The sequence below is a fragment of the Drosophila subobscura genome, chromosome E, assembly GCF_008121235.1.
Source record: "Drosophila subobscura isolate 14011-0131.10 chromosome E, UCBerk_Dsub_1.0, whole genome shotgun sequence".
NCBI classification, from domain to species: Eukaryota; Metazoa; Arthropoda; class Insecta; order Diptera; family Drosophilidae; genus Drosophila; species Drosophila subobscura.
In genome coordinates, this window is record NC_048531.1 from 16,511,198 (window position 1) to 16,744,840 (window position 233,643).

Genomic DNA, 233,643 nt, shown 5'->3' on the forward strand with positions numbered 1-233,643 from the left:
AGAAATGTAAGCCAAAACATATCGGAATGTAATTCACCTTCAAACTGCTTTCTTCTGCCAAAGGGTAAGCAGTTTTATTGCCCTTCCTCGCCGCATGCACTGCTTTAAACATTGTAACTCTATTTGCTGCCTTCAAGGAATGTTTGGAATGAAACAAACTGATAATTGGAATGTGAAAAAAAAGACACAGAGTGGAGGGAAGACCAATGTTCGACTTTAGACCATTAAGATCCATTAGATCGTTGGAAGATGACTTCACTGACCTTGTCTGACTGCCCATAACAATAATAATAATGATGACGCTGCCGCTGCCGCTGACGATGATCGTCGTGATGATCATTTGCCCATCAACATGCCTTGACATTGGCCCCCACTCCACTCCGCCACATACTACCCAAGCTATTAGAGAATTCTCCAACTTTAGAGTTATTTTATTGTTTAATAGTTACATCAATCCAGCAATCCAGCAATCCAGTGGCAAACGTAAGTTAAGTTCTGCCTTCCCCAGCTGGCAATTAAGTGCCTGCCAAGTGCCCCGATAGACAATTACCGATGGGCGAATTGCCTTCCAAAAACATGTTTAACTTTTGTTCCTCTTCATTCTTATTCTATCTGTTGCTGTTGCTGTTGTTGTTGTTGTGTTGTATTATTTTTAGCCATGTCTCAACTCTTTTTGTTGCATGATTAACAGCCGCACAGCATCACAGCCACAGGTAAATAATGAAAAAAGTCTCTGAGTTTTATTAAGTTTTTCTGTTGTTGCTGTTGTTGTCTGATTAAAAGCTAATTAATCGAAGTGAAATTACGCTGCAACGATCTGATGTTTATAGTGCCTCAAAGGATGACCATAAACCTGATCTTTTGTCCATCTTCAGGTGTTCATTCGTTTATTGGTGGAAATCTTCCTTCCATCTTCAGAGCCATCAAACGGAGATGTTATAAAGGAGATTCTAACTTGTTGCTGCTGGCATTTTATGCATTGCAATTGTATTATTAATCATTCCTGATGTGTAGCACTTTGCGGGCACTTCCTGTGCAGTTTTATTGTTGGAAATTGATAGGAAAAGGCAAATAAGAACTGCAAATTTTATTCACATCTATTTTTTGTCTCTTTTCAGATCAATTTTGGCTCAATTGTTCGGGTGAGTGTCCGTTGCTTTGTATTTAACGATACTTTAATGACTGCCACCCACAGCCATTTCCCTTTATATCATCCAATCTGCTTTTATTTATTCATTTCTGAGCGCATTTTAGGTTTTTCCTTCTGACTTATGGCTAATCCACAGCCAATCGCTTATTATTTATCAATTCCTGTGCGTATTACATGCCCAATGCTGGGCCTCGGCCATTAGGGATTCTGGCTGAATTATGGATAACCCACTTTATCGCTTTTGCTGTGGCAATTAAATGGTATTTATTTTGTTTTTATGGGTCATGCACCCACTGGAGTTACGTTTTATTTGGCTTTTCTATTGTCGCCTGAGACTCGCTCCCTCCCTGCCCCCCTGCCCCTCTCTTGCTGCCGCTGTCATGTGTCGCTTTGACCCGTTAACCATAATTGAGGATAATAACCAAAAGTTTGGCTCTGTGTGCTCCCCACATCTTTGACATTAGCCCACAAGAGCCGTGGCACCTTTCACGTGCACCCCGGCATAACTCTCTCACGTAGAGAATTGCAAATAAAACGTACGAAAAATTTAATTCAATTTAATAAGCGAATATGTTGCGTGCCACGGGGCAGCTGTAGATACATACATGCCCCTCCATGTATCGCAGTATATGGAATTTAATGCGACGCACTCGTGCATGCTTCACCTCAAGCTGCCATGCCACTCCACACACTCCACACACACACTCTCTCTTGGACTCCCTTTTTCTCGCTGTGTAGTCATGCGTGCCGCTAAGTGTCTGCCTGCAGGAGGAGGTGAGTCTCCTCCAAGACCTCCTCCACAGAGGCAAAGCGTTTGATGAGGGAGGGGCTGTGGTGGGAGCTTGCTCCACGCTCCACGCTCTACGGCCAAATGTGAAAATAATCGTAAAAGGCAATTAGCGCCAAATAGCTTTGACACTCATTCAAGTCAGTTGGCCATGTAGGTTACACCAGGCTCTAGCCTCTAGCTCGAGCTCTGCCTCTGCCCCTGCCTCGGCCTCTGTCTCTGGCTGTTGGCCAAAGCTTTGCTCTTGTTTTTGGCCAATTTACCTTGATATGCACACAATTTGGTTTTTGTTTTTCACTCTTTTCTTGTTGTTGTTTGCATTAATAAGATGTGGGTCAGGTTTGTGTAGCTTATGGCCAGAACATTGGCTGGCACTGGAAACATTAGATAAATGCCAGGAAAAACTTTGATAGCTGAAAGCTTTATGTATGGAAAATCAAGATAAATAATGTATACATTTTATACGAACTTTTCACTCGAAAGACGGCAAAACTTTTCTTCAATCAATCAAGAATTTTGGGGGCTAATCTCTTTATTTATGTCTGTACCCTTTTGTTGCTGGTAAATTCTTTTGAATATTTCATCTTGTGGCCATATTAAGCATACCCTCGATGAGGGCCTCGGCTGTCTATCGGCTGTGATTGCGACCCAACTTGAACCTGAGTCATGCGCCGGCTGGCTGCTGTGTTGCCATTGCTGCCGCTGCTGCTGGGGCACCTTCAACAGTGTCATAGTCATGCAACGAAATTGGGTCTGTTCCGTTTTCTGTGTCGTGTCCATGTGTGCAGGCAGGCAGGCAGGCAGGCAGGCAGCACACCTGGGCCGCACACGAAACACTAACAAAGAAACTCGCTGGCAATGACATGGTCGATGCCAGAGCCTGGATAACCGATTACTCAATCCACGTAGCGCCTCCACCTCCACCTCCACACCCACCCCCTGGGCTCCCCCATAGAGGTGGTGAGGGAAAAGCCAAAAACAAAGGCTTATAAAAATTGATAGCGTCCGGTGAATAATTTTTTGTTTCCCCTCCGATTTTTTGTTTATTTTTTGGCAGATTATTTGCTGGTTTTTTTTTTTGCCTGCTATTGATTTTGATTTTGGATTTTTTATTGAAATGTTTTCGTTGTTTTCTGGGCTTTGGCTTGGGTCTCCGCTTGTCTCGGACTGTTTATATTGACATATTTATGGTTGCTGCCATATGGAGCGGCCAGTCGTACTTCAACCCCCTCCTCCACCGCCCTGAAAGTTGCATTTGAATGCATAGCATAAATCACGAGGTGCGCCCCACAAGGCGGTGCCCCCAACCCTCCACCCAAACCACAGCGGAAACACACCTTTTAACACATTTTTTGACCATTTTTGGGTAATGAATGGATGTCAAGAACCTTAGTCCTGAACCCCTTGACCACTTGCACGAAATGTTTAAATGAATAAAATGGCTGTCTGTGTCTCCCTGCCCGGCAGCAACCCCAATTAATTATGAAATAAAGCAAGGAAGCAGTGGGGAAGAATAACAACAATTAATAACACGGATTTAGGGTGTATTTCGATATTGTTGAGATATTTGTGAAGCTGTTCAAAGAATTATTCAAGGAATCTTCTTCGAATAATGGAAAAAGTCAAGAATTTTCTAGGGAATTTCGCATGAAATTTAAATTAAATTAAAATAAAGCAAATCCATCAAATGGCAGCAAATAGGAGCTTCCAAATTGTGTTAGAAATGTCACACCTTTTGTCTAAAGCACCCATTTAAGTACGGGGTATTCTAAAATATAAACTTTTGTACTTGTTTATTGCACATTGACAACTGCTAGATGTCGCCGTGTGGCCAATTTCGTATAAATCAATGGCAATGTCGCGAGAACTCGGCGGGCAGCAGGAAGGTGGAAGGAAGGACGGAATATATTATTGCCTCCTCACGCGAAAACTAGCAAAAATATTCACACACACACACACACACATGCGAGTTTGTTTCAACCAGCGAACCGTTCGAATTTATGTTTTTTTCAGTCATAAATCTGCACACACACACCGGCACACACAGCGCACACACAGGATAGATATTTTCATTATGGCATGAAACGGACTCTGACGCCGTACACCCACCTGGGTGCAAAATGTTTATGGCCAGGACAGGCCACCACCTACCAGGCAGGCAGCAAATAATGAAAATGTTTTCCATTTCGATTGGCAATTTCCGCAATTTTCAAAATGTGGCTGCTGCCTGCTGCTGCTGTTGCCTCTGGCTGGCTGCTGCTGCTGCTGCTGCGGTGGCTGTGGCGTTGCATGAAATTATTGAAATTGACTGCTCAAATATGTCGCACACAGGAGGTCGTCCAACGACTGCCGCTGCTCCATTCAAACCATTTTCATTCCATTTCATTTGCTACCTCACATTTGTCGTCCACTGGAACTTCTATGAAAGGGCTTTGAGGGTAAAGAATTTTCTGTTGAAATATCAGCAGAGGTATGCGTTGGGTGGACTGACAAAGAAAGTTGATATTAGAAATAACTGCAGAGGGGAACACAGCAAGAGCAGACTCTAGGAATTTGAGAATTTAAACAGTTTAGAAATCGTTTGCCCCTCGACACTGCTTGGCTGCGTTCCTCCTGCTTGGCAGACTGCTCTCTGAGCCCCCCCTGCTTGGCTTACTGCTTGCTGCCTCCCTCCCGCCAACTGCTTGCTGCCTCCCTCCCGTCAACTGCTTGCTGCCTCCCTCCAGCCAACTGCTTGCTGCTCCCGTGCATACATCGATGGAATGCAATTATGTTTGTGGTTGTGTTGGCTGCTTGCTTATGCTGCGAATATAATGCGTGAGACACCCCCAACTGCTTGACTGTCGTTGAGTGTTTGGTGTTTGGTTTTCTTTTACTGTTTATTCTCGTGGTTGCTCTCTTCGTGCCAATTGCAGTATTTCTTACGCTTTAATTAATTTGCACTGCTGCGGCATGTGTGTGTGTGCGTGAGTGGAGCGTATTGATGAGTTTTGCGGCTTTGGCAGCGTCTGCATCCTTGGGTGCGTTTTAAGCTACTGCCACATGTGTCCCTCCACTGCCTTTTGAGCTGCCTTCTATGCGGTTTCCTGCTGTTCCTGCATCTCTGCCTAGTCCTCAGCTAATGAGCGTTGCATATGTAGCAGCAGAACCCACAGAATTCAAAACTTCAGCCCAAAAAATCATTCCATTTGGCAGCATTCAACTTGCTGGAAAGCCTAAAAACCACAAAAAACACAGCAAGAGGCGAGGAAAGATGAGATGAGAGAGAGATAGAAAGAGTTGACTTGAGACAGAGACAGAGAGAGAATTGATGCTGACTGAGGAGTTTCAACTGACAAAAGGCTGAGCCTCATATTGTGCAAGAAAATGGCCGCCAGGCTTGTGAAATTTCTTAGTTGTTCCTCTCTGGCCCCTGTCCGCTACCCCATGCCCGTCTCAATGTCTTGTGTTCTCTCTTTTTGCTGTTGTTGCGGCCTGGCCATCGTCGTCGTCTTCTGTCTGCGGCTAAATTGAACAATGCCACTCAAAAAGTTAAAGTTCTGTGGGTCAGTAGAATTTTCTCAGGCCGCGCAATCAGCGCAAAAGTGGAGGAGCCGACCGACCGACCGACTGGCCAGCGGCTCCGTATGCCAAGCCCCAAGTGGCATACGCATGCGCGCAGCGGAGATGTAGCATCCATGTGTGTGTGTGTGTGTGTGTGTGTGCTACTAATGAAACCATAAAAATCAACCGCAGACTGAGAGAAGCAAAGAGAGATGAGAAGACACTGCCTGAGCCGCCTCTGCCGCTGCCTCTGCCCCTGTGCCCGTTGCTCTGCTGCTTACAGGCCGCCGTACATGTCTTGCATACCCTAGCAGAGGGTATTATGATTCTGCAGCAACACTGTGATGCAGATTCGAGCAGGAAAACCATTTCACACGCTCCATTTGCTGCCAAAGGGTATGCACAGAGTCGGTCATCGCTTGCCGGGCATTTCTTGCAGCTTGTTGCTGTTATTAACGTGTCTTATCGTCGCAGGGGGGAACGACTCCACTCTCCACCACTCTGCTGGGGTCAGAATGTATGTGTAATTTGAGGCCAGACAGAGGCCAGGTCTTAATGTTGACCACAAAATGACTTACACGAGAAGAAGTTGCATGCAAATAATTACCCCAAAAGGAAACTGAAACAGAAACAGTAACAGATACACAGATACAGATGGCAGATGGCAGGGGGCCTTCTCTCTGGCACTGAGATTGAATATTTCCTGCGTGCCCGGCCTGGCCCCAAAAAGTGAAATCTGTCAAAAAATATAATATCTCTCGCTCCACGCTCTACGCTCTGTTGAAACGAGTAATTAAGCCTAATTATAGTACATATGACTATGACTATGAGAACTGTGCTTCGTTGACAACGGAATACATACAAAAGCGCACAAGCAGCGACCTCCTACATGGCAGTTACATATTTACATACATTTTACATACATTTGTACATGTTACACTCTAGTCACAAGTTACCCCGCACCCCTTTTGGCACTCCGGACATACCGCTCGTAAAATGAGGCTAATATGCGTATTTATGATCCACACTTTCACACAGCAACAGTTCCCTCAGCCCCCCGCCAGCTCCCCCTTAGCCGCATTTTCACTTTTTTCTCTCTCTCTCTCTGTCGTTTCACACTTTTGTTTCTTTATTTTGTTGTTGTCTGTGCTGTCACCGCGTGTTCTTTGGCTTAACTTTTGCTTTCCTTTGGGCTTCGGTTTGTTGTTGTGCCTTTTGTTCATGACATAATTTTGTGGCCAGCTGCAGTTGCAAGCCGAGAATTTTCGCAGCAGTAACTCTCCTGGGTGCAAGCTGTCTGCCAGAGAGAGAGCCTTGAAATATTCACATTTTGCTGTGCCCTGCACAAAGGCTCCTCCTAATTGCCATGAGATGTCTGACACGCACTGAAAGGAGCGTTTATTAGCACATAAAATGGCTGCATGCTCTGAGTTTTGTTTGTATTCTTACCTCAACAGCTAAAAGCACACCCTAAGCACAACTTTCGAGTTCCTTTTGTCTTTTGTCCATAATAAAACCCATGCCCAATCGGTTTACTGCATAATTTCCCATCCAACACTTGATTTCTCGCTCTCTCTCGTCCTCCCTCTCTGTCCTTATTTTGTTGCTTTTTTGTCGCCAAAAGGAATTATCAATCGTGGCAAGGGATCTGGCAAATCTAGAGTCGAGTCCGTGGCCGTGGCCGTGTCGTGGAGCTGCCTCCCGTGCCAATGCGAAAATTCCTCAAGTTGTTTTTTTGTTGCTTTTGCTTTGGCTGCTCCTTCTGCCACATCAATGGATAATTTACAAGTCACGTGTGTGTATGAAATTGAAACAAAATGCGCATAAATTTTGCCATGAAGCGAACGTCAAGACAAAGTCCCAGTCGCAGTCGCAGTCCCAGGGTAAGGCAAAGGCAAGGCATCCAGGCATCAGGCATCCTGGTGGTGCCTCTCCCCAAACCCTAAACCATTGCCCATGCCGAGTGCATCTGTTGAGGAGGAGGAGGAGTAGAGGCTTGTCTCTGGCACAGGCATTTAATATTAATGAGTTATAGCACACGGCCTGGTCTATATGTTTGACGATGCGTTCAGTGCTGTCGTGTCGTCTAGTCCTCGCCCTGCCCTGCCCTGCCCTGCCCTGCCCTGTTTGTTGTGTTCTCTTCTGTTGAGAGTTGCATTTAGTCAGGGTGTTCCACAGAGCCAGAGTCTCAAGTGGGAGCCAGCACTAACTGACTGACTACTCGACCAACTCTTGGCCATTAAAGGATGTCGATGCATGCAGCTCCCTCCTTGGGGGCTCTCGTTTCGTGTCGTTTCGTTTCGTTTCGATTTCTATTTGGCTTCTTTTGATTCTGTTTTAATGCATGATCCATAACATCCACACCCTGGAGCTGCCTCGCTGTGGCACGCATTTTAAGCGAGTCATTTCCGTGACATACTTCGATCCCAACTTTAACTTTTACTCTTTGGTGGTGGCAGCCTCCAGCTGCGGATGACATTAACCCGGGCAGGAATCGCGCATTAATCGAGAACGAAAATCAAGCTGGCCAAATATCTAGCAAGAAACTCAATTAGATCAAATATGTAAGCCCCGGGGGTACACTCACATAAGCATCCGTTCGAAAACGAGGTGCGCCGCAAGAGTTTTGCACTTTGTGCGGTTTGTGTAGCGAATTTGCATCAATTTCAATGTCAATAGAGTTGTAGCAACCCTCGCGTGTGCAACCAAAACAGGATATTTCCATTCCACCTCCCCCCCCCTTCCTTGGCACTGCCACACAGCGACAACTTGCAGACATGTCTCAGCGATTTTGAGTCGAGCGACTGGCTTTGGCCATGGCTAAAAATCGCTGCAGGTTTGTCAGCGACTCTCCGGCAGTCACAAGTCGAGGTCCAGCTCCGACTGCTGCAGCAGTTCAGCAGTTTGTCAGACGGACAGATAATGTCTGCCGACTGACAGACAGGCAGCGAGACTCTGCTGCTGCTGCTGCTGCTGCTGCGGCAACGATAAGCGCAGCGACAGCGACGACGTAATTGACACAATTTGAATTTATATATTTTCAATGCGACAAACTGCCAGAGCCGCAGCAAGGTGACTAAGCCCCGATCCTGGTGTCTGCCTGCCTGTCCTTGGTGGCACATCAATCATCCATTGGCAGCGCCAAAAAAAAAGGGTGTGTGTGCGTGTGTCTGATGAACTTTTGCAATTAGCTGACAAATCAAAAATTGATTTGGAAGGCCTTTCTCTTTGCGCGCAAACCAAACAATGGCGCAAGTAATTGAACCGCAACTAAAACCCCCCCCAAGAAAAAGATGAGCCCAAAGGGCAGTGTGTCAGATGGAAAGATACAGCTGGAGATGGCGGCTACAGATGCCCAGAACAAGAACATGCAAATGTGGCGTGAAGCACTTTAATGCTGTAAGTTAATTTCCGCGTTTCTTCTTTTATTTTGATTTTTATTATTTGCTAAACAATTGAATTGTAACGCCAGGCCGCGAAGCGCTTCGATTTCGGAGTATCATGAGTAAAAGGGTGGAAGAAAAAAAAAACAACAACAAGCAAACGCAAGCGGCAAAGGCGGAGGCAGAATAGAAAGGTGTTAAATTGGCTAAAATCCCATCAAACGGTCGTTCAGAGTGGGCGTGTGCGTTGCGCCACAGATGGAGATTGGATATGGAAAGAGACTGCGGTAGGGTATAGATGGGGCGTGACATTCACTGCCCGAAAAAACAGAGAAAAGTAAGAAAAAGAAAACAAAAACAAAAACCCTTCCCGAGAGGTCATTCACTTTGTGGTCGAAAATTCTGGCGCTCTCTTTTCTGCCCAAATGCCATCGATGCCAAGGCACTCCACGAGTGACCTCTCTCGCCGTCTGTCTGTTTGTCCATCGTGATACAGATCTGTCCATACGTTGTGTTGCTCTCCCTCTCCCTCTCTCTCTCTCTGTGTGTTTGTGTTCCAAGTGTTTGTCCAGCTATCAATTCGTTTGTCCAGCCATCAATCCATTTGCAGTACATTCATCTGTCTCCATTTCTATCAGTGTCCCACCCTTGTGCTTCCTTCTGTTTATCCACTTCCAGCTGTCTGTCCCTCTGCAAACTATATCTCTGCATCTGTCATCTGATTGTGCAGTGAAAGTGTCGTATGGATCGGCGGCTGCTAATTGTGGAGTGCCTGCCGGACACTTGGATTCGATCAATAAATCAAAAGCATTTTTATCGCATTACTTTCCCACTCCGATATGTCTTTATGGATTGACTGATGAATGGGATTATTCGTTGAATTGAGAGTGGATTTTATTTATGCAATTTTATGCCATATAAATTTGCTTTAATCTTGCCTAAAATGCATTACATTTTTTGCGAATTTCATTCAGTTCGTTGAACATTTATTTATTTATATTATTCCCCTTGGTTGCGGGCACAAATTTATATTTTATTGGATTTCCTGTTCTAGGTTTAGTCTTTTTCTGGTTTTATAAACTTTATTTTTTTAGTTTTTTTTTAAAGTTATTTATTTTATTTTTTACTGTAATTGTTTGCTGTATTTTTCTTTGCTTTTGCACAAATTTGCAGGTTTTATTTCGATTAAAAGTCGAGCACATTCGACTTTATTTCTATTCCATTTCGATTTTCATTGCTACCAACTAGCAGCTTGCCACATGCCCCACACATGGTGTGGCACTGGCACCTAGCCTCTCACATGTGTGTTTGTGTTTCACTTGTTTGCTGGTGTGTTTGGTTTTCTCTTCGGGTTTTCTTCGAACGTTATTTATTCGCATTTGAAGCCTGTTATTTTTTAATTACGTGCCCTTCCCTCTTTTTTTTGTTGCTGCTGCTTTGTGTTTGTTTGTGGGGGGGCATCCCTTGCTGGGTGTGCAGTGTGTGGCACACACATTTAATTACATTTGTACACGGATATATGTACATGTACAATTCCTGCCATGGCTGTGTGTGTCTATTTTTGATGAATATATTTTGAGCCCCGAATTTATTTCGAACACTTTGCATTATTTATGACCTGCTGCTGCCCCTTGCCTCCCCCATTCACTCTGCTGTTTGATTTATTTTGTTAACAATTGTAAATCACATATTAATCAATGCTGCTTCAATCTGCAGCTCCATCGCGCGACCTAGTTAGCAATTAAAATTATGACAGGCCCCAGTGGCTGCCCGTTTGATGTTTCCGGCTCTCGTTGTGTGCATAAATCTATGCTCTTGCAGAGGGTATGTGCACCACTACAGTAGAGTCAGCTAATAGCTAATGAAATCTCTCCGAAACTCCCTTCATTTGCTCTTCCAATGCTGCCAAAAAGTGTATCAAATCTTCGACTTTGTACTTTGTTTCTGTGTCTGATTTTTGTGGCTCTCCCGTTCGACTAATGAAATGCTATTAAAAATTAATATTTAATATGCGAACAAGCTCCGGGGCGTTGGCCAGCGACTATTTCGCTTTAGTTAAGCTCCGGCCTAATTATGGCCGCCAGCTCTCACGGGCGCCCCTGATTAATGGACCGCAATTGATTTAGACACCATTATTTTTGCACGAGAGTAGGTCATGTGGGTTGAGTGTAGAGAGGGGGGTGGAGAGGGCACTCAATACATTGTGAAGCTTCCTGCCAGCGAGTGACAACTTCGATGGCTGCTGCTCTTTAGCATATAAATCGAGGAGCTCCTTAGTCAATCAGTCTTTTAACTTCACTGCTCCTCCGCTGCTCCATCCATCCGTCCGTCCGTCTCTCTCTCTCTCTCTCTGATTGTAATAAAGACATGGCAATCGAGCGGCGAACAGGCCAGAGGCAGAGGCAGGCAGTCGGAGCCGATCAGCGTGCAACGCCCGCGCCATGTCAGGCCGATGTCAACGTTTTTGACGACTCCCAAAACCAATCAACTCTCAAACTAAATCAAAAATCATAAAATATTCCGGCAGAGGCGTGGAGAGCACTTGTAGAGCCCCGCAGGGGTGGCATGGGAGGGCGGTAGGTAGAGTTCCATTCAATGCACACACAAACGCACACATGAGGAGGCATGTGGCAGGCGTAGGAGCCACTGCAGCTGACAGCCGCCTGAGGAGGAGTTTAAAGGAGCGACTGTATCGATGACGGGGATGCTCACGGAGGGAGAACAGTGCAGCGCTCTGCCTCTGCCTCTTCGTCTTTTATAAATAAAATTTGCATAAATTTAATAAACCCTCGCCCGGGCTACGTTTTGGCCACAAAAGGAACAGAAATGGAGAGAGAGAGAGAGGAACAGGGGAAGACCCGCTCTGCTGCGCACTTGTTAGAGGAAAGGAGATTTTGTGATTTACCGATATAAGCCAGCCAGCCAGCCAGCCAGCCAGCAGCAGCAACCGTTGAAGCGGTTTTGTCACAAAACAAAACCAAAACCAAAACCGGATAGAAAATCGCTCGACTCAAAGCAGAACTCTGTCAATGCACTGCCAGGCGGCGGCTACTCCGTGGATATTCTAAGCGCAAGTTGCAGCCAGTCAACTCCTTCAGAGTAAGTTCATATCTGGCAGAAACGATCTGTAAAAGCCAGAGGCAGAACTACTCCTCTCAAGTAGTAATCATGCCCGAAATTCTCAAGGGTATTGTTGTGTGCTGCCATCTGGTAAAAATGCAAACTGCACAAGGAGAAAAGGAAACCTCCGTTGTCTCACCCAAAGACCCATAAATAACCAAAACCAAAAGCAATACCAAAGCGTCAGTGGCACAAATAATGATGTGACATGTGGACCCGGTAGTGCATCAGCGCTAGAGCAGTGCAGCAAGCAGTGCCGAAGCAGTGCAGTCTGCTGAAGCAGTGCTGTGGCTGCACTCCGGGGCAATCCTCTACGCAAGGCCCACAGTCTTATCATCATTTTTGCACGCATAAATCGATAGCAGCTTGTTAGCTCGCCACTGGCCCAAAATGACAATGGAGCTCCCCAGAGGACAGGTTGAGAGGCAAGTGGGGGGCAGAGGCTGAAGTGGCTGCTCTTTTGCATATGGAAAGATGAATGATGAATGCTCTTGGCCAGCGCTGGCTGTGGCTCTGTGGCTCTGCCTGTGACTATTGACCACTTCCTGGTCAAGTCAACTGGCAGCCACACAAATTAATGTCAAAGTCAAAATGAAAATGGCATGTGGCAAGCACTGTGGCGGCTGCAGGCCCCAAGGTAGCTTGCAGCTAACTTTTTGCGGTTCACAAATCGCGCCATAAATTTTCAGCAGCAGCAGCAGCAGCAGCAAACAAACGGCTAAAAGGAGAAAAATGACAGAAATGCGTTTATTGACCAAATGTGCAACATACTCATCGATTACGCCGCGGCACTGGCAGGGGGGCAGGGGCAGGGGCATGCAGCAGGTACAGTGGCTGCCTTGACCATAGCGCATGCGCAGCCCGTTTTGGCTAAAAGCGCGTATACGTAATGTGTTGTGGCTGTTGTTGTTGCGTGTGCCACTCGTACATAAATAAATGTATGTTTATCTGCTGCAATTTATTTATAAACATTTTTCCCTGTTTAATTTCGGCTTTAAGTCTAAATCTTTCTTTTGTTTTTCTTTCCTTTGGCCGCTCCCTCCAATTAGTGTCCAATTATTGACCCAAAAAGTTGCATTTGGCGGAGATTCATAGAGTTTTCTCCACCCATTTTACCGCCTAAGCACTGTCTCTGTTCTCTTTGCATTTCCCTCAATTATTAAAACATTTATTTGAGTATTTTCGCTGCAGCGAGTCGCCTCTAATCACATTCTCGCTGGCAGCAGTGCCAAAAACGGGTATATGTAGCTCTCGGCCATGCCACATGCCGCAGCCCTGGTCCTGTTCGGGCTAGTTTCTGTGACTGCCAAGCGCTAAATGTGTGTTACTTCCGAGCGTCGTGTCGTGAGGCAGCAGCCAACGGCAACAGCCTCGGGGGCCCCCTGTGACAGGCTACAAGACATTCAGCAGACAGAGGGGGGGGCCAGCAGCAGCTCCGACTCCGTGGCAGATCTCTGAGGCTGGAGCCAGCAGGCGACTCTAATGCATGATTTATAGTAAAATATTTATTTTTACTGTTAAGTATATGCCACAGTCGGCAGTCGGCAGACGGGTAGGGGGCTAAGGGGGGGCTGCTAGACACATGACTTGTCGCATCTCTTGCGGGGTGGGTGCCCAGCGCCAAGCCACATACGGCCTGGGACAGGTTGGCAGTGCCACTGTTTGTGGCACCACTGATGTGTGTACGTTCCTCTTGTGGCAGCCACTACTGTCATTGTTTGTGGCCTTATCAGTGTTCATGCAAAAGGAATGGGGCACGGAATGGGGCATGGAATGGGGGAGGAGACATTGCTGTCTAACTGTTTTCCAGCGGGCTGGCTGGCTGCCGCTGTAGATGGCAGGCAAGCTTGTTAGCCAAGGGGAATCCCGCTAATGTCACTCATACGACACGTTGCCAGCACCAGCACCAGCAAACAGCGGCAGCAAAATATGAATGTGAATGAAGAGGCAGCTCTGTGGCTCATATAAATCAGAATGCTATCAGCTGATGACCCCATTTCATGGGCTGCAGCGAGAGAGAGATGGAGCGGACCCTCGATTTTCATGGCTTTTCAATAAAGCGTGTCAGGCATAAATCATTCCCACTTATCTCTCAATCTCAGCCAAAAGGGAGGTGGAGGCAGGCTGAAGCAGAATTAAGCCAAGAGCCCAGGGATGGGATGGCAGACACACAATAGCCCGCGATAAGCATCGCGCAACACAGCGAGAATCCCCCCCCCTCCCACAGCAAGTCTCTATCCAATCGTTATTGATTTTTGCATAGCGACAAAAGTGTCGTAAATCTTGACACACTCGCAAGGAAGAAAACTCGCAAAGGGGCAACAGAATGCTGAAGGAAACAGAAAGGATGCCACAGCAAAAAAAAAAGGACTGCTGCCGGCATGGAGCCCCACTAATGCACGTAATGCGCCGCCACTTGAATTTGCCAACAATTGGTACTCGTACCCATGCGAAGCCATAACCAGGCCAAGCCCAAGCCCAAGTGGACGATCGTGTGCCTGCCACAAAGAAATGCAACGACACAAAAGATGCTCGTGACGAAACCGAAACCGAAACCGAAACCCTTGATAACTAACATTGATTGAGCTGCTGCCAACAGCAGAGCATCAAGCCACAAGCAACCCCAGGCACTTCCTGCAGCCATTCATCATTGCACTGGGCAGAGTGCAGGCGAGTGGCAAGGGGCGCAACACTTGTGGCACAGACCCCAAAATGAAATGTAAAGAAGATTAATGCCAAACAGCAATTGGCGCTCAATGTCGCATTAATTGAGGCAATGAGCGCTTGAATAAATTCATGAACAAAAACCAACAAAAACCACAAAAACAAAACCCCAAAAGAGCAACAAACAAAATAAAAACGCACAGCAGCAATGACAAAGTGGCAGCAGCAACATGTGCCAAGTGCTCCAAGTGCCACCACAAATATGCGTTTGTCAGCCAAGGTTGCAGCTTACAGCATTAGTTGGCCAAAACAGGGGCAGCGCAGGGGCTTGCTGATTGCTCGACAAAGAGCTTATAAACGATGCCAAGGAGCGACACCACAGATTCTGCCTTAGGAATGTGCAAAATGTGCTTATAATTTCCATCTTTTTGGAGGCAATGGAGGTCCATCCTCTGCTCTGCCACTGCCACAATTTGGCGCGTGTGGCGCTAGGCGTTGGCCGGGATTAAGTGTGGTCCCAAAGCGGTTAGCGGTTTGGTCAGCAGCCGCCGCGTCAGGCGCTGTGCTGTGGCACACTCGCAGCCCGTTAGGCGCAACACACCCCAAAAATGGCTTTGGGGGCCTTTGACGTTGTCTATTAGCCGGGCTATGAGCAAATTACGGGAGCGCCATAGCCAATGCCATGTCCCACCGAGCAAAACCTATGACGGAATGGTCTGAGCCGCACACAGCACCCAACGAACAACAAAAAAAGAAACAAACTAATTGCACCACAAAGCTGGTTATTGGTGCTGCCAGCTAGCCTGCCTCATGCTCTGTGGCTGATGGCCGATGCCTGATGCCTGATGATGGTGGTTTATGGCTGCAGAGTGCGGCCTACGCGGCCTGCGGCCTGCGGCCTGCGGTCGTTGTTTAATATGCAACAAATCAACGCGCAAATTGTGGCATAAAATATTTACATTTGGCCACTGCCTGCGGCGCAGCTGTAACCTCCCCCCACACCAGGTGCCCCCTGCCAGGTGTTGCTCCCTCGCATGAGACTTGCTCATAGGTCCCACTCCCTAAAGCGGATAACTTTACAGTTTTGCACTGTGGCTGGTTCGCTTTAAGCTTTAATTTTTGGGTGGAAATTTCAATGTTTTTCAGTTGTCCAGTACATTTTCTGTGGGTTTTCCCTCTACATTTGCACCTGCTACATTCCCGATCAGCTGCTGCTTTTGTCTGTATCCCCCCCCTCTGCCTCTGCCACTATGCCCCTAATCAGCCACGCCTCGGATTTTGTTTATTGCGTTTAATTTGCGCATTGTTTGTGCGGCTTTCAGGCATAATTGCAGGCATCAATTGCAGCCAGCACCCACACACAGAAACACCAAACCAGCGGCGGCAGTGAGTGGCAATCAACTTGCCAGTGGACAGTGGCAATCAGATTGCCACAGAGGACTCCTGTAACACCGCTAATCCACATCTAATCCAAGCGGTTCCAACAAAATGTTTACTTGCCTTTCATTCGTTCAAACTGAACTTTTGTTCGCTTTTTATACCCGGTACTCGAAGAGTAAATAGGGTATATTGTATTTGTGCGGATAACGGTTGTATGTAACGCACAGAAGGAAACGTTTCCGACCCCATAAAGTATATATATTCTTGATCAGCATCAATAGCCGAGTCGATTGAGCCATGTCTGTCTGTCCGTCCGTCCGTCCGTCTTGTTTGTCGGCTAGTTCTCAGAGACTATAAGAGCTAGAGCCACCAAATTTTGCATCCAGACTGCTGTATGCTCACACTGAAACCAGTGTATTTCAAAAATGAGCCCCGCCCCCTTCCGCCCCCGCGGATAGATAACAGAAAACTAAAAACGCCATTCCGCAGGGAATGACCATATCTATCAGATCACCAAATTGGGATCCGATTGGATCATTATTATAGCCACAATGAAGAAATTTATTTTCAGTGGCCAAACCCACCCCGTCCCGCAGCATTCACACTCTGCTTCGCGCTGTTTATGGCCTGGCCCCTGACACGTCACTGCCTCTGCCTCTGCCGCTGCCTCTGCCCTGACTCTGCAGTGTGTGTTTCTAGAGGAGGGTGGCGAGCTAAAGGAGCGTGTTTGCGTGAGTAGTGTTGTTGATGTAGATGACAGATGAAGAAAAAATGTAGTACTGAGTGCCGGGTATAAAAGTTGTGACGCGTAAGAAGCGTCTCACACGTCCCTTCTCGTTTCCTTTGGCAACTGTATAATCTAAGCCAATTTTTAGACTCCTTTTCGTTGTGTGTTTTAGCGTTGATTTGTTTGTTTATTGAAACTCCTTAAAGGAGGATATTATACAAGAAAACATGTGAAAATAATTAACATACAAAATAAATCCCTTCCTATACATATCCCTCGTTGCTTTCCAATTACTTCTGCAGGGTACACCTGCTTCGATTCCTCACAAAATTTGTATTTTCTTTGGCCATTTTCTTTGTTATTTTCCCCCATATTTGTGTGTGTTTGCATGCCCTGCTCCGCCCTGCCTTGGTCCGTGGTCCGTGGTCCGGTTGTGTGGCGTGGTTGCCGAACTCCGGCTCGAGTGTGTCATTAATCTCCCACCATGCCACAGCTCGTGGAACGTAGAACGCAAACAAACAAAGTTCGTAGCACGGTGCGGCAAAGGCAAAAAAAAAAAAAGAAATGATTTCCCACTGTTATTGATGATGTGTTGATTAGGTTCTGACAAACCCCCCTCCATCGCGGTCATGTGAACCCAGCAATCAAAGTACAGAATTTCACTTTGAACTCACGCCGCTGGCTGCGTAGTGCGGGGAGCGGGCAGCGGGCAGCGTGGGGGGCTGGCTGATGTTGACGCCCTGCTGTGGGTGGAACACCGGGACGTAATGCAACCAGCGGCTATGTGTGACTGTGTGTGGTTTGCGTGTGTGTGTGTGCGGTCATAATCAAAATTTGGGTCATGTTTGACCATGTTGCCAAAAGCCGTGGCAAGTAACCCTAAACCGAAATCATGCAAAGCAGCGTGTGTTTAATGAATTGCCATCCATCCATCCACATGTGGCTCTAGTGGTTGCCTCCCCCCCTGCACCCCTACCACTCCCTGTTGCGTCCATGTTGCAAGCTCCAACGTTGCAGCCTGAGCCTAAGCCTGTGTCTGCGTCTGGTCTTTTGTAATGACCAATTGCCGCCGTGGCTGGGCAGTTACGCAAAAGCGCCCATCGAGTGTCTGTCAATTTCTGGATATTTATGGGGCATAAATCCAGGCTGAAGGGTCAGACACACACACACCGCTAATTGGAGGGAATTTTTGGTGTTGTTTTGTGGCGCGGATATGTACAGATGCAGCGGTTTATGTATTTGCATGCTGGGTGAGTCAGAACAGCTAAGGAATTGCCATGGAAATTTTCGGAGTTGTTTCTTGATTTTTTTTACCCCATTTAAAGCTCAAATTCCGCATGCCAAATCCCACCCACAGTCCCACCAATGACCTTTGCTGTATCGCTAAAAATACAAATCAAATTTATGTAATTATAGACACAATTATAATTAAATTTGAATACCAACTAAACTTCCGTAACAGCCCTCGCAGCAAGGCTGCTTGTTAGCAGCAGCAGCGCTTGATCTTTGTGCTCTTGTAAATTTCATGGCAGAATTCCCCGATAAATTGTTGTTATGGCTGGGCTGCGGAACCATGGGCATGAAAGGCCACAGCCCCCTTGGACCATCCGTCAATTTGGAGTCGACTAACGGCCTGGCCAATTGTCGCAAATTAGTGGAGGCCAGACCCAGAACCCACACGCACATGGCGCATGCAAAGAAACCCCCCAAGCCCGAGCACCGAACGCCAAACGAACAGCAGATTTCGGTGCCGGCGAGCGAGCAGGTGAAGTCGAGAGACAAGAACGGACATGTCGAGACATGAACGGACAAGACAAACACCTAGAGCCAATCCACATGAGCAAGAGCAGCCAAGCTAACGGTACTCCAAGCACACACTCGCATCAAAGAAGGGAGAGCAGATTCGAGAGAGAGCAAACACACAAATCAAAGAAGGGAATCAAGAAGCAGATAAGCAAGAGAGTCGAACAGCCCAAGAACAAGCAGGAGGGAGTGAGAGGCAGCAGTGAACCACAGAGAGAGAGAGAGAGAGGCAGCAGTAAAACACACAGAGAGAGCGAAGCGGTCGAAGCAGCACTCCAAGCAGACGCAGAAGAGAGAAAGAACAGCTATAAAAAAAGTTTACTGCTACAATTGGCAAATTGAAAATTGCTCGCTGGTGGCGATGGCGATGACGGTGGCGGTGGCGTCGGGCGTTTGGAATTGAAGCTTAAGCTTAAGCCTCAGACTTGGTGTTTCTGGCCAAGGCGGAAGCTTCAGACCCTGAGCAGGCCCAAAGTCATGGCCTACCAAAACCACCAAGATGCGTCTGTCTGTGAAGATAAGCTGACATCCACAACGTGCCGCAGACGATGATGCATTTGCCCGTCTCAGCCGCAGTCGTCTCCACACACCAGACATAGACGTTTCAATTTCAAACAAGTAACAGGCGGTGGAGAAGGGTATTACGACAAGAGGATACCCTGTAGCAGACTCACAACACCCCAGCAGAACCAATGAGAGAGCAAAATCTGCGGTTTATGGATGCCGGAGTATCTCTGTCACACAAAAACCGATATACCCTTCACGCCCTACAGCAATCCCAGGGTACGAGACAAAAACAAAACGGTTTTGGCTCGGCCAATCTTCAAGACAGACATTTTAATGAAGCCGCCGTCAGGCAGCATTTGTGGCAGCAGCCTCCTTTGGCGTCTTCTTCCACTTTGTGGCCTGTGGTGTAACGGTGCCAAGTCCACGCACTGTCTGCGGCCGCAACGAATGACTTAAGCGCCGAACCTGATGAGCCTCTCTAATGCGTAAGAGCAGAGACGCTTAGACGCTTAGATTACCTAAGACCACAGACCATTAGATGGAGAATCAACTGAAGTTGCGGCATAATCCCCCCCGCGCCATCACTTTTTGTCACTTTCAACTTTCGCTGGCAGTTTTCCCTCCGTCATCTTGGGCCATCCTTGACCCGTTTCTGGGGGCTACACCCACGCCCAGCCCGAGAGAGTTTTCTAGAGTTCTCCATAATTAAAAAAGAAACGTAACGAAATGAAATGAAATGAAATCTTGTCCACTTGCTGCGGAATACGCGCACTTGATGGCCATAATGAAAGAGCAAGAGAGATGCGAGACAGACCCTGTACCCGTGTCTGTTTAGGCGTTAATTATGGGTTCTGGCAAATTACAGGCCAGGCCCGGCCAGCGTCCCATGAGATGCACTTTCTCTTTGCTGGCCACGTTCAAACACAAAAAACTGAGTTGAAAATGACTCGAAAAACTCTGATGACTGCCGGTGAGGGCGTTATGCCAAAAAAATCAATGTCTGGCTGCTGCTGTGCGTCACTTACCTTTTGTTATGTCTTCTAATTGCTTCCAGATCGCTGATCACATTACCAACTCTGCAAAGAGAAAGAGGAGAGTTAGAAACGTTGCTACACAATGTGTGGGCAAAAGAGAAATGCAAATTAGTTTATGAAAATACTCCAGAATACAATCACCCCCGCCGCAAAGGCACTTAACAATGAAAAAATGCCACTTGAAAAGAGTCTTCAAAATCTCTGTGTGTTTTGCCTTTTGCCTTTTGCCTTCAGCAACAAATTGACATTGTTTCCTCCCAGAGTGTATTTTATTTATGGACTGGCCCCGAACACGTGTTCGACATTTGTTTAAACATTTGTGCAGTTCTCGAACTGACTTTGATATTTCTTTGATTTATTGCCTGCAATTGTCGCACATTACTCGACTTGTAAAAGTGAAAACTTTCCTCTGTACACTTTTGCTTTCGAAACTTTCAATTTGGTGACTTAATTTCTGATGAAATCGAACTGCACAATGGCAATTGGCCGGGCCAAAACGCCCATTGTCAGAGCAACTTAACCAAAAGCCCAAAGCGATGGAGTCGCGCCGCTTTGCCAAAGAAATTATCAAGTGCACTTTTACTTTCATTGTTGGATGGAGGCGGAGGAGGAGCAGGAGGAGGAGTAGGAGAGGGCGGAGAAGTGCTAACGAACATTTTATGGCCGCCTTCGAATACAATTTTCCCTTTGAGTTTCGGCTATTTTCCTTTTAGCAGCGGCTAATGAGCCGAAAATTCCATTTACAAAGAGTTTCAGTCAGTCAGTCAGTCAGTCAGTGAGCCGTTTGTTGGAAATTACCAAACAATTTGTGCGCCGAAATGGCTTCCCCCTCCGCCACTTTGATTTCTATGGGAAAATGTTTCTTTTTTCGAATGAAACGAAATCGCGCGACGGTCGACGCTTCTGCTGATATAAAAGAGAAGCTGCAACAGAAACAATGTCCATAATGCTTGTCAAACTAAATCAAATGGTGTTTGTCTTTATTAAAACTGAATTAAAAGCGAAACAAAGCCAAGCAGAAACGTGGAAATTCATTCAAACAAAACGAATTGGTTTTTAAAACAAGCGCATTGCGCAATTGGTCGACTTTGGTCATGATTTTTGAGACGAATTCCGCCAGTAAAAACTTGACAACATTATTTGGAATCGTAACTAGAAATTGCCAAGAATTTACTTAACATTTTCAATATATTTTCTTCTGAAATGTCAATAAAATTTAACTTGTTTTCATGCAGATAAAAGAATCTTTACAAACCCGCAGCCTAATTTATTCACGAGTTTCTATTGAAATGCCAAACATAAAACTAAATTGAACATCAAAGGGGATCTTTAAGTTTTATGCCATTCTTTTTGTTGTGTCAACAAATCATTGGAGATATTTAGGCAGAGTTTCAGGCTGGATTGTATAAGAGTTTTAAGTTAGCTTCAAGCTGAGTGAGAATTTTCTTCCTCTGTGATGCATAAAATATGTTTTAGCAGTGAAATTATTGGAGGTTCTTTGGGAGAGACTTCCCACAAATGATGTGTGTGGGGCGGTCCGTTGGTTCCCACAATTCCCTATGTGGATTGTTCGCTGTAGCGTGGCGGCGGTGTGGGCGTGGCAGTGGCTGCAACGACAACGACAACGACAACGAGCTTGCATGCAAAGCATGGCATTATCTTTAGTTGAGATCTCTCAAGCCTCTCGGACATGTTTTGCTACTCGAATTAAATAAGCCACCAAACGACAAAGGCAAAATGAATATGTATGTGGATACACAACAACAATGAGAGGGTAGAGCGAAAAACAAACGTATCAATTAGCAGGGGAAAACCGAAAACCGAGCAGAGCAGGCCCAGAGACATGAACAAATATCCACAGAGCCCGAGACGGAGAGAAAACATTTATATTTCGATTTATTTTTCACTTGTTTTATTTACTTTTTTGTTGCTCCGATCATGGCCAAAGCATTTTTCCGCAGCGAGGAAATGGAGCTGTGCCAGCTGCTGCTGCACACGGAGAACGCCTTCGACTGTCTCATGGAGCTGGGCCACCATGGGGGACTGCAGTTGAACAATGTCTACGACGAGGATCGCCAGCTGAACGGACTGTACGGCAAGAAGGTGTCGCTGTGCCAAGAGCTGCTACGCATTGCGGACAGTCTGCAGCAGCAGATGCTGGAGCTGGACATCAAGGTGTGCTTCTATCCGGATGTGGACTGGGAGAATCGGCTGCTGGAGCGTGACCTCGCGGAGTACGGCGAGCGGCTGCGGCGACTGCATGTGGAGACCTCTGCCGTGATGGAGCATTACAATGCCTTGGATCGGCGCAAGTGTCGCATGGTTGAGCATCGGTTTGCCCTGCACAAGGCGGACAAGTACTTTGCCTCGGATATGGGCAGCGAGCTGCTCTACTCGGAGAGCACGCTCATGACCCTGATCAAGGATGCGGCCGAGGAGAGTCCCGCGCATCGGCAGCTCAACTACATCATTGGCACCATTCGGGCGGATAAGTTTGAGAGCTTCGAGCTGCTGTGCTATCGCCTGTTTGGCTTCAATCTGGTGGTGCGCTTCGCGGAGCTGCCGCTGCCCATGATGGACTTCCATGCCCTCAAGACGGAGAAGGTGCGCAAGTTCTCGCTGCTGTTGCTCACCAATTCGACAATGATCTGGCCCAAGGTGAACAAACTCTGCCACGCCTATCATGTGTCTATCTACGAGTGCCCCGAATCCGCGACGCAGCGCATGGCTCTCGTCGAGGAGCTGAGCGCGGAGATCGAGCACATGGAGCGCATCCTGCAGGAGTCGGAGCGCATACACATACAGATCCTGGAGGTGACAGCGCGGGATTTGTTTTTGCTGCGCGTGAACCTCAGCAAGGCCGTGCGGGTCTACGATCTGCTGAACCGCCTGCGACCAGTCGGGGGGCTGGAGCATCAGAAGTATCTGCAGGCCGAGTGCTTTGTGCCCGTCTCCGAACTGGAGGGTGTGCGCGCGGCATTGAAGAAGGGCACGCGGATCAAGGGCGGCGCGGATAGGCGGGAGCAAGAGCAGCAAACGGACAAGCAGCAGAGGAAACGGAGGGCAGAGGCGGACGCTGATGATGATGATGAGCCCAATCTGGAACCCCCGCGACAGCGCACCGATGAGCAGTCGCTGCCGCCGCTGCTGCTGCGCAAGAATCGCCAATCCAGCCACATTCCACCCACGTACTTTCGGCTGAATAAGTTCACGCAGGGCTTTCAGAATCTCATCGACTCGTACGGCATCTCGGACTACAGGGAGCTCAATCCTGCACCCTACACAATCATCACGTTTCCCTTTCTGTTTGCGGTGATGTTCGGGGACTTTGGCCATGGCATTTTGGTGTCCCTGTTCGCCCTGCTGCTCATCTGGCAGGAGAGGAAAATTGCCGCAAGTCAGCGTGCCGCCAAGGAGGAGAATGAGATCCTGAACATCCTCTTTGCCGGTCGCTACATTGTCCTGCTGATGGGCTTGTTCTCCATCTACATGGGTCTCATCTACAACGATGTGCTGTCCAAGTCGTTTAACATTTTCGGCTCCAGTTGGAGCTGCCGCTACAACGCCTCAACGCTGGACCACATGTCCGGGCAGCTGAATTTTGATCCATCGAGTGCATACTTCTACTCGGGCAATCCCTATCCCCTGGGCGTCGATCCGGTGTGGAAGGTGTGCGGCGAGGACTCGATCACCACCTTCAACTCGCTGAAAATGAAGCTGGCGATTATTTTGGGCATTGCCCAGATGATGTTCGGCCTCTCGCTCTCGGCTGTCAATTGCATTATCCTGAAGCGAAATGCCGATCTGCTGCTGGTGGTGGTGCCGCAGTTCGTCTTCATGATTTGCCTCTTTTGCTACCTGGTTTTCCTCATTTTCCTCAAGTGGCTGCTGTACGGGGGCCTGAAGTCATCGCCCTACAACACGGCCTGCGCGCCCTCCGTGCTGATCACCTTCATCGACATGATGCTGATGAAGAACACCGAACTGGACGATGATCAGTGCGAGAAGGCGATGTTCAAGGGTGAACGTATGGTGGAGTACATCCTCGTGTTTGTTGCCTTTCTGGCGGTGCCCGTTCTGCTGGCCGGCAAGCCCATCTATCTGCAGCGCAGGCAGAAGAAACTGAAGCGGCAGCGGCAGCAGCAGCAGCAGCAGCGTGACCTCAAGGAGCTGCAGCAGCATGGCCGAGCGACGCTCAAGGAGATGCGCTCCGCTCAGCGCTACTCCATCGAATCGCAGGAGGATGCCGTGAACGAGCGGCGCAGCTCCAAACCAAAGACGCACAGTGCCGATCATGCGGAGGAGTTTGATCTCTCCGAGATCTGGATACACTCGGGCATACACACCATTGAGACGGTGCTCGGTTCTGTCTCCCACACCGCCTCCTATCTGCGCCTGTGGGCGCTCTCCCTGGCCCACGATCAGCTCTCCCATGTGCTGTGGCACATGGTCCTCTCCAAGGGTCTGAAAACCAATGCCCCGCTCTATGTCTCCGTGCCCGTGCTGGCCGGCTCCTTCCTGGCCTGGGCTGTGCTCACGCTGGCCATCCTGGTGGGCATGGAGGGCCTCTCCGCCTTTCTGCACACGCTCCGCCTGCACTGGGTGGAGTTTCAGTCCAAGTTCTACAGCGGCGCCGGCGAACCCTTTCGTCCGTTCAAGTTTGCGCCCTCCAGCCAAAGGAGTTAGCTCTTCGTTTTGCTTCTAAATAAATATTTGTGGCAAGTATTTTGGTGGCCGTGCCTCTGCCTCTGCCTCTGCCTCTCTGTGTATATCTTTTCGCAATTAACTGTAATCCCACGCAAGCAGGGCAGCTGGACATTCCATTGCAATTAGCATTGGCTCGGGCCTGGGCCTGGGCCTGGGGCTGGGCTCTGGGGCACTCCACGCAATGGCAAAAAGGCCATAAACCAAAGCTAACTTTAAACAATTTCCATTTGTTTGCTTTATGCCACTCTGCCAAAGCGACGGCCATTGCCAGCTGCCACTGCCACTGCCGCCGTTGCAGTTGCCTGTTGGCTTCCTCCGCCTCTGCCTCTGCCTCCGATGCGGGCGCTGTTTGGAGTCGTCGACCCTTTTGTGCTGTGTTGCTGCTGCTGCTGCTGCTGCTGCTGCTGTTCGTACGTTCTGCTGTCGTTTCGTTCTTGTTCGTAGTTGTTCAGCTTGTTTTCTATCCACACACAAGCCCAGCTGCCGGCTCGCTCGCTCTGTTTTGCCATTAACACCCACGCCAGCACCAACCAGTGCTCCAGCTACAGGCAGCCGGCAACCAGCTCCACATCTTTGACTGTGGCTTTGGGCTCTGGCATAAATTATGAACAGCAACCGATGACGCATGCAGAGGCCTAAGTAGACTTGCTCGTGCATAAATAACTTTCGTTAGCCCGACTCGACTTGGCTTTATTAGAACTCAGAGACAAAAGCAGAACCCAGCAGACGCTCCCTGCAATACCCTTTAGACTCGTACAAATAATTGATTGATATTTTGCAACTGCCTGAACTGAAACTAAATGTTTATTGCGCATTCCTTTGCTTCCTTTTCCACGTTTGTCTCACCATATTGGCAGTACCCGCCTCATGTGTGCAGTGTATACCGTAAGAGAGCCCAGGGTAATGCCTGTAATGCAGCATTTTCATGACCAGAGCAGGTTTAGGCCAAGTCTACGCAATAGCTTTGGCCAAAACAGGCTTTGGCTCTGGCTATAACTTTAAACCGCAGCACGCGCCATTGTTTAGGTGCTGCTGCTGCTGCTGCCGCTGCTGCAGGAGGAATGTGGGGTTGGGGTGGGGGCGAGCAGCTTCGCGTTTGCTGCCTAAGTCTTTTGTTAATACTTTCGTTGTTGCTGCTGCTGCTGCTGTTGCTGCTCTGTGCCCGTGCGTTGCTCTAATGCTGGGCCCACAAATGGCCAACTGCTTAGCACTTTTATGGCCAACAATTGTCAAGTCTCCCAGGGGCAACCAGATTTCATCCATTGCAGTCGCTGCCCCCAGCCACAGCCCCTTCTTGCACTGCAAGAAACGCAAGGTCAAGTTGTTTGCTGGTTGTCCATTGCGGCTGCTGCTGTCGTTGTCGCCAAGGGAGATTCAATTTGAAACTTAAATGTTGATGATTCCCTTTTGGCTGGCTCATTCTTTTGGGTTGTCGCCTGTCAGTCGCATCCACGTCACGTTCCACGGTCCACAGTCGGCCGCCGTTGCCGTTGCCGTTGCTGCTGGGTCATCAATTTTTTGAGTGCATTGCCGCTGTCCTTTAAAGGGCTGCTACTCGATGTTGCTGTTGCTGTTGCTTCTATGTTGCAACAACAATGACAGCAGCAGCTGCCGCAGCACAGCAACAGCAACCATTGTTGGCACAGGGACAAGGGACTGGGACCTACGACTGGGACTGCAACTGCGACTCCGTCTAGTTCTGCTTTTGGGCCTTTACATGCCGGAGGCATAACAAAAAAGGTGTTAAATTCAACTCATGGCAGACTCCTCAGACTCCTCTCCACACTGCAGTAGCAACAGCAGCAGCAGCAGCCGCAGCAGCCGCATCATCGAGCCACTCCAAAAGCCAAAGCAAATGTCAATGCACGCTCAAGAATTTCGCTTGTACTGCAGAAGGACATCTCTACCGGCTGGCCAACGATGACTCTTGGACTCCCAACTCGGACGCTGAAGCAGCAGCACTCTGAAGTGTTTGCCCCTCAACGCAGCCACAAATGACAGTGGGAGGTTGCAAGGGAGAATGGAAATGGAGATGGAAGCATCATTTAAATGAAGGCAACGTCATGCTAAAGTGATGAGAACATCGGACAGTAACGAAACATACAAAGATACATTTCTGATGTTTGTATGACTGCAAAGAACTGTGAACTTTGAAGTAAATTAATGAACTTTTGCACACAATTATTGCACACAGCCACAGCCTTTTTGGTTATTTCTTGTTGCCTTTTGGCTGCCAAGTGGAGAAATGGCATTTAATTTGCCACAAATTGTTCATTGTTTTTAGCATTTAATTAAAATGAAATGTCTTTTGTTCATCGGGCTCTTCTTTTCCCTCTCTGTTTTGCACTCTTTTTTTGCTGGTTTGTTTTTCTTTTGTTTTGCTCTTTCCTTGGGGCAGAACGGAAGCTGACAATTGACCATTAAAATAAACAAGCCGGAGATCTTACAAGTTCGAAAAACTTTCACTCAGCAAAATGTTTTAATTAAAAATTTGCAGAAAAAACAACAGACAGACGGACGGACAGACAAAAATCCCAATTAGAAGATGAAGAAAAAGAAATTAATTTAAACTAGATATTGTGTGTAGAACCGGTTGGGCATTTTTTGCATCCTCGTACATCAGAGCATTGTCTTCGTGGGGGGAAAAGTGAAATTTCACATCGAATGGATGCCGCAGGCAGGCAGAACCCATTTTTGGCATTTAGCAGCAGTTCATTAGCAAAGAAGCAGCCAAATAAAATATGCATAAAATTAATCAGATAATGCCAAATATGGACCACAGAGGCGGAAAGTGAAAGACCGTAAATATGTGTGTAGAAATTTATGAAATTTATTTTTGTTTTCTTATGGGGCTAAAGTTGAACGGGAGTCAAGAATCAAGAGAGCAAGAGAGCGGCCTCGCTTAGCTCTCTTTTGTCACCCTCCCCATGCCGACCCGCCGCTCACTGAATGCAGTTCACTCGTAGCTGCAGAAGAGAGCCAAAGCGCAAGCCAACAAAGAGAGAGAGAGAGAGAGCAAGAGAGCACCGTAAGCATGAGTTCACACGCTCAACAGTTACCGTTTCTATAAATTAATTGAGTTAAATGGTTTCTTTTCGTTGACATTTCACAGATTTGAATCTCAAAAGTAGATCAAGCCGCTCGAAATGATAAAGCTCACTGCCAGCTGTGATGCTCATTAAGAATGAGTTCCATGTACAAATACACCTTTGATCTCCCAGCGGCGACCACACACACGCACACATTGAGTGGTGGACTCCACTCAATTACTCAGAGAGTATTTCGCTCTTTCTTTAAGTCTTTTGTTCTACCTGGAGTCAGTCCTCGTTCTGCATAATGTGAACCTGCTATACATATGTATGTAGGTATGTAGTATATTATATACTGATAAGTATACACCGTATATGTGTCAATTACAGCACGATTTTTTGGCACATTTTGTGCGCAGTGTTCCTGGCTGACACATTTCCCGTGCGGCAGTAGTCCGATACCGCTGCCGATGCCGATATTTATGTCAGCGGCGACAATAAATTTGTCAGCTTTTTGTTAACCGTTAAGTAAACGCAATGCATGATTTGTGTTTTGTAATGAGGGCGAAAGCCACAAAGGCAGTAACAGCAACCGAGAATGGAATGGAATGAAGTGGAGTGGAGTGTGGTGTGGGGAAAGAGAGGTGGGGAGCAAATGGAACCAGTTTCGCAGTTCATAAAATATTCATGATATGCCAAATCTTTTTGTTTTATTTCTCTTTACTTTGCATTTTCGTTTTGTTTTTGGTTTTTTCTTCGTTTTGTCAAGCGAAATTGCTGAAGATTGAGTCATGGACATCAATATTCAACATTTCAATGGATAATTGAATTTTTGGTGGAGACTTCTGTGTTTTATATGAAGTTATACTATAATTCCTCTTAACCCCTGAAAGTAGTAGGGAATTATCCAGGAATTGATCAGCTAATAATGAGGATTTTTGTTAAATTGGTAGAAAAACTGTGGCTGCCACAGACTGCTCCCTATTTGTGTGGGTGTAAAACCTTTTGGAATACAATACACCCCACGCACTGCGCAATTACAGGGTATGTATGTGCACAAAGACCTAACCACAGAGGCGACATTGACCACTCAAGTGCTCAAATTCGATGGCTCTCAACACATTGTTTCGATCACTTTGCAAATGCAGCAGCAGCAGCAGTAACGGCAGCAACAGCCGAAACAGCCGAAACACCACCGCCGATTGTTTGACCTTCAGTTTGGGCACTTCAACAACAAGAGGCAACTGCCGCTGCTGCTGCTGCTGCTGCCACACAGCTTCTGCCCCGAACCCGAACACGAACTTTGTTCGTTTGGCTGTCAGCCATTTGAGTGACTGACATGCAACAGCGAAACGAGCAACAGCAGCAGCAGCAGTAGCGTATAGCAACAACAACCATGCCCCTGCCACTGCCACAATAGCGTGCAACGGACAGACAACCGAAAACACCAATTGGTGTCAAAGCAACAAAATGCTACCGAATTGCTAAGCGGCAAGAAGGGAATTTTCTGGCAATAAATCAAAGATTGCCAGACTAATTTCTCCAAGGGAAAGAGCCAGAGAGCGTGCTAGAGAGCAGCCAGCTAGCCAGCCACTTTGCCAACATTTTAGCTGCCGAAATATAAATGTCTGCATGTCTGTCTGTATGTGTGTGCATCTGTTGTGTATGTAAATGGAACGCGAATGGGAACGGGAACAACAGTCAAAAGCGCAAACGCTCGTCGTCGGTCGCTGCCCACGCCACTCGAGAGCAGCAGCAGCAGCAGCAGCAGCAACAGCAGCAGCCAGCAGTCAGCCGCCACTAACATAAATAAGTCACCATCAGAGTCAGATTCAGATTTAGATTGAGAATGAGCATAGCTTACACACACACACACACACACACGCGGCAATAAATCTGCAAAAGGCGTGGGCCGCCCGTTCGCAGTCGTCGTGCGACAGACGTCAGCGGCAAATAAGGCCACGCCTTAATCAAGCGACTACAACACCCTACGATTTTCACCGAAGTAAACCAAGGTACAAGTACAAGTAAAGTTTCGAGCAAGATCATCCCTTTGGGTACTTTTGATAACATCAAAAATGCATACATAAATGTGTACTTAAATAAGAAACATTTATTTCTAGTTTAGCGCCAGCTTTGCCCCACTCGCATCGGTGAAAAACGTATCGTGTAGCAGGCTCTGCAGCGGGCATCAAGTGCGTAGTAAAAAAAGATTCGCTGAAGAGTAATAATCAAGCTAATGCCATCTTATGACTCAACTTGAGTTCGAATTCAACTTCTTTGTGCCGCTGCTTCCCTCCGCCCTCTCTCTTTCTCCCTCTGGCCTCTGGGTAATGGGCTGCCAAGAAGAAGCCAATAAAAGTGAGCGCTCGCTCGCATATTGCTGATAATCTGTTTATGGCCAAAGCAGAACTAGGCCTCATTACCATATGGGCCCAATGCGATTGCTCTTGCTTTTTGTGTGCACACATAAATAAGAGATGTCAGAAAGTTGCCGTTAAGCCAACGCACTTAGCACCACTCAAACGAGAAGAAAGAGGGAGAGGGAGAGCGAGAGGGAGGGAGGTACGGGAAAGAGTGGAGCATAGCGGAGAGTGGTTGCTCGCTGCAATTGGCACCGTAAATCAATTGACTGGCTGCTCTCGAGAGCAACGACTTACAAATATATCTACAGCATTTCACATGATTAAATTTTGAGCTGTGCTCCTCCTATGCATAATTAGGATTAAAACTTATCCAGCGAAAAACTCACCTGAGCAAACACGTCGCGGAGTCCTATGGCAAACCAAATTTTTTGCAGCAGCTTTGAACTAAAATGGTAGAAAAAAATGGGTAAAATAAATTGTTAGCAATATGCAGAAGTATTAAGTCAAGCTAGAAATGTTTATGGGGGCAAGAACCATGCAAATGTTCAACACCTGCCACCCGTCACGTCACATGTTTTGACTTTAATTATCGCTTGAGTCTGATGTATGGGCATGTGTTAGTGCAAACACTTTCTATGACAAATTTGTGGCAACAAGAATGCGACTAGCAAACAGCTGCACAAACAACTACAAGCCACAAGCAACAGCAGCAGCAACCGCCACATGTAGTACATAGTGTGCGGCCCAGAGCTTGTTAACTCATCCAAAAAGTGAACCACATTCTTGAGAGCATTAGAAAAAGAAGCTGAAAAAAGATATGTACGTATAAACTACACAGACATGAAAAAAGAAAACCAAAAACATGTTTGGCGCGTGTAGTAGAAGCGCAACAAGAACCGAAACAACAACAACAGCAACAACAAACAAATGCCTCGAAAACTACAAAATCTTCAGCAACAACAACAACAACAGGCGGAGTGGGCGGCATTAGGCGTGGCTCGCTCGAGTGCAAAATGCAAAACAACGCTGAAGACGAGAAAATCTGGCTACTGTAATTTGTCTGCCCACCAAAAGACACGACGACGACGCTCGTCTCTCTCTCGCTCTATCTCTCTCCAATGCCCAATGCCCCACTCTACCCCCTACCCACCCCCTTTGGCTGTGCTGGTCGTTGATCGCGTTTGCTGCTGCTGCTGTGGTCTTGGGGGCCAGTTTGCAATTGCTGCTCCACTTTTGAGTGTGTGTTATGGCCTCCCCAGCCCCCTCACACCCCCTCATGCATGTTGCATGGATTTGCTTCCTAAAGTTGCCATCGTCGTCGTTTGGCCGCCTTTTGTCGCTGAGGTCAATTTTTATGTTGCAGCCATTTTTCAACGGCAACAAAAGCACACAGCCAACAAAAATAGAAAAATTGGGTTTATTTTCTTTGGTTTTGGCCAGTAGTTTTCTTTTTACATTTATCTCTGCTCTTTGTATACCCTTACATTGGGTTGTTTTCCTAGGGGAAGGCGCTGTAGCCGAAGCCTTGCATCGCGAAGATAAAGTCATTTGTTGGAATGAATTCTGGAGGGGGCAACGCCGTAAATTGGAGTCTGAGATCAACTGATTAAACTGCAGATTTCAGGTGAAAACAAGCAAAGCAACAACTAGGAAATAAAACATAAATCAAATAGGAAAAAACTCTCTCAATGTTGTTTAGCGAAGATGGAACAAATCCGCACGCGATTTATGTTGAAAGTTTCAAACGAATGTCCACAAAATTACAGCCAAATCTGTAAGATATATTTTAGCACAGTTGTTGGGTTTAAGTGTGCAAATCTCTCCCGACCAAAGCTCTACCCTATCTTTCCAGGGTACCAACAATTGCCTCTTCCCCTCGTACTTTTTGTTGCTTGTTTCATTTTTTCGTAAATTGCTCATGTTGTCTGCCGCTCTTAAAGTTACGAATGAGTGTTTTGTGTGGGTCTCCAATGTGGCTGCTGCTGCTGCTGCTGCTGCTGGCTTTGTGGCAGGCAAACTTTTTCAACCTGCCACTTGAACCGAGAGGGCACTGAGTGCTGGCAGCGAGAGAACGAGAGAACACTCGAGAACAGCCCCTCCATGGCAATGGCTTGACACTTTCAGTTGGTAATTAGTTTTGTGGCCATGCATGTAAAAAGCAATTTTGTCTCCGTGAAGTGCACGAAGGGAATGGGCCAGACTGGGCTTTGAATCTGCGATTTATTGTTGCTGCAATGATGCATTTTTATAGTCAATCAATAGGGGGGGGAGAGTGGGGGAGTTGCTGCAGCAAAGTTGGCCAAGTTTTAAATTGTGTTTACGGGCAACCTTGAACTGTGTGGCAGCAGAAATTATTGCCAGGGGGAACTCACTTTCGAGTCGAGTGTCTGTCAATCAAGTCCAATCGGAATTAAATCATTGACAAATAACAATAATCAAAGTAGCAAGAAGGCTGGTTCCCTTTGCTGCGATTGTTGCATGCCACATGCAACATTTGCCGCTGCTGTGCCGCTGCTGTGCCGCTGCTCCAATGAAAAGTGAAAATTCTTGCTGAAAACTTTTCTACCCCACATACAATTCATTTCCATAAAACAAATATGAAGTGCGCTTCACCCTGCCCCTGTGCCACATTTGTTGTTGCTGCAACTGCAACTGAAACTGAAACTGTAACTGAGCATGCGGCATGCGGCATGTGGCATCAGAGCATAAATATGCGAAAAATGCATAAACAACTAGAACACATTGCAACAGAAACTGCTGCTGTCGTGCTGCATGCTCGCTCGCTCAGTGCAAAAGTAAAAAGAAAAAGAAAAATATATTTGAAATATTCCAGCGTAAATATGCACACTTACTGCGAAAAGTTGGCGCACAGGTAATTACACCCAGAGCCAAAGTTTTGTTGTGTGGCATGCCTCTGCATTTGAGTTCTATTTGAGGGGGTAAATAACATGCCCCGGCCTTTGGGTTTACTTTAATTAAATTCCTCTCACGCACACACAATCAGAAATTTGTGCAGGGGCAGGGCAGGGCCACTGGCAGTAGCAAACAATTTTCAAATGTTCTTTGAGCCGCACAAGTTTCAATGGAGAATATGAAAAGGCCGGCAAACACACAGCAACTCTATAAAGAGAGAAGAACCCCCGTCCGGGGGAGGATGAAGCTCGACAAATGGCAAAATTCTCTGGAAAAGAAACTGCAGCCGAAAGAGAGAAAAAAGTGCAAAGGAAAGTCTGTCCGAGGTACTTGCACAAACTTTCCTCAAAGATGCAATAATCCACAGAAATGAAACAATATTTCTATGACACTTGCACATACAGTGCGTGGCGGAACTATAAAGCAAAGAAGCGAACACAAATGCAAAAGCAAGTGGAGAAATTGCTTCTGCAGCAACTTTTCTGTAGGAAGAAACCTGAGAATCAAACTCGAAAATTATTTGTTTTCCAAGAGATTATAATTTTGTGCCTTTAATGCTCAGGCAATATCCGGTTCGCTCGTTATGTCGGCCACTGTTTAACCCAAATAGACCAACAAGTAGCTGCAGAAGCCGCTGCTGCTGCCTGGTAAACCAGGCCAAAGGGCATTGCTGGCTGGCAACAAAAAAAATGAGGGGCACAAATATTGGAAAAATAGGAAAATAGAAAACCAACAGAAAGCATTTTCACAGTTGCCACAAAAGTTCATCAAAGTGGCATAACTCCTGTTGCTGTTGCATTTTTGTTGTTGTTGCCATACAGCGCAGCCACCCAGCCACCCAGCCAGCCACCCACTCGCTGTGGCGGTGGCGAATAAATAGGCCAGCCTCGAGGGGGGGTCTAAAAGGGGTTCTGGAATGGGGTCCCGCGGCACCCAAGGGGCTCTTTCAGGCTAACAATGCATATGACAAACTTTTGTCAATTTATTAAGAAGCGGAGGGAGCGAGGGAGCGCGGGAGGTAGGAAGCGGCCGGTAAGGGAAAGAGTTTTCACGGAGCGCAAAGTTAACCTGATTCCCAGGAGGAACACATTGCTGTGGCTGGCTACATGGTCAACGGTAGGAAGAGAGTTTCCCACTGGACTCCCCACCGCAACTGGTAGCACCATTTCCTCGTTTCCTCGTTTCACTCGTTCCCTGCTTACTGATAGCCATCAACAGCCATCGTCATCTAGCGAAGCCGAAGACGAAGACGACTCCTCGTTCGCAGTTCAAACAACTTTCGTTCGCATAAATTGATGATAACAAAGGCCTCCTTTTTCGAATCAAAGTTTGCTACCAAAAACTGGTTGCCAGCTAACTGATGTTGCCACTGCCACTGCAGCAGCAGCAGCAGCAGCAGCAACAGCAACAGCAGTTATGAATTATGTCAAATGGCATAATTGCCAAGTCCAAGCTGCCACAGAAGAGGCCCTGCCACAGTCCCAGTTGCAACTTGAGCAGCTGGCTGGCTGGCTGGCAGTCGTTGGCGGTTTTTGGGCTGGGGTTTTGGCATTCGCGCAAACAGGAAGCAATAAATTCTATGCATTGCACTCGATACAATTTGCAGCCTGATAGATACGCTGGTCCAGCCAGATAGTTAGCCATACGGACAGATGGCTAAGATGGCATGGATGGCCGCGGAAATGCCAAGACGAGAGCGAGACGAGGCTAATGAACGTTGTGCGACGGACACGCTTTGTGTACCCTTGAGCGGACGAGGGGTATTTATGTTTTGCAGCAGGAGCTGCTCCCTGGCTGTCCAAGGGTATCCACAGAGCCAGAGCCGGAGCCGGAGAGCGAACCACACTCCTGTGCTCGTTTCGTTGCTTTGTTGCTGCTCTTTAACGGTTCTCTGGAGCTGAAATTGTTAGTAATTTGTTTTCTTCCAGCAGCAGCAGCAGCAGCAGCGGCAGCGTCCGAACATCAATTTGTTTGCATTTATCTCTTTACAGTTATGGCACGCATCTCCATGCACAGCTCTTCCACTGCTCCTCCCATCGCTCTCTTCCACTCCTCCTCCCATCGCTCTCTTCCACTCCTCCTCCCACCACGCTCTCCTTTCCCTGCGCTCTTTCCTCACTCTCTTTGTTTGGGCACAACTTTCGCCCGCTCGCTGAAGCTTTACAAACAGATTTGTAGTCCAATTATCAGGCCTTATAAGCATTACGATGGTGGCCCAGCAGCTGGTTAATATTTCACACTACCCGCTGATGAGGGCCACACACCACACACACACACACCCACTCCACCCCACACACACACACACTCAGTGTCTTTCACACTCTCTCGTCATGCATTCGCCTCTGAGAACGGAACTGGTGAAAAGTGAAACCGAAAAGGGAAAACTCTTGAAGAAACATGAGAACCCCACGTGAAGACTTTTACCCTTGTGGAGAGGCTACCACCAACATGGAATGGAAGATGGCCAAGATGAGTGGGTGGGTGAGATGGGGGGGCGGTAGGGTAAGAGGCACAGCCACTGCATGCCGTGTTGTATGTGTTTTGTGTTGCAGATCTCTCATATTGAGGTTATTAGTAACAAGGCCACGCCACAAGCTACACACAAAGAGCGGAGTGTGGAGCAAGTGGCAGCAGTGTTGCAAAGGGGCAGGGGCAGGGGCTCTTAGTTGCAGCAATAAAAGAGGAAGTGCACGCAGGGGTGCCATAGACTCCCTCTGTCTACGGCCTCTATGCACAATTTTATGCTCACAAAAATTATAATTTATGTCTCAAACATTTGAATACAATTGAAACTGCAGCTGCAACAACAAAAACAACAGAAACCATTTCAAATTTTCAATTTCCCTTTTCAGCATACAGCAACGACGGACAATGGGAAATCGGGAAAAAAAACTCACAGTTGTAGAAACATTGCTGCAGCTCCGTTGCAACTCAAAAGCTGTTGATGCCACGGAGAATATGTGTACGGAAATGTATGCAAGGTAGGTGCAGACAGTGCGGTACTAAAGTTTAAGTGCTGCGAGCAAAGAAAATTAGTAAAACAAAAAAGATACAAAAATGGGAAAAGGGTAAAGTCAAAGGTGTTTTGGAAACTATATTCTCTGATATTTCTGCTAATTTTATAGTTTATATTAAAGTATTATCAAAATCCCTGCATTTATCGTAAGAGAAAATCCCCTTAAGACCGCGAAAACCTTTTCCAAGAATCTTTTTCTGAGAATCTTAATTGCATTGCAATAATCCCCATATTTATATCTCTACTGAAACGCACTGTAGCACCAGCCACCATTGCCCTTCTCCCAATGTCTCTCTCTCTTGCCTTGTCCCCGTCATGACTTCACATTATGACATCAGAGACAGAGGCAAATTCTTGGCGATTCTTTTGGTATCCGCCCCATTCCCCCGATACGGAGAATGACAATCAAAAAGATCCATAATTAAACAAAATTAGCGGCTTATAACATAAAACAACAAAAACAAATACATAAACAAACAGAAAGCAACAAGCAAAAGATGCGAAGAGCAGCCAAAACGACATGAAAAGAAGGCCATGTGCAACGTTGCGACTCCGAGAGATCCTATAATTAGAACTAACAAATGGGGGAGTTCCTAGTATGAAAAGAATTCGTATTATTCATAGATGTTCATAAGGTGAAAAATCAAATGACAGTCCCTCAAATCTTATGCATTGGATTTATGCACCCAAAAGTACTTCCCTATACTCACGAATACACCCCAATTACCCCACCATTGCAGGGTATGCAAACGCATAAATAAATTTCGCAACCGGCGATAAAGCACAAAAGAGTAAAGGGTAGCAGCAGCATCGTAAAACAATACCTCAAAAAATGATATCAAAATTGTAGTTAATTTGCATGTTTCCAGGGCGGGTTTCAAAAGAAACTCGAAAGCACAGCCCAGCCACAAGAGCAGCAACAACAAAACAAATAAATTATGCTCAAAAATGTTTTCAAAAGAACAACTTTGGAGGCGAAACGTAAGAACCACAAAACCCCGAACCGAACCGCGACACGCCCACCATCAAGGCCAAATACCTTTTTATTTATTTATATTGTATATTTTTTGCTGTTGGTTTTGCTTTGTTTTTATCTCCCAGTTTGTTGGTCCGTTGAGAATTTATTACGAAATTGATGCGGCATGTTGCAATTTGGGTTTCAGGGATTTTTTTGCGCTGTTGTTTCTGTGCAAGAAAATTAAAGTTTTGCTTTTGACCAAACATTTAATTACAATGCAACAGAAAAAGAAAGATAAAGGAAATACGTCGCGACCTGCAATAAATTTGGTTGCGCTCCTGGCCGCAGGGTCGGCCCTTCCACTTGGCCCTGGGAGTCGCAATGTGGATGTGCCCCGCCCGCCCGTGTGCACCCTTTGTTCTTGCTTCCAAGTTGCAGCACTTGTACCGCTCCTACCCGGCAACATCCCCTTCATTGCCATCGAAAAGGATCATCCTTATCCTTGGTCTTAGCCTTGCATAAATATGTTTTTATTTACAAGATGAGAAGGGAGGGGCCACAAGGGCGGGAAGGAGGGTAACTTATTCAAAGCCAACAGAATTTGTGGCTCTGGTCAGGGCCCCGGTCTCTTTCACGCTCTTTCCCTCGCCATCCCCCCCTCATTCTTGCCGTTTCGCATAAAGAGAAAAAGCTTACAACTGGGGGAGGGGGGAAAAACTGAACTGTAACTGAAACTTTTGTTGCCGCTTGGCTTCCCCTTTTCTGTGGGGCAGCGGCGCGGCGCTGCTGTTAACAGAATTTATTTTACTCTTTCAACCTCCGTCGGACCACGAGCGCCCGCCCGCCCTCTCGCTTTAAGCGTAATTCAAGTTGCTCGCTGCAGCTGCACTAAGCAACGGCACTAAGCAGAGAGTGGAGTGGAGAAGAGGAGTGACCGATAAGAGCTTTAATCGGATCATCATCAGCTTGCGCTCTCTTTGCGTGTTGCTTTGGCTCTCTTAATCAGACACTCTTGGGGGGATTAATGCAAGAGAGAGTGCATAATAGAGGGAACAGTTTGATTAGCGCAAAGCTTGAGAGGGAAAGAGAGAGGAGATGAAAGAGAGCAAACGTCAAGCTTCAAGCTGGGCGAGGAGTCAACTAAGTTTCTGGCAGAAAAATGAGCAAAGAAATATCGAAGCTGGAGAAAAAGAGAGCGGAACAGACTGAAATGTATTTACGGAGAGTGTGAAGCTGGAAACGGGGCACATAAAAGAAAGTGAACGAAGGATATACAAAGGAAAGCGTCAAAGAAATGAGAATAAAGGCTTTAAGTATTAATATTAAATATATTAATGCCCATTGCACGTAGTACTTAAACTTATATCCCAGACTTTGCTTCAGCCGAACTGCAGCCACTCAAAGGAAAAGAGCATCCAATCAACATTTTCCCACAACTCTCACTTCCCGGCCATCGCATTTTGTTCTCTGTTTGTCATCCGAGCAACTGTAATTGCATTTCGGCCACAGAGCCCATATTCCACTTACGAGCATAACAATTGCGTATTAAAAATGTGTGTGGCTTGGCGTGGCGTGGCGTGTTCGTCGTGTCCATTCGGCCACAAACTTCATTCGAATGCCGCTCCCAATGGCTCGCTCACTCACTCTCGCTCCTTTCTGCGTTAGCGCTCCCAGTGGATACTTAATTTCATTTTAATTAAAACACCAAATGTACAGGCAGTGTCGAAGCACTCTTCATGCCCCTGCATATCCTTCGACTTATACTCCGACAACTTTTTGTGCTGAGGCGACACTCGAGTGTCGAGTGTCGAGTTGTGGCAATGAGGCCCCGGTGTCGCATGCTTAATTTTGTCTGGGCTGGCCATTACACCCGGAGCAACGCTTTGTTCTTGCCACACACACACACACAGAGAATTTGCGTTGTAATTTTTGTGACCAAAAACTTATGCTACTTCGTTTCGGTTACCTTTTTCTATGGAATGTTTAATGGCACTGCAAGAAACAAGGACTGGGGCTTAAGCGAGTTTTCCTTATTATTAATAATAATCATTCCTTTAGGGTTTCCTGCCTCTAGACCCGAATTCTGTAATATTCTAAGGAGCCTGCTCCAAATAATAGTCTCCATTTCGTTCCTTTTGGCTCCCCAATTTTCTCGCTCTTTGGCAACTACTTTTAAACTGCTTAAATTCCAAAATTCTCCTACCCCTCTATCTCTAGGCGCTTTCACACTCTCTAAACTGCAGTCCTCTGCTCGGTTCTTATCCACTTTAATCAAGTGCCCGCTGAAGAGGCGGAGGGCATAGAGGAGCAGCACGAGGGGCAGCACCGTGGTACTCCGGAGCAGTCGCTTTATCGGGCTCTCTGCGTCATCCATGTTGTGTGCATGTTTATGGCCACAACAGGAGTGTGGAAATGGGGAGGGGACAAGGGGAGGCTACAAAAAAGAAGTGACTTTGCATGCTTTGGTTTGTTGTGCTGCCAGGGCTTAAGCCTGGATGTCAGCCAAAGTTTCATATGTCATAATTTTATCAGCCAACTGATGTGGCCTGCCCTGGCCTGGCCTCTATCTGTGTGTGTGTGTGTGTGAGTGTTTGTGGCAAGGAAGCCCTAAAGTGGAAACATTGCGATGCCATTCATGACACGCAGGCATTAAACTCTCTGCCACAGACAACAGACAACAGAAGGAGCCACAGACAGTGAGGCAAAAGGCAAACCTCAACCTCAACCTTAAGTCAAAGGCAGGTGCGCTGCTCATATGTGCTTACGTGTGTGTGTGTGTGTGTTGTATCCATGTGAGCGTAAAGCATGCTAACAGGTACATTTGCTGTTGACTTTGATTACCGCTCACCCCCCGCCCAGCCCACGGATCGATGCAGAGTGCGAGAGAGAGGAGCTCGCTGGCTGCCACTTAAAGTTCTGGCATTTTATTAACTATTAGCCACAGGCCCCCACCCCGTCCCTGGGTGCACGCAAACTTGCAACACATTTCTTCAATTTGAGCGCAAAGTGCAACCAGAGCTGGGGCGTTGGAGCGCGGGGAGCGGGGGGTAAATATGATGTTATTTTTAACACACTGAAAGCGTGTGGAAAAGCTATTTTTAGATGAATCGCCAGAGCCACAGGAACGCGAAGGAAAACGAAATAAGTATAAGGAAAATAAAGAGGGAAGAAGGAAAAATAAGAAGTCGAAGAAACAGAAGCACAAGTGCAACAGCAGCAACAGCAGAAACAGCAGCAGGCAGAGTCATGCGGCAACAGGACAGGGGCAGAGGCAGCAACAAATTGATGCAACTTTTGCTGTGAGCAAAAACTTTGAACCAAAAACCAAGACGAGACGAGACGTTGGCTTTTAATATTTCTCATTTTCTCTCTAGACCCCAGCCACTGCTCTTTGTTGGCCCCCCCTGCCCGCTGTTCAGCGCATCGACTGCTTGCAAGGAAAATTCATTTCTTGAGCAGTGGTGTCCTTGCCATGTTTTATTATAAATATGGCCAATAAATTGCGCCGGTCAAAAGTGTCCTCGTGGAGCCACGAAGCGCATTTAGCGGGAAATTGCAATTTGATTCAAGTTGGTCCACTAAGTAGATTTTTGCTTGAAATTCAATCAAGAAGCAAAGACGCTGCCAGACGCTGCCATCCTGTGCGCTAATTTATAGCAGTTTATGGGTAGAAGGGGGCTTCTGGCACATTTAGGACACATTTGCAGTGCGGTGAATCCGCATTAATAATTCCCAATAAAGTGCATTTTTCTATTGGTTTTTGTTCTATATTTATTCAACATATGATTTGATTTTTCTGTGCACTAAATCCAAAAATAAACTTACGAGCACGGCCATAAAGCTCGGCAAACACAGCCGCAAACACGTTGCACAAACAGCAGCAGCAGCGGCAAACACAGCAACTTGTGACAAATGCAACACAACCACAAAAACAAAAACAACAACAAAAATAGAAGCAAAAACTTCAACCGCAAATGCATTTTGCAAAAGTTTTAGTGCTGCGGGGCGTGTTGCATATGGGTGGAGAATGCGATGGCAGCAGGCGGAGGGAGTTGAGATCGAAGTGTGGCATGTTTGGAAAGCAACAGGGACAGGCATCGACAAACAGCAGCGGCAGCGCTTAACGCATATTAAAACACACACACACACACACACAGAGCCAACAGACACTTCGACACACATCCAAAGCAAATGCAATTTCAACGATGGATTAGAAAGAGAAAGAGAGAGGGAGAGGGAGAGCGAGTGAGTGGGAGAGGGGGCGTAAGAGAGGGGCTGAGACATTGATTTGTTTCTCCAACGCCTGGCGGGACTCACTCCCCAGTCGCCCGGTCGGGACTCACTCTCGTGTCTTGCAGCTCACGTAATGCAGCAAGATAAAGGTGCACACACAGATTTGAGCTCCAAAAACTTTTGAATGGAATTTACGACTCTGCATATGAAATCATTTCGAATAAAGAGCAAAAATGTAGCTCAAGAATGTGGAATTTATGGGGAGATAGCAAGGTACATTCGCAGCGAATTGTGGCGCAAAATGAACTGCAGAAAAGAGACAAACGTGGAAAGTTATGTCTGTGTGTGTCTAAGACAAATTAGAGTGTAGATTTCAGCGGCAAACAGAAACTTTCCGCATAAATAACTGCGAAGATTTGATACAAATTATGCGAGCATTTTGTGTCGCCCTTGAGGCTTATGTTTAAAGTTGTATTTGCCGGGAGGGAGGGCGCAACGTTTATTATCTTTTCGCCATTCACTTTTCATTATCCCAACCTTTCACTTGCCTCAAGGATCAGCTATCCTGCGAGTACCCACCCGCCCATTCATCATTATCTTTTGTCGGGCATTTCCGCTGACGCCTTTCCAGCCATTATTCATTGTAATCCAAAACCAAAGAGTCAGTCGACTCCTACTGGTTAACCGCTGCTGCGGCAAGGCCGCAGCGCCACAGAAGACAAGAAATTAAAAATTAAAAACAAAAAACGAAACAAGAAAAAAGGTTTTTCACACTTAATTGGTTACACAAACTGACATAAATGCATATAAAAAATACATAAAAATATCTACATACATACTGTATGTGTGTGTGTGTGTGTGTGCAGCAGCTAACTGTGTATAGAGTTACTCGGAATTCAGAGCGAGTGATAAATTAATGAATATGAACTGCAGGCCGAGTGGGAGAACCAACCAGAAAAAAAAACAAAACTCAACCGATTGCCCAACTTGGGGCCAGTGAAACCCGTTTGGTTCAGCGCCCCTCCATAGATTTGAACAGCAACAAAAACAACAAAAACTAAACGAAATATTTGAGTAATTTAAAACGGAATATTTGAAGCCAAGTGTCGTTTGTGCAGCAGCAAAAAAAAAAACATGAAATGAAATCCAAATCAAAATCAAGTTGCGGCAGGTCAGTGTGGATTTGTTTCGATTGGAGATTTTCGCTTGGAGTGCCGTTGAAATCGCAGTCCAAATTGTTGACAAGTAAACATTTAGCTAGAAATGAAAATGATTTTGCATCGGGATGGAGGGTGCCATGAATGGCAGTCTGAATGATGAGCATCGTGCAGGGAGAGAGTGAATTTGGTTGATTAATGCAGCGGGAATTGAGTTGATTTGGTAATCAAATAATATGCAACTGAGAGCTGGCAACAAACCTGATTTCTTGGCTAATATTTCATACGAAATGTTAGCAGTCAATCAGCTAAAAGCCACGCCGGCAGCATGTGGATGTAAGAAACATTTTATTGAAAGCAACACTCATCGTTCGCTCGTTCGTATATCTGACAATTAAACAAGAAGTTGCACTCAATGAAAGTCAACACTTGGCTCCCCCTTGAGTTTATACTGCCTCCCAGCGTTCTCCTTGCAACCAAAATAGATTGACAACAAGTTGCATAATGGCATTTAAATGGCCCAGACGCATAAATGTCACAAAATGCTACAAATTGCCCAACCAAATGGGCATCAATAAAAGCACTTTGTGTCGCCAGTCACTTACACACAGCTGCCGAGATGCTTACCAACAGAAAGGGAGATAAGTAGCCAAGAGGGAGACAGCCTGGCCCGGTCAACAAACATGGCCAACATGTCTGTCTATTCAGCATTAAGCACAGGACGCAACGACACAAAAAATAAACGCAAAGGTCCAGGGAAATGGAAATGTAGGCAAAAACCTGGTCCAGGGCCAGGAACCAAACGGAACGTAACGAAACTCAATCAATGATCAGTGAAAAGGGCCAGCAGCGGATACTTGTGCCACTGGGGAGGCAGCAGGGGGGACTGTCAGGCAGGAGGATTCGGATTTTTGCCTCTTGGCGGCATTTAACATTTCCGTTGTTCGGAGGTCTATGGGAAGACCAGAAACAGAACAGCTGCCTCCGACCATTGGCTGACTGCCTGGCTGGCTGACTGCCTGCGGAAGCTGACGAGCAAGCGGATGTCACTTGCCACTTGCCACTTGCCACAAGAGGCGGAGAGACCTCCCCCCATTCACTCTCACCCCTCACTGCCAATCACTTGATTAATTCAGTTTTGTTTTCAGGCAATGGTGCAACTGCCATGGCAAATATTTTTATTGCTCTCGAATGCGAATGCGAATGCTTCTGCTGCTGCCTGAGTGGAGTCTGTCTCTCCCTCTCTGGGTGTCTATCTGTCTGTCTGTGTGTCTGCTTCTAATCGCTTTGGCTAAATGCAAATTTGCATTTTATCAGCTGCACAATGAGACTGGGACAGGGACAGGGCCGGGCCCGGGCCCGGGATCAGGTTGGATGTACGGACAGGAGGGGTGCTGGCAGAATCTTTGATTCTCTGTTGGCTTTTATAAATGGCTGTATCCATGGCTGATTAGCTTTAGCTGCCTGTGCCTGGACTTGATTATGACCAGTTTCCATGCATTGATACATGTGGCAAATGCCACTTTATCCTGCTATCCTGCCACATACATAGGTAATTAATTGGAGCTCCCTCTCCCTCTCTCTCACTCTGTATCTCTATCTGCCCGCTGGCCAATTGCCAACTTCCTGCACTGAACTGAACACTGCACTCATATGGCTTACAAATTATGAGCCAACTGACAAACAGGCCAAGTGCTGGCACTGCTGCAGCCAGCTTCCATTTCTGCCATTTCCATCTCTCAGATACGAGTCCCAGGAGATGGGTTTCGATTTTGTGAGCTGGGAGGGGGCTCACATGTGCAGCAGGAGGGGTTCCATTAGAGAGGAGTGCTGCCAATGGAAATAGTTGGTTCCCATGGAACAGAGTTGTCCATTGGCCACGCTTCAAAAGGGATTCCAACCGAGTGGCGTTGCCAATAAAGTGGATGCGATGCCATGCCCCCAATGGGGGCCAGTGGTTCCGATAAACCAGAAATGAATTACCATGGGCACAGCAACGCACACACACGCACACACACACACACATTCGATTTGTTACAGTGACAATAAATATAGATATTTGCAAATTAGGCCACTGGGGAGCAGATTAAACAGTCAATAGTGTGGCAACCACAGCGCACATTTTACGCCCCCGATTGGTAATTAGTGATTAAATTTCATTTGCGTAGGTTGGCCCCTCGTTAAAAATGTGCACATAGCCTTGGAAAAAGTAAAACAAGTTGGCAGCTGCTGGAATTTCTGGCAATTTCATTTAAATTTGCGAGTATTTATTCAAGTCTCAAGGGATGCCAGCAGTCCCAATTGTTTGTACTGTGATTTAGTACAGCTAACTGACATGAACGCAAAGAATTTGCAACATTTTGTGGCTGCTTCTGTTGCTGAAAGATGATAATTGTCCGTGACTGAACAGCAGCAGAGAAGGTATCCAAAGGTGGACAGTAACGCAACTGCGAAATATTTTTCAATCTATTCTGTCGTGTCTAGTCAAGCTGTTGTTTTATGGCAGTTTCATACATATGTAAATATATTTTCAGTTATGCGAAACAGAACTGTCAAACTGTAGAAACGTTTCAATGTTTCAATGGAACTGTCAGTAATCCCCTCTCTCTGCCGCATAGTTCAATTCTTTCTCTCTTGCAGCTCCACACCATTTTCGATAGGGGAATCAATTTCGCTTGAGGTGTTCTTCTCTCCATTGAAATGATTTTTCAATTGAACTCACTTCAACACACAAACGCTCTTATGCACGCTCTCACGCACACACACGCTCTCACGCAGTTAACAGTAGCGGGTGCAAAAAAAGTGTACGGCTAGCCAGCAGGGTCGACCCTGCAGATCCGCTGTAAGATTGATCAGCAAGCAAATAGGGTAACAACAGTTCGACTTTCTCGCTCTAGGTGAATATGTATGTAAATAAAATGTGTGTTTTTGTCCCACAGGTAATCAAAAAAAAGGCAATAGTTGCCCGTAGATGCGCTTCCTTCTGTGCATTGCCAACACCTGCTAAAAATCATAATACCCGCATGGAAAAAAGTTGAACAAACGCAAAGTGTCTGGGGAGTAGAGAAACAAAAATTTCATCAGACAGTGACAGCTGGAGCTTTCGAGCTAAGCTGCGATGCACACACGCACACACACTGATGGACGGACAAGCAGTTGTTGGTGTTATTTTTGTTGTTTCTCATCTGCACTGCGAAATATGAAAAACCGCAAGAAATGTTTGCCCTCTTGCTCTCGCCTGTGGTGCTGTGGTCCGACGCTACTGCGCTGCTCTTGAACTTGAGGCGATAAGGCGGCGGCAGGCAGCCGCAGCCATGGCCGCAGGCACAGCCGCGAAGAAGCAGCCGTAAAAGAAGAAGATGAAGATGAAGAAGGAAACAACAAATGTTGCCTGGCATGTTGACAGTGCGAATAACTCTCTCGCTCTCTGCACCTCTCTTTGACCTTAAACTTCACCTTCCAAGCGCGAGCGGGAGGGAGCGAGCAATGAGACAAGTCGAGACACGCAAAGGCAGGCAAAGGCAGGCAAAGTCAGGCGGCAAAGGCAAATAGCCGGCAGCTTCAGCCAAGCTTGATGCGATCGTTGGCTGTGCTGGTGTTGCCCCTCCACACCCACCTCCTCTGCACAACCCCTTCTCGTCGTGCCAAACGACATGAGCAATTAAAAATTTGCTAAATTAATTTTTTTCTGCTCTCCTCTTTTGCTTTGTAATACCCTGCACAGACGCAGAGTGAAATGGTGTGTTTTGTTTGTGCAAATGGCAGATGTTTGACGATACTGATCTTATTTTCCCCCTCTCATTCGTGTTCCCTGAATCGAGCGTTCCAATAGTTGGAGAACTGCCAACATTTTTACACTCCCGGAAGAACATTTGGCATTATTTTCTTCAAGTAACTGCGTTTAAGGGGTATCAAATGGCTGTAATACGCGACTGTCGCATTTATTACGTGTTTTTTCGCTGGGGTTTGTTTTTTTTGCAAGTTGAAATAATTTTTCATTCGTTTCGCTCTCCCGCATTTTGGTGTAATTCATTAGGCACGCTCCTCCAACTCTATTCTCTCCCTCGCTCTTGTTTCAACTTTACAGCTCTCTGCCACTCTCTTCATCTGCATCTCTATTATTGTGCCCTTCGTGCTGCCCCCTCATTCTTTCGCTTTCTGGGTTTGTGCCATCTCTTTGGTGCTCGCTCTTTTCGTTTATTGCTGGCTACACTTGACATTTTGTCAGCAGTTGTGGAATATTTAATTTCATTTCGTTTTTATTAAATGCGGGCTCAACGGCAGCGCCATATCGGCAAGAGAGGGAACACAGAGAGACGTAGGGGAACGCTTCTAAGTTGACATTTATTTGTGCACATTGCGTTGAAGACATGCATGCCAGCAGGAACACGAACACGAACCCCAAGACCCTACCAAAACCGTATGTAGCAACTCTGTCATGGCGGTTAGCCAAGTTTGTCACAAGTTCTGGCAACAGAACTCGCCCCCAGCTTCGTTCTCCTTTACAGCATATGTTTGAATATTGTTCAAGATATGCACACAGACAGATGTATGGAAATGCAGAGAGCTCCCCGGGCTGAGCAGCGTAAAGTTTTGGGTCGGATTTGGCCCAGATTGTATTCAATTAAGGGCCCTGTCGAATTTGTAATTAATTTAAGAAAATCAGTAGCAGCAGAGCATACAGTGTGTAGTCATGACCTCGGGTAAATGAGAATGTTAATGACTTGACCAGGAAGTCACCTGAAGATTAAATGGGAACGCAAATTAAATAGATTTGGACACGACCTTAGAACTAATGGGGAAATTAGAAAACTGAGTCCTGAGAACTCTGCCGCTGTCGCTGTCAGGGAAATTGGAGAACTTCGAGAGAACTGGGCAATCGGAAAACCTGACAGCACGACTTAGTGACAGGCCCAACAAAAAGGGCCAAGAAGAAGGAATTATGAATAATATCTTGAGGCTGCAGCTGGGCTCGTTGACAGTTGGCCTGGACTCCGAACTCTGTACCGGCTGTGGCTTTGGTTTTAGCCAAATTGAAGTCGATTTCTAGCCCCCGGCAGCGGTCGCATTCCATGAAGAACAATAACAAAAACCCCAATGAAAATTGTTGGCATCGATCACGATCTGACAGACGGGGCTGACTGACTGACTGACAGACAGACAGACTGACTGACATCACCCTCGCGGCAATTTTGATATTTTTGATTCGCCTCTTGATTGTGCCCCCGCCAACCTTTTGGCTGGGATCCCTAAGGTCGCTTGCATAAGGCTGAGGCCCTCCTCCTGCTCGCCGCAACAGACACAATAATGAGTACCCAAATGGAAATTCCACCACATAAGCTCTCTTTTTGTTTGGCTTTTCCTTCTTCAGGGTGCAATTAAAACTGGAAAATTAATTCCGCTTATGCTCCACACACAATTGACAATAATTTCTAACGGTCGGGCAGGGGCAGGGGCAGGGGCAGGGGCAGCTAGCGACCAGAGCAAACAATTGCCACATGCAGCCGAAAAAGTTGAGTCACTTTTAAACCGATTATCAGCAACCAAAACCAAAAACGCTTTCAAACAAAAAGAGTTTCAAACTGAGCCACACAGCCGGTATGGGCCAGGCCCAGACGGAACCGAACCGAACCGAACCGAGCCCGAACTCGACCCGGTCTAGGCCGGACCCCCAGACAAACAATTAAACAATTGCAGTCTCTAGCGGCTGGCAACAAGAAATTTATGAGCAACTTATTTCTTTTATTTCCGAGATAAGCATAAAGTTTCCTTCCATATGGAGAGGCCCCGAGCTCACCCCGCACCCCGCACGCCGAGCAACAATTAAGTTTTTTTGTTGTCCCATTGAAAATCCGCACAACATGTCAAATGTCATTTGTCTGGCAATCACGATCCAAGCGCCCATTAGATAACTCCGAAGAGTGGATTTGGTATTGCTGTTGGATTTGGCTTTTGGGTTGAGTTGTCCCAACAGCTGGCATCGAAATCAATCACTCCAATGACGCGAATCAATTAAAGTTATGCAAATCCTAAGTCGGTGAGTGGAACAATTAGAGGGAGACCCAGACCCAGAGGGGAGAGTTGTGACAGAAAGCAAGGGAAATGGCTGCGTAGACTTGGAAATGAATATAAGAAAATATAAAGAAGGATTTTCCACATCATTTGGGTCTCCCCCGCAACGAAATTAGTTGGAAAAGTAATAACATTGCGCCATAATAACCCTTCGGTACACTCAACCCTGCCATAGGCCCAATTCAATTGCAACTTTCAAGGCACTTTGATGGGTTCCATCATCAACGGCTTCCGCACAATGCCAGTCGCGAAAAGCCCTTCCCTGAGGGCACTGCACTTGCTTTTCTTTCATTTTCCCCTACCTCCTATCCTATCCCTTTTATCTCTTACCCCTTTCTCCCATAGCCCTCTATGCGTCTATTGCCTGCAGCAATTGCTGACAAATCATTTGGCATTTGACTGCGCTGAATTTTTTGCCTCAAATGTTGCAGTTTTTTCCTTCCTTCCTCCCCGCTTCCATTTTGTTGCTCGTTGGCTTTGGCATTTTTCCGCTGCGGTTGCCATTTTGGCATGTGCCAGCCGACATTTTTGAGCCCCATATGTCTGGCAGCGTCTGGCGCTGTATCTGGCCACTGTCTGGCCGTTTGTCCATCGATTGTGGCAGTGCCTGCAATGTTGCAACAGCCCTCGCCTCTGCTACACAGCCTGTTCTGTTCTGTGCTGTGCTGTTCGTCGTCGTCCTCCTCCTTCATGGTGAGGAATGGATAACTTTACCTGTCCATTTATCTCTTGTTCAATCCGTCCGTCGAGGTCTGTATCGAGGTATTTGTCACTCTGTTTGGGCCAATTGTTGGTGTCGCTGCCAATGCAGTGGGCCATTTCTCACACACATATCAATATGCACTTCAGCCTGAGTATCCCACTGCACTTGCCCTCCCTCCCGCCCTCCCTCCGCCCCTCTTTGGCAGTCGCTCTGTGGGCGCGTGCCCCAAATTGCTGCCCATGTGTCCGGTTTTATGCACATATTTAAACTCGATTTATGGACAAATAAAATTAAGAAAAATATTTTACATATTTTTTGGTTTGGTTTTGATTTACTTTTGCTGCAGCAACTAATTAAATTATGCACTTCGCCCGAGAGGAAAACCTTTTAAAAGCTTTCATTTTTGACCGGGAAAATGTCATAGAATTTTATTTTATTTAATATTTTTCATATGATGGCGATGACTGAAAGTTTTTGGCTGCTGCGTAAATCCAGCTAAAACCTTTTCTGTGCACAATGAAAACCGTTCAATGAGCAGCAAAATATTTAAAGTTTAACTAGAAAGGAATAATATTATTTAATATCCGAAATCGGCCACGATTTGCGCTTAAATTGTGATTCGTAAATGTTACAAAATAATTTCGATAGTTGAAGAAATTCGAAATTGAGTTGTTTGCCAAGTCGAAGGGGGGGAAAAATTATGTAAAATTTGCCAAATGCAATAGAAAAACCTCCAAAAAGGCAAAAACAATAGAAGAAAGTCTGGCTTTAAGGGCCGCTGGCGTAGATACTCTTTCAGTTTGAGTGTTTTTGTGGAAGAAGTCTGTTTTTAGGTGTTTTTTTTTATACTTCGCGCGATAAAGTATGGTCTGGTCCTCAGACGATGCTATCTTTTTATGGCTGGGCAAAAGAGCAGAGCCACAGGCAGGACTAGCAGGAATGAATTGCCCTCTTGCTCCAGCCTCAAGTACCCCTCGCAAAGTGTATTAAAATCAACAGCAATTCGTGCACAAGTCATTCGATGGTTTTCCCAACTCCCTGCTCTTGGTTAGTTTTTGTTGCTGCTGCTGCTGCAGATGATGATGATGTTGATGTTGATGCTCTTTCCCTGCACCACTCATGGCCATTTTCATTCAGCTGTTGGTTTTTCCCACTGCTTACCCCTCAAACCTTTTCGAGGACTGTCACCAATTGGTTTTTGTCTTTGTCTTTATGACTTTATTATTACCTTTTTTGGCATTTCATAACTTTAAGACCCAACTGGAATGCGTTTGGGGTGCTGAAAACTTTTAAAGACAAATTTCTGGTCAACGCTGAAACTATTTTGGCAGCTTCGACCACCATTTGTGGCAATTTGCTGTGGCCTAAAATTGCGGGCAATTATTTGCGACAATTTCGATTTGAGTGCTAAAAATGCAAGCAAAAGTTTCAGAAGTTTAGCAACAAATGGAAATAGTTTATAAATTTTACGTGCTGCCACTTTCCCCAGAAACAATTCTAGTTATGGAACTCAAATTACAGAATATATTTATGAGATCTGTCTGCCCTGTTTGTGGCTCTCTCTCTCTCTCTCAGCTGAACTCCCTTTATTTCTTATCTCTTCAACTGTAGTTTTATCTCTTAATTTGCTTTGCAAAATTTCTTTATCTTTTCCCCACTTGTTCCTCTTTCGATTCTTCTTTGCTTTGCAGTTATTTTGCTTTGGGTTTTTGTTGTGGTTCTATTTGTGTCTGTGCCAATTTGTGTTCCATAATTGAATCGCTGAAATCGCGATATGGAAACATGTAATTGAATATAATTTGTGGGCATCGATTGCCGATTGACGACTGGCGATGACCTGAATCTAATACCCGGACACAACACTTTTTGGCTCCAGCCACCGAAACGGAATCAGAATCGGAATCGGAATCGGATTCCCTTATGTGTTCTCTCTCTCTCTCTCTCTCTCTCTCTGTCTCTCTTATGGCTCTGCCTTTTGTGGATTATTTCCTGGCAAAAAGCTGAAAATTCATTATCATTGCCGTAGGCCGGCCACTCGAAAGATGAAGAGGGAGGCGGGCGGCAAATGGTTGAAGGGAATTTCAAGTCTTTTTTTGTACGCCACGACGAAGACGAAGAACTTCACGATCTGCAGCTCCAGCAAACAGCAAACAGCAACAACAACGACATACTTGCCACATGCAACATGTTATTTAAGCGTAAATCATTTCTCAACGTTGCCCCAAGAACAGGCAACTGCAACAGTGCAACAGCAACAACAGTGCAACAACGTTGTTGCAAGTTGGAATTGGAATTTCGATTTTTCACAAGTTCACATGTTTGTGCGCCCCTCATTCTAGTCCGCCTTCGGGAGTGCGTTGCGCCTTGACCGTGGCAGAGGCAGACCCGCATAGGCAGTGGCCAGGAGTGGTGCGGAGTGTGGAAAAGTTAGCCAGTGGAGCGAGACCATGCCACAGATGATGATGAAGCCGCCAACGCCGCCGACGCGGACGCGGACGCTGGCCCGCAACAGCAACAGCAACAACAGCATGGCAAGAAGATTTTCCATTTTCATTTTCACACGCGGTCATTAGAGTTGAACCCACTTAAGAAGAGAGTGAGACTGGGGACTGCGGACTGGGGACTGGGCGACTACGAGACAGAAGACTTGGGGCCTGAAACTCCTCTTTTGGCCATTTTTCACACAGCAACAACAACAGCAAGAGAAAGAGCCAGAACGACAGCAAGAACTCCGCTGGCAGAGCCAGCAATGTCTGTAGAAATAAATTAAATTTAACTTGCATTTTTCCCCCACTTCCCCAGACAGACAGACAGACAGGCAAAAAGGGCCCCTTGCATACATATGTATGCATCTCTTAGATACTTCTTGGCGGAGAGCAGCCCTCAAGACACCTACTCATACTCATACTCCGATTCAGATTCCGATTCAGATTCTGACTCTGATTCCTTGCGACTCTGTGGGCTCTGCTCGAGCGCTTTTCTGCCATATGCAAATTACAATTAAAAGCCTTTTTGTACTGCTTAAGTTTATTTTTGTTTTGTTTTGCCTTGCGCCGTGCTGCAGCCACTCGAAGTTGGACTCGACCTGGAGACTCGTCTTTTGCCTATGACTTAACAATTTGTTTGGCTTTCTGCGACCGCCGCCGCCGATAGGGGCCCTCTGAAGTGTGAAAAATGCCTTCAACTGCCGAGACACACAGATCAGAGCAGAGCCAAGCAGAGCCAAGCAGAGCAGCGGAAAGAGCAGAGTTTCATAGCTACAGAGGCACTGATTCAGAGAGATACAGATACAACTCAGCACAAAATGGACTGCGGACCAAGTCTTTGGCCTGTCATTCCCACTTCTCATGCTCCTCCTCCTCCTCCTCCTCTTCCTCCTGCTCCAGCGTTTCTTCAATCTTTGCTGGCCAACTCTGACTTCATTGGCGCTGAACTTCTTGAAGCGGAAGTTCAAGGCGTTCACTCAATTGTATCGTGTAATGAAATGTTTTATAACACCAGACAGCAGACACAAGACAGCAGAGAACAGACAACCCAGCCGTACGGGGGGTTCCATTTCGGATGTTGGCCTTCTGGAGATTCATTCCATCAATTCGACATTTAATTTCACTGTTTGGGTCATTGGCTTCTCTGGCCCTTAATCGCTTGTGATTTGATGCCTCATTAGCATGAATATATGTAATATTTATGCTAATATTTACACTCCCAGAGAGACAGAGAGAGAGAATGGGACTCTGGGGCAGAACTTCTGTTGGTTCTCATCATTTGTCAGCAGGGGAAACCAATCAGTTTCTGGCTATGGCCACTCGTAATTACAGTCAATAATCAAAGCTGGACTGGGAAATAATTAAAACTGAGCCATGGATACGCTTCGGAATCTAAAGGGAATCGAATTTGAAACAGAAATTCAAATTTGTTTGCCATGACATGAAAAATTGTCTCTTCCTGCTGGCAAACTTCTGCCCAAAGTTCTTCTACACCTTCGTTAAGGGTATCTTGGGGGAGACATGAAAAATCTTGCATATCACAAAAGTTGAAGTGACAGACAGCCCAGCCAGAAAGCCAAAGCGGAGCTCTTGGCCCAAGGTTGTAGACCTTCGCAGCACCGAAATGCCACAGAACCCAAAGCGCACAGGAAGGAGAATCGGTGCGGAGCTATGGACGATGGAGATGAGAAAAAAATGGTGGAGTAGGAAGACAGAAAACAACTAAAAATAAGAAATGATAAAGTATTCCAAAGGCCAGAGCCAGAGCCAGTCAGTCGCACATCGAAAATTGACGTAACTTATTCGCATTTATATCACTCCTCTCATCGGGAGAACATCGAAATAAATATAAATAAAAAGAGCAAGAGCAAGAGCAATAGTCGGGGCAAGAGATACAGATACAGATACAGATACCATCATCAGTGTCGGCTCACGCAACATCCATAAACAACAACTACAACAACGTCGAGCTACATGGGGCAGAGGCGCGTCAAAATTAATACGTTTTTAAATGCCAAAGCCACGCAGCTTCCTGTAGAGAGGGAGAGGCACACACACACAGAGAGAGAGAGAGAGAGAGATGGAGCGATCGAAAGGTAGAGCAGACCCTCACAGTACCAGCGAGCTTTTGTGCGTGCGTGCGTGCGTGTGCGTGTGTGTGTGTGTGCCAAAGTCTTACGCACATGCGTGTAATTGTTTTTCATTCCGAGAGCCCGCGGACTCCGGTTCGGTTTCCAGGTCGGTCGTGCTCCTCAACAGCCATCAGTTTTTTTGGCGAGGGTGGCAAGATAAGTTGCGCAGAGCAAAAAGGCATGGGGAAGCCATTAAAGAAATTGCTTAGAGGCATAAATGTACGATATTTATTGTTCACAGCATTTTTTCTTGGGTTAAATATTTGAGTAAAGTTTTTACTAAAATTGGCCCAAATAAAATTTCAATTTCTACACATTTTCGCGACTTAAAAACAAAAGATTTCCCAGCATATCTCTGCCCTAATTTCCTTATTAAAACATTAAAGTTCTCGCAGCACCCTCGCACCCAGTTAATGATGTGTACAAGCCGCAGCTTGGACCCGAATCCGATCCGAACCGAACCGAACACCAACCCAAAACCCAACCCAACCCATTGTAAACCCTTAACGAAGCAACAACAACAACAGCGACAGCCAAAAAAAGCGAAACCGAAATGTAAATTGAATTTTAAAAGGCAATTTAAAAGTGCGCGTTTGGTCCACGCTCGTGGCCATAATTAAAAATTATCTTCAATTTAACACTCGATATGGCTTGAAATACTTTACATTTTTCTACGTGATCTACGCAACTTATTTATTATTTCGTTAGTATTGTTATTGTTATTTTTGTTGTTGCAAAAGTTAATTAAGCAAAGACCCCCAGAGCACAAATATTCGCATGAATTATGCATTGCATTTGGCAAAAGTATTTTACCCAAAAGCGGATTTTGCTCTGCTGATTTATGGGCGCAACGCAATGTTGGGGATAAACGGACAAATTGCATTAAAATTAATGCCAAATTAATTAGCTGCATAAAATGGTGGGGGGAATGACGGGCACGGCACATTGATATCGCTTTCCCGAGGATTTCAGCTACATTTAGTGGATTTTAATTGAATTTTGTTTGCCGCATTCAAGTGGAAAATATTCGTTGGTCTCCCTTAAGTCCCTGGCTTTTCCATGCCGGAGCCGGAAGGTGTCTGTCTCCATGGGGGATTACAGCCGGATTATGTGGATGTCTACGCTTATTTTTTAGCAGAAAAAAATAGCTTGCCAAGCGAGGACAATATTTCTTCAACAGATTTACTTTTCAAAATTAATTTCGCAATTGTTCTATAAATGATTTATTTATAATCCACTTTCATACCACCTCCACGTCAGTTGGCAATCAAAAACTGCATTTTAATCTCAATGCTCCCCGATAATTGCAGTTTTTGCTGCTGGTGGTGGGAAACGTTTTCAATTTGCATAAATCAAAAGTTGATTTGGTTTTTAGCCGCAAATAAAGTACAGACGTGTATGCCCTGCCCCCCACGTGCTGAATACGAGGGTCATGTCATGCATTTAATCTGTCAGTCAAGACTGTCATCCATCTGAACGAGTAATTGAATACCTTTGGGGGCTTTGGTAAATGAAGTCAAGAATGAAGTCCAAACACAGAAATCGAAATACATGGCTAAAAGTGTTCGCCACACAGCTGATATTACACGAATGGCACGCGCTTTACATGCTTGTTCTTGTGTTGTATCGACAGCTGCCAAATAAATACGCTGCATAAAATTTAACGCCTTTTTTATGATTAATTCGCTGTCATTTAATTGCCACAAAATGCGACAAAAACCGATCAAATGTTCAAACAAAAATCGAGTTTTCGCTTGGACCCCCATTTGCATATTTCCGAAATGCAAATATTCATATGGGGGGGACAACAGCAAAAAAATCGCTGTCCAATTGGCTTTTCGAATAATCGAAACATGAAATGGAAAAAGCCCAGAAGAGGCGCCACTTGCCGCAGTTTATGCAAATGCTGCCGCACGACTGTTGACATTTATTTAACGAGTAAGAGCGAGAGAGAGAGATGTGTACCGGCTCGAACACACAGTTAAAACTAGCAGCATTTAGTGGGTCGTAAAATGGCTGAAACTAAAATTAATTCGCCGCCCCACACACACTCTCTCAAGCAGCACCCCAGGGGGGAAAATGTGAGGGTGGATGTTGCAAAGTGTAAACATTGAATATAATCTAATTGAAAGATGCCGATTAGATACCAAAAGGCACACGCCAGCTCTGCCTCAGATGCAAACAATTCAAATTAATTGCAAATTGAAATTTGAGAGATTTTATGGCAGGCGGCTGTCAAGGGACCATCAAGTGTAAGCACTGAATGCGTAAATATAAATATGTTAATTTGTTAAAGAGGAATTTATTAATAGCAAGCAAAGCAATTCGAGAACTTCTCACATCACAGACAAAGTTGGAAATGAAATTAGTAATTAAATGAAAGCATTTCCACTGCCCTGGAAACGTTTAAGATTAACCAAAGTGCTTTTCATCTATTTTGTGTACTTTTCTTTTTTCTTTTATTTATTTAATGAGTCATAAAAACATTTGTTTATTTTGACAGAACATTTCATTCCTTCAGAGGACATTTGTTATCTCACCTTTTGAAATTGTATCTCAATTGAATGCCGTTTATCTACTCCCATTCATTTTGGTTGGGAAATTGTTGTTTCTCATAAATTGCGCCTTAATTTATTCATTAATAGGCCAATACAAATTAAAACACAAAAACGAAACAAACTTCAAGAGTAAAATATACACGAAAACACATCAATATTTATAAACCTTTTTTCCACTATCTTTTCCACACATTCATTTATGAAACACACACAAAGAAATTGATGTGGAAATTATGATTTGAATTTAAATTTTTGCATATTGTGAAATTCTTGATTTATGAACTTTTTGCTTTCTATTTCTCCAACAAGTTATGGGGCAAAAATGCTGCAAAGAAATGGAAATAAAAATTGAAATTAATTAAATAAGCAAGACAAATAAATGCAAGAAATTATAGAAATATACACTAAAGACAACTAAAAAAATAAAAGAAATATTATAGCATAAAAGTGAGCAAGTAAACAAGAAAAAACAGCAACGGAAATCAAAGGAATGTTAATACTTTGGTCGAAGGTCTAGATACCCTTCAAAAACTGTACTCTTGACAGTAATATTTTGTAATACATTTTACTTAAACTACACAACATAAAGCCCCAATCGTGGCAGCTTCTCGTGCTGCTTAAACTCTATAAAACTCTAGGGATTTGGGTAGATGTGGGTCTATCGTTCGTCTAATGCTCATCATGAACTTGTACCAACATCATAGTACCCCTCTGCTGCTAGGGTATTCATAAAACTCAAATACGAATATGTGCAACTTTTTTGGGGACTTGTTTATTTGGGGAAATGCTCGTACTCTTCGTGTACTTCGGACGGTATGCAAAAGTGGAAGCGCAAGGCAACATGGCAAACATTTGCCGGCAAACAAATGTCTGCGAATTTTCCATTTCCCCTCGCCCACTGGTCATATATACGCCTCCCCCTCTTGGCTCATGTTCTGCTGTTGCTGCTGTTGCTGATGCGGCTGCTTCTGGCTTTTGGGCTGTGGTTGAGGGCTTAGGCTAGGGTCTGTGTCGAGGTTGAGGGGAAGAAGGACAGTGGCTAATACTAAAACTGTCTCAAGTTAATCGCTTTTATTTATTTTCGCCCTGTTCCAAGCCAAAACACACAGCCACGGCACACACTCTCATGCACACACACACACAAAGCAAGACTAACTGCAACCGGTTTTTCCACTCACTCACACACACACACACATGCATGAATAGGGTTTTTTTTGCGCGCTTTTAGCTATTTTTCTTTTTTGTTTTCTTCTTTTTAATATAAAGTTTTTTTTGTTTAGCCGCTGAAGAATTTATGAAAATCATAAAACAAAAGCGAATTTCATTTCACATGAGCGTAGGAATGTCTGTGTGTGTGGGTCTCTCTCTCTCTCTCTCTCTCTCTGTCTCTGTCTCTCTCCGTGTGAGTGTGTGTGTGTGGAAGCGCTTAACATGCAGTTGCAACAGATAGATACCACAAGCTTTCAAGTCTAGCTGCTGTTGCTGCTGCTGGCCAGGTTAACACGCCAAAACCTGGCGACGTCATAAAGTCAGCTGCCGCTTCTGTTTTCCTTTTGTTGTGGCAGCAGCAACTATTCGGTTGACAGTGCAGCAGTGGCAGGGGCAGCAGTATCAGCAGAGGCTGTGCGACAGCTTTCAAGGCTGTTTCGAAGGCAGCAACAGAGCTGAAGCCGGAGCCCCCCAACCAACTACACAGACAAGACACTCGCTCCGCTCTGCTCTCTCCCTCTCTCTCTCTCTCTCTCTCTGTAGCACTCAAGCACTTTTCCTGTACATATTTAAACCATGTTCCTTCCCAGCATTAATTTCAAATATTTACACAAAAGAAGGCAATGGCATGGCTGCCACACTATGATGCCCTTAACATAATTAATTTGAACAAATGTTTCGTACAAGTTTTTCTTTCCATGGGTGTTTAAGTTGTAGAACTTTTTTCTTTGGTCTTTGTGGCTTGTTTTTTGTAGTCTCTGTGTTCTTTTTGTTGTTAGTGGTTTTTTGTCAAATTACCGTTTTTCAATGTGCGGGAGTTAAAACGTGTTTTCTTGATTTTTGTTTTGGCTGCGGCTTGCGGCGGCTGTGGCGTGGCGGCTGTGGCTTCTGTTGGTGGCTGTTGCTTCTTTTGCTTTCCGTACTACCGCGGACACGAACCACTTCTGACGGACACTCAGGGCACTACTCTGGCAACAGTTCGGACGGGGGCGCACGTCGTTGTCGTTATCGGCTTGGCTGGCAGAGCTCAACTGAATGCATGCTAGACGGTGGCGAAGCCATGGAGCACAGGCACAGACCCACAGAAGCCGATGATGATGATGGGGCTGGCTGGCTGCCGAACAAGAAGAAGAGCAAGCGACGACGAACTGGTTTCGGCCTCGGCTGTGGCTTCGGCCTCAGCCAACTCGTCGTACTTTGGCACTGCTCTGGAAATAGTAGTAGAAAAGAGTAGTAGATGGATGGGGAAGGAGCCATGGCGTAGGCGCAGAGTGCTAGGAAGGGGTTAGCGGGGTTCGCACATTCAGGATGGAGCTGAGTTAGGCAGGAACAGGCGGCACCGGACTGGAAGAAGGCCATTGCCATGACAGGAATTCATTTGTGGCCAACATTCAAATAAATGAAGGCAATTACGACGCCTTAGCGTTACGGACAAGCCAAATGGATGAAAGCCCACCCCAGTTTTGGCTACCACTTGGGGTATGACTTGGCTCTTTTTGGGTGCCCCGGTCTAAGCCTCTCTTAGCTGCTGTCGAAAGAGAGGGCGGGCGCCCGTTTAACGGAAGTAAAGCGGCGGCAAAGAACAACAAACAGCAACACTGTTTTGTGGTGCCAGCCGGTTTGTTTACCTTTTTTCTGCTGCTGTTATATGTATGCACGCCGCTCAGCTGTTATACTGTTATACCGGCTAAACAGCTGTGGCGCTGGCAAACACAAACACAAACACAATCGAAGCACTTCCGTGGGCTGTTTGTGTTTGTTGTAGGTGCGTGTTGTACCCTGCAAATTGTACGTCAGAGAGAGAGATAAGCAAACTGGGCATAAGCTTCTATATTTGGCATTTGTTCAAGTATTACAGATAATACAAAATCCTTGACGTTAGTGCTAACATTTCTGCTCTTCTGTTTATAACTGGAGCTTCGTGTTTACCCACTTTGCGCAGTACAGGGTATCTCATAGTCGCATTGCACTGCGACTGTCAATGGTACGGTAACTTTTTTTGTTCGTTTTAGTGGGTGTGTGTGGGTTGCTGCAGTTGCTGCTGGTTGCCATGGCGTGTTGATAAATAAGCAAATAAATAAATAAACAGTTTCAAGTGTTTGCCCAAATTGAGTCAAATTTTCACTCTTCCTCATTTTGTGGTGTGCCAGCCCGCGCCGCCCCCACTGGCGGTGGACTGCAGTGGAATAAATGGAAATACTTTCAGAGCCAGATTGATGGCTTCATTAGGTGCAAGTGCAACAATTAACGCAAAAGTTGTTGGCCAAACGGGGCATCTATGTAGCAATGGAATGATTCTGAATGGATTCGAGTGTTCCTTTGTGCCCAAAGAGTGGGTAAATTTGTAGTGCACAATGAAATCTGATGGCAAAGCCAACACTTACCATATGATATCTGCATAGAGATTGTAGCATGACCCACTAAAACTATGACAAACATATATTTATCTTTTATCTGCCACTGCCCCTGTACCCCATCCCACCCACTATCGCTATCTCTCTCTGGAATCGTTAACCTCAATTATAGCCACAAATTGTAATTACTTCATCGATACAATTGAATTGTTTTCCGACTACTGTTTGGCCCCCACTCAACACTCCACACTCCACACCCAGAAATACTGCTCGAACATAAGACAGTGCTGCCCCCGCCCTCGAACCAACCCTCTCACCTGCACACTTACTTGGCCACAAAATCAATTGTGAACCTTTTTCTTAGCCATTTTGGTGATTTCATAACTTTATTAATTCATTTGTTCATTGTTTTTCTCTGTGGATCCGTGGAGGGTCGTTGTTTTTTGTTGTATTTTTTTCTTTTGTAGTTTCTGTCGTTGTTTACGGGTGCCAATTCAAGCGCGACAAAAGACAAGAAGCCAGAGCCAGAGCCAAAGCCCCAGCCCCAACTCCAACCCCAAACTACAATTCCAATTCCATTTCAGGTTGTGGCTGCCACAGGCCCGGGTAGTCGGGTGAGGTGCGGACCAAAGAAATTCCAATTAATGAAAATGAGCATAACCCAGGCGATAGCGAACGAGGAGTGGACGAGAAACAGGCAATAAAATTATGCAAACAGCAGGTGTTACCCATTAGCTTTTCCAGTCTTTTGCTGCAATCACCAATTTGGGTCATTAGCAGGTGCTGTCATCGCTCCTCCATTTTGCGGGCTGCCTTCTGTATACCCTAGAAAGAGAGTATCCAGAGGGGAAGTCGGGTGAAATGTTCCTGATCAGCAATCTGCAACTTTCCACAGTTCACTTGCTGTGGGTAATCATTCTGGTTAAACCAAATGCTCGATCTTGGCAATAATCCCACTAAAATGCAGTAAATTTGATCATATAACCCATAGCCCAAAGCTTGGATATCTCACAGTCCCATCCCTGCCCTAGTGTGTCGCCTTTTTTTCTAGCTTGACACCCTACATTTTGGTGGGTCGCAACCAATCAAAAGTTATTAAAACAAAAGAGGAACAGCGCAGAGGGTCTGGTCAGGTCTGTTCTTTTTTTTTCTGTTCCAACTTGTAGAAAATTTAATTAACTGCCAAATTAAATACACTTTTCGGCTCTCAACTTTGTTTTGTTCTACCTCTGATTCGCTTTTTCTTTCGTGTTCTTCTGCTGCTTTGGCTGCTGCTGCTGCTGCTGCTGCTTTTTGCGGTTCCCCAAAGAGACCACAACCAGAACCAGAACGGTGGTACGTGCCAGCCACTCGTCGTCAGGGGACTCCACCCGCATTGGAGCGTCCAGTGCTGCCCGCTCTGGTTGTCGTTGTTGTTTCTATAGCTGTGGCTGCAGTGCGTCGGAAGTTGTCGCCGGTAAACCAACAAACCATAACGCACAACAAACCAACAAACGGGACTCGGCGGGCACCCCGCCGACTGCCGACTGCCGACAGCCAAACGTCAGTGAAAACATTTAACGCCGCTGCTGACTTCACTTCGTGTGCTCATGGCTTGAATATTCCAAATGGGGAAAGAACAAAGAATAAAGAAATTCATTACAATTTCGCTGGCCAAGCGTTCCCCCAGAAAATTAGCCCAAGCCTAATAAGTGGCCTGAAAAGTAGCCACCACAGTATAAATCTGACCACAACTAGGTATTCGGGCGCCAAAAAAATTGTTTTAAATGCATAAATTGTGCATTTAAAAATAAATATTACCTATGGGAACAATTGTTAACTAGAAAGGTGACATAATAACAATTGAAATATTTGCATACGAAAATGCAACAAGGATGTAAGAGTATGTTTTTATGTAATGTTCTTCCAAATTATGCATCAAAGCCTCATCCTGTTGTATGCATACATATTTCGTTTTACGTTTTCAATCAACCTCAATATTTAAGACATCCTAAATGTGCTTAGAAATCTGTTTACCATCCCCTTTATTTACTTTGATTACTCGAAATGGCCAACTAATTTATGTCTAACGACGCGATCTGATATATTTCAATGATGCTTGCCAATTTATCGATGATTATGAATCGGTTTTGGCCGTCTGTCTTATGGAATTTGCTTGGCTTTTGTGCTGCGTTTCGTGGCTGTGTTGTTGTGTTGCTGCTCTTGTACTTTTTTTCAATTTCCTAGCCATAAGCTGTCAATTTTATGGCCAAAAACGGCGCTTCTCTTTACGAGTTTCAACACCCATTCCACACATTATGCCCCCCCTCGTGCGCTGTCTGCGAGCACCCTTCAGGCCCCCGACCACCAAACGCACTAAAACAGAATTTATGTTGATGATTTTTTGTGTGCGGCCTATTGCCATAGTCACGAGGCATAGTCGCAAAGACGGAGGGAGAACGCTGCAGACACGAAGCCATCGTCGCAGCCAGAGACAGAGGCATGGAGCCAAGGAGCGATGTAGGGTTGGGTGGGTGTGTAGACTACTCTCTTTGACATTCTCTCTGGCTTGATCTTCATGTTCCGCACATAGCGGCACTAAAGCTGGGGGTGCACTTGAGAGAGAGGTCACTCTGAGTGAACCGCACCCTAAACAAATATACCTTGGGCATGGCCATCGCCGCTGTCGGGGTTAGAGGCTCTCTGGCCCCCCCTCTAAAGCTGGCGGCGCACGCAGGCTTCGCAAGACTCAAATTGGAGTTGGCATCGGGTGGCAGGAAGGCAGAAGGCAGAGGCCAGACAATGCAGTGACTGCAGCGGCTGTGGCCTCGGACAGCGGTCAATGGACTGTACTGCCCACCCAAAAAGGCGGCACTAAATTGCTTTGAAATGCCGTTAGAACAATAATTGCGCGCACACCAGCACTCACACACACACACACACCCATGCATATGCTGGAAACATATGATTGGAAGGAAAAGATAGGCGATAGAAGGAGAGCTTTTTGCCAATTTATTGAGTTGTAAAACGGCTGCTGGATGCTCGGCAGCGGCAGCGTATTAAAAATAAATAAATTAACGTTAGGCTTTGTGAGAGGAGCCGGTGCTCATTAGAAGGAAGCTGAAGTAGGAGTAGAGGGAGAAGGAGCTTGTGCTCCATGTGCAGACTAATTGCTCAGCATAAATAAGAGGCGGAGAAGAAGGAATACGATAATAGTTCACACGAACGAAGAGAGTCGGCCAGCAGCCGCTGCTGTGTTTTCAGACAGTGACGAATGCCACTTCCTTATTGCAAGGTCAGCTGTCGGCGGCGACTTACACGATATTGCTATTCACCGACGAATTTGCAGCAAACGAGTGCTAGAATCCGTATATCACCGCTGCGAAAAATGAAAATCAATGGGAAGCGACAGTTATAAAAAGAGTATGCTCTGAGAGCACTTCTCACTCTCTCATTCTGCCTGCACTCCTCACTCCAAACTCCCACACTCATGTTCTGACTCACCACCGCGCTCCCACTCTCCCACTCTCTCGCGCTCTCGCGCTCTGCCTCTCCTTCTTTGCCAATGCCATTGATTGATGCTCTGCCAGCTGCCGTTAGTCGTCGGCCAAATGCAAAACTTCACACCAAATTGGCAGAGCCTAATCTGTCCCAGGCCCAAATCCATGTCCCAGACCCAACATCCATGTCCAGGTCCAAAAATAGTCAGCAACGCCAATTGCACATTTTTTGTTACTCCAACAATAAACATAAATTAATGAAATGCTCTGGCGGCTCCGCATTCGAAAGAGCGGGACATGTTTATGGGAACTTTTGCGTGGCTTTCTTCTCCTCTCTCTCTCTCTCTCTCTTGCACATGCAGCGGACCACTCTGCCTCTATCTCTGTGTCACCTTGTTAGGGGACATTTTGTGAACGTGTGTTTGTGTGTGGCCATTTTTGGGTAATTTGTTGAATTCTCCCATCTAATGTGAGGGAATTTTTGTGTTCTGCTTTGCTTGCGGTACCTGAACAACTAAAATATCCCCAAACGAATGCTCAAGAGGGAAAAGGAGGGCCACAAAGGAATTTTAACGACTCAATAAAGAGATACAAACAAGTGACACGACACCTACGGCCCCACTCCACTTCCTAGTGTTGCGTTCTCTGTGCTTTTCCCCTCCTTAGCTGCTCCATGCAAATCATTAGAATGTTCTCCCAAAGACGCAGAGCTGGAGAAATCATCCGCAGGAGAAGGAAAGAGATTCCAGCGGTAGCACAGTAGTTGAAGCTCATCATTTAGATGTGATTAACTTAAGTACACAAGACATAAATATTTAAACGCTTGCGGCACTGGACAGATGGATGTGTCGACGGACGGACGCTACTCAGATGGACTCACGTCGAAAGCAACAGTCGTCGTCGCAGCAGTAGTCGAGCCAAGGCGAGTTCCCGGCCAAATGAAGCGTGTTAAGTGCGGTCCAGGGGTGCAGCGAGAAGGGGTCCAGATGGGGCGGTGGCGTACAGCGTAAAGGCATAAAATTGCTTTTAGCTGGCACAACGGTGAAACAACTTTATGCAAATGCCCGACCAACCTAACCAGAAGACGGCATCAGTTGGCGGAACTATGAACTATGGGTTACCCTGTAATAAGGATGCCAAGAAAATTCTAAAAAATAAAGATGGTTTCGTTGAATATTGCTGGTGAGTTTTTACGATTCCTGTAAATCTGCTCAAGTCCCACATACTCTAGAAATACCAGTCAAATACCGCGCATCAGGGGTGCAAAGAAAATGCAAAAAGTCTTTGTCATGATGGCAGGGCCTCCAGTGGCCATGGCCGATTGTGGCACCTTGTTGATCAATAATTGCCACACGACAGCTAAATGGGCTTTAATGCCATGTTGGGCCGGCAGCAGCCCCCTTTCCAAGGAAATGCAAATCAAATTCTAATGATGCTGTAATGTAGACACCCCGCAAAGGTATGGGCTGGCCCGGAGAGGGCCAAGCGAACGGCTTAGACAATGCCCCGGCCAGGCACGCAAATGTTTCTGCCAGCAACGCAAAAAAACAAGAGTGCAAGATTATATTATTAGAATTAAACACGCAATCTGACAAGTGTTTTCTTTCACCTCAACAGAGGCTGCCAGCCAGCAGACAGCAGCCAGCAACCAGCAGCCAGCAGAGGGAACAGAATCGTTTCCTGGCCATCCCAGCTCTTGATCAGGCTAATTGCCCGGGCATAAACATAAACATAAACTCTGCACGGCCATGGCCTGGCCATCGTCATCATGGGCGATTTATGATTGCATTTCCTGTGGCGGCAGGCCAAAAACCCGAACCAAGAATTCATCGGTTGATCACCGTTGCTTTGTCGCACATGAGACCCACGGTTCAGCGTAAGTAGCCAGTTGCAACGGAAATGCCACAGAAGTCGGTTTCGTTTCTCATTGATATTCCATACAGATGGATTCTGTTGGTCTGCCTGCCCCACTCCCCACTGTCTGTCTTGTGGTCCGGTCCGTCTGCTGTGTGTCGCTGTGACGACGACCCTTGTCTAATAAGGTATTAATAAGTTCTTGCCTTGGCCAAGACCAGACAATTGCCGTTGCATTCTTGGGCCTCTTTGTTGGCTGTTAGCTGTTAGCTGGCTGATTCTTGCTGCCGTTGTTCCTGTCGATCGTGCTGCTGAATTTTAAATGCATGATTAACAATCCACACTAGACAACGGAATAGCGATGGATTATGGCTTTGATTAGCATTTGAATTATGCGAAATATGTGCAATATGGCTCAGGCATTGATTTGAGTAAAAGCTATGGCACGAAGTCAACCTCTTGGGTGGGAAACTCCCAATTAAAACAGAAACTTACTTCCACGCTGCACTGCCTTTTGCCAGCCTTCGATTGAGGGTGAGGATGTGAGGGTCTCCTCTTCTCATTGATTGACATTTGAAGAGCACTTTGAGCACTCGGCAGCTCCCCTGCACTTTCTTGATGAGGCAACTCCCCAAAAGGTTCTCCGGCGTTCGCCCATTTCATCACTTTGTTGATTAGTGTTGACCAAAGACAATGACACATGCAACACAACCACTGACTGACTGACTGACTGACTGACTGACTGCCTGATGCAACAAGCTAAAATTAACGTATGAATGTCAGATAGTTGCCGCTGCCTGCTGCTGCTGCTGCTGCTGCTGCTGCTGCTGCTGCTACTGCAACAAAGGTCAGGCAGCGCGTGCTCGATGATGGCTGGTTGAAAGTTGACGTGACCCGTTGGCCAACAATGCTGCAAGTTGTGGCCGACACTGGCTGGGGTTTCGGCGATTAATCAGACACATGACAAAGATGCGTCAGGTTATGGGAATTGAAGAGAGACTCTGACCTTAGCGAAGAGTCTGGGCAATGTCAGAATGGTTTGCAGCAGGAGAGCTGAAGCTGTGGGGCGGAGATGTTGTGGCATCGATTGGCAACAACTGGCACTGGCACTGGCACTGGCCGTAGCTGAAGTCCACTTGTGGCCACTTGTGACACACTCGGACGGCTCTACGTGAGGCGTACTCTGCTCGTGGACCAGTCCCTGGACCTGGAGTACGACGAACAGATGCCAATCGAAAGATAACCAACCACACACACAGATACGAGCACACACACACAACCACACACATGACTGGCATACAATTTCAATACAATATTTGAAATAATTGGCTACAAATCGTCATTACAATGCTGTTGCTGCTGTTGCTGCTGCTGCAGTTGAAGTTGCAGTTGCAGTTGAGACCGAGATGCTGAGGAGTCCACTGGCATGGATGCCATGTCCTAGGCCACAAATTGCAGTTGGCTTAAACTGCCGCAATCGTAGCTGCCGTTGCTGCCCGTTGCTGCTGTTGCCTGACCTACGACACCATCATGCGGCAGGCCTCCTCCCCCAAAAAGCGGCTTCAAATTACTATTGATACTGCTGATACGGCAACTGCTGTTGCCACAAGCTGCAATTGCAGTTGCCGGTTGCAGCAGCAGCCAGCTCGCAGCAGGCACAACTCCGCTTTTGTTCTTGTTCTCTTAATGCGTTACGGTAAATATTTTTGTCTTCATTTCTTGCTGTTAAGATCGAGATGAAGTTGAGGCATCATTGCTGCCGCTGCCTGTTGGGCAGCCGGACCTCGACTCCAATTAGCCAAAAGAACTCCTCATGCAGCACATGCGGGCTCTCTGAATGGGTGGAGCACGAGGGGGGTACGGTGGGGACATGCTGCTGCAGGCTTGTCCTGGCCTGGCCAGGTGCCAAGAACTCAATCATTGCATTTTGTTGCATTTGGAACAATTGACGGTCTCCTAATGTGCAAAACGTGAGGCCAATTTGCATGACAGCAGCCAAGAGCCAACAGCCAACAGCCTCTGCCTCTGCCTCTGTCGCATGCAACTGCAACAATGTGGCCGAGTCTGCAGGCAGCCTTCATTAGGAAGCAAGAGAATAAGCCAAGCACTGAAGTGTACTCTTTGTTGAATGATTTTGCCAGCATTAGATGCCCATTTGTTCTAAATCAAAGTGCAGCAACTTATTAAACTCTTTTTCTTGTGTCGCATGTGCGCAGGGCTAAAGCGGTGGGTGCGTGATTTGGTGTCGTGAGTGCGGAGAAATATACGAAAGCCAAGCCAGAGAAGCGAGGTTATCAGACATCAAAGACATTTATGTATCGGATATTGGATATTTATTGAATATATTCTGTTATCGCTCCTTGATATATCTTCATATCTATTCTCTTTTCCATCTGTGGACATATTTGATGCCCAGTCCCAATAGAATTGCACACGTTCTTCACCTTTTCCCCTTCCTTTTGGTGTCCACTGCTTATAGTTCGTGTCACGCTGCCATCTCCTGCACTCCCAAATCCCGCGCACGTTCTGCTACGCTGCTGCTGCTCCGTCTGCTGCCGCTTCTGCTACTTCGTCTGCTGCTCCGTCTGCTACTCAGCTGCTGCTGCTGCTGCTGCTCCATTCCATAGGTCACGTGTTTCGTCGTGTGTCTGGCCAAAATATCAGCAATTGAACTATAGACATTTTGGCCAAATGCAGTAAGCAGGCCAAAATGCCGCGATCCCGCTTTGTCTATTGGGAGTGGAGGAGGCGTAGGCGAGGGCGAGGGCGAGGGATGTTGCTGACTCTGTCGCTGCCGCTGTAGTTGCAGTTGCAGTTTGCCTTTGCTGTTTGCCGTTAAGCGCTCATCTTGCCCAAATGTCAAATGCAAATGCGAAAAGCCAAAAGTCTGTCTGGCACCTGCTAACTTTTGCACTTTTCATTTTGCTCATTTCTCTTTTATGCATCTCACTCGAACTCTCAGTCAGCTCTGCTCCTTCGCGCTCGCTCTCTTTCACCTCTTCTCCTTCGCGCGCTCGTTCTCTCACCTCTTCTTCTTCGCGCTCTCACGCACCGCTATGCTCCACGCTCTCATCTCTTGCGCTCGCTCTCTCTCTCTCTCCCTCTCTTTCTGTCTCTGCTTGGCTGCGTTCTCTTCTTTTCTGGTTGCCAATCATAATTAATACGCTTAACTTGACTTACTTAGTCCCACTTTAAGCTGACAAAATGTCCCACTTCTCTTGGGCTTCATTAAAAAGCCATTAGATGGGCCATGCAATATCCATCCACCGCTCTGTATCGCTCCGTCCCACCCCCATCTGTGTCGCCCCAAACCAAAACTCTCATTAGAAACTTCTATTATGGAGAGCATAAATCTCTGGCATGTTTGTTTGTTCGCTTCGCCCGATACAATCAAAGACAAGACGCCGAGTGTTGAGTGTTGAGTGTGTCAAACAATTTAACTTGCGGCAATCGCTGAGAGTCGCTGTCCTCGGTCCACAGTCTCCACACGGACCTCTGTCCTCGGAGCAAGTTTTGCGTGGGAAATGCCGTCGATCGTCACGATCAGTGCGCCCCCAAGGCAGGAAAAGTCTTCACCGTCAACTTTCGGCTACAGGCGGAAAATGTAAAGTTGATTTTATCGTTTGACTCTAGCTCTGGGCTCCAGGCTCTCCGCGTTGTCGCTGTCTCGCTGTGCCTGTGTCTGTGCCTAAACTGATTTGCCACTTGACAAATGAGTTGACTGCCACATGTGCAATTTGGAAAACAATCCAACCAAACCAGCCACCAGCCACCCACCTCCAACCACCCCGCACACAATTTTTCAAGTGGAGCCAATTTTGCTCCATTGCAGAGCACAGTGCGAAAAATAAAACAAAGGGAAAATCTCCCTCTCCAGCTTTGACTTTGACAATTTGTGCATTGATTTAGAAAATGGCTCTTCCAGTGGAATCGCTGCACACTGCTCCACTCCTCCTCATACGAAAATGACATGGAAAACGAAGAAACAAAAGAGAAAAGCGCAGCGCACACACAGAAAGATGAAAAGTTCAGCGAAATGTCGTAGGGAAGTTCCCTCATGCCCTACCTTGGGGAATGGCTTTTGGATGTGTCTCCAGCTGGCTGTGGCAGTCGCACATCTCTCCGTATATTCGTCACACCCTTTGCTTAGAGTATAACAAGGAAAATTGGCCAGAAATTGGTGCTATCAAAAGGCAACTTCCACATTTACCCAAACCCACTTCAAGTCAGTGGCGGAGGCAAAGGCAAAGGCAGACTCAGGGGCAGAACGAACATTTGTGTTTCGATTGTTGCCGTTTTTTGAGGAGGGAACTTTTTGGGGCATAAGGAAAAAAGTCATCATAGCCTGACCTTCATTGTTGGCTTGGCTCTGTGCTGCTTCTAACATTTAAATTTTGTTTTTCCTTTTCTTATTTTTGCTTCATCTTTGTGCCGCTTTTGTGTCGGTTTTGGTTTGGTTTGGTTTGGTTTGGTTTCTTTTCGATTTCAACAGAAAACGTGCCAAAAAATGTTTGACTGCCAGTTGCACGTTCCACAAAATGTAATACAGTTCAAGTGGGTTTGGCTTTGGCTTTGGCTTTGGCATGGCTCGACCTGGTCTGTGTGTCTGCTCTATGCCGCTGCCTCTGAAGCTCTTGACACACATCCGTGCCTTATCAGGGTCTTATCAGCTGGGGGGGGGTGGAGAGAACCGACCGACACCCTGGCCAGCAATCAATGTCAGGGCGCAGCTTCAGTTGTGTTTGGCATCTCTCTGAGAAATGTTCGCCGCTCTGAGTCTCTGGTTGGTTCTGCACTTGATTGGCCTGCTCCAAGGTCGCACCGTTGTGGGCGAAAGTCAGGAGGTGAGCTCACAGCTTAAAGGTTGCTGCTTTAATGTCAATATTCGATGTCTATTTGCCAGTGGCTGACACCTCAACCAGATCCCACAATCTTTGAGTATTCCCCGACCGAAAAGCAAGAGATGTTTTCAGCTGATGTTTGGATAAATCATTTTTAATGTTAATCTAGAATTATATAAATAAGTTTCAATGGTTTGATCTTTGACATAATTGCGGTAGCATTCGGAGATTCCCTAGAACCTGAAGGTGTACTGTCCACCGACGCCGAACTGGGGACGACTGTTGCCGTAGGGTCCACCCAAATGTTGGGCATACTGTCCCGTGGCGTCCACGGAGTGGCGTCCGTTCTGGCTCTGCCACACAGGCGCACGACCGCTCAGGCTGAGGTCAATGCCCTGGCGAGGGCCACCGCCGCCGCCACCCTGCAGCTGCCACTGGCGACGCACTCGCGGATGGTCCATTTCCACATCAATGGCATCGGGAAAGAACTAGAAAACAGAGGAGCCATTAGATGGTGTACTTCTGCAGCGCTCTGGCTTGGGCTACTCACCTCCAAGGGTTCCATGTAGACCAGATTCGGTTCATCTTCGAGTGCGTAAGCCAAAGGATCGGGATAGGCAGCGACACAGATGCAGGCGCAGGCACAGGCCAGGCTGAGGAGCAGGAAACTTGCTTTGAATTCCATGTTGTGGCTTGTACTTTGAGAACTGAATGCTGTTGGACAGAAGTTGCCTTCTTTTATACCTCGGATTAGGGTCTTATCAATGATTGGGTTTGATTCCCCATCAGAGGGAATCCCAACGGTGTGGGAGAGCAGCCCAGCTCAGTGCTTCACAAGTAGATCCCCGCATCTGCCAGCCAGCCGGCCGGCCGCTGATTGATAAGAAATATGATCTATCAACAAGAGACGCTCTGTGGAATGAAAAGTGAATCCCAAGACAGCAACAATAAATGAGGTGACTTGCGACATGAATAATAAAACTTAAGTTATATTTCCTTACATGAAATCTCACGGGGGAGCACCTGGCACATCATGGACAAATCTACGAGTACTTTCTGTAACTCTTTCCACCATAAAATCTTTCAAAACTCGTTCAAAAATCGTTCAAAAATCATTCGGCAACCGTGGATTATGTGAAATTAGAGGCAGCTGCTCCAGCCACTCCACTTCTCACTTATCTCAATCTTCTCCCGCATCTCTGCCTGTCATAATAGTTTCCCAAGAGGATATCCTAAACCACCCACGAAATATGCTTCCACCATCGATCTGTCATGGGCCAAGGTCAACTCGGGCTGCCGATTAATGATGTGAAACGCTTGGGCTAATCCCCAAACATGGCCAAGAGTTTAAAGTTTAAAGAGAGCCTAGAACAAGTCGCAGCATGAATCATTTCGCTTTCGTTTGGAGATGGCGTAATATTCTCTGTGTATCTCGAGAGTTTCTGGGATCGAGCTGTGGCATGATAAATTTCCACCGAAGGTTCTTTTGACAGTTTACGCAATAAATCCAATTAGCAAAAAACATTTATGTCTTGGCAGGTTCCATTAAGACCGCCTGTCATCGTCATTGGCAGCGCTTAATTGGTTATTACTCCGCCAGATTGTGGCCAAAAAAGATGTATCTACAATTAGCCAAACTGCAAGATCATCCAAAGCCCCGTCTCCACCTCAATCTTCCAATCTTCCAATCTTCATATGGCTGAATGTTCCGGGGTAGACGAACACCGCCAAGGACACAAATTTAAAGTTAAAGAATTTATGGCTAAATATTTGATATCTTTATTAATAATTCACAAATGTGTGTAGTTAGGGTATGTACAAAGTTAGACAGAGTGTAGACAAGTCTACCATCTGTAGCGGTAGTTGGTGCCGACGCTGTAGCTGGGCTCCGAGTTGCCCCACTGGCCGCCCAAGCGCTGCGCATAGCCGCCGTTCACATCGATCTCGTGTCGTCCATTGTCGCTCCTCCACACATTCTCGCTGCCACGCACCCCAAAGGTGAGTCCTTCGCGCTCCTGTGCGCCGCCGCCGCCTTGCAGATTGAGCGGATATCGAGGCGCTGGCGTCGAAGGCATTGTCAAGTCATCCGGCGACGGATATGCCACCACAGCACCGACAATGCAGCAGAGCAGAGCGAGAGTAATTGTAGACTGCATCTTGATTGGAGTAGCTGAATGCGTTAACTGATGCCATGGCTGCACACCCAGTGCTCCTTTATATGCTAGTCGGGAGGCAGATGGCAGGTCAACCCACTGCCCCCTGCCCCCTGCCCACTGAGTTATCTGCCGCGTGTGTGCATCCCCCAATGGGGGTTTTGCGCCCTTTGTTTGAGTTGACAATTAGCGGGGTGGAAGCTGTGCGGCATTGAAGGTGCCACTGGTAACTATATACGGACATGTTCCTACAATTCATAAAGCATATCCTGCCGATAAATATACAGCTATAAGTTATGTGCAGAAATCATCTTTGAACCCATTTTATGGATGCGAATTTGTGCTTATCTAAGGGACAGAATGCACTATGAATTATTATGCCCCAAAACGTTACTCTCTCTCTCTTATTATTCGCACACTTCCACATTTCTCTCGTTATTCATTTTCCACATTTCTCTCATTATTCATTCATATAAATCTCTCGCGCTCGGGCCAGCGGGCAGCATCAGATAGAGCGTCGAGACACACGAGTATGTACACATGTACACATGTACATATGTAGGTACATTTTTCGTATTTATTTAAATGATTAAAAATGTAGCGTCAACGTCAACCGGAAAACAGTGGCTCCACAGTAGACTTCAGTGCAGGAGACAGGGAGGAAGGGAACCGGACACATAATGTGGATACAATCGATATTCCTGCGAGTGGTGACCATTTTGTTGGTTGGTTGGGTAAGCCGAATCAGACAGCCACTTCACAGCAACAGATCCACATGCAAATTGTTTCGCTTTTAAGCTGGGACACGTCATCTGCCAGTCGGATGACTCTGGCCCGACAGACGAGGGAGCACCCGCCAAAACCGAGTTTCCCGTCTGGGATGATGCACAGGGCGAGTGGCCAGGTGCGGCGGATCAGTGAGTGTGGCACCAAAAATACTTTCGGCTGTTTGCAACGTATTTATGGTGCAGCGAATAAGTATGCAACATTTTGGGGCCACTCAGCGTCTTTTTACAATTTCATAGCATAATTATTGAAGAAATAAAATGTGGAAAAATAATTGAAACCCGCTGCCCAGCGATTAGTGTGCCAGGAAATCAATTTTAATGAATTCTCCCACCCCATAAATATCCCATTTGTGGGGCTGTGAAACGAAGTCTGATTTGGGCAAAGGGTGTGCTTGGACTAACCGCCTTTTATTGGCTAGTATTATGTGTTCCAGTAGCCCTGGCCAGTATTTCCATGAAGTTCTTGTTCACATTCAGGACTGACCCTTTTTTTTTGTACCCGCAACTGTGGAGAAGTGCTGGGAAAGCCTATTCGAAGTTCAATTTCCTGTCAATCCCCCACAATTGGCTGTCTGGCTAAAATGCTTCATTCCACGCCCTTTTCATGCATTTTTTTGATATAAAGAATTGTCGAGCACGTGGAAATGGTCACCGAATAAAGGCTTTGCCTGTGTTTGAATAGAAAATACGGTGGCGAACAATAGCGCTCGGACCGGGAGTGATCCCAACTTTGATCATTCAGCTTGAAAGATTTACTTCGAAAATCTCAGAACTTTTCTCTGGAAAACTTCTCGGTTTGTGGGCAGCAAATGAAAATCAATTTTGCCACAGTTCAATGGACTTTTACGACAAGTGCGTGTCAGTTGAATAAAGAAACGAGAAGGGACGTGTGAGACGCTTCTTACGCGTCACAACTTTTATACCCGGCACTCAGTACTACATCTGCAACTTAGCGGTTATTTGTCAAATTTTACATTTTTTCTTCATCTGTCATCTACATCAACAACAATACTCACGCCAACACGCTCCTTTAGCTCGCCACCCTCCCCTATAGACACACACTGCAGAGTCAGCGGCAGAGGCAGCGGCAGAGGCAGCGGCAGAGGCAGAGGCAGCGGCAGAGGCAGTGACGTGTCAGGGGCCAGGCCATAAACAGCGCGAAGCAGAGTGTGAATGCTGCGGGACGGGGTGGGTTTGGCTACTGCAAATTAATTTCTTCATTGTGGCTATAATAATGATCCAATCGTATCCCAATTTGGTGATCTGATAGATATGGTCATTCCCTACGGAATGGCGTTTTTAGTTTTCTGTTATCTTCAAAATTGTAGATTTGGGAGGTTTTCGCCCTTTTGCGGAGGCGGAAGGGGGCGTGGCTCATTTTTGAAATACACTTGTAACAGTGTGAGCATACAGAAGTCTGGATGCAAAATTTGGTGGCTCTAGCTCTTATAGTCTCTGAGTACTAGGCGCTCATCAGGACGGACAGACGGACAGACGGACAGACGGACAGACGGACAGACGGACAGACAGACAGACAGACAGAGACTCGGCTATTGATGCTGATCAAGAATATATATACTTTATGGGGTCGGAAACGTTTCCTTCTGTGCGTTACATACAACCGTTATGTGCACAAATACAATATACCCTATTTACTCTTCGAGTACCGGGTATAATAATTGCGACCATTAAAAGCGAGCCCAGCCCAGCCCGCAATCAAGGTGAGGTTGCCCCGGGTAGCCATGCCAGTAACTGGATCATGCCCATTCCCTGTTGCCAGTCCTCCGTCCCAGCCCGGTTCTAGGCACTCAATGAAATGGGAATTAGCCAGGAGTTGCTCCCGCATTAATGGCCACCGATTGAGTCCCTGGAATCGGGGGCTATGCCAGCTCGAGTTGGACCTGGAGGAGGTGGCAGCTTTGACACGCTTCCGAGTGCCATTCGCTGTGCCTCTGCCGTTCTGCCTAAGCGCTATCAATGCGATTTGGGGCAGGCACGCGAAGGAAACTTTTTCCGCTGCAGTGCATCGGCAGGATCGAGTCCTTTGGCTGCGGCACAGTAATTGCGTTAATTTTGCTCGAATTACGTTTCACAACATCCAAATTGTTTCTGCCGCTGGCCACGCCCCCTGCCTATTTGGCTTGGCTCCGTGTAAGTGTCTCGTCCCCCATTTGGGTTTGCATGTTTGGCGGCACTTTTGAGGATCTGTGAACGGCCTGTGCCAACCCACTTTGCCCCCGGCAGTTGCATGTCGACAACATAATTGTTTCGCCTCACAATTTCATACAAATGAAAGCAGGCTCGCTCGCGTCTTGCCTTTGATATGACAAGTGCATGTCACCCGCACAAGTTGCAACCACTGACTCACCCAGCCATCGCCCCGCGCTCCCCCCCACCGGCTGAAAACAACCACCAGCCAACAGGGTACACTGACTCAGCTCTAGTAATTATGCATACATAATGCAGGGTTTCGACCAACGTGCTTGACCCTCGCTGGGGCCTGATGACATGGAAAGTCCACCCACAGGAAGGGTCTCCCCTAGTCACGTCCTAGCAGGCACAGCAGGCAGGCCAAGGGCAGGAAGTAGTTTGAAGTTCTATCTGCTGTGGGAGGGTTTTCCTGAGTGCTATACACGTGGCCCTCAGATCTACCCAAATTCAGTCACAGCGAGCCACATCAGCGGCGGCAACAGTGCTCAGATTTATGATCATTTACCGGCAGGCAGGCCACAGCGCTTACCAATAAATAAGTTGAGTTCGAGTTCGAGTTCTCTGATAAGATATGACTTGCTTATAAGTAGCTGTGGCTACCCAGCTCTCCCATAGCTAGACACACTGTGTGCTCTGTGCCTGATGGTATCGCTCAGCCAAATCAATGGCCCATTCAAGGTGCAGACGTGTGAACGCACCGCAGCTGCACCTTGGTGTGGAATCCTCAATCCAGCCAGCTGCCACCTCACAATGCTGCAACTTTTCGTAACTGATCGTTTTGCCAACCAGACACTTAGTCACTCAGCCACTGGCAAACAGTCAGTGCAAATAGTCAAAAACATCAGATATCAGGGAGTTCAAAGATTGAGTGGAAAGGTCGAACAGCATTTGGTGCCACTGTTCACGCGAATACATACATAAATGTATGCACGAATTTATCAAAATTTATTATTAGTTTATAGTCGCTTAAGCAGAGAGAGAGAGCGAGAGAGAGAGACATTAAATTTTGATAGAGCTTTGGGCATCGACAGAGTCGGGCAGCCAGTCAGTTCGATAACGGCTCGCTGGGCGTGCGGTTCTGTCGAGACATTTGCGAAGGGAATCTTGCGACGCTTATCTACTGTAGGCTGTAGGTGTGCTCGCAGCTCATTTGAATTCAAGCCAAGAAGAGCTAATTTGCGGCAATGAAGTGCTTGATAATATTCGGACTGATTGTGGCCGTGTTCGGAGCCTTTGTCGGCTATGGCTATTTGGTGTTCACGGAGCTGACGCGTCCGCTGCCGAAGCCAGAGATCAGCGACAACACCTACTGGGGACCCGGCGATGGCAAGGACTATGTGCCCGATAAGCGCATCAACGAGTTCCGACTGAGCGTGCCCCAGGCCGAGATTGAGGATCTGCGGCAGCAGCTGAATCGCACCCTGCGCCTCACCGATCCACTCGATGGCATCTCCTTCGAGTATGGCTTCAACTCGCATGCACTGGAACAGTTTGTCGATTACTGGCGGGAGAAGTATCTGACCAAATGGGATGAGCGCCAGGAGTTCTTCAACAAATTCAAGCAGTACACCACCGAGATTCAGGGGTTCGTTTGCCATTCCCCTCGGAATTTGTACTTTAATTTAATCATTTCATTTCCTTCCTTGCAGCCTGAACATTCACTTTATACGCGAGAAGGCGAGCGAGGAGGCAGCCGCCAAGAAGCATGTCTATCCGCTGCTGCTGCTCCACGGCTGGCCGGGATCGGTGCGCGAGTTCTACGACATAATTCCAATGCTGACCAACGATCAGAATGTGACGGATTACGCCTTCGAGGTGGTGGCTCCCTCCCTGGTGGGCTATGGCTGGTCTGATGTGAGTTTTTGCTACACCAAAACTGCGTTAAGTCTTTGCTGATTCTCCGTTCTCTCCCCCTGCATAGGCTGCCAGTCGTCCAGGCTTCAATGCCGCCGAAATGGCCACAGTTATGAGGAATCTGATGCTGCGTCTGGGCCACAAGAAGTTCTTCATTCAGGGCGGCGATTGGGGCAGCATCATTGGCAGCAACCTGGCCACCCTCTATCCGGAGAATGTCATCGGCTATCACTCCAACATGTGTGTGCTCAACTCGCCCTTGGCCATCCTCAAGGGCATCTATGGCACGTACTTCTCGGAGAAGATTATACCCTCGCGCTTCTTCTACGATCACCACTTCCCCGTGTGGGACAAGTACGCGGAGCTGCTGCAGGAGAGCGGCTACTTCCACATTCAGGCCACCAAGCCGGACACCATTGGTGCTGCACTCACCACCAGTCCCGTGGGCCTGGCCGCCTACATTCTCGAGAAGTTCCAGACCTGCACGAATCCCGGCGTGAAGCAGGACTTTGGGGCCATCGTCACGGTCTTTGGGCTCGAGCCGGTGCTGGACAACCTCATGGTGTACTATCTGACCAACTCGATCACCACTGCGGTGCGTTTCTATGCGGAGAACGTGTCCAAGGCGTACACCAGTCTGCAGCTGGACCGAGTGCCCACGCCCGTGCCCATGGGCTGTTCCCGCTTCCGCTACGACCTGCCCTCCGTCACGGACTGGCAGCTGCGCGACAAGTTCCCCAACCTGAAGCACTCCATGTACTTCCAGCAGGGCAGCCACTTTGCCGCCTTGGAGATGCCCGCCATGCTCTACCAGGATTTCACTGCCTTCGTTGGCAAGATCGGTCTCCATGGTGAGAAGCCAAAATAAAGTAGCTTTTTGTACCTATGATTAGCAAAGATCCACACAAAGTTTAATGCGGGAACGGGATGGGTGGATGGTATTGGTGTGAACTGAAGCAAAGTTCTGAATTCCAACAAAAATAACATTAAATGTTTATTTACGATCAAAACAAAAACAAAACCAATTACTTGGCCAAAGCTCGTAGCAGTTTGATGTCAGTAAAAGCTTCGAGCGAACTCGCTTCGTTTCCAATTGCAGCTTTCGCCTGTTGATAATTCAATTTCTGGTTGATCACTGCTCATGGCCCCGCCACCCATAAACAAATAGCGGGTGTCAGCACGCAATGGCAATTGATAATTGAAATTCTAGCTGGTCATGTAGATCACTAGTATATTTCGTTTCAAATCAGTTCGTAGTGTTATCCATTAACATTCTAAGCATGAATCGTTTCGTTTTGCTTACTTTTGGAATAAAATCGCCTCATCATGCTCGCATTGCAGGCGCAGCCAGCTGCGATTACAAAGCTTAAAATAGCAGCCACAGTCCACATGGAATCCACAAGCAGGCCGGCCGGCTGGGCCAAAGCTTTCGTGCGCGTTGTGTTTGGCAAACCAAAATTATTTCTGTGCAGTGATCCGAGACGATCGGCTGTGTACAATTGTGGAATTGAAATAAAGAAAACATTATGGCAAATTTATTTGTTCGCTTCCTGATCGGAGGCCTGGCCATGCTGGCCGCCATTGGGTACAAGAACTATCGCGAATTGTCTGCGCCCGGCAAGCGGCCCGAGCTTGACAACAATGCCTACTGGGGACCAGAGCTGAGCAAGCAGAACTACAAGGAGAACAAGGCCATCTTGCCGTATGACATCAGCGTCAATCCAGAGGTAAGGCAGCAATTATTCGTGTACTCCATGTGATCTTATTGCGATGCTTTGTTGCCCAGGTCATTGCCGATTTGAAGAGCCAACTGAGTCGTCCCCTGAAGCTGCAGGCACCGCTGGAGGGTGTGGGCTTTGAGTACGGTTTCAATGCGAATGAGCTGCAAAAGGTGGTGAAATACTGGCGAGACACATACCTGACCAAGTGGGGTGAGCGCGAGAAGTATTTGAAGAAACTGGATCACTACCAGACCGAGATACAGGGGTGAGTAGATGGAGCTGCAGCTGCTTTGAACACATCGAGTGCTTGCTCGGTTCATGCATATTTAGTTGTGGAATCTGGAACGCATTAACAATTGACATTGCTAACCTCTTGTTAAACTCTGTTGCGCACCTTTGTTGCAGATTGAAAATTCACTTTATTCATGCAAAGCCGAGCAAGGAGGCCATTAAGAAGGGCAAGAAGGTGCTGCCCCTGCTCTTGATGCACGGCTGGCCGGGCACCGTTCGCGAATTCTACGATTTTATTCCCCTGCTGACTGCAGGCAGCGACAAGAGCGACTACGTCTTCGAGGTGATTGCGCCCAGCTTGCCCGGCTATGGATGGTCTCAGGTAGGTCTAAGAGCAAACACACTCTGAACATCTCAGCAATGATCAACTCTCTTCCTACTCCTACTCCTGCTGCTGTTAGGGTTCTTCAAAGACTGGCTTTGGCGTGGCCCAGGTGGCTGTGGTGTTGCGTAATCTGATGGTGCGTCTGGGCTTTGAAAAGTTCGTGGTGCAGGGCGGTGACTGGGGCTCGCTGATCGGCTCCAATGTGGCCTCGCTCTTCCCGGAGAATGTGCTCGGCTACCACTCGAACATGTGCGGAAACAACAGTCCCATGGGCAGCCTGAAGCTGATGCTGTCGTTGGCCTTTCCCAGATGGTTCGTTGACGAACAGAATGCCCACTTTTATAAGGGCTTTGGCGGCTTGTTCGGCTTCATCATGGAAGAGATGGGATATGCCCACATTCAGGCCAGCAAGCCGGATACCATTGGCAACGCTTTGATCGACAATCCCATTGGTCTGGCCTCCTACATCGCGGAAAAGTTCTCCACGTGGACGAATCCCGCGTTCAAGACGCTGCCAGATGGCGGCCTTACCAAGCGCTTCACCTACGACCAGCTGCTGGACAACATCATGATCTACTATGTGACCAACTCGATCACCACCTCCATGCGCCTGTACTCCGAGTCAATGAACAAGGCACAATTTGCCCTGTCTGTCGATTCACTGCCCATTACGGCCAAGACTGGATGCACTCGATTCGCCCATGAACTCTTACACGTGCCCGACGGCGTGCTGGCCAACAAGTTCCCCAATCTGGTGCACAGCACCCACCAGCAGGACGGCGGACACTTTCCTGCGTTCGAGCTGCCGCAGCAGCTGTACGAAGACTTCACGGCCTTTGTGCAGAAAGCCGAACTCTAAGCCTGGAATTTCGTACTCGCTTGGAATGCAATAAATACGCTTAGGTTTTTCTCTTTCTCTCCACACAATCGCATGCTCCGTGGCGATATCTGTTTTGGAAATTAAATTAAACCCCAAACTATATGATAGCATTTTGCCTTATCTTATTTAAAAAACCGAAAGTTGAAGAGCTTCGCATACAGACAAAGTTTTGTGTGTGTATTATCTGAGCTGAGAAACTCTGAAACTCTTGCATAACATGTGGAGATCATAAAAGGTCGCTAATTGTGTACTCTCTGTGAAAGCTTCGTGCACATTTACCAACCCCCAAGTCAGTCACAGAGTGGCAATTTGCCTACCTGCGGACTAGGGGGGCCCGACAACGTTCCAGCTGCGTCGCAAAATATCATCAGTTAACGGCGAGCTCAAAGCTCACTCTCACTCACGCTCGCGCTCTCTCTTGCTCAACCAAAAGCTCCGTCAGTAAAATAAACAAACAAAGCAAATGCACAGGCTTGAATGATCTGGAAAACCGCTACAGAGTCTCAAGTAATGCCACGATAAGCTTCAACTGATCAACTCATCGTGCGCCGGCGTAGAGCATTAGTTTGCCAAACAAAAATGCTTATCATCATGAGTTACAAATTTGAGAGCGAGAGCTGGCTGCGCCCACAACAGTGATACTCATGCTAGAGTTGCAGCCTAGAAGAATTGACAGTTAGCATGATACACACACACATATGTACGTACATGTACATATGTATTTACTGATATTCTGATTAGACTACGACGGGAGCGGTCATTGTGTGTTGAGCTGTCGCGGCATCAGGTATAGTCGCTTCGTTATGTCCGTCACAGTGAAAATTCTGGTGCTGGTGCTGGCCATTGGTGGCGCTTTGGTCTATAGGAATGTCAGCCAACTGTGGGGAGATTTGCCGGCCCCGAAACTGGACACGCAGCAATGGTGGGGCGATGCGGCACAGCCCAAGGACTATGCTGCCTATCTGGCCAACAACTCGGAAGTGATTGGTAATCGCCTTAGCTATCCGGAGAAGGTAAGTCTGTTGAGAAAATATTCAAGTAACAGAATCTAAGAGTTATCCCTTCCCTAGACCATCACCGATTTGTCTGCTCGCCTCAATCGCACTCTCCGCCTGACGCCCCCACTGGAGGGCGTTGCCTTCGAGTACGGATTCAACACAAACTATCTGAAGGAAGTGGTGGAGTACTGGAGAGATGATTACCTGCCGCGTTGGCGCGAACGTGAAGTCTTCCTTTGGCAATTCAATCACTTCACCACCGACATTCAGGGGTGAGGAGATAAGCGCTTATCGCCCGAGCGAGTCCAATGATAATGAATGATTGACAATTTCAGGCTACGCATGCACTTCCTCCACCTGATGGTCTACGACGACAACAAGGTGGGCAAGCACCACTATCCGGTGCTGCTGCTGCACGGCTGGCCGGGATCGGTGCGCGAGTTCTACGATCTGATCCATTTGCTCCATCAGTCCAATCTCGATAAGAACAACAAGTACATCTTTGACGTGATTGTACCCAGTTTGCCAGGCTATGGCTGGTCCGAGGTAGATTGAAGTCAAAGCTATAATATGCTCCTCCCACATATAATGTTCTTCCTCCCACAGGGTACTTCCCGTACGGGACTTGGACCTGCACAAGTGGCGGTGATAATGAGCAATCTTATGGCACGCCTGGGCTACAACAAGTACTTCATTCAGGGCGGCGATTGGGGCAGCATCATTGGCAACCACATGGCCACCCTCTTCCCGGATAACGTGCTCGGCTACCACTCGAATATGTGCACCAACATGAGTCCCAAGTCCCAAGTGATCGGCGCGTTGGCCGGCTTCTGGCCCAGTCTCTTTGTGCCCAGTGGCTTCGAGGACTTCTTCTTCCCCAAGTCGCGCGCCCTCGCCTATCTGATTGAGGAGAGCGGCTACTTCCACTTGCAGGCCACCAAGCCGGACACAATTGGCGCAGCCCTCACCGACAACCCCGTCGGATTGGCCGCCTACATTCTGGAGAAGTTCTCCACGTGGACTAATCCCAGCTACCGCTCTTTGGCCGATGGCGGCATCACAAAGCGCTACAAAATGGACACCCTGTTGGACAATGTAATGATCTATTATCTGACCAACTCGATCACCACCTCGCAGCGCCTGTACGCCGAGGCATACTCCAAAGAGCAGCGTGGGCTGCAGCTGGACCGAGTTCCCACTCGTGTGCCAACTGGCTGTGCACGCTTCAAGAGCGACATCATGCATTTCCTTGATATTCAGCTGAAGGATAAGTTCCCGAACCTGATACACAGCACCTACCACAAGCAGGGCGGACACTTTGCCGCCCTCGAGGTGCCAAAGGTGCTGCACAAGGACTTCCTAGAGTTCGTCCAGAAGGTGGAGCAAAAGTTTAAGGTGAAGCCACTGTAGTTTAATTTTTTAAAGTTTGAATAAAAGGGCGCTCTACTGATATCGATAGACCCAATATCGATAGCACGAGCATGTGAATATCATAATATCCCTTCTTCCCGTCACTGGATCCTGGAATGAAACAATTGGAAGCTGTGCGCCAATCGAAAAAGTGGCGGCAGAAAGAAAGGACAAAGGCAAAGCAACGATAGTTAGATAGTGCAAAAGGAAAACTGAAACCATTTTACAAACGGAGTAGGCCGGGCCCATTCCATACAAGCTTTTAAGTCTCACAAAAATATAATTTCCTGAGTCAATTTTCCTCGTTTGAGGCAGAACGAACGAGACAGATCCCCGTTAACATTTATTCTAGTGAAAAAAGAAACAGAAACGACCAAATCGAACAATGAGTGACCTTAAGATGACCGTGTCCCTGACCAGCGTGAATGGAGAGAACATGTCGCGCCATGACATGCTCCAATGGGTCAATACCATGGTGCAGGGCCAGTTCAAGAAGATCGAAGAGCTGTGCTCAGGTGAGAGATGCTCCAAGCACGCTGACGCTCTTCATACTCAGGTTGCAGGTTGCCTTTCCCTTAGGTGTTGCCTACTGCCAAATGATGGAGTTGATCTTCCCTAACTGCATCAACCTGAAGCGCGTAAAGATGAGCGCCAAGCTGGAGCACGAGTGCCTGCACAATCTGAAGCTATTCCAGGGCGCCTTTACGCGCCTCAAGCTGGACAAAACGGTGCCCATCGATCGCCTGATCAAGGGCCGCTTCCAGGACAACTTTGAGTTCCTGCAGTGGTTCAAGAAGTTCTTCGACTCGCAGGCTCCCGGCATGGAGAACATCAAATCGGCGGCCAACGCGCCCATTCCAAAGCCCATCAAGCCACGCGGCTTCGCCAAGGAACTTGCCAAAGTAGTTTCGCCACCAGCCAGCGATATAAGCGCAGAGGACGATCTAACCATTAGCGACTTGATGAGCGAGATTCAGACCTTGAGCCTGAAGACAGACAGCGCCGTGGTGGCACGCGACGAGTGCTACAACAAGCTGCTCCAAATCGAAGGCCTGATGGACGACATGATAAACGGCGGCAAGCACGTGGAGTTCTGCAATCGCATCTGTGCCGTGCTCTACAAGACCATTGATGGCCAGCCCGCTGCAGCAGACAGCCTGGGAAGCAACGGAAATGCCAATGGCAACGCCGCTCCCGACACAGCACTGGTGCCGCCGGTGGCTAATGCGGAGTATTGAGATTGTTTGGCGTGTCATTGTTGTTCTTATTTTAATTTGTATTATTAAACTTATTGTGCATTAACTGTTAGATTCATTATCCGAGGAGGAGTAGTCCCCAACCAGACTCAACGACTTTTCGGGAGCAGAAGCCACATCTTCCGACTTTTCGGGAGCAGAAGCCACATCTTCGGACGGGTCCGTCTGGACTTGCTTCCGTCGAATGCCCAAATCCTGCAGCTGCAGCTGTGCGTTGAGAATCTTCTGCCGCTTGAGGCCACCGAAGGTTGTTGCCGTGGCACCGGGCAGTGCCGGACGCATGAGTAGATCCAGGCGCTGCTCTGAGGCCCGCTCAATGGCCGATTTGGTTTGAAGCTTCATCAGTGCCGCCATTTGCCGGTCCTGATCTGTTTCTGGCAGCAGAGTTAAGTCGAGACTGCTCTTGGCCAGCAGCTGGCGATCCAGTTCCTGCTGGCCCTTTATTTCCTTCTTTTGGTGCCGGAATTCGGTACGCAGGCGGCAGTTGGCCTCGTAGGTGTCGTCCCACACGCTCTGGTTGCGCTCGAACAGCTTCTGGAGCACGGGCTTGGCGTCGGCGGCTGCCTTGGCATCCTTGGCCTGGTGCTCCAGCTTGTACATGGCGTCGTCGAAGAGCCGCTTCTGCACCTCCTTTGTTTCCGGCACAACCTGCTCATTCTGCAGCGGATCCCAGCGGTTCTCCTGCCGTCTCGCCCCAGACAGGATGGTGTAGTCGAGGTTCCCGGGATCCGTTTGGATCTCGAAGTGGTTGTCACAGAGGTGGCACTTCATGCGGAACTTGTAGATCGGTGTGGTGTAGTACATGCCCACCTTGGTCTTCTCCGCATTGTAGCGCACACCCATCCCGATGTGGTTCTTGCAGCCGTCGCACCAGATATTGTAGGGCATCTCAAAGCGGATGATGATGATTCCCAGGTGAATCTTCCGGGCCCGCTCCCGCAGGGCATGCGTGCCCTGGAATTTGTTGAGTCCGCCCTTCTTCGGATCATAGTCTGGCGGATAATATTTATTTTGTCCCTTGCGTTCACCCATTTCGCACGAATTTGTAAATAAAACCTGGCTGCTACAGCTGTTTTCAACGTTTCAGCGTTGTGCAGCATTAGTTTATGGTCAGAAGTGTTTAAAACACAAGCAGTGACTAGTGCTTGAGAACTCCCAATTTATTTCGATATTTATCGACTATCGATACTTCCGCGTTCACGCTGGCGTGCGGTGCAGCGAAAATTCGTAGAATTTATTTAAACCCTTTCTGCCACGTAAATTGAATTAGAAGTAGTTGGATCTCGGCAAGATGATAATATACACAAACGAAGGCAATCCACTGGGACTGCAGCTGCTGATGCTGGCCAAATTCGCCAAGCGGTCGGTGCAGGTCCAATTGGTTAACCTAAATGGTAAGAGCAAAAACAACTTGCACGGGCAACTCCTTTAGTATGCGGTGCACTGTGACTAACTAACTAGTGGCTGATGCAATAATTGCATTGCGTTACAGATGCCAAATTCAAGGATTTGCTGATTCTGCCCACACTGGAGCTGGACGATGGACTGCGGCTGTTCTCGCCCGCGGCCGTCGCCAAGTATCTGCTGGCGGATGAGGGCCAGCTGAGGGATGAGGTACGGAAACAGGCATAATTGTGCCTAATTTAAGCAATGCCCCTTCAAGGTCAAACCAATTCGTGTAACAATATTTTGGGTTTCTCCCACAGTGGCTGGAGTGGGCGACCACGTTGCTGGCTCCTGCCCTCGCCCATCACATGGCTGTGGGACATCGCGCGGACCCAAACGCCTTGCCAGTGCTGAATGCTCTGGTGAAGAAGCTAGACGATTGCCTGAAAGCCTCTCCGTACCTGGCTGGTGACAAGCTGACTGCTGCTGACATCGCCGTCTGGTCGCTGCTCGCTCCGGATGGCACGCTCAAGGGTGCCCAGAACTTGGACAGCCTGCACGGCTGGTACAACCGGGTGAAGGCGCTGCCCGAGGTGCAGCAGGTGCTGGCCGAGCAGCCGCTGAAGGATCTTAGCTTCAATGCGTTGCAGCAGTCGAATCGCTACGGCGGACTCCATCATGTGCCGCTGAAACGTCTTAGCCTGGCGGATTCGGGCAAACTGTTGGCCGAAACAGCATCCACAGTCGCGGACACAGTCACAGATGAGGAACTGGCAGCAGCAGGCGCTGCATTCACTTACACAGCCCACAAGGATGTGCCGCAGCAGCGCACAGTGCTGCCAAAAGCAGGCGAACGCAACGTGCTCATCACTTCGGCCCTGCCGTACGTTAACAACGTTCCCCACTTGGGCAACATCATTGGCTGCGTTCTGTCTGCGGACATCTTTGCACGCTACTCCCGCTCCGCTGGCTACAACACGCTGCTCATCTGCGGCACAGACGAATACGGCACCGCCACGGAGAACAAGGCCCTGGCCGAGAACCTTACCCCCCGGGAGATCTGCGACAAGTACTTTGAGCTGCACAACTCCATCTATCGCTGGTTTGGCATTGGCTTCGATTACTTTGGCCGCACCACCACCCAGGAGCAAACGGAGTGCGTGAATCTGTCGCTGTGGCTGTGGCTAAATAATATTCTGTTGATTTTGCAGCATTGTGCAGGAGGCATTCAAGGATGTCCACAAAGCTGGCTACATCATCACAGAGAGCGTGGAGCAGTTGCTCTGCCAGAAGTGCGACCGTTTCCTGGCCGATCGGTGGGTTTTCGCTGCGTTTTTCTTCGCTTTAATCTAATCTTTGAATCTCTTTAGCTTTGTGGAGGGCACCTGTCCGCATCCTGGCTGCGGCTATGAAGATGCCCGTGGCGATCAGTGCGACAAGTGCGGCAAACTGGTGACAGCCACCGAACTCATTCGTCCACGCTGCAAAGTGTGCAACACTGCACCCATCCTGCGCTCCTCGGATCAATTGTTCATCGATCTGCCCAAGGCTGAGCCCCGGCTGCGCGAGTGGGTGGACAAGTCGGAGAACGGCTGGACCCACAATGCCAAGGTGATCACGAGAGCCTGGCTGAGGGAGGGCCTCAAGCCGCGATGCATCACACGAGATCTGAAATGGGGCATCCCCGTGCCCCACAGCGGCTTCGAGAAGAAGGTCTTCTATGTGTGGTTCGATGCGCCCTTCGGCTATGTGTCCATGACCAAGCGCTACACCAAGGAGTATCAGCAGTGGTGGCAGCCAGCCAAGGGCACCGACGTGGAACTGTTCCAGTTCATGGCCAAGGACAATGTGCCCTTCCACTCGGTGGTGTGGCCCAGCGTGCTGCTGGCCATCAACAAGGGGCACACGCTCGTGTCGCACATCATGGCCACCGAGTATCTGAACTACGAGGACGGAAAGTTCAGCAAGAGTCGCGGCATTGGAGTCTTTGGCAACGATGCCCAGGAGACGGGCATTCCGGCAGATGTCTGGCGCTTCTATCTGGCCTCGGCTCGACCAGAGGGCCAGGACTCCAGCTTCAGTTGGAACGATCTGGCCGCACGCAACAACTCCGAGCTCCTCAACAATTTGGGCAACTTTGTCAATCGTGCGCTGGTCTTCTGCGAGAAGAACTTCAACAGCACCGTGCCCGAGGTGGTCGCCACGGAGGAGGAGCTCATTTTGCTGGCGCTGGTCAATCGCGAACTGCGCGGATACATCAACTCCCTGGAGAAGGCCAAGCTGCGCGATGGCATTCGCCATTTGTTGGCTATTTCCCGGCATGGCAACGGCTACATGCAGACACAGCAGCCCTGGGTGCTCCTCAAGGGCAGCGATGAGCAGAAGCAGCGCGCCGCCACCATCATTGCTCTGTGCGCCAACATTGCCTGTCTGTTGGCCAACCTACTCTTCCCCTACATGCCCGCCACGGCACGCACCCTCTTTGCTCAGCTCAACGCCAAACAGACGCCGCTCAATGCCGAGTAAGTAATGGCCTGGCCCAGTGCCTCAGCAAAGATCTTTCCTAAACTAAACTGCGTGTGAAACTCTTTACTTAGGAAGCCGCTGGCCACCGTGCTACTCCCAGCTGGACACAAGATCGGCAAGCCCGCGCCACTCTTTGCCAAACTGGAGCAGTCCTTCATTGACGAGCTCAAGGGCAAGTATGGCGGATCCCAGGCATCGAAAGCGGCTGCAGACGTCCAGAGCCAGTCAAGCGCCGCAGATCTGGAGCAGGCCGTGCAGGCTCAGGCCGAAAAGGTGCGAGAGCTAAAGGCGAGCACCAAGGACAAGGCAGTTTGGCAGCCAGAAGTCAGCAAACTGCTGGACCTGAAGAAGCAGCTAGAGGAGGCTAAGAAGTCCGCCGTTACGGCGCCAGCTTCTGCTCCTGCGCCATCGAACGGTGCACAGTCGGTGCAGGATCTGGAGAAGGCCGTGCAGGCGCAGGGCGAGAAGGTGCGAAACCTGAAGGGCAGCACAAAAGACAAATCTGTGTGGCAGCCAGAGGTGAATGTGCTGCTCGATCTGAAGAAGCAGCTGGAGGCTGCTCAGAAGGCAGCCAAAGCGGCTCCCGCTGCAGCTGCTCCCCCTGTCGCTTCGGTCGATGCAGGCAAAGTGAAAGCATTGGAAGACAAACTTAATCAGCAGGCTGAAAAGGTGCGAACCCTAAAGGCCGCTGGGGATGTGGCTGTGTGGAAGCCCGAACTTGATATTCTATTGGGGCTGAAGAACGAACTGGCGGCCTTAACTGGTGCACCCCCCGCTGGCGGACAGGCCAAGAGCAAGGGCAAGAAGAATAAGTAAAGTGTGGAAATCCTCCATTGGTATGCTGGACATTTTTACCTCAACTTTCTAATCACGCATTCGATGGCGGCAATCCTTAGGCGTGGACCACCTCCAGTCATTTTGCTTAATTTATTTCGTTTGCATTTAACAAACTTTGTATTTATTTGAATTGTACCCAGAATTCAGCTAGTAATTTATTGAGTTTGCGAAAGAGGCATTAAATCTATTGACTTTCAACCAAATTAGAATATTTTTTGCAAAAATCTGTTAACAATTAAATTCTTTACAATTGACGATAATTTCGAGTTGGGTGAATATCGAATACTTTAATGGTACTTAAAAATACTCGTGACAAGTCACAGACAGATAATAGTATCGGCCATCTCTAGCAAGTTACAGCAAAAAATTTGCCATGTAAAAAAAACAACACAAAAACAGAAGTGCAATATTAAATAATGTGAAATGTATTAAAACCAAACAAACGAAAGCTGTGGTATGTGCACCAACATTGCCAAATGCAATAATCTAATCGCTGCAACTGTAAAATGTGTATGAATCGAAAACAAACACAAGACAAGTCTGTCTCTTTCTGTCTGTACGAACTCCGCTTCGCCATCGTCACGCGCACCGCGCTGTCCCTCTCCCCGTTGGCCCGAGCATACAGCAAAAATTCGTCATCAGCTGGTCTCTAGTCTCTGCCAACAGTCGCTGCAGTCGAGAGGAGAGAGCGACTTGGACGAAATAATAGACTTTATCCTGCCACGCAGAAGGGCAACATTTTCGTCGGTTCAAATCAATTCTCGAGAATTGTTGATAACAAATAAAAAAGTGGAATACTCTACGCGGAACGTAACGGGGGTTAACAAGGTGAAATTCGAAATTGGTTTAGAAACTCAATTAAGCGAAACGTATGTGGGGTACGTGCTGTGTCTGGCGGCGGTGTGTGTGTACATACATATGTAGGAATAATCAGCCAACAAAGAAGCCACCCGTGCCCGTGCCCGTTCCCGTGCACCATCCCGTTTCAATTCGCTTTCCCAGTTACGACAACTGCATTTAGCTCAAAAAATCGCCCAACCCCACCATCCTACGCCCCTTGTGTAAGCAGGCAAGTGTTCCGGATGCCACACTTTTCCAATATGCAGAGCAGGGGGAGCGGAGCGCTTAAAAATTGAAACAACTGTAAAGAGCCATAAAGAATTCAAACCCAAGGACACGCGACGCGAGGCGACGCGACGCGACACGAGACGATGACGACCACTGAATCAGACTCCAACGACGGCAACAAGTGTTTGTGTTTGCTTTTTGTTAATTACTATTGATTATTCGCTTTTTCTTGCAGTGCTCCAACTAAGCCAACGGACTCAATCTTGAGAGCAGTTATATTGAAAAGCGAACAACAGCCGACTGGCAAAAGACGTCGCCATGGAGTCTGCAGACGCACTCATGGAGGAGCAGAAGCTCATGGCCGAGGCCAAGTACCGCAACTACATGACGAACATCGACAAGGCGCTGCGCAATTTCGAGTACTCCAGCGAGTGGGCGGATTTAATATCGGCCCTGGGCAAACTTAGCAAGGTATTGAATCACCCAGCATCGAGCACCAGCCCAAGGGGGCTTTTATCGCCGCCAGTGTGGCAACCGAGATATGACCGGGTCGAGCTCGGATGCGTGTGCTGAATCACCAACCATTCTTATCGCTTCGCAGCTTGTTTTCAACTGAATTCATTTTTGTTTGTTCTTTACTTTGGCAGGCAATATCAAGCAATACGCAGTATCAGGTCATACCCAGACGCCTGAAGATAGCCAAGCGTCTGGCCCAGTGCATGCATCCCGCCCTGCCATCGGGAGTGCATTTGAAAGCCCTTGAAACCTACTCGGTGATATTCAGCAAGACTGGTCCCGAGCGTCTGGCCACAGAGTTTATTTACAGGTGAGTCTAGCTGCTCGTAGAGTATTCCCAAATCTCTAATACTTCTGCTTCTGCCCTTCCAGCGCTGGTCTGTTCCCGCTGCTCGGCTATGCCGCCATGAATGTGCGGCCCGCACTGCTGGCCATCTATGAAACATATTTCGTGCCGCTCGGAGACAAGCTGCGGCCTGCTCTGAGTGGATTTCTGAACGGTGTGCTGCCCGGCTACGACTGCGGCCTGGACCACTTTGAGAGGATAAGTGCGCTGCTGAAGCAAGTGTGCAATGCCGTCAATCCCATGCACTTCTACACGGTGCTGTGGGAGTCGGTGGCCAACAATGCGGCGATCCGTTTGCCAGCCATCACCTACCTGCTGGAGCATTTCAATAAGCGGCTGGACATGCAGGAGCAAATCTATGTCATGGGCCACAATCGGGAGATAATGATGTCGGCGCTGTGTGCTTGCTTGAACGACTCGCTGATCCTGGTGCAGCGCAACACGCTCGAGTTTCTGCTGCTTGGCTTTCCCATGCACACGGCCCTGCTGGCCGAAGATGATCTGGTCAAGCTGGTCACCAACGGCCTCAATACAATACTGAGACGCGACATGTCGCTGAACAGGCGACTGTTTAGCTGGCTGCTGGGCAGCGAGGTGGCCAAGAACTCGCCCACCTACGACACCCTCTCGCTGGACGCCTCCTCAGCGCCGCTGGACGAGCAGCCAGTGCCGTACTTTGTGAAGCATTCGAGGCACATACTGATCCGGGCTCTGATCACAACGCTGCGGCTGAGCCTGGAGTGTGCCCCCATGGACCTGAAGCCCTATCGGATTATGTTGTCGCTGCTGGACAAGGCAGAGATTGGCAGCGCAGTGCTGGACTACGTCCTGCACGACATCATACGTGCCATGTACATATCCAGCGGCAATCCGGAGGCTCTCAAGTCCGCCAACCTGCTCTTCGCCACCTTCGATCCGGCCTACATCTGGAGCTACATGACCAACATTTTTGAGCGTGCCTGCCAGCAGGCAAACTCCTCGCAGGACAAGCAGGAAAAACTGCAAGCGAACTCGCCTGAAGCTGATAAATTTGCCTGCGATGTGGGCTCTGGCGATCCGTGCGTGATGGAGATCTGCGTTCTCACCGAGTTCCTGCTGGAGACCGTCTCCCTGGAAATGTACACGGAGACGACGCGCGTCTATTTGCCCAAAGTATTCCTGGCCATCACGCAGCTGCTGTCCCTACACATGGATCGCGTGACCAGCAGCGAGATAACCGCCTCCCTCAAGCTCTGCATGAAGATCGTCTCGAGGGTGCAGCCCATGATAACGTAAGCAAAACAAAAGAAAACACCCAGAAGATGATCTTTTGGTAACCTCTTTGTCTTCCTATCTGTTGTGTGTCTCCCACAGAAGTCCCATTAAACTGAACAAACTGATGGAACAGTGCGCAGGCTCCTCATCGGACGAGAAGATTACAGTCAATGCGGTGGCCGTCGACAGTGCCAAGAAGGGTGTGCCGGGCGGCACGCACACGCAGGGAAGTTCTCTGGAGAAGAGCAAGTCGGACTCGCGTCTGAATCAGTTTGCGGAGAACTCGCTGCAAAGCGCAGATCCCAACGACGAGGATCTCATACGACGCTCGGCCTCCAATCAGAACGTGGGACGGCAGAGTCCCAGCAAGAAGAAGGCCAAGTCCATTTCACGACTCTCTGAGCTGGACAAGGACGTGAGTATCTCGTGTGCCCATAATTTATTGCAAATAAATGACCAGAAACCATTCTCGTTACACAGATAAGCGCCTCGGACACGGGCCAGCAGTCATCCTCGGACTTGGACACTCCGCGGAGCATCAAGAAGCTCAAGGCCAAGGCCAAGGTGCCCTTCATACGTAGTCCCAAGAAACAGCGACCCAAAGACATTGTACTGGTGCAGTCCGCAGCGGCCACTGACTCCGCTGACAATGGCCACGATGCCGAGGAGCCAAAGAGCGCCCCACCCGACCAGTCGCCGCAGTTTTATCTGGACGAGGAGAGCCGAGCCACCCAGAAGCGAGGATTCTCCATACTGGAGAAGTGCATCCGGCAGTACGAGATCTTTTTCGAGGTGTACGTGGCCCGCAAGCTGCTGCAAATCGAATCGGATGGCACGTCCGAGTGCTCGGTGAAGGTTCAGCTGCAGCGCAGCACCAGCAGCACCCACAGTTCCCACACCTCCAGCCTCTTCTTGGTGGAGCAGGTGCTGGAGTACGAGTGCCCCATGCGCGAGTCACAAATCGAGCGTCTGTTCAATCTGCTGCGCGTGGACAAGGTGCCGCGCTCCAAGCAACTGCAGCGCCTGCTCAATCACTCGCTGCCACTGCTGGCCAGTGCCAGCGAACTAAGCAGCGACAGCGAGGCCACGGAGGCCTCGGAGAGGCAGCAACAGAGTCTGCCGCTCATCGATGCCCAGACGCAGCGCAGTGTCCAGCAGTTGGCCGAACTGCAGCTGAGTTTGAGCATGCGCGGAGCCGTCAAACTGGCGGCCTCATTGCTCGTGGAGATGTCTACGTTTCCCAACTGCAACAAGCACATTGTGCTGGACAAGAGCGGTGAGTGGTCTAGCGCTTTCATAGAGTGAAAATTTCTTAAACTTTCTTTCTCCTTTAGAGCCAGAGCTGCCGAATTGGCTGAAGGTGCTGTGTCTGGTGGCCTGCTTTGCCCAAAGCGACAAGGAACTGCAGGTGTCGGCCATCACGACGCTCTTCGATTTGATCAGGTAAGCGATCGAGATGCTCTCCGTACTCTGCCGACTTATGCAAAGACTTTTGTTTGCAGTTTACTACGCTCCCAGATCGAGCACACAACGAGTCCGGGTGTGACCTTTGTGGTGATGTTGCCGCTGCTAAAGTTCGGCCACGTCAACTTCATGGAGCAGCAGACACGAGTCTTTCAGCTGGTGAGCTCCATTCTGTGGGACTATCTGGGATCCGCCTGCACGGATCCAGCGCAAATTGCGGCGCTGCTGCATCAGCTGCACAGCTGCCTGGAGAGCGGCCTGGTGGAGACGGTGATAGGCAACCGAATGCAGGCGCAGCATCTGCTGCAGGCCCAGCCCATACCTGGCAGTGGGAGAACCGCTTTGCGCAGCTTCCAGCTGGAGCGGCTGGGCGATGCCCAGCTGCTGTGCCCCACAGAGTCCACCGAGCGGCTGAGGGAGAGCCAGGCACGCAGCTTCAAGAAGTTCGAGCTGCTGTGGCATCTGGGCAGGGACAAGCAGACGTCGCGGGGATTCGAGAAGACCCTGCTCAAGGTGCTGGACACCTTGGGCCTGCCCCACTACATGTCCGAGCGGACATTCGTGACCAACTGGCTGCAGGCCTCGCTGCTGCGCGGAGATCTGGCGCGCCTGACCAAGCCGCTCTACAAGATTCTCCTCTCGGCCAACTCGAAGCGGGTGGGAATCGTCCACATGCAGCAGCTGTATCGCGAATCTGCCGAGGCCGAGGGTGACACTGCGCCTGCCTTCGAGCGGGATGTGTACGCCATCAGCTCGGAGCAGGGCAACGTCAAGTACCATCACATGGAGACCGCCAACGGGACCAAGAAGAAGAGTCCCATCCGAAATTTACCCAAGAAAATCTTCGGGGTAACTCTGAGCGGTGGCAAGACCAACAAAACGTCCAACTTTGTGAGCGACAAGACTGCCATGGCCACGGAGGCAGCCCAGGATGTGAGCACCATTGGACTGATCATCAATCCCCTGGAGAACGCCACCGACTTTGACGACGAAACGGATCTGGAGGAGCCGCGCATCGAGATACCCCACAAAGAGACACCGCTGGAGCAGAAGCTGGCCTGTGCCATGGACGAGAGCGACCAGCCATCACCACAAGAACAGCAGCCACAGCAGCAGCAGCAGCAACAGCAGCTGGATCAGTCGTCGCACTTTGATCAGGACATAACCGACAACTCTGAGAGCAGCGACTTCGAGTCGGACTCGGAACTGCGCGAGACAAGCCTGGAGAAGGAGGACAGCCTCACGGTCAGCTCCAGTGCGGGGGTGAGCGATGATGTCAAGCGATTCGTGGGCGACTGCGAGCGAGTCACTGAGGCCCTCACGCAGCACGAGAAGATCAAGAGTCGCAAGACGTATCGCCTGACACGAGAGAAGACGCCCGGCGAGACCAGTCTCAACTCTGTGGCCACAGACCAGACCGAGCACAGCCTGGCGGACATGCACGCGGATGCCCTGCCCGCGGAAGAGTACTTCCGCGAGGACAAGAAGCTGGGCAAGCGCAAGAAGCTGTTGACGAGCAGCGACAAGAAGCGGCTGAGTTGCATATCGAAGACATCGACGGACAGCAACCTCAGTGGCTCCTGCTCCCAGGTGGAGGCGGCGCCCGAGGGCGAGCACCAGGGCGAGGAGGAATCGCCATCAACATCGGCAGCTGCAGCCACAGACTCCACCATCAATGTGGAGGACAAGCGACGAAATCTCAGCCTGGAGACCAGCAAACTGCAGCCCGACTGGCAAAAGACCCTGGAGAAGGGCAAGCAGAACGTGGAGATTCTGCGCCAGAATGCAGCGGCGGCTGCAGCAGCGGAGGAGCAAACCAGTCTGCGGAGCTCCATGAAGAGCAGCAGCTCCCTGGCCGACGCAGCCCATCTGTACCACAACCACTTGCTGCTCTACCTGGCCATCTACGACACGCGCCAAACGCTCTACGCCCTGCAAACGCTGCGCAACATCATCTGCTGCGACAAGCGCACCTTCCTCTGCCTCTCCATCACCACGTCCTTCTCGAGCGCCAGCCTGAAGCAGCTGCTCGTCCGACACCGCAAGAGCATCTCCGGCAAGGGCTTCGACGGCAGCGTGGGCAACTCGGAGTACGCCCAGGGCTATCGCGGCTGCATGCAGCTGGAGCTGCTGGTCACGCTGTGTCTCTTCTACGCTCGGGGCTACTTCCAGCGCGAGTCGCTGGACGCCCAGCGGCAGCCGCCCACGCTGCAGGACGTTGTCAACAATCGGAGGATCCAGCTGGAGAGCATTGAGCTGCTGACCCTCATTTGCTCAGAGCTAATTGAAATCGTAAAGGGAATGGGACGCGGCTTGGCCTGCTACATCGCCGATCTGCTGGCCCGCGCCAAGCTGCAGAAGGTGATGCTGCACTGCCTCAACAGCTCCGTGTGCAGCTACGGCCGCAGGGCAGCCACCGGCAGCTATGCCGAGCAAGTGCTCAGCTTCAACGATCCGCAGGACGATCAACTGCACGCAGACTGCTTCCAGCTGCAGCTGTTGCGCCTCCTGCTGTCCGTGATTCGGCTGGAGCACGAAGTGCATCAGTTGCGGCAGGACACACCGCCCGCAGCTGGCGAGGACTCGACGGGCAACGCCTCGCCCACTCGTCTGGCGGAGGGAGCGGCGGCCAATGTCAAGTATCTGCCCAATTGCCTGATTAGCCAGCAGCCCATGTTCCTAGCCGCCGTCTTGGGCGCACTGCAGCAGGAGCGGCTGCGTCACCTGCACCGCAACTGGACGGATCTGGTGACCTCCTCGCTCAACTGCTTCACCTTCAGCTCGCTGACGAACATCGTGATTAGCGTGGTCCATCAGCTGTGCAACAACCTCGACCGCATGGCCCGACTCGGCCTCCAGCAGCAGCGTCACTTTCCGCCCGACTACGTCCTCTCGCAGCTGGAGGCCCTGACCATTCTCTGCCACTACTGCCTGCTGGACAACACCCAGCAGACGGCCCTGTCGCATCTGTTCAACCAGGCCTATCCCCAGACCAGCTCCTCGGCCCAGAGCTCCAGCACTGGCCAACTGCTGAACAGCATTGTGCACTCGTTCCTCTCGGCCAGCGAGACGACGACCGGCACATCGGCGCCCGCACCTCGCAATCCGCAGCTGCAAGCTGCCCGCAATGCCGTGCTCTCGCACCTGCCGAGGATCATGAGCAGTGTGGCGGCCGTTTGGGACAGCGAGCTGGGACAGCTGCGACCCGTGCGACAGCAGTTGATGGAGTTCCTGTCGCCCGTCTCGCTGCACCATGGCTGCAACTTCCTGGCCGCCGTGGCAGTCACCTGGCAGATGCGGGGCAGCTGCAGTGCCTCCAATGGCGGTGGCTTGAGCATCTCCGACCAGTTCCAGCGCAACTCCACACTGCAGGCATGTCCGGGACAGCTGTCGCTGGTCTCCCTGGTGTCCAGCATACGGGTGATGCCCATGGACTCGTTTGTGATGACACTGCACCAGGTGGTGAGGTCGCCACCACGCATCCATCGCCCGCCCGCCCATCTGAGCATCGAGGTGAGCGCCCTGGAGCTGTTCTACTTCTACATGAAGTCTGCACCGGGCTCACAGCTGGCGGACGCGTGGAGCTCGCTGCTGGCCCTCATTCGAGACGGACTCAATCTCTCGCCGCCGGCTCAGTTCGCGCTCCTGATGCTGCTCAACGAGTTCGTGCAGCGGTGTCCCCAGATGCCGTTCCAGGACAAGAAGGAGGTGCGGGAGCTGCACGATGTCACCTCGCGGCTGGTGGACTCGCTGTCGGGTGTGGCCGGATCCTGCCTGGAGCAGACCACCTGGCTGCGTCGCAATCTGGCCGTCAAGGAGGACACCGACGGCCTGGCCAAGGACAACAGCATCGGCGGCGGCGGCATTCAGCAGTACTCGCTGCAGGCGCAGAGCGTTCTGGCCACCATTCTGTCCAACCTGCTGGACGTGGCCTACGGGTCGCAGGAGAAGGACAAGGTTGTGAATATTGTGACCCCACTGCTGTACAACATCACCCCGTATCTGAAGAACCACACGGCACGCAATGTGCCGTTCTTCTATGCCTGCTCGGCGCTCTTGGCCAGCCTCAGTGGCTACCAGTACACGCGCAAGGCGTGGCGCAAGGACATGCTGGACCTGCTGCTGGACAACTCCTTCTTCCAGATGCACATCTCATGCCTGCCCTTCTGGCGCATGATCATGGACAGCCTGATGACCTACGACAACACCACGTTCCGCGAGCTCATGACCAGAGTGTCTCTCTCACAGGCAGGCAGCCTGAACATCTTCACGTCGCGGGAGCAGGAGTTCGAGCAGCGGGGCATGCTGCTCAAGCGCCTCGCCTTTGTCATCTACTGCAGCGAGTTTGATCAGCACAACAAGTACATGCCAGACATTCAAGGTGAGTGATTCAAGCATCTCGGGGGGTGCAGCCACTCAAACTTTTAATCTTTCGCTCGCAGAACAACTGGCAAACAGCTTGCGACTGGTGCCCATGGGACCGTCGGTGCAGGCGGCTGTATTCCTCTGCTTCAGGGTGCTGCTACTGCGCATGTCGCCCGATCATGTCACCTCGCTGTGGCCCATCATCATAGCAGAGATGGTGCAGGTGTTCCTGCAGATGGAACAGGAACTCAAGTCAGAGAGCGAAGAGCGCAGGTGAGTCCACTCGACAGTCGACAGTTGCAAGTGTCTTGTAATTTAAACAATCCCTTTCCTAGTCAACAAATGCGACTGCCGTCTAGCATTGATGTGTCGTGGTCCAACAATTCGGGTGCCAGCAACGGAATCAATGCGCAGACACCGATGCAGCATTGGCGATCAGTTCAGCTGGAGGCCTGCAAGCTGCTGGAACTTGGCTGTGTGCTGCCGGCGACCAAGTTGCCACACTTTCAGATGTATCGATGGGCGTTTGTGGGCACAGAGTTCGATGTGCACGAGGAGGAGGTGGGTCTGCCCAATGGCAGCCTCGAGAACCTGGCCACGCTGCCCAGTGCGCTATATGTGCCCCATGTGAGACGCGTGGCACGGCTGATGGACATGAAGTACACCAGCCAATCCCCGGTACGGCATTATCTGCAGATACCACATATCTTTAGCGCCAACTAATCCCCATATCTTTATATTTGTAGGTGCTGCAGCGTCCCAGCAATCGTCACTTGATGCTGAACTTCCAGCAGCTGCAATCGCTTCAGGAGCTGTACGCGTTCTTCTCTACGCTGGGCATTAGCTGTCCACAGCCGCGAAACTTTGCCGACACGGAGCGGGATGTGGCCAATTGCCTGGAGGAGATCGAGGATGTGCTGGCCAATGATTTCCTGGAGAAGCTGCCCAGTCTCACAACGCCCAGATGAAAACTGGCTGCGCCCCTTCGGCAGACCCTGACACAGACGCAGACGACGCGGCACAGCCTGTCGCAGTTTGAGCTCAAACTGAATGCGAATCTGGGCGAGTTTGCCATGGAACCGGCGGCACATGGCGCCCGCGGCCAGGCAGCTCGCATAATCGCCGCCATGCAGGCGACCCTCACAAGCCAAAACGCCGAGACGAGCTTCATGCAGTTGCAGACCCACAACAATAAGAAGACCAACTTTCCATTTTATGTTTAAGTAAAGCTTACGCCGAGTATGATAGTTAGCTAGCTAGCAGGAGCACTAAGGGGCGGAGGGGAGGCGTGGCGTAATAGTTTACATATACATCGTCTATATACGAGTAGTGAGTGTAGAGTGTGATCAGTCGTTTTAGCTGTTGAATGTATAAGAGAGAGAGATAGATGGATGGATGGATGGATGCCCCCTTAGCCTTAGCCCAATAATAACCCTTTAGCCCTTGTATTGTATGTAATGTATATGTATTTAATCTGGTTTAAACTGTTGATAGTTGCCCCGAAGTCGAAGTGAATAAGAGACGTGTTTACGACAAATTGCAATCAAATACAAGAACGTATTTTATTCCAAGAAAAAACACACAGAGCTAGAAAACGGATAAACAAAACTAGCCGCCTATGGCTATGGCGTCAATGAATCTCAAACGACAGGCACGGCCTGGGGTGTGCCCTGGCGGTTCTTCAGTTGCAAGTAGTAGGAATAGATAAGACGGGCGCAGAAGGCAACGATTACTGCAACAAAGGAGAGGTCTATACTTTCTGTCAACCATTTGGCCGCAGGATGGCACTTACCGATCTGTACAATATACGACAGCAAGGCGCCAAAGATGTTGTTGAATCCGGTGGCCTCGCGATACCCTCCGTAGTGGAAGATGACGCCGAATATGGCAAAGGGGAATCCAATGGCACAGATCAAGGCATATATCAGCCAGCCAACCAGCAGCTGGTGCTTGTACTGCAAAGGTAAACAGGGATTTATGAATCATAGATAAGAGCGTGCATGTCTATATCTTCCACTCACCTTAAGGCAGCCGATCAGCAATAGTACATTAGCCGCCACTGCAATGGCAAAGCCCACAAAGTTTACCACTGGAAAATATATAGAATCGAGAAGTCAGACTGGATTATTGTGTGACACACAGACGACACATGTCGTCATCATCAGAAAAGTTTCACGCCATTCAATTCAAAAACAGAAACGACTCTGGGAGCGTGTTTCGTTTTGGGAGATGATTAGCTCATGCTTTATATGCATGTACACATGTATGTATACACATATTAACGTTTTGGTATTCAAATATATATAAATGAATACATGTGTATATGTATATTTATCATTGTTTTAAGGCAAAGCATAGAGCTACATATGTACATATTTAGGCACACTAGTATACAATTTTATTGTATTGCCACAAGCGGACAAGCGGATTTCTCCAAATAAACAAATGCCACGCCTTGAGTTCCACACACAATTCACATACCATTTGGCGCGAAGAGCACACTGAATGTGATAGTCAACAGCGAATAGATCGCAATGCCAAGGCACCAGCTCCTGAGTTCTGTGTTGCATGGCCCCTGGTCGACAGTCAGATCGATTTTCATCTTTAGATTCTTTGGCTTCGGTAGTCTTTTGAATTTTCCACAACAGTGAAAACCGGTCGAGATTCTTTGGAGCACAAACAACAGCGACCACAACGCGCGAGAGTGAAAAATTGAATGAGCGTCTGTCTAGTTCCTTCGACGAAGCAACAATTGCTAAATGGAGAAATGCTTAAAAGTTGAGTAGCTACAGTGGCTCTCACCTTAAATGAACCAAATAATTGTTCAAACTTAAAAGTGGTATAACTTCTGAACCGTTTAACTCACCGCTGAAAATGTGTGAATGATCTTAACCGTACATGACCGTATCAAAAAATCGAAATAAATCGGGATTTGCTTGGAACTCGACCATTTTAAAGTGCCTAAAGTTAATCCGTCGATTAAACGACTTTAAAGTTTAAAAAATTCCTTGGTTCATTTAAGGTGGAGAGCCACTGTAGCTACGTATGGGGTTACGGTGCGGCGCGCTAGGTCTCGTTTTGAGTTGAATTTGTATTGTATTTTGTTTTGTATTGTATTTTATAGTACAATTTCTACTGTTTCAGGTTACCTCATGTCTGGATAAGTTTTTTATACACCTACATGCATCCGTTACTGTTCATAATTTGTTTTTTTTACACGCATAGCTGCTAAGTCGGATCTCTGGATATTACCACTATAAATGTACAATGGAGTCGCAGTTGATTTTGCGAGTAATTGTACATTAAAGTATTCAGCTCGCACCTCCCATGGCAGAAAAGGATTAGGATCGGGCTAATTTCATGGCGATTTGTTGTTGTCTATTTATGCTGTTGTACAACAAAATTGGTTGTTGTTTTTGTTGTACAACAAGAAAGTGTTTGTTGTACAACAACCACGTCATACACAGTGGCGCCCCCGCAGTGTAGTTTGTTGTACAACAAACAGCTATTGTTGTACAACGAAAATGTTATATTCTACATGGCTAGTGGTCGGGGCTAGTTTTTCTTTATAGTAGCGACACGGAGTGGTCAACTCTCGAACTATGATATTTTAGTTCCAAATCTAGTTCCAAATTTAGTGTTCGCGGGGGCGCCCATGTGCAAATGAAGTGGTTGTTGTACAACAAAGTACAACATTTTTAAAAGCTTTAATATATTACAGTATATTTTTGGATCTTTTTTGATTGTAAGATGGTATATTTTGGTATATTTTTGTAGGTTTATGTGGTATATTGAGTCGATAAATCAGCAGTCACACTGTCGATTCAAACAACAATTAGTAACAAAAAAAACTTTAAACTAATAACAACGTGCGAAAACGAGTCCGAAAAACCAAGTGAATATGCTAACTAAAGTGCTTGGTATGCGGTTGAACACCTACGGTGTGGTTGTAGGATGGCTGGGAGCGATTTGGTCGTTCTTAGCAGTGATCTTGCTATCCACTGCCCTGGGATTTTCTGATGAAATCTCAGAGGAGATAGCTAAGTCGTCCAACGACCCAAATATGACTGTCAGCAAAGTTCGTACCAGTAAGTGCTTAACCGCGTGCATTACATACACATGTACATGTGCATCCGTTATTCTCTTGCAGTGCTGGTAATAACGTGCAGCATCTTGTTGGCTTTGAAAGTGATCAATCTGCTGTCGTCGGCCCTGCTGGTGATGGGCACTGTTAAGGTATTCTAAATCCCAATCACTCCCTGATGAAAAGAAACTGCATAATGGTTGTCTCTCTCTCCCTCACTCTCTATTGTAGGAGCGTCACCTTCTCCTGCTGCCCTGGCTGATCAACTCCGGAATAACGCTTGTCTTCACCATCACTCTGACTGTGCTCTCTTGGGTTTCAATCATTGTTAATGAAAATATTCTCCAGGCTCTTCCAGCGGTCCTCTTCACTGGCGTTCTTCTCGGTATGTAAAGCGTGAATCACACTCTGAATTCGCACACACACACATGCACATCTGTGCACATGCATACAGCTATAATTGGAAATGGTATACAAAAAGTGTTGTGAAATTGCACACGCCATAGAGCTTATCGCTCGGTTTTCTGTACACTGTACAGCTACATATGTACATACATACATGTGCATACTCGCATGTACAAATATATGCACATACATACATATATGTAATTCTGTATTCGCAGATAAATCCCTAAGCACATGGCCTTAATTGCGTATTGTTCTTTGTTCCAGTGCTCTGGTGGTACCTCTACTACGGTGTCTACTCGCTGTTCAAGCACATCCAGCGCTCCAGCGATCAGCAGCGCCCGCTGATTCAGGGAGCACCCCAAAGGTCTGGCGATCACTCGGCCACCACCTATCCGAACTACACCAAGATCTAAATGGAAATGGAAAACCAAAATATTGTATTTTCGAGGCCATGCTCAAGTGCAAGTCACCCGAAAAAGAGTTTTCCCTTTTCAACAAAATTTACACACACATATACACTATGCATATATATATTCGCATATACTTACCCACACACACACACCCACGTTATCGTATTCCTCATCGAATGTGATCGCCAAGATGCCAACAGAATATTTTTGCCATTTTTGCTGATTACCTTTAAATATATTTTATACACCGGCTAAAAACAAACAATAACGCGGGGCGGCCTACAACTAAAAAGCAGCTGCACACTTTATGGTTTTTTAGGGCCAGTCACCGGGCATTGGGCGGCGTTACTGTCATTTGCCCAGACCCAGCCACATGTAGCTGGGATCGATGAGCTGCGAGCCGCGATAGCCCTGCGGATTGCGCGACACCAGCGAGCGGATCTTCTGCGAGGGTCGATAGGTGCGTATGGCATGCAGCAGCTTCGAGGTCTTCTGGTCCTGCTCCTGCTTCTGGACTCTGTCGTCGGTCGCATTGAGGGGTGCTTTCATTTGGAGCGGATGCGGATGCCTGCCCTCAAGCAGGCGGGCCTCCGACTCCCCCAGCTGCGACTGCTCCGCGAAGCGCACGTTCTCCTCAAGGTGGTTGAAGAAGTTGCCCAGATTGGTCATGGCTCCTAGAAGAAGACGGAAACAACACTCAGAGGCATCGAGACGGGACCAGCCCCAGCTACCCACCAGCACTGATCGAGGGCATGTACCGGAGAGACTGCATCTGCAACTGGTTCTTGCGCTTGCCGGGCCGCTGTCCGTTGGGCCAGAAGTAGGCGTACGGATAGCGCGGTTCTCCTGCCGGCGGTTGCTCCACATTCTCCTGACTGCCCGTGGGGCCATCGAAGGGCCAATGTATGGGCGACCGCTTGGGCTTGGCTCTGGGCCTTGGCGGAGATTGCCACTTCTGCAGAACCAGCAACTGTTTGATGTAGTTCTCCTGGCGCTGACGCCATTCGCGGCTCATGAGCTCCGGAAACGGCGGGAAATAGTCCGCCATTGTCGAGTCGCCCAATTCGTTTGCCATTTCCGCAGCTTTCCTTTTTGGCGAAGGACTTCCGTTGTCAACAAAATCAAGGTATGGGAACCGGAATGGGTCTGCCGTTGTCGCTTCTGGCTGGACCCATTCCCAATCCTCCTCCGGCAGCCGCTCTCGCTCCTCCGGCAGCAAATCCCAGGGCACTGTTTTCCCCTCTGCTCGGCTGAGGGGTGCCGAACGCATCGGCGCTGCTGTGGAAAGAAGCGAGGGACGATGGGCCATTAAAAGTGAGTTCCCCAAGGATTTTCAGGACAAACGCGAACAGGCGCGGAGGCATGAGCGTTGGCGTGACCTCGAAAAGGGTGCGTTGCGCTGTCCAATTTCCGTAGAAATCCTAAAGATGTTAATTGCTGATAGGCGCCACTTCCCTCGACCAAAGGTCAATGTTCAATTTCGCATCAAGCGCTGAACAACTTTAGTTTGCACGAAATAATATTTGTTGGGGTTTCCACAAGATGCGATCTCAACTAAATAAATGTATTTACTGTGTGTACATGTGTGTATGTTCTGCATGTGCACTTGCTGCAGGGTAACAGTGAAAACTCTATTTGCGGACATTATCTGCGACTTATTGTGGGATTTTAACGAGAAATGTAGGAGTATGTATGTAGATATGTATGTATATATGTATATGAATTTATGCATATTAATTCATCTCTCTCTCTCCCAGCTAATCGGTCTGGAATCATCTGTGGGTCTGTCCCAACGGTCGTTTACTGTATTACTTGTATGTACTGTTATTGCTTCTGCTCAAAAATGTAAACATGTTCTCTGATTCATCGCCATTTGATTGATTCTGTGCTCAATTGCAAACGAATATACGATCATACATACATATGTATGTACCTATGTATATGCAAACATATAATGTACATATGTATATTTCTCTCAAGACTACATATTGCACTCTAGTGTCCAAGGCACTGAGAAAGAGAAAACAATTTGCGAATGTGCAAAGTTGACTCTCTCGCTACTTTTGTTTGATCTGATAACATGACGACAGATAACCTAACCATACATACGTACATGAAGACGCATTTATCTGTCTCTCTTTGCGATCATCCTTGTTCTGTTGCTGTATAACGGCTTGGATTACCAAGAAATTTAATAGGAAATGTGTGTAGTATTCAAGAAATGAATCAATCAATCCCATGATTAAGCTTGTTCTTCAATCATTTGGTTATTTATGCAGAGTGCTGGAAAAGTATTAGGCTAAAAGTATACAGCCAGAGGGAACCATTTCCAACAATCACTTTTCGCTTATGAGAGCCAAATATTTGACTCAATTGAACTGTAGTACTTTCACACTGGTACTTCTTTTCGGCTATATCCTGATCCATCTACTAGATGTTTGCCAAAATGTACTATACCATGGGATTTAGTTACGAGTACTCGCGAGAAACGTGGTTTCTATGTAAGCCAAAAAGAACTCACCTGCAGATAGAAGGAACAGCAGCAGAACCCAACGCCTCATCACTAGATGCGACATTTGCGAATATTTCAATCGTTGTTAGGGAGCGTTGTTACATTGTCTTGAAGGGGAAACCTCAAGACTAACCTTTTGGCTAAATAGTTTTGAAACACATCTCAGGCAGCTAAATTTTACACAATTTCAAAGGAAAACTGCTGCTCCCACTTGAGGGATCGAATTCCACGGCGAAGCTTCTGCAAGCGACTGACCATGAAGGCGGCCGCTTCGTGCGTTTTATAGCTCCACCAGGATGCGAGCTGAGCACGAGCGAACCCATCCTTTGCTAACCAACACACCCACAAGCCACGAGCACCTGTTGCCCCTCAACAACGACAGAGACACCGATAGCAAAGGCAAACTCAAAGGCAAAGGCGACGCTGGGGACATGCGCAGCAGCTCTGGACGACGCACTTGTCACCTTTGGTTTGGGGTTTTTGAAGTGCGACCTGAGCCGGGATATTTTCTAATATGCAAAGCAATGGCAGCGGTAATGGCACTCGGAATGCGAATGGGAATGGCAATGGGAAGATGGGAAGCGGAGTCGAGTGTCCGAGGAGTCGGTGCTTCGAGTGCTGCATTGAATCCTTTTGCTATTGGCATTTTAAAAGGGCAATAAGGCTCAGGTGTGCCAAAGGTACTCGAGATTCGGGCAACGGACGCAATTATCCTGTCATATTGCGCAATTTTCCTAGTTTTTGGATTGCATCTCCTTGCCAATATCCCGTTCAGGCCAGATAAGCGTCCGTCTGATGTGACGTCAACGTAAGTAAGCCTTTCGCTTTTTCAATTTTATATTTTGTATTAACATAATTGGGTCAGTGGCTGGCTGGTGGTTTCCCACCACTGGCCATTGTGCCATCCATCCAGCCATCCATTGTGCTAGTCCAGCCAGACCAGCTTTGGGCCTTGGACAGAGCCCTGCCCCTGCCCCGGCCCTGACCAGTGCTCCTTTTCAGTTGCATACGTAATTGGATTTGTGTGCAGCGCTTGCAGCTTCTGGGCGTGTTTGAAAAGTCCAGAAAACTAGCCATCAGCCATCAGCAGTCAGTCCGGGCAGCCAGCCAGCCACGATTGCCAGCTTCCAGGCGGCAACTTTCACGTAAAGTATTTGAAAAAGTTTTGTTTCGATCAACAGTTGACAAAAAGAGTTTCAACTAAAAAGTTTAATAATTTACTTAGCACATATGTATGTAATGCATAGATATACATATATTTAATTATGTAAAATTGTCTCCTGTTACTGAAATTACTTTTAAACTGTGAGTTTAATTTGCGTAGAAACTGCTCTATTTCTGCTGGGGAAGCACATGCTACATAATAAACGAGAAGGGACGTATGAGACGCTTCTTACGCGTCACAACTTTTATACCCGGCACTCAGTACTACATCTTTTTACTACATACTTTCTTCATCTGTCATCTACATCAACAACACTGCTCACGCCAACACGCTCCTTTAGCTCGCCACCCTCCCCTAGAGACACACTTTGCAGAGTCAGGGCAGAGTCGCGGCAGAGGCAGCGGCAGAGTGGTGTCAGGGGCAGAGGCCAATAAACTGAAGTATCTTTTGGGGGCTGCTTTTGTTCTCAAAAGTATAGCATACTTCAGGCTGAAAAGTTCCCAATTACAAAATAGCGTAGGACAGCCATATCCTGCAGTCCTTGTGGTCCTTGATGGACTCAAGCGATACAGGAGACTCGTACCTTCGCCAGGAGGCATGCCATGTCCTGATCCGACAGGAAACAGCCGAGTTATAGCGTTGAAGGGGATTATATAGAAAAACAATATTCAAATGGCATTATCCTTAATGTCCTAGCACCCGAAGTGATCCGGGACATTTTCCCGATCCCGAGGAGGCGTGACATGTTCTTTTACGACAGGAAACAGCTGAGCTATAGCCTTCTAGAGATTAAAAAGAAAAAACAACGTGAAAATGGCATTATCCTTAATGTCCTTGCACCCGAACTGGTCGCAAAGGATCCAGGACATTGTGCCGATCACGAGGGGGCGTGGCACATCCTGGACGGACTACAAATAAAGGAGAAAACAACAAAACAAATCTCTCCTGTTATTTTTGTCAAATTTTGACAGTCACCTCTTTGCACAGTGGCGCCCACGCGATGAAGACGGTCATTTCTGGAACTAAAATAACGTAGTTCGAGAATTGGCCGATCCGTGTTGGGACGCCACTGTGAACTTTTGAAATTGCTTCACTGAAATGGCCGAAAACTGGAAAATTTCCGGACCAAGTACCAGGCGAACAGAAGTCAGCAGAAGGTGGTAGCTGGTTTTTATTTGTTCAATAGTGTCAAGAGCTGGCTGCTATGAAACTCGGCGGTTTTTTTGAATCTCAAGTCATTAAAGGTATGCACCATAACTTTTGAAATTGCCTCGCTCAAATGGCCGAAAACAGGAAAATTTCCAGACAAAAAAATTGAACCTTGAAGTAGGCTTCAAAATTTTTCAAAAAACCAGAAAATTCTGTTGCATACTTCAAGGTTCAATTTTTTTAAGCCAAAAAATTTAACCTTGAAGTAGGCTTCAAAATTTTACGAAAAGTCGGAGAATTATGTTGCATACTTCAAGGTTAAATATATTTGCAGGGGGGTGGAAGGGAACGGGGCTAATTTTTGAAATACACTGGTTTCAGTGTGAGCATACAGCAGTCTGGAGAAAAATTTGGTGGCTCTAGCTCTTATAGTCTCTGAGAACTAGCCGACAAACAAGACGGAAAGACGGACGGACGGACAGACAGACAAGGCTCAATCGACTCGGCTATTGATGCTGATCAAGAATATATATACTTTATGGGGTCGGAAACGTTTCCTTCTGTGCGTTACATACAACCGTTATTCGCACAAATACAAATACAAATACTATTTACTGTTCGAGTACAGGGTATAAACATATGGCAAAATGTTCACTAACTGAATGATTTCTGCATTCTAAGTACATACAAACGTACAGACATACATTCACATGTGCAAACTAATGGAATGCCAGGCTGTAGCGCATTGACAAGTCGTCGCCTACCGTAAAAGCTCTCTTGCCGTTCCACTTCTATGTCGTTTCACAGAGCGGCCAAGCTTTGCTTTGGGGCTTTGGGATTGGGGCGCCGGCCTCACCACTGCAGCACAACGGTTATTGGGCCTCACTCGAATTCAAGCTTTCGCGCCGTGAAGTTGTGGCCTGCGCATCGCATTTGTTGGAGGCGACAGAATAATTGGCTTAGCAGCGATTCGAAATTTGTAGTGCAAAGTGAATTCCGGTAAATACGTGCCGTTCAAGTGCCGTTACAGCCAAGGAGCATCTTCGGAAACTCAAAAGGAACTCCTCTTCAATTTTGGGGAAAAGGTGCGGCAGCCAGGAATAAGTTTCTTTCTTGGTCGGCAGGGACAGAGCAGAACGCTGGGGTAAGGGTCTGCACATGCCGTTGCATTTGCCAGGAGAGAAGCCAACTCCCACCTTTGGAGTTGCCGGATGAGTGCGCAGACGCCATGGGGGAAAACGGCTGTTTTCACATTTCCCGCGTTGCCAGCAGGTTGACGACCCGCCGCATGCCGTATGCCGTACGGAAAAAGCCGGCTCTGACAATCGCCCGGGCTTGTTCCGGGGCTTCCACTCTCACTTTCGTTCATCGCGCCAAGGGGGTTGTGTTGTGGTGTTTGTAGTGACCCTCCACCCTCTATTCTCTACCCAGTGATTCACACAACCGATTACCAAATAGAACAATCTGTCGGCTTACGCTGCGTATGCTCAATGGCCTGACAGCGGCCCATCGCTGGTGGGCCGCACGCTGTTTACTTGGCCCACATCCCGGTGTAACCGTCTGCCATATTTGGGGATGGATTGTGGGAACCTCTTCGCTTAGCACGCACTGGCACTTGATTTCTGGGGACGGCCTCAAGAGCCTCACTCATGCCGTTGTGGCTGGAACCGAAAATATGTGCCTAATATGGTAAGAGTTTCTGGAGCTCAAGTGAACGATCTCTGGATGCCCTGCAGCTACTCGATCGATTGATGTTTATGAATGGAATGTTGTATCCAAAGTCCGCCTCCGGTGAGCACAAGCATCCATAAATCTGCATGTTAGTCATTGATTTTAGCTGTAATTACGGCTGACTCGATCGACCGACACTTCCGCTGGCTACTGCCAAAGCAGTTAACCTTGGAGTTGCTGAGGCAATAATGCAGTGCTGCATCAGCACCCACTAATCATCAATGAAGCGTGCAACAAGAATCGCAATCATGAAGATCTCTAAAAGCAGCAAGTCACGTGGAGAACATGCTACAACATTTCGTTGGTAGTTGGCCATCAAGCAAATGTGCCGAAACAGCAGAGTTTTGCCCCACACACAACTATTGTACAACCAAGCAACCAACCGGTTCAATGTTTGCACAATTTTTGTCGAGTTGTTGGGTTCTTTTTCTGTTGTTTTTGTTTCTGCGGTGCTTTTCGGGCTGTCGCCAAGCATTAAATATTACTGAATGACTGCGGCTGGCTCTCCCATCGTTTTGCACACATTTGTAGGGTTGGGGGATCTACGTGTGGAGCATACACTCTGTTTGGCTCCGTCTCCAGCTTGTTGGCTTGTTAATTTGAATTTCACACAGACACACACACGTGCACACACACAGCTTCTCTCCCTGTCGAATGCTCTTTCTGCTCCCCTTGTGATAAACATATTTACACTGGGGGGAGGGGAGTTTGTGTTCTATTTAAAGCAAAAGCTTTGGCCACCCTCGCACCGATTTGCCACACCTGAAGGCCGGCCAGAGTTACACCTAAACGAGAGGCACTTCCTGCCACTAACCACCTACGCCTCCCCCTTAACCACTTCCTGTTCCTGTACCTTCGCTTCCTTTCCAGTTCGCCTTTGCGTGTGCGTCGAACATAAACAAATCGTGTTTCCAGTTAACTCTTAACATAATTTCATTGCTGCTGGCGCTGTTTGTTGGCCACAAGCCACCGTTAGCTGTGCTCTGTTACTGAGACACAACCGCAACACATTCTGACCCTGGCTGCCTGCCTTTAATTACTCGAACGCCAAGTCGGGTGACGACTAGTGCTGACCCCGCCCAAAAAGGCAGAGGAGTACGCAGCGAATGCAATGCGAATTGAGGGCTATCCCACGGCTGCAGCTTGTTCTACGCCCCCTCCACACCCCACACTATTCTACATACATAATTTGCTCTGCTTTTTGCGCCTTTTGCTGGGCAGTTAACATTTGCCTAATGGGGCTTCTTTACCAGAAGGGGTGTCGAGCCCCGGGGACATTGCCCTCCAACACAATTGCGCCCTCAAGCATGGCAGAGCAGTGGCGGCCCGACTGCCTCTCCACCGCTGGCGAAAAAAATAAAAACCGAAATTGTCGTTAATTTGTTTTGTGTGCAAAGTGAAATTTTGTTCGAGTATGTTTCAAGCTCTGGCTGCCTGACTGGCTGACTGTTATTTCTGTAGCTGTTGCCGCGTTTTGTTAATGCAGCGATAAATTCGTGATGTTCGTTTTATACACAATTCCCCCACGCCCCGCCAGCGACACGTTTTGTTGACCCCAAAGAGAACTTTCCACGGGGGCGATGCGAAAGCTCTCCACTTCACTCTCTGCACTCCACTCAACTCAACCTCGTTGAAGTATTTATTGTTTAGTATTCATCAAAACGGGTGGGGGGAGAAATGTGACTGGCAAAAATGTGCAAATTGCATGCGACAAGCAATTTGGCTGGGCCTCATCCTGGCCCCATTTCCTGATCCTCTTGCAGTAGTCCTTACAATGCCTTGCCATCAGAACATCAAACGGGAGGACAAACAATGGCCAAGAGAATGGCGAGGATACTTAACCCAGTTTTTAGCTTCATTCAGATGCTTCGCATTCACTTTGACATGCCAAAAACGCCGGAATGATATCATGTCGGCCCTCGGCTCACGCTCTACGCTCTAATCCTCTGCCCTGCCCCCCACCAGTGACCTAAATTCGGTTCTATTCCATGCGGGTGGCCACAACAATTGTCCCAGGTATTGATTTTTGGCCTTCATTTCAGCTGGAGTTGGAGTTGAACTGAACTGAACTGCCAATGAAAAGACTGAACAAACCGAGGACCAAAGCGGGGGAAGATGCGTTGAAGAGAGAAGGAGCTGCTGCGCTGCGATAAGGAAATAGCAACAAAAGCAAACACATCCCCACATCAATATAAACATAAACGAAGCCATCAACAGACGAGGCCGCAATGTTTTTGCCTGTGAAATCAAATCAGTAAGTAGACAGTGAAATTCGAGTGGAGAGACTCAGCTCCAGCTGGGGAGACTCCCCATTGACACCAATCCACCCCCGAAACAGCGGGCTCCCTTGGCATGGCATAAACATGAACATGAGAACATGAGAATGCGACGGAGCATAAACAACCCTCGAGCTGGCCATGGCTATGCCGGCATAGCATTTTCATGTTTCCTGCGACATCTTGGCGCCACACCATCATCATCATCATCATTATGATTATAAAATTTGATTCTGTTGCAGCTCGGGGGAGGCGAGTGGCAACAACGAGGATGTCACCACCACCAGCAACAATTCCACACAAACGCCCAGCGATCTGAGCCCACCGGGACCCAACGAGGAGGTCTTGCCCCAGGCACATCATCAGAATCCAGGACATTGCATTGCCTCCTTTGCGGCCATCAATCAGATGAGAACTAATGCCCAGGTATGTAGCAATCTATCAAAAATATCCCTTGGGGTTATCCATGATAAAGAGTAAGAGTAGCAAAGGAAGAGCTCTGAACTTTAGATCCATGCGATATTTTCTTTAGTTTTTTTTGGCAAACGAAGAAGTCTCCCCCACAGTCCGAGTACCACTTGAAAGGGCATTGAACACATGCCGCGATTAATTGACAGATCTTGATATTGCTGTACTAATTGCATTAGGCGTGAACATAATTAAAATATTTATTTAGAATGGGCGCGTGATTGAGGCCGTCGCAAGTTTAAGTTGCCGCTGTGCCACATGCCGCATACTTAATTTCTTTCGTTCGTTTCTCTTTATTTGGTCAGTCGGCAAACGATTAATTGTCGCCCAGCTACGCCACCCCCCGGCACAGAGTTCACCAGGGGTGGGGCCATCTGCGCAAATTGCCGTTTTAGAGCCCCAGCGGGCGGCTCGGCCTTAGCCCGAATCGAAGCCATGATGTAAGCGACACTTTGCCATCAAAGATGGGTCTCAACCGGGAGGGGGAAGGCATTGACTGCCGTTCGAAAGTTATTAATGGAATAAGTCTGTGTGTGTCTGGACCAAGTCACTGTTGTAAGGATTCAAGGGGTGCCGCAGGAGGAGCATCGCAAAATTGAGCACGTAGCCAGGAATTAATCGGATTTGTAAAGCGACACTTTGTCTGGCCGTAACAGACGGGTGCCATGGGTACTCCATGTGTCAACAGCGTGTGTTAATGGTTCTTCTGGATATCCTTTCAGCTCTGCGACGTTCGCCTGGAGGTGGGCGGCGACACCATCAATGCCCATCGAGTGGTGCTGGCCTCCGTCTCGCCCTATTTCTATGCAATGTTCAACGGTGAGTGGAGTTCAAGCGAATTGTGCATGGGAAATGAAAGCTGTCATTACTCACCCGAATATCTCTTCCCTTCCAGATGACATGCTCGAGCGCACTCAGGGCCTGGTGCGGCTGCATGACGTGGACAGCACCGCTTTGCGCCAGCTGATCGACTACACCTACACCGGGGAGATCACAATCACGGAACAGAACGTGCAGGTGCTGCTGCCAGCCTCGGGACTGCTGCAGATGCATTCGGTGCGCGACGCGTGCTGCAAGTTTCTGCTGCGGCAGCTGCATCCCTCCAACTGTTTGGGCATTCGCAGCTTCGCGGACGCGCACTCGTGCAAGGAGCTGCACACGCGATCCCACAAATACGCGCTGCAAAACTTCCAGCAGGTGGTGGGTACGGAGGAGTTCCTGCTGCTGCCCTTCGAGGAGGTCAGGGAGCTGATATCGAACAGCCAGCTGAACATCAGCTCCGAGGAGAAGGTGTTCGTGGCGGTGGTCAACTGGGTTAAGCACGATCTGGCCACGCGGCGGCTGCACACGTCGGAGCTGATGTCGCACGTGCGCCTGCCGCTCGTCAGCCGCGACTTTCTCATGAGCTGCGTGGAGGCGGAGACGCTGATGCGCGACGACTCCGAGTGCAAGGAGCTGCTGCTGGAGGCCATGAAGTACCACCTTCTGCCGGAGCAGCGCAGCGTGAATGGCAGTCAGCGTACGCAGGAGCGGCGGCCGGAGGGCATGAAGCCGTATGTGTTCGCCGTCGGCGGCGGCAGCCTCTTCGCCATCCACAATGAGTGCGAGGTGTACAATCCGCGGAGCAACAGCTGGAGTCCGGTGGCGCCGATGCTGTGGCGTCGCTCCCGCTCCGGGGTCACGTCCCTGCACAAGCAGCTCTACGTGGTGGGCGGCTACGACGGCGTCAGCGATCTGGCCACGGCCGAGAGCTACAATCCGCTGACGAACAAGTGGAGCAACATCACTCCGATGGGCACCAAGCGCAGCTGCCTGGGCATCTGCTCCTACGACGCACTCATCTACGTGTGCGGCGGCTACGACGGCGCCTCCTGCCTGAGCAGCATGGAGCGCTACGATCCGCTCACGGGCATCTGGAGCTCCTGCCCGGCCATGAGCACGCGGCGTCGCTACTGCCGCCTGGCCGTGCTGGAGAACTGCATCTACAGCCTGGGCGGCTTCGACTCCACCAACTATCAGTCGAGCGTCGAACGCTTTGATCCGCGCGTGGGCCGCTGGCAGCCCGTTCCCAGCATGACCGCACGTCGCAGCAGCTGTGGCGTGGCCTCCACTGATGGCCATCTGTACTGCATTGGCGGCAACGATGGCACCATGTGCATGTCCAGCGGCGAGCGCTTCAACCTGAGACGGAACACTTGGGAGCCCATTGCAGCCATGCATTCGCGCAGATCCACCCACGAAGTGGTCGAGGTGGAGGGCGCATTGTTCGCGCTGGGCGGCAATGATGGCAGCTCCTCGCTGAACTCCGTGGAGCGCTACGACCCGCGGCTCAACAAGTGGAGCGTGGTCAATGCCATGGTGGCTCGCCGCAGCTCAGTGGGCGCTGCGGTGCTGGAGTGCTTCCATCTGGAGCGCGGACTGGTGCAGACGACGAACTTATGACCCTTGGCCAGCATCAGCGAGTCCTTCGCCGCTGCGTCAGCGAGCGCCGCTAGCAGCACCAACGGAACGGGAGGATCATCAGTGGCAGCATCAGTCACCGGAGGCACACTGACCGTGCCCAGTCGGGCGGAAGCGGCTGCCTTCACGGCCAACATAGCATTGAGCAGCTCGGCGCCGTCAGCCAGTTCCACTTTGCGACGACACCGACGCGACACTCCCGGCCTGGCCGAGACCCGGAGAACCAACAGCAACGCGAGCAGCAGCAGCGGAAGTGGCAGCGGCAGTGAGAGTGCCGGCAGTGCCACCAGCGGAACAGGAGCGGCAGCAGCAGCAGCAGGAGGAGGAGCAAAGCCACCGGCGACAGCCTGATCCTGGTCTATGTCGCGTCGTTTTTAAGTCTACAAAACTACAACAAAACCTACACTTACATACAAAGCTAACCCCACGCCTAATGCAGGAATTTGATTGATTGTTCAGTTCGTTATTAATGATAGATATATAGATGGATAGATACTCGTATATGTGCGACTATTCAGCACGACGGAGACGCATGCAGCAGCCACTGACTGGGACTGGCCCCTGGCGGTTGTTCAATTGCTCAACAATGGATGGAGGAAAACAGAGCTACCGACAACCACACATATTTCTAGTCAAGAACTCTCACATTAGACACGCCCACTCACACCCTAACACACACACACACACAAATTCGCATTTACATTATGTACATGGGCATGCCGCAGGGGGCCTGGAGGAGCGCAGTCTGCTAGCAAGGATGTGGAGACAACAAACATGGAGAAGCAACCTAATCTGCCTACAATTTACATACATAAATCTCTATACACATAAATTATATACTATATACACTCTTATGTACTATTCGTATGTATTTTATACACGCAATTATAAAGATAAGTAAATGTTTCGTATTTGAAGACGGTCAAAGTCATCATTGTCTGCTACTTTGGTACGTTCCCCTCGTGGATATCTTGATATTTGTACTAGAATCAGGGGAACTGTGGCCTAAGTCAGTGCCCGAATCAAAGCATCCGTCCCGCTGTCTTGTGTGCCACATCGCCCACGTTGTTACCGCCTTTCTCCTGCTGCCCCGATGCGGCGACCATTTTTCCTGGATTAATCCAGTCCTTGGGCAGGCCCGTGCCAACTGTAAGAATGACGGGGATGGTGATTATTGAAGAGTGCATATGTGCAGGTGGACACGTCAGTTCGTTTTTTCACGAGTGTGTGCAGTGCAGCAACCGGTGGGAGAGAGAGCGCTGGAATCCATATTAACAATCGGCCATGGGGACATGGCCAAGCAATCGACAAGTTCGACAAGATCGACAGTTCTCAGTACGCATTTATTGTATTGTTTCCGTTTCACGTGGTTCTTGATGATGGGACAAGGAACGTTAAATGCTGATGCGGCCATCTGCCCGCGTCGGCTCACAAGCTCACAAACTGACGGCGGCGCTTGGCCCGTTGTGGTGCTGCTGTGCCCTGGCGCTTGCGACTCGTAGATGATGTGGGATGAAGCTGTCTCCGAGTGGCAAGGCCAGCGCACAGACAGCGCGAGCTGCGGCGCAGACAGTTCGTGAAAAAATGAGGACGACATGCCGCTTGAGAGTGGTTAAAACTAAACGGTACTTAGGCACTACCTCGAAAATGTGGGATAAGAATTAATTAACAACAAGGAATATTGGTCGCTTCTTAGTCCAAGTCGCCAGCTACTGTGTTGCGCGGATGGGAGTGGGAAGTGGAGAAACGTAAACAGAACGAAATTGATGCGGCAAAGAGAGAGTACGAAGAACGCGTTAGAAGTTACTCAGAGAATATTAAGGCTATGTCTAAGTCTTGGCGGCCAGTGATTGGAACCAAAATCAGAAACTGTTCAACTTAAAAGTAAACTCTTTTTGTTAATCAAAACGAGAGCTATTTACTTTTGTAAACCTTCTCGGTCATGTCATCGAAGGCAGAGTCCTGAATGTTCAACATCAAGCTGTCAGCCGACAGGTAGACCTTGTTCTGTGAGGTGGCAATCTGTGGTGAGAGATTAAATGTTGAGATATATATTGGCTAGGTGAATATCAATCATACCGTGCGGGCAATGCTCTGTGCGGCACGCAGCTTGCGCAGCTTCAGGTAGGCTGGGTTCTGCTTCACGGCCAGACCTAAGTAAACATATCGGTTAAGGGAGAAACCAAGAGGCAAATCGAATGGCAATTGCTTAATCTAAAGATAGGTTTGTTTGTTTGTAAAAGGATATCATTTTGGCTGCTTCGGCTTCACCCTCAGCCTGGACAATCTTCTGTTGCTTCTCCTGCTTGGCACGCTCCACGAAGAAGACGGCGCGCTGCGCCTCCTGCTGGGCAACCTGTTTGGCCTCGATGGCGGCAGTGTATTCCTTGCCGAAGCTCAGCTCGGTGAGGGAGACATCGTCCAGAATGATGTTGAAGTCACGGGCACGCTCAACCAGCTCCTTGCGAATCAGCAGCGACACCTTCACACAGGGAATTCTCGCTTAGAATCAGATCAGATGGTGCTGCTCAATTCACTCACCTGTTGACGCTGTGTAATCAGCTGCGAGGCATTGAACTTGGCAATCACGCTCTTCAGCACCTCATTGCAGATGGAGGGCAGCACCTTCTCGTCGTAGTCCACGCCCAGCTGCTTGTGCAGGGAGGGTAGGTTCACAGAGTCGGGACGCGACAGCACACGCAGCGAAATGTTGATCATCTGCAAGTCTTTGGAGCCGGTGGGCGAGGTAATTTTACGGGGCCGGGAGCGAATATCATAGATAATGGGATACTGGAACCATGGAATGCGGACGTGCAGACCCTCAGAGAATATATCATTCTGTATGCCGCCGATGCGATTGAAAATGATGGCGCGATGACCGCCGTCGACTGCAAGCAAAAAATATGTGGAGTTTGTTATGCAATCGACTTCACATGAAATATTAGCAATGGAAATACAAAAAGTTGGCAGAACTTTGCCTCAAGGATGGGTCCGATCCTTGAAGCTTCCATTATCATTGTAGAGTCCATTTAATCAAAGATTGTGCAAGGCTTTTTATTAGTTATGAAATCTGGAGATAGCGCAGGCCCTCGCACCCATACACTCACACCTTGGCACTCAATCGGGTTGAGGTTATGTGCACATGCCGCTTCGGCGTTCATGTTTCTGCTCTTATCCATAAATTTTCGGAATTATTTTGACGAACATTTCCTTACCTGTGTAAAAGGACTGGCTAACACCATAGGCCGCAGCTCCGGCGACCGCCAGAAGCTTCAATCCAATACCCAGTCCGGGTGGGCCACCTTTGCCCAGCTTGCCCGCAAGATCATTCAATTTGCTTTGTGCCATGTTGTTTGTTTTCTAAATAGACAATTTGTTCATGAGTTTCTGTTTTTGAAGTATTTCAGAGCAAGGTTTGATTTAATAAAAGCAATAATTATGAAATTACATCGACAAAAAAACCGCACGTTCTATTTACCTGGATTAGTGTGACAGCGACGTTAATAATTAAATATACTGACAGACCCTCGGAAATAAACTGAAATATACCCTTTAATTTTCTAAATATACTGAAAATATACCGTAAAATTTAAATCATTTTCCTCGACTTTGATCTTCTGTTTAATATTACCAGCAAGCACAGTTTTCCAGACCAGAAACTGTAATTTTATGTGATTAACGAATCAATTGTCTGTAGATTGACAGTCTTTTCTACTGGAAATATGTTAAAGAATACTCAAAATAGGGGAATTCGATTTCCAATCAAATGGTTCAGCGCATCTTTTACGACCACCTTGCTTAGGTCACGCACCTTGCAATTTTCGATAGCTTATATATCGATGATTTGGTAATTAAATATTTCGTTCACGTGGCCAGCGAATGGCAATTTGTTGAGTGCGCAATTTAAATTTTAATTTGGTTCTAGGTGCTCATAAATATTACAGGAACAATTAATTAAGTTGCTTGAAACTGCATAATTTAACTTCTCTCTTTGGGTTTTCTCTATTTATTTTTAATCTAATTTAGTTTAGTTTGCTTCAGACTCGTAGATTCCCATGAATTTATGGAGGTTTATTACGTCTCGTTGCCGTCCTACCTTATCACGACAGTTCCTAGACTTGCCTTCAAGGCATGACAATCTCTTGCCTCGGCTGCGATTTGAGGATTTTCTCTCTTTGTTTACGTATTTATTGCTTAGCCCTGCTACGGAAGTGGGAAGATAAACGTTCGATGGCTTTATGACGCTCGCCCTAAATTGTTCACTGATGGATTTGTAATTAATATTGAATTGACTCCAACTCACCGATTAGATTAGAGCTATTAATTATAGCAGCTTGTTAAGTCTACAGCCTTACCAGTGTTTAAGAGCTCCTCCGTTGTGCCATAAAAATCTCAAGTGTTGCGGAAAATTGAATGCAAGATGCGAAGATTCACTCCGAGTCTGACGTCGATGAGGTGCCGACGGGCCAATGTCAACGTAGGCAGAAATCAGCTTCGAATTCTACGTATAAGAAAGTAAAAATGAATATCAATGCGATTGCTTTGCATTTGGAGAAATCCCCGTGAGAATCCCCACCACAAATGTTGGCAAATTTATAATGAGAGTTGGGTTGAGAGACCGCAGAAGTCCAGAGTAGAATAGTTAAGTTCCAGGCGGTGGGTGGGCGAAGGGGTTCGGCAGGAGGAGGGGGAAGTTCCTGGTTGTGGCTGTGGCCCAATCAATGTCATCTTGCTGGCCGAGCGCTTTGAGCGTTAATCGCCAGACAATATCGGCTATCAGACGGCAATTAGCATGCGCAACGACCCGCCGCCGCTCGCATATGGTCGGCCACCATAACATCGACTGCTCATCGCATCGCACTTGGCTGGGTTTTCGGCATGGCCTAACAAAGCTTGCCAATTTGGCTGGATAGTCACTTGAACTTGAATTTACATGTGACCAAGCGGTGCGTGGGCGGGGGGCAGTGTGCGGAGTACTTAGGAATTGAGGAACTCAATTCGAACCGAGTCGGACTTGTCGATGGTCAAGTTCAAGCTGAAACGGCACGTTTTGCATGTCAGAACAAACTCTCAAACATCAATCGAATGTGGGGTAAGATTATGCAATCGATTGACAAATACGAAACAGATACAGAAAAGGGAAAGAGAGTGGGAGAGTGGGAGAGTGGGAGAAACAAATAAATCTGAATTGCATTAACAACTGTACAAACTGTGCTGTAAAAAATAAGTATGTCCAGAAGGTAATTGCTAGTCCGTCAAACAGCTGCTCGGCCCGACGTAATATCTACTGGAGGATGTGTAATTGCATTGACTGGCAATTATTTTGTGCGCTCCAATTCTAAGCCCCTCACCCAACGCCAGCCACCTCATGACACGTGAAAAACTAAAACACCAGCCTCAATCTGTGTCGTACAATATTATTAACAGAGCATAGCGTGTTGCTGTAATTTCTATCTAGCGGGTGGGAATGGAAAACTCTAGCCCAAAAACTGCTGCATCATTTGGCAGCGGAAGAATCACGAAATCGGGGAGGGGGGCAGCTTTCCTATTATATTTACATAAATCTACAATCGATTTGAGACCATACTTAGCTGAGCTGAGCAAAAACCCATTGATTGATCCACAAACAAACTGGGTTTGCGGTTCGTCTGGTGGAAACTGTTGTGCCAAGCACGAGATTTGTAAATCGGCAACAATATTCGGCCAGGGGGACAGCAGCAATACTCTAAAGGGTTCTCAGGGTATACGAGATATCAGCAAAGAAACCATTGTTGAGCATCCCAAGGGATGCTTTTTGATGGCCCAGAAGTATGCTGCAGACTGTTGTAGAGGTAGGGTATTTGTACTTCCCTTACGCCTTACACCTCGTAAAACTGAAATAAATCATATAAGAAAAATCAACACTGAACATTGACTGATGGCTGTTGACTGCTGTGGCTTTCGTGACAAATCCATCAATAAAATCCTGAGAGACTTGTGCCCCAATGGGCTATAAAAATAAAACAGTTTTGATAAGACCGCACGCCAGAAGCATCATGACAATTGGATTAGACACTGCCGCGTCCCCTCTGGACCGGTGCTGGACCGGACATCAAGTAGGAGAGGATTTAAGACCGTTTAGCACAATGTTTGATTTTAGTGTCCCATTGTTTAGCAGCTTTCGAGTCAAACACCGAGATTATCACTTGTTTTTCTAGACGGATCGACATGAGACGAGCGTGTGGCTGAAGGGTGTCTGAAAGTGCGTCACCTCTTAGGGAAGGCTATCTAAGGCAGTTGTGCGCTTCGTTTGCACCTCATTTCATATCAGATGGAACTTTCATTGGGGCAGCAGCAAATGGGTGTTAAAGTGAGAGTCGCGAGTTGGCTAATAAAATACGTAATTGGATTAACAGATGCCACGTTCACAAGTGCACAATCCATTGGCAATGGCAAAGAATTCTAGTTATTCTCCCTCTGAACAAAAGTACACGCTGGCAGCAACAATAAAAAAGGTTGTTAACAGCGAGAGAGAGAGAAAGGGAGAATGAGGGAATCGGAACCAAAACGAATTCCATTGGATCAGCCAGGCATGAACTATGCATAGCCAAGAATTTTTAAATCGCACATACTAAATAGTTAGTTACTGGGGATCTGGCCTTGGGGAGAGAGTGGCTGATGCTGAGAACTGCTCCCCCTTTATGCTGCCAAGGTGAAAGTGAAAGTAATCGACTCTTACTCCACCCTGACAGGGTAATGTCAAGAGCACTCCCCCACTCCCCCACTCACTCGCTCAGTACTCGGAATCGGAATCGGAATCGGACAGCGATCAAAGCTCTCGGAACTCAACTCGGTGGCATCCACGAGTAGGGCGGCTGATCGTTTAACCAGTTTGGTGTTTTCTGCCACACTCTGTTTCGGGATTCCCTCGGAGCAATAATTCAATTTGTTTACCCAAACGTTTCATTCATACGAAAATCAAAAAAATCAAAATCGAACACGTAAAAACGAAAACTTTGCAGCCATAAATTTTCCATTGGCCCATTTCGGTGGCTTTGGTGTATTTTGGTGTCTTTTGGGGTGGTTTCTACCTTGATTTCATATCACTTGTGGGCACTGGTCTGCTGCTACTTACACCCAAATACATATATCACTGTGTCAAGAGCATCATAAGAGACTCCTTTGATTGGGTGCGAGGCGCGAACACTTCAACAAGGGGCCCTGACTTGCTCGTGGGCATGCCCCGGGCATGTCTCTTGTGCTAGGTGTAATCTATAGATGATTCTGATAAGATTCGATTCGATTTGAGTCGGATATCTGTGCCTGTACAAACATATGTACAAATGTATGGATGGACTCCCACCTAGCCACCGCACGGGCTGTCCACGGGGCGCGTAAGTGGCGTGCCCTGGGTATTTCTCGGCAGAGTCGAGAGCTCTGCTTCGGTGACGTCGCCAAATGTCCGATACACGGAGCGGAGCGTGCTTGAGTGCCTCGATCGGGGCTCGCGTATAAATGGAGTCCCAGCGGCGACTCAGCGTTCAGTCGGTCTGAAATTGTAAAGGTGGCTAGAGCGAGAGCGAGAGCGAGATCGAGAGCGGTACTAAGCGGTAGCATCCGTCGAGCGGTAGAGAATCGAAACAGAAACTGAAACTGAAACTGAAACAGAAACTGTTACAATTTTGTGCTTTGTTGTGGCACCTGCAACCTGGAATTGGGGACCTGGAACACCAGCTATTATGCGCACACTTTCCTCGCTCGATATCGAAACATTTCGAATTGCTGGCCAGCAGTGAGCGGGCGAAGAGACTGCATCTCCACGCCACATTAACTGAAAACGAACCATAAAAGTGCCAACACTCTAGACAACAAAAAGAATCTAACCAGTAGCTCTTAGTTAAAGTAAATAAAACATTCAACATGAAGCTGCTGTGCTGCGGTGGGAGCAACAATAACTCCATGGACCTGAAGGACTCCAAAAAGGAGGATGAGGCCGAGGGCAAAAGTAAGTGGAATCCTTCCATAAGATCAGGCATCTTTAATTCCTACTTAAAATATATTAGAAAAATCAGTTTAGATCTGGAAATTGCATTTAGCTAGGGGAAGGGAACACTTCTCGCTCCAAGGGAAATTACAGTCCATTAACTGCGAAGTTGTTATAGCCTTTAAGTGCTTTGCAAGTAAATCAAACAAATAGATTGTCAATCCACTGTCAAGAGGTAAAATTCGTGATTAAACCCAAAGCGCCAGTCAGCAAAAGTTTTCTTGTGTTTTTTAATCGGTGCGAGGTGGTGCCAGTCACCTCCCGTCAATTAATAAGTGAAATGTGCATCTGCTTTGAGGCAGTCAGTCCCTCATCCAAGGTGTACCAATTAAAGGTATCAATAGCAGTAGCTGCACTGGCGCCCGGCCAAGAGTATGGCCACAGACAGGAAGCTGACAGCCCATGAACATAAATCATCAAAGTTCGTATGCAAATTTGAGTCCAGTGCACAGCCGACAAGTGTCAGTACTCCACACAGATACCCCCCAGATAGTCGGATACTCGGATACACCGAGCGGCAATCTATCGGCTTTGTTTGGGTGTCTGTCAGTCAATACGAGCACAGCAACAAAACACACAATGAATGCTCCAATACGCGACAGACAGACCGACAGGCAGTCTAACGTGAATCCAGTTTAGTACGCGTACCGGCGGCGACTAATGAGCAGCGGCAGCAGCAGCAGCAGCAGCAGCGACTAGCACTAAGCGGCGGCGACTAACGAAACAACGGCAACAAATCGGCTATAGATTTAGATAGCAGATACGTTAGATACGTTCTTTGAACAATTAGAGTCGATAGCAGTCGCTGCGTTGTCGCGTATAAGGCCAAAACATAAATCTCGCATATTTCCTATTATGTTCCTGCTTTGACTTAACTTTTGCGCACTTGCCGCAGGCGCAGGGTGGGGAAGCAGCGTTGACTCGCTGACAAACAGAAGCCAAAAACTGAGTAAAACCTCTTAGCAAGTCAAAAGGGAAAGGGTGTATGGCGGATATCCTTACAGCTGATAAATCACACTAGTCTTTATTTAGAGCTGCCGCCTGCCGCCTGCCGCCGGCTGCCTGCTGCGTGCCGCATGCAATTATCGGCCATTCGAATTCATTAACACTTGACAAAACACGGAAAATCTTCCGTCAGAGCATAAATTAATCGAGTGCGCTCAAAATAAACAACTAACTGTGGATTATTGTATGTCATAAATGTGTACAAAATATTTAAATAATTTGCACTAAATATTCAAATTGGCAAGGCAGGCGCCATGGTAGGCGCCTAACCGAGACGAGGCTGACACGCGGGTCGGCACCGCAAGTCGGGTCACAAATCAGCGACTGGAAGGTAAGGTTATCCTCCTGCCTCCCCGCTGAGCCACTGCATGGGGTGTACCCCCATATTTGGGGAGGATCTAACCAAACCTGCTACGTCTGTTGCTGCTTTCGTTGCTGCTCGATCAAAAGTCGGCCAAAGAATTTGTCTGATAAGCAACTCCCAAGTGATTGGCTCTCGTCTGAGGTTGTTGTGACATCGATTTTGGATTTCTACATCCACTTGAAAGCAGTGCCTTGCCCCCCACTCTCTGGCCCCCCATCCCTTGACAGGTGGAGTGGCACCTTGCTATCTGTTGACTGGACATTTGAAAGTCGTTCGGGGAAAGTCGGCCTCCGGCTCTACCTCTACCTCTGCCTCTGGCCAACCCATATTGTTATCAGGCAGCGGCGTTCGATGATAAGTCGGTTAAGCTCTGATGAATTTATACAATAAGCGTGTCCAGCTACGACACCTCGTCCGTCATTCCTCAATACGTAGTACCCCCCCGCATGGTTGTGGGAAGGCACTCCGAAGCACTGACACAAATTCAATAACAATTTGAATTACAATTCAGAATTAGTTGAGTTTGATAATTGCTGCCATAATTGCGTGACTTGCGGTTGGCCACTCCGCGAAATCCACCATCGCCTCTAGCGGGTGCACACCGTAGCTATAACCAAAACAAACGAAGCTTTCGGCGGGCTTTTTAGAGCAAACGAAAAGCTCTTCTCCTTCCCACAACACAAACAAAATTCAAGTTCAAAGCTAACGGCAACCGCGATTCAATATTGTCTGTCTATAAATCGAACGAACGCACAGTTTGATCCGCGATTGAAAGCTGACTGACAGACAGAAGCTTGGAGTGTCTGTTCCCCTGGGCCATGCCTTGACCAAATGATAGCCTCCCCCCGTTATCCCGTTATCAGCGATGCACACGTAATGCCAGCCAGAATGCCAGAATTTGTTACAGCACTGGGGGCCCCTCGAGTGCAGCAGGGTCTGACGTACAGTTGATAAGCCCAAGCCAAATGGAAGCGTTACAAGCCCCGAAGCTTACGTAGGGGGTGGTGGCACGGTTCTGGGGCTGCCACGCGCTTTTTATAACCACTAACAAATCAGACACATAGACACACAGATACAGCTACAGATACAGAAACAGCTACGGAGATGCTGCTGGTTGGATGATCTGACTAGCACTGGTTGGGTAGATGCTCTATCAAGTATCCATTAGTTAGTTAGTGAACAGACTTCGCGGTGAACAGTAGTGCCCAGACAGAGCCGCCCATATTGATATTTGATATTTGAGTTCAGATTCCCATTAAAGCAACTTTCATTATGGTTACCACCGTCAAGAATCGTCGCTACGAAGATGAAGGTGGGTTGTGTCCTGGTCCTGGTCCTTAAAGTCCTATAACAGTTCATGGTCCTTGCAATGTTGCATTAGATTAATTAATTAATTACTCGCGAAACATGCCCAATAATGGCATAAATTTCCAGCACAAAAGGCTTCAAGTAGCGCCCTAAAATTCGCACAGATCTTTGAAGTGTAACCACATGTTTCTCTCGGTTGAACCTCAACAATCTCTCAGTGCATCTTTACAACTTTGCATGTCTCCTGGCCTCATGATGGGTCTCGATTCCGTTTGATGTTGCTCTTGATTTTCTTATCAACAACGATAAGAATATCCACAGAAGACGAGCCCCCGCCCCAACCAAAAAGAAAGTACAAACGAACGAACGAAAAGTGGGTGTGTTTTAGTCGGGGGGAGAATCCTGGTAAAAACCCGCACTCAAAGGCAGTTGCAACTGTCTAGTTTGGGGTTTGGGGCCCATCCCACTCACAGCCAACGCACTTGAGATTAAGCCAAACAAACGAATGGTTAAATATACACAAATTCCCACTATTGGCAGAGTACACAAAGAGGGGGGAACAGGGGGCTGCCGCCGCCGCATCGTCGCCATTCGCATGAATGGAATTTTTCCGCCAAGAATCTGTCGCGTAATCCGGAGTACCCGAAACCAGAAGCGGCCCAAATGCAAATAGCTGGTTCTGGTTCTGGTTCTGGTTGGGCTGTATGTCTGCCAGATAAGGGATGATAAATTAGAGTTAAATTACGGCAATCATAGAGGAGGAGCAACAAGTGAACGCAAACCCGAAAAAGAAGTGGGGGGCATAAATCTATTTCCAGCTGTAGCCAGTTCGAGTGGGTCGCAAAACGCAAAAGCAATTCCAAATCTTGGACAGACTTCAGCATGCAAGCGACCTACAGGTGACCTACAGCAGGAATAGGAATACGCAAACCCCTCCAGAGCCACTCCACAGATAGCGCGGTCAACAGGCTGATAGCCAATCGATTAATTGAACTGGCGGCTGGGCTGGGGTGCGCAGTCGACGATCAGATTACCCAACCCAAGATTACTAACCGATTCTATTGGATTGCAGGTTCCGGTCTGGGAGTACGCCACTTCCAGGTATTTCTGCTCTTCTGCGCCCTGACGGTGGCCTATGCGCAGCGCGTCAACCTGTCCGTGGCCGTGGTGGCCATGATCGATTCCGCCTCCGCCAACCCAGACTTTCCTGTAAGTAAACCTCACTGCAGCATAGCCAAAGCGAGCGCTAAGTCAACTCTTTTGCTTCGTAGGAGTACAACTGGTCGGATAAGATCAAATCCCTGCTGCTGAGCAGCTTCTTCTGGGGCTATGTGGTCACCCAGGTGCCGGCCGGCCAGCTGGCAAGGAAATTCGGTGGCAAGGTGATGATCCTCTCGGGCCTCACCATCTGCTCGGTGCTGAACATCCTCACGCCACTGTGCGCCAAGCTGGGAGGCTGGCAACTGGTCTGCGCCCTGCGTGTGGTCGAGGGTCTGTGCCAGGGCGTGGTCTTCCCATCCACGCACACGATCCTGTCCCAGTGGGCGCCGCCGAAGGAGCGCGCCACACTCGGCACGTGCGCCTATGCCGGCAATCAGTTTGGCACGATCATCATGCTGGCCACCAGTGGACTGCTGGCCGCCTCCTCGGCTGGCTGGCCCAGCATCTTCTACATCTCAGGGGGCGTTGGGTGCGTCTGGTCCGTCGTGTACTTCCTTTGGGGCGCCAGCTCGCCGTCGGAGTGCAAGAGCATCACGTCGGAGGAGCGCAAGTTGATTGAGTTGGCGCAGGCCGGAGAGGTGACCGCTGGACAGGACCAGCCCAAGGAGCAGCCGCCCACACCCTGGCTGAGCATGTTCACATCGCCCGCATTCCTGGTCCTCATCGTGGCACACTCCACCCACAATTGGGGCTTCTGGACCCTGCTGACCGAGATTCCCAGCTACATGAAGAACATCCTGGGCAAGGACATCAAGTCGAACGCCCTGCTCTCCTCCCTGCCCTACGTGTGCATGTTCTGCATGTCCTTCGTCTTCTCGGCCATTTCCGCGCAGCTGAACAACCGCAACTGCATCTCCACGGGCACCAGCCGCAAGCTGTTCAACACGATCGGCACCTGGATCCCCATGGTCACACTCATCGGCCTGGGCTACACGGCTGCCGACCAGGCCACCCTGGCCGTCGTTCTGCTCTGCTTCACCGTGGGCACCAATGGCGCCACGTACCTGGGCTTCAACATGAACCACATTGATCTGTCGCCGAACTATGCCGGCATCCTGATGGGCATCACCAACTGCGTGGCCAATATAATGAGCATCATCGCCCCGCTGGTGGTTGGTGTCATTGTCACCAATGAGGTGAGTCCATCGGCTACCCCTTTCCAATCTGTTACCACTTGCTGATTCGCTCTTTTACCGTTTTGCTTTACAGAAAGATCCCGATCTGTGGCGCATCGTGTTCTTCATTGCCGCCGGCTTCTACCTGGTGGGCAACGGACTGTTTGTGCTCTTCGGCAAGGCCGAGGTGCAGTCCTGGAATGATCCCCCGTCGAAGTCCAAGGCGGACGCCACACCTCAAGTGGAGTCGCAGCACTAGAGAAATAGCGAAGAGAGAGAGAGAGAGAGAGAGAGAGAGAGAAACCGCTAGTCAGCTAGTTCAGTTTTCCACCAAAACCCCAGGCGAAATCAGATGATGGTCGGCCTGTCAACTGTCAATCCTAAATCTAATGGGGCGCAAGGCAATGCATTTTCGCACTGTCCGAACTAAGTCGCGCTCCGTCTACACTGTACATATCTTTTTTTGTTGTTGTACATAATTATATTTGTAAACTATTCGTTACTGTACTCCGTATGGGTGCATTCGCGTTGCCCTCTTAGGTCTTAGTTTTAGTTTTAGAGACTAATTTATGTAAGGACAAAGTGAAGAGAAACTGCTAATAATAATGTGAAAAGAAAACCAAAAACCACAGGAGTGTTTGATTCCCAAACGACGCAACCACAACTAGTGCAAGGTGAATTTGTTATTAGGGGTCTTTGAGGCTCTCTAAGAGCCGAGCGGGCTTGTTGAAAATGTATTTGATCCTCACCACAGCCACGAAGTAACTATATAAGTAGATACATAATTCGCGTTTCGTTTATATTTATAAACTTTATGTGATATTTAATCCGCATGTTTGCTTTGATTTACTTGGAGTATGTTCCTGCGAATTCCAAGTATTTATTTGGGTTCGCATTTGTTGTTGAAAGTGACACATGTCCAACAGCAATCGGGAAAGTCCATAGTCGTGTCTGTGACATTTTCCTTGCACTCTTGGAACAAAGCCGGGGTTTGGCAGCTGAATTACAAAAATTGATTAGATATTTCGAAGATCAATACGGCGAACCTATGCGGGCACTTACAAGCTGAGAGTTATAGTATTGGATCCATACAGGGAAAACGTATCGTCGCATGAGAAGATTCCGCACAATCCTATTGGTTTCCATTGCGTGTTAAGATCTTGCCACTCATCAGATACGTTGTGAATCCTGCATTTGTCTTTCTTCAATGGTCTAAATGGTGCCAGTTGGCGAGCCATGGAATTCGCGGAGGCCACGACAAAAATCAGGCATAGTATGTACTTGAGAGCAGCCATATTTGCATACAAAATTGTATTGGACTCTGGTCTAAAGAAGTGCAAAATGCACAATGAAGAGCGCCTGGATTTGCGAGTGAATTATATAGGCCTAAATGAAGTGCATTTCTGCACAGCTGCGCTTCCCATTAAAACTAGGGCTTATGCGTGTACTTACTGCCATAGGAGCGGTGTCCGCTTACATTGCTCAGCATTTTGTTTCATACAATTCCTCGTAGGTTTGGCAGGTTGCACAGCAAGCCCTTTTATAGAGCTTTCCATTGAAATGTTTAACGAAAATATAACAAACAAAAGATTCCATCCAGTCGCCACCTGGTGGTATTTACACGAACTATACCCCCAATTGGCCATTCTACATAAATCGCATACCCATTGCAAAACATCGATATTATATTACAAGTATCGATATATTGAATTAAATGTTTTTGTTTTGCTTTTGTAAATAACAAAGAATGGAACACGCGGTGGACACTGTGCCAGAAGTGAAATCCAAATGCAGTGCTACCCTGAAGCCGACGGCAAATACGGCCGTCAAGTGCCTGAAATGCGACAAGGTGTACATTTTTCCCGCCGACAAAGACGACTGCCTGGCGCATCTGTATCTTGAGCATCGCCTGGTGATCGCCGATGTGGAGGACATCGCGCTGCTGGAGGACTATTTGCAGTACTGGGAAAAGGAGTTTCACAGTGAGCGGCAATAATGCAATTTCAGAGATAAATCCCCTTCTTAAATTTGTTTTCTTTCAGGCCACGAATTCGAGCAGTACTGCACGACCATGTTCCTGGACCAGCTGCCCGATGGGAAATATGCCAGGAACGAGAAATACTATTTGCTCTGTGATATACTGCCGCAGGACTACGAGCTGCGCAAGCGACTGCGGGAGCAACGACTGAAGACCGCCCTGGAGCGACACCAATTCGAGCTGACGGACCGCAACTTCTCCAAGGAGTGTCTCTTCTGCCGAACCGTGATCCAGGGCCTCAGGGCCGACTATCTGGATCATTTGTTTGACAAGCACTTTCTGCTGGTGGGAAAGCCCGAGAAGTTGGTCTACGTCGACGAGCTGCTCAACCAGTTGGAGGCCAATTTGAATCAATTGGTTTGCCTGTACTGCGAGAAGATCTTCAAGGATCGCACCACTCTGAAGGAGCATATGCGCAAGAAGGGACACAAGCGCATCAATCCCAATCGCCGGGAGTACGACAAGTACTTCCTAATCAACTACAATCGCGCTCCGGTGCCCACACTTCGAAAGCAGCAGCACCAGAGACGACGACAGCCGTCTGGATCCATGCCCGCAGATGCGGAGAGCGTCAGCGTGGACTTTGACAAGCACTTTGCTCGCCCCGACTCGGAGGGTGAGCACGATTCGGACTGGTCGGACTGGGCCGGTGATGGCGAGCCACACTCACTCAAGTGTCTTTACTGCCCGCACCTAAGCGAACACTTCGCCGGCCTCAAACAGCACATGATCGATGGCCACAGCTTGGATTTCGATGCTGCCACCAGCGCACTGAACTTCTATCAGCGTGTCAAGGTGGTCAACTATGTGCGCCGCCAGCTGTGCATGCGTCGCTGTGTTAGCTGTGACCTCCAGTTTGACGAGCTCGACCTGCTTACCCAACACATGGCCCAGGAGTCGCATTGCGGCATCGGCGAGCGGTCCAGCTGGGACAAGCCGGAGTTCTTCTTTCCGTACATGGAAAACGATGGCCTGTTGTGTGTGCTTGATGATTCAGCGGGCGATGAGCCCGATGCCGATGTGGTGCGCATCATTTCCGAGGACAGTCTGGCCCAAATCAATAAGGATGCGGAGTCGTTATCCTTAGAGAATTTCAAGTTGTAAAAGATTATGGTGGAGATATTTAAAACAATAAATTGGTCTTTTTGAATATTAGAAGTAAACAGCTCCGCATATCGCACTAAAGTATCGATATTTAGTAGAAGTATCGATATAGTGATTTAACAATACTGAAACATCACTAGCACAAGTGACATCATATCAAAAAGGGAAAACAATTAAAGAAAACATTAAAAATGGAAGCACTGGACATTCTGGAGAAGCGTATCGATGCCTTGACCCGAGTCCTTGGGCCTGTGCGGGAAGCGGACACCGACGAGGGCATAGTGGACTCTCTTTGTTCTGCCAACGCGCTGCTCAGTGAGGCGACCACTGGACGCACACAGCTGCAGCAGTGCGTGAGTCGGGCGGGGGAGCTGGAGAAGTACTTGGACCCCAACTTTCTGGACGAGCACCAGCAGGTGCGCTCCAAAGAGGTTTACCTCAATGCGGTGGCGCCCGAGCTGCACACCCAGGCCGAGCAGCTGGAGCGGATAAAGCAGCTGGAGCCGGCCCTGGGCGCGGAATACTTCCGCAGCATACCCAGCGAGTGCCTGGATCAGCTGAAGCAGGTCACTCAGAACAATGGGGAGTACGCACAGCAGAGTGAACTGATCGAGGAGAGCCTCATACTGGCCATGAAGCGGTACGGGGAGATACAAGAGGGTCTGCTCTCCTCGCTGGACGCCATGAGCGAGCGACTGGATCAGGTGGAGCAGCGCATGGAGCAGAAGAAGAAGAGCGATCTCAACAAGGATGTGCCGCCCACCGACTAATGGCTGATGGCACACGCATGCGAGACTGTCGATAGTATTTCCGATCTACTCTCCGTCTATGACTGGGGGGAGAGCAGATGCAAGATGCTCTTTCCATTGTAAGTTTCCTTTTTATCATTATTTAATGCTAGCACAATAAACACAACTCTACCAAATTAAACCTAACAGCTAGACAAAGATTATAACTGGCGGGTAATGCCTTCCCTTTCGCATCGAAAGTGGAGGCATTGGCCCTAACTTCGATTCGATTATGAGGCGCACAGTCTTAGCTCAACCATGGAGATCTTACCTCCATCTGCTGTCTCCCACTAGAAGCGCATCTCGTTGCGCTGAATCCGCTCGTAGACGGACTGCGTGAGAGGCAAGTAGACACCGTCGGGTCCTACGTAGAACAACTCATCCTCAATGGCCGCCGGATCGAAGCCCTGCTGCTGCAGCTCCACCTTTCGCAGCTTGAACGTGCCGGTCAGGTCGATCTTCCGGAGGAATCGCAGGAACTGCGGGCGTGCATAGTTGGGCAGCACCTTGGCGAGCTCCTGGCCCAGCAGCTCCACCTTCACCTCTCGGGTGGGATCGTAAATGGCAGCCATGCCGGCCCGGCCCTCCGTTTGCGGTATGCTGACCCCGTACACGATGACATCCTTGTAACCGGCCAGATTGCTGAGCTGTGCCTCCACCTCGCTGGTCGAGACATTCTCCCCCTTCCAGCGGAATGTGTCGCCGGTGCGGTCCTTGAAGTAAAGATAGCCCCGCTCGTCGGACACCAGCAGGTCGCCAGAGATAAAGGCCATGTCGCCCTTGGCAAAGACATCGTACACCACCTTCTTGGAGGAGGCCTTCGTGTCCACATAGCCCAGGAACTCGCGGCAGGGATTGCCCTTCACGATTTTCCCAATGAAGACGCCCGTCTCGTTGGGCTCGCACCGCTCACAGAGACCCTTCTTGTTGCGCAGCGGCTCGCCCGTGTGCGGATCGGCACGTATGATGGATATGGGATAGATTTGCGGCAGTACCCGCGACACAAAGCCAATGGCGCCCACAGTGCTGTCGTTGTTCATGATGTTGGCGTTGCCCTCCGTGGCTCCATAGAACTCACCGACGCGCTTGATGCCAAAGCGCTCGACGAAAGGCGTCCAAATCTGTGGCCGCAGTCCGTTGCCAAAGACCATGCGCACCTGATGCTTGCGGTCGTGTGCTGCCGCTGGTGTGGACAATATATAGCGGGCCATCTCCCCAATGTATTGGCCAATCTGTCGAAGATGAGATGGAAAGAGTGAGAAGGAGCGGAGAGATTCAAATGTAAGTCACTGATCTTACGGTGCACTGGAAGCGTGCGCAGTCGGCAAAGTAGCCGGAGGCACTGAACTTCCTGCGTATGACCACGGTGGAGCCAAACAGCAGGGCCTGGCCCATGCTCATCACTCCGCCAGCAGTGTGATAGAGCGGCAGCGGTGTATAGAACACATCCTGGTCCCTGAACCCGAGGGCATAGTGGATGCCAGCGGCAATGAAGAAGTAGCTACAGGATAAACGAGAAGTGTCAAGCATCAGCGGATGATCGGGAGAAGGAAATGCTCACCGCGAGTGCGTGATTACGGCTGCCTTGGGCAGCCCCGTGGTGCCAGAGGTGTAGATGTAAACCAGTTTGTCGTGATGATCAGCTCGAGTGGCGCCTGCGGCCACTTTATCTTTGGCGGCCGTGTCCAGCAGTCCGTTCAGTTGCTGTGCCAGACCCTGGCTCAAGCCCTCGGCGGCGGCATGTGCCTGGCTGCCCTCATCGTTGAACTGGTAGAGCCCCACATGGGCGGGCAGATCCTTCGCAATGTCCATCACAGCCGCGCGGAAGCTGGCCCCGTAAATCAAGGCCGTGCACTGGCCCACCGTGATGCTGTGCTGCAGCGAGGCGCCTCGCAGATTTGTGTTGATGAGCGGTGTAATGACACCAATCTTCGAGAGACCCAGCCAGGTGGCCACAAATTCGGCCCGATTCTCGAGCAGCAGCCCCACCACATCGCCCTTTTTGTAGCCGTGGCTGTGGAAGACGTTTGCTACACGGTTCGAGTGCTCGTTCAGCTGCCGGAAGGTCCACTGCTGGGACTCGCTCACGATGGCCAGCTTGTCGGGATGCCGAGCCACACTTGCCTCGAAGATGTCGCCAATGTTGAGGTTCTTTCGTTCCTGTCGCTTCACAAACAGCAGCACTCGGATGTACGCAAAGAGAGCACTAAATGGGGAATATTCTGGCTTGAGATTCGTTTGCCGGCTGGCAATTGCAATGCCAAGAGCTTACACAGTGTCGCGAGGACCAGTCACCGCCGCTATGTAGAACCATCTCCAGCCGGGCCGCACCAAGAGTGTGGCTATCACGCTGCCATAGAGAGCCGCCAATCCAGACCAAGCTCCTAGGTAATACCAGAGCGCTGCAGTGCCTGCCGAGAGGACGGGCACCATTATCCACTGCAGGCAGCATCGCCAGTTGCGTTTCTTCTCCTCCAGCGTACTCTGGCTGGGATCTATGGCTATGCAGACCTAAAGCAGCAGACAAAAAGCGCTTAATAAGGCACTCATACGTGACGTAGAGTCTCTTGTCATCGACTAATGATCCACTCAATACACCCCGGAACCTCCTCCATGTGGAGTTTCTTCAAAGCTTTTCCTGATCTTTTGCTAATTAGCTGCCGTTTTGTTTGCACTTTAGTGCTGGCCAGGTAGTCAGCATCTATCATTTAGCACTTTATTTAAACAATTTGCAAACAAGACAAACCAAATATAAACACAGCAACAATGTATGTGTGTGGATGTATGATATGTGGCTACTAGTATCCCATTTTATGCACATTATGTCCCGCGGAGATCTCCCTGAAATGCAACACAGCTTTGTGCTCCGCCTCGGCAGTCAGTTTGTTGGATAGCCGGATCAAAACGCAAATAGTCAGAGCGGAGATGAGGCCCAGCATAAAGAACAGCAACTAAGATTGGGTCTTATGGCATGGGTGGGCTTGTAAGGGAGCTCCCCTTACCTTGTGCCAGATGGTCAGGCGGTGTTGAGTGGCGGCCAGGCCGCCCTCCTCCACCAGCGGGTCGATGTCGGTGCCTGTCATCATTTTGGACAAATCTTTGCTCAACTTTTTTGACTCTTCGCTTGAATTGTTCGGTATCGACAGGGTTTTGTTTGAGTATTTGGTAGACAGTTTTTTCACGGGTGGTTCGTTCGGACATGTTTAACGGTCAATGATGTCACTGGGAAAAGCTTCTCTGAACGTGTTCGGACATGTTTTTCGCCTGTCTACATTAACTAATATTTTCGGTTGCCCTGATCTTGACTTTCAAGTTCGTTTAAGCGCCAAAAATACATCATCAAGATGCAGTAACACTGCCACATAAACCTGATACAAAGAAAATAAGACACCAAACAGACGGCAGTTCGCATAATTCTCTCAAGACCCAGACCTAGTCCCGGTTTTGACCACCAGCAGCAGCCACAACAAGTAAACTGGTTTCAGTTTTAGTTTAAGAGTTTTAGTTGTACTCTATGCAGGGAGTTTTATAATTTGGCTAGGATGTTTGCTATGGGCATCTCACAGTAATCAGATATGAATGAACTCTATCTTGGCAGGTGGAGTGCAGTAGAGTTTTTCTGGGAGAAACTTTAGAACAGTTTCAACTCATGTGACCCACATATGAACCCACAATTTGGTTTATTTGAAAGGGTATCTACTACTTCGACCACTGATCTGCTTTTAGTTTTAGTCGCTTTAATGGCAACGCGAGTATTATTGTCGTCAGATAAGGTGGCCAACTGAATCACAAAGCGAAATCAAGCGAAAACCGAAAATATGTTAACCATATACACAACTGCGATAAATACTAGTATCACCTGCATGCGTGTGTGTGTGTGTGTGTGTGTATCTTTTGTAAGTGGCATTTACCTGGTTGGAGTTCAAGGCCGTCGAGCCATGGCTGGGGCCAGCAGCATCAATAGTAGCTGTGGCAGCTCCATCATCAGCGGGAGCAGTGCACATGGTGTGGTGTCGATTTTAGCAGCACATTAACAGTGCCTGCTGCCAGTATGTGGATGGATGGGAGTTTAGCTCTGTTGTTCCTATCGCTTTTGCTGGCTACTTTCGCATCCAAATGATGGGTAATTAGTCGACACAGGCAGACACAGTCGAAGGGAGGAGGAGGAGGAGGAGGAGGTGGAGTAGACAAAAAGAGAAAAGAGGTGAGCGCTAGTTGGCGAGATGGGGAGCGGGGCTGTGGAGAGGAATTCACAATTGTAGTGCAACTGTGACACAAAAGAAAGAAGATGAAGAAAAATTGCCTTTTTTGTCTCGAGGCTGACTGATGCTGTGACGCTTTTGTTTTGAGTGTATCTATTTGTGTGTTTGTGTGTGAGTAACTGAGTGCCTGAGTAACTGTGTGCGAGGAGTTAGTGCTTTCAAGGTGAGTTTTGGGGTCTGCTCTGCTTGCTTATGTGCGTCCAATTGCAGACTATGCCTGAAACTTTGGCTTAAGCTGGCTAATAAAACCCGTTAATGGGTGGTAAAGCCGCACTTAATGTCAGCGACAATTAAACCACGTTTATTATTTAGGAAGTAAAACGATTGTGCGCAGCAGTCGCTTTGCATTCAAAGGGGAAGTAAAAGATTTAAGCGATCAATGAAAGATATTTAGCATGAAATTAAGGGTTTACAGCATTTACAGAATGCTGAAAGCTATGTTTACATTCAGCAAATATTGAGTTAACAAAGAACTAGCCAGTGAAGAACACAGCAGACAAAAACTCTACGAAGACCTTGTTTGTAAATGGGTGATTGGCTAGGCTTGGACTCTGATTTGACCACAAATCGAAACAGTTCGCAAAAGGTATGTAAAACTCTCCTATTTTTTCTCCGCCTTGTTCCATTTTGAGCATTTCGCATTTCGAAGCACCCATAAACAGCACTCTCTCACTTTCTGTTGGACTCAATATTTAAATTTCAGTCCTCAGGTTAAGTTGTAAATTAGTTTTTTTATTGTTGTTTCTTTTACAACATTTGGCGCATGCAAAAATTAAGTGTTGTGGTTGTTGTTTGTTGTTGGTTGCTTGTGTCTGTTTTTGTTGGTGGCACACATCGGCAGACATCATTAAGAGCCCAACCTCATCAAGCGCCTGAGACGCGGATGCGGTTGAAGCTGCGCCAACTGATGCTGCGCGACGCTTCATCACTTTCACTAAAATCTTCTTCTCCTTTCTTTTGTTGTATGTATTTCTTAGCTTGTGTTTCCCTCACATCTCGTACTGCTCTCGAGATTAAGATATCATTGATCTCGGAAAGTACGTGAGAGATGAGCGTGGAAATTGCCTATGAAACTGTTGAGCACTCGATTACGATTGATTGATTCACGGCACGCACTTGGTAGAACGAACATCCAGTCAGGGCTTCTCGTGTGGAAGTCGGAGTTGTGGAGTTTGTGGGAGCTTGAAGCCGGTCGCGTCTTTCGGCCAGCAGCTACGTTCATCAACTGCGCCCCAAAAACCTGACAGCAGCCGGTCCGCAGCCTGGCGCTGACTCCGAAGCTGAAGCTCTGCCAGCGTCAACAGGTCGACAGCAGCGCACGAAGCTCGCTTCGGGTCGGGGCATTAAGCTCTACCTGCACCTGAGCCAAAGTCAGAAACGGAGCCACACACAGGTGAAGCAAGCGTGTCTGCTTGTGTGGTAGTGTGTGTTATTTGCATTGTTATTAAGCTGAAATTGTCGGTTGCGATTCTGAGATTGTGGTTTGCACGTGATTATTCCGCATGCAGCATGGAATTTGGTCTTTTATGCGGGTTTCCCTTTTGGCCATCAACATGTCAACAACCACACAGCGTCAAGAATGCGCTTCTAATGGGCGACGGCGGAGTACGTACTCGGCGGCTCGGCGCAACTTCGTTCCGCAGCTGAGGGGAATGGCAAAGCGCAGCGAAAAGGGGTCCAAAGAGTGCGGGAGAGAGCGGACAGGCATTTAATTCAAAACACGTGTTTCGCTTTGCACTCTCTTCGCTATGCTCTACCCAAGGGGGTGTGTTACATTTATTGCAAGTCGCAACAATCTCGAGCGTGTGACCCATATCTGACTCCCTCAAAGAGTATTTAAAGCTTCGGCTTTATTGACTGAGCTTCGGTTCTTGTTTGAATATGCGCTGCTGTCTTTGCCGCTGCCTTTGCCGCTGTCTTTGCTGCTGTCTCTCTGATTCTTTTTCTGTCTCTGCCTTTACATTTATGTATTTGCCTCTATACAAGACTGAGGAATTGATGCGTTACCATAGCCCTGCCCTCCACTCTGCAAAGCCCTGCAACAAGTGCAGCGCCGACAGTTTATTACATGTCGTTTTGCATGATGATTTTCCCAGCTCAGATCGTTTTCCATGACTAAGCTAAATTGTTTTAAACAGCCACGGGACGGACTGTACTAACTGAACAGAGGGGCAGCAAGGCAGTTCGCTTTAAGTGATGGTAAGCTGTTGTGGAGTTGCTGGTGCGGGCGGGGGGTAAACTGGGTCACTTTGGGTGTTGCACAACAATTTGAGGCTCGTTTTGCTGAAGGTTTTTGGCAATCTTACCATTCTAAAGCACTGAAAACGCCATAGAATGTGTCTTTCTTTGAACGATACGTAACAAAACAGTCCTAAAATATCAGTAAACGACTGTTGATGCTGATGCGTGCACGATGACTGACACAACTATTAATCTCGGTCATAGAAAACGAGAAGCTTTCCAAAGCGAATCATTTGTCGCCCAACAATCAATCTAGCATCGAGTCATGCTTGTTTATACGGGTTCTATTACGTACTGTGGCCTGGAAACCCCGTTAACCAGGTTCTCATTCAGGTTAAGTACTATCTACTATAGCCAAAAGCTCATCTATTATTAAATGAGCTTTGGCTTAACCAGCAATTACAATTCAATCAAGAGAGCAACTTGAATTACGGAGCAAAACACATTTCCGTTCACCATCAAGAGCAGAACTCTAATCAGAAAATTCCAATAAGTAGCGAGATGTTTGGAGGATAAAAGACGCCTTTATTAGAAAGTAGGAGAAGATTTATTTAAATTTTCGTGAGCTGAGCATTTCCCACGGTTTTTGGGGGAAAATCTATGTACAATTTGTCACCACCCACATCGTGGCTATAATATTTATTTACCTGCTCATCGTATTTCACATCTTTCAGCAGAAACTTTCAATGGCATTTCATGGCCCGTTGCTGCTCTAAAAATGTTTATAGTCTCCTGCCCATCAACAGCTCGACTCACGCCTCGCACCAATAATAAGGCTCCAAAGACATGCCCGACATTCAATGGTCTTTTTCACACATACTCGAATCCCACCAGACATAAAGTGTCTGTGCAAAAATGCACATATACAATATACACATAAATATGTACAGGGTGTTTATGTACAAGGTGCCCTCGCCCTTGTATATAGTTTCGATCCCCCTTGAGGGATCGGGCCCTTCGCCCTTGCGGCACTTGAGGAGGAGGCAATGGGAAGAACGAAGCAGCCTTTGCCTGACTGCCTGAGCGATGCTTCTTGTGGATTTTGTCAAGTGGATTTTTGTCGAGTTTTGAGATCATTAAAACAACATCGTTAGTGCGTCCATAATGAAGTACTAAAGAGGAACCCCAAGAAGCAATCCCCAGAGAAGCGAAACTAAGAGAGAGGCAGCGAGACAAAAAGAGAGTCCCAAAATGAAGGAATTCAATTTCAAGTCGATATTTTATGTGTCTCTGCGTGTCTTGGCACATGATTAGTTCTAGAGACGTGCTGACGCCGACTCCTCCGCCGAATGCCTACGTGAAATCCTTAGATCCGATCTGCTATTTCGACTATATATGGGATATTGTATTACGCTTCGGTCTGTGCGATTGATGGATGCGACCGTGAAAAGCGCGGCGTGGAAAACTCTGCCTGAAACATCCACATCGATGTTCTTACATATCCATCAGCGAGGGCATAAATAATTTTCGCTTTTTGCATTCTCTGTGGCTGGGTTTCGAGGGTTATGGAACAAGATGGTAGGTTTGGCCATGTCTGGCGTAAGTTGTAGTGAACTTAGTTCAATTTCCATTGTGTTTCAGATAGGAAAATATTACTTGTTGCTGTTTTATCTAAATTATTTTATGGTACTGCAGGGTACGTGCCTGGTCGACCCCGTTGTTGGTTTTGTATTTGTCTTTTTGCCGCCAGCAGATCTTCCTCATCTTTGTATCCACGCCTTTGGGGACGCTCCCGCGCTGTCAGAAATTAATCTTTTCCCTTTCGCCAGATGTTGAATGCCGCCGCCTGCGGTTGGCCGAAGGCAAGGGGAAGTGCGCTGGCAGGGGCATGGCTCTGGATGTGGAGAAAGATGAGATCTTTGGCGCAAAGTGTCAAGCGTTTACATCAAAATCGAGCAAAATATCCTAACGAATCCTTCTCAGAATCAGGAGAACACCATTTTGATGGTTTACTTTCTTAACTTTCTTTTTCATTTTTCTGCTATTAAAAGCCTTTGGAAGCAGGGTGGTGGACTGGGGGAATTTGGAAACCAATTTTCAGTTACTTCCTGGCGAGAGTGGGAGGAAGTCAAACAGTTTTTGCCTGCGCGGCCAAGTCACTAAAATGTTTTTGTGTAAATAAACAAAACTTTGGTTTGGTTTCCTTCAGTTCTTCACTGATTTTCCTTTTTGGATGTCGACCGACCGACCGCCAACGCTGAGGCGCAACGTCGCAGCATCTCGACATCGATGGGGCTTTTTTATGGATTGTTTTTTGTTTATAGACAACTACGGGTACACCCGACTCTGGATCTCTGTCTTCCACTATATACTGCCTGCCAGTAAACGCTTGTGTCTGTCTGTCCATCTGTCTGCCTGTATGTGAGTTTGCTTTTTATGTGCCTCGCGCATCTTCGGCTGAAAAAATATAAAAGGAAAATATTTATGCCACCGACGAGGGGCTCCATGCAGGCGAGAGAGGGGTAACAGCAGCGCCCACAGAGGGTGCGACAGAGATGGAGCTGGTAGCGAGCTCGTTTTGCTGCTGCCCCTTTTTCGCGCCTCTGAGCAATTACTCGATCTCGACATACCCTACAAATGTGGTTAAAGCCAATGGGGTATATGCACTAGAGGCAGCGAGATGACAAGTTTGAAATCGAACTCCATTTGATGTGAAATTTGCCTTGAACCGAGCCGCAAACTTGGTTCGTTTAAGACATTGAAGCTTTAGTTTATTGCCCTTATAGTTTTTAGGCTCTCTCGAACTTTGATGCTGTCTACTTTCTATGGTTATATGGTGTACGTGAGTTGCAGTTCAAATGGAAACAGTTTAAAGAGCAACAAATATTCGTTGCGAATGAGCTAAAAACCATATTTCACTTGTCTTTTTATGAACTTCCACTGACACACGCTCATAGATACGCAGGCAAACATACATATGTATATAAATACTTACATACATATGTACATAAGTGATCATACATATATGTACATATGTATAGCTAATTGTAGGTATGTACACATAGCCATGGAGACTATGGATCTCTGCTTTCTGATGTCGGTACATTAGTTGGGCCTTTTGTTATTGTTGCTGATGGACAGATCGGCCGACTTCATCATCGGTGGCCATTAGTCAGCAATGCTCCCCCCACCCTAGCGACAGACGAACTGCCACGCCTTTCCACGAGCCCAACATATATGAACTCTGATCGCTGATTGATTGGCCAAAATGCACTCGAAATGCAGGCGGCACGGCACCTCTATGTTTAGCACTCGGGCGAGGTACGCGTTCTCGTACGAGAGTATCGATGATTTTAATTACTCGAGCAGTTTGCATATTTCGCTGTCGGTGGCAGCGTTGCATGAACCAGATGTTGGCGCTGGCCCCCAGGCATAGGGGCCCGGGGTATTGGCACTGGGACTGGCAGTGGAAGTGGTGTGGGGGTTTGTGCTTCCCACTGGCAATCAATCAGCGGGGCACAAATGAGTCTGCGAATGGGTCACAACAATGCAATCTCATCTCCAAGTGGCCAAATGCTTCCGTTACACGTCTGTCCGGCTGTCCGTCTGTCTGTCCGTCAGTCTGTCTGTCCGTCTGGTTCTTTTACTTTGAAATCGGAAACGCTTCGTATAATTTTTGGACACAGCGTTTTGACTTTAACATGGACACGGATACGGTCAGCTGCATCATTGGAAGGGGATGACTAAGGAAATGGGGCTGTTGGTATATCAGAATCGGTCAATAATTGAATGTATTTCCTGGGAATATAAACATTTTCTTGGTATACTTTTTGATTGCTTATTAAATTCGTATTTCGAACAAAGTATTGATTCGAAAATTCGCTGGATTATCTTACGTATTGCTGAAATATCCCATATCATAGGTAAGTGTGACTTGAGTCTCATAAATTCTTATTCTTTTATTAAATAACCAAAAGAGCCAAAGACTTCGGTAAATATTTGTGATCCTAATGCACTTGAACTCGTCTTACCCCGTGAAAGGCAACCCCCAAATTCAATTGTAACAAGGGAAAACCCAAGAGAAACCAAGGGGAAAGTCTCTACAAGTCGCCTTTTCCAGTGTACTCAAGTCGTATTAGTTTCAGTCGCTGCAATTGCAGCATAGAGTTTTCGTCGAACACTGTTTGGGTTATGCCCCCCAGTGAAGAAACTGAGGGATGGGCCATCACGGAAAGCACCTTGTGCCGGGACGGGGGGAATGTGTCATTCAATGCTACCTAAAAATGAGAGATTTCTCCCGCACTCAGGCGGTACACAGAACTGTCAACGCCCCCAACTCCATTTTAAAATCAATGTTGTCCTAGGGGTTCCGTAAAAAGTGCTGGAAGAGCGGCTCAAATAACGATCGGCCATAAATTCTGCATCTAAATATAGAAAGAACGTAGGGATGAGATGGCAGGCAGAAGGGCACAGTCAGGACAGCCAGGCACACTGCAGGACCATCGATGGCCCGGGGCCAGTCGAGATGTTTCTTTATAGGATTTAACTAGACTTTTTTTCGCAAGGCTAATTCACTTGGAGGACGGACGCGCTCTCACACATGGTAATCAATGGCATGTGCTATGCGCCTGAGGACCTTCCTAAGAGGACTGCAAATCTCGCTGAGCGCAGCGAGAAGGACACGGACCTCATGCCAGGGGACAAACCGTGCTCATTCCCAACATATGTGCGGTGTGGGCGAACGATTCGACTCGTAAATGAAATGAAAACAATGCCAGCCAGGATATGCCCAGGCAACGCGTCCTTTATCCATGTTTTTTCTGCTCGGCCCTCGCTGACTCTCCGACCTAGGCGCCGCCGCTGCTGCTCATGGAATTTGTGTGATCTACGATCTATAATGCCTCGGCCTATGGTTCATTCATCAGCCAGGCAGCCATTCGGCGGGTTGTTCAAGCGAGCAATGCTCGTATAAATCAATTGTTCTTCCACTCCTTCCCTCCCTCTCTCATGCTATGCATCTTGTGACTCCTGTCTCATTGCAGCTCAGTTTGCCGCCTTGGTTGCTTAATTAGATGCGGAAATTCTAGGGAAACTTCATAGAATATTGGGAAAAATAAAGAAAATGGTGTAGTTTGGTTGGGACATCGATTTGGAAGCGATGCTGTTGGTTGGTAGCTGAGATTTCCTGGTATTCAAATAAGTGAGAGAAGAGAGAGAGAAGAATTCATTGATGGGTTTTCACTTTTGATAAGCGATGAAAATAAACCAACTGATTGATTGGCATATCAGAAATTACAGAAGATAATCTGCTGTTGTGTAAAGTATTAAAACTGCTGAGTAGCTCACACATTTCCCAAGTGGAATTCCCCAAACTCTGAACTTCTCGAGTGTTTTAAGCATTATAATCTCTAAGATGATCTAACACTTTGCACCCCAAAAACACGACAACCTGTCAACATGCCAGCCTACAACACGCCAATTTATCCACAGAATACATATGGGGATACATGTGTATCTGCATACGAGATGCACGGGTACTCGAGTGTTCAGTTCAGAGCTCTTTAGAAGATCCAAAATAAGCATTCTACTTTGTATATAGAGCAAATAATACGTTGGCAAAGAGCTCTCCGTGTCGAGAGCTGTCATTTAAAAAGCAATTAAGTCAACAACTATGAACGAGAGCGATCGGTGGAGCAGCCGATGCCGATGCCGATGCAGATGCCTCATCCTCTGGCCTTTGATGAGGCAGGCAGGCAGTCAGGCAGGCAGCGTCCAGTTGCAGCGACTAAATTATCCGACTGGGCTAATTATGAGCATTTTAAATACGCATTTTGGCGACATAAATACTCTGCTCTGCTGTTTCAGTGCTCTGTTTGGGCGTTTTTTTCGGTATACTACTTTGTAAACAGTTTTTATGTTTCTGAACATAAATCAACCGGATGTGGATGTGTTCGCTGCTCCATGTCTGGGGTTGGCTTCCCATGAATAAAGGCTGTGCCAGAAGACACACACACAGAAGTATCTGTGCGAGATGCATATGTATCTGGAAGATATGTACAGCTGTCCCGCCGTCCTTCCGTCTCTGGAATGACGTTACGCTCTAAGTATGTCGACATTCGCTGTCGCTTTTTCGATTGTCTTCGCTTATAAAGAAATCCGATGGGGGGGACGTTGGAGACCGTGCAACGGCATGGACCCCCCCAACGAAGAGACATTTTCGCGGCCAATTTAATGGCGGGGCAGGGGCGGGACAGAAAGGGAAATAATTATCAACAAAATGGCGTTTTCTGTATTTGGGTTTTCCCTTTGTTTTTTCTGTTTTCATTGGTTTTCCATCTCTCGCACCGCTCGAGCGCTTGCTTTACAATTAATTTAGTTTAGACTATAAAATTAAATAAGAATAAGTTTAGGCTTAGACATCTACGATCTATTAGACACGTACGTAATATATAGTATATGGAAAGAGTGATAGAGAGTTGAAGAGTGAGAGCGGCTGGGGCTCTGGAATTCACACGATTATTGTTGCTGGAAGCCCTCCCTGGAACTGCGCACAAATAGGATATAAATCTCGCTCCGGATCTCGATCCGAGCGGCTATGCCTTCTGGTGCTGCACATCGCCTTCCATGCGCCACACCCCGAAGAGGTAACTCAGCTTCTCGGGTGGGATGATGGGCGCTCCGTTTGCCTTTCGCAGGCACTTGAGATCGGCATCGGCTCCATTGGCCGCAGCGCTCAGCAGCGTGCTGGCCGCCCCATACGGGGAGGAGGAGCCCATGGGCGAGACCTGTGCCTCCAACGCCCTCAGCAGTGAGATGTCACTGGAGCTGAGCATGCGACAGAGGAAGTCGATGTATCTGCAAGATGGAATTAAGTTTGGGTTTAGCTGAGAGCGAAGGGAAAGCAGGTGGAACGGTTGCTGTGGGATTGGGGGTCGTATCCTTACCTTGTGGCTAGCTTCAGAGTTTGTATTTTGCTCAGCTTATCGCTGGGCAGCGTCGGTATTATCTGCTGCAGCGACTTGAAGGCATCGTTGAGGCTCTGGGTGCGCTGGCGCTCCCGCACGTTGGCCATCACCCGCTGGTTGCTGAACTCGTCCGTCTCCTCCGTTTTGCTGGGCTTCCGCTTGAGGCGTCTCCTGGGCTTGCGGAAAGCCTTGCCGCCACCATCGACACCGTCCAACAGGCTGCCCGAGCTGCCGTCATCCGCCAGGCAGGCAGGCGACAAGCCACCGCCGTTGACTCCCACTCCAGCGGCCAAATCGCTGACCGAACTGAGGGCCGTGTGCCGGACGTACTCCATGTCGTCCCGGTCCGAGCTGGAGTAGGCGCTGCCGTTCAGGGAATTGGCCGGCTCGTAGGAATCGAAGCTGTGCCGGTAGCCGTTCTGGAAGTGGAGCTGTGGATTCTGTTGATGTTGATGTGTCGCCTGCTGCTGATGTGTCGCCTGCTGCTGCTGCGGCTGCTGCGGCTGCTGGTTTGTGTAGAGGGGCAGAAAGACCTGAGCCTTGTGCTCCGGCAGCTCCTCCTCGGGGAACTCAAAGTGTGAGTGGGGAGAGGTGCAGGTGCTCTGGTTCTGTGCCGAGGCAACCTCATCCACGGTGGTGGGTAGATAATCCACATAAATCTGTTGCTGTTGCTGCTGCTGCTGCTGCTCCAGATGTTGCTGCTGCTGCTGCTGTTGCTGGTGGTGCTGCTGTTGGTGGAGCAGCTTCTTGTGGTCCGGCTGCATGGCCAGTGTGCCACCGGACTGGCACTCATAGTCGCTGCTGCTTCTGGCCCGCTTGCCGTGCTCGTTCCAGGAGGAACCCGACCCGGCCACCGACTGCTGCTCGAATCCGTTCTGATTGTTGCTGCTGCCGTTGCTGTTGCTGGCCGTGTGGTTGTTGTTCAGCTCCAGGCTGGCGCTTTGGGCACTGTGATTGCTGTGCGTGCTGCTGCTGGTGCTCAGGATCTCGTTGCTGGGTATATTGTAGTCGGTGTCCTCCAGCTCCGTAATGCCATAAGCCGCGTACTCCGATGGCAAGGGCGCGTACTGGGGATGCTGCTGCTGCTGCTGTTGCTGCTGATGGATGTAGTGGCTGGAGTGCACATAGGCCTGCTGCTCCACTTGGATTAGCTTGATCACATTGTGCTGCAGCTCCATGATATTCGGCAGCGTGGGCTTGTAGCTAATGTCCAGCAGCACTTTGGGCGACACGGAGCGAGTGCTCATCATTTGTGGGGCTTTCTTTGTGGCAAACTACTCGCCTAGACTTTTGATCAACAATTTCTAATCGTCTATCGACACAGTATCTCAGCAGTTTCTTGCTGTGATTTGGCACTTTGTCTCTGAAACGGAGTTCGATCGCTGTCTTGGAGTTTTCACGCGCTCGATTCTCTTGACAGATCTTCACGCACTCGACGACGAAACGCTTCTGACGCACGATCCTTCCGGCCATTGCTCAAATTGACATTTTGCGGCTGCTCGACGGCCATTCGCTGTGCGCCGCCGCCACACTAGTCGTCCCACTCGCACACTCGGGCACACAAAGCGCTTACACACTCGAGTCGCTCGCTCTCACTCTGGCTCTTGCTCTCTCGCTTGCTGGCTATGGCCGACGCAGGTATGACGTCAGCTATGATGCCCGCTGCGGTCTCTGGATTTTCTCAACGGCAAACGGCGGCTGCGAAATTTCTGCATTGCCCCGAGAGATTTTCGTTTGGGTTATTCTTTTTTCCCTTTGGGATTTTGATTCCGCGGGGAAAATTCTGGCTCTGAACAAATATATGCACAATTTATCGGTTGCAACTTACACTGATCCACTCAGGATATTCTCTCTTTCTGAGTTGTAAAAAATCATTCACAGGTTTCTGATTTCACAGGCTAAACACACACTTTGCTGAATCGTACTGGCATGAGTCTGATTAAGAAGACTAAATTGTGGCCAGCGGATGTCTCTCTTCTCAGTCGAAATGCAAAATGTAGCTTCAATTTCCTTCAAAAAAATTCCTAAATTACTTGAGAGATTTGGCGGGAGTTAAGAGATAGCCCAGCGCAATATTTATACGGCTTTGCACTCTTCAAAATCTTTTTAGCTATTATATAATCATCAGTTGAGGATCATCGTAAAGCTTCCACGCTCCCGACCTTCAACCCTAGCGATCGATGGGAAGCCCGCGGAAAGGTTCATTATGCCTAATTAGTGAATTCCCACACACACGTACCGAGAAAAATACACAACTCGCGGCAGGGAAAATCGAGAATACACGAGTACGAGCGGAAAGTCAAATTTCCGGATATAATTATCTGCCTGCCTGCCATGGCGACGATCAACAAAAATACCCGATTAATACGGAGCGCGCGAACTTCCGCTGGAAAAGACGATCCCCGGCTTAGGTAACCAAACCCCAGGACGAACTGAAGCACCCTGGCAGAAAAACCGACGGTAGGGTTTTGCCCCTACACCAAGAGGTACCTGGCTCTGTTTATTATATTATTAATAAAGTATATAGTTTGTTATTTATCAGCAGTTGTATAAACGAATAAAGGAACTTTTGTGTGTAAACAAAAGAAGCTCAGGAATAATTATTTGTCTGGGGGGATACATTTTTAGGTAAAGAAATAAGCTAAAATAATTTAGCTGAGGCTTTTTATAATTCTTGGGTAATTATTATTATATCGGTCGGTTGGTATTATTCAGAATTTGTGTTCAAATTGGAAATTTATTTGCGAAATTAGTGGGCAAATCCATTTATTTCTATGTTTTCTGGAAACTGCATTCGAAAAAATATCTAAATATGAATATATGTCTAAATATTTATAAAAAACAATCATACAATTGTTTTTTATTTCATCTCAGAAGTAGGAGTGGCTGCCAAGTGGTGACACAGGGAGTTCCACTTTCTCAGAGGAGCCACAGAGGAGTCCCAACGTTTCGTTTGTTCGTTTCTTACACTCTATTCAGTAAGGCAATCCCCAAAATTGTTTAAATTTCATTGTGAGGCTTCGAGTTCTTATTTATTTTGGAGAACGCCTCCAAAGGCAGACAACGATCGCAGCTACATGATCTTTACAACATAGATCCAATGGCCTATCTCATGCAACATTCAGTGCCGACTTTTCGGATGCACCGCACGCAGAACTCGTGCCAACTGCCACAGATGGAGGCAGCCAGTGCGCGCCACAAAGTATTCCACAGAAATGCTGTGTGTGCGCATAGGGAAATTAAATTATCTCCAAGAAGTGACGCATTGGACACGCTGGAGTCACGTAGTATATTGATTTCAATTGCATTTATAAACCGAAATGGCAAAGAAGTCAAACAAAAACCGAACTCAAATGAGCGAAGCTGCAAAAGGTATTTTGCGTACCACGATATACATATATTTTGTTTTGTTTTTGTTGCCTCTAAAGTTGCTTATCTTATTTTGTTTAATGAAATTCGGTGTGTGTGAGTTTTGCGTGGGGGATTGCACAAAACGAAGCGATACGAAACGAAACGGATTTTCCAAGCGGACAACTTTCCATTTTGACAATGCTCTAATCCTGAATGCATCGCAAAAACTATCTGCCTCTGCCTCTGCCTGTGCCTGTGCCTTTGAGTGTGGAGCGTGAGAAGAAACATTTGGTGCACGTAAATCTCGCTCGACAATCAATTAAAATTAAAATATTTTTTGTATCCTACAATGTTGGAGGAGCAGCGGTCTGGCAGAGCGCAGCGGAGCAGCAGCAGTCTACATATTCGAATTGACTTTTGATGATGTATCACGATTTATTGTTACCAAAAATGGTCGTCAAAGCGCGTGGAAAAGTGGATCAGGTAGTCGTCGTCGTCGTCGTCTGCAGGCAGGCAGCCAGAAAGCCAGACAGCCAGCCAGCCATACGCTGATCGGGTCAGCCAGAGTCTCTTTGGATGGGGACTCCCACAGCTTTTGCGCCTCGTTTTTGCAAGAGAGAAACGTGTGGTGTGTGATGCTGCTTCTGAGATTAGGCATCTAGCAGCAGCGGCAACATCAGCGGCAGCACTAGAAGAGCCGCAGTTGCAAGAGCAGCAGCGGCGGCACCATCAGCAGATGATGGACGCAGCTGTCAGCGAGCGACCTGTAGATTTTGGGTTTTCTCTTTTTGTTTTAATTGCTGCACACGGTACACACACACACACACACACAGCCACACAGCCACACATCCCCACCCAGCCATCAGAAAAGTGTAGCGCCACATAGTGGCAGGCAGCCAATGGGGTGCTGTGGCGCCAAACAGCTACACAGAGCGGACAAGGCGTGTCTCTGTGTATGTGCATGTTAATTAACGGTTCAGACACACACACACACACACACACACACACAGAGACTGCTTGAGACTCGAGAGCGGGGCAGACACGTAAACAATCTGCGCTCTGACAGCGGGAACACACACGTACACAGGTCCACCGCTAGACAGTGGAAGTCACCCACTGTTAGCGTTTCACACTTGTACAATTTTTGCCCCCTTTAGCGGCGAGCACACACACATGCACACACGTACAGTAATGGTAGTAGTGGCGGCCGCTTGGCCACCCAATAACATGAGCGCCAACTTGTCATTTAAGCCTAGCTCCACCTTAACCTAAAACCAACAAACAAACCAAAGTGTGGCACACACACACACGAACACGCACCCAATCCACCTCTCTGTAGTGTGTTGAACTGGCGGGGCGAAAAGCCACCACGAAACTTTGGCGCTAGGCCCCCACCTGGCGCTCATCGACTGCCGCCTGGCCTCAGTGCAACTTTGCTGCGCGCCCCATTCAAACGTGTTCGTGTCCGCGTTCCGTTTTGTTTCAGTTTTCGTTTCGTTTTTCGTTTCGTTTCGTTACGTTTCGTTTCGTTTCGTTTCGTTTCGTTCGTTGCCGTTGCATTACGCTTTGTGTTCGACGTTCGCCGGCTTTTGGCGCATGCGTAACCGTCTGTGGTCGTGTCCGTTCCTCGTGGTCGTTGTTCTTCCTGCGCAGCGAGCGTTGCATTGTGGCATATTTTGTGGCATGTTGCGTGCGTGCGTTCCGTGTATTGTGTGTCTGATTTGAATGGCGTTTTAAGTGAAATTAAAATGACGGATGTGCTGTAATTTGCACACTCTATAACATAGATAGATTATACACCACCAGCACTCACACACACACACACACACACAAAGAGTGTCGATAAATACAACAACAAAAAATAGAAGGAAAAAGATATATGCATAGAGAGAGAGAGAGAGAGAGAGAATATAACGAGCAGCTTGTTGTTGCATGCAGCATGTGCCTCTCCAGTTGATCGAATTAAGTGCCAGCTAATGTTCTGCGCTCGCAGCGCCCGCGGGACCGGGACCCGGGACTGCAATTGACTGCCACACACCGGATATGCAAGCGGCGCAACGTTCGTCGAGAGAGAGAGAGAGAGAGAAAAGTGTAACACCCCCGCCCAGGAAGCTGCAGCAATAAGTGCTAATCAGTAGTAACCCAGAACCACGCAGCGGCGCAGGCCCACACCCCGGCCCCGGATGTAGGGCAATAATTGCCAATTTCAGTTTCCAAGTCCAATTGGAGAAAAATCTCGAAAATTGTGTGTGTGCTTTGTTTTGTTTTGTTTTTTGTGCCAGTCCGCAGTCATGTCATGCCCAGGCAACTCGTAAAATACAAAACACGAGTACGAGTACGAGTACGAGTTCGAGAGTATTTCTGGCAAAAACAAAACAAAACTCTGACTCCAAGTAACTCTTGACTGCGCGTCACGCACCGCGAACAGGGATCGGAGCGGAGCCTCCCTTTCTGCCACTGCCACTGCCACTGCCAGTCTCTTTCCTGACTGACTCCCGTTGCACTCTCACAATGCACAGGCTGGTGCTTCTTCGACTGCTGCACTGGTGGCCAGCGGCGCTGCGTTGGCTGCCCTCAAGCCGCACTTTCGGCAACAATCCCCCCTGCCACTGCTGATAGAAGGGGGATCCCAAACACACACACAGAGACAGAGAAAAAGAATCGAAAAAGGGGGTACAACTGCCAGCAAAAAGCTGGACAGATAGAGACAGACACCGTCTTAGTGTAAAGGTGCGTTGCACTTCCGCGCTCTTGCTCGTTGCCTTTTTGTTGTCATTGATTCCGCGGATAGCATGCGGCAGGGGCAGCGAACGGCAACAGCTGCTGCGACAATACTACGAGACGACGCGACGAGCCACAATAGTTGCAGCGATTATTTCGAGCATCCGCCTTCCACTGCTGCTCGTCCGCCCCCACCGTCTCCACCGTCTCCACCGCTCCTACTTGCCACCGCTGTAGTTGTTGCTGCTGTCTTCCGTAACGTGGCCAGAACGTTGCCGGGCAATTATTATTTTGTAAGACGTTTTACAATTTAATGGTTTTCATGGTAAGTACAACAGTGCAACAGTACGCCAACGCCATATGCCATGACCTCCCCTGTATCTCCCCGCCTCACTCGCTCCCCAACTCCAGCAACTTATCCCTCTTTGTGGCACCTCAAAGTTCGCTTAAGCCACGAGGGGGGAACCAAATAGGGGTAGAGAAAGAGTGAGACCGCTCGTTGCACTTTTTAGGGTAAACTTTAAATTATTTTTTTGTTCTATTTCTTTCAGAATGGACTTGGATCCGACCCTCTGTCAGCAAAGGAGGTGAGTTTTTGGATAGGAATATCTTTGGGAATAACCTAAGATGATTTAGAATGTTAAACACAGAATCATTCTGATTGGTTAAGTGGACAGAAATATCCCTAATCGTGTTGTAGAGGGAACTACACCCCATTTTCTGATTGTTTTCGTGCTAAAAAGTATCCCTTTATGGATGTCTTTCTCCCATAAGTTCTCCCTTATTTCTTAATGACATTTCTTTATCCACTTTATGCTCCAACGATAGATCTTTCTCCTTAGCCAACTTCTATTTATATTTTGCCAGTGTTCTCCCCTCAGCGCCGTACAACGTCTTTCTTCGTGGCCATTCTATTCCGCTCATAATTTAAAGTCCAAATTTAGCGACTCTCTAAAGAACCGTTGTGCTAAATAACTGCTAATTATGGTCTGGACTCGCCGAAACCTTGTAACAATTATGCTTGAGCAGAGTGAAATATTTTCATGCTGGCGATACACTTCGGGCCATGCGAAATGACAATTGCATAGGAGAATTCCCAGTTGGCCAATTCGTTTGACTGCCTCATAAAACCCATCAATCTGGCTCAAAGGCAAAAGCCGTCGCCACTAAAGCAGCAGCAGCAGCAGCAGAGGAGCCGCATACCGAGCGTAGGACAATCCATAAAATTGAGGGAATGGAGGGAGCATTGCAGCAGCAACAGAAACTGGGGGAAAAACTGAGTATGCCAACTAATGTCCAGGCGATCATTCTATCAATTGCGGCGCCTATGAGAAATTTCAGCACGTCTCAGCACAAATTAGCGGAGCAGAGAGACCATGCAGCGCCCCATAACAATATCATAAAGAAGCTGCAGGGGCAGGGGCAGGGGCAGGTGGCAGGGGCAAGCTGCAGGATGATGTGCGGAGAATATGGGAAGGGGAATGCCGCCTTCTCCATCTCGATAACAATAAATCAATAGCCAATGGGGCAATTAGATGGGAAAAAGAGAAAAATAGAAATATAAATACCTTCGGACGGGGCAACATCAGCCGCGCATATCAATGGAAATCTGCAATCTGCTACATGGATTCGCTACCATCTTGATCTAGATTTTAATCTACATCTCCTGCTGCATCTCCAACTCGATATCCATCTCCATCTTCGTCTCGATCTCCTCTCTGCGGGCTTTGGCCAATGAAGTTGTTGTCAATGTTGTAGGATATAAAGCAGCCAAAAAGCCAAAAAGCCAAAGCCAAAGACGTTGGCAATTGGCCCCGCGGCTGCCATTCGACACAATCGAAGACAAACTATCTAATCTAATGCTGGCAATGAGCATTTGTTTGTATAAATACGAGTATCTGTGTATCCAATGGCTGTGGCTGTGGCAGTGGCAGTGGCAGTTGCAGTTGCAGTATCTGGCATGGCAGTTAGCGGCGACAGCACTAAACAACTGCTCTGATCGCGTGGCCAGCCAGGTTCTGGGTTTCTCCATCTCCATCCCCATCCATGATCCGTCCCCCTCCACCATGGGCATTGGCTTCGTTTCTATCGCATCGCCCACTCGCCACTGACATTTTTTCATAATTTGCGCTACAAGCCTGACAATTGTCGTTGTTGCCCACTGGGCACACTCTGGATGTTGAATGTTGAATGTTGGATGTTGGATGCTGGATGTTGGATGCTGGATGTGGCGGTTGATTCTCTGGTGTTGGTGGCATTGCTCACAGTTGTTCACAGTCGTGTTTCTGGCAGCAACACTGCTGTCTACCCTGCAAGTAGAATAAATAGGGTTACTCGGGGTGAAATGTTTGGGTTCAACGAAGTGAGAATACAACTTTGTTGGCAACTTATTTTCAGCAAGAATTATGATCCGTACTTGCTTGATGGAAATATCTTAATTCCAATTAGAAATTATCCATAAATATTCTCTCTTTGCAAAAGCAAAACCCATAGCAGAAACCTCATTTATTCAGGTGTTATTATTCTCTCTTTCGAGCTACATTTAACCATTTTAAGCCAAGAAATGTCAACGAAATAATTAAATTCTATCTCAGTTTCTTTCCTAATATTTCCATGAAACTTCCCACAAATTTATTTACTTTTAATGCAACAATTGCCATCAACAAATTATCTAGAACAAATTCATGGACATCTGATATTTATCCACATTTATCCATGTCGCCTCCATGGTAGCTCCAAGTCCGCGACAAAATAAATATTTTATAATCTCAAAGCGTAAAGCCAAGTGTTGGCGCTGACGACTCCTCGAAGGTATCCCCGCGCAGCACACCACCATCCCCCCTGCGAATGCATATGCAGTGCCAAATTAAAATTTATCCATTTTATGGCGCTGCGGGCAGCTCATAACTGTTTCTTTGTTATTTCTTTGGGGGATATGTGTGAGTGTAGTACATTCGTATGTGTGGATGTATTTTGGTTATGGTTTTTATTGCCGTTAGTTTATTGGCTGAGTTGGGGGATTTCGTAAGCACATAAAATGCGCAACAATTGCGGTTTCGGTTTCGGTTTCGGTTTCATTCCCTCGCAATCTCCCTATCACCAGCACTCTCCTCCCAGAAGTTTGGAGTGGCGAACGGAGAGGAGATACTCGCACGAGCCTGAAAGAGATATCGACGGAAGTCATTTGCGGTTGTTCCAGGCAGATGAATTCAATAAGCAAACAGCTACCAGACACGCACAAGCACACGAACACACACACACACACACACACACACATACGATGGCTACATTCCAGCACTCAACTCTTATATGGGTTACCCCCTCCTCCACACAATGTTCTTCTCCTTTTCCCATCACTTTCCCATTCTTCATTCCCCACTCAATGGCATTTTGTCAAGCTTGATTAGGCAGAGCATCGGCTATGACTCTATTTTGTGGCTGACTATTGCATATTTAATAAGATTCCCCACTGATTTTCACCCAGTCAATCCTATAATGATAATCTTTATTCTCTTTCTTCTACCATCTCCCATACAGGCAGAGGGCCCTCCGGTTCAGGTTGAACCAGTTGATTTGAGCCTACGTTCGCCGCGCGGTAAGTTGCTAATTATATAGTTAGTTAGTCAAGATCAACTTCCACCTATGCATATCTGTGGGAAGAGAGTCTCTGCTCTACGCTCCACACTCTTCCGAAAAACAATTAATCAATGGAGTGGCTCACTCACGACGAAATCAGGTCAAAGCTCGAAGCGAAACTCTAGAAAAGAAGACACAAACCAAGGCAATCCAAACCAAGTCCATTTGCATTTCTACCAATATGAATATTGAATAAAATTGTGTATGGCATTTCGTCTGGATTGCTTGAGAGAGTCTTTTTGGGGGAAGACTTCGGCTCAGCGTTGTGGGAGGATTGTTAAATGTTTGATGAGCCGATTCACATTCATGGAATCGTTTGGCACATATTTTTTAACGATCGTTGAGGAGTTTCTTGAATCAGATTATCTTCTATGATCGGTTATTGTTTACGTAGAATCTAAAGGGAACAACGAATGATCACAAAGAGATTGTATCCATTCGTGATGATAGAAAGTAAGTCTTTAGCAGGTGGCAAATGTTTGCCGTGGCTTTTCAGGATATGTTCCAAACAGAATTTACAGTCTGTGCAGCGGCTAATGAAGCTTCCAATGAAAGTTTATTTAACATCTAACTCTTAAAAGATATGTCTTTAAGCTTATCTGTAGTGGTTTTCTTTTCCCAACGCTATCTGTTCCAATCGTTCCGCAACATTCCTAAAAGCTTAATCCAAAACTGAAGCCACTGCGCAGGGGAGATTATCTGACAATCTGCAGACAAGTGGAAACAAAAGAGGAGACAAAACGCTCATCAAGCGGAGCCATTCATACATGCATGAATGAATGCCTGAATGTCTCTGATGGACACACTCGTATCCGTATCTGTTTCTGCTGATCAACAGCAGATCGATTGTGGGGGAAGAACTGCTGCTGGGGCCCATTAGCTCCACGCTGATTCCCTGCCTATCGCTCTATATCCGACTCCAAAGGAGGAACCTGAACTGAACATGAACCTAAACTTCAACATCTGAGAGTGAGGGTATGGGATGTGGTGTGGGTTCATGTGTTGGTTTACCCACTTGACCAAACCAACCACCAACTGTTTCGACCATTTGACCTTTGGCAGCCTTTCTCTTTGCCTCACTGTAGTATGTGTGTGTGTGTAGTGGACTGTGGAGTATGTGTGAAGTTAACAGCAACGCCCCACAAATGTAGAAGGGAAAAGCTGGAGCTGACTAGATAAATAGATGGCTAGATGGTTGGCCATCCAGGTCGCGGGGCTTCGAGCTGCGAGCTCGTCTTCTTCCACTGAGTAGCCGCAGGGTGCCCGGCGAGCGGTACACCTAATTTAATTAAGAAGCCAGAGAGCAGAGAGCTTACCTTAAATGGCTATACAGTAAGATGAACAGCTAAAAAATAAAAACAGAGCCTGAGCCGAAGCCGGGGAGCGTTCATTAAAGCCGCCTAAAGCCCAAAGCCCAAATCCCAAGCAGCCCAATCCCCGTCGTAGTCGCAGACGGACTCAAAGCTGTTGTCTCGCCGCGCATATTAATCAATTAGGCATGATATTAGTGAGGGCATCATTAATTTTGTCAATGCGCTCACCAGCCACCAAAAAGCCATTTGAGAAGCGCATAGAGAGGAGCGAGGAGCGAGGCAGGGGCATGGGCATGGGCATGGGCATGGCACGGCACGGCCAGAGCAATCTCTCATGCTAATGGTTTATGGCGTGCTACCAGCCACTACACCAGCCAATCCACCAACCACAACAACCACAACAACCACAACAACCACAACAAGCGAGCGACGATCGAGCGACCACCGAGCGGCCCAAAAGATCTGTGGCGAATGTGTTAAATAGCGTTAAAATTTGTAAAACAAACGGCACATAATGGTGCGGCTTAATTTCCAACCTTAACGGTCATCAAAATGTACGAAGCGGAGCCACGGCTATCTCGCTCCCTGTCCCTCTCCTGTCTAGCGATTTTTCGGCGTACATAAATTATGGGTTTTAAATAATTATGCAATTAGCCAACGTAGCGATAGATAGCCGCAAATTGCCAATGAATGGAGGGCAGGCACAGAGTCAGCAGCGACTCTGGCGATGGTGATGGTACCGGTGATGGTGCCGCTGCCTGCAGGCCCCCAAGGCATTGCCCGAGGAGGAGACAGTGCCAAATTCCCACCAACTCTAATTGCAGGTAACTGCAGGGAGAGGCGAGAGCTTGATAGTCCCTCTCTCGCTCTGGGAATCTGCAGCCGCAGATTCACGGCAACAACTACAACTTGATTTATTTAAGCTACCCAAACAGCCCATAAATAAAGCTGTTGAACTAGCCACCAGCCGACGAGGCGGGGCCTGGGGATCGGGCGCAGAAGGGCGGAGTCGTAGCCCCCCAAAAGCAGGAGAGCCCGGCCGATCGGGACATTGCGGCAGTGCCTTACCCAGAAAAGCAAAAACAAAGCAAGCAAAACATCTTAAAATCCCACACCAGCACCAGTCCCAGCACCCAGCACCAGCTTCAGCTTCAGCTACAGCTCCAGCCTGATCAAGAGCCACACCACAAGCACACCGGCAAGCGATCGGCCTCTCGCCACTCAGGGGCATAGGCTTTCCAGGTTAAGTAGATGCGGCGACACGCGGGTCGTTGCCAGCGAGCGAACGACCTTAAGACGAAGGAGACCCAACCTCACTGAATCGAACCTCACCTCCACACGGCGAAGCGGAGGAGCGGAGGAACTAAAACGATGCCAGCCACAGCATCCATCGAATGATATGCACCCCAAAGTATCTTTCAGGGCAAGGGAATATTGATTGCCAGGCGAAAATGTGACAAACAGGTGGCAGATGGCGGGGGAATTTCGAGCTACGGAATATTCCATTATGGATAAGAGATGCAGGCTAGAAGTGATGAGTTCCGCTGGCTTCAAGGCAGCAATTATTACAGGGCAATCCCCGGTCTAATCCTTCCATCAATTGAAACTCTGTTACCGTTGCTGCACTTCTCATACTCCGAGTGTTTCGGGGGTGCTGCTGCTGCTGCTGCTGCTGCTGGCACAGCGTCACTGCAATCTCATAACTGCTGGCGGCACACACAGAGAGGAGGCCTCCACCTCTAGACAGCCTCGCCCAGATCCGCAGATTCCAAGCCCGCACAAAGCGATCCGGGGCAGGGATAGGCAACCACAGGCAGGACGGGCTGTGGTGATTGTTTTTTAATTATGCTTCAGCTGACACCCATGCGGATGACCATTGCGGATGGAACTACGCTTGGGACGAACTCTGGCTATGTGTCTGGGGTGCTGGATCTGTGGTACTTGGGCTGGGACATGGGCTGGTTAACATGGCGATGGCGCGTATGTAGCGCGGTCGGTCTCCCCTCCCACCCCGCCGCTCTGTATCGAGTTGACTTGACTTGACTTGACTGAGTGACTGTGACTGGCTTTTGGGGTTATGTGAAAGGTCAAGTTCGTGATCGCATTCAAACATTTTTGCCAACCACTCATCTTGCTGCGCAGATCGGGGCCCAAAGACCAGGCCCAGACCGAGACTGAGACCCGTCCCGGGCTGCAAGGAGCACGAGTGTGAGTCGCAGCCGAAAAAAAGCACACAGAGAGAGAGAGAGAGGGAGGGAGAGAGAGAGAGAGAGAGCGAGAGCAGAGAGAAGAGAAGCGAAGCGAAGAGACCCGACCCAGGCGACGTCGCAACGTAGAAAAATTGAAGATGAGCGTGCCACCACCACGCCACGATTCTGCCATTCCCTCTTGTCTCTGTCTCTGTGGCTCTTTCTCTGTCCTAGTCCCAAACCCAAACCCAATCCCAGAGTCAGTCTTCAGTCTCAGTCTCTCCCCCATCTGGTGGATCCCTCCCCGCTCACTCCTGCACCGAATTGAGTGAATGTAAACTGTGGTTTACTTGTTTCCAGCGTTGTCATAGTAATTTTTCTGCACTATAACAACGGAGAGCGTCGCCTCCAACTCCGCGAGCGAACAACAAAACTCTGGGGCGATCGGGTGTACCGGTGCACGGGTCCTCGGGACAACCAGCAACAGCAACGGCAACAGCAACAAACCAACAACGGTGGCAGCACTCACCCGAAAACATAGGAACAAGCAGAGAAAAATGGAGATGCTGATGACACTGGAGACACGTTGTCTCTGGCAATCGTGCAGCTGACACACCACCACCAGCAGCAGCAGCACCACAACTGCAGCAACAAAATACTAGACAGCATATGCCACACGAAGTTGCCAAAGATTACACTGGACAACAGGGACAGGGTGCGGCCTGCGCGCTGGAATGTCATCGCTGGGGAGGCGAGCCTTTGGCAAGCTGAAAATTGAAAGTTTTTGGCAGAAGTTTTCAGATATTTGTGTGGAAAGTAAAAAGTTGAAAAAAAACGTTGAGCAAAGAAGCTGAAAGAACCAATCTCTGGAGCTAATCAAGAGCCACTGAAGCGCCCCCTAAGAGTCCCCACTTGAACCCAAATGAAAGCTCAGCTTAGTCGGTGCACGCTCCGTGCCCTTTGGGTGGAACCACATAAATCAATGTCCCCCCGAGACGGACGACTGCAGCGAGCGGAGAAACCTGCTGCACAGTGTTCGTTCCAGGGCAGACGTGTGCGCATCTTCTCAGACCCAGAACCAGAACCAGACCCAGACCCACTAACAACAACAAAAAAGAGAGGATCATGCGAAGAGATCCCAACCGAAAAATATCTCGAAACGAAACGAAACAAAAAACACAACAACAACGAAAAATCGAGGGCCAGGCAGGCAAGACAACCACCACGCAGTGGCAGACACCAAGCACCACACCAAAAGTAGATCCACGCTCTCGTGAGCAAACAATTCGAAAGCTGACAACAACGACAGCAACAACGACAACGCGGGGAGATCTTGGCGACGATCGATTCGTGTTAGTCATCACAGTCGACCCACACGAATCATAACGAAGGGGATTGGGGCTGCCGGTTGGAGCATGTTGAAGGAGCTGCACAGATTTCTGGGCCATTTATCGAATCGATAAGCTGGAATCGCACATCTGCATCTGGTAGCCAGGATCTAATGGCCAACAGTCACCAAGTCGTCTGCGGGTTACTCAAGATTTTGTTCGTGTAGCTCATTAGCCTGGCAAACTAATTTCGCAAGCGGCAGACAATGCAAACCAAAGAGACTTGCCACAGGCATGAGGCCGGAGCGGCAGTCAGCAGGCTTGTTGCATATTTATTGGTCATAAGTGCGACAGACAGACAGACAGACAAACAAAACAAATAAACTCCGTGAAATAAAACACAGCGCACAAGGCAGCACCAAAAATATTTGAAAATTTGTCTGCAAGTCGACTCTGCATAGCAATGGCATATTAGCAATTTGCATTGTCTACTGGAGCACACACTGGGCACCCTCCTCCGACGACGTCTACTGCCCGACTTCAGCTCTGCTTTACCTTTCCAATAGGTGCACCAGTTGTTGTACCCTCAAAGAGGGTGTTACCATCGGACGAACAGCTTGCAAATGGCAAAGGAGAGAATCGATCTTCGGTGCTCAGAATAGATTCCCTAATGGCAGGGAGTATTTTTAGTCGATTATCAGTCAGCTCAGACTTTCTATTCCCATAACACAATTTCCCCTAAGAACATCAAATATATGGGCAGAGTATCCGCATTGTCGACCCTCGAAAAGCCAAGCTTCCTTTCCATGTTTGAAGCTGTGAAAAAGAATTCTTAAGCAGCCTCTACAAATCGTGCCACAGCCACTGCCATAGTCGAAGTCGCAGTCGCGGCCACGAGAGCAGCTCCCTCTTCGTGTTGCCAGCAACAACAAAAATTTGACTCATGACTCGATTGCCTCCACCGTCGGCATCCCAGCCACCCACCCACAACCATTCACATCCTTTTTTGGCCTGGCCCGGCCTGGTCCTGGCCTGCTCTGCTCTGCTCTGCTCTGCTACACTTTTGGTTCTGTCTCAAATTAGTTCGTGTGTGGCTGTGGATGTGGCTGCTGGTGTGTGGCGGGGAATGTTTCTACAAATTAACGCCAATTTCGTATCACGTTATTAATAGTTAACCATTAAATTGACCGCCCCCAACTCAGATCATTATCTGTTTTCGGCGGCTAACAAGGCTGAGCCGGGTCTCAAGCCAACAACAAAGCCCAAAAACCGACCTGGCAGAGCAGGCAGGCAGGCAGCAGCCCAGCCACCGTACAGTGATTCCTTTTTGGCCGAAATTGGTCTGCTCGGGGTCTGCTCTTGGCTCTGCTCTGTGACTCTGCAGCTGGCGAGGCAGTGAACCAGCGAACGTCTTGCCTTAATTATCTGCATAGGCCAAAAGGAAAAGCAGCAACAAAAAATAGCTAAAATAAATACTAAATGTGGGATGTATGTACGCTACTTTGAGGTGGAACAAAAACAGCTGCAGCAACGGTCGCGTCACCTTTGTTTGCCGTATCGAGCGATAAGCTTGTTAACTGTTAACCAAATCTGTACCGACCGCCGCAATAAACATCGACGACGACGACGACGACTACGACGACCGTCGCTGGCCATATCTTGCGAGGAAAGAGCACTTTTTGGTGCACGGTGCTCGGTGCACGGTGCATGATGCAGTACGCCCACCATCTACACAGATAGAACCACACTCGGCTAATTCCTCAATGATTCAGCCGCAGCGTTGGCTAATTAAGTTCCAGATTCAGTTTAGAGTTGGCAACCAAAAGCAATCCAAAGATGCCCGCAAATGGAACACTTTTGGGTGCTGAAAGATGCACTCTAGTTCTTGGGAAATGATTACAAAGTTATGCAGCTGAAAGTTTCGCTTTGAGTAGAGTGTTTTAGTGCCATTTACATCTTAGATTATTATTGGAGATGGTTGAACGAAAGACAACTCTTCCAGTGGATACTTAAAAGAATTTAAATTGAACTTCTTGAAGGCTCTTCATATATTTTCCTTTTTTTGAATGAAAGTAATCTTCAGTCTAGCATCAAAAAAATATCATTCTCAGAAGGCAAAAAGCTAATTTTCCACATTGATAAAATATTTTATGTATTCCCCCCTCCATCCACCATCCCTGTTGTTGTTAAGTACAGTTTAACCCCATTTAGTTTCGCTTTGGCATCGTTATCGCCGCTGCTCTCGTGTCAAGTGTCCATCTCTAAGTCATGTGTAAAGCGGTGGCCTGTGGCCTGTGGCCTGGGACCGGCTCTTGGCCGCTGCATCGATGCATTAAGATAAACAAATGCGGATCGAGATCGGATAATGTCATGTAGCCATGTCATATGTTAGGCCAGCAAAAGAGCACAAAAAGAAATACTCTAAACTGGAGCACTAAGTCAAGCAAAAACCAACTGACAAAAGACAAAAAGCCACAGACGGAGATGGAGAGAAGAAAAAAAACATTCTTATCGATTACACCTGAGACCTCAATCAATAAATTGATTGTTAGCGATCAGTTTAAGGCAGCCAGGCAGTAGGCAGGAGGGAGCGGAAGGGGACCGGCTCCATCGGTCGATCGGTCTCTGGGTCCATCGCATGTGCTTCGCATACAAAAGAGTTTTTCTGTTGTTCTTGTTGTTGCTGCTGCTGGTCCGGACTCTTAAGATAAGCCGCCTGGTGGCTGCTGTACGCTCTCTGTAGGCCAAAAGACTGAGCCAAGTGCCTGAGCTTGAGCCTGGGTCCAAGCACTTTTGATCGCTGCCATGCGATAGGCCAGCAGAGCCTCGACTCGACTCGACTCGACCAGACTAGACCAGACCCGGACAGGGACAGAGCCGACGTCCACAGGCCGTGGACCGGGCCGGGGCCAGGCGATCGGCGGTCGTCGCTCGTCGGTTGGCGTTGTTAGGAAGTCGTCGTCGTCGTCGATGTCGTTTGTTGGTTTGTTTGTTTGTTTTGGTTTTCGCTCGGTTTTGCCTCGTTGTGGTTGTTGTTTCATTTCATTTGAGGCATAAAGCTAGATTTGTGTAAATGTCAGGTGGTAATAGTGACACTGTGCGCCACTTGATTGGTTTTACTTTGGCCAAGAGAGCCACACATCCACACATCCAAAGCTGCCATCAGACCCCAGGAAGGCACCGGAGTCCCAATTTTTCTTGGCTGCAAGGTTGTTACGGTTCTCGTTGTTGCTCTCGTTGCTGTTTCTGTTTCTGCTGCGACTCCGACCGCTGCTGCTGCTGCTGCTGCTGCTGATACGTGTAGCATTTCTTTAATTGGCTCATTTTCGCGGCACATGTTCGCCGAAAAAATAACCAGAAGTCCGTACAGAAATTTATTGCAAGTGAATTAAAATTGATGGAAAATAAGCAAAAAAGAACTCCAACTGCAGCAGCAGCGGCAGCGGCAGCGGCAGCCATCAATTAAACATGTAAATAAAATGCAGCAAACATCAACTATTCGCAGTCCCATGTGGCGTATGAGTAATGTTCGTGGCTTGCCATTTGACAGTTTGTCTTCTGGTTGAATCGCCAAAGAATTTGGCTATTGCATTTTGCTGCCTGTCAGCGGAGAAGAATGGCTTTGACTGGCATAGATCCTTTTATAGGAAACTTTCAGCTAGACTTCGTCAAGAGTTGAACAATTCAATAACCAACAGAACTAACGGGGAATGTGCTTTAATTAAGCGTCTTTTTGGCACTCAAGAATGTCCAGAATGGGAGCGAAATCTTTCAATAACTAAAGTTGATAATCGATCCTGAAAAAATCCACCAGAGTGGAGTTCTCTCCCCAATCAAATCACCTTTTTCTCTCTCCCAAATGCAGTTGTAATTTGTGGTCAAATCTTTTTGGGGAAAAACTAAGGAGCGTCTGTGCGCCGCAAGGTCTTGACCGATTTGCGGTAGAGCAATAAACTTTTCCCACACGTGAGCGCAGCATTTGCCAACAGCAGAGGTCGAGCGAGCTCTTGAGCTGCCAAAGTTGAGTGCAGCAGTGGCAGCCGCAGCAGCAGCTGGGTGGAAAATAAAAGTAATAAAAGAGATTTAAGAGACGCCCACGGAACGCTGCTGCCACAGAGGCAACACCCTCACCTCACAGCATCCATCTAGCAAACAGCAACAGCAACAGCAACAATAAGCTCTTGCCTAGGAGTCGACTTGTGTTTGTAAATTGAAAGCACACGCTGCGTCATCAAAGTCATTAAACTGTCGACTGCTTACGGAAGTTTTCGTTTCTTGCAATGGATCTGGAGAGGGGAGGGGGATCGTTGTTGTTGTTGTTGTTGTTGCGTTTTGGGTGTGGATCCCTCTGCGTTTTGTAACTGATATGCGACAAGAACAACAACAGTCAGGGGCATGTGGGAGCGCAGCAGCAGCAGCATCCATGGTGTACATATGTGTGTGTAGGTGTAGGTGTAGGTGTAGGTGTAGAATGTGGCAAGCCATTCACTCAGTTGTGGCAGCCAGCCGACAGTGTCTGCCTCAATCGTCTTGCCTCCCCGGCGTCGGCAATTGGAAGCTACCTTCAAGTGATTTAGAAAGAAATAATAAGTGTGGAGAGGCAGAGCCATGTCTGCTGGCAGCATTCCGAATGGGGAATACCCTTTGGCACTATTCGGAAGATATTTCTTATAAGTTAAACATTGCAAAGTGGGTAAAGTTTAGCTGCGAAGATCCATGGGCCAAAGAGGAGCACTTCTGCAATTGTTTGGTATATCAGAATCTCTCCTGGCAAAGCTCGGCAACCCATCGCTTTTTTTGTGCAGTGTACACGATTATAATAAATGCGGCAAAATGCTAAAGCAGCGCCGGGTTCGGTTCGTCTCTCTCTCGCTCTCTGCTGCGGATGGGTTGGTGATGGTGTTGAGGTTGGTGCTGGGGTTGGGCTGTGTCTCTAACTGGCGACAATTTCGCAACCCGAATGGGTGTGTTCTGTCGCCCTGCAGCTGACAGATACCGCGTCTCCTCATTCACTGCACTGCACTGCAGGCGGTGCATTTCAAACGTTGTCGGCGTTTTAATGACACGCGCTGCAAAACGCTGCAGTTCCGCCGCTGATCCCGCTGATTGCCACTACTCAACGTATGCTAAATATACGCCAAAAAACCTCAAAGAGAATTGCTAAATTCTGGATGAATGCGAGCAAAAGCAGATCGGCGATGCTCAGACAGAAAAATCGAAGCCGTCAAGTCCGTCATTCGTTTCGGGGAGTGTGACTTTGCTTTAATCGTGACTTTCACAATCAACCTTCAGAAAGGTTTCGAGAGACGATAAAGACGGGGACGACAGGGAAGAGTAGCGTGTAGCAGGCGCAAAATGGGCTGCAGACAACTACGACAACTACAGCCACAGAAAATGCAGAGAGACAGAGGGAGAGAGGGAGAGAGGGAAGGAGGGAGCCCGGGAATAAACTAACAACTTTTCAAAGCGTTTACTTTGGCGCTTCATCGAATAATATTTCTCACGTTCTATTTTTTATGCCGCCGCCGCCGCTGCTGCCGCTGCTGCTGCTGCTGCCGGTCCACTGCTGCTCTTTCTTGATTTTTGTTTTTGTCTATCGATCGTCGTCGTCTGTTTCGTTGAGATTGACTCCAGTGCAGGGCACATCCACAAGGCAGACAGACAGACTCTTTGGTTAAGTTTATAATTTGATCTATCATCTGCGCTGCCTCTCCCAGTGCCTCCCCCACGGATGCCACAGCCGCGACCCGGCTCTGGAGCAATTTCGATCGTTTCGATATTTTGGGGGAACTTCTTTTCACGACCCACAATGGAATACATGAAACAATAGCGGCAGAAAATTGTGCTTCATGCATATCCACAGATCTCTCTGTCAAGGCTGGCCACCAATGGGATTGTCAGCTGTCAGCGGAAGCAAAGAAAATTCTTTCCAAGAAAAATAACACACAATTTGGCAATTGGATCTTCAAATTTGTGTCTCTTGTAAACACTCTCCGATGTGTACGATAATTGTATCTAATATTAATTTAGTTTACTTTTTACAACCGATTAAACTTCTCCAAGTCTTTGCAATTATTAAATGTCTTTCGTGCCTCTTGATGTGCTTTTGATGATTATTATTTGATGTAATTTGGAGCACATTTAATGCCTGTACTCTGAAAGTTGGTTATCACCCGAATGCAGATAAAGATCAAACAAATTGAATTAAAATCGGCTTTAAACTTGTTCCTAATGTCCATTAAAAAGTCATCAATTTGGTGATCGTCTAGGAATCAGATCAGATCAGTGGGAGATCCGCGCAAAGATTAAGCAGAAATGCACAAATCAATTTCGTTGGCATGCAACAGTCAGTCGACAGGCCAAATGCCACACCAAGATGACTCTCAGGGGGACTACAGCTGGAGGCGGACCAGAGACCAGAGACCAGAGAGCTATGTAAGTGGAGGCCATATCCATTTGGCATTGCAAATGCCTTCCTTTTGGCCATTCCCATTCATTAGTTGGCCATTTCAATTAAGCCATAAAAGCCAAATCTAGCTGAAGACCAATTTTGCAAAATCCTTTGCCTGCCTCCTGCCTCCTGCTTCTGCTCCTCCACCCCCTCCACTATCTGCCCCCCCAGATTCTTCTCCATGTCCAACAGGGGGGCTGCCACAATGTTATTGCCTTTGCATGTTGGAAATCATAAAAATGTTAAATGACAAGCGGGCGCATGTTCATTTTAGCGTTTGTCTGTCTGCGGCTGTTGCCGTTGCTGTTGCTGTTGCTGTTGCTGTTGTGACTGTTGCTGTTGTTGCTGTTGCAGTTGTTCGCATTGTCAAATTGCGATCAAAAACGCAACAAACGAAACATGCCACACGGAGCCTGGCCCCCAAGTCAGAGACGGAGACCTCCTCCATCTCCTGCTTCGACCAGCAGCATCATGAATCAAATGTTGGGCTCCGAGCACCAAGCCACCATCAAACACACTCTCTGGAGTGCAACAACAACAGCAGCGACAACAACGCGCAGAATCAGCTGAACGCTGAATGCGTTTTAACGGCTACTTGTCTTTAGCTATTTATTGAAAGGATTTTCAACACTCGCACAGCGACCTGACTCCCAGACGCTGGCTACACTGAGAGAAATGATAGTAGCCGCAAGAAAGAGAGTTTCCCGAGATTAAACAATAATCTGGGAAATGTCTCAACGCTAGGAAAGAGTAGAAAGAAGAATGTCCCTCCAAGAGGATTCCTTGCCTCTACTGAATTTTCCTTCAGTGCATTCGCTTCGCTCAATCTGCGTTCAGTCTTCAGTCTTCAGTCCTCAGTCTGCTGTCGTCAGTCCTCAGTCTCCTGTCTTCCCGTCTGCTGTCTTCAGTCTGCCAGTTGCTAGCGTCACTCATTCATGCATTCAATCATTTAATTCAATTTGAAATTGTACAACAAGTCGCACATTTGCGCCTGCCACATGTCCATGGCAGGTCGGACTCCAAGTCGGCGACAGATTCAGAGTCGGATGCGGATTGGTAGCTGAGAGCAGCTCAGAGATAGAGCGGGATGCGGACCTGGTCCTGGAGCTGGCACTGAAGCTGAAGCTGAAGCTGGAAAAAGTACACACACATTTGATTATGAAAAGCCTGCGTCTGCGTATGCAACTGCGTCAGCGTCAGCGTCAGCGTCTGAAGTCTGCTTCTGCTTCTGCGTTTTGTGGCAGCAACCAAATCGATAAAAATAATTGGTTGACTGTTGCTCACTCAGAGGCAGAGACTCGACTGCGCTCGAATTCTGTTGAAAATTTCAGTTTGACATGGATTGCCGCTGCTTCGGTTGCCGCTGCCGCTGCCGCTGCTGCTGTTGATCGGTTGGTCCCGATCAGGGATCGACAACTATGGAGCGACATGGGGACAGGGTACAGGGGGCCCTGTTGCTGTTGGTGGAAAAGACGACGACGACGACGACGACGACCATTACAACATGGACAGACACAGACGTTGGCGGCAGTTTTCCCACGTTCGTGAAAATATTTTTTCGCAAATTATTGGCAAAAATAAAATTGTGCACATTTTCGGCCTAACGATTTGAATGTGTTTTTCCATGGTGTGTATGGTGGATGGTTGGTGGTTGCTGGATGGTTGGTGTACAAGGAAATTAAGGCCGGCAAAATGGTGTAATGTTGTATGTAATCCTAATGAAGCCATATACCATATATACGCCATCTAGATAATTGATGAATTCGATTATGAAATCAGTGTGAGAAGTTTTTGCAGAGATTCCATTGGGCATGTGGGTTAGATTTATATTACAGAAAGGAAAAGCAAGCAAGAGGGTGGAAGTGGGTTATGAACGAGAGGGAAAGTGATGCGGAATATAAATGGAAGATTATTTCATAGATGAAAGATAAACCCATAGAAATAAAGGATTAATATTGTAAATATACAGCAAGAAACATCCAAATAAATATCTCAATAAAAAAAGGTTTCTCGCTGACTTGAACTCTCCAAGAACTCTCTTCTCTTAGCTTAATCATCCAATTAGCAGCGAAGTTCTAATGCTCCTAGAGTTACTCTTACCCCACCCATGCAGTTCCTTCTAATGAACAACCCACCAATTAATTTTGTGGTCCCTCTCCTGTTGCATAACTAGTTGCCTGCCCTAAATCATCTTATAAATCTGCAGATAAACGGATAGGAGAGTGAAAAATTCCTGCGCAAATTACGCAAAAGCTGGAAAAACAAATGTGAGCAAATTTTTATTTACTTAACGTGTGTACCTGCTGACAGTTGTCACGGCGAGAGGAGAGACTCTGAATCGGATTCGGAGACTTGCAGTCGGAGACTTGGGGCAGAGACAACACTTTAAAAAATTAATTGCTGAGATTTATGAGCCAGTTAGTGGATCGAATCGAAGCGAAGCCACAAACCAGAGCCAGAGCCGCAGAGCCGCAGAGCCACGTCCAAGTCCAACTTCTGCTGCTGGTCCCGAGGTCCAAACCGCGTCCAAGCTGGTGCTGGAGATGATGTCGAGAGTCGAGAGTCGAGAGTCGGAGTGCGTGCTCGGTCCGTTAGGAGTTTAAGAGTTGAGAGCCTTATAAGGCTGCTGCCGACTCTCGACTCGACTCGACTCGACTCTCCGATGGCGCGTTTTATGCATAAGCTGAACCACATTTTCCAGCCACTTCACACTTTTATCAGTTTAAAATATGAAGCGGCAAACTATGGGAAAATCTTTTTATAGACCTGCCCCTGCCCCTGCCCCTGGTGGGACCCCTGAAGTTAAACCCAGAGCCAGAGCAAGATCCGACTAAAAAGAGCCGACAGTCAATTGTGTGGAGAAGAGATTTGCGAGACCTGATAAAACCGAATGCAGTTGGATGCACTCGTGAGATGGCTTTCAGGGAGGGGGAGCTGCTGGGAGAGTCGTTTCCCTCGCAGCATGGAGTAGCCGCAGCAAAAGTCTTCTTGCGGTTTTCAACTTCACTTTTTGTTCGCCTGGCCACACTATAATTAGACAATAAACAAAGCCACAGCAGACAAAAGATACCGGGCATTGGGTGTTCATTTGGGGCGGGGCCAATGCATCACACACACACAACCACACACACAAAGAGACAGACAGACAAACAGACAGATACAACAACCAATGGGCAATCAAAATCAGCGACAAATTGTGCATTTTGTGGTCACAAATTGAGTTAACGCTGCCAAATTAGCGGCATGAATTTATCGCTCGGCCAACGGCCAGGCCACAAAACAAAACAAAACCAATCCAAAAGCAAAGCAAAGCACAACAACCACAAAAGCCCACGGACAGAGAGATACAGATACAGGGAGACTGCAGAGACCGCAGAGCAGCGATACAGGGAGAGACAGCGAGACAGAGCGAGAGAGAGAGAGAGAGATTCGTTTCGGGTTCGGGTTCGGAGACGCAGACCTGAGACTGGGCAAAACGCTTTAATTAAGTCTTTACGAGGCCAGGCACACGGGCAGCAGTTGCAGCCAACACTGAGAGAAATTGTGGATCCAAGCAAGGATAATAATGATGGGGATTGGATAGGATACGAGATGGGAATCTCAATCTAAATAGCTTAAAAAGAGTTGGGACTAGTTCGAGCTGTGCGGAAAATGCGTATAAATATTTGATGTTTTGGTTCAATGATAAAGCAACATCCACAACACATTTTCTGCATTAAACAAAACCAAATGAGATGGAAATTTTACTTGGTTCCCACACAAAGATTTCCCTCAGTGTAAGTATGTCTGGATAGCCAGCATCATTTGAAATTGGGTGCACCGCCACTTTGGCTCGCTTAAATAAATAAATCTGCTCCGGCTGACGCTGCTGCTGCTGCTGCTGCTGCTGTTGTTGCAGTTGCAGTTGCTGCTCTGTGGGCAACAACAATTGGCGCTCGCCTCTTGCCACCAATAAAAGATCGCAGCTCGCTGATTTGACAGGTGAACAATTTTGGGGTTGGGCAGTTTTCCTGGGGTCCGAGCAGCAGCCGCAGCCACAGCAGCAGCTCCATTTGCAGCATGTGTCGCTGCCTTCTTGCTGCCTCCTTGGCTGGTGGCTGCTGGCTGCTGGCTAGTGGCTGGTGGCAGTGCCCACCCACCTGGCTTCGATTGGAGCAAACATTTGTTTTCCGCGCCAGATTATTTCAACAAACTGGTGACAACAAATTAATTTAAAAGATTGCTCAGATATCCGCACGGTTTATAAATTCGACTTGGATTGTTAGGCATCCATGGCAGCATCTGTGGGTGGTTGTGGCGTGTTGTTAGCACCGCAGATATCTCGCGGAAGATATTTAGTTGGACAGGAGAAACCATTCGGCTGCAGACTGTGGGAACAGCTGGGAAGATGGCACTTCGTAGATGGAATTACCAGCCAGTTAGAGAGTGTCCGTTAAGAGGTGAAAGGTGGCCTTGTCTTTGGCTAATTATATATAGAAATAGTTATTAAGTAACTACATTTATGAGCTGCATGTACGTTGGCCATAATCCTACAGTGCTTTGCCTACCATTTATAGATCTCAATTTTCTGTCAATCGGTAAATCTTAATCGCATTGTTCGCTTAGCTTCCAATATGCAAACATTTTGCATGGATTTCATTCCAAGCAAACAACAAAAACCAAGACAAAATTGATTGCACACTTCAAATATCATTGAGTAGGAGGTGGAGGTGGAGGAGGAGGAGGGGGCGGACTCGGGCGCGCATGACGGATGCGATCGGATCGGCCGTCGAGACAGGCACAAATAAATATCGCAATGCCGGGCCATAAATAAAAAAACCAAGCGAAAAATGTGCCGAAATCGAACATTGAACATCGATTTTGCAAGGTCAAACGGAGGAGTTGGAGTTGGAGCTGGAGTTGGAGTTGGAGTTGGAGCTGAAGCCAGCGGAGTCGGCGCAGCTCGGGATGAAAAACTGGCTGTGAGAGATGGCCCGGGTTTGGGGCCCTTAAACTTTTCAAAAGTCAACAGCAGTTTAAACTCGTTTGCAAAACACTAACGGGGCAAAACGCCTCAGCGACGTCCGTCGCCCTCCTGCCGGGCTCTACACTCAATTTGTTTGCCCAGCGGCATTGAGAATTGGAGTGTCAAACTTTCAGCTTTCAATGCACGCCAGGATCCAAGAGTCCCAGGGCAAGCCAAGCCACAGACAGTGCTGGAGCTGCAGCCACAGAGGAGTTGCTGGGGGATTGCTGGTGGGGGGAAGGCTGAAACTATAGCTAAAGCCGGAGGAGGTTGCCTGCGATGGCTTCTTGCTGGTTTTGTATTGACATTAAATGAAATAATCTGCGATGATTGTGCATTAGTTGCAGTCGGGGCGACTCACAGAGGCGATGCTGCAGATGCTGCGCCGCTGCTGCCGCTGCTGCTGCTGCTGTCGCTGTCGCTGTCCATGGCCAGGGACTGGGGGTAATGGTTCTAGACTGCTTGCTGCCTTTTGCTGTGCAGCACCAAAGAAGTGTCGGGCTGGGTTCGGGTTCGGTGCGGCAGACTCTGCGGTAGTATCTGGGGTATCTGGGGTACCTGGGGAGGATGACTGCTGCGCGGTGCATCGGTGGTTGGTCGTCGTGGTTCCCATGGCATGATTTTGCATGAAATAATGTGGCGCACGAGTGGGCGGGCAGTACCGTGCGGGGGGCCACTTGTCGTGGAGCAGTCTTTTTGGCATTGCGAGAGGCTCCCAGGCACAGTGGTTGCCACATGGCGAATTCTCTGTGGAAGGTTTTTAGCTAATTGGATTTATCTGAGAGTTTTTATAGCTAAAATTCTGATATGTTCTGCCACTGTTCATAGATCCTTAGATCTTATAGCTTTCCAGCAAACATTCCTACAAATATTCTTACCCCACACTTCTTCAGAGACTCTCCTACCCTGTGGTTATCAATCAATTTATACATATTATATGCACTTTGCACCACTGTGCAGTGGAACCTTGGTTCCCCCCATCCCCGCTTTGCTGCCTTTTGGAAGCTTCATTCAGGCGCTTGTCTTTCGGTTTCTGTTTCTGTTTCTCCTTTCCGTTCTTTTTTTTCTGTTTCTGTTTTCTGCCGCTCAACCAAATTTGCGCTGAAACAGGAACCGTTAACTGCGGCAATTTGTGCCTGTCTCTCTCTCTCTCTCTCTCTGTCGCTCTCTTTTTGTGATTCTCTCTGGGAGTTTCCGTGGCTGGCTGATAGTGTGTCCCTCAGTTAGTTTCCCACGTTATAATTCGTTAGATTTTCAATGCTTTTTTCGATGTATTTGGACTTGGATTCGGATGGCTGATGGCAACTCCTCCACCGATTGACGGGGCTGGGGCTGGGGCTGTGCGGGGAGTTCTGCAATGCCTAACAGTTGACACTTGGAGTTCGGGTCCGGGCTCGGGCATGGAGTTCGGGTGTGGAGTTCGGGGCATTGCGTGAGGCCCATCCCGGACCGGCCTTTCTCTTTTGCTTCTCTTTCTCTCTCTCTCCGCTCTTTCACTTGGCATCACGTGCAAGCAATTATTTTATCAATCATTTAGGCGCTAGCCTATGTTGCTGCTGCTGCTCCTCCTCGCCTGGCTAGGCCTAGACCCAGGCCTCGGCCCCAACGTCGCTGTATTTAAGGTGGTGCTGCATGGTGGTGCGGCATGGTGCTGCGGTGGTGCTCAAACAGCGAAAACGCATTTAATGTCTGCTTAGTGTGATTACGACGCATTAATGCCGTGCTCCAGCCAGCCAGCCAGTGAGCCAGCCAAGCAGTCGACCAGCCCCAGCCAGCACCGATCAGCCGGCATCGTCTCCACCTTGTAGATTCGTTTTGTTTTTGCTTTTAACTGTTTTACAGTCACCGGGCCCGTTCCGTACCGGGTCTGGTCTATGGTCTGTGGTCGCTTCTTCCAGCTGGTGTTGTTATATGTGTGTTAACTTTCAAATAAATTAAACATGAAGCTGGGATCATTTATTTCACTCGCTCCACCTAACCAGAGATTCGATGCCCCGCAGCAGAAGAGAGTGCTACAGCTAGACGCTCGTTTGGGGGCACAACACAAACACAAACACACACACACAACACACACACACATAGATATCTTCGGAGTGTACTCTCTCATGCTGCACACACATAAGTACATTAGCTTTAGACTCTGGTGCGCAATGTTTCTTCATTTTCACATTAAATGTGCAATCCCCGACATTTGTTTGAATTAACACGCGGCAATTACCGCTCACCAAACTCCCGACTCCAGACTCCAACTCGAACTCGAACTCCAAGCTGCTAGCTGCAACTCCAACTCAGTCTACGAATCCATTCCCAGCTCCATTCGCTCACTTTTTGGTTAGTCCCAGGCTCTGGCCTGTGCCGGAGCCTTTCGGCCACATTTGGGCACTTTTTAGGGGGTAGTAAAAGTCGCCGCTTAACAGACACAATCGATCAATCCATCGATAATGTTGGGTTATTGTGATACACTGATTGCAGGGTGCTAATCCGTCGATAAACGACATTAACTAATGTCGTATGTGGCGCTGCCTCTGCTCCACAGGATCTTTAATTATTTGCTAACATTAATCAAGCACTTAGTGGCTGCAACTAGCTAAAAACAAGCGGTTTGGGGAGTTCTAAACTGCAGCAAAAACCGAATTAAATATAGCTCTGCAGGAATATGTTTTGGAATGCTTTTTAAAGGAGTTTCCACTCATGGATGAAACTCGCATTGAGTCCTCTCCTGCCAGCCACAATCGTTTACATTATGCGCATCAATAAATCAATGAAATGTTGCATAAAACGATCATTTAATGCCTTTGCCTCAGCCACGGCCAATCCTCCGCCCAATCAGAATTCTGCGACCATAGCATTTATATGGCTAAAGTTATGGGCTGGGGAGAGCTAGAGCCGTTGACCATAGAGGAAACCACTTAAACTGCTTTGCCGCTGTTTATCTCGTACGGACGGACGGAGCGACCGACCGGGCAGACAAAGAAATGCATAAATTATTTCTCACAGGCATTTTAAAGCGGCTGTTAGGCGAGTTGGCCGACTGCCGACTGCCGATGGCCGTTGGCCGTTGGCCGATTCCCGATGCAGCAGCAGCCGCCTCTGCCTACTTACTGGCCATTTAGAAAGCCTTCGACTTCGCCTGCGCTGTGGCCGTGTCCACGCTTTTGTCCATATTTGTACACAATTAGCAATGACACAAAAAAAAAACGACCAAGAGAAAAAGAATCGCAGCAGCAGCGCCAGCAGCAGCGGCAGCAGCAGCAGGGTAGGCACAAAAAATGCAAAAGTAAAGGAAACAAACTTCACACACCATAAATCGATTATCATTGCACACCGATACACACATACACATCCATACACAGACACACACACACACACACACACACACATGGGCATTAAATCAAATTGCGCATTTTACGCCTCGTCTGTGGCTTGTGCATAAATTTATTTATCGGCTTGTCCATCGACACTGGCTGCCGTCGCCTTATCGCACACGCATCCACGCCATCGACACACATCCCATCCTCATCATCATCACCATCATCATCATCGTGGTCGTGATCGTCATCGACATGGACATCGACAACGACAGCGACACGGACATTGCGTATACGCCGTGTGCCCATGCCCGCGATCTGTTTCTGTGGCTGTGTGTCTCTGTCTGTGCATGCATAAAATGTATAACAAAATTGTCATTAGCGTAAAGCATTTGTTAAGCACTCACAGATCAAGCGATAAGTCAGCGAGGAGTTGGGGGTACGACTCCAGAGCAGAGCCAAGAGCCAAGAGCTTCCCTCTTCCTCGCTGGGGGGACAGTGCCCCAATGCTGACTGACCAACCAACCAACCAACCATCCATCCATCCATCAACGCCATCGTCTTTAGCTGGGAGAGAACACGCGCTGACAATCAATGGCGACAAGCGAAGCTGCCTGAAACGAGTCCGGTTGGGCGATGTGGCTCTGGCTCTGGATGAGAGGTGTGGATGAGGTGCGATGCAATGAGGTGCGGCGATGTGTGGTGCTGATGTGGAGGCATGGTTTGGTCCGGGTCCAACTATTTCACACCTTCGCCTTCGCAATGGCCAGGGTCTGTCCGTCTAGTGATCCAGCTCTTTGGATCTTTGGCTTTTTTTGGCTTAGACAACGACGATGATGGCAGCGGCATCCGAGACCAACTCATGGTGTAAAATGCCTGCATGATTGGCATTGCTTGCTGTATCTTCGCTCACTGTGTGTCTCTGTGTCCATGTCCGTGGCTCGTCGCCGTCGCCGTCGTCGTCGTCAGCTTATTGACAATGCGTCAGGCGTTTGCTCCGCTGGCGGTGGTCAGCTTTGATGACTCCAGATACAGCCAGAGAGCTGCAAGCTGAAGCTGAAGCTGAAGCTGGAACTGACGCTGTAGCTGTAGCTGATGCCTGAAGTCTACAGCTGCAGTGGTCTAAAAACTAGTTGCGTTGACATACCAATTAACTTGACAAATACATAATTGGTAGTAAAAACAATTAAATGTTGGACGTTTTTTTGTTGTCTTGAGCTGGCTACCGCCTTTTGATCAAGAACTCCATCCGTGGCATGCCCCCAACACACACGACACACGACTCTGATCGACCATTTCGCTGTCAGCTTATGAGTCTCAGAAATTCATTTAAATTTATCTAGTTGTCAGCGTTTTTCTGCCAGGCTCTAAGATATTTACACAATTTGCTCATAAAAAACAAATCAACAAACGAAAAAAATAAACTACACACAAGCACAGTGGGTGCGAAGGAGACAGCGACAGGGAGAGAGAGAGAGAGAGAGATGAAGTGGGAGCGGGCACAAACGGCAGCCACTAACGAAGCGCCGCCAACGTCTTGGCGATGCTGTTTGCTGATTTTTGTTGTGGGCAGCCCTCGCTGCTGAAACGATACCCTAAGGTTCGTTGGGGCATTATGGCATACAGGAAATATTGGGCATAAAAGAGCATAAAGAAGTTCCATTTTGGAGAGATTTTTGCTGGGCTCTAGCAGTTCTTCTATCAACTTCCCAATACTGCCTCAAAATGCAACCCAAAGGGCATTTCATCTTCGCCATTTCCCGCTCCAAATTATTTCTCCCAGTGCCTCCTTTTTTTTTTGGCTCTGTGCCTCTCTTTGGCAGGTGCAGTTTGCATTTGCCGCTGCCTGCCGCTGCCGCTGCTGCTGCTGTTGTTGCTCATTAGCTTTTTTCTCGCTGCTGCCACAAAGTCTACGTCTGTTACCATTTTGGGCTCTCTGGGAATCAGGCGCTGGATTAGCCAGGCAAACAGGCAGCAGGCCACAGGCAGGTAATGTAAGGTAAGGCATGGCATGGCAGCCGCCAAAAGGAAAATCCAAATGCCTTTGCCTTTGCCTTTGCTCTGCTCTGTGTGTGCAGTGTGCAGTGTGGGAAAACTTTTATTTCAAGGTTCAAAAGACGCCCGCAGAGTGTGAAAAATGGCTAAAAACAAAACGTTGCAGCTGTGGCTTTGGCTGTGGCTGTAACTTTAGCTGTGCAATTGCAGAGGGTATATAAATGGGGGATTTTCGTATAACTAGCGGCGACTGCCCCCACGGCGTATGCGCAATGCCATAAATTCAATGTGACTCGCGGTGGTGGCCCAAAACCGATTCAATCCGTTGCGGTCAAAGCCTCAAACTTGGTCAAATGATGTGGCGGTGGCAACACCAACAGCCACAGCAACAGCCACAGCAACAGCCACAGCAAGAGGCAAACGTTTCATGTGTGAAAATTGCAGAATTCATCCCAGAAATTGCGAATGGAGAATTACACACACGGATACGCCGTGTGCGCCACCGCTCGTGTGCGCCATGTTGTTTCATAATTATAAGTTAAATACGACAGTTTTATATAAAAATCAAAAAATCAACTAGTAAATCAAATGTAAGCGAGTGAGCGCGCGCCTGGCAATTAAGTGGCCAGCAAACGTAACACACGATGGTGCTGCTGCTGGCTGCTGGCTGCTGGTGCGCTTGGCCAAGCACGTCGCCATCGACAGCAGCGCGAGAGAGAGAGAGAGGGAGAGCGGAGAGCGTTAGCTCTCGGGACTGGGGACCGGGGACCGGGGACCCAGCCAAGCTGCAGCCAAGCGAACTGTCAATTATAACCAATCGCACACCAAGTGCACATTAAACCCTATCAACTGTTTCTGTAATTTATTGTTTGGCTTGGGGTATTTTTTCTCTCTGCCCTGGCCTGGGTTCGGGTTCTTCTTGTTTCCACAGCTTGCAACTGGCAGTGCGAGATCCGCATTGCACTGACAGCACAGTGGGTCAAGGGCGGGCGGGTTTCAGACACTAATGAGCTCTGGAAGTGGCAGGGGGCAACAAGTCATAGAAGTCCGATAAATTCGCGTACAAAAATCAAAGGAAACTGAAACATCTGCTTTAAAGATGTTGCCATTTGTTCTGCTCCAACTTTAACACCCAAAACGGATGGCAGAAACACATGCAAAGCGCTTCCAGTGTGCTTAGACTTGCGACGATCTCTTCTCATCATAATTATTGCTGCAACGTGGCAGGGATCTGCGATCTAGTGATCTGGAGAGCGCGGCTTGGAGGCGATCCAATCTGGTTAGCTGTGCAGAGGCAATCTGGGAGGTAGCCAGCCAGCGTAAATCTGGCAGAGTCAAATGAGCAGTTTATGGCCAGATACGCAACGCAACGCGACGACGACGACGACGACGACGACGACCATTTGAAGACGCGCCAAAGGAGCCTGCGAGAGATGGAGGAGATGCCCGTGCCTGTCTATATGGCATCGCCATCGCCACTCGGGGGCAACATTCACTTTTTTTATTGCACCACTTTGGCAATAGGCACAAGTGTGATTTCGAATCTCTGGGTCGCCTGTTGCCTGCACCGCCTGATGGTTGCCACAGTTGAACCGTTGCACCGTTGTTGCTGCTGCTGCTGCTGCTGCTAAATTGGCAGAAATATGAAGTCAGCGTGTGCATTTTGGTAAAAGCGGTGATTACACACACACACACACACACACCGAGACATAGGGAAGGAAACATTCACTGGCACTGGGCGAATGGAATGGCCGTTTGGGGAGACGAGAAAATATATGACAAGACAGCGGAGAGTTGCCACATAATGCGCATTAGCATACAGCCCGTACAGTCCATACAGTTTAGAGCGGACTCTGGCCGTAGCTCCAGCCATAAGCCACTACCGGCTACCCATCCAGCCCACCACCCTGCCCTTGCCACCTTCCTCTTTCCCTGCCATTTCCAGGCAATTGCAAATGGGCCACAGAAACAGAAACAGAAACAGAAAGACTCAACCAAAGGCTACAACTGCACTGTGGGCTGACGTTGATGGCCAGTTCAATTAAATGCCATCAATTTTAATAACGCGCTCGGACCTGGGCTCGGACATGGTGGGACCTGGTCTGGGCCAAGTTAACGGAGCTCAACCTGAAGCCCCTCTTTTGGTTGTGTGTTTGCTACCTTGGGCGACCTGTAGCTTGGGCTGCCTGGGTGCTGGGGAAACAAAACGCTTGCTGGCATGGAAATTACAAATGCATCAACAGAGCGGCAGAGAGAGAGAGAGAGAGAGCGGGAGAGCGGGAGAGACCTGCCTGGTACACATGTGTAGACAGTCGCAACGCACTCGAAGCACTTGAGGCTAAGAAACAAGCAGCAGACCAACTTCACTTCACAGCCAAAGCAAAGGCAGCGGGAACACAGACAGGGAGGAGGAGGGGGAGGAGGCACAGATCTCTGGTCAGCTCCGACTGGGTCTTGTGGCCCTCGGTCATATATAGTTGCAGGCTTGACAAAGCACTTAAGCCTGGGTCACTTGTACAGTTCGCCTTTTTCCTCGTTTTTCTTGCTTTCTTTCATTTCGCTGCTTTGTCTTAGCTCAGACGTCAGAGACGTCGGCGGGGGGGCAGCAGCAAGTGAAAATTGAATGTGCTAAGCAGGTAAAACCAGGAGGGGTGAGGGCTGCTGATGATGGGACGGGGGGGTTTATAAGAATAAATTAGAAATACCACTCACCCTGCAGCTTATAATTTCGCAAAGATTTCACACACTTCAAGTCACATTAGCCACGAGGCGAGTGGGGAGAGAAGAGCAGCTGAAAATGCAAGAAAATTGATCGTAAATCAAAGGGTATTCGGTTCTTATGAGTCTAAGTTTACGTGAGCGAGAGAGAGAGCGCCAAAACGGCAGCTTAATGAGCAACAAATAATGTTACAAATTCCACTTATATTTACTTACATTTACGCGCAAGGTTAGGCACATTTTTAAGCACTAGTTTGGCCATAATCATAGTTGGGGTCAACGACAAACTCCTCCCTTGCAAACGCACTCAACCAGCAATGCAACAGCAGAGTCTCAGATGTTAATATTTCAACCAGCAATTTGATCTGCCCAGACCTTCGTGGCAATGATCGATACAGCTCAATGGCGACTATCAATTATCGATTACCTAAGGCTGCTCCAACCAAAAGCAAACAAACATTAAGCATCACTGGAGAGTGAACAAAGGCAAAAACCAACTAAGGAGCAGAGTAAGAAGCAAATGCTGGCCCGGTTGTGCGGCGACCCAAGACAAGTGGCCACCAAGTGGCAAAGTGGAGTGCAGCCCAGAAGCGAGAATTGAGCAAACTTTTATATGACTTTGGTCGCCGCGGCACAGCACCCTTCCGAGGAGGCAGTCAAAAAGTGGCAGAGGCAGAGGGAAGGCTGGCAGCAGCTGCTGCCGCAATTGATGTTGATGTCGCGGGCGCCAAAATCGACACACTTGTCCCGAGTCTGGGGTCTGGGGTGCCACAGTGCAACTGCAACTGCGACTGCAACTGGCAGGCGCAACTGGCAGTCGTCGTCTGGTTGAAGTACAGGTTAAATGGATCACGACTGCACGGATTCGCTGTCCGTCGGTCCGTCCTGGCTGTCTGTCGGCCATAAAATACGCGACATGCAAACGTTTTTGATGCAATGAGGCGGCCAAACGAAATTAGGAAATGGTGTACAAAAAAAGAAACAAACTCCTAACTGACAAGGCAAAGTGTTCCACACGGAGAGTATGGCTGATCCTCAGTGGGCATAGACCTGGCCCGGGCATCCCGTTCAGTTGGAGTCAGTCGTTCAGTCGATGGTTCATTTACGAGTCTCATTAGGCATTTGCGGCCATAAAGTTGCTCTCCCGCCGCCAGAGCCACCAACCATTTTGGCCATTTTGTTAACCGAATCTCAATTGGTTTTCTTTCCCATTTCCCACCCCACCCCTCCCTCCCTCTCCATTCTTCATTGCAGCGAGCACTTCGCATGGGAGCAGCGGCAGCAGTGGCAGTGGCAGCGGCAGCTGTAAATCCTCATCGACCACCAAAGCAGTCCACGGCAGCAGCAGCAGCAGCATCAACTACAGCAATGGCAAACAGACTGGATCATTCTCATCCGCGTCCAGCTATGCGGCCGGTGCCTCGGCTGGTGCTGGTGCTGGTGCTGGTGCTGGTGCCTCGTCGTTGGGGGCCTTTGGCCGTCAGCAGCAGCAGCCCACTCAGCAACAACTTTATGCCTCCGGTGTGTCCAAGTTGCCATTCTCGCCATTCTTTGCCGCGTCGCCATTCTTCTTCACCTACCGCCGGATTAGCGGTGGAGCTGGCGCCGGTGCTGGTGCTGGTGCCGGAAGCGGCAAGCAGGAGGACAACAACAACAGCTGCAGCTACAACAATGGCAGCAGCGGCGGCAGCAGCAGCAACTCATCCTCGCTCATGCAGGACTACGACCGCAAGTTCAGCCTGTTGAGCCTCTTCAAGAATCCCTACAAGTTCAGCGATGGGCAAACGGCGCGAAAGACCTCACCGACGGGCGGCAGTGGCAGCAAGTCGGCGGTGGGTGCCACCGCCTGCTCCTCCTCATCCTCCGCAGCCAGCTGGAAGAGCTACGCGGGCTCGGGGTCACCGCACGCTGCCCTCAATCCGGCCTTTGGTGGCATGGCTCTGGGCGCCACACGCAAGGACAACAGCAGCTTCAGCGGCATCAATTTTGGCAGCGGAGCATCCTCCTTTGCTCGGTCCACCTGCTCCGATGCGACGGCCAATGGCGGCGGCTACAATGATCTCTCCAAGAACCGCAAGGTACACAAATGCGACACCGAGGGCTGCGACAAGGTCTACACCAAAAGTTCGCACCTCAAGGCGCACAAGCGAACGCATACGGGTGAGTGGCGAAGGGAATGGGCTCCCGATTCTCTTGCTGATTCTGTGCAACATTTTGCAGGTGAGAAGCCGTATGTGTGCACCTGGGAGGGCTGCATCTGGCGCTTTGCCCGCTCCGATGAGCTGACCCGACACTACCGCAAGCACACGGGCGTGAAGCCCTTCCGCTGTCAGCTGTGCACGCGGAGCTTCAGCCGCTCCGACCATCTGTCGCTGCACATGCGCCGCCACTGAGCAGCAAGGAGGAGAGGACTGTGAGGACTGTGACTGCCGATCTGGCCATACATACACAAACATATCTACATATCCATATAGACGCCGAGAATACTCATCGAAGATGCTGACTACTCGCTCCTGACTACTCGTATTTATATTTTTCCCATTCATTGTTCACTCATTGAGACCAGATTTTTCACATATATTAACCTAAGTAATTGCCTAAGTAGCTCAATTTAGTGTTAGGCGGGCTCAAAGCCTCAATCTACTTATAGGGTATCCATAGTGCTAGAGCTGAAGAATTTGTAAAATTCGTTCACACATTTCGCGGACAAACAAAACCCCCAGAGACAATTGCCTTCAGAAGCCAAGTTACGAATGGATTTAAACAAAACCTACTAATCGTACGTTAAACATTACATACTCGTAGCAGTTATCCACATAGTATACAGTTTATATACATACAATATACTTATGTTTGTAGTACAGTTAGTTTTCTTTGGATTGGTGCTAGCAACTTGCGTGTATATAATATACATTCATACATTTACATTTCTACTTTGTTAAGACACATTTTAACTAATTTTAGATGCAATTTTTATTGGTTATTAAGTAGAAAATTTTATACGAAAACGACACAAAAGAGGCACAACAAAAACCAGAAGAAACAGCAGAAGGAGAAGGAGAAGCCAAGCAAAGCAAAGCAAAGCAATATTATAATTTATATAAATAGAAATTCTCTCATTTATAGGCTACATTCTACATTTTGTACTATACGCATATGATATACCATAGTAAAAACTCTGAGGTGGATAGCTAATGGTGGATGGACGGGTGGTGCAGATGCAGGAATCTGCAGTCCCCCGTTGAATAAATCTACTCCACATTCCTTTACACACTTATTATTAGATTGAAGAACGCTTCTCTTTGCATCAACTTTTGTATATCTTTTCGACACTCTACACTTCTAAGCCTAGACTTATTGAACGCACTGTATTCCCTGCCGAAAAGCAGCAGCATGCTGCATGCTGCATGCCGCATGCCGCATACCCAACTGTCATCATGGATTTAGCTCCACACACGCACACACAAAAGCAAAACAAATTGTATTATTTTTTGTAATAAAAGAAAAGCAAATACGTTCTTGTTTTTTTTTTCATTTTGTGTCGTACCCATATGCAGACATACGGCGGACACTGTGCTCATTACGGGGGTCTGTGGCCAAATCCGTTGTGGATTTTCATTTGAATGAAAAATCAATTGAGCTCACAATGGGGCTATGGCCGTGGCTTCCTCCTCCTACTCCGCCAACTACTACACTGATCCGATCCGGTGGCGGCGGCTCCCCAAAGATGTGTGGCAAGTTGTCAGCGACTACTGCTGCTGCTGCTGCTGCTGCTGCTGGGGCCTTTGTGTGCGGCGTGGCACGCACTCCCCGGCAATTGTCCAGGGGAGCATTGTCGATGTCGTCGTCGTCGTCGTTTGTCGTTTGTCGTCGACTGTGCAACGCAGAGCCGCAGAGCATTGCGCGCGTTGTTTGCAATAATAAAGATGACAAATTTCTCGTCATTTGTAATTTCAATGCGAAACGGGGCAGGGAGCTGGACTGTAGCTGTAGCAACTACCCGTCAGTAGCCAAGACTGGCTAAAGCTGAAGCCTCAGAGCTGGCTAATACGCATAACTGGTTGCTCCAGCGACAGCAGGGAGCGCGAGCGCAATGGAGCTTCCAGCCAAGATCGGGATTGGATGACACCTGCAGCGGAAATCAGTGCATGAATAACGCTTTCGGTCATTAAGGCACAATTGTGAAATATTACGTTTACGCCAGGCCAATTTATTAATCAATTAATAACCAAATACATGGATACAGACATGCATAAATATATGCACGTACATCCAAGCAGACAGTAGCCAAACGGCTGCCGATCGGCTGGTGCTTGGGCCTGGGCTCTGCCGTCACCGCATTTAGCATAAAGGTTAGACAAATATAACCGACCGGTTTTTTGGGTTAATTAATATGCCTTGGGTCAGGTCAATATTGCGTCGAGGCTGCCCACTGCCCACTGGCCACTGGCACCATCACTGAAAGGGAGGAGTAGCGGCTGTAGATCCGAGGATGGTCAGCGATAATGGTCGTTAGGCTGGGGAGAGGTCAGGTTTAATGACCCAAACGGGATGCAAATGAGTAAAAGTAAATAAAGTGAGAAGTTGCGTTAATTAAGACTGATCGACGTGATGAATGCCCTGCAGCTCTGCCAGCTGGCAATTGGTTTGTGTGAGCTAAAGCAAGGGGGATTCACTTCTACAAAGGCAAGAAATGAATGAAAATCAAAGCCTCCATGGATCCGCATATACCCAACCCAACACACATGGAATGTATCCACGCAATACATTTGGATAGACATTCAAATTCACAGCACAACTCATTAAAAACCAATAAAGTCGCTGGCCGAGGCTTTGGCAAACGAACAAAAATCTCTGCTCAGTCCATCAATGAGTCGGCCAGATCGGGGTGGGCAGCCGTAGCTGAAGGATCGTGCATAGAGGAGTCGCTGCTGCTGCTGCTGCTGCTGTCGGCAGCTGTCCATCACACAGAAGAGTGCTCCAATAACCAAATCGAAGAGCGTCCAAGTCCAAGTCCGAATCCGAGCCCCGCTGTCCGCGATGCCCAGCCGAAATTGAAGGAGTTTCAAGTCTGAGGATTGCCGTTTTTTAGAGTCTGCGGCACACATGGAGTCCGAGCTTGAGAGTCTACAGCCACATCCACAGCGGCATCGACATCCATTTTTAATTTATTGTTATGCCTTTCTGCTGCCGCTGCATCTTGCCGCTGTTTCTGTTGCAGTTGCAGTTGCAGTTGCTGGCTGCCGCTGCCACTGCCGCTGCTGCTGCTGGTCGTCAGGTCATGTGCAATTTATGAAACGGCTTTGCATTGGCCGCGGCCTGATTTTTGAGACACATTTGGATGACTGTCGCAACGGAGTCGGCAGAGGTAGGCTGCGGGTCTCTGAGGCTGCGGCTGCTGCCGCTCTGTGGCTTCTGTCCATTTGATTTGTGATCGATTGTGTGTCGTTAGTTTGCGACATGGGGCATGAAATCTTTGACACCTAACGGTAAACAGACGGACGACGGACGACGACAGACGGCACTGTGCCTCAGAGAGCGGGACCTCGGTTCGGATCACAGCAGTGGGTGCCCCATCCACACAGCCCCTTTCATCCTTGTCCTCGGCATCAAATTGGAACGAATGGAAGGAGCCGCTTCGCTTCGCGTCGCGTCGCGTCGCACTGCAAGTTGTCAGCGGACCAAAGTGTTTGGCAGTTTTGCCATTTATTTTACAGGTGAGTGAGCATAATGGACAGCGGCCCGTCTCTTGCAACTTGGCCCGTTGCAAGCAGATAGATGGGGCCAAGCGGCTGCTGCCTGCCTGCCTGCCACTGTTGCCAATGCGGTACATGCTGTGCGCTTTGGCTCAATTAAAAATGGAATCGTCTATAGAGGAGGTCGCTCGTACGCTGCTCGCTCGAACGCTCGGTCGCCTCATTTGACAATTGCCGCATCCCAAATAGAGGCAAATAGCCATACGAGTGCGCGTACCCTCGCTGTGGCAGCCACCACATCTAGCAGCTAGCATCTAGCAGCTAGCATCCAGCATCGCCCATCTAGCAGCCATGTGCCATCTCTCTCTCTCTCTCTCCTATCTGGCTGTCGCTCATGCTAGTACCATGTTTAATTTTGTTAAGCAAAAATGCTGGAAATTAAAATTCCCATCACACCATAAAACCCATAAATCATCTTTTATCTAAGCGAGTCTATCGGCGCATGCGAGCGCGCGCCAACTTCGGTTCGGTTCGGGGCTCGGGTTCGTTCAGGAAAAACCACAGCAAAAACAAAGAACCCATAGAAAAGCCTTCACTGCGTGTATGTGTGTGTGTGTGCGTGTGTGTGTGTGTGTGTGTGGAAAATGATGCTGCTGCCGGGACACATTGGGGGAACCTGCTTGCGCCTCTCCTGCCTTAATGAGAATTTAATATTTTTCAATAAAAATTTGTAAAAGGCGCGTTAGCTGCTTGTCCAGGACTCCGCTTAGGAGCAGGGGCAGGCAGCCGAGGCGGTGTTTTGGCCATGTGTGTCTTGGCTATTAACGCACTTTGTCTGCGGCCAATGGCCATGGCCAAGACTGGGGCCACGACTCTGCCTTGATTGTTGCTGCAGTGGCGTCGTCACCGATACTTGCCCCATGCCAGCATTGAGCCTGGTTTGTGTTGCCTGTTTGCTACCCCATCGCATAGATTTTGGCCACGTCTTTGGGCCATCGTGGGGCCTTCCTCTGTTTGTTTTCTTTATTGCCTCGAGTTGTTATTGTCTTCTCTGGGGTCTTCTGGCTTCTTTCTTTGGCCTAGACTTTAACGCGGCTCTCTGCTTCCAATTCATATCACAAATCGAAGTCTTGTTTCGATCTCTGCCTCAATCCCTGCTCTCCTGCTCCAGTCTCTGGCTGGGTCCCTGCCCGAAACCCTTCCTTCTTCTGTCACAATTTTCTTTGGCCTTAAAGCGCACATTGCATACACAATTGCCAGCTGAAGTTCAACTTGAAAGCAAAACCAGCAGCAGCAGCAGCAGCGGCAGCAGCAGCAAAGAAGGGCAACAAGGGGCAGGCGAGTCCAAGCCGGGACTCGGCCAAAAGTGTCAATTGTCAGTGGCTGTCGCCGTTTAGCCGGGTTGGCTGGGTCGCGTTGAGTCGGCCCTCTGGGTCTGCGTCTGCTTCTGCGTCTGCGGCTGGGCCTTAACCCAGCCCATCGTTGGCGGCGCGTGCAGACGGTGAGCCTGTTTTAATATGCCAACAATGACAATCAACTGTCACCTCTGGTGCGCCACATGTCTAGACTCTAGACGGAGACGGAGACTGCCACAGCGAGTGCGGCCAAAAGAAATTGCATGCAACCTGAGCAGCGGGTTGAGCGCTGATTGCAGCTACAACAAATAAATATGTCATTTGGCTCATTATAAAGATAGCAAAAGACTCTCTCTGTCTCTGGCCAGAACTTGCTACGTGCAACGAGCAGCATGCAGCATGCTGCATATGCGCCCCCAGAGCTGCCGCTGCCGCTGCTGCTGCTCCGTCACATTTAAACGTTTAATGATAATTTATGAATGTTGTTGTTTTTTATTGCAACAACAATGCCGTAAACCAATAAATCTTAAGGATCACATAAATCTTGGCGCTAACTGAGACGGCGGCAGCAGCGGTGGCAGCAGCAGCAGCAGCAGCAACGAGAGCAACTTGTACTTGCAACTTGCCACAAGCTGAGGCAAACCGTTGACCAATTGGCCAAAGCCTTTATACCCTAATAACCGAATGCCGCAATTAACAGAAAGAACTGCATGGAGCAGGGGTAAGTGCCCTCGAGACACCCTTCACTATGCTGGAAAATGAGCGGAGATCCGGCGGATATAACCGTATATTTTGCAGCTTTTAGGGGGGGTTTTAGGTGTGAACTAAAACTAAAGATGGAAGAATGGATCTGGTAGATGGAAATGTACATTTCACAGCATAAAAGTGGTTTATTTCTAATGCTTTTCGCATGCAAACTCATTCCCAATTAGCATGCAACTTTCCCACGCCAAGGAACCAGAGCACGGGGAGGCATCTGCAGTCGGGGTTACCCCATTGCGCTGAAGGATATAGACAATAATTTGGTTCACTTGATCAAACGGCGGGAGTCGCACTATTGACAGCTGCAAAACCTTGACGTGGCCGGAGCTCTGGTGGCGAGGTGCGTGATCTGATGTGTGCAGCGGTGCAGCGGTGCAGCGGTGCGCAGTGCAGCGAGCGCCGCAAAAGTGATGCAGTGGTGGTGCTTGCATCCCCCCATGGTGCCACCGGGTTTTGTGGCCTCTTCTAATGTGTTAATAGGAGCAGGGGATGGGGCACACCGAACTGCCACAGAGATTGCTCAATTGTTTTTGCTTTTTAGAAAGGAAAGACCTCTCTGCGGTGTAGGCTAATTTTTTGTGGTGGTTCCTGTTGTGGCGGCTGCCACTGCCACTGTTGCTGCCGCTGCTGCTGCTGCTGCCATTGGATTTAATTTAATTTTTGTGCTTTTCATGCTTCGTTAACATATTTTGCTTATAAGGATTTCCCGCGAGCAGCAAAAAGAAATCACAACTGATCAGTGAACATGCCGCCGGTGCGGCTGTGTGCGGCTGTGTGCCTGTGGCAGCGGCTTCATTGTTGCTGCAGGTGCATGTTGCCTCAACAATGCCATAAATTGTGACATTGCTTTTTGCTCACCCTCTCCCTCGCTCTCTCTCTCTCTCTCTACCTCTCTCTGTGTATCCACCCTCCTTCATCCACTGAGAGAGAGATAGCAAGAGAGAGAGACTATGGCAAAAACTTCAACCTGGCTAATTCTTTTTTTGTAGTCCAGACATCAGCAGGCCAACAGCAGGGGCAGAGCAGAGCAAAAAAAAAGAGCTTAGAACGAGTTTTGGCATTTACGACTCACTCTGGGATCTCTTTACCTCTCCCCCTCCCCCATGGAACTCTCTGTCTCTGTCGGTGGCTGCCACAAGAGCCACAGTAGCCACAGCCACCGCCACCGCCACCGCCAGTGCTGTCGATACTTTTTTTGTTGTTGCTATTTGTTCTCCTCCTTGGATCGGATCTTGTCGCTTGCCGCTTGCCGCATTATGTTGCTGCTTAATTGGTTATAAATTAATTAAACGTCGATTAATAATCCGGCTTCTTGTCAGTTAAAACCACCGTCCAGCTCGGCGCTCGCTTGGTAGTAGGTTCTGGGCTTGGGAACAAGAACACATTGCTGCTGGCTGCAACAATAAGCCAAGCTAAGCGTCTCGGACACACACACACACACACACTCACATTGCCACGTGATGAGATGGCAATAATGAACTTGTTGTTGTCGCTAACATTTGCTGCCATGGCCTGAACTTTGTGTAGAAGCCAGAACAGCAGCAGCTCCCCAACAAGAACTCATTAATGGCACTACACACACAGAGCCGAAGCTGAAGCTGAAGCGAAGCTGGAACTGGACCCAACGTTAGAGGTAGACCCCAAGGTAGACCTAGGCCCCGGGTATCAATGACCATTTGGGCGTTCGGTTCGGCTCCCCGTTCGGCCACTGCTGTCAGCCGCTTGTCAACGCCAGAGAGACAGACGGTGCCGCCGCCGTTGAGGAGGATGGCGGACCACAGACGAAAGGCGAAAGGTTATGGGTTAAGGTCAAAAGTTAGCAGCGAAATATGAGAGTATCCCATTGGGTAATTGGATAATTCATTGATTCCACAGCTAAAGTGTGGGTAAATGTGTGGACGGAAAGAATTAAAATATTTAATAGTAAATAAATAAATAATAAACGGTCTAAAAACTTCTCACTTTCACACCCGGTACTCAATCATGTGTATCATACTCTTCGAGTGCCGGGTGTAAAAACAGTAAGAGTAAAGATTTCTGCGCTCTCTTACCGTTTGATAGCATTATTTGCTGCTCCTACCCCGCGCTCCTAAAAAGTTGACGATATTGCGGTTACGACGGAAGAATAATCGGAAATTTAAGACAACGAAAACGCGCGAAGATTTTCGAAAAACCGATTTACGAAACGAAACGAAATCACACTTGCACTTTTCAATAAGAGCATATTTTTTGGGTAAATTAATATAAGGTGAGCCATAATAGGACTGAAACACCAACAAGAGAGAGAGCGAGACAGAGACCTCACCTCAACATGAAATGAGAAACTTGGTACGAGAGAGCGTACTCGCTCCTTTCTTATTGCTTTTCTCCTCTTCTTCACATTGGGTATTGAAGTGGGAAAGGGACACAGCTAGCGACTTCTTTTCCATTTTTTGCACACACAAACACACGTACACACATTGCCAGAGGTCTCGTGACCGAAAAAAAAAAATATTTCTGCATAGAATAATATGCTTAAGCACATAATGTACATCAAATCTAGTTTTCACTTTCACTTATTGCATAATTTTGCCTCTGCTGCTCTGCTCTGCATTTGGGCTGCCATTTCGGCGCCGGCCGCCGCCACTTTTGATCAGGAACTTTTTCTTTAAATTGTAGCACCACTTCACTGCATTGCACTACTTCAGTGCGCGACAATTTTCCCGTAGTATTTTCCATTAATTTCCCGATTTTCGCGACCCGACACGCGGAGCTGACTTAAACCGCGCGCTTTGTCCGTCCGAAAAATTAAAAGTGAGAGCGGCGCAGATTTCAATGCGTAGGTGGCTTGGTTTCTAGAACATTCCCTGCTCTCTTTCTTATGCTCTCTCATTTGACTTTTGTCTTCTTTCTCTCCTACTCCAAGAGAGTGTGCGTTCCACGAGTGACCACTAGCTAATGCAACGGTGAATGGCGGAAGGGGAAAGAGCGAAGAGGAAGTAGCGCAAAAACGAAAGTTCTTTTGTGGAAGGGACAGCAAAATCAGAAAAGGGAAAAGGTAAAAGAGGGGGAAGAGAGAGGAAACCAAAGTATGTAGATGTGTTTTGCGCACATCAGTTCGACACAATCTCAACAAATACCCCTTAACTCTGCGAGTGCCGGGTATAAAAAACCAAAACAAATTAATTATTCAGTGAACAAATCTAAACACGAACGGGGTAACTTTTATGGTAGCTGCACCACAAAACGAATGGCAAATGAATAATTTGCGCATTGTAAGGCGAATCATGGCATCTAAATAAATAATTAATGAAGTTATTCATTGGACAATTTGTTAAAAATCTTGTTGAATAAAATGGGGGAAAATTGCTATTATAATGGTAAAGAATAATGAAATAAGAGCATTTTATTTGGGTTTTCGCGATAGCTTATGCTCTGCGCAAATAAATCTTATCCTCGTGATATTTACTACCCATTTGTAGGGGTACTTTCCTTTAACTTTCGATTCGGCAAAGTTCTTTGAAGGGCTCAATTCTGCTAAGTCGTTACGGATGGTGCTTCGGTGGTTTGGGCACCCCAAATCTTTCAATTCGTTTCCCCAATTTGTGTTTTTGGCGTCTGCTTTATGCAGTTTGTTGTCGTTTCGCTACTACAATTTGATGATTCATCTGCTGATCTATCAGTTGCCTCCCACTATTTCTACTACATTCTACTCCTTGTCTCTATCGTATTCCCCCTTCAGCTTCATTCTATTCTGTTCCCCCGCAGGCACTCTCTAATCGGACAAATATTTGATTTGATTTCCCATACAGACTGAGACAGACAGAGCGACTACGCTAGAGTGAGAGAGCATGCAAATATTTACACCAAATATTTGTTGTTGTTGTAGTTTCAACACTTCTCTCTCCTCTCCAGCATCCAACATCCACATCCACTTAAAGCGACATCCAAGTGATGCCTTTTGTTGATCGAGTGCTTGCTACGCACTTCATTCTCTCTTGCCCCGCACCCCTTGGGCTGCCCCCTTCATCTGACCATCTCTTTCGCGCTCCATCAGGGCATCTCTTTCTGCCACATGGCCAGCAAGCAAGGCAGCGAACGGTGAACTGCTACAGATACGAGACACCACTCGTAGTATTCCAATGCTACTTTAACGCTCACGAAAATCATTTCTGGGTCTTCGTTTTTTTGTATCTTCGGATATTTGTTGGATATTTGTTGGTTGGGCAGTGGCGAGGCGATTAAATCACGGTCCAGCCCCAAATAAAAGAAGGCCACCGTAGATCTCGGTGTATCTGGGGCTGGGGTTTGGTTCGTCTTTTCGGTGTGTAGGCATCTCTCGAGTGGCGAATGCCTGAATGCCTCTTCAGGTGATTGTTTGGCCCCATAGACGGGGTCGCATAATGATCCAGAAATCGTTACGTTCTCACGTTTAGCGCCCCGTCCGATCCCCAGTTTCGGACCAGGCCAACAAGTGCCTGCTGGCCACCACACACACACTTACACACACGCCACACCATTGCGGGACTGCTGTAAAACGTCAAAATATACGAGCACAGTGCGATTTAAACTGTCAACGCGGCCGTAAACATTGCCAGTTGCCAGCGGTAGAGTCGTCGGAGCGGAGTCTGGAGTCTTTTCCAAAACTGGAACTATTCAGAGCTGATGCAGAGTGGCCAACAGGCAGGCAGGCTGGCTACTTGTTACCTCAAATTTGCTTATGAGCAAAAGCCCGAAACAGGCACGAACTCCCCTCCAACTTGGAGAGTCCAAGTCCAAGTCGAAGTAGAAGTCGTCGAAGTCTTAGCCTCCGTTTCGGCCTGCTCTAATGTGGCTCGTAAATCCTGGGCCAACAGAGGTTTGGGGTCCCCCCGTTTTGGCCTGATGAATGTTGTGATGCGGCCGAGGCGGCACTTGGCCAGATTTACGCCCCGCAATTAACGTTCTAATCGCCGCAATTTGTTACCAGCAAAACCTCTCGAAGCAGATAGATAATCAGCATCAACAACCTACAAGTCAATTCCGAGTGTCAACCGTTTCTGATATCACTAATGATGAGCAGACTTGGTATATCATTTGATTTGAGCTACGAAATGATCAATGGAACGAGTATTTCCATCTTACTATAGGCTATTGTCGTAGATAGTCAAAGAATCAGCAGCTGTACTGAGATTGTGGAGCATAGGAAGCAGCAAGGAAGTTCTTAAGGAAATATTTTGGTGCTGATCTTTCATTAGTTAATTGCTATGCATGTAATATAATTAAAGACTTGAAACCATTACCAGCTACCACCCACGCACCACCCACCACAAGTCTGGTGTAAATATGTTCAATTTACTTACATTCTACACGTGTACACTGGCGTTCCCAGGCGGAGTTTAGTAGTCCTTAAATACAATTTCCACACTGGCGCCTCAACCGGATAGATATAGTTTGCTTTCATACACGCCAGCTCTAGTCAGTTAGCGCCTCAAATAATGTTCAGCTCTTGTCAGGTTGCGCCTGCAATGCATAAAATGTTATCGTTGAAGTCACATCTCGTGCAATATTCAAAATATTTACTTTATTTAGCATAGCAAACTTTGGTCAATTAAGTAAAGCTTTACACCGTTTATCACAAGACTCCTGGGCATGGCAGGCGGAAGACTATTTCAGGCACCCGATTTGGCATTGACTGTGAGCTGCTTGAAGTCACGATCGCTCAACAGCTGCCATTTGTAGCCCAAAATGTGGGAGATCTCCCGCTCCACGGACTCGTAGGAGCGCGAGTTGCGCCGCAGCCAGGCATGGAACTCATTGCTCCATTCCGGATGCCGTGGCCAGTCGCAGCGTAGAATCACCGCGAAGCGTCTCACATTCAAGTGTCGCAGATTCTTGGCCGTTCGCGCAATCAGCAGCAGCGTCGCCGTCGAGACCTTCTCCCGTATGGTCTGTGGAGGAGAATGAGTTACCAAAGAGCAATGAGGATGTGAACACTCACCAGAGTGTCCAAATTGAAGCACTGACGGCACATCAGCACCAGCAGGCTGTCGATGCGATTGTGGAACGGCTTGGGGCTGGAGAAGCGCGGCAGCAGCTCGTGCCCGTAGACAGCCAGCGTGTTCTTGTAGTGATCGATCATGCGAACGAGCAGATCCGCCCTCACCCGTGCCTGTGGCGCCCAGTAGGTGATGCTGTGCACCGGCGCCTCTGGCTGCAGCACCACCTCCCCGTCCACGAGATTCTCCAGCCGCAGGTGCACGCGCATTCTCGGATTTGTCGCCTTTAGGCTGCGCCAAGCCTTGACGCCACAGGCGCTGATGGTCAGGTGATTCGGCGTGTAGCAGTTCTGCAGCAAGTACAGATGCCGCAGCTTTGTATCGGCCAGCAGCGACAGCACATCGTCGTCTATGTTTTGTGGAGAAATGGTGAGCACCTGCGAAGGGAAAGGAGTGTGCATTTTAGTGCCAGAAAAGTACATAGGAGAGTGCAGCAAGCCACCTGCAGATTGAGAAACAATCCCACATGCATGATGGGACAGTGTGTGGTGGTGACATTCACCAGATTGAGCACCCGCATCTTGGTGCAGCAGCTGCAGACGACCTCGTCCAGCAGGTGATTCGCCTCGAAGCGTTCCAGCACAAAGTCCACCAGCTTCAGCGTGTGCAGATCCGTCAAACGCAGCATCAGCTCCTTCAGACCCTTCAGCAGTTGTCCCCCAGTGCCAAAGAGCTTGATGCCCTCCGGATCGTTGGGCTGTGACATGTTGCAGGGAAAATGATAGACCAGCGAACGTATGCGACGGCCCATGCCCACAAGCTGCGGCTCGGCGTTCACTTCGTTGCCCTGAAAAGTTAACGAAAGGATTAGGGCAAAGTCTAGCAAACGCTTGATCGCTCTTCCCGCTCACTTTGTCCATGCTCCAGGAGAGCATTGTCATAAACTGGTAAATATTGTTGAAGCTATGCCACGGTCGAAACTCGATGCCGCGCAGGTGTCGGCCAATTCTCGACAGGCAGTTCTGCGTGCGCATGTGATCGAGGCAGTACTGCCAGCCGGAGTAGTAGTTGTATTTCGGGCGCGTCAGCGTGCGATCATCGACCACGAAGTTGTTCCAAACTGTTGGCAAATAGAACGCCCGATGCCATTGACGGCAGACCTTGAAGGGAGCAGAAAGGAGTTGGTAGTCTTTGGGCTGTGCGGGTGGGATTCGGAGTCTACTCACCAGACCCGCATAGTAGCGCTCTTTGGGCGAGAGATAGGTAAAGATTTCCTCGAGTATCAAGTCGGGCAGGTGGCACCACTTCGATTCGGGGCAGCTTTCATTGTTGTCATTGTCCTCATCGACGTCTATGTAGCAGGCTGCAGGCATAATTATTTAATAATTATTTTGATAACTTGAAGGGGTGTGTAATATTACCCTTTTCGTTTTCATCAATCTTCCAGCCAGCTTTTTGCATCACATCCAGCTGCGTGCTGCCCTTGCGTGCTGCCAGACTCATTGCAAAGGACATGGCGTTTCCCCAACAATATTTATTTGCTTTCAACTATTTATTGTCAAACAACACAGCAGCAGGCCACAGATCACAGATCACTATATGTACTCTAATTTTGAATACTTTTTTGGCACAGGCCTGCTCGTTTTGGCTTCTTCTTATTTTGTTTCGTGGCGTTTATTTTTATATAGTTTAGAGAGCGGTGTCGTCGTCGTCGTCGTCGTTGTCGCGACCATCCGCAGCAGCTTGCGTCGTCGCGCCTGGCCAGCGACTGTCTCCCGATTACTCGTAGAACATAGATCGCGACTCTTGCACACAATATCAAATCTGCTGCTGCTGCTGTTGCGTCTATTTTCGAAGACTGAAACAAACTGTTTTCATTTCTATGTAATTTTCGAAATTCAATTGCCAAAGTTTTTGGCTTTTCCTTTCCCTATTTTCGCTCTCATTTATTTTGGTTAATATTTTTGTGTTGATTCTCGGACGTTGCGTTCGGTGCGGCGATATGGCGATATGGCAACAGTTGTGTTTTGTTTTCATTCTTTTCATTCTCCTTTCGATTTGTGTTTTATAATTAGACGCCGGCATTTTGGGCAAGGTCTTAGGGCCCAGCGTTGACGGAACTGGGGCAACTTGTTGATGTTGCCACTGCTGCTGCTTGAGCTGTTGAGGTGTAAATGTATAAATAAACGTTTTGGTTTCTTTTGCTTTGATTTGTTTTGATTACTTACAGCAGAGTCCATCGATACATTGCCTTGTTGGTTGTTAAATTTCGAGTGAAATTTCCTTTCATTTGCAGTCAATGTTGCTATAATCTGCAATCTCTACTCCTTCCACCGGTCCCTAATCTTGTTGTTGTTTTGCTCGCTGCATTCCATCTTGGGCAGCAGCTGGCCGTGGCCTTTGTGTCGCTTTGACGACGCCATGTTCCCGCTTTGAATTCCATGCGCTGCAACGGAAGAAGAACATTTTGTTGTTGTATTACTTTTTCAATTAGCTGAAACAGCTGCTCCTGCTGATAAGCTCTCAGCAAAGAGCATAAAAACGTAGAGGAGTCTTGCCTTAGCCTTTCCCTTCGCTGCAATTTTCGCTTTGCCTTTGCATACTTTTGGGAGTAAATGTGAAATTCTTTTGGCATGCAGCAGAACGTACGCACACGCTGAGCACATTTACGGCAAATTATGGAACCACTTGACCAATTAAAGTGCAGTTTATGATTCCACAGAAATGCTCGTGCAGTTTGAATTAACTCGAAATAATGCAGTTCCAGGGAATGTCTGCATATGCCACTCAATCCTTGCCATCTTGCAGCTCACAGCCTTCCCAGGAATCGCCATCTTTGCTCCTTGCGTTGACAGAATTTCAATTAAAGCCCCGTATATTTGTCTTTTTAATTGAAAAGTGAGCCAAGGGAGGTAAATGCTGAGCAATGCCAAGGTGTACAGGCTCAGTGATGATGATCTGTGAGTCGTACGATTGCGTTGCCTTCTGGCCTTTGGCTTTCGTTGCTTTAATTAAACTTGAATCAAATCAAGCGTAAACTCAATGAAACTGCCATAAAATCGTGGAATCCCAAGGCGGTACAGGCAGCTCCTCAGGTTTATTACAAAATCGCGGGCAAATTTATGCGAAAGCGATTAAAGGCGCATTAAATTCTATTTCTGATGGACAGACTCCCTATAGCTTACTTTTCTACCAGACAGGAGATGGCTCCTTGCTAAATAATAAAGCAACGTTTCGCCTAAAAGCATTCCGTGATCACTTCGAATTGACTTTAGCAGGCCATCCCAGCCGCGTGTGTGTCTGTCTTCACACGTATATTTTGTGCGCTTAAAGGCTTTTGATCCTAATGCTTACGGCCCGTTTTATGCCGCTAATGTGCCATTTTGCAAATGGTCATAAAAATGCCATTAATGCCGTTGCTAAGGCAGCGTGTCAAATGGAAATCAAAGCCAAAGCTTGAAGCATCGATGGCTTTTCATCACTTTTCCCAGAGTCAGAAATGGCGAATTTTTCAAGGGAAGCCTCGATAGTTTATTGGTCGCTGAATAGTTGAAAAGTATTTCACGCCTGAGCACTTTTACCTAAACTTTCCCAAGAATATATTTCAGTTTATCCGCACAATTTATTGAGCCCATTTATTATCACTCTTTTCCTGCTCATTGTCTACGTTTCTTGCCCTTCTTTTTTGCTACAATTTTAAGCGTTTTTAGCTGTAATTTTCTTTCGCTACTGCCTCCGTTTCAACTGAATTCTGCTACTCTAACTACGTGAAAACAATGGCTTTGGTGTAAAAGTTAGCTTAAACTGCCATTAAAAGTTGGCACGATTATGAGAACCAACAAAATTAAGGGCTTTTTTCTCACAGTCCCTACAGTTGCTGGTAATGTTAGGGAGCTTTTTCCTCCCACAGTTCCTGCAACTGCTGGGGCTGAAATAGAGTTTCTGGCAATTTATAGCGCCACATATTTCCGGCTACACGCTCGCAGCGACACTCTCCCGGCTACCAAATAATAAATGGGAATGGGAATGGGAGCAGGCAGCAGGCAGCAGGCAGCAAAATAACGAAATGGACGCATAAAATTGGCAGCCAGCAAATTACAAATCAAGCCAATGGGACGCCAAAAGCAATTGCCCGCCAGACAGCTATGCGCTCCGAATTGGATAGGGGCCAATGGGGATGCTCAAGTGAAAGTGGAGACTGCAGTGGAGTGGAGTGGAGGGAGAAAACTTTCCAATGCGCGTAAATTTGTGTTGGTTTCATGATCCAAACGGTGAGTGAGTAATCGGCACAGCGTACAATCTTGTAGATTATATTTCATTATTGTAAGCGAAAGATCCTTGAGCTGCTGTTAACCAACTCCTGCATGCAGTCTCTATGCTGCAAAAGAAAAACATCAACTATACGCTCTGCCAGCGAACTCAAATCTGTTGCTTAAGCTCACACAAGAAAGTTGTTCGTGACTGGGTCTCGTCTCACATTTCGCTGGCAAGTAAGTTTCCATTTGTTGGGCGAAAATATTTTGACAGTATTGCATGGTGCTGCACAATACGTTAACGGAATAGAGCACAGAACACAGAGCACAGAGCACTCACCTGCTACCCACTTGCCCTCCTGCCGACTTGCACAAGTTTTTGTTTGATAGTGCAGTCACGCCATACAGCCCTTGAGGCAGTTTGCGCTGCGAAAACAAAGAACCAAACCGAGAACAACAGGAACTTGCTCGAAATAAATGGAATAATTAGTCAGCGAAACAATGAACCAAAACACAGCTCAACTCAACTCAACTCCAAGCAAAAGTTGTGAATGAAAAAGGGGGGAAGGAACACACGCAACGGAACAGCTGCAGCAGCCAGTCGGACTCTCCCCCCACTCAGCCTTCCAAGTATTTCTACAAAATTGGCAAACATTTGTATCTATTTATTTCCAGTTTTAAGTTGTTCTTCTCACTTTAAGCAAAGCTTTTCAATGCACCCCCAATGGAATCAGCAACGAATGACCAGCAGAACGCAAAGGATAGCAACATATTCTGTACAGTCAAGAACGAGTGTTGCTGTGTTGATTGGATATTTGTGGGTGGGCCACGGCAACGTGGGTGTTGGCCACTGACGAAGTGGCCATCCATTGATTTTCGCTCAATTGGCGCCGTTGTCTATCGGTCCACAGCCCACACAAAAAAAAAAAAAACAGCTGCCGTGATGAGGCGAAAGCACACCAAAAATATTACATTCGATTTGAGCGAGTGTTTCGTGTTGCCTTTTTTTTTGTTGGCCATAATTCATTTGGAGGAAATTTCAGCCGTCCTGAAGGGAGAGACAGCATTCCTTCAGCTGCTGCTGCTACTGCTGATCATCAATGTCCGGTGTGGCGTGGCGTGGCGTGGGCGTTCTCGCCCATTATTATGTTATTTACATTTATTGTTGATTCATAATAAATTGCTAAGCATTGACTAACGAGCGCATATTGTGGCCGAAAGGCCAAAGTGCCGGATCCAATCGCAGGCACACCTTTGGCAGGACGTAGGCGCAGCTCACTTAATTATGTACGAGAATCCTTTCCTTCAAATCAAAACTGATTAGAGTGTTTAAGGTAGAGATTGTGAATATGTTATTCCCTTCCGCTGAATTTTCCTTTAGCTAATCGAGCGTTAATTGGGAGAGAGAGCATTCAGTGGTCGCCTGTCTGGCACTTTCCTGCTGACACACTGATTTATGAGCTCCGTATAAAGATATAAATCATGCTTGGGTAGCGTTCATTATGCCTGCTGCTGGAAGGAATCCGCTTCAAGGAGCCTCGGTCAGCGCCTACTCCTGGCAGAGGCCTCCTGGCCAGCGCCTCCAACGATGATAGACAAAATGTTGTACGTTTCTGTAATAAATGGCATCGACACCAAAAGCCACACAAATTGCTAATTATAATTATTTTACCTTCCACCTAAAAGAGATCGCCAGCGCCACTTGAGTTAACTTTTAGGGCTCTCACTTAAGGTGTGCGCGGGGGGGGAATTCATTTGTTATTTCTGTTGTTTATCGCATTTTTTTTTTGTCACTCCACCGTAATAATGTTGTCGCAAATAATGGACAGGGAAAATGCCAACAAAAAAAAAACAAATCGCTGCAAGCATTTTTTTCGTGTGTTGGCGGCCACTCGACTGGAACAAGTAAGAAAAAAATAGTAATGAAAGTGACCCAAAACTAGTGGCTCTTCGGGATATCTGCGAACTGAATGCCAAAACAAATGGAACGCAGAAGCACGAGTAATGTGTCTGTGGTTTGTCTGCAGTTTACTCATCCTCATCCACCATGCCCCTCACCTATCCACAGTTCCCTCTCCCTCTCCCTCTCCGTCTCCGTGTCCGTGTCCGTCTTCGTCCCTAATCGGCATTACGCTTACAAATTCAATTGAAGCTGCCTGCCCGAATTGTTTATTGCTTGGCCATTTTCGGTGCCGAATTTCCTAGCATGCCAATTGATTGTGGGAGCGTGGGAGCGTGGGAGGTACACACAATCAATTTTTCCAAATCGTTTGGCAGACAACACGCATTAAGCTGTCAAATGGACACACAGCCATGGCTACGGCTACGGCTACGGCTACCATCATTCATCATTCGAGACGATGCCAAATCAAATCAAGTCTTGAGTTTGGAGCGAAGCCAATAAAGCGCATTGCTATTGCTCGTTGACAACTATTGGGTAATGCTTTGGCTTGTTTTGCTTCGAAAATAGCCCCGAACAAATCCATTAAAGTGGCAAATCCTTTTGCATAGTTTACTTGTCAGCAGAGTCACATTGATTAATGTCCTGATTAGGCTGCGCCACTTACGTTGCGGAACGACACATGGCGTACGTACGTTTTCCCCACTTCTGGAAGCCAAGTTACACGCATCAGCGGCCTGTCATCGCCGTGCAGTACGTGAGCTCCCTGCTCCCACATCCTTTAACCCCATTCACGTCATCTTGTGTGGCACGGCTGCTCTTTGGCAGACTGGCAGACTGGCAGTTACCATTAGTGTCTCAACACCTCGCTGCATGGGCCATCGAAGCCATCCTTCCTTCGTGGCTGCTCTTTTTGTCAGCCCAATTGCGCTTGGCCTTCCCTTCTGATCGAGTGCACTCAATTTCTTGCAACTGAAACAGACGTCTGACTGGCAGACACTGTGCACATTTCTATGGCTCGAATGTTCATCTCGAAGAAATTCACCCACGTCGTCGTCCTGCAATCTTCTGGCACACATAAATATGTACAAATGCTGCAATTTTTTGCTGTTTTTGCATGCAATTACCTGCCTAGAAGCTGCCTGGCACTCGTGCATGGAAAACTCTATGAACTGCAGCGGCATGCATTCCCCTTATGCATTCCTGCATGCCCCAAAAGCATGCAGCATGTGCCCCGCCAGGACAGGAAAACGCGTTAAAAATGTGCACAAATATTGAAAAGTGCATAAATTATGTAAAGATGTATGAATAAATAACTCAATTATTGGGAAATTGTTATATCCTTTTCCTTGTTTCCTTTGCAGATTTTAATTACTTTTTTCTCATTTTGAATTTTCTTTAACTGTCATGTTGCCCCCAGCCAACTGACTGCCGGTTAGCCTTTTGACACTGAGTCTCTGATCCTGAGCTGCATGTCCATCATTCGATTCCAATTAAGTTGTCATTCTGCTCCTCGTATGTGTGTGTGTGTGTGTGTGTGTGTCTGCAATTATCGTATATATTTGTGCCTTCTGTGTGCTATCTGTGTGCGTCATTTGGCATTGACTTCTCTATGGCAATCGAGCTTTGGGTTAACATGTTCATTGACACTGACAATCGGGCATTCGGGCATTCGGGCGGGGGATTGTGTGTGTGTCTGTTGGCCCCCAATAATAACTGAATTATCTCGAGTTATGTTCGAGCATGCCGAACTGTTGACACAAGTCGTTGACACTGCACAGAGTCCCAGCAAGATTTGAACTATTTAAGCGGCCCAAGACAATGGTCAATGGCTGGACGACTACATGGCCAGAGCCCTCTCTGTTTGCCTTTGGCTTTGCCTTAATAATTTATGTGAACTTCGCTCTGCTGCCAAAGTCATTTGCTGCAATGACAAACGGCGTGGGCACCAATTGTAAAATACACATGACAGGGGCACCGCACATATTCGCTGTGTGTACTTTGTGATGAGGTACCTTGGGGTTGTTTCCTTGAGGCAAAATGTCTTCGTGTTTGTGAATTATGCGAGCAACTTAATTTGCTGCTGTCGCACCTGTGGCTTCCATGTGGAGGCGGCAAGAGTTCCTTGCGGAGACCTTGGCTTGGCCCTCGTTGACATGAATTTATGTGTGGGGTTCACCCATAAAAATGGTTAGCAGATTTAATAAAAAAATGCTCTACTCCCTAAGTTCCGTATTTGCTTCAAACTTCAACCCATTTCACATAGACGAGAGTTGCCGGAGACAAAGAGAGAGCTCAACCAATTCTGTTAGCTGCTAACATTGCACGTGTTGCTTGGCTTTCGCTTTCATCTGCCCAGCATCTCTGCTAAAGTTAGCAGAGCTGTTAAGCATGGCCGCACCGTTTAACATTGAAGAGAGCTGCTAGAAGTAAAGAGAGCAATCGCTCTGTTAGCAGTGCACGTGTTGCTTGGCTTTCGCTTTTATCTGCCCAGCATCTCTGTTAAAGTTAGCAGAGCTGTTAAGCATGGCCGCACCGTTTAACATTGAAGAGAGCTGCTAGAAGTAAAGAGAGCATTCGCTCTGTTAGCAGTGCACGTGTTGCTTGGCTTTCGCTTTCATCTCCACAGCATCTCTGCTACAATTTCCCCCGCTGCTGTTGGTCTGTTATCTGTTGGCTGGCTCCTTGGCCTATCGCTTGCTGGTTTTATGCGCTTCGTGTCCTGGCGGCATTAGTTTGCGAGTCCCAACCGCTGCCATACGACGTGCCCCCTCGTGAATTTATTCAGGCTGAACTTTTAACCGGAAAAGCGGCGTAAACCTTTGACAGAGATCCGCTTTTGCCAGCAAAATTCACAGGAAACTGTCCGGTTGTTGTCCCATGAGAATGGGAAATGCTTTCAGCGGATGCAAAAGCCGGGCTTAAAATCATAAAACTGTGCGCTTAAATAACACAAGAGATTGGAAGGTACTGACTAACAATAAAGTGATTACAAACACCATTTAAAGAGTGCAACTTTTAACGAATTTAAAAACAATTAAAGTGCAAGTAATACCACGAAATGGAAGCCACAATTTCCGGCCAAGTTCTGAGCGGGAAAAGCTGAGTACGACTTTAGTTTTCCCCAGTAAAAGTTCAGCCCACACTTGGTTTTATTAAAGGAATGTACAAACAAACAAACAAACAAACATATGTGTAAGTTAATCGGATGCAGAACTTCTTGCAGTTATTATAGCTTGGCTTTTGCCTGGGTCTCTTCTTAAACTTCCGCATGCAAAAGATTTCAAACATCAATTGTGGCTAGCTGGCCCTCACAGCCAATGAAGTGGCAGTGAATATAAAACATTGAAAATCAATTTGATCCAAGGCATGCGGTTGGTCCACACACATGTCCCTTTTTGATAGACCACTTAATATGGCGTCAGAAAAGGGCGACCAAAACTAGATTTATGGCAAACACAAGTGTATCTGTGTGTGTGTGTGTGTGTGGGAGTGTGTGTTGCCTGATAATATGGCCATGAAAAACGAGGGAACGTAAAATGCTACAAACAATATATTCCTGCAAGCTTTCGGGGGTATACAATTTATGTGCTTCGGCCAGCCAGAATTATTGCCATTGATTTAGCAGCAAGTTGGCAGTTCTCGTCGAGGTTATTGCCATAGGCCGAGGTCCAACCGTTCCATAAATTTCGTTGCAATAAAACATTGTGGCGGCACACACGTTACTCTGGCCGAATAAATGAACAAAGTCGTAGGCTGCGCAGCTATCACACTGCCTGTTTATGTGGCATCAAATGTGGGGCAGGGACAGTTGCAGATTTTTCAAGCGCACAAACGACCAGCTGTTACAAATTATTCTATGCTTATCTCTCTCTCTCTCTCTCTCTCTCTCTTGCGATTGGTTTCCTGTTGCATTGTCTGTTGGCATGCCATTCAATTTGAAGCGATTTTACACGCTTATTAGCGCGCATTTAGGCCACATTTGTGCACCGCCTGCCATGCCACCCCATCCATCCATCAACTCATTGGTGCTGCATAAATAATGGAAACATTATGTGAGCACACAATGAGCATTGAATTAATTTGATAGCTAAACAATGGCAGTGAACATTTGAAAGGCGAAAAGGTATCCATGTCCATGTGTGCATTGCCATGGCAATTTGTAATGAAATAAGAATACGCAAGTCGATGCCAAAAGCCTTGCATAATTATCAAGTTTTGGGTGTACATTTGGTTTGTGGCACAATTGAAACTTTTGCTTCAGCTGCACCAAGCACTACCAAAAGTCCATTATGCAGGAGCCAAGCGATAGGCAAGAGCGACGTCAGTGCCTTCCCATGTTCTATTCATACAAAATTCATCTCAGTGCATACTCATAAGCAATGCAGGAAACTTTTTGCCTCACCCCAGAGTCAGAGTCAGGGGAAGGCAACTGGCCGACTGGCCGACTGGCCGACTCTCTGCTTTCTTTCCTTCTTTCTATCCGTTCCATGCGCCGTGAAAACAAAGTGCTGCAACGGCTCTGGCGGCACCACCATTTTCATCGAGTGCAGAAGGGGCGAACGTGCAGCTGCTGTCATGAAATTTACAAAATTATCTGGCAGAAAAGTTTGCCTGCCACACGGCTACTTTTGCCTGACCTCCGATCTGCAGTCACTCCTCTGCCCCCACACTCTGCCCAACTGCTGAAAGCCCGCCCGCCCGCACATAATTTTCAGCCAATGAATGCGCGAGTCAAAAAGCAACCGCAGCTGCTCCTCCTTCACGGAGCTTGCAACGCAAGTCGAAAACTTCCGACACAAACACGGCTCCCCACTTAAATTTGCATAAGCTGATGGGCGTGGCAGATAGGGTATGGCGTGCAACGAGAGTTGGAGCCGGTTTGGATGGCTTTCGAGGTGCAGGCAGTGCACATATTTCTGGTGAGGGTATTCCGCATGTCGACCCACATGGATGACCCGACAATTCCCCGCTCTGCTCGTATTTTTAATAAATTTCAAATGATGTGCAAATTGTGTGTGTTTCTGCGAACATTTTGGCTTCTAAGCGCTGCTAATTTCGAGCACCTACTTTCGGCATTAGGGCTTAATGAATGGCAGCCAGGGGATGGCATTGCAGAGGGACACGGCCTGCGTCGAGTGCTGCTGCGGCTCATTTTCTTTCAACGAATTCCAATAAAAATTGTATGAGGCCCTGCCACGACTGTGTACGTGCACACGTCACCACTTATGCCATGGTGCGGGGCGCTGCCTGTCGCAAGTGTCTTTTTTGTCGTTCTGAGGTACTTTTCTTTGTCGCGTTGTGGTGGGCTCCCCTTGTTGGTAAACATTGCATTGTGCGAAGCGAAGGCCTCCCACGGACTCTCTGTTGGTATCTTCATTTGAAATCCACTGGCGTACGAGAGCCGCGTGATTTTTTTGGTAAACCGCATTCCGTGGCACTGCTCCTTCTTCTCCTACACATTTGCCATTGCCGTGCTGAAGTGTGGTCGCTCGTGTGTCGCGGAGAATCCAAACAGGCACAATCTGTTCCGCCGCAGACATATGTACAGACATTCATGCAGCGGGTCTTTCAATTAATGCAGCTTCTGCTCCTTTTTTGCCTTTACATATTTGAGTTTTTCAGCGCAGATGGAAAAAAGTTCATTCTCATGGCAGATATTCTTGTTGTTGCCTTTGCACTTGCAGCACGTGCCTTTGGCTATCAGGCAACAGCCGGAAAAGCGACGTCTAGCAGCGTTACGGAAAATGCAGCCTTAACTGTTGGCAGACTCTTACGCTCTTACGCCCCGATTGGCATGCTCTTTGGCTGCCAGTGTTGTTCGCTTCCTTGCACCTCTTACCTGAAGGTTGAGGCTGCCACAGGGTGCCGTCTTAGGCATTGTTGCGCCTGCTACAAGGCCACTTGGCTGCTACTTGACCCCGTCTTCAGTGTGTCTGCTGTCAGCCATCAGCTGTCGCTTAACTGTTGCACACAAGTTATGGCAGCAGCGCAAATTAAGTTTGATGTGCGGCCGCCAGCCACGCTGACGGCTTGTGTGGCATGCATCTTCGACTTAATGAAAGCTGCCCCTCACCTGCTTGTGGCAGCAGTGGAATTTCCCTCGGTACCCTTAAATTGTGCAGGGAAAATAGAGTTTTTGCCCAACAATATTTGAATTTATTTCCGACACTAAATCACTCACACGCTCTGCTAAGCGATTTTAATGATTTCCACCATGAAAGTTACGTCTTTTGTTATGCAACTTTAAGCTGCTCGAATGCCAATCAAAAACATGTAAAAATTCGAGCGTAGCACACACACACACAGGCACACAATCGAGCACTGTTAAAGCAATTTGCACGCACAGAATGCAATAAATTTGGTAGAATTTTACGACTGCTCATCGATTGGCAGCACCGTTTTGCACCGCGCTATGGGGAGTGAAGTGCAGCGATGATGGAGTGGTGGAGGTGCTGCTGGCCGCAGGTAGCACTTTCAGAATGGAAAAAGGAAAAGGAAAAGGCTTACAACAGCAAGCAAGAAAGCGCGCAGAACGCACAAAACAACTTTAATTTTATTGCATTCGGCGGAGGCAGCAGCCACAGTGGGCGATGCTCGATAGAGAGTGTGGCCGAGAGAGAGAATGAAAAGAGCCAGAGAATGGATCCAGGGGAAACAGCAAACAAGACAGACACAATGCCGTTGGTTTGCTTGCTCAGCTTTTGCCACTCCAATGTCTCGGAAAGTTGAAGTTTGCTCACTCGGTGAGGAGGAGGGACTGGGGCGGAGAGCGTTAAATGTAGCACATAATAAGGTTCTGGGCAGCGCAGCCAACTGGCACTCGCTCCTTCTCCATGTACTCACTCCCATGTATGGTCCATGTGGCGGCAATGGCTATGGCTGTGGCTATGTGTTTCGGTTTGCTGGTTTGCTGTTCTCATTTCGATTCTGATTCTGATTCTGAGTTTCCCTTTTAGCGCAATGCAATAAAACAGCATAAAAGCGTTGAGCATGTGGCCTTTATTTATTGTATGCGGAGCGGGGCAGGGAGCTGAAAACTGAGCTGTAGTTTAGCAGGGGCGTAGGATTATCCTCCTTTGGCCTGTGTGGAGCTCTGTAAACATTTTTTTACACATTTTTTTTTTGCTGCTGCTGCTGCTGCCTGCCATACGCCGCGTTTGAAACATACGCAACATTTAAGTGGCGCCAAAGCCAAAGCCTAACCGCCGCAACAAAGCAACAAAGGCATTGTGCGGGGTGGATACCAATAGAAACAACAACAGGAATAAAGACCATAATGAAGACTATCAGATGGCTATAAGCAGAGTGAAGCATGCCGAGAGGCAGAGCGAGGCAGGGACGAGGGAGATTGTGAACAATTGTGCTTTTGTTCCATTTGTTTGACTTTGAATCGAAGGCAGAGGAGCAGGAGGAGGAGGAACGGAGGCGGTGGCAGCTGTCGCTCTCTCTTTACATTTCTTTAAAGCCAAATGAAGTGAGCTTTCAGCTGCGGCAAGTCATGCCGTGCCACACACACGCACTAAGCAAAATTAATTAACAGATCCTGCTGCTGCCGCTGCTGCTTGACCCAAATCCACTGGCCGCCGCTTGCTTGATTTGCTTTTACTTAATTAAACAGCAGTCAAGTGAAGAGAGAGAGAGAGAGAGAGAGAGAGAGAGAGAGATTTGCTGGGAGTTGGAATCGAAAGTGGGAACACAGAGCCGGAGGAGGATTGAGAGTTGTCAGCGGCAACGCATGAAGTGGCTCGGCAACAGCTTGACAACATTTTCCAATTAGGCATCTGGGGGTGTCTTTAATTTAGGTTCCAGCCCTACTATTTGTGCAATCGGGCGTGAAATTGTCTTGCCAGGAAACAAATGGCATGCCGAATGCCAATGAAAACAAAAGCCAAGGGCGAAAGGCAACAGTAAACAGTCGATAAATGCACACACACATACTCCCCGCGCTCTCCCTCTTTGTCTTGATCTTGTCTGGGCTTCCTGCTTAACATTTCGAGACATTAACATTTATTATTATAAATATGAAAATAAAACTATTGATTTGTGCATGGAGCATAATTATCTTTGCTCATTTATTTGCTTTACACTGCCAGCTATTGGTCAAGCACTCAATAAATGTGAAAAGGGAGAGATTATCTGCACTACAATTGGACAAGGCTTGGTCCATGGCCTTGACTATCTCGGCATTTGCACAGACTGTGAAGTTCCCTAGAGTTCCCTTATCTTGATTAAATTAAGTTATACATCCTTTTACACAGCATTCACTCTCCAGATAACTCAGCATGTTGCAGTCTCTGTTGCATGTCATGTGAAGATCTCCATTTGCATGGCAAATATGATGATACGCAGCGTGCGCCCCAGCTCTGCCCCAGAACTACTCTGTTAGGAATATTTGCATATGAAAAACGCAGGCAACCGACACAGGACAGATTTATTTCGCACTGCAGGAGTGAGAGGAAAAAAAGGCGAGGGAAAATAAGTGAGAATTCCATAAACAAATAAACCAGTGACGGGAAATATGAGTGGAAACGGTAGAGAAACGGCATAAGAAAAGTTATATTTTCACGGTAAATAACTTTTATGCAGAGCAACAAAAAACGTGAAAGCATAAAACAAAGGCAGCAGCAGCAGAACGGCAGCAGAGCGGCAGCAGAGGGAACAAAGAAATTGCGCACACGCCGTGTGGGAATGCAACGAATGACAGACTGAAGGCGGAGAGGGGCGCTGCTGGTAAGGGCTTAGAGGAGAAAGAGAGAGAGGAGACTGCTGCTGACACAGTTACACACTATTGCAAGCAAACTCGTGTAAAATGTAAATGCAAATTAAGCCATGAGCCATATTTTATTTTATTCATTAATTGTGGAATTTCCCCTGCTCCCACACACAAAAATTAGCATATTGTAAAATGTAAAAAGGCTCTCTCTCTGGTTTTTTCTCCCCCTCCGGCTGACCAGCGTAGAGACTTGTTTATTACTAACAAATATACTCGCAATTTTGCAAATTGAATATGTCTTTTGGTCGCAGCACTGCCGACTCCTGATGGAATAAACATGCGTAAATAAGCTGATTACACGCATATTTGCATTTAAACGAGAGTGCGGCGGGTCTCCATTGCAAAGCACCATCGGAGCACCTCTTCCCCCTCAAATTTATTCAAATTTTCTACTTTATCATATTTTTTTTTTAGTTCAAGTTCCGCTCTTTTGCTTTCTGCCTCTGCCCCTCTCTCGCTCTTTCCACCCGCCGCCTGCTGATTGCTTTTTGCCACAAATTTATTTCTGAATCGAAAGAGCAAAGATGAAATATTCGCCACAGGCGTAATATTTGTTCATTGTATGATTTAAACTCTGCCTGTGGGGAGGAGAGTTTGGGGAGTTCGGCGGTCCGTAAAGCAGGTGATCTGGGTTCGGATTTAATAAGATTTCATTGTTATTTTTCCGGCCCGGCGCCTCGGAGTATTTTGCATGTGACAAGAGCTTGTCAGCACTTAAAGTGGACTTAAAGATATTTTTGCATATTGGAAATTCAACTAATTGTGGGTTACTTTTGGGGCAAAACTCTTTCAATCTGAGCTCGGATTTGAGGATTTGAGCACTCTTCCCACAGATTACTTCAATCACATGGCCTAAACTCTGGGCTAAAGAGCTTAAAAATTTGCATAATTTATTTGCGTATTGGCCTTTTGGTTGGTCCTCTTGCGGACAATGACTGGAGCTTATTAGCATTTATTTAGACCAAAAACAAATTCGATTCTCCTTTCAAGGGGAACTTTTAAAGCCACCCAACTGAAGGGCAAGGCCAAGAAACTATGTCTGGCAGACAAACACAGACAAACAGACCAACAGACATACCCAGAGGGTGCAAGTACAAAAGAAGAAGCCAAAAGTCGTGTTTGGCATGCAGAAAAAACTTTTACTCTCGCTTTCACCATGGAAGCACAGACAAAAAAGACATTTTCATGCGGTGCAGGAGGGAGGAGGACACGGGGTGGGGACACTCGACAGTCGAGTGCCGTGAAGCATGTAAATTTCCTTTAAGCTGGATTTTATTAAATTGTTTGTGTCGTTTTTGGGCATTGCCAGAACATTTTATTTGCATGATGATTTACATGATCTCCAGCGCCTCTCCTTGGAATGTGCCGCACCGAAGCATCTTTCTTATCATGAGGTTCGCCGCCAATTGACGCCGTGCTGCAGCAGCTGTGGCCACGTACTCGACACACACACACACACACACACACACGCACACACACAAGCGGGCTTTCGAGTGGCAAGTGGCATTTGCCGAGAAGTTTGTGTCCCACGTTTGTGGCAAGGACGTGTTGAGCTTTGCTCAATCTCCGCCCTCTGTTTCGGACAGCCACAATAGGCTGCAGTATGTGTATATTATGGCAGTGGAGTTCCGGCCAGTTGTGAGCCAGCCATAAATCTCAGCAGGCACTGCAGTTGCAAGCGGCTTTTGTGCGCCCGAAGATGGATCTGAGAGCGTGGTCGCTGGTTCATCCCAAGGGCTGGGTGGTGCTGAGACCTTTGTCATGTGTCAGCCGGAGTTAGTTTGCCACGAGCGCAGTAAACTGGTTGCATTGCTGAGTGGAGGGGCCTTACCACATGAGGGAACGGACAATGCTCGCCACAAGCAGCTTCAAGGACCAAACACTTCCTGGTCTTCGCAGGCGGCTTTCAAAGGGTTTGCTTCAACAAAATGAATCAAAAAGCTTTAAAGGACCCGCTATCTCTGTCGAGTATCCTTGTGTTTGCTGAGCAAATGGTAGATGTTGATGTTTGTCTTTGGCTTGCGCTTGGGCTTGGGCTCTCCTCCATGGCCTTTAAGGCGATTTCCAGCTCAAATCTGGCAAAATGAAAACGAGGGGAGGCGAGGTAATAAATTAAATGCATACTGCGAAAACCCACAGACAGGGACCCAACAAATGCAAACAAATTAGATGATTATTTGCCAAAAATAACATTAGCCGCAAAATAAACAATTTATGGGTGAGCGGAGCAGAGCGGAGCTGGCGGTTGCTCGCCCTGTCGTCCTGCCCTCATCGTCCCGTTTTGTGTCCCAAAATGTGTGCATAAATTACGTAGATTTCCTGCAACTTAATTTATGTTTGCATGGCGGCTGAGCGTCGAGCGACAGCTACCAGGCAGCACACAGCATTTACTTAGCCCTACACACACACATGCGAGGGACATCGGCCACATAAGGCCACTTATCAGGCGCATACATAAATTGCCATTGGCTGACACATTAATGGTTGCATTTGCTTTTGCTTTTGCTTTTGCTTTTGCCAGCTGTCTCCCGTCCTCTGGCATGGCTCCCTGTCTTCCATCTCTGCTCTGGGGCTGCCACAAACAATTAGGCCCTAAATGACAACATTCAGCCTCTTGCCATTGCTGCCTTGTCGCTTAGCATCATTAACCAAGCAGAGAAGCGCTGCGAGAACCGAAATATGGGATCTGTTCTTTAGTTTGTCCATTTGGTAGGGCAAAACTTAAATTTATATGTTAGAAAATAAGCCAAATACAGCTAAAGATACAGCTAATAGAGGGGCTGCTTTAGATTTGTTTTAGACTAACGAGAAGGGACGTGTGAGACGCTTCTTACGCGTCACAACTTTTATTCCCGGCACTCAGTACTACATCTGCAACTTAGCGGTTATTTGTCAAATTTTACATTTTTTCTTCATCTGTCTCTACATCAACAACACTGCTCACGCCAACACGCTCCTTTAGCTCGCCACCCTCCCCTATACTGCAGAGTCGCGGCAGAGGCAGAGGCAGAGGCAGAGACGTGTCAGGGGGAGAGGCCATAAACAGCGCTGAAGCAGAGTGTGCTGCTATAAGCTGCGGGACGGGGTGGGTTTGGCCACTGAAAATTAATTTCTTCATTGTGGCTATAATAATGATTCAATCGGATTTGGTGATCTGATAGATATTGTCATTCCCTACGGAATTTTTAATTTTCTGCTATCTTCAAAATTGTAGATTTGGGAGGTTTTCGCTCTTTTGCGGAGGCGGAAGGGGGCGGTGCTCATTTTTGAAATACACTGGTTTCAGTGTGAGCATACAGCAGTTTGGTGCCAAAATTTGGTGGCTCTAGCTCTTATAGTCTCTGAGAACTAGCCGACAAACAAGACGGACTGACGGACAGACGGACAGACAGACATGGCTCAATCGACTCGGCTATTGATGCTGATCAAGAATATATATACTTTATGGGGTCGGAAACGTTTCCTTCTGTGCGTTACATACAACCGTTATCCGCACAAATACAATATACCCTATTTACTCTTCGAGTACCGGGTATAAAAACGGTAACTATCAAATTAGAGAATGAATTTTGCAACATTTTCCTGCGGCTACACATCCCCTCAGTGCTACATTTAATTACGTGAGCGTTGAAGTGCCTGCAGCCTAAAATTCCCGTTGGTAAATGTGGTTTAATATGTGATGAGTGCTGTAACTTCATCTATTCAAATATTCCACTGGCAACTGTGGTTCGATTTCGTAACATTAACAAATGCGCGGCATGGAATTTGGGAATTGGCAATACACAAACGGAAAATGACTGAAAACTTCATTGAATGAGTTCAAGAGAAGTGCTTATCATTGTGCATTTATTAATATAAATCTTGGTGCTGCTTTGTCTACCGTCTCTTATTTTAGGAGCTTAAGATTTTCGTTTTCAAATGAACTGTTAATGGGATAAAAATAAACGACATTTGCTGTCCCAAAAATGAAATCCCATTATAATAAACGCCCACTGCTCGCTGCTTGCGGTGTTAATTAATTTCATTTTCATTTTATAGCCGGCTTTTCTCTTTACCTTGGCAAGGAATGTGCCTCCTGATATCTTGCGGCTTCTGTCGTGTTTTTTCTTCCCCTTATTGCTTCAACTTTTACACGGCGCAATTAAAATACAATTCATTTGGAGGCTCTCTCTTGTTCGAGGCTCTTTTTCCGCTTACTTATGTCATTTTGGAGTCCATTGCCAGGTGCTTGGCCAGCAGCGAGGCAATGACTTTTTAATACGAGCCTTGTCTCTTTTTCGCCGTGTCCTTTACCCTCTGATTGCCAGGACAACGACATTGAGGCAGCCCCCCGCTGGCGGTACATGAATTTATTTTTACGATCCACCCTTTTACCTCCTTCGCTCCCTCGCTCGGCTTTAATTAGTTTGTCAGAGCTGTTAGTGGGGCCCGCCCGCCGGCCCGACCCTGATTCAAAAGCAATTAAATTGTCGCCTGGCCCATTAATTTGTAGGCCACCTTTGGCTGCTCGTTGGGGCCGCAGCTTCACTGCGTATGCGTGATTTGTTATAGCTCTAATTCTTGGCCTTTTCTGCCATTTTTGTGAGTCTTTAAAGCTGCCATAGAGTGGTCTTGGCAACGTTTTGCTGCACATACGCCTAGCTGCACTAGTGAGGCATTGTTTTCATACTTGCTGTGGGTTTGCTGTTGGCATATTGCTCGCATGACAGGAAAAAACAACAGAAAAACATCTTTCGGCAATATGTTGACACATATTCCCATACACGGTGTGGCCTCAAGCCCGGCTCCACGCCGCTTGGTGGGTGAAGGAGGGTGGCATGTATACATATTGCTACCATGTTCGGGTGTGCGTGTGCTTGTGTGTGTGCGTGTGTGTGTGTGTTCCGTATGCAGTCTACCATTGCGAATTTGTCCCCCCGAATTGCATGGCATATTTGCGCTGCTCTCTCCCTCTCCTTCTCCCACACAAATGCAAATATTTTTCTTTGGCCTCCCCTCTCGCACTCTCGCTCTCGCTCTCTCTCTCTTCTCTGCTTGTGCTCTTTGGTCTGAGTATGCTTTTGCTCTTTGGTCTCGCTTCGTTGGCCCGGCCCGTTGGTGCACTCTGATTTTGCCCCACCTCATGCTCTGCGCTTTGTTATTTTTCTTTGCCTAGTCGTACGTCGCTTCTTTGCTTGCACATTGTTTCATTTCTATCATGCAGTCGGAGCCCATCAGAGCATATGAGCTCTGCCCCATGGGCCAAACGACTTCCATAGGTACTTAAAGCCAGCAAAATGTTTACTGCACTTGCCCCAGGGAGGGGGGGTGTTTCATTTTATGGATAAACATAAACCGCTGGCTCAGCCACGCAGCTCCCACGATCAATGGCCACACTTGGATTGCCACACAAATGGAAGGTTCAATTGCTTTGAGTCACTGCGTGGGGCAGGGAACAAGTGGCGGGGGAAAGTGTCTTCCACTTCCACTTCCAGCATTTATTTATCTAAATTTATTTATTTATTTTAGTTGAAAACTGGCGGTGGTTTATCGCCTTAATAAATAGAAAAAAGTAAACAAATCCTGCAGCAAAAATACATGTCTCTAAATATATATTTTTAAGCACTTTGTGGCCCTCTTACAAAATCCCATTTATCATGATTTAGTTGAAAGAGTTTAGTTTGCATTGTGGTGTATTTTTATGGGGATTTTGGCCACTGATTGATTTCCATGATATGCCGCAGTGACCAATCGAATAAAATGTATGCCAATCGACATGCAATTAGCGGACTCCGCATGGATTTAAACTCTGGCAAAGTAAATATTTAATTGCCAGTTTTGAGAGCCTTTTCATACGTGCTCCCAGTGGGGCGGCAAAGGCCCAAAGTCATACACAAATTTGAAATGAATGCAGCAAAAGTTAGCCGACGATTGGGATAATTGCATGTGGACTGGCTCTGTGCCAAACAAATGTCACAGCTCGTTTGTTGCCACATGCGGGCAAGGTGCAACACTGAGGGGAAAGCATTTGCGATTTTGTGAATGTTTTTCCGCTACAGTGTTGTTTTATGAACATTTGTGCTTAGCTCTGCTACCTCCACTTATGTCAAGTACGAGAGAAGGGAGACGCGATAAAAAGTAGCAAAAAGAGGAGCCAAAAGAGTAGCAAAAAGAGCAGCAAAATGGGAAGCACAAAGGACAGGAAAGAGCAACGCTTGCACGAAAACTCAGTTACTGGCTTATATCCTAGTCTCGAAAACGCCTCAATACATCACTTTGTATAAGCGTTTTTTGTGATTCGATTCAACTCGTGCAGATTTCCATGACACATACACATCCCACTAGCCATTTTTTTGTTTTTTATGTCCGCCACAGACAACTTGCTGTCTTGTCTCGGGAATAAAACACGAATAGTCGCACACGGAGCGACATTCTTCAGCGCATTTTCTTCTGGCCAGAGTAGTGTCGTGACAAAGCGTTTGGGCACCAGTTGAGAAGTCAAACGATTATTTTCGCTTTTTACAGCTCTGAACCAGCTCCCGAACAGCTCAGCAATTTGTCAGGCTAACGCGTCGCCAATTGACGCCATTTTTTTATGATGGCATCCTTTTTTTTTTTTTTTTTTTTTTTTGGTGGGAAATGCCAACAGGGCAGAACGTAATCAGACAATGGCAAAATGCCAACTCTGCCAACGATGTGTGGGCAATGGGAGAGTAGTTTGGAATATATGAAAATCATAGCACATGCAACTCTCTCGGTTGCAGCCACAAAAGCCCGGGCTTATCCTCAAGTTTGGACCAGGCTGGACTCCCTATTTGCCTACATATTAACCTGCTGCCCATTGAGAGTCAGGCGACCATGAAAATAATTTCGTTAGCAGCTCGATAAAACGTCAAAACATGTCGATATCAGCTTATATCCCGCACACACGGTTTGATCTAAGCTTGAATTTCTATTCCCCAACTCCCAGTCCCATTTGTTCGCTTCCGCTGGTTGTTTGTGCGGGTGTTCGTTGGGGGATTTGGACGCGACAGAAGTGTGAAGCGAAACTGCTGCATACAATAGTTTTCCACATGAGTAAATGCGTTTGCCTGTTTGGGAATTGTTGGGTTAGCTTCCCAGTGAGTGCTTCCAGCTCCTGCCGATTGCAGGCGACAGTTTGGCATTTATATGGCGTTGTTATCCGAGCATCCGAGTGCTTCGATGCTCGTTATTTATGCCAGTTTATGTTTTGTTGTCAGGCAACTAGCGCCAGCAGGCAAATTTGCTCATAATAAGCAGATTTTTCGGCCCAGATTAACAATGGTTAGGAGAGTGCTTAAAGCTGGCATTTCCATGCTAATTGAGGGGAGCTGGAAACACTCCAGGGACCGCCCCTAATCCCACTCTAAATGTGTGTTTGACTAGCGAATAAAAACACAACTTAAATATGGTCTGCCCGGGGCTGCAGCAGCTACTTTTGTTGCGCTTTGTGCTCTCATGCTGCGCTTAATTTAATTAGATTTTTGCAATGCAGAATGCAATGCAATTAATTTTATGTACACTTGTGCAGCAGCAGCAGCAGCAGCAGCAGCTGCCTGCCTGCTTGCGGGGCACTTATGCTGGCTGTGTGTATGGCATACCCCCAAAAGCAAAGTAATTGAAAAGGAAAAGCGAGAGCGAAAGCGAAAGCGAAAGCCAAGCGCATTGAAAATGAGACCAAAGAGTGCTTTACGACCCATCTTACAGCCCATAAATTATAAATCAATGAGGGCAGAAACGAACAGCCACATCCTCTTCTACGTTGAATATTTCATGAGCAGCACATTTTCGTCAATTGTTTCATTTTTTATGACTGCCAAGATGGAGTGCGGGGGAGCAAGGACTCTAATCTTAGGGCTAATCCATTATCTGTGGAGTATTTGTGCCTCGAATCAAAATTTAATATTTCCCATCTCTCAAAGGGGTCAAGCAGAGTGAGCCGATTAGATTGCTGACAGACAAACACACAAATAAATATGATTACATTCAAAAAGCAATTATTATTTCTTGTACATTTAAGTGGCATAAGGGTCCCCTTGACATTTGATGAGAGAGAAGTGAGAGGAGACAGTTCTCGGCCTGGCCTGGAGAGTGCTGTTAATTATACTCGATCCCCAAACTAATAAAAATTCACCTTGGTTTCCTCCTGCCTTACGAATATTTGTCCAATTATTCCTGGGAAAACAAAACTTAATCAAAAAATCCAATTATTATTGTACGCTTTTCCACTTTGTTAGTCGCCCAAAAGAAACAGCTGCGCTTCGACTCAAGATTATTTCAAAAAGCAAATGAAATGTAAATTAAAATTTGCTTTTTCTACGGACTATAGCAATTCGAACGGTTACCACTGCCACTGTACCTCTTCCGCCCATGAATGATAAATGATATTGTTGTATGGCGCTCAAAGGAAAAGCCACACACACACACACACATGCAGCGAACACAGAACACGGAAAACAAATTGCTTGTCTGCGAGCAACAGAGAAAGGTTTTCCTTTAGTCAAAGAGTAATTCTGCTTAGATTCCTTGACATGTTTTACATGTTTGCGGCAACAACCGAAAGCCATCAACTAAAAGCTAACCCTTTCATTCGGTTCGCCTGTCGATTTCCGCTGTCAGCACGTGGCAACATAAAAACAAAAGGATTCGTTCTCACTTCCAATTTCAGAGCTCCTGTAATTTTGGTTCGTATTTTGCGATTGAAAAAACATTCAATTTGTTTACGTTTGATTGCAGTTGTTGTTTTGCCATTTGATAATTAACATGACTTGCAACAACAATTTATTTATCAATTACGCATTGGGAATAAACCTAAAAAAATAAACCTGATTGCAAAATCAATTTGGAGCCAAAAAAACTAGCCAAAAAACAGCAGCAGAATCTGCACAGAAAATAATTTTAATTAAATTATAATAGTTGAAAAACGTAGAATGGTTTTTGGGTGTTTGCACTTGCCATATGTATTTATGAAATTGTATTTATCCGGATTGGACGTGGTTTTTCCACTCGAACATTGGGCTGTTTCCGTGCATGGAAATGGTTCGTTTAATTACGCGATAAACGATATTTATTAGTGCTTGTTTTTGTGCTTTTCTAACCGTAACATGCACATGGCTAGATTAGGGTAGAGCAGCTACCAATGTGAATTACAACAAAGACAATTAGTCAATGTTTGTTGTGTCACGGTTCTTGTGTTCTTCGCTAATAGCTGCAAAATTTAGCCCCTAAACTCTGCCATTTTATTATGTTTTTCCCTCACTATTTAAAGTTAGTTTTTGCAATTATTTTATGCTGGTTGATTAGCCTCCAAGATTTTCCAGCGAAGATAATTCAAATGGCAGTTTAAATTTATATCTGCTGCATTGTGGACTCCTGCACGACTGAAATTCCAATCCACTGGGCAATATTCTGTCAGATCTGTGAGCGTAATTTCGAGTGCGGAAGAATGAAAATTAATCTTCGAGTTGGCCCGGGCAACCATCAAAGTGCAACACAGAACTTGAGCTGTGTCGCCCGACAGTCACTGCGTTATGGAAGTGACATTCGAGAGGAGCGAGAGTCTCTGGATGGAAGGCTGTGGAGAGAGACCATGTGGCAGGACTCGTATTGTGTACGTGTTGCACGCAATATTGGCACGGGCCAGTGCATTGCGAATGCCGTTGAGTGTGGGTGTTGTAATCTCATGTGTTTTTTCCTCGATGTGTGTGTGTGTGTGTGTGTTGTGTGTGGACAGTGGGCAGTGGGCAGCCGGATGCTCGCTGCGACTAAGTGCTTTTCGCTTAAAACTAAACGGACAGCGGGGCGGTGTTGAGTGATAGGCGTGGCCCTGCTTGATTAATGTCGGTCTCTGCCCCCACTGTAGCTGTGTGTGTGGGGGTGTGTGTGGCAAGCAATTTGACACTGGAGCAACTGTAACTGAAAGACACCAAAAACTAAATTGAATTTATGTCGTGGTCCCTGTGTCCTGTGTCCTCGATGTGATTGCAAAAGTCAATCTAATGGAAAATTTCATTTTCTTTTCCATGCCATGACCGTGTGTGTCCCTTTTTGCACATCTCAACTCTAGTGTCTTGCCGCGTGGCACAACACAATGTTCCACACATGCAGCGGACGTGCTAGTTCCCAGACTTTAAGCTAGAATTATGCGCAAGTTTTTGTGGTTTCAATTGGGTCAGCGGGCACATTAAAGCAAGCAAGTGATAAGCAAAGCCGCATGCAAAAACATTTAAAAACTGGCCACAATCTAATCACTGTAGTACCTTGTACTCGACTCGACTGTTGTTACATCTTCGCCACTCCCATTCCCGTACTGGGCAACGACGCACTGTGAATATTAAGTAGCCGCCACCGCGACGCATACAATATGTTTTTGTGTGTTTCTTTTTTCTTTCTTCCTGCGGTCCTTGCCTTCCTCTTCTCATTTAATCTCTGGCTGCTTATGCAAACAAACATCAGCGAATGCCAAAGTACTGAATGCCACATGAGATTGCATTTGCGTATCCAAGGGGAGTGGAAAGGAAAAGCTGGAGCTCAGCTCCGACTTGGATCTCATGTCATCGCGCACTCTCATTAGATATGCTTTCAGAGGTGGCAGTGAGATAGAGAGATATACATATGTATCAGAGATGGACATGTAGGACATGACAGGCTACTGTTTAAGCAGAGATCGGAGCTCTACTGGGACCACCTCTCTCGCATGGGATACGCGTGAGAAGCTAGAGGAAATAATCTGCAAATTCTTTGACTTTATTTTTCACATTTTCCACATTTTAATATCCGACTTATTTTCTCACATATTTTCCAAGACATTTGTGGCATTGTTTTTGCTGCCTGCGTAAGACTTTTGCTGCGGTAAAAACTTAGTAGCGATGGCAGCACATTCGCCTGATGGCTTTTGTCATCTCCGTGCGGAAATGACTATAAACATGCACGAGGCGCATATTTCCCAGCAACTAATTGAAGTTTTCTTGTGTTCTAAAACAACGAAAAAGCTGTGCACTCGAATATCAGTGCAGAGAGAGAGAGGGAGGGAGCTCTCATCAAGGAAGGAAGTGGAACTCTGCTTACAGCTTACAGCATAGAGTTTATTAGGTTGGGCAATGAGTAAGAACACGTAGTAATAATTACATGTGGGCTTACTAAATGCAGCTTTATTACACACAAAGCAAAATGAATTTGAGTGCTGGAATTGTTCCTGGAAAATATGTGAAACTTTTGGGGGGTTGAAATACCTGGAAAATAAGCTGCAACTTTGCGACTGAGAATACCTGGAAATAGCTCTCCCCCTACAACGAATTCGTTGATAGCTCTCCCCATTTAGTGACTTGCATGTTGGAGAGGAGACTCTTGCTAGTTGCGTGACAAGCCGCTTTCTCAGTGGCTGTCACTGCCGCTGTCAGGAGCCCTCCCAATGACATGAGCTTATGCACATTTTGTTCAAGAAAGTGTTTTTGGCCGCAGTCAAAATGACATTAGCACGCTCCTAGTATTTTGATAACTTCATTAGGAGAGAACTGGTTGCGCTTGCTGCTGGAAGGAGACTCTCTTTTGCCATTTCCGGCAAGTTTTCTGTGCATCTCCCAAGAAATGCCGCAAAAACTATTTCTGATGACTTTTTCGACAAAAATAAAAGCTGCTTAGAGAGGGAGGTGCATGGTGGACAGCCGAAATGCCATAGCGGATATGATCATCAATCATTTTTGATGTCATTTTTCCTGCCCTTGCGACTATCCATTGGCCTTAATTGAATATTTAAAGGGACACGCGCTCTGCTGCCGCGTAAACCCTATACGGGTTTTATGTCTGTCCATGAAATATGGCTTCGAAATGATGAGAAAATGTGGCTGGCGGGCAGGGGGCAGTTGTGGTCCGGCGGCAAACTTAAAGTTGATTAAATTAGACATTTTATGGCCTCGAAGCAAAATGTCAAAGTTTTTACTACTACTGCTGCGGCGGACAACCTTGAAAGTTGATAAATTGTTGCAAGAAAGTAGTGGCCATGGCAGAGGGCCATAAAAACAAATCTTTAATCATTCGAGTGACACTGTCAGAAGAGGCGAACGAGCTCGAACCGGAGCCTGAACCCCAACACCGAACCCAAGTTGATTGGACCCGCTCTGGCTATGGATAACTTTGCTCGACTGGCTGGCGCATAAACAGAAAACGAGTTCAGAGTCGAACGTAGAGTTGAGTCGAGGAGCTTTTCTATCTGTCCGCAGCAGGATCTTCCCACAATTGTGGCTGCTGATGGCCAGTGGGTGGAAATTTGTAAGCCCTCAAAACCTTCCCGAGCGGCGCAAACGCAAAAGCAATTAACTCTAATTAATTTACATCCAAGTTTTGTGTTCGTGGAGATACATCGAACTTTTGGGAGTAATGCGGTCCGTAAATAGGCCAAATTCAATTGTTTCCGGCCGAATGTCAAGTTATTGTTGCCAAAGACAAAGCTGCTCAGGCAAGTTGCGGCAGCGGCAGAAACTTTAACAAGTCTCCGCCAGTCGACAGTCGGTTCTGAGTGCAAGTCAAATAAATTTAACTTATTCGAGTGTGCATAGAAAATTATTTTGACAAGGCCAGAAATATAAGGTTTCAATTTCCAAGAAAACAAGAGTTAATTGAAAGAAATTGAGCCTTTTGGGAGGCTTATTATTCAGTTAGAAATTGTAAGAAAAAGGCAACTTTTGTTTAAATAAATATCTTGAATTTGTGCAAAGCCAAAATGGAAATTTATCGGGGAATTAAGGACACATTTCTGTGCCGCAACGTAAAGCGTGGCAGATACATAAATTCGCTCTTAGCATTCTACTATCTGAGATGACCCATCGCAGATGTGGCAGAGCGACCTTTATGACATCTTTATGACAAGCGCAGAGCTCACTGAACCCATGTCTAGTGCTCGTGCTCCTCGCTTTTTTGCAGCCGATGGGCAGCATGTGTTTTTGGGCCTGGTCTTCCCTTTGGGGTTTCCGTTTAAAAACTGATTCCTTTGTGGGTCACTGAATTTGCACGATTTGATTTCTCGATTTATGCAAATGACACAAACACAAACACAGCCAGCCAGCCGGGGCAGCCGGTAAATCCGCTTTTGCGGCTCGAGCTTAAAGTTTCACTACAAAATTAAGTTTTGCCAACCCTCCCCGAATGGAAATTGGAAAAAACAAATTGGAACGATGTCGTGCAAATAAATTCTTTTGCTGATTCAGTACACGTTTGGCGCGCAGGGGGAGGAGGGTAAAGTGCAGTGGCAGTGGGTAGTCGGCAGTGGGCGGGCGGGTAAAAAGTGCAGTAAAATGCATTCCGCAGTTGGAGTTGGAGAAAGTGAAACAATTCTGTGACGACTCCCGACTGTGTTGCGATGCAATTTCATTTCGTTTGTATCTACTGAATATTTAACAGGACATTTGTTACTGTGCAGGGGGGAGGGTGGGGAGGGTGCAGGCAGGATACTCGCTTGTTATCTGCCAAAAACGATTTGAATTTTACAAGCTTCTGAATAGATTTTCATATTTTATTTGCTTATGCAAAAGCTCCGCACTGCAGATCGAAGGTCCTTTGAGAACACCTCTTCAAAAGTTGCCGAATGGTGGGTGGGGGGGCAGGCTTTAAACCTTGCAGTCTGCCACCTGACGTTGACATTCAGTTTAGAGTTGAGTTTCGAGCGAACGAAGCCTTTGAGCAAATTTGCAAGGCGGTTGCATATGAATTTGCCTTTGCCCTTGTCCTTGTCCTTGTCCTGTGTGTGTGTGTGTTGCATGCTGTCGCTAATTAGCCATAATGTGGCTGCCACACGCACTGGCATTGCATGTCACAGCCAGCGATTTCTAAGAACAGAAGCGCTTGGAAAGCAAAACCCCGTGATTACATTTTTAATATAAAACTTTACAAATTGCAGGAAAATTGCACATTCCGTTGTTTGTTGCAACTCTTGCCACAACTTAATTACAATACTTCGCTGGTCGTGTTGCGGGCGCGGGGGCGGGGGCGTTGGCGTGCTCGCATTTGCATTGCTGCGAGACGGTTGCCAGGCCATGTGCGTGGGTCCATTACGGCGATTATTGTCAAGGCAGGAGGCAGGAGATCAGCAACAGGGAATGGGTTGCGGACCAACTTCATTCCCACTTGGCAAAACAAAAGTTTGATCATTTCTGTGCATCAGTGTGTGTCGGAGGAATGTGTGTGTGTGTCTGCCATCTAACATTAGCAGTTGTTGTTGGGGTTTGGATGGATAATGACTACTTAGATGTGTGATTTGCTTGCCAGTGCTGTGCTGCCAGAGCAGTTGTGTTCTCACACAGATAATCTGTTGGCAGAAGGTAAAGCTTGCACTTTATTTATAGCATGCCCCATTGTGCGGTGCCACAGGAGAGCACCTGCTGCCGCAAACAGACCCACACACAACCGCAGAGGGTAAGTCCTGCCACTCGCTCTCTCTGGGGTCACTTAATGGCGGCGTCTGGTCCATGTCCCTGTCCATGTCCATGTCCATGTCCATTGCAGTGGCTCTGTACCTGCTCTGCTCCTGTTTCTCGGTGTCTCGGTGTCTGCGTGTTTGCTTAGAGTCTAGAGTCGCCGCCTCCGCTGTGGCCCCCGTCGAACGCCTGTCATCAACGTAATTATGCTGTCAACAAACAAAACAAAACAAAAAACCAAACAAGAGAAAGAAGAGAACACAGCGTGAAAACGAGCGAATGGCCAAGCATCATGGACAGGCTACCGTGTGGTGGAGGGGGACGGGGACGGGGACTGGTCAGGTCATCGTCATCATTATCAGCTGCTTGTCGTGTCTTGGGATTCCATGCCAGTTCTCGCTCGTCTCCAATGATGTGCGAAGGTATTAAATGTTCAGCACGTTCCACACCCACATCCCACCCCATGCTTCCGCCGCTACGCAGCCTGCGGGGCTCAAGCTGTTCTGGATTGCCCGTCTGTCGATCTGTCTGTGTAAATATTTATTTAATGTTTATTGGCACGCACTTTTCACGTCGTCTTTGGGTTGACTGCCTAATTGTGCCGTTAAGCATTGGACAAGCTTTTTTCTATTCAATTTGCAGCCTAGCCAAATGCTTAGAAAATGCCTAGAAAGTACGCAAAAAGCGTACAAAGGGATGCCATAATGAATGGATTAGAGGTAGGACAAGGTTCCCACTTAAAGTCCTGCACTAGGAGCGTGGGTACGTGTACTTATAACTGGAGAGTGGCTCCAAAGGCGGAAAGGCAGGAGGAACAGCAGCAGGGGCAACACTGTCAACACCAGAGGTACAATTTTCGAGTAATTGCTGTTTCGGGAGCCAGAAATAGTTCTCCAGCTTCAGGGCTTAGCACACACATGGAGAGTGAAAGAGTAGAAAATGGTTTTAAATGTGACTCTGGGCCGCAAAATTGTCATTGCCAGGTACTTCAAACTAGATTAGAAGGATTCTGTGTGACTCTCTCTGTGACTCTATGCCTCCTAGCATCCTTTTGAGCTTTGGTTTATTACATATGTATGTATGTATATGAAATATGTTTGCACACGCATAATTCCACAAAGCTGTGTTCTGTGTGCCAAGTGTTGATGTTTGGCAGACAGGCTGCAGAGCAAAGGCAAAAACTTGTGAGCAGAAAAAAGGAACAAAAAAAAAAGTTTCCGGCCTACTACTCGGAATGATGAATGTGTTCCCCCGCCCCATCCCGCATTCGCATTTTTATTCCCATCAATTATTTTCTTTGTGTTCTTTCGCCAATTTCGCAAAATTTCTTCGAAGCTTTAATGCTGTCCCCTCCATGGAATTCATTAAAAAATATCACAGAAAATGTGCAACATTGGACAAGAAGTAAATCCTTGAGCGTTTTTGGTTTCGGATGAAGTTTCCTTACCTTAGCATTGGTAAAATTCTGCTTAAATTGTATAAGCCACTTTATGTACGCAGTGATTCGGGGAATCCCCACAAGGTCTGCAGCGAAGTTAACAGAGCGCTGTTAGGAAATTTCCCAAAACATGCGATAACAGCAGCATCCTGATGCTCCACCCACAGGATACGATGCCCGAATGCTGCTGCTGTTAGTCTTCAACGCGATTCCAATACGAACGGTTGCCGTCCGCTCGCCTTTGCTTTGACAAAAAGTTTCGCTAAAGTTCCACCCAAACGGAAATTCCAACGCAATTTGTTCGTAAAATTTGTGAAAGAGATAACGAGAAGAAGTTATTTAAATACTAAATAAATGAAAGCAAATATTGTGTGCCATCAAAATGTTAGCTCAAATTATTAAGTCAACTATTTCCATGTCGGATTGAAATGAAATACTTTGTGTTGAGAGTTTAAGTAAGTTTCGGAGGAGTTTGGGAGCTGCTTAATAATTCAAGCTCAAAGTGTCAGCCATGGCTGAAATCGTGGCCTGGAAGTGCAAATGTGTCAAATGTAATAGGAAATTTCCTTTACGCAAAAATAAATGCAAAGCAATAAATCTAAGCAGAGGCTGCAGAATTCCATGTAGCGCCGGCATTTCCACTTATTGCTTTCGTTGTGAAACTCATTGCCACGGAGGAGTTAAATGCAACAGAGTTGATTTATGACCATTTTCAACGCCCTAACGGGAGAAACATCTAAAACGGTGCCGCAGGGCTCCTCCCGTAGAGTCAAAGGGCAAGTGCGACAAGGGCAGCGAGAAGGAGCGTGTTCGCTTGGGCCACTCCTCTGCGCCACCATTGTTGGTGTGCAACTGTGACAAATGTGGCAAAACAGAAAAGAAAATTAATTTACCGAGCCCCGGCCGGAGATATAATAAAATTCAATTACTCGTGGAAATAATTTTGTTTACAGAAAATGCAAATTGAAAGCAAACAAAAGCAAAATTCTAATTTATATTTCGAGTTGAGTTGCCATTTGAGTGCCACTTTTAATGGGTATCGATCACTCGTTAAAGCTCTCCCAAAGCCCTACCAATTCTATGGAAATTACTGCAATAATTCATCAATGTAAATTCTCGGAAAGTTCTGCCCCACTTTCAGGAAGAGTCGCTGCACTGATTGATGTAACTATGCCATCAATTGGGCAAACATTTCCGCACCATTTGTTGGCCTGCAAACTGCAAATTGCAATTCCCCCCACTTGAGTCTCCATTAGTGTTGGGTCAATGGCTGGGTTACCAGAATGTGGTGTTAACTTTTGGCTGCACTTTTCATTGGCTCACCTCAGGATTACCTTCAATTTCCTGCTGCCCAAAAGGAACAAGTTTTTCGTTTATCCCACTCTAAGTTACCTGTTCTAATTAATGCAGTTTAAAATAATTCAGGTACAAAATAGTTAAGTTGTTGTCTTATAACTTTAAAGTTTAAACTTCATTGCGGCAAAAACTTGAATCAAAGCTGCCAGATTATAACCGTTTCATGGTGCGAGTGAGTGTTTGTGCCCAATGTGCGAGAGAAAATGAGTTTTGTAGTTTGTGGGCTGGATGGAGCCTTGCTGGCAGAGTAAATGTCGCCTCCTGCAGGCATGTCGCATAAAGGTTAATGGGAAATGGGGCTTTGGTCATACTTTCTCAGAAAAATCTACCTAAATGGCAGTTTCCTTGCACTCTTGAACTTGTACCTACCATTTTGGGAGAAGCTTTAAGTGAATGCACTGGACGTGCCTTAATTAAGAAACTCTTGATGGCAATGTCTTGAAATAAAATGCAATTTAATCAGCATTTTCTGCACCGTTGGAACAGTTGGTCCGGTCTGGTCCGAGAGTATCTGATTATAAATTGTTTTTTGCTAAATTGTCATGCCTGAAGGTCTTTCGGTCTAGATAGATAGAGAGAGAGAGAGAGATAGCTTCAAGGACATTGGCAAGAATATGGCACCAAGTCCCCGAAGGGATTGCTTGGCTGTGGAATGCCCCCAGCGCCACCCCTGCCCTTTGTAGTCGCGCTTTATGCCTGATTGATGCTCGGATGCGGAGGGCCCCAATCATAAATTGAATCATTCCAGAGCGGACCCTGCCATGGCCCATTGCTTTAATTAAATTTTCTATGAGCAGATTAACAACAATAAGTGCTGGAATGCAAATTATGCCCATGGGATAGGGAGCGCGAGTGCGTGAATAAATAAATATTTTAGGAGCGAATAAAAAGAAAGTTTGCCGCGCGCGAACAGCGCCCATACAATGAGGTCTGCCGCAGAGAGGAACCGGAGCTGGAAGTGGAAGTGGAAGTGGAAGTGTGGCAGTGGGTTGCCAGACTCTCTTCTCTTCCGCCATTAATATTTATTATTTCTGCCTTCCTTGGCTGCTCACTTTATGGCGGCTCTTTAAAGCCGTGCCGTCCGTTAGAGCACACATTAAATGGCAACTTGTGTCAGATTAGTGCCAGCCACCCAGCCATCAGCCGCCACTGGGGCTGGCTGCTTACCCTCACTGCCAGTAGGTCCTGCTTTAAGCCTTATTAAAAGCAACACTTTCACATCTTTAATCTGCTGAATAATATTCGCGACTAAAGCTGGCGATTATTAAGTCCCTCCATGCATCAGACGGCTTACCCGAATCGATGGAACTGCTCGATTGCATTTGCATTGGGATGATAATAGTATTAGATGGAAATTGGCTTTGACTTAAGCTTTGCCCTTTGGTCTCAAAAGCTGGAGCAAAATGATTGTGCCAATGAGCTTTTCGGTAGAGCAATGGCCCCTTTTTCAAACAACAGAATTGCCTCGAAGACATGAACGATCATGCACAGCGGAGAGACACAACGAAAGCGAGAGAGAGAGAGCTTCTATGTGTGGGTACATGTGTGTGCTCTGTTTGGCTTTACCTGCGCTGTTTGCTTGTGTCTCCGTATGCATAAAATTGCAATAACAAAGTTTGCATCGTCTGCTTTGTCCCGACCTTCGCCTTTGAGTTGTGCACCGGCAGAGAATTGTCCCCCTAAGGTTTGCCTTTTGCTGTTTGTCTACCTGCCTGCTTCTATGAGAGGCAACGAAATTGTTGCTGCGCTTCAGTCTCTCCGTTTTTCATTTACTTTTACGGAGTATTCTGATTGAGTATTTCAACAATTTGCAAGTGCTTATATCACCGTTAGGAATTCCTTCAGCGAGTGCTTAAATTTGCATTATTTATTTATGAGCTTGTCTTTTGATTTATGAAGCTGCTTCCACTTCCACTTCCCCTTTCCACGCCATTTCCACGGTTACCATGTGAGGACCCCACCCTATTATTTGCTGTAACAAATGCGCGACTCATGGCGCTTTTATGTACATACATACATACAAACATTATATGTAGTATTTTAGGAGCATTAGCCTGGCCGCACTCCATGGCTCAAGCGCTGGCTGAGCCACACAATCCAAAATGCTTGTTTTTCGCCAGCTTTTGCTTGTGTATTATTTACCGAGAAGGAAAGAGATGGGCAGAACGTGTTTGTTTGTTATACGTAGGAGTACGAGAGATATGTGTGTGTGCGTGTGTGTGTGTGTGTGTGTGTGTGTGTGTGCACGCACTCGATAGATAGACTTGAAGAATACGTCTAATTATAATCGCAGTCGGGATGAATGATGTTCTCTTGGTGCTGTGTGTCTGCTGCCGGAATCGCTAGTCAATCTCCATATTCTTGCCACAAAACAACTTGAGCTGCTCGGTCATAAGGTCAGAGTTCATTTGCCAGGCTAATTAGCAGCCAGACTCTCGGGCATTCACTGCCAATGGAGTGAATGCTTCAAGTGAAAGCGGAAGCGAAAAGCCAATAACTCTCCCACTGGATTTTGCATCTTAATTATGGTTTTGATGGAGCTCTGATGGGCAGCTGCATCCACTTGAGATGGCATCTTCTCTGGGTTAATTAACTGGAATAGGCACTGCAGTGAAGAGTGAGAAAACTCCTCGCTTCACTCTCTCTCCCCATTGAACCCTCCTCAATCGAACAGAAATGCCAAGTGGATATTCATAAGCTTCCATCGAGCATCTATCAGCCAGGAAATCTGTAGCCACAGGTGGAGCCGCACTTGTTCCCCCTCGTTTTGCGATAAGCAAATATTGTATTGACAGAGAGAGAGGTCGGTGTGGGGGCAAGCGACACATCTCCAATTACGTTGCTCACATGGATGCAGAGCACACAGCAGCAGCAGCAGCAGCAGCAACCGCCCAATTTCAAGCACAATCAACTTTAACCTCATCCACTGGGGTCTAGTGGCTTCTGTGGTTTTCTCGTTTGAGGGCCAAATCGAAACGAGCCGTCGATCCGCCATGATGCCCCGATGATGCTGTGTGCCGCAGTTTAACTTTTATGCCAACAACATTGTGTGTGTCTCGCCCTGCCTGCCACTCTCTCTCTCTCTCTCTCTCTCTCTCGCTGGCAGGACTCTATCTGCTGCACGCATCATTTGCTTTCCATACGTAGTCTCGTACGTGTGCGTGTACGTGAGAGTGACAACATTAAATAATCCATTTAATGTGGCGTGCATATCATATCCAATGCTATCCAATGCCAATCTCCATACAGACTTGTACACCCTCCATCAAGGCTGCCATCAGAAGGAGAAGGAGTTTGGGGCCACAGCTGAACACAAAATCAATGAACAACAACAACCAACAGACTCACAACTTTTTGAGGAAGTGCCATCCATTCATTCTACGGAGCAGAGTCGCCTTTCTCAGCAGATGAAAATTAAAAAAAAAAAATGTAAAAAGGAAACGCAACCAAAATTGAGAATCATGTAAGGGAATTTCGATGAGATGATGCTTTCTGTGTGTGTGTGGTGCAGAGTACTACCTTTTGGCGTGCCTTGACGCTGACAGACAGCACAGGACTGCCTTCGCATCCCATGCCATGCCATGCCATACATATCTCCCGCCTTCTCTTGGTTGGCTTAATTGATGCCTCGCTGCGGAGGCTCACTTATTCATTTGATGAACTGAAACTGAAACTGAGGGCAGGCCGACATGCGTACCACTTCGAAAGCTACATACATACATACATACATATGTACATGCATTCATACATACTCGCATATGTACAGTAAGATATGTACGAGAGCGATCCACAAGGCTGCCGCTGGGCGTGTAGCTTCGTTTGTGTCCGTGTAAAGCAATTTCCGTAATGAGTTTCTCTCCTGCGGAGCACTTAAAAATACTTCGCGTATGTATGTGTCTGTGTTTCTTTTGCCTCTTCGGCATGTGTGTGTGTGTGTGTGTGGGTGAAATTACTTTTGGGCCTCTTGATGCTGCTCCGATTGATGCTGTTTGTTGTAATGCGATTAATTTTGATTAATTTGTTGCGCCTTTTACCCACAACCTCATAATCCAACTTTGAATCTGAAATTTGAATGCTTTGAAGTAGGTTTTTCGAGTACTTTTGATTTCGCTGCAGCAAAAATTCCTCATGCACCATTTGGTGACGCTTTCGAGTCTAGCAAACTAATTAATTAACCAAAAAATGAATCAAAACGATTTAGCGGTGTATAAGCGCTTTGACACAGCATCAATTAAATCACAGCATCACTCCCTCCACCCCTCCCCATATCGAGTTAATTACTTAATTTATGCGCGGACTCGCGCGAGCCTCCAGCTGGTTCATGCCCTCGTCTCACTCTCAAAATTGGATTAATTTGTTTGTGCCACCGAGTCGAGAGGGCCGCTAGGGCCGCTTTTGGCCAGCAAAACTATCACGACCAATAATGTGGCATGGCAGCAGGGGCAATGTTTGTCATGTGGGAAGAGAGGGGCTGGGACTGCCGACACGTGTGTCGCCATATTTTGGCGCCAGTTGCCAAACAGCTTTTTCGGCTGGAAAATTGGAATTAAAATTGCATGAAATTGATCACTGTGCAGTGCCTTTAGTTTGGCCATGATGCGAATTCTATACGGATAAGCGGCAAAAGCTGATAGCTGTGTGTGTTCAGGCCCCCGCCCACGCATCACGACTGCCATGATGGGTTGCTTTGGAGCGATGACAATGATGCACTTCCATCGATCCACTGCTAGCTGCTTCGCAAGACTTATGACACTAACATTAATCGTCATTATTGAACGGAAACCGGACAGATATTAATAGACCGATGGAGGAGAGCAAGTCCTTTGACTTGGTCCCCGAGGAGACTATTTTCCATTTTGGGAAGGCGTTGGCCTGATGCATTGCTGCATGCCGTTGCCACCAATTAAAAGTTTGCTGAACAACTTTCTGCACATTCTGCGTGTCGCCAAAAATTATTTTACTAATTTTTTTGTTTTGTCCGCACGAAGCAAGGCAGCGCGCGCCAGCGGCCTCTGGCTCCGTACAATGGCAGGAAGCCCGTAAAAATGAAATTAATGTGCAAACTTTTTAATTGGCAAAACAATAAAAACGATAATAAATGGAATTAAATGACTCAAATGCCCAAAAACTTTGTTGGGCCCGCACCAAAAGTGTACCCAAAAAAAAAATTGTCTGTTCCCACTGAAAATGTAATTTACGCTTTAATTTGGGCATTTTTGCCACGAAAGAGTTTCAGATAAATCTGCACAAATGTACAAAGAAACGTGGTTACATATTTATCTGTTTATAAGTTTATGCAAAATATGAATTTATGAATTTAATTGATAAATTAAATTAAAGCAACGCTAAAGCAGCTCACATTGGGCAAGTGATTTATGACAAATGAGAAGTGCACACACACAGACGCACACTTGGCACATATTTAATGGGACACTTTGCCCCGCATGTGTGGATTGTGGATTGCATTTTCATTATAGATAATCACGATTTAAGCCGTCCGTCCAGTCCAGCCTATCATCATGCACGGCCTGCCGTCACGTTCCTGCCATTAAGCTGAAGTCAAGCCGTCGGTCCAGTCACAGCATAATAAATAATATTTTAATAATTGAGCGTCGAGGACCTAGCCATGCCCCACACACTGGCACACGCACACGCACACGCAGGGGGCGGCTGTGGCGCTCATTAATTTTTCATTTGGCTGCGGCCTTTTTTGTTTGTATATTTTTGCGCTCCATTAAACTTTTTGCATAATTCGCGCATAAAAAATGATGGCACGGCCAAAACTGTAACATGAGCATTACCTGAAACGGTTATCTGGCTGTGTTTGTGTGTGTGTGTGGCCATAACGGCTTAAGCCCAAAATCGAATGTTGGCAACCGAAACCACAAGCCGTAGCGAGCTCAAACGAGAAATGAGCTTTGGGAACCCTCAAGTTTTAGGAATTTGTTTTCACTTTGTGTGCCCTGTGTCCCTGGCTTAAAATTGCAATGCGATTTGGCTGAAAACCAACTGAAGCTTTTGCTGATTTTGCTGACAAATCAAAGCCATTAAATTGTCATAAATGTCAAACAAATGTGTAAACTCTCCAGGAACATTCATAATTATAATTGGGACCAAATTTCTCGTACTTACTTTGCATTTATGGAATGTTCGGTCCCTTTTGGATCCTCCGCAAAGGCCAAGGATTTGCCTTTATTCATCCGCAAGCGAGCAAAGCTGAGGGACAATGCGGATATCCTGTAGCTGTAATGAAAAACGGAAACGAATCACATTTATTAATAGTACAAAGATGTAGGAAAATTCGGCAATGAATGGACAGCGCCCAATCGATGGTTGGCTTAGCCGGAAATCGGGTTAAATGGCCAAATCTAATCAAAGTATATTTCATTAATGATGTCAAGTTAATTAGTTAAGAGGGCAGAGGCCAATTAGCCGCATTGTTCTGGCTGTGGTCCACTCGAGTGGGCGCCCATAAGGCTGATAAAAATATGAGTCCAATAAATATTAGGGAATTACAATTTATGGCAGCTTTAAATGCTGAATAAACGATGCTTAAGGGGGTGACCAACGCGGCGTATGCTTAATATATTGAGTGAAATTCCAGCGTCCGAGCTGGAGGCGATGGCCATTTTAATATTTTGTCATTTCTCTCGAATGCCGGAAATACTGGTATTTTGGGCCCGCTCCCAGCAGCGTTGGCCCCCAAAAATAGCTGCCGGACTTGTCTGTAGCTCGCCCCTGAAGGTCGAGCAGAATTTGGACACATGGGCTCTAGAAATAAGTGTCAACTGTGTCCCTGTATGTGTGTGTGTGTGTGTGTGTGTGTGTGCGTTGTAGGTGGCAAGGCAAATGCCACAAACTGTCGAAACGTGGCCATAAATTTACGTGCAGCGTAACTAATGAAAAAGCTTGTTGCCGCCGTCAACATTTTTCTCCGCCCTGTCTGAGGCGAGCCGGAATGCAAGCCGCAACTTAATTAAACTCATCCATTTGCGGCCACGCCACTGCGACATATTTCGGCATCGAGACTGTGCCATACCCGTGCGGGGAAGGCGTCTGCGCGGGTTATATACGATGAAAGTTAGTAAATTTCTGGGGAAAAACAACTCAACGCATTGTTTGGCAGTGCATACGTCAGGCTTGTGGAATCTAGCAAAAACTTTTGCACTTTTTTGCCACAAAACCGAAAAGAGAAGCCAGAGAATTGCTGTCCATGGAATAGGATACGGATACTGAAGGATATGGATGGATAGATGGATGGAGCAAGTAATGCACATATTTTGTTTCAATTCAAATTGGTTTTTGCTTTCTGGTTTCTGATCCCACTCCTCGTCCGTGTCCGTAGCTCTGTGGTTCTCACAAAATGCAGATTGATAAGTCTTTGACCGGCGTGCAGTCACGTTCGACGTGAGCGTACGAAGGAATAACCAAAACCAGAACTCACAGGCGCTCCTCCAGTCCGCAAAGGCAGCAGCATCCAGGCTTTAGCTCTGGCATAAGCGAATTAATTTCGCTCTTTTTTGGTGCCGTTGCATGCAGAGAACGTTTCATAAACAGCTTCATTAGGCGGGCAGAGTGAAGAGGGTGAGGCAGTTTAAGCTAAAATAAATTCCACTCGGATATCCGGCGAGTGGCGAGCGAGAGTTAGAGTCTTTTTTTGGGGCAAGCAAGCAGAGGGGCAGACGGGCAGACGGGCAGACAAATGTCTGCTCATTTTGGATGCACATTTTCACTGCTCATTAAATTCGTTTAAGTACGTACATTTATAATTTACTTCCTCCACGTTTTCCCCTTCTCTTTCCGTTCGCATTTCCCTACTAACCGGCACTTCCACTTGTGTTTCATTTCGCAGCTCTGCCGCACTTCAAAATAACGTTGCAACAAAGTTTTAGACCCAGGCCAGAACTCCGAACTCCTTGCAACCGGGGAACCACAGAAATTAGTAGCCACATCAATTTTGAGCTCGGACTTAATTAAACTCTACCCTGCCCTGCCCGCCTGCCCTTCGGACGGTGGTCTGGACTGAAGTCCGAGGCGAATTCTCGTGGAAAATTAATTGAAAGTTACAGCCCGAAACAACTGGCAACAGGCGCAGAGCAAATGCGTTCAACACCGTTGTGCCAGCTGCTCCTGCTGCCCCGCCTGGTTGCGCCACCGCTGTCATTGTTGCACTGATCAGCGCATCCCACACACACACAACTCCCATAAGGATTAAGCAGCGAAATGGCTGAAAGAGTACAACGGGTAGGAGGCGGTGGCACCACCACTAACTCCGCCACTGCCACTGCCACTGCCACTGCCATGCTGCTGCTGCTGCTGTTGGGTCTGCTGCTGGTGACGAGCTGCTGCGGGGAACTTCAACACGCATTGGGGCACATTGGAGAGCAGCCATTAACGCGGCTGTGGGAGGGCAACGGAGCCGCGACATCTATGCCAAGGTCCACGCTGTACTCCGCGCACATAAGCGGCAATTTAAATTCACAATTTGCAACAGAAACGACAGCGGCAACAGCGGCAACAGCGTCCACCGAAACCATAAAAAGCATTCAAAAACAGCAGGTGACAGGCGTGCAGGAGGAGGAGGAGGAGGAGGAGGAGGAGTTGCTTCCTGCGACACCCGTGGGAGGGCCCACAGCAGGCCAATTACCTTTAAGTGTGCCTGCAAGTGCTGCAACATCAACTCCAACCGGAACTCTAATAACAACCGCAGGACGAGCAGAACAAGAAGCTCAAGAAGCACCAGAAGCTGCTTCCAAGTCTTTGGTGCCCGGCATAATAAGGAGAGCAACTGCCACGTGGCTAAATCAGCAGCTGACGTTCGATACAGCAAGCACAGCAGAAAGTGCCACAGAAAGGGCAACACAGAGCAGACCAGA

General features: G+C 47.7%; 24 protein-coding genes and 1 long non-coding RNA gene across 34 annotated transcripts; 14 read left to right on the plus strand and 11 right to left on the minus strand.

Moving 5' to 3' along the window:
* Positions 1-4,993: 4,993 nt before the first annotated feature.
* Positions 4,994-58,722, minus strand: LOC117890042. 2 transcript variants are annotated; one of them, XR_004648553.1, is made up of 4 exons: positions 58,436-58,708; positions 30,587-30,644; positions 20,086-20,140; positions 4,994-5,004 (listed from the first exon to the last, which is right to left on the minus strand). It is a non-coding gene; the product is annotated as an uncharacterized LOC117890042 (long non-coding RNA). The 2 variants fall into 2 exon arrangements; XR_004648552.1 differs by lacking the exons at positions 4,994-5,004; positions 20,086-20,140; positions 30,587-30,644 and adding an exon at positions 56,617-56,753 and having other exon boundaries at positions 58,436-58,722.
* LOC117890039 (V-type proton ATPase 116 kDa subunit a) lies at positions 22,025-24,808 on the plus strand. The gene has a single exon (XM_034794658.1). It carries the CDS (start codon positions 22,037-22,039, stop codon positions 24,782-24,784), a length of 2,748 nt encoding a protein of 915 aa, XP_034650549.1. The 5' UTR covers positions 22,025-22,036; the 3' UTR covers positions 24,785-24,808.
* An 11,324-nt stretch (positions 58,723-70,046) lies between the features above and the next one.
* LOC117890295 lies at positions 70,047-70,360 on the plus strand. Its single transcript, XM_034795063.1, has 2 exons — positions 70,047-70,168; positions 70,228-70,360. The coding sequence occupies exons 1-2, from the start codon at positions 70,085-70,087 to the stop codon at positions 70,321-70,323; spliced, it is 180 nt and encodes a 59-aa protein (XP_034650954.1). The 5' UTR covers positions 70,047-70,084; the 3' UTR covers positions 70,324-70,360.
* Positions 70,345-70,876, minus strand: LOC117890294 (diptericin-A). Its single transcript, XM_034795062.1, has 2 exons — positions 70,716-70,876; positions 70,345-70,653 (listed from the first exon to the last, which is right to left on the minus strand). Exons 1-2 carry the CDS (start codon positions 70,848-70,850, stop codon positions 70,399-70,401), a joined length of 390 nt encoding a protein of 129 aa, XP_034650953.1. The 5' UTR covers positions 70,851-70,876; the 3' UTR covers positions 70,345-70,398.
* A 1,044-nt stretch (positions 70,877-71,920) lies between these two features.
* Positions 71,921-72,366, minus strand: LOC117890373 (diptericin A). The gene has a single exon (XM_034795169.1). The coding sequence runs from the start codon at positions 72,319-72,321 to the stop codon at positions 72,010-72,012; it is 312 nt and encodes a 103-aa protein (XP_034651060.1). The 5' UTR covers positions 72,322-72,366; the 3' UTR covers positions 71,921-72,009.
* A 4,013-nt stretch (positions 72,367-76,379) lies between these two features.
* On the plus strand, positions 76,380-78,071 carry LOC117891255 (juvenile hormone epoxide hydrolase 1). Its single transcript, XM_034796624.1, has 3 exons — positions 76,380-76,902; positions 76,967-77,171; positions 77,239-78,071. The coding sequence occupies exons 1-3, from the start codon at positions 76,502-76,504 to the stop codon at positions 78,037-78,039; spliced, it is 1,407 nt and encodes a 468-aa protein (XP_034652515.1). The 5' UTR covers positions 76,380-76,501; the 3' UTR covers positions 78,040-78,071.
* Positions 78,072-78,666: 595 nt separating this feature from the next.
* Positions 78,667-80,430, plus strand: LOC117891178 (juvenile hormone epoxide hydrolase 1). Its single transcript, XM_034796502.1, has 4 exons — positions 78,667-78,898; positions 78,958-79,157; positions 79,298-79,505; positions 79,585-80,430. Exons 1-4 carry the CDS (start codon positions 78,698-78,700, stop codon positions 80,365-80,367), a joined length of 1,392 nt encoding a protein of 463 aa, XP_034652393.1. The 5' UTR covers positions 78,667-78,697; the 3' UTR covers positions 80,368-80,430.
* Positions 80,431-81,137: 707 nt separating this feature from the next.
* On the plus strand, positions 81,138-82,882 carry LOC117890597 (juvenile hormone epoxide hydrolase 1). Its single transcript, XM_034795534.1, has 4 exons — positions 81,138-81,401; positions 81,459-81,658; positions 81,722-81,932; positions 81,993-82,882. Exons 1-4 carry the CDS (start codon positions 81,192-81,194, stop codon positions 82,794-82,796), a joined length of 1,425 nt encoding a protein of 474 aa, XP_034651425.1. The 5' UTR covers positions 81,138-81,191; the 3' UTR covers positions 82,797-82,882.
* A 129-nt stretch (positions 82,883-83,011) lies between these two features.
* On the plus strand, positions 83,012-84,098 carry LOC117890599 (microtubule-associated protein RP/EB family member 1). The gene is made up of 2 exons (XM_034795536.1): positions 83,012-83,311; positions 83,376-84,098. The coding sequence occupies exons 1-2, from the start codon at positions 83,182-83,184 to the stop codon at positions 84,032-84,034; spliced, it is 789 nt and encodes a 262-aa protein (XP_034651427.1). The 5' UTR covers positions 83,012-83,181; the 3' UTR covers positions 84,035-84,098.
* LOC117890598 (coiled-coil domain-containing protein 130 homolog) lies at positions 84,034-85,141 on the minus strand. The gene has a single exon (XM_034795535.1). It carries the CDS (start codon positions 85,082-85,084, stop codon positions 84,095-84,097), a length of 990 nt encoding a protein of 329 aa, XP_034651426.1. The 5' UTR covers positions 85,085-85,141; the 3' UTR covers positions 84,034-84,094.
* Positions 85,142-85,234: 93 nt separating this feature from the next.
* On the plus strand, positions 85,235-88,999 carry LOC117890686 (methionine--tRNA ligase, cytoplasmic). Its single transcript, XM_034795673.1, has 6 exons — positions 85,235-85,446; positions 85,545-85,666; positions 85,759-86,594; positions 86,650-86,754; positions 86,809-87,960; positions 88,036-88,999. Exons 1-6 carry the CDS (start codon positions 85,344-85,346, stop codon positions 88,778-88,780), a joined length of 3,063 nt encoding a protein of 1,020 aa, XP_034651564.1. The 5' UTR covers positions 85,235-85,343; the 3' UTR covers positions 88,781-88,999.
* A 131-nt stretch (positions 89,000-89,130) lies between these two features.
* Positions 89,131-99,364, plus strand: LOC117892615 (protein dopey-1 homolog). The gene is made up of 11 exons (XM_034798965.1): positions 89,131-89,255; positions 90,105-90,340; positions 90,517-90,695; positions 90,758-92,002; positions 92,085-92,400; positions 92,466-93,261; positions 93,320-93,428; positions 93,488-97,830; positions 97,892-98,087; positions 98,150-98,492; positions 98,561-99,364. The coding sequence occupies exons 2-11, from the start codon at positions 90,188-90,190 to the stop codon at positions 98,780-98,782; spliced, it is 7,902 nt and encodes a 2,633-aa protein (XP_034654856.1). The 5' UTR covers positions 89,131-89,255; positions 90,105-90,187; the 3' UTR covers positions 98,783-99,364.
* LOC117892616 lies at positions 99,341-100,538 on the minus strand. The gene is made up of 4 exons (XM_034798967.1): positions 100,296-100,538; positions 99,836-99,903; positions 99,607-99,769; positions 99,341-99,546 (listed from the first exon to the last, which is right to left on the minus strand). Exons 1-4 carry the CDS (start codon positions 100,414-100,416, stop codon positions 99,455-99,457), a joined length of 444 nt encoding a protein of 147 aa, XP_034654858.1. The 5' UTR covers positions 100,417-100,538; the 3' UTR covers positions 99,341-99,454.
* Positions 100,539-101,666: 1,128 nt separating this feature from the next.
* LOC117891325 lies at positions 101,667-102,918 on the plus strand. The gene is made up of 4 exons (XM_034796742.1): positions 101,667-101,902; positions 101,965-102,050; positions 102,130-102,283; positions 102,571-102,918. Exons 1-4 carry the CDS (start codon positions 101,716-101,718, stop codon positions 102,717-102,719), a joined length of 576 nt encoding a protein of 191 aa, XP_034652633.1. The 5' UTR covers positions 101,667-101,715; the 3' UTR covers positions 102,720-102,918.
* Positions 102,919-102,920: 2 nt separating this feature from the next.
* On the minus strand, positions 102,921-105,467 carry LOC117891324. 2 transcript variants are annotated; one of them, XM_034796741.1, is made up of 3 exons: positions 105,238-105,467; positions 103,452-103,994; positions 102,921-103,387 (listed from the first exon to the last, which is right to left on the minus strand). In XM_034796741.1, the coding sequence occupies exons 1-3, from the start codon at positions 105,290-105,292 to the stop codon at positions 103,068-103,070; spliced, it is 918 nt and encodes a 305-aa protein (XP_034652632.1). In that variant the 5' UTR covers positions 105,293-105,467; the 3' UTR covers positions 102,921-103,067. The 2 variants fall into 2 exon arrangements, with proteins under 2 accessions (XP_034652632.1, XP_034652631.1); XM_034796740.1 differs by having other exon boundaries at positions 102,921-103,390.
* A 2,953-nt stretch (positions 105,468-108,420) lies between these two features.
* On the plus strand, positions 108,421-114,871 carry LOC117889702 (kelch-like protein 17). The gene is made up of 5 exons (XM_034794119.1): positions 108,421-108,627; positions 111,316-111,527; positions 111,792-111,975; positions 112,740-112,836; positions 112,913-114,871. The coding sequence occupies exons 2-5, from the start codon at positions 111,502-111,504 to the stop codon at positions 114,457-114,459; spliced, it is 1,854 nt and encodes a 617-aa protein (XP_034650010.1). The 5' UTR covers positions 108,421-108,627; positions 111,316-111,501; the 3' UTR covers positions 114,460-114,871.
* Positions 114,872-115,309: 438 nt separating this feature from the next.
* LOC117889704 (prohibitin-2) lies at positions 115,310-117,973 on the minus strand. Of its 2 annotated transcripts, none has more exons than XM_034794124.1 (7): positions 117,956-117,973; positions 117,693-117,837; positions 117,019-117,365; positions 116,726-116,959; positions 116,557-116,634; positions 116,400-116,499; positions 115,310-115,624 (listed from the first exon to the last, which is right to left on the minus strand). In XM_034794124.1, the coding sequence occupies exons 2-7, from the start codon at positions 117,823-117,825 to the stop codon at positions 115,500-115,502; spliced, it is 1,017 nt and encodes a 338-aa protein (XP_034650015.1). In that variant the 5' UTR covers positions 117,826-117,837; positions 117,956-117,973; the 3' UTR covers positions 115,310-115,499. The 2 variants fall into 2 exon arrangements, with proteins under 2 accessions (XP_034650015.1, XP_034650014.1); XM_034794123.1 differs by lacking the exon at positions 117,956-117,973 and adding an exon at positions 117,926-117,940.
* A 4,090-nt stretch (positions 117,974-122,063) lies between these two features.
* LOC117889703 (putative inorganic phosphate cotransporter) lies at positions 122,064-128,139 on the plus strand. Of its 2 annotated transcripts, none has more exons than XM_034794121.1 (4): positions 122,064-122,461; positions 126,250-126,386; positions 126,449-127,534; positions 127,608-128,139. In XM_034794121.1, exons 1-4 carry the CDS (start codon positions 122,377-122,379, stop codon positions 127,770-127,772), a joined length of 1,473 nt encoding a protein of 490 aa, XP_034650012.1. In that variant the 5' UTR covers positions 122,064-122,376; the 3' UTR covers positions 127,773-128,139. The 2 variants fall into 2 exon arrangements, with proteins under 2 accessions (XP_034650012.1, XP_034650013.1); XM_034794122.1 differs by lacking the exon at positions 122,064-122,461 and adding an exon at positions 125,048-125,181.
* Positions 128,140-128,303: 164 nt separating this feature from the next.
* Positions 128,304-129,060, minus strand: LOC117889705. Of its 2 annotated transcripts, XM_034794125.1 has the most exons (3): positions 128,966-129,060; positions 128,576-128,839; positions 128,304-128,511 (listed from the first exon to the last, which is right to left on the minus strand). In XM_034794125.1, the coding sequence occupies exons 1-3, from the start codon at positions 129,010-129,012 to the stop codon at positions 128,394-128,396; spliced, it is 429 nt and encodes a 142-aa protein (XP_034650016.1). In that variant the 5' UTR covers positions 129,013-129,060; the 3' UTR covers positions 128,304-128,393. The 2 variants fall into 2 exon arrangements, with proteins under 2 accessions (XP_034650016.1, XP_034650017.1); XM_034794126.1 differs by lacking the exon at positions 128,966-129,060 and having other exon boundaries at positions 128,576-128,876.
* A 167-nt stretch (positions 129,061-129,227) lies between these two features.
* LOC117890381 (zinc finger protein 277) lies at positions 129,228-130,682 on the plus strand. Its single transcript, XM_034795181.1, has 2 exons — positions 129,228-129,495; positions 129,556-130,682. Exons 1-2 carry the CDS (start codon positions 129,261-129,263, stop codon positions 130,653-130,655), a joined length of 1,335 nt encoding a protein of 444 aa, XP_034651072.1. The 5' UTR covers positions 129,228-129,260; the 3' UTR covers positions 130,656-130,682.
* Positions 130,683-130,775: 93 nt separating this feature from the next.
* On the plus strand, positions 130,776-131,586 carry LOC117890382. Its single transcript, XM_034795182.1, has one exon. It carries the CDS (start codon positions 130,847-130,849, stop codon positions 131,423-131,425), a length of 579 nt encoding a protein of 192 aa, XP_034651073.1. The 5' UTR covers positions 130,776-130,846; the 3' UTR covers positions 131,426-131,586.
* LOC117890379 (long-chain fatty acid transport protein 1) lies at positions 131,529-136,931 on the minus strand. Of its 4 annotated transcripts, none has more exons than XM_034795178.1 (6): positions 136,822-136,928; positions 135,355-135,546; positions 133,716-133,954; positions 133,005-133,649; positions 132,743-132,944; positions 131,529-132,675 (listed from the first exon to the last, which is right to left on the minus strand). In XM_034795178.1, exons 2-6 carry the CDS (start codon positions 135,445-135,447, stop codon positions 131,734-131,736), a joined length of 2,121 nt encoding a protein of 706 aa, XP_034651069.1. In that variant the 5' UTR covers positions 135,448-135,546; positions 136,822-136,928; the 3' UTR covers positions 131,529-131,733. The 4 variants fall into 4 exon arrangements, with proteins under 4 accessions (XP_034651069.1, XP_034651071.1, XP_034651068.1 ...); XM_034795177.1 differs by having other exon boundaries at positions 131,734-132,675; positions 135,355-135,543; positions 136,822-136,931; XM_034795180.1 differs by lacking the exons at positions 135,355-135,546; positions 136,822-136,928 and adding an exon at positions 134,446-134,598.
* Positions 136,932-144,174: 7,243 nt separating this feature from the next.
* LOC117890650 (protein twist) lies at positions 144,175-146,317 on the minus strand. Its single transcript, XM_034795603.1, has 2 exons — positions 144,831-146,317; positions 144,175-144,741 (listed from the first exon to the last, which is right to left on the minus strand). The coding sequence occupies exons 1-2, from the start codon at positions 146,099-146,101 to the stop codon at positions 144,480-144,482; spliced, it is 1,533 nt and encodes a 510-aa protein (XP_034651494.1). The 5' UTR covers positions 146,102-146,317; the 3' UTR covers positions 144,175-144,479.
* Positions 146,318-150,078: 3,761 nt separating this feature from the next.
* Positions 150,079-181,886, plus strand: LOC117890651 (Krueppel-like factor luna). Its single transcript, XM_034795605.1, has 5 exons — positions 150,079-151,248; positions 151,475-151,510; positions 154,461-154,518; positions 180,121-181,026; positions 181,087-181,886. The coding sequence occupies exons 1-5, from the start codon at positions 151,237-151,239 to the stop codon at positions 181,257-181,259; spliced, it is 1,185 nt and encodes a 394-aa protein (XP_034651496.1). The 5' UTR covers positions 150,079-151,236; the 3' UTR covers positions 181,260-181,886.
* On the minus strand, positions 175,427-194,392 carry LOC117890649 (F-box only protein 39). Of its 2 annotated transcripts, XM_034795602.1 has the most exons (8): positions 194,058-194,391; positions 193,863-193,999; positions 193,548-193,796; positions 193,139-193,483; positions 192,639-193,073; positions 192,306-192,588; positions 190,372-190,378; positions 175,427-175,437 (listed from the first exon to the last, which is right to left on the minus strand). In XM_034795602.1, the coding sequence occupies exons 1-6, from the start codon at positions 194,149-194,151 to the stop codon at positions 192,310-192,312; spliced, it is 1,539 nt and encodes a 512-aa protein (XP_034651493.1). In that variant the 5' UTR covers positions 194,152-194,391; the 3' UTR covers positions 175,427-175,437; positions 190,372-190,378; positions 192,306-192,309. The 2 variants fall into 2 exon arrangements, with proteins under 2 accessions (XP_034651493.1, XP_034651492.1); XM_034795601.1 differs by lacking the exons at positions 175,427-175,437; positions 190,372-190,378 and having other exon boundaries at positions 192,207-192,588; positions 194,058-194,392.
* Positions 194,393-233,643: the final 39,251 nt, after the last annotated feature.

Bases quoted from the DNA above. Each gene is read 5' to 3' on its own strand.
- LOC117890686 (XM_034795673.1), top strand. From the start codon at position 85,344: ATGATAATATACACAAACGAAGGCAATCCACTGGGACTGCAGCTGCTG. The intron at 86,595-86,649 runs GTGCGTGAATCT...TTGATTTTGCAG, and splicing joins ACCACCCAGGAGCAAACGGA to CATTGTGCAGGAGGCATTCA. The intron at 87,961-88,035 runs GTAAGTAATGGC...CTCTTTACTTAG, and splicing joins CAGACGCCGCTCAATGCCGA to GAAGCCGCTGGCCACCGTGC.
- LOC117891178 (XM_034796502.1), top strand. From the start codon at position 78,698: ATGGCAAATTTATTTGTTCGCTTCCTGATCGGAGGCCTGGCCATGCTG. The intron at 79,158-79,297 runs GTGAGTAGATGG...CCTTTGTTGCAG, and splicing joins TACCAGACCGAGATACAGGG to ATTGAAAATTCACTTTATTC. The intron at 79,506-79,584 runs GTAGGTCTAAGA...TGCTGCTGTTAG, and splicing joins CCGGCTATGGATGGTCTCAG to GGTTCTTCAAAGACTGGCTT.
- LOC117889705 (XM_034794125.1), bottom strand. From the start codon at position 129,012: ATGAAACAAAATGCTGAGCAATGTAAGCGGACACCGCTCCTATGGCA. The intron at 128,840-128,965 runs GTAAGTACACGC...GCACTTCTTTAG, and splicing joins CGGACACCGCTCCTATGGCA to ACCAGAGTCCAATACAATTT. The intron at 128,512-128,575 runs GTAAGTGCCCGC...TTTGTAATTCAG, and splicing joins AATACTATAACTCTCAGCTT to CTGCCAAACCCCGGCTTTGT.
- LOC117892616 (XM_034798967.1), bottom strand. From the start codon at position 100,416: ATGAAAATCGATCTGACTGTCGACCAGGGGCCATGCAACACAGAACTC. The intron at 99,904-100,295 runs GTATGTGAATTG...TATATTTTCCAG, and splicing joins TGTGCTCTTCGCGCCAAATG to TGGTAAACTTTGTGGGCTTT. The intron at 99,547-99,606 runs GTAAGTGCCATC...CCTTTGTTGCAG, and splicing joins GTCGTATATTGTACAGATCG to TAATCGTTGCCTTCTGCGCC.
- LOC117890382 (XM_034795182.1), top strand. From the start codon at position 130,847: ATGGAAGCACTGGACATTCTGGAGAAGCGTATCGATGCCTTGACCCGA.
- LOC117890381 (XM_034795181.1), top strand. From the start codon at position 129,261: ATGGAACACGCGGTGGACACTGTGCCAGAAGTGAAATCCAAATGCAGT. The intron at 129,496-129,555 runs GTGAGCGGCAAT...GTTTTCTTTCAG, and splicing joins CTGGGAAAAGGAGTTTCACA to GCCACGAATTCGAGCAGTAC.
- LOC117890649 (XM_034795602.1), bottom strand. From the start codon at position 194,151: ATGTCCTTTGCAATGAGTCTGGCAGCACGCAAGGGCAGCACGCAGCTG. The intron at 194,000-194,057 runs GTAATATTACAC...TTATGCCTGCAG, and splicing joins GATTGATGAAAACGAAAAGG to CCTGCTACATAGACGTCGAT. The intron at 193,797-193,862 runs GTGAGTAGACTC...GCTCCCTTCAAG, and splicing joins AGCGCTACTATGCGGGTCTG to GTCTGCCGTCAATGGCATCG.
- LOC117890379 (XM_034795178.1), bottom strand. From the start codon at position 135,447: ATGTGCACTGCTCCCGCTGATGATGGAGCTGCCACAGCTACTATTGAT. The intron at 133,650-133,715 runs GTAAGCTCTTGG...TTCCCCATTTAG, and splicing joins ACTGGTCCTCGCGACACTGT to TGCTCTCTTTGCGTACATCC. The intron at 132,945-133,004 runs GTGAGCATTTCC...TTTATCCTGTAG, and splicing joins GCCGTAATCACGCACTCGCG to CTACTTCTTCATTGCCGCTG.
- LOC117890295 (XM_034795063.1), top strand. From the start codon at position 70,085: ATGTTCGCCGCTCTGAGTCTCTGGTTGGTTCTGCACTTGATTGGCCTG. The intron at 70,169-70,227 runs GTGAGCTCACAG...TCTATTTGCCAG, and splicing joins TTGTGGGCGAAAGTCAGGAG to TGGCTGACACCTCAACCAGA.
- LOC117890650 (XM_034795603.1), bottom strand. From the start codon at position 146,101: ATGATGAGCACTCGCTCCGTGTCGCCCAAAGTGCTGCTGGACATTAGC. The intron at 144,742-144,830 runs GTAAGGATACGA...TCCATCTTGCAG, and splicing joins ACTCTGAAGCTAGCCACAAG to ATACATCGACTTCCTCTGTC.
- LOC117891324 (XM_034796740.1), bottom strand. From the start codon at position 105,292: ATGTCGCATCTAGTGATGAGGCGTTGGGTTCTGCTGCTGTTCCTTCTA. The intron at 103,995-105,237 runs GTGAGTTCTTTT...TTCTTTCCACAG, and splicing joins GCTGTTCCTTCTATCTGCAG to CAGCGCCGATGCGTTCGGCA. The intron at 103,391-103,451 runs GTGGGTAGCTGG...GTCTTCTTCTAG, and splicing joins CATGCCCTCGATCAGTGCTG to GAGCCATGACCAATCTGGGC.
- LOC117890598 (XM_034795535.1), bottom strand. From the start codon at position 85,084: ATGGGTGAACGCAAGGGACAAAATAAATATTATCCGCCAGACTATGAT.
- LOC117890373 (XM_034795169.1), bottom strand. From the start codon at position 72,321: ATGCAGTCTACAATTACTCTCGCTCTGCTCTGCTGCATTGTCGGTGCT.
- LOC117891325 (XM_034796742.1), top strand. From the start codon at position 101,716: ATGCTAACTAAAGTGCTTGGTATGCGGTTGAACACCTACGGTGTGGTT. The intron at 101,903-101,964 runs GTAAGTGCTTAA...ATTCTCTTGCAG, and splicing joins TGTCAGCAAAGTTCGTACCA to TGCTGGTAATAACGTGCAGC. The intron at 102,051-102,129 runs GTATTCTAAATC...TCTCTATTGTAG, and splicing joins TGGTGATGGGCACTGTTAAG to GAGCGTCACCTTCTCCTGCT.
- LOC117890599 (XM_034795536.1), top strand. From the start codon at position 83,182: ATGAGTGACCTTAAGATGACCGTGTCCCTGACCAGCGTGAATGGAGAG. The intron at 83,312-83,375 runs GTGAGAGATGCT...CCTTTCCCTTAG, and splicing joins GATCGAAGAGCTGTGCTCAG to GTGTTGCCTACTGCCAAATG.
- LOC117889704 (XM_034794124.1), bottom strand. From the start codon at position 117,825: ATGGCACAAAGCAAATTGAATGATCTTGCGGGCAAGCTGGGCAAAGGT. The intron at 116,960-117,018 runs GTGAGTGAATTG...CCCTGTGTGAAG, and splicing joins TGATTACACAGCGTCAACAG to GTGTCGCTGCTGATTCGCAA. The intron at 115,625-116,399 runs GTAAATAGCTCT...TCATTCTTACAG, and splicing joins GACCGAGAAGGTTTACAAAA to TTGGCACGGGCCTGCCCAAG.
- LOC117890597 (XM_034795534.1), top strand. From the start codon at position 81,192: ATGTCCGTCACAGTGAAAATTCTGGTGCTGGTGCTGGCCATTGGTGGC. The intron at 81,402-81,458 runs GTAAGTCTGTTG...TCCCTTCCCTAG, and splicing joins GCCTTAGCTATCCGGAGAAG to ACCATCACCGATTTGTCTGC. The intron at 81,659-81,721 runs GTGAGGAGATAA...TGACAATTTCAG, and splicing joins TTCACCACCGACATTCAGGG to GCTACGCATGCACTTCCTCC.
- LOC117890294 (XM_034795062.1), bottom strand. From the start codon at position 70,850: ATGGAATTCAAAGCAAGTTTCCTGCTCCTCAGCCTGGCCTGTGCCTGC. The intron at 70,654-70,715 runs GTGAGTAGCCCA...TCTGTTTTCTAG, and splicing joins TCTACATGGAACCCTTGGAG to TTCTTTCCCGATGCCATTGA.
- LOC117890039 (XM_034794658.1), top strand. From the start codon at position 22,037: ATGGCCAAAGCATTTTTCCGCAGCGAGGAAATGGAGCTGTGCCAGCTG.
- LOC117890651 (XM_034795605.1), top strand. The intron at 151,511-154,460 runs GTGAGTTTTTGG...TCTCCCATACAG, and splicing joins ACCCTCTGTCAGCAAAGGAG to GCAGAGGGCCCTCCGGTTCA. The intron at 154,519-180,120 runs GTAAGTTGCTAA...TCTTCATTGCAG, and splicing joins GAGCCTACGTTCGCCGCGCG to CGAGCACTTCGCATGGGAGC.
- LOC117892615 (XM_034798965.1), top strand. From the start codon at position 90,188: ATGGAGTCTGCAGACGCACTCATGGAGGAGCAGAAGCTCATGGCCGAG. The intron at 90,341-90,516 runs GTATTGAATCAC...TTACTTTGGCAG, and splicing joins CCCTGGGCAAACTTAGCAAG to GCAATATCAAGCAATACGCA. The intron at 93,262-93,319 runs GTGAGTGGTCTA...TTTCTCCTTTAG, and splicing joins CATTGTGCTGGACAAGAGCG to AGCCAGAGCTGCCGAATTGG.
- LOC117889703 (XM_034794121.1), top strand. From the start codon at position 122,377: ATGAAGCTGCTGTGCTGCGGTGGGAGCAACAATAACTCCATGGACCTG. The intron at 122,462-126,249 runs GTAAGTGGAATC...ATTGGATTGCAG, and splicing joins GGATGAGGCCGAGGGCAAAA to GTTCCGGTCTGGGAGTACGC. The intron at 126,387-126,448 runs GTAAGTAAACCT...TTTGCTTCGTAG, and splicing joins CCGCCAACCCAGACTTTCCT to GAGTACAACTGGTCGGATAA.
- LOC117889702 (XM_034794119.1), top strand. From the start codon at position 111,502: ATGTTTTTGCCTGTGAAATCAAATCA. The intron at 111,976-112,739 runs GTATGTAGCAAT...ATATCCTTTCAG, and splicing joins AGATGAGAACTAATGCCCAG to CTCTGCGACGTTCGCCTGGA. The intron at 112,837-112,912 runs GTGAGTGGAGTT...CTTCCCTTCCAG, and splicing joins TTTCTATGCAATGTTCAACG to ATGACATGCTCGAGCGCACT.
- LOC117891255 (XM_034796624.1), top strand. From the start codon at position 76,502: ATGAAGTGCTTGATAATATTCGGACTGATTGTGGCCGTGTTCGGAGCC. The intron at 76,903-76,966 runs GTTCGTTTGCCA...CCTTCCTTGCAG, and splicing joins TACACCACCGAGATTCAGGG to CCTGAACATTCACTTTATAC. The intron at 77,172-77,238 runs GTGAGTTTTTGC...CCCCCTGCATAG, and splicing joins TGGGCTATGGCTGGTCTGAT to GCTGCCAGTCGTCCAGGCTT.